The sequence below is a fragment of the Falco punctatus genome, assembly GCF_963210335.1.
Source record: "Falco punctatus genome assembly, chromosome: Z".
Lineage (NCBI taxonomy): Eukaryota > Metazoa > Chordata > Aves > Falconiformes > Falconidae > Falco > Falco punctatus.
This window is the reverse complement of record NC_137586.1, coordinates 65,535,807-65,824,164: the sequence shown is the minus strand read 5'-3', so window position 1 is coordinate 65,824,164 and position 288,358 is coordinate 65,535,807. Positions and strand designations below refer to the sequence as shown.

The window sequence follows — 288,358 nt, the reverse complement described above, 5'->3', positions numbered from 1 at the left end:
CATTGGAACAGGCTGCCCAGGGAGGTGGTGGAATCACCATCCCTGGAGGTATTTAAAAAATGCACAGGTTAACTGCTTAATGAGATGGTTGAGTGATGAACTTGGCAGTCCTGGATTAACAGTTGGGCCTGATGATATCAAAGGTCTTTTCCAACCTAAATGATTCTATGGTTCTATGATTCTAACTAAAGAGATAGTATTTCTTGCAAAGAATATACGCAACTTCTATGGCTATGTCCAGGATGTAGAAAACTTTGTTTCAACATTTTTCCTTGCCTTCTGAGAAAACTGACCAGGCAGCAGGGATTTTTTTAATTATTATTTTATTATTTTTTTATTATTATTATTTCTTAGGAGGTGGAACATCTTTGAGACAGCTCACTTTGTACAAAACAAATCTTTTTGAAAGAAGAGACCAATTGAGAATAATTTCCTGCCCAGCAACACCTGCTCCAGGAGGCAGAATTTTATATTAAACAGTTCTTTGGGTGTCTCTAGTGCGTTAAATTTTGGTTACATTTTTGAAATCGTCCTTATTTATGTCGCAGTAGTTCACTGTCCTGAAGACAGGTCTGCTTATAAAGCATATGTGTATCATACAAACCTGCAATGAGCTGGTTATTATAAGTACCTGGCAGTAGAATGACCTGACTGTCCAGAATATGGGAGTCTCAAAGAATACACGCAAATAACTCTTACATCTCTGCTTCCCTTGGTCCAACTTCCCTTATTGAAATAAGTACTCTAAGGGGTAATTACAAAGGGTCAGTGCTATCATTAAGCAGTCACGGAATAAAGTATGACTTTTATTTTGGTTTGGAGTAACTTTGGTGAGTGCATCATTTTGCTAACAGCCTTCATTTAGGGCAGATCTAAAAGAAAAAAATAAGTCTAAAATGAAGCCAAATATGAATTTTTTCATGGCTTCAAATACTCTGGATACAAAGGCTTTGACTCAATGCATGGAGGTGCTTATATAAATGGAAAAGCAATAACAGCATCCAGGAACAGAATAGGAAGATGACCTTAGGCAGCACTAATATATGGCCAAGTGGGAAAAGCAATTAAATTAATAAATTTCATTTAGAATGCTAATGAAGAGGTAAAACGGCAAGGCAAGCCTGTCTGCACAAACAGAACTTTTCTTGAATGTCAGTTCTACCAGAATAAAACCCTGATGATATCATCATATTTATTTCTTTTTGAAAAGCTCTTTGAGACCCCAGTATTTGTTTACAGGCTTAGGTTCTTTTTCTAACTTAATAATTATTGCTTAGTTTAATTTGGCATTGAGTCTTAATATATACATCTGATTTCACAATGTATATACCATATAGGAACTAGACTGCTGGTTTCAGCTCAGTAGGACTACATATATACTGAAGGCAAATACATTGAATTTTATTTAAGAAGACAGTTGTGCCATTATTGTTTGGAAATAAATCAGTACTAATTTCTTTCTCATATTCAGCTTTCCTACAATGACAGGTGAATGCCAGATTTTATTATTATTGTGTTTATTATCTCTGGTTTTTTACATGCCAAATGAGAGAAAGGAGTATCAGAAGAATAGCAATCAGCATCACAGATTTTGTAAGACACTTGCACTGATTGCTACTACTCTCCTAACCTGCAAAAAATCCCAACAACAGCATTTTAAACCATCCTGCAACACAGAAGATGGCTATTCAGGAAGTACTGATTCCATCTGTCTTAATTATGGAAGTTTAAGTAAGATAAATTCTGCATCTTGAGTACCCATATATAAAAAGAGGATAAGGAAATACTGGGTCAAAGAAAAACTCTTCTGGCTTTAGCTCAGTTGTATTTATATCATTGAATGTTCCTTTACTTTATTCTTTAAAAAGTGCTCAATATTTTATCACAGCTGTAAAAGTCATTTGACTTTGGCTGTCCCAAAGGTGCACAAAAGCCTTCCAGCAATGTAGCACCACTAAGTAGCGTGTCACTCTATATGCATCATCTTCAAGAAACCATATAAATTTGCATTCACAGGTAGCAGTTTAAACATGACAGAACCCTTTGCTCTAATTTCTTGAATATCAGGCTTTTGATGTAAACAAGAACAAATTCTCACACTTCCAGAGCTTGTTGTCAGACTACTGTCAAAATAACCTCATGCTACATGAAAATATTTGGAGACTAATTTTGTCAAGACTAATTTCATTAAGTCATATTAGAATGTGGATTAAAATACCGAAATCCTTCTCTGGTGTAGGTTTTGACAAGTGTAAAGTACGTAATTGTTGCTGTCAGTTATTTTGCGAATTCACTTTATTGTAAGAACCCAGAATTTTTGCATATTTACAAATTACCCACCAAGAAAATAATTCTTTTCCTCCATTCTTTTTTATTCTATTTAATCATTCTTTGTAAGGAAAAGCCTTCTATTTTTCCAGGTCCTGTTGGGTAAAAGATGTCTCTAACGTAATAAAATTTGAGCCATGGGTTATTGCTGAGCTTTATCTAGTGAAAAGCTTTTAATCAGGAATGAATTTTGCTCAGCTTATCAAGATAACAGCTTCATGCTAGCTGCAGTTACACGTGTACTATACCTACCACATATGAGTCAAGCTGGGAATTTAATTTGCAGCCTATGTAGAAACGACTTCTTGCCTGTCTGTTCACTTGAATGAATGTTGGCTAACTTGTGAATCTGGTTTTGTCTCTGGAAGACTTTCAAAGTCACCCTCTGATTTTGCTTTTTTAAAAACTAATGTATCCTGGCAGTAATGCACATCTAGAAATCCATGCCTAGGTTGAATGTAAGAGGAAAGAACATTTGCACTTTTGGATCAGTGACATTTCCACAGTCGTTGGGAGATTTGGAAGCAGAAATCACTCCACTATAGCTCCAAATAATGCACCATCCTGATGGCTGAAGAAATGCATATTCTATTTTGACAGATTATTACAAGTGCCTTCAACAGTCCTCAACAGCATAAATCCCAGATAAGTGTTTTTCTTGCTGGCTACACAAAGCAAAAGGACTGTAATCAAAATGGACTCATTGACCTGAATGTCAGTGATATTTTGATGTCGGTGGATATCAAACATACTGCACCTATACTGAACAGAGTCAGTATGAAAAGACTACTACAGAGAAGAATCTGTACTACCTGTAAGCCACAGGCAGCTGTTAACAAAGAGCTCTAAAAGGTTCATCCATCTCTTGCCTCAGTCAAATGCATGCCTTGCAGATTGTTTAAAGAATGGCTTTATGTTTTTCTTTTTTTTTTTTTTTTTTAATTAAGTGTTTTTAAGCAGCCTGACAGTGCTGTTAATATTGAAATTATATTGCATGCAGTTACAATGTATTTCTTAAATGCACTACTCCACTAACCTAGGACATCATCATCTTTCTGTTAAAAAGTGTGTATTTCATGTTTAAAACCCATTATGTTCATAAGTAAATCTTTTGGTGTAATAACAATGGTTATCTTTTCTTTGGCTTTGAGCCCTTAATTTCTCTAACAGATTATTAATAGAACTGAAAAATCATATACCTCTACAGAGAAAAAAAAAAAAAAAAAAGAAAGCGTAAAGTACTGGTGGCTTTGCAGTAAGTGTACAATGGAGCTATAATAAAATTTGTCATCTCAGACTGCAGCCAAGATACTTTGTATTATCACTGTAATAAGGAAAGAGGCAGAGGCAGTTGGTATGGTGTGAGAGCATAAAAATCAGCCTGTGTTTTCAGCCAGTGTACTGTTTTTGAAATATCATCTCAAAGAAGTGATCCATAGGGTATTTTCTGGTGTTTTGTGCAATGTTATCTCATTATAAGATGCTGGCATGCTTCCTGGATTTCAGCTGCTGAACTGCATTTTAAGATAGCTTAAGCAATGTAGAATACTTGTTTAATATCCCTTTTCATGTTAAAAATTGCTTAGCTGCTTTAAAGATGCAAATAGGAAAAGGAGTGTCCATCAAGTAGTCTCCCTTTTGGGATCTGAACTGTCAAAAGAAGGTTTTACTGTTCACCACTACCATATTTATAGTACATGAACATTTTCTTTCTTGTTGAAAAACAAATATTCAACACATCCATTTTGGTGTGTCTTTATGAAATGGTATATTCCACCAAAATTAAAGTATTTAATAAAAGGCTTCTTTTCTCCTTCAGTACAGAAACTTCAGAAGAAGTTATTGGCAAAATGCTTAAAGAAATAAATCAGCTGGTTTGCTATGTAGTAGCCATCAGACTTGCTAAAGGGATGAATGATTCATCCTGATACATGCTATTCCTGTCATGTTACAAGAATGCTTTGGGAAGAGTTCTTATTGACTTCTAATTCTGTAGTTGTTAAAGTAGAGATTTCCCCAGATATAACATCAACTGTTATTCTTGGGAGCAAGGAACTTCTGCAGCTCAGTTACCTCTGCTAGCTTACTTTGAATGTCAATATGCAGCAGCTTAGCTGCTTTTCAGACTTTTATGACTGCAGCTTTTCAGACTTTTCACCACTGAGCACTAAGCACAGTATATTTTAAGCCCAAACAGTTTGGTTTCTTTGGATTCTGTGTGGTCACTATGTCTCCTGGAGCAATGAACATGCCAAAGTTCTAGTATCTGTAGAATGCCGTTATTCCTTACGGCACGAAGTCAGAACACTGCACCTAAATTCAGTTTTGCCCAATGTTCTGGTGCTTTGAGGACAAGGCTCAGTACAACTTCATGTACTTATAAGAAGACTAATCCAAATTGTTGGAAGTTAGCTGTTTTAGTTCTTTCTGTTAAAATAGTGAACCTCATAATGATACCACAGGTTTTTAAAAAAAAACATTAAGAGCTAGAAGGAAAATTTGGTTTTCCTTTGTGTTTATTAGTAAGTGTATTTCAGTGAAGGATATTGCTTTTGAGACTGTTCTATGTGTTAACACAACCTAAAACATATCATTCTGGAATTTAATGTTTAGCAGGAATGAATTTAAAGCAATGCCTTTGTGTCTGTTTTGATTAAAATCAAGCATATTGCCTGTAAATCAGTAAAATTATTTTCATCATATTGAGACCTCTGAACAGCTGTCTTATTGTACTAGATCATATGTTATAGGCCAGGAGGGGAGAGGATGTGGCATAGAGGAGGAGAGGGTAAAGGAAAGAGAAGCTTGGTTTTCAGATGTCACAGGGAAATCAGGTAGCTGGTCCTGACTTTAATCAAAGGCCCTTCGTGCCCATTATTTTTATGCTTCTCAACAAACCCAAGCAGAACAGGCATTAGTTCAGATTATTTTACTTAATGTTTGATCTTTTTAATCCAGATGTGTTTATTGCAGGTTTTGGGTTGTATTCAATGTAGCAGCCAGCCACAACAGCTTAGATAAAATCCAAACCATCTGTTAAATCTCTGCATAAAATGCCATAGATTAAAAAGCAACTAGCAGTAATTCAGAAAAATACAGGTCTGGCTGGACCTCTAAATGACATGCTAATCTGTGTAGGTTTAAGTGAGTATAGTTTTAGGCTTTTTTATTATTATTGAAAACTTGAGAGAAAATCACACATATTGTTCATGTTCTTCATCTATTGTTTAAAGTCTGTCTCCAGTGATTCAGCTTTCCCATACAGATTCTATGATTCCACAGGTTATTTTATTTTAGTTGAATCTCATGCTCTTCATTTGGTTTCCTGCCTAGTTCTCTGAGGAAACAAGGCCTGTGAAATTGTGTTATGTGCCTCCGTATGTCACTTTTTAAACTCTGGGAAACCATCAGCCAAATCTGAAATAAGGCAACGGGCTCGATGATGTGAAGTTTCCAAGGCCTGTAGAGAGAGAAATGTGACATCTGCGTTGTTGCCTAAAGGTATGGCTCCGCTCAGTCCTGGGATGCAGCTGAGACACAGTGTGTGCTGCAGCCACCTTGCTAGGCAGGTAGGGAAGGAGGTGGTGGTAAGAAGAGAAAGGACAGTAATCCTTTGGGAACTACTCATTGCTGGTTTCTTTACTTAGGAATCAACCTGTTTCCTAGCATCTCAAATTGTGAAGATTGCAGTGTGGCTATGGTTCAAACAATGTATCCCAAAAGAAATTAAGCTGGCAGAATACCAGTAAGGTATTGTCAATACAAATTAACCTATGCCACATTTCCTAATTAATTACAGGATCCAGACTTTTTGTTCACCGAAGTCACTAGGTTCAACATTAATAGAGAAAGCAAAGAAAATCCTGGCACACAAATCAAACTCTTTTGTCCCTTAAGCAAACAAAACAATTGCCAAAATTATGTGATGCTATTGTACGCTTTTTTAGACTTTCATATCAAAATACTGCAGTGCTCAGATGGAAAAGAAGGCAGACTTGACTATTCAGTGAGAACGTCCTTACCAGCCTATTTCATTACCTATTTCTATTATTTTTAACCAAATTGCATAAAATCAGTTCACATAAAAATAGTAATAAATTGTATTTAAGTTTCGTAGTCTGTATTGTATGTAAATATAATAAGAAAAAGCCAAGGTAGATAGGAAATGGGAAGAGGGATGAGGACTGGATGTTATTTATATGGTAATTTTCCTTTATCTGAAGTATATTTTAATGTAATGAGCATTTGTAAATGGTGATTTGAGACCAGTACAGAGATATTGAATTATACAAAGGATCATGCCCCAAATTATCCTAAATTATGCTTGGACTAGCACTGAGAACCACCAAGATAAACTGATGGAATTTTGCGTAACTTAGGGCAAAATTTAATCTATTTTTCCCTAGCAGGACTATTCATTATAAACACAACTTTCCATAAATCATGTTGAACTTGCAGGCTACATTTATCTGATTGAAACATAGATACATAATCCCTAACAGAATGGGCTATATTCTCTGAATTACAAGTGAGTTAGAGTCGTGTAGCAAACCAAAATACACCACATTCTGCAAGAGCTTTTCGCGTGATAAGTAACATCAATGTATGAGGCATAAGAAAAGCATTCTGACCAAACAAACAGGGTCATACAGCCCCTACATTTCAAGTAGCAACCAATGCAAGATTCAGGGTTGCAGAGAACAGAGTTAGCTCCAAGGGAGGAGAGGAAAAGGAAGATGATGAATGCTGTCTTGTCACATCTTTATGTTGTATTAACTATTCAAAGGCATTTAATAGTCATATTGCAATACCAATGAATTGAGGAGCCCTTCACCATCTCAGAGTCTTTGCAGCTCTAGGAAAATGTGCCAGATACCAGAAATGTTTCCCAGGTATTGATGTCAGAGTGTCACTAGATGTATCAAATTAGATCCCAATGGTGTTCTAGAGGAAATTTGTGCCTAAGTTAATTTGCTGCCAAAACTAAATTTAACCAAAAATCTTTTGATCAATGTTATGAACTAACTCAGCATCTGAAAGTAATGCTTTGTATCTTTTAGTGGTCTGTGAGAAGATAAGATGGTGCGGTATGAAATAGGTGGCCAGAAGAAAACATTACATCGCCAAGTGTTGCTTGCAGTAGTACGGGTAGTACAATGTAAATACAGAAATGCATTTCTCCGCAGTGTTTAACGGAGAGTTTTGTCTCTCAAAATGCAGCTGAGCTTCAGCTTACTAAGAATTGCCTACCCTGAACAGCCACAACTGGCAAGTCATTATGCACCATTACCTGCCAGGAATGCTGCTGCCTTAGGAGGCCAACATCATTGTTTTTCAAATGACTGATACATTCTGTTACGTGGGTAGTTCATGTCCTTCTGCCGTGACTGACGTCTGCATCAGCTTCCCTCAGTGAGAAAGGTGGAAAAATTGAAAAAATGCCTCTGGTGAGGGCTCTTTATCATAAATGTGGATTAATTTGATCAATGGGAAGGGATGATAATGACAATGGTAAATTTGTGTGATGACAGACAAGGGAATACCAGTTTTATTTTAGCAAACATGATGCCTGCTTCTGTATGCATATTCAGTTTGGTGGGTTGTTTGCTGCTCAGCTACTCCTTCATTAAAGGAAATACACAGGCAAGTCATGGGGAAAAAAAAAAAAAAAAAAAAGAGGTTATGTTTTACTGAGCAGAAACAGTCCTCTAAACTAGAATATGGGAAGAAGATTTATGAAGTCTAGACAAACTGGCAACACAATGTCAGTGAGCACTTGTGGGGGGTATGGACCTCACCTGTACTAACCATAGCCTGGAAAGTACACGGCAACATAAAGCAGAAGCACCAAGCTGTCAGGTGTAATCTAGGTTGACTTTAGACATGGTGCAGAGATGTTACAGTTCTGGAACCCTGTTGAGACTTGGGGATTGTTAGTTCAGATGTAATTCTTGAGTTAATGTGCATTTGCTGAATCTAGATCTGATCTGACATGGCATTGGTTTGATCTGTGTGGATATGCTAGTTTGGGATTCTGCAAGATCAAGTACTGATTCTGCAGCAAGTGGTCCATCACATGGCTTGCAAAATAGTCATGGGCATAAATGCCAATGCATGTTTGCATAAAGAATGGAATAAACCAACAAGCATAGGTAAAATAGCTTGTGTATAAAACTCACTTGTTTAAAATCTTTTCTTGGAGGACTGTGCACCTTTTGGCAGATACTCACGCTTTTTGTTTTTAAAAGTCATTCATGTGCCTCCACTTTCCAATGGTCACTCACAGCATTTTCAGGGAAAACTTTTGAAAATGCCGCTTCTGTGGGGACTGCAATGGGTTACAGCTAAAAGCTGAGTAAAAATAATCCAGATACATGAATGAGAACAGTCCTGGAGGAGGGTCATGGATTGCTTTCTTAAGGAGAAACTGAAACGCAGGTCTGTCACTTCAAAGGTGTATACTTGGGAGTCTGGAAGGAACAATCTCAGATGGGTCATCCTACCTTTTCGGCAGAGAGATTCCTGGGATTGATTGTTTTTTGGATTATTAGGAGATGATATCACTAACACATGGCAGTTTTACTTACTGATACCGTTACAAGCAGAGTAAGGTAAAAAAACTGGGACCAGGGAAGAGGGTAAAAAATGAACCAGGGAAGAGGAACAACATTTCAAAATATACAGCTAAATTTTTCAATAGATACATCTGAAATTTTCATGTCAATTTTTTATTGATTTCTTATTAACATTTGTCGGTTCTGAGCAGAATACTTCATTTTGTGGAGTATTCACAGGTCTTGAACAAACCATGCAGCTCTTAAGAAATTATCAAGTTTATGAACTCTGACAGAAATTAGCAAAGAAATGCAAAGCTTTGTCTACTTAGAAAGCTTTGGAAAAAAGTTTAGCTTCAGAATTCACAAGCTTTTGCTTTCAATGAACTGTTTAAAAATGTCTGCCTTCTACAAAAGTCTGTAAGGCATTTTTACCATTTCAGTAGAGGTTGTTTCATAATCTTAACTAATCAAATTGGGAATATAATTCCTTTAAATTCTATTTCAGTACTTAAAAATAGACAAGAAGGAAACTCAGATATATAGGAAGAACTGTCTTCTTCAAATGGAAGAACTACTTTCACATGACAACCATTTACTGCAAAATTACAGTGAACAAAAATGGTTATAATTAGAAAAAATATTTGTTTATCCTTGTTCTGTGACATATTTACAATCCCAAGTTAACTGGGAACATGAAAACAATGCTTTAAACCATTCATCAAATTCAGTAAATTACAAAGTATTTTAAATAAGTCCTGGAAAATTATCTAAAATAATCTTTTCAGCTCTACCTTTCACCTTGTTCCACATGAGTTATATCCATCATTTCCACTTTTCCAGCAACCGGGGTTTTGCCTTTGTCCCTATAGCAGCTTGACCTCTGGTCATAGCAGCCAGCAGAACCCCGCTGACCTCTCTGACCCAGATCTGTGCTCCACTGAGTCAAAGACACTGTTGGATTTGATTGAATTTTTAGTCAAAGTAAACCCAAGCTGTGTGACTTACTTTCGAAAGGCTAGTGTGAGAATGCCTTAAGTAAAGCTAGTCCAGAATGAACTCTGAGGTTTGAAAAGGCTGATAGTAGAAGATGCCTCTTCAGAGACCACTGCATGTATCTGGCTATCACATAGGTTTTGGTTTCAGGTGTGAACCTGTTATTAAAATATTCTGAACCAGTTTGCCTAGCTTCTAGTAAGTACTATATTAATGTTAAAAGAAGTGGTGCTATTTACAAGGTCTTTAATATTGGTGTATTTTTATTTGCAGCAATCTTTGGTAACATAAACAAGTAGCTATGTTCCACTTAAAGGACAAAAATGCTCACAGAACACTGCATAGTAGCTACTTCTATATTTTCCTGTCACAGATTGTCTTCAGAAGACTGTCTTACTACTACCAGAAAAAAAAACCCTGCAAAATATAAAATTCTGCAATTTTTAAAATTCAAGCACAAGTATGTTTGTGCAAATCCTGCCCTTCCTTGGTCAAGGCATGTCAGGAGTAGACTGGCTCTTCTATTGAGAGGTTTTCAGAGCAAATCCCTGAGGGTATATTTTTGTAAGATGACTTGTGCTAAATTAGCAGCTTTTCTCAAATGAAAGATGTGTGACCTGTTTCCTTCTCTCCTACCTGCCCACCTTACTTTACCCTCTCTGTGGAACTAACCTGATCACATAATAATCTGATTCCTGTCCCCAAAAGAGCAGGGAAGTAACTTGGCAAGCAAGAAAGAAAATGAAACATTCTCTGTTGGGCTGGTTATTTTAGCTCACTGTGTGATTAGAAGAGTAGCAGAGGCAGTCTCCTCCCATGACCCCCCACAACTCACTTGCGACCCCACCAGCTTTCTTCTGGTGAAGACTAGCTGTGTTCTCATATTTATCATTGCACATATCATCAGTTCTAGCCCTTTACTTTTATCAGCACTGAATTAGTTTTCCCTTCTTTCCCAGCTGGTATTGTGACACATAATGCTTCTCTCACACACTTTGCTCTTTATTTATTTAACATACTCCTGTCTCAGCAAATCCTTGTCAGCGCTTTCCCTATGTTTGGTTTCCAACAGTTTTATATCTCAGTATTATTTAAAATGTTAATATTTAGTCTGAAGAGATGGTAAAGTGTGTCTAAGCATATATTATGAATAAATCCATTGAAGGTTTACACAATTTATGGTTACAACACAGGCTTAGATTAATATTAAATAAATCAAAGGCTGATTCATTTTCAAAACAGTTAAACGCTGAACTGACAGAAAAGCTTGTGTTAGAAGTTTTGCAAAGCATTTTAAAAGATAAAAAGAAAAACATAATACAACTTGCTGTTATGATGCAAAGTGGACTTTCATTAAAAAAAAAAACAAAAACAAAACAAAACAACAAAACAACCAACAACAAAAACCCAACAGCTCAGTAATGGATTACAATGTTTTCCAAAGACTCCAGCTTTGGTTTCATCATTGAACTAGCCAATACTCACCCAATACTCTCCAGCAAATAACGTTTAATTTCTTTTAAAACTCGAAGCACATTTTTTTGCTTTTGATACAGGAGTTAAGCATCTTTTAAAGTCAGGCTTCAGTTGTTAGTGCCAAACAGGGGTAAACAGGGATTGTCAACCAGATGGTGAGTGATGCTGTAGACAGCACAAGCCAGCAAGCAGCAATCAGACAACACTATCTGGGCCCCAGTGCATCCTCAGTTTTCTATTTGCGAGGACACAGGTCAGCCTGAGTACCACAACCTGCAGTCCACCATCCCATCCCCACAGGGCCCCTTTGGCCCTGGTGGTGGTGGCACACAGCTGTGCCGTGTTATGATGGGGAGAAAAAGGCCTTCCTCGGTGCTAAGAGTGAGGGGTTACCTTTCTGGGGGTCCGTAATCTACAACTGTTTGCTAGCCAGCTGTTTGGAATCCCTTTGGGTTGCCTGAGTTACAAGTACAGCCAGATTTGTCTTTCTTCATGTCTTACTTTCCGTGGGCTGTGACTAGCTAGACACTGGCATGGTGTTTCGGAGAGCTGACTTCAGTGGATGATGCTGGCAGATTTCATAGCTGCTGGCATTTTTGGTATGTAAACTTTCTCAGAAGCCTGCTTCTTTCTTCACTTTTCGTAGTGAGAGGGGAATTACAATCCAGCAGTGTAACTGATTAGAAAATAGCATGTAGGAAACCACATGCCTATGTGAACTTTTATTCCCTTATTCATAAGTATGTGATACTACAGAGTAACCAAAGGTGTGAAATCTACTGGACTTCATTTGTTTAAAATACCATGCGTGAAAGAAAATCACTTATATTTTTAGGAACAACATTTCTATTTATTTTAAGAAACCCATTATATCTTCAGATTCATATCTTCAAGAAATACAGGAGTGGCAAAACTGATTGGTTTTGCAACCTGGGACCACAAGCTGAAGTTATTATTGCAGAAATATCTCCATTTTAACACCTTGGGAAATACATGTGGTTTTGCTTAGCAACTTAAATATGCAACACTTCTTAACAGAGTTGCACAGATGTGTTGTGCTTGTGGATGAAAAAGCAGAGGTAGGAAAAAAAAATCTTCTTGGCATTAAAAATATTGAAGGCAGCTGTGTATTCAGCTTTTCTGGAAACAAATCTAAGTTTTATCACACATAGAAAATGGAGAGCTACTCTAGTAGAAAACTGCACTGTGCCAAACTAAAAGCAATTCTTTGGGTAGGTGGATAGACTGAACAATTTTCTTGGATTTTGCGAACAACTAAGTTTTCAGGTCATCAGTCAAACCAAGCCCAACAATAATTCTAAAATGCATTTCTGATTGACTTAGATTTGTTCAATTATATTCATTTCAGATCAAGCAAAACATTTACATATAATCAGAATTTTTAAAAAGCTCAATTGCAAAGATTATTACGGTGTATGTTACAGGTTATATACATATACTGAAGAAGCTAAAGTTGAAACTGAACTTGCAATTTTTGTTTTCACATATTTTAATTCTTGAACATTATCTTAGTAGTATTATTTATCCTGGCTGTTTTTTGTGTGCAAGCTTCTTTCTGACTGTTCATCCTTGAACTACGTTTCAGCTCATTCCCAAGCTATCTGGTTCTATCCAGGTTGATGCTTTCTTGGTTTCATGCTGAGAGATTAGTGTCTTAAATAGCTTTTAGGTGAGCTTTTCTCATACCTATTGCTCTTCACTCCTTTCTATTTGGCATGTACCAAACTATTCAGATTCTCACATTAATATGACAGGTTAAACAGTGACAACTTATTAAAGAGAACTATATGGAATATCAGTTTGGGGTTTAAGTTACATTATGCTCCTTTGATTTCATGTTTCTACAAACATTTATCTAATATTTTGTCTAAACACTTCCTTCAGAGAATCCTTTTCCATGTTCCTCTTATTAACCATCAGTTGTAATGTTCCAGAATAAAAGAATGTGATGTATAAAAAGCTCTAACAGCCTGGGACGGTATTCTAGTATAGCAAGATAATGGATAAAACTTACTAAGTAGATTCTGTGTAAAAATTCAGTATTAGAGGACTGACTCTGATGGCCTAGAAAGCTGTTTTCCCTTTTACATCCTAACACTTTTCTGACCTTCTGCCTGTGGTTTCTCTTTCTGCTAATTTCTTCCAGGTTGGTTGTTTAGTGGGTTTTCCTTTGTTTGAGTTGGTGTTTGGTTTTTTGTTGTTGTTGGGGGTTTTTTTTGTTCTGTTTTGTTTTGGTATTTTTATTCCCCATTATATTTATAAGTCTGCTCAGTTTAAAATCATCTACAGATTTGATTGAAACAGTTTTCTGTATCAAGGTTTATTTAACAACTTAATTAATGAACTGCAAGGGGATTAAGCTGTTTCAATCAAATCCGTGACACTCAGCACTGTGGCTTTAGTCTTCATCCTTGTTTATAATTTTTTCTGGCCACCATCAATGTTGTAAAGGACTAAATTTTGTGTAGTCAGAACAATGGAGTAGAAAACACAGCTGATTTCTCTCATGACTGAATAAATTATATGATAATTAATTAAATAAATAAAATTACTTGTTTGATGGATCAACTCCCAGAAAAGAGTATGCCAAAAGCACACCATGGGGGAAAAAAACACTAAAACCAAAAGAAGCTAATGTTAATTCTAAAAAAAATATCTCTTGTCCCTCATATTCCACCACTATAACCCCTGAAACTTCTTTTTTGTTGTTGTTCTAGGGTCAATATCACTGTAAATCATCACGGTATCTAAGAAAACTTAACATTAATCTCAGCACTGTCATATATGTCTGTAGACCTTTCAGCACTGTTAACCATATTACTCATGACAATTTACTGGGAGAGTGTCTGACATGTTTTTTGATAGTCATTCAGAAAATCTATTACAATATAATTGCAATGTCAACCAATCTATCTAAAAAGGTCGTCCTGAAATGAACAAGCCACCTTAAACAGCTCATCTAGTCTAGCATTCTGTGACATGGTGATAAGAATATGATATTGCCTTTTAACTTCTAAAAAGTTACTAAGGTAAGTAAAACTTTCATAAGTTGAACCTGAGAAAACAGAATGATTTTCACATACTCATGTTCATGTAACAACCTGGGACAGTTTTATCCAGGTAAATGAAAAGGGTAATTCCCGTAATGGTTTCATCTTTGCTCACACTGAACTCTTTGCTAGCATGGGAGACTGCTTTGTGCAAAGTAAGTGCACAAAGTCACAAAATATTAATTCAAAGGTATTCAATGAAGACACTTAAATAAAATAATATTTATGATGATAGGCCTTACACAGAGGTGTTATTCTGCTGCATCTCAAGAAAATTAGTGGTTTGTGTCATATCTCTTATTCTTTAGGTATACTAAAATACTCTGAGAGCAATGGATTACAGTGTGCATGTCTGTAAATTAACTTAAATTTAAGAAGATTTCTTTGGCATTAAATAACAGCCATCTGAAAGAAATCAGACCACAGGAGTATTTTCTGAGTTTGTTAAGACGCGCAATCTCTTCAAATCCTGTCTGAACAGCAGGTAAAGATAGATGAAACTTGGTATAATACGTCGTTCGAAGCTCTGCACACCTAACAGTACAGCAAGCTCCTTTTATTTCCACCCATTTCTGCTACAGAATTATCAGCAAATTGAAGAAAAAAAAAATAATCCCGGAGTGCAATTCAACTAAGCTGAAAAACTAACCTTAATATTTGGCCATTATATTTTCTTTGCTGGTAAGTCTTCTCCCAAGCATTTATCTGAAGACAATTAGCACTGAAAACTGCTAGTTTTGAAAAAAATAAAAAAAAAAATAAAAAAAGTTTTTATAGTTCTAGAGAATATAGAGCAGGAATTGAGTCACTGAATTACCTAGTGTTAATGATTCATGTTATGAAGGGAAAGATGAGCCTAGGCCTCTTTTTCTGTCTGTTATTTCCTTTCCTCTCTCTCACTCTCACACACATATACGTAAGTCTTGGGTATGGCATACGAGGACTCCTCTGCACATTTTCTGTGCGCTCCTTGTAAGGGCATGTGCTCACTTTGTCTATTCCATTACCTTATTATCTGTGAACAGCTGAACTGTATTAAATTCACACTTTGATGGCCTCTTCATAACCCTGTATGGCAGAAAGGGATTTAATTTTAGGTCTGTATGTTCCCAAAACAATGAGAAAAAAAAAGGGGGGAGGGTGGGGGTGGGGCGGTGGAGTATTGTAAGTATTAAGGCCCATATTCTCCAGTCTTCAACGTGACTGATTTTCACTGAAATATTTAAATCACAGTGTATTGTAAGACTTCAAAAAATCAGGATCAAACCAACACATCTGCAAAACCATTACACTGTAATATTCCACTTTGCTTATGCTGTAATGCGTACTTACAGTGAGGATTTCACACTGACATAACAGTGCCTAGGAGATGGTGCACTAAAAATTCCCTAATATTTTGTATTTTTTTCTTTTTTTTTTTTTCTTGCACTACTTCAGAGCCTGATGTACAGACATACATTTTCAAGTAGCTTATCTTGACAATTTGTGCATGTATAGGATCTTCTAACACAATTAGGGACATTGCATACTCTAGAGATGGTACATAGTTTTTGCTTTATGCTAGCCACTTGTAATTCCAGAATTATAACAATGCTTGACTTTTCTTTTTTCCTTTTTTCCTTTTTCCCCTTTTTTCCTTTTCTCCCCTCCCCTCCCCTCCCCTCCCGAGTTTGTGTCCTCCTCAGTTTGTGGACACTAAACTGAGGCTAGTTTAATTATAAAGGTAATATCTAAAGCTCAGTTTGCCACTGCATATATGTCTTTTGATATTTTTTCCCTATACTTGACAGCTACGCTATACATTCATCCTGCAGAGTCTAAAAGTCCCTTCTCAAAGAAGTTGTGTTACACAAGGAAGAATCTTGGGAACATCCATTCATGGCACTAATAAATCTTCAAAAGTATCAGCAGTAGAATTGAAAATTCTATAAACTTAAACCTTGGCCTTTTTGTTATTCTGTAAAACTTTTGTTCTTGTGAAGTGGTTAGAAATATGTAAAAGCTTTAAATGGATCCCCTTTCCTCTTTATAGTGAGTTGGGAAAGTCAGTTGTTGGCCTACAGTAGGTAATTCTGGAAGTTTACTAGGAAGATTGTACTTCAAAGGGAAGGAAAAGAAGCTCTGAAGAAACCTTAATAGTTGTACAGAAATTTCTTATGCACATATACCATCCCTTATTGTGAACTTGCAAAACTGCTTTGGGTGTGACGTTCTTCTTTCAAAAAATAACTCAAGCAATTGTATTATTTTATATGTTGGTCATCGGTATGAGGCATAAATTGAGTCTAGTTAAAAGTCAGACAGCCTGCATTCTGCTCTTTAGTCTTCTTGTTCATTCACACAAGTCAGAAACTCATAGAAATAAATTGGCAAAGACTTGTCTTCAAACATACCACTGCTGCATGTATTTTTACACATTCTGTTTTAGGGAGATAGGAAGGAAAGGAACTGCTTGTATTTTCAGGGACAGTTAAAAAGCAGGGCTTCCTAAGAGACAATCTAGTGCATTCCAGTCCATTTATTGTGAATTAGCTTTTTGTAAAAGGTAAGAGAACATAATATTTTCAATAGATTTAACACATTAATTCAGAATCTTTGCTTAATCTCCTAAAATATGGCATAAGCTTTTCTGGATATTCATCTTTTTGATAAGGTAAAAAAAGGCCATTCTTCAGACTGCAGAAAAGGCAGAAGAAATCCCCCTTGTTTCAGTGTGAGACTCTATAGCACATTATAACAATAATGAGAAAAAGTTTGTGAACTGATCAGTTCTGCACAGTACTATTTATCTAGCAAAATAAAAATTAACACATTACAGTTCACTCACCAGACCAGAGACAGTAAAATACAGAACACTGAGTTTCATTAGGTTCGTAGCAGACATAGAAACTCCAACATTAATATAAGTAAAAGTAAAAAACAAGAAATGAAAATAGCTTCATAGGGTGCAGTTTGTGTTGCTTAATTCATAGATAGGAAAACTTCAGTAAATAAGTGCAATGGAGAATATGTATGAACCTTCCTCTTATTACTATGTGATTTCACTAGGGGTAAGGTTCCTTGCAGGGTAAGGTTGCAATTATAATGAATCCAGTACATGTAAATGTGGAAAGGCTTGAGCAGAGAAGGGAAAAAGGCATGGGTCTCAGAGTTAAGTCACAGAGCTGTGCAGACATCTCAGCTGCTGAGTCAGCAAAGAGCCCTGGTGATATCTGTGTTCTGATTAATCTTGCTGTGTTTATCCTCTTGGAGAAAACAGGTCGAATGCTCCCATCATAAGAAGCTTAACAGAAAAACATATTAAGTGAACCACATAGGGGAAATCAAGACTCCCAATGCCAATCGGATCAAATGAATTAGTGTTTTCAAAATGAAGTAAAGAGAAGTGGGCCACTGCTGTTTGCATTTCAGTAGAACACCTATTCCATTCTACAATCCCAGAGGCTGAATAAAAGCTATTTATTCAGAGAGGCCCTGAGGCTGACTCTAGTCTTTTACACTTGCAGAGCTACATGGAAAAGGCCAACAGTTCCTTAGAGGCAAGTTTCAAAGAAATTCAGGATTTATGCACACAAACCTTATTATTTAAAGTGCAATGTACCCTGAAAGTCATTGCATAAGAATAGCACAGAGTAAGAAGACTTCATATTTATTAATTTCAAAGCATACTGTATGTTGAATATCAGCTGTGTCTAAGTATTCAAAATATCTTCCTATGACCGGTTATCTAAGATGCCATCTTTCCTACTTTTCTTGGTAAGAAATGTGCAGCTGGAACTAATTAAAAATTATACTGACTAAAAGTATCCTAAGAAAATACAAGAAGCAAGCTCTTCCTATATTTCATTGACATGGTTGAATAAAAAGACTGAAAGTTAGCAACACCTTTCTTTTTCTCCTCCTCAAGATAAAAAGCAGGTATGAACCTGAATATTTATCAAGAACGAATTAATGCAAATTTATTTCAAGATAGTCTTTTGATAGCTCTCTAATTTGATTTGGTTTTGTTTGGTGTTTTTTTAATTGTTGTTGTTATTGTTTAATTTGTTTTTATTTTTATTTTCTCTCTTTTGTGTACGGTGCTATGCTCAATAGGCTGATCAACAGTCCCTGGACTCTTAACATCCCTAGGGAGTTCACCCAGAGCAAAATGAGGGCAAAGATTTGTTTATGGTACTGAACTCATCGAAATACCTCAGAACCTGTAGATATCAAACTTGGGGTAGCTGGACTTCTGTTATCAAACTGCACTGGGTGTTCAAGATGCCTGTTAAGGACCTGACTGTGTATTTGTGGAGGAGATAGGTAAACAAACAAGTTTCACAGCTGGGTGTTAAGTACTGATTATGCTTTAGAAACCTCATGCCTGCAGCTTTTTGAGAGGAGATATCTAAAAAGCAGAAGTGACATAATTTGATTTTATTATGCTCCAGACACACATAAAACCACACTGATATGTTAGATCTGTTGACTGGAAATTTGTACCAACTGATGTAGATCTTCTTGTTCAGAACATTTGTTTGTAGAGAGAAACAAAGTTGTTTTTTATCAAAGACATACCAAACAAATTGTGAGACACAAATACTCATGTATCAAGGTATATTTTGGATTCAAAGAAAATGAAAAGGAAGCAAGGAGGGCAGTTAGAACAGGGGTGTAGCTGTTAACTTATTCTGACTCCCTTGAAAAAACTGTTGAGGCTAGCTTAATTTTCACCACCATTAGAATGTAATACATTCTTTCATAAGATTTACACTAATAAACACTATAATGTCTTGTCTGCCTGGGGACATTGTTTCCTTCATCTTATTCTGCTTTGAGTTTGTGTTATGTGAAAAGGAATTATAAAGAGCGATTCTGAAGTTTAAAAGCTCACAAAGCTTTTGTGTGGAAATGCAGCTGCCCCATGGAATCTGACATCTTTGGTCAACTTGCAACAATTGCAAGCATACAAGTGAAAAAATAAATGTGAATTGGCAAATACAGAAATGGCTGATGGAAGGGACAGAAGTTCCCAGGCAAATTACCACAACACACAGAAAATGATGGGGGCATTCTACAAAAGGTGACAAAATCCATATTAAACAAGGTTTCATTGCATTTTGACATGGCTGATGCAAAGCAGCAAGGGCAACAATGGCTGCCAATTTTTATTTCATTATTTTTCTCAAAGAATCCTTAGAAGCATAATCCTCAGATCTCATAAAAAAATTAAAAACCCTGTACTTGATTGCCCGCCTTTACTTATTCATCTATTTACTTATGTATTTCCCAGTAGCATTATTCTTTACAAAGTTAACAATCTGGCTGTAGAAGTAGTGTCGTGGCATAAACCCAGCTGGCAAACTCATGGGTTGCGATAAAGACAGTTTAATCAGTAAAACAAATTACACATGCAAGCAAAGCAAACCAAGTAATTCATTCACCTCTTCCCATGGGCAAGCAAGTGTTCAGCCATCCTCAGGAAAGCAGGGCTCCACCATGCACAATGGTTACTTGAGAAGACAACAAACAGCACCACTCAGAAGCTACACCCCCCCCACCCCACCGCCCACCCCCCGGCCTCCCTCCTCTTCCCCCAGATTTATATGCTGAGCATGATGTCCTATGATATGGAATATCCCTTTGGTCAGTTGGGGTCAGCTGTCCCAATTGTGTCCTTTCCTAACTTCTTGTGCATCCCCAGCTCACTTGCTGGTGGGGTGAAATGAGAGGCAGAAAAGGCCTTGGCTCTGTGCAAGCGCTGCTCAGCATTAGCTAAAACATTCCTAAATTATCAACCCTGTTTCTAACATAAAACATACATAGCCTCATACCAGCTACTATGAAGTGAATTTTCTGTGAAGAAAATTTACTGTCGCAGCCAAAACCAGCACAGCCAGGAGTTTTATTTACTTAAATTTGGCAGGGGTAACATTTAGCTCACTAGTTTTATGTGAAACAAATACCTCTTTCACTCTCTTGCTGCTAGTGTACTGTGCCACGCTGATCAAAGACTAGTTAGTAGTGAAAAAAATTAATCATCTGTTCTTCTGACGTATGGTAGATACTGATGTCTATATCACAATGAAAAGTAAATAAAACTTGATTAAAAACCCAATGAAGTTGATTCAGGCATTCTCATGCAATACAATGAACACTGCCTGATGCTTTACAACTTCTGAATAACCTTTGTTTGTGTGGATTCTGTGTACCAATGGAAAAAAAAATGGTAAGGAGGAGTTATTGAACTACCTTTGTCTGAGTATGAACCCTGCATAAGCACAAATGCAGCAAAAAATCAGGTACGATTATTCAGAACTCCACAACCACTATGTAAGTGGCAATGAGTGTATGATGAAATTTGCCTGGAATATATCTCATGTATTTTTCTAGGTTAAAATATATTATATATCTTCATAAAGATCTCAAAGTAATTCTGAAACTAAGCAATGTGAAAAAGCTATTCATTCAAGTAATTAAAAGAATTCCACTTGTAGTACAAATATGGTTATATGTCATAAATGCATAAGAACATAGTACATATAAAATAATATTTTATATTAGCAATATAAATAAAACCATAAAATTATGATCAGAGGTAGTCTGAGGTGGCAAATTGCTGTTTTTCTTTCTTCTTATACAAAATATACCTATGGAAAGTAAAAACTATTATTATTTAGTGAAACTATCTATTATTAAGCCCCACCAACCACCACACTTCTTTACTCCTAACTCGAGTAGCACAGTTCAGTAATTTTTGCTTTGCAATCTTTTTGAAACTGAATTTGTTTATAATTGCTTTGAAGTGGCTTCATGCAGAAGATATTTGAGAATTTTACCCTATCCTATTTTACAAGTTGTATTATCCTTATAAACCCCCACATCACTACCACTCTGATAAACACAGTATTTTTTAGATCAGGAAGGAATTCTCCATGTTATAGATTTCAATATATGTGGTTGTCAAATTACAAGGAAGAAGCAGTATCCATTTCTGCTATTCTGACTATAGATGAAAATTCCTTTACCAATGCATGAAGTGCATAAAGAAGCAGGAAATTATTTCCTTGTTCCTGCAATCATCTAGCAGAAAACCAGAAAGCTTGTTAGTGTGACATGAACAAAAACAGTCAGAAAGTTGAGAGAGAGAGAAAATGGGAGCTTGTGAATATGCAGATGAAAGGAGAGGGAAAATATGAAAGCAATAGCAGAACAAAAGTCAAACAATGTAAAGTTCAAAGACAATTATTCCTGTTAGGTTTCAAATTCCACATGGGCTCACATGACTGGACAGTAAGGAGAAGGTCAGTAATGCAGCAAAATAAATTTTATAAAAGTTAAATAATAGCCATGTTATTAGTAAGAATACTGAAACATCCCTTATAATTTATTACATTTTATTAAAACAACTGATATGTCTCCAATCAATTCTGAGTTCTTTCTCTTTCCAGCAACAGCTGTAGCTGTCAAGGGAGAAGACATGGGTCACAAAATACGTCATACATCAAGATATGATACATAAGCACATAACTTATGGTTTATGCAACAATTAGCTTTCTTTTTACATGAATTTACTTATATTTTCGTTAGTAGCTGATAGAGATAATAAAGATAAATAGGATTTCCATTTTTCTTTTATACATGAGCAATCAACAATTTTTACTTAGTTGTAGTAGGTGACAGAAAAAGGTGGAATTCAGTCAAGATTTCAGATACCATCCTTGCATTTGAAGAGTCTGAGCTAATTATTATATTATGGCCCCTAATCTTACCAAATATTTCCTACTTCTAATCAAAACTTGAAGACCAGAATTACACACACCAACAAAAGAAAAATAATGTGGATGGTGATGTATTGCTTGGAACTTTGCTCTCACCTTGGAATTGATGTTTGCACTGACCTTATGCTTAACGTGATAATTTGTTCACAGAAAACAGGGAGACTTGCTATGTCCATGTCAAGCCCACTATCACATTCAAAATTAAACCCAACCCTGAAGCAGGCCTACTGATTAGGAGATCAGTGTTCGGTGAAGTCTGGAACCCCATTTTTTAATTTCTTGAAACAATGGAGACATTTTGACTTACACTGGTTGCACTTCACTTCTAATCAAGATGTTTAAACATTGCAGTTATTAAATGTTTTGCTAGAATTCCTTTCATTTGATCATATCTGTGTCCCTCCTTTGGACCCTCTCCAGTCTGCCCATGTCTTTTTTGAACTGTGGGGACCAGAACTGGACACAGTACTCCAGGTGCAGCCTGACAAGTGCTGAGTGGGATAATCACATTTCCATCTCTGCTAGTAATGCTTCTGCAGATGCAGCCCAAGATCTGATCTGCCTTTGCTGCACAAGAGCTGCAGCGCACTGCTGACTCATGTTCACCTTGTTGTCCACCAGGACCTTTAACACAAGGCTGCTCCCAGGCCACACGGATCACAATGAATAATGAAACCCCCATTAGTTTGTGTTGTAATCTGTCAGTTATTAAGGGCTTCTTTCATAGAATCCTAGAATCCTTTAGGTTGGAAAAGAACTTTAAAATCATCGAGCCCAACCATTCACTTAACACTACCAAGTCCCTAACTGCCACAGCTACACATCTTTTAAATACCTCCAAGGATGATGACACAATTGCTTCCCCGAGTAGACTGTTCCAGTGCTCAACAACCCTTTCAGTGAAAACTTTTTTTCCTAAAACCCAAACTAACCTCTATCTGGCACAACCTGAGGCTATTTCCTCTTGTCCTGTCCCTAGTTATCTGAGAGAAGAGACCAACACCTATAAGGCCTCCCCTGAGCCTCCTTTTCTCCAGACTAAACAACCCCAGTTCCCTCAGATGTTCCTCATAGGACTTATTCTCTAGACCCTTCATCAGTTTTGCTGCTTTTCTTCAGACACGCTCCAGCACCTCAATGTCTGTCTTGTATTGAGAGGCCTAAACCTGAACACAGGATTTGAGGTTCAGTCTCACCAGTGGCTGGTGCAGGGCAAAATCAAAATGTAAACATAATGCTGATTTGGTATTTTTTTTTTTTCTTCAGAAGTAGGAAGGTGGTTTTTTTTCTTCAGAGTTAGGAAGGAGGAAAATAATACTCAAGGTGTGCCTATGTAGTAGCATAATTTTTTCCATTGTAATTTTTTGCAGAAACAATCTTTATATTCTGTTTTCCTTTATAGTTTTTCATGAGAAAAATCTTAAGATGGAAAGATGTATCATTTAGTTGAATGAGCTCTTCTAAGCTGCATGTTCATTATGACATGCAGAGAAAACCAGCTGTTTTCTCTGGTCATACTTAGTTCATATTCCATTAAACTTACTTCCATTGTGTCCTGTAACATTTCTGGAATAACACCATGTGTAAAAATTTTGGTGGGTTTTTTTGGGGGGTTTTTTGGTTGTTTTTTTTTACTTCTTGACAGAAGCATACCCTTTTGGCTGCTTTGGGTCCTTAGAAAAACCTTGGATTCCTCTTGCAGTGTAAACTATCCTCTGCAAGCCTGGAGAATTTTGGGTTATTCTAAGTACTCTACTTTTAATTCAGAGATATGAGAAAGCTTGAGGGAGAGTGTGAGATGTAATTGCATTTTACCTTAACTGACACAGTAATGACAAGTGTGGACAATTTCAGCTAAAAGACAGCTTATATAAATACATTGCCATTTCTAGAACCTCTGTTTCCTGCTTTTCATAATTTGATTTGTTTCCTGAAATGTTTTTGCAGTTGATTTTTTTTCTAGTTTAACTTTGTAAATCTTCATCTGATATTTCAGACATTTCTCTGAAATATTTGTATAGCCTGTGTAATTAATCTCATAACCATGATAAACAGTTTTTGTAACACCTGATCTAGTTGTGAGTGTTCTCTTCATGGTGGAGACCTCATCCTGGCAATCTCTTTACTTCCCTTAACTCATGTTCTAGCTTCAAACAATGTTTTCTCAAGTTCCTGTTCAGAATGACACACTAATCCTGTGTCTGTGTCATTTTCAGTTGAAGGTTTTAAGGCCTTTAGAAACCACTCCAAGCACAGCATGATTCTACTCTTGGTTTATAAATGCTGCAAAGTTTGGTTAATTTTCAGTATCTTCAGCAGGAATGGTGTTCTGGAAGAAATTGGAAATAGTTTTTTTAGAAAAAAAAATTATTTGCTCGTAAAGCATTGTAGGCAAACATCTATTAATATGTTGAAAAAGTAAAAAGATGGGTTTCTATTTTGCTGATCACTCCAAATTATTTCTTTCGTGATCAGCAAATAAAAACTTAGGAGACATGTAGATTTAAAAATCCTGCTGTTCCTCACCTTTTGCTTATTATGATAAGACAGAATTATATTATTCGGTAAAAACTTCTTTTCGAACCCAAGTGTTCAATTGACTGTGGACTGTGAACAAATAACATAACAATTACATATTTCATCTTCTCATATGAACTGATAGAAAATCTTCAATGTTCAATAATGCTGTAGGAAAAGTTTTGTGTTGTCTTTTTGTCTTCATTTGCTAATTAGAGCTTTATAAAATCTGGAGTGTATTTTTTTTTTTAAATTAAGCTTTATCTTTAATAGTTGTACATAATATTCTCTACTGTTTGTGTGTGTCAAGTTTTCATTCCATGACAGCTCTCCACATGGTAAAAATAATTTTTTAGTCATGTTACGAAGATTTGATCTTTTTTCCGGTCTCTAGAATGACATACTGAAAAGCAATGACTTGCCTACTTTGTACAGCAGAGCTTCAGAATAAATTGGTGGTCAAAGATTTCTTTTCAAAATCTTGTTACCCATTGAGTGGCTCAAGTATTAAATTGAATATAGGAGTCAGTGTTTGTACTCAAGAGCATTTTTTCTCAGTTGCTATGATTTCAGTGTTTTTAATTCAAATAGCAAAAATCCTTAAAGTTTTTATAAGTGATCACAAGAAATCAGTCTCTGTGGCCTAGAAATTCTTTTTATTATGAATAAATTCTATACAGGCATAAATTTGATGTGAGAAATGCTTAAAGGTGTTTTTTCTTTGATCATTTTTAGGCAGGCAAGTGTTTGTTAAATATTTTTTAACTGTGAAGGGACTTTCCTCTGTTTTAATGGACACATAAAATTTTGCAGTTTTGCCAGTAAGAAAGTATTCTGGGTTTTTTTTTTCCCCAGTTCCACTAGTTTTTCAGCCTCAGGTGGCTTCTTCATAACTGCCTTCTATAAAATCGCTGTTATGCCTTACATTACTCTCAGGATGACTTTCAGTAATTTTGCTGCTTAAAAATGGAAAATGTCTGAAACTACCATTTAAGACAAAGAATTTTAATAACACTTCTCTTCATTTTTGTCAAGATTTTGTTCTAATATTTTGTGAGTGTGATGCAGTTATCATGGGTCAGAACTCTACAATGTAAAAGGAGTTCCATCATTCTGGTGAAGTTAGAGGATCGTAGAAAAATCCTTGTTAGTTAATAAGGAGATTATAGTTTTTATTATTACAAACAACTAAAGTCAATACTGAAGTTCAAGGTATGACAAATTCCCTGAAATTAAATGCATTTTTATTTTTCTTTATATTTCTATACTCCGAAAAACAACCACAACATGACTGTCTTAGGTTCTTCCTGTAACTTCAAAAGTTTTCTCCAGCTGTCAGGCTGAACTTATAAAAGGAAGACTTAAAATTAAGAGACAGGTTTTATTAATTCTATTTGAAAATATTGCAAAGTTACTATGAGAAATGATAACTACTAGAATAATCAATACAGAATGCAATCTGTGGCAAATTCATTAGTCTTTGGTAACATGTTAAGAGACTGGGATCTTCATGCTTGTTGTTTGTTCTATTGCAGGTGAATCTCAAATGCTTCCTGCAAATCTTCTTGCTTTCCCTTATACACTGTCTGATTCAGTATCTTCTGTTAATCTCACCATAATCTGCTTTAAAAAATCAGACTTCTATTTAGAAAAATAACTTTGAACACAATTAAGACAATGACAAGCAACCAAAGCAGGAATCATTGCAGCACACTTGGAGGCTGTGCACTTGTCATTCAGACCACAGGAGGATCACACTGTACGTTCCCTTGTAATTTTTCTTCAGACATGCAAAGGACAACAGCACAATAAGGAACAATCAGCAAGGCTTTACAAAGACCACATTGGACCAGCCCAGTCTTCTGTGACTGGTTATGTATGTGGAGGACAACAGATGTAACATAATTTCAGCCAGAGTTTTGACGCTATTTTACACAACATTCTCATTTGAAAATTGAGGAATTAGAGGCTGGAGGAATGGACTGTTGGTAGGTTGAAATGTAGCTTGCCTACTAGCCTCAAAGGGTTATTATTGGCTCAGTAATTACTTAACTGGTTGGCAGGCAGCTGCAAGTGGGAGCACCCCAGAGGTCCATGATAGAGCCTGTATTGTTCAGTATCTTCAATGATGACCTGGGTTGTGAGGCAGAAGACACTCCCAGAAAATTTATGGACAGCATCATCTTAGAAGTAAGTACAGTGCTGGACCAGGCAACCCAGAGAGGCTGTGGCATCTTCAATCATCTCTACAAAACTATGGCTTATTTGATTTGTTGTATATTACTCTCGTTTGGGTGGGATATTGGACTAGATAACATCCCAAAGTCCCAAGGAGCATTTTTATGACCCTGCAATTCTATTACCTATGGATACTACACGGTGGAGGTTTCAGTATTATGAATCATCTAACTTCCTCTATTAATCTGTTGTTACAATAAATATGAAGTACAGTTTCAAAATCACTGCTTTCAAACAGCAGTGTGCTGCTTGTGAAATACTGCAAAGCACCTCTCATTTCTTCTTTGTGAAAAACAGTGAAGGAAAGAACCGGAAAAATGAGGTTGTGATTTTGTATCTTGTTATGAAGTAATTGTGGAGACCAGTGTTAAGTGGCATTCCTGAGGAGGTGATATTGGGATCAACGCTGTTCAACATCTTTGTCAGCAACATGGACACTGGGACTGAGTGCACCCTCAGCAAGTCTGTGGATGACGTCAAGCTGTATGGTGTGGTTGACACGCTGGAGTAAGGGATGCCATCCAGAGGGACCTTGACATGCTTGAGTGGTGAGCCAGCGCAACCTCCTGGAGTTCAGCAAAGCCAAGCGCAAGATCCTGCATGTGGATCGGAGCAATCCCAAGCACAAATACAGGCTGGGTGGAGAATGGATTCAGAGCAACCCTGAGGAGAAAGATGCTGGGGTGTTCATGGACAAGAAGCTCAATATTATCTGGCAATGTGTGCTTGCAGCACAGAAAGCCAACCATATCCTGGGCTGCATCAAAAGAAACATGGCCAGCAAGTCAAGGGAGGTGATTCTCCCCCTCTACACTGCTCCTGTGAGACCTCACTTGAGCACTGCATTCCACTCTGGGGCCCCCAACAAAAGGAGGATGTGGATGTATTGTAACAAGTCCAGAGGAGGGCCACAAAGGTCATCAGAGGGCTGGAGCACTTCCCCTGTGAAGACAAGCTGAAAGAGTAGGGGTTGTTCAGTCTGGAGAAGAGAAGGCTCCCGGGAGATCTTACTGCAACCATCCAGTACCTAAAGGGCACCTACAAGAAACCTGGAGAGGAACTTTTTATAAGGGCATGTAGTGATAGGAAAAGGGGTAATGGTTTTGAACTGAAAGAGGGCAGATGTTAGGAAGTTAGGAAGAAATTCTTCACTGTGAGGGTGGTGAGACACTGGAACAGGTTGCCCAGAGCAGCTGTGTGTGCCCCATCCCTGGAAGTGTTCAAGGCCAGGCTGGATGGGGCTTTGAACAAACAACTTGGTCTAGTGGAAGGTATCCCTGACCATGGCGGGGGGTGGGGGGGTGGTGGTGCGTGGAAATAGATGATATTTGAAGGTCCCTTCCAACTCAGACTGTTCTATGATTCTATTAATCTAAGAACAGCAAAAAGATTTCATGCCATAAATCAACCTCTTTAATCCTAACTCCTCAGCTCTATTGTATACTATTTTCTTTAGATTAAGGTTTATTTTTGGGCACTTCATCTATTACCTGTTTTTTTAAAAGTACAGATATAAAGACCTATTAGTCAAACTGAAGAACCCTTTCCCTTCCTTTACTCAGTATAAACAGCATCAGCATGTCTGATAGGAGCAGAGTGCGGTAAGGGAGTAATGCAGGCTAAATCGCTAGAGGGTTTCTTAGTCACATGGAATAACTTATCTCTGACATTACATTCAAATGAGGTTCAGTGCTTATAAAATGCGATACTGCTTATCATGAGCAATAATGAAGGATCTGATAGAGTTTGCAGAGGGTTTCCACTAGTTTTGTGGGGGGTTTTTTGTTGGTTTTTTTTTCCTTTGTTTTGTTTTGTTTTGTTTTGTTCCACAGAAAGAAAGAAAAGTGTTAGACTATGTTGCCTAGAATCCACAGTACAAGTGAAAAGGGTAATTTTTCACCAACAGTCTCTTCTCAACTGTCTGATTAGTTTCTTTTACCTAACTGAAAATAACGATTCAGAGTGTTTTTTTCCAGGGAGTAATTTTCAAGAGCAGGATCGACTTGAAGTCTCAAGCAATGAAAACATTAAGGATATGGCTTTTTAACTCAGTATGTTATTTCAAGTAAAACAAAACTTACCAGTAAGCTCACAACACCTGTCTCTTATTTTTCAGTTCACCTCTGCTACTTAATAAATAGCAGAAGGTTCTACCCTTTGCTCCAGCTACAAAATGATGCTTTGCTTTGTCCCTTAAACTTTTGCATTTATGGGGAAGAACAAAGGAACGTCTAAAAAGAAAACCTTCAACAGCTTGAAGATTAAACAGATTTGCTATTCAAGTTACCAATAAAGCATATTGCAGCAAGGAAATGAGTATGCATTAAACGTAGGACATTCTCTGTCCTCATGGAAATACTGCCTGCTTCAGCAGTGGGTAATATAACTATTATTCATATCTCATGCACTTCTGAAAGAAGAAATAAATGGAAAAATATGACAATGGCTTCACAAAACTATGTAATTCTGCTTATTAAGGGGGGAAATTCTTCCATAGCTAATTAGTGGTTATCAGAATAAACAGGTGCAGGTGTCAACATAGTCCTCATGAATTTCACCCTTATTCCACATTTATGTTTGGAAGCAAATGTAATATTGTATTACATTAAATTATTGTTTTATTATTTTTTGACAGAACAAGGTCACCAATGTATTTTATATTTTTTCTATTCTTTTCTGCTTGTATCACTACCTCTGTATTAAAAGAAATCAGTTTACATTAAGGGGGCAAGTGAGCTATCTAGAATACATTAACTGAGGATTAGACAGTATTTCAAACCCAATGGTTTAAAGGGGGGTGTGTGTGTGTGTAAATTGTCTGTTAACTGTGTCAAGTTTCTCTTGTCAAGAAACCTCATTTTTTACTTCTTAGTTCTATGGTATTATTATTATTATTGCTGTTGTCTTTGTTATTATTTAATCCGGGCAGTGACTGGATGGTGAAAGAAACGTCATAGAGGAAATTGGGATTTCATGGTTTGAGTCTATTTTACAAGAACGATAGAGTAGTACTTCAAATTTTGAAGCAATGAATTAAGATGAAGGATCAGGAGTAACCATTTGATTGACAGTTTATTTTGTCAGGCTTTAGATTTAAAGCCAAAAAGTAAGTAACAAAGCAAGAACTGACAGAGCTGAAGTGTTAGTTTCACCCCAGCAACACCATTGACTTTCAGTAGCCTCTTTCTCAAAAATCTTGTAACACCTCTAGCACCTATGCCAAATCCTCCTCAGCTGATCTCCTGCTTATTTCCTTCTGTGAAAAGCCATGGCTACAGACTACTTCAGCACTTACTTGTTGCATTTCTCTAGAAAAATCCATACCCCTGAATTATTGAATAATTTAAAATAATATAGGTTGTGGATTTTTTGTTTGGTTTTGGGGTTCGTTTGTTTAGGGGTCATATGGGTTGGTTAGTTTGGGGTTTTTTTGCTTGATTTTGTTAGTTGTGGGGATTTTTGTTTGTTTGTTTATTTTATTCTGTCTTCTTTGTGTGTGTGTGTGTGTGTAATTATTTTAATTTCAAAAAGCAGAAAAAGGCAGACCTGTGTAAGTTTTCTCAGTGCTATTCTTGTCATATTGGACTATAGTAAGAGTGGCACCCTCTTCCAACCAGTACTGCAAGGTACTCCTGACTCGATTCCACTATTATGACTAAAAATGTTACTACTGCTGCTACTGACTTGCTTGTATGAAAGTCACTAAGTCAAGAATAGTTCCTATCCCCCTCAAATAGTGTTTTAAACTGGCAAGACTTTGAACTGACAGACTAGGATCTACCTGAATCCTTTCCTTTTCCTCCATTATTAAAATATATATAAAGCATATTCTTTGGGGAAATAATTGTAGTTTCAGTGCTTTTATTCCTTTTAATGAAATATAGGTATTAATGCCAACAAGTAAATATGTGTAATATAATTGCAAACTGTTTTGTTGACTATTTCTTTTCTTTAGCCATGCTAATAAGGTAACTAAATGTCAATGGCCACTATGTAATCAGAAAAAATTGTCTAGAGAATCTGGCAATTTACAGTCACAAAACTAATCATGTGTTTGTCTCCTCACAGTGAGGACAATAAACTGTCTTGCACTATCTGAGAAATCCACATTGGTCACAGTACACATCATTAGATACACACATTATGGGACATTTCAAAATGTTACTTGTAAGGGCATAGAAGAAGTCAAAAGTCTAGATGATTTTATAACAGCTATTTTTGTCAGCAAAAGGAAGAAAGCAGTAAATATGGGGAAAATTGATGGCACAGTTTGAGTCACACTGAGAAATGGGGTTTATAGAACACTGGAATTCATTATGCTATGAGAATTGGCATCCTCACAGGTGGAGGGAGGAAGGGACAATACTAGCATTAAAGAATGTGTTAAATCACCAACAAGTTTTAAGCAGATGTGTGCATGTATGTGTGTCTAGAAGTGTAAAAAAAAAAAATAATATATATATATATATACACATAACTTAGCTTTACATGATTAACACATTTAGGGTGTTGCAAACCTATCAAGCTGATGGTAGGAGAGTTTAACAGAAAAACTTGTTTTCTTGTTCTTGTCCAATGCCTGGAGTATGTTAGCAAGAGGCATTGGGTGTTTTCATCATTGAGAATAAATGTGGTATAACTGACAATTTTACAAGTTGATTGAATCTCACTCAGGTATTAGAGTATCTGCTCATATGTCCATTTGGATAGAATAAGGTGACTACAGACAGTAATAATGCAGTCATGTTAGAAACTTCTTAATTTTAACTGTGTTGATAAATTTTAGTATCGAAGGATCCTGATGAGTGTGTTCAAGTGAGTGGCAGCAATGTCAAGTGCTTCATTTAAAGCATTTTGTCAGTTAGAATATTGATTTAATATTTAATTCCAGACCTGCTCTTTAGCATTTTAAGAAAACTTTGTTACAAGAAATTGCAGCTGAAAAAGAAACATGAAGCTTTCACGTAGACATTAGGAAATAATTATTAAAGAAGCTAAAAGTTTCTACATAATATCTAACAAGAAGTTACTGTATGCAGTAGCATCTTAACAGTTATAACAATGCAGAAATATTATTTATTCACCAAACTGAAAGTTGCTTGTTGCTTAGGGATTAAAAATCATGATTCCTTTAAGTTCAAGATGGGCAAAGAATGAGTGGAACTACATATACACAAAGGAAAACACATATTTGATATTACATGAGAATTTATTCAAATAATAAATTAATAAAATTACATGAAAACTTGAATAGGATTTGTCATCAGTGAAAGAAAAATAGAAAATTACAGATGAAAACTGGGAAATCTTCAATTTTTCATGTAGACAGGTAGCCCTGACTCAGCAAAGCATAAGAGGAAAGAACTATGTCCAGAACCTTATTCTGGTTCGCGAATAATTTTCCTGAAGTCAGAAAAAGTATATCTAACTACTTGGGGGGGGAGGGGGGGGGGGGGGGGGGGGAAGAAAGGCAAAAATATATAGTGATGTTGTAAAAAGTCATGTTGTTGAGATATTTCGTCAGCTATTGTAAAGACATCAAAGAACAGCTGACTGTAGGTGCTGCTATAAAGGCTATTTTAAGTTATATTGTGGTAAAAAATTAATCATACCATATGTATGCCATAATAATGGCTTACACATGCTTTTATAAAGATGACAAAATTGAAAAGAATTTTTTTAAAATTATTCAATAACTATTCATGTCCTATATTTGGAGTTACTCATACTGCCATGAGGATTAAAAAGTAATTTGAACATTTCTATTAAATAAGAAGGATGTTAAGCATTTTCTACCAACAGAAAATCTCAATAAATGACCTCTGAAAGAGAGCTGACAAAGTCTGCAATTAACTTTCTCTAATCCTGGAACACTGAGGAAATCCATGAAGTTTAGGTGAAAATTCATGCTTTGTTATAATTCAGAAGATGCAAGCTGACCAGGATAACTGCCAGCCAACTTTTATCCTAAAGACTAGTGAATCATTTATGTAATTGGCAAGGTTAAACAGTTGGTGCACTTGGGTAGGAAAAAAAAAAAAAAAAAAAAAAAGGTAAAGTTGGAAATGTTCTTGGTGATCTTAAAGGTCTTTTCCAGCCTAAATGATTCTATGATTCTATGACTAGGTACATAGGAATAGAATTGAAAGGCACTGTTTTTCTACTTATTTATCATAATGACTGTGAAAATATAGATATAATAGCTGTTGAAAAAGACACTGGATTTAGAAAAAAAGTAGTGAAACAACTAAATGGGAAGAAATTAATCATTTCTAGATACTGTGTGCACTTTTGTGTCTCCAGCATAGGAAAGACACTAATAACTGAAGTGATGGTCAGCGATGTTGTCAGGGCTGCAACACTTGTCATGTGATGAGAAGCTTTACAAGCAGATCAGCTTGTAGACCTCATCTGAAGAGATGTCAACCCACAGGAGCCCTATATTTTAAAAGTGTATTGCGTCTGGATGGGGTGCAGTTAACTTTCCCCATAGCAGCTCTTGTAGTGCTCTGCTTTGTAGCAACAGTGGTGTTAGTAACACAATGTTTGGCAGCTGCTGAACAGTGCCTGCACAGCATCAGTTCTGTCTCTCCAATCCAGCAAAGGCCAGGAGGCTGGGCGAGGGCAAGCGATTGGGAGGGGTTGTAGCCAGGACAGCTGACCGAACATGACCAAAGGGATATTCCATACTGTATGGTGTCAAGTTTATAAACAAAACCTAAGAGAAAAGGGGGGAGGAAGCCATTTAATTTTTTTTAAGGCAATTATCTTCTGAAGCGATCACTATACATACTGGGATCCTGCTTCCCAGGAATTGGCTGGACATCACCTGCTGATAGGAAGCAGAGAATAATCTTGTTGCTTTACTTCCATGCACAACCTTTGCTTTCATTCATTAAGCTGCCTTTATCTTGACCCTCATGGTTTTTATCTCATTTTCTCCCATCTGTTCTGCTGAGGAGGGGTAGTGAGAGAGCGGCTTGGTGGGCAGCTGGTAGCCTGCAAAGATCAGCCCAACACGGTCCTTTTTTGGCACCCAATATGAGGCTTGAGATAATGACAGTTTTCACTTGAGCATGCTATAGCTATAGTAGTTACTAACTGGCAGGCTTTTGTGCAGATCACAGAGTTTATCTGCTGTACTGCTCAGCTCTTTATTTTGCTGGGCTCGTAAACATGTTAATACAAACAACGGCTATGCGCTTCGCCCTGGCATTGATGCCCTTGCTGTGCTGGGGTAGCTGTGTTGTGGAGAGGGTGAGAGAATACACCTCCCTCTTCTCATCTAGAATGGATGTAGGTCGGTTTGTAGTGCAGGCTCCCAAGATCCTTGTTCACTCTTATGTGAGCTGTACTACTAACACTATCAGCTTATTATCAGGTTTGGGGAACCTGGTGTCATCCTGGTGTAAAAGGAGACGACTCATGCCCTGAGGTGACCAGTCCCTGGGTGGCAGGTGTGTGGAAGTATTTGGGTAGGTGCTTAGGGCACTAGTCACCTCACATAGCCTGGGATTTTATACCTAAACAGGCAAGTAACACAACTGAATTTATACACCTCCTGACAGAAGGGTGCCTTGCCTACCCCAATAAAAATGCAGCAGCTTCTAGCACTGTGGTTATCAGTGCTTAACTATCAGTGATTAACTATCAGAACAGTGTGGTTAAGACAAGGACCCAGACCAACTCTGAGGATGCCATGACTGAGATGGGGAATCCAAATTACATCTAAGAACATGACAGTTGAGACAGGGACCCAAACCCAAATACAGTAATCACCCTACTAGTGAAAAAGAAGCAGTGGATGTGGAGATTGATGGGTCCATATAATCGTTTAGTAAGGGAGGAGGAAGGGGAAGAATCTGATCAGGAAGCCAGTCATTCAGCAAAGAAAAGGGAGGCAGAAGTGAAAGAAAAGACCCAAGAGGGGGAAACTACCCAATTCCTGACCGTGAAAGAACTTCAAGACACACAGATTACAGCTGTCAGCCAGGTGAGCATATTGCTGCCTGGCTGCTCTGGTGCTGGGGTAGTGGGGCCAAGAGTCAGAAATTAGAATGTGAGGAAGCCCAGCAGTTGGGATCCTTTCCCAGGGGCCAGAAAATTGACAATGAATTTAGTGAGGTAGCAATTTACAGTCTTTGGAGGCAGCTCCTGTCAAACATGAAGGCAAGATAACCCATTCAAGGAAGATCTTGTGAATTACCAAGGGAAGTGAACTATCACTGAGAAAGGCATCCAGTATCTGGGATAATTAGTGGTGCTAAAAGTCATCTATGGTGACCTAGAAAACAACAAGATCTCCAAAGATTTGGTTGGCAGCTGGTGTATTCGGGCCATGTAGAGGTAGATGGTCCAAAATGCACCATCATCAGCTTCCAAGCAGCTTGACAACAATGTGCTGCCCAGATTTTGATATGCCAGCTGTGGAGAAGGCATCTCCTGGCTCTGAATTTTGAAGAAAAACTCTCTTCCTCCTTGTTCCCTGGGACAGCACCTTGGCTGATGGGGGTGCCCCATGGAGTCCTGGTGAGAGGGAAAGGGACCCCCAGGCACACTCTGCATGAAACTTTCTGGTTCCTCCTGCATGATCAGGAGGAGGGCATTAGGAAGTGGGATGATAAGCCCACCTTTAAGCTGGAAGCCCATGTATGTATGCAAACTGAGGGGAAGACAAATGCTAAGAAGGCTGCCAGTTTAATTGTTGCTGAAGTGTAAAAAGGCAATCAGTGATCCCCCAGATGCAGAAGAAGAACCACTAAGATCACATCCCTTGGTTCTGGTGAAGAGACTGCTGGTCTGGCCGTGTAGACAGTGAATACCCTGAACAGGATAGAGTCTCTCTGACCGGGTGGAGAAAAGAGATGAATGGACATACTAAACTGTGTGGGTTCCATGGGCTGGCATATCAGATCCACAGATGTAAAAGGCTTTGTTAGACACTGGTGCACAGGGTACGCCAGTGCCATCAGGGTATAAAGGCATGGAACTCATCTGCATTTCTGGAGTGACAGGGGGATCCCAGAAGTTGTTTCTGTTGGAAGCTGATGTGAACTCAGAAGAAAAAAGGCCTATTGTGAGACCTAGAGGCCCCATGTGTCTTTGGCATAGACTACCTCGGGAGGGGGTACTTCAAGGACCCAAAACTGTATCAACAGGCTTTTGGCAGAGCCACCATGAATACAGAGAAGATTAAACAACTACCTTGCCTGATCTCTTGGAGGATCCCTCCATGGTGGGCTTGCTGTGGGTTGGAGAACAGCAGGTGCCCATTACTACCATGGGTCACACCAACCAAGACTCTCTGGTTCCCATCTGTGACCTGATTCATCAACTGGAGAGCTAAGAAATGATTAGCAAGACTTATTCACCCTTTGCTAGTCCCATATGGCCAGTGCAAAAGTCTGATGGAGGATAGAGGTTTACAGTGGACTATTGGGGACTGAAGGATGTCTTGCCACAGCTGAGTGCTGCCGTACCAGACATGCCAGAGCTCCAATATGAAGACAGAAAACTGGTATGCTGCAATTGATACTGGAAATGTGTTTTTCTCAATTCTGTTGGAAGCTGACTGCAGGCCACTCTTTGCTTTCACATGGAGGGGTGTCCAGTACACCTTGAACTGACTGGCCTTGGGGGTGGATGCACAATCCTACCATTTGTCATGGAATAATCCAACCTACACTGGAAGTAGAAGAGTCCAAAGAGGTGGCAAAAAACCACCACCTGCATTAACCAGTTTATAAATCTTGTGCTGTCACTTTATAATTATCCTGGTTTCAGCTGGGATAGAGTTAATTCTTAGTAGCTGGTGCAGTGCTGTGCTTTGGATTTGGTGTGCGAACAATGTTGACAGCACGCTGATGGTTTTAGTTGTTGCTGGGTGATGTTTATACTCAGTCAAGGACTTTTCAGTGTCTCAGGCCCTGCCAGTGAGAGGGCTGGGGGAGCATGGGGAACTGGGAGGGGACATAGCCAGGACAGGTGACCTGAACTAGCCAAAGGGATATTCCACACCACAGGACATCATGCCGAGTATATAAATTGGGGGACATTTGGAGTCATGGCATTTGTTTTCCCAAGTAACTGTTATACGTGATGGAGCCCTGCTTTCCTGGAGATGGCGGAACACCTGCCTGACAATGGGAAATAGTGTATTAATTCCTTATTTTGCTGTGCTTGCCCACATGGCTTTTGCTTTCCTTATTAAACTGTCTTTATCTCAACCCACAAGTATTCTCACTTTTACCCTTCCAGTTCTCTTTCCCATCCACCAGCAGATGGGGTGAGTGTGGGGCTTAGTTTCTGGCTGGAGGACAGATGCACCTACAGAAATAACAGTGGCATGTGGCGAAGCAAATACATGAATCTGGGCAAGGTGGTTATGCTGCTTTCATAAACTAGGATAGTGCAATTGTGGTTTTTTTACACTTCTCCACAAAGTATGTATAGCCATAATGAATAATCCAACAACATGGGTTTCAGTTATGCCTGTTTCTTCCTTTATTCTCAGTAATGTTAGTTGTTATAAAAGTGTTGGCACATGTTGACACTGACTGATTATAGGAACTAAGCTATGGCAGATGCATGAATGAGTGCTGGGGGAGCAATTCTGTGTGTATAAACAATGTATCAAGTGAAGTCATGCAGTTTAAATAAGAATTAGACATAAAAGAACAGACTAAAAAATGGATGTGTAAAAGAAAATATCTCTTTACACTACTTTTCCTAGACCTAACTTTTGATCTTTTCTTGAAGCAGATGCTTCTAGCTACTGTAAAACAATTCTAAGTCTAGTAGGTAATGAACAAGTTTTATTTCAAAGTGTGCTATTTTAAATTTCCAGTACTCATTTATGTCTGGAGCTTGAAGGGCCCAGGAGGGCATCTATTGGCTGTTCTTCACTGGGTAAACAGAAGCCAGTGATTCCTTTTGCTGTACTGACCTGGGATGTTGAACAGAGGAGTACCCGGCCACCGTCATAAGGGTTTCTTCTTTATTGGAACATGAAACTATTTCAGAGATATTCGTAGAATACAGGAGGAAATATTACAAAAGACCAATGTATACTAAGAATCAATTTAAATATATTGTTTTCTTGGTGTCAATGACATAGCCAAGCACCTATTTCTATATTCAGAAAATCCACAAATTTTTTTTACTATTTCATGTGCCTGCCCACCAGCTATTTGTCATGATTGTAAGGGTAGCATTGAGCTGAAGTAGAAGAAATAGTGCCTTGGTTGGTTTATTCAACATTTGGGTATTTATTTATTTTTTTTTTTGACATTCACTCCAAATTTAAAATCGACTCATACACTTACAAATGTAACTATTAGTCAGTCTGTCATTACTGTATGACTAAAATAGCAAAGTTTGGCATGTTAACAGCTTTGGAAAGGATGAAATAGTGTTGTATGCATTATTTCTCTTGAAGCAGTGTTTTAGGACTTATTTGATAAGCATTTATTTATTCATTTCTTTTTCTTGGCTTTCTTTGCAGTTCAAGCGACTTTGGTGCATCAGAAGTGGTGGATTTTCAAGGCAACTGCTTCCTGAAAAATCAATTCATGTATTACTGAGGGTGAGAGCTGACAGCCAGCTCAACATGTCAGCTAGGGCTGGTGAGATTTCGAATTAAATTTAGTAGGTTTGCTTGGAGAAGTTGGGTATCTTGGATAACTAAGGGAACAAAGAAGGGGCTTGGGACCTGGCCTAAAATTGTACCTAGAATTTCATTCACAAATTTTCACCACTGTAATGCCATATTTGTATGATTTTTATTTTCTTGTTTTAATAAAATAGGTAATTTATATCACATTCATAAACTTTGAAAGAGGCAAAGAAAGTCTACCTCAAACTAATTTGTCTCTGGGATTCTAGCTCATTAGCTTTGCAACTACTCCTTTAGAAAAGATGACCTGTAGTTATAATAATACTATCAATCTCAGCTTCTTGAAACAAGAGGGTGAAGCATTTCTTTCTGTGAACTGATTTCATTCAATGACTATGCTTTTCCTTTGGGAGTTCTTTTATTTAAGCACGCTATTGTTACAAACTGCTATGTTCCTGACAGGGAACAAGTGTGCAATTTAGACATGCAAGCAATAACTAATAAAAAGCATTTACCAGCCATGCAATTTGAGAGTATAATGAATTAATGCATCCAGAACTTACAGGATAAAATCATTTAAAAAGTTTTATAGAAAAAAATGAGTGAGTAGTATATCATGAAATACTGGGCAATATCTCCAGACATGCATAAACTTTTTATTCCTGGTAATGGCCAAGCTCGATTCATAGTAAAAGGTTTCACCAGAATTTCCAGAGAGAGGTTATTTAATTTAGTCTCTAATAAACAAAAAAATTACAATGTGAAAAAGTAGGAAAAAATAATTTAAAGTGCTCAAAGAGAACTTTCATTCACATTACAAACTCAGTATTTAAGCTTATATTTTGCTATATTCAGACAGTTTATGAAAATGCACACTTTGAGGGAGCAAGGCATAGACAGTCTGAAATCTGAAGTCATCTTCGTAACAGCTGGACCACAAAATAGCATGCAATTTTGAAATTCTTTTGATCTTATACATGCATTGTTTCCATGTTCCAGGAGATCAGAAAATCACATGTCAAAGAGTTGGTAGGTTGTATGCCTCTTCTATGCACTCTTTTTCTGTGTCAATGTGAACTCTTACTCATTGGTTGTAACTTTTTAGGGTGGACATGAAAATATCCAAATTATTCTTTTTTACCAAGCTTTCATACAGTTTTAATCAAAGAAAGAGGGGAACTTCAAAAGAAAGAATGAACAATGAGGAAGAAAAAAGAAAATATCCTGGTTTAATGTAATTACATCTTCCACAATTTCAATTAAAAAATTAAGATGTCTTAAGTCGTAAAGTAATAAATGTCTAAAATAAAATTTATCTGACCTGAAAATAATTTTTTCATAATTAGACTCTTCAGGCAACAGATTCCTAAGAGAAGCTTCACTTTCTAAGGTTTATTTTATACTGTTATTTACTGAGCTTACATATCTTAGTTCAATTGATAAATAACAATATTACATATTTTTCTAGACTATTAAGAAATACCCAAATCTGCAAATTTTGGATACTCATGTTTGATCTCACATTATGAATCTGCTCATTTCTCATCACAACAAATGCAGTGGCGCTTTTTCCCAAGTGAAAATAAATTGACTGTAGTTTTATACACAGTGGGGAACACTTACAGTGGATTAATAGAATCATAGAACGGTCTGAGTTGGAAGGGACCTTCAAATATCATCTATTTCCACACACCACCCACACCCACACCCACCCCCCCACCCCCCCACCCCCCGCCATGGTCAGGGATACCTTCCACTAGACCAAGTTGTTTGTTCAAAGCCCCATCCAGCCTGGCCTTGAACACTTCCAGGGATGGGGCACACACAGCTGCTCTGGGCAACCTGTTCCAGTGTCTCACCACCCTCACAGTGAAGAATTTCTTCCTAACTTCCTAACATCTGCCCTCTTTCAGTTCAAAACCATTACCCCTTTTCCTATCACTACATGCCCTTATAAAAAGTTCCTCTTCAGGTTTCTTGTAGGTGCCCTTTAGGTACTGGATGGTTGCAGTAAGATCTCCCGGGAGCCTTCTCTTCTCCAGGCTGAACAACCCCTACTCTTTCAGCTTGTCTTCACAGGGGAAGTGCTCCAGCCCTCTGATGACCTTTGTGGCCCTCTTCTGGACTTGTTCCAACAGGTCCATTTCTTTTACTATTTCTGAAGAGTTTGAAATGTCAGTCCTGTTAAGGTTTTTGATATATTACTTTCTAAAGCAATGTATCTTCAAACTGAATTGCAGGGCATGCGAAATGACTCTACCTCTTATAACCCAACCTAAAAAGTCTAGCTTTACTAGAGAAGACTCATATTGCTTCACAGTGCTTGAAGCATTAATAAGGACTAATCTTTAAATAATTCTATATCTAAAAATATGGCAGAAAAAAGTTAAATATCCAAAGTGGGAACATTTAATGGTATTAATAAGGAAAGATGATCAAAATGGAAAATGAAACAGAAAACACTGTGAAAGACACAGGTATAAGAGATGTAGGGATTCATAATTATTGAAAGAGTACTTAACATCAATTTACATTACACATTACATTAGATTACACATACATGTTTATTCTATCTTGAGCAGTGAGAAGAATCTATCTTTAAAATAAAAAGACATTGGAAGGATCAGGCAAAAGACACCTCTTCTTGTCTTTCTCACGCATCCTGAAATGAATCATTGTTCTGAAGACGTCTAGGTCAGCAGCTGAAGATATTATGTATGTCTTTTAGGTGACCAAAGAAGAGAAGCCACCTAGCAGACAAAAGTTTTATAATACAGGAAGAAAAACTCTTCTACCCTTGCACAAGAACTTTATGGCTTTCAGATGTTAGTATTAACATTAAAAAAACCTCCAAACACAAAACCCCAAACAAACACAAAACGAACAAAAATCTGAAGGTTTTGCAGCATGTTTGAAACTTGTGAGCCAGAAATGTAGTTGTACAGTGCTTGTAAATCTGTAATGGAGTATCAGAGTTGAATCCCAAAGCTAAGAAAGCAGTATTTGGAGAATTCTGGGATGAGAGAGCACAAAGGCAAGGTATGTGGCTCTGGAACAGAAACTGGACACACTGGAAATGGTAGAAGAAAAGCAAGAGAATAATAAGGCAAGCTCATTTGCCCAACCACAAATCTACACAAATCTGCCAAGAAAATTAAATGGGCAAAAAATGGGAGTCCACAGAGAAGTCTGCTGAATTGTTTTAAAGATGTGGTATAAAACACTTCACTGTCACAGAAGAAAACACAAACCAAAACCAAGTCCAATGTGTGGACAGATCTGCTATTTTGCAAAAATCAAGATTAAAGACTTTGTTTGTGGTTTGTTGTTATTTAAAAAAAAAAAAAAAAAAAAAAAAAAATCAAGCCTGACTTCAAGTAGCTAAAGTAATTCTATGCTACTCACCTTAAAAGTTCCCTATAGTAAATACAGAGAAGTAGCCATTTTCAGCAATAGTTCATGTGATTTTACACTTCTGCCTTATGGTGAGATGAATATCGCCCTACAAGCTCTCTTCAGTTTACATTAGTGACAAGGGGTGTTTATAGGTAGCCTGAGGGAACTTGCTTAGATAAAGACATTGGTACTGTAAATAAGGTTTACAGATAGACTAATGTTCAGATAGATAAATGAATCCAACAGCTAGAGACTGAAATATCACATTGAAAATAATATGTCTCTTACTACCCATAAATGGGATTCTGGTGCAAAGATGAATGAGATATCTGAAAACACAATGCAGTATTTGCAGAGAAAAATCTAATTGTTTTTAATATACCCAGACAGAAAACCTAGCTTTCTGCTGGGCAATAATGAACTCCAATTCTCCAATTCTGGAATTCTGAAGGAAATAAAAGCCTCAGAAAAGGGAATATCTATTCTGGGGTTGAAAACAAATCAGATATAAGTCTAAGTTCTTATTGAGGAAAGTGGTCCTAGGGCCAGAGCCATACAAACTTAAAGAAAATATGCAGAGTAAATGAACCCAACTGAAAAGTAAATTCAGCTGTAGGTGTAGAAAAGGAAAATCAAAACTGGTAATGACAGATGGTAACAAAGGTGATTTGATTGCTACAAATATTAAATATCGTGACAGTGGCATGCTCCTAAATGCATTAATGCATTGACAATGCTACATTTAATATCACTTTCAGGAAGGCAGAGAAAGGTGTGCATGAATGACTTAAGAAAACATACTGCTCTGAGCTAGAAGCTATTAGCATCAGCTAATGCCAGTAACTTGATACACATGCCTTCCCTCAAAAACATTTTTACTGTTTCTGCTGTTTCCTTAACTTATGTTTTGTTTCTTGAAAAAAGACCCTAAATTTTAGGTTCTGTCCCAGAATCCTTCTGCATAAAAATCTAAGACACTATCTAGAATCTGTGTCACAAAACACCACTCCATCATTTCGTATAACAAATGAAAACTTCTAAGAATGTTCACCTGAAAGAGCATCCTAGAGATATACATTCTTCCACATACACATCTTTTTCCATTTGTGCTGAAGAGTCTTAAAGGAGCATGGTTAAAGTATTTATGGTGAAGAAGAAGGCAGTATTGAGTAAACTGGGAGGATTAAAAGTCTTTTGGATCTCAAGCTGCTATATTTGGGAAACCATTTGCCCTTTTATTTCTTTTTCCAACCAGTACATACACTTAACTCAGGTTAATCAAGTGAACTTCATTTGGTCAAATTAAAAGAAAAACAAACACTGAAACCCAAACAATATAAAAACCCCAGCCTCTTTTGTTCTTTATGATACTTGCAAGGAAGATTTGATATATATAGTAGGAAGCTTTTTTGGTTTTAAATAGTTTTGAGTGTTTGGTTTTGTTTTGGTTTTGTTTTTTTTCCCCCTAATATGTTTTTCTATATTTTTAAGTACACTGATTATATGAAATAAAAAGTGGGGCTTTTTTAAGTAACAAAAACTTACTACAAAAAGATTACACATTATGTTTGTTTTTACTTTGAGCCATGTTTTCATAGTATCTTGCTTGTGTGAAGCAAACTACCACCTTTTGCATTGCTGGCATAACCTGCAGTCTTCTAAATCCACACCCACTTAATTTTTTTCAATACAGCAGAATTTTCAAAAAGAAAAATTGATTGTTCTGGAAATGGTATCATTGCAAATCATATTTTAAACAATATTTCTTTAAATATATTAAGGAATAAGACTTACTCTGTCAGTTTTCCTCAGTGCATAAAATATGTCAGTTCATATGCACTATGTTCAAGGCATTTTTCTTTGAAGTCAAATGCTTCTATTCATGATGTGGTTCCTTACCCACTGGAATCATCTGTGTGTGCATGATTATTCTGTGTATGTATCTTTACTTGTTATTCTCTCGAGAACTTGCTTAATAAACAAATTCTATGTGATAAATCTGGAAATAAGAATCATTGTGTATATGGGTGTTCAGTTACTAACTTTATGCAACTTCTGACTTTTTTCTTGATTGTGAGTATGCACATTCACACATTCAGTCTACTGCTATTGCCATTAAACTTTCTCATTCTCATTTTTTCTAACAAAATTATGATTCTGAATAGACTTTGCCTGCAGGGCATGACATTTCACTGTACACTTTGGTTTTAGCTCTATTTCATTTTTTCTCCTCATTGCTCTAGTCAGTTTGATTTTCCTATTTTAAAATGTTAGATTTTCTCAAAAGAAGCAAGTATATTACAATAACTGTAAATGTCATTACAATACATGAACAAGCTGGAACCCTAATCAAGCATTTTTCCATTTTGTTCCATTTTTATGCAGTCCTGCTTCAAGTAAGGCAGAGCAGAAAGGTCAAACCAAATGTTTGGGTGCAGTACTTTTTAACAGCAACAAGGTTAAAGGATGTAGGGCAGCATTACCATTTGTGATGGTAATGTAACAGACAAGAGAATTAAAAGTAGCTGCTCTTCACAATGTATTCTACAAATGGCTTTTCTTACTGGAGAAGTCATCAGTTTTGTGGACTCACTTCATAGTTCTTTCACCATAGTCAGGTTAATGTCCTGATCCAGACTCTTTTTTCATCTAGACGATCCTATGCAGACAGTGTTTAATGACTCAGATCATTTTGAGACAGCTTCTTTGAATGACCTGTGAGAATAATCAGGGCTGAACTGAAAATTTAGGGGTGGAGGGAAGTTTTTTTTCAGTCCAAACTCTCACAAATCAGTCTTCATTTCTTTTGCAGAAAATAAGGGTTTTAAGAATTCTCCCTTGATGCAAGTGAAATTCTCAATTATTCTAAATAAAATATTTAACTTCTAGTTAGAATATTTTTCAAAATGCAAACCCAGGAAAATTAAGTAAAAGGAAAAGGGGAATGACAGGCCAGGTTTAGGCATTAGTCAGAAAAATGTTCAAGGAGAAGGAACTACTTTGCCTGTGGATTAAGGCAGCTGTTTGGTGTACAGGACCTGTATTTACCCCACATCTAAATCCACTCAAAAACCAGGACTGCTATCATCAGACTAGGTGGTATTTTGGGATGAATTACTCAGTCTATTTTGTTACCACTGTTCTATTCTGGATACTATTCCACTTTGTAAACAGAAATGAGATATTATTTGGATCAGAGACTTGCACACAAGTAGTCTCACTTCTCAGCTGACATTCCCTGAAAAGACACAGCCTTACTTGTTTGGGGTTTTAGGTTTTTGTTTTGTTTTGTTTTGTTTTGTTTTCCATCTTATTTATACATCAAATTCAGTGTCTTAAAAAAGAAACAGAAGGGACAGCAGGTCACAAGATGCAGGCTACTTTCTCAATGTCACTGAAGCATGCTAACCTAAGTGAACAATCTGTGTCACAATGCCAACATCTCCCAAGAGATTTTGGCATACTGGGGTTGGTTCTATAAGGTGCTGAACAAACCTCAAAAAAACACATGAATTATAGATACTGTCAAAAGTGGTACATAGAATAGGGACAGAATGCCACATAAGCAGAATCTTATTCCATTCCCACCTTTTTCCCACAGTGTGTTATGATTTCTAGAGACAAGTTTTAAATTCTGATTTATTTTAAAACAGTCTCTTACTCTTATTCTGCCAGGACAGAGAAACAACTTCTACTTGGGTGAAACTGAGAAGGCTGCCAGTATGTGGTTACTGCCACCAGCCTCTACGCTCTGTATTATTCAAGAGCTTTCTAAATCACTAGAACTTCCCTGGTGGTTCGTGATCCTGGTCCTTTATTCTGTATTTCCTACTAGAACGATAGGTATGGATCTGTGTGGTTTAGCTTTCTTCTGCTCTATGCAAGAATGTTTAGTGTACATTCAATACTAGCATCATTTGTTTCTTCTCCCCACTTGCTCTAGAGATTCAGCTCCCAGTGAACACTCTAATGAGGCAGTACCATAAGGACTGAACTTTACCAGTATGGTCAGCCATTCACCAGGGCCCAAATACCGGATTTCTCTCTTATTTTAGCTGTATGTGCTTATTACATATTAGTAAGAAACATTCTCAGGTCTGCCAATAGATGGGGCTACAGATTCTAAGTTTTGAACGGTACTTCCAGCTTTCCTTTTGTGTTTTTCCCCAAGGCTGATGAAAATGGTGATTATTTACCCTCAAATTCTGTCAGATATATTTCCTTCTGACTAGAGAGTATTAGTTCAAGGACTTCATTTGTCTGGCATTTTTTAAAATAAGATATATAATAATATATGACAGTGTAGTTTTAACATTTAATCTTTACCAGATTTGCACCTTAGAGTAAAAATGATTGTTGAAATCACCCACAACAATTTTCTGTTACTGGTTCTTATATCTTTCTACTCTGAACCTCTTTTTTTGTGACTTCATAAATAAATCCCATCACACATCTGATACAGAAGGAAAAACAGTTTTCCTATCTGCTAATTCAGTATTTATGATGAATGCATTCTCATGTGCAAAGCATCCCAAGGTGTCATCACTTTCTCCAGTCAAAACAGAAGTTCATATTGTTTTTTCTGTTACTGAAGTTATGAAGCTCATAGACCTTTTTTGTGTCTCAAACATAAAGATGTAACATTTTACAGCACAAAAACTGTAGCCAAACAAATTACTGTAAATTGTAAATAAAATTTTGCTATCTTATGATTATCTTACAAACTGGAAAACATATTTTTCTCTTTAAAAAATAAAATAAAATCTGAGGGTCACTTGGAGTCACTTCCTTGTAATTTCATATCACCTGTGGTAGATGATTACAAATGGTGTTCCTCTCTCAGACTGAAACAATTATGTAATTAAAGGTTGGATAATATTTTTATATAGGTTTTAGTTGGTGGGATTTTTTTGGTCAGCTCTCTTTCTTAACATACTCTTCACAAGAGTTTCTGAATCTGACATTTCAGTCTTGAAAGTCTGTATGCTAGAAAGTTCTCTGATTTAATAAAAAGAAATATTATGCAATTTCTGTAACAAGTTGCAGAACTTGTAAAACTCACATAACTAGTAACTTTGCTCTCATTTTGGATCAGCTATTTTATATAACTAATACTAATTTCTGGTTAAGACTACTTAAAATTATTTTTGAACCGTTCTGTAGATTTAATTTAGATTTCATTCTACCCGGTTGTTAGCTTTCATGGAAATTGTTGGAACACAATGTCTTTGAATTTACAGCTGTATAAAAGAGGACAGAAATTGAGTAACAGATTTGAAAATAATTTGTAGGAAGCAAAGACATGGAGTTAGACTCCTGCAGATACATACAGTGCACACATGCCACCATTTTTTACAAAAGCTGTTTAAAATGAAGTTATAAGACTACTCAACTGAATATAAAAATCCCAAATATGTATTAAACAGATGTTACCCAATCAAGTAACAGAATAACACAAGTTAAGATTTTTAATCAATTATTAGCTGCTGAAAAAAATGCAGATAAATTTAGTATGAAAAATAGTTTAGAGACTCAAATTAGTTGTGTACTGCTTTTGGTTGAGAAATTAGTTACAACAAATAATTCAGCTCTATCTGTTTCACTATGAGACATCGTACACTGTTAAAATCATTACATTAGAGCTGGTACTATAAATGCCTTAAAAAAAATCAAACAAACATTTAAGTAATTTACATGTCAGGTTCACACAATGATACACAAAACCCCCTTTTGTCTCTCAAGGGAACATTTACATTCCTAATAAATACAAGATATGTGACTCACCGCATTTTCTTCAAAGTGTGCTTCACCATATTTACTACTCAAATGGGTACTCTAGTTGTAGCCCATGGTGTAAGGCTATGGCTTATTATCTTGCAGATTCTCACAGAAGAGAGGGGAGGTGGAAGCATGAGCAAAAAAAAAAAAAAAAAGTTAGATTTTTTATATTGTGACCTACCACCAGACTTTTTTTGTACTTAACCTCACAAGCATACTTCAATGAACTTTGTTCTTCCCAAAAAATTGAGATTAAGATTGAAAATTGCAGAGATACTACAGTTCAAAAATTATAATTTAATTTCTGTCTTTTAGTAAATGCTCCATAGACCTTTTCATATCTGTTTGAAAGCACTGCAGGCAACAATTAGGGAAACTTGCATAAATTCTGTCTCCACTACAAAACTGGTAAGATTTCAGCATAAAAGTAGTAATACTAAAATATAAATGAGCAGATCAAGCCCCTGGAGGATAAACAGAACATTTAGCCTAAAGATGCTCACCACTCAATACATAAGGAAAGTAGAAATATCAACTAAATACCCTACTATTGAATCATGTTGATATTTTTTGTTAAGTTAGTTTATGATTTGAAAATGTTCATACAAATAAGCAGGAAAACTATTGGAAGTAGTTTGGAGAAGTTTTATCACCCCTCTCTCTTTTTCATGAAACTGCATACACAAAATTCCTTTTATATAACCTAAAGAAAAAAAGTCTTGGAATGTGGAAGTACTAGAAAGGTGTGTGGTAAGGAGGCAGCAGGAACAGGTATGTTTTGTGGTTCCCTTTATGAACTGTCATTTCAAAATTACCTCAGATATATGCCAGAATGTTCACTAAAGAAGCACATTCTAGGAAAAGAAATTCTGCCTCCAAAATAAGAACTTACAAATAGTTACTTATGCATTGTTGCAGGAAGCTCTTAGGAAGAATTTCTCTGTACCCAAATGTCCACACTATGACTTTCTGGGAGGAAAGAAGGAAAAATTGGGCAACTTAAAAATAATATCGGGGTATGTAAAAAATGTGAAGTTGAAGTCATTGTACTGAACGCACAGTAGCTACTATCCTCATCTGTATAAACAACACTGATGACAACCTTCTTTAAAGACATGATTTCTGCAGCTACATCTCCAAATTTAAAGAGACAGAAAAAGGAAAAGTTGACGACTGTGCTCAAATCATTTATTTCATCTCACCTTTTGAAACATTTAACATTACATGAAAATTATCTTTGTCAGATTATTTTCTGAAATCTCGTTCCAGTACAAGAACGAGGAAAAATGTCAAGGTGTTTCTTCATTTTAATATATAAAGTGTTTGGTCTGAATATTTAAGAAATATGTGACCATATCTGAAGTTAAAGGCACTGTTCAAGATCTGGAAGTAACCTAAACTCCTTCTTAAAAAAATATAACTTTTAAACAAAGTTACATTAAACCATTTCCATGATAAAAGTTGTATTTGTGCCTGCTAGATATTTGTGTTTCTGACATAGAAGTCACTGAGGAAGCACAACCTATGCTTATTCTATTGAAATGTGTAAAAATTAAACCTTCAGCTGGGCATCTAGATTAAGGTTACATGCTATGAAGTGCCCTGATTCCTGCAGTGTCTTACATGAATGGCAGTAGTATGAAACAACATAAACTATAGTTATTTATATATAGAGAGTTTTAGAGAACTATAGCAAACCCTGTATGTGTGTGTATATATATATATATATATATATATATATATACACACATAAAAATTAGAACATAATATATTTAGATAGATAGATAGATTTTCAGGATATATATAACCAGTTACAGAGCTGAACAATGGAACAGTTTATTTCCAACTGAAGTTATGCTTAATCTATCTTTCTAAAAATAAATGCTGTTAAATTCTGCAAAAGTATAGTTTACATAGTCATATCAAAGTTTTATAGGGTAAAGCCTAGCATAACATAGCAAATGAAATCTTTTACTTATTTCACAAGAACAGTAAAACCAAAGGGGTCTATAGCTTGCACTTTAAGAATAAATGTATTTTCCTGCCAAAATACAAAAGAATAAATTTTAACGAAAACTTTAGTTTCCATTCTTCAGAAAACTCCATTAGAGAAAAAATGCTTCAAAAGTAAAAAAAAAAAATATATCTAAGTTTCCTTTAGAACATTTATAGTAAATAACCAAAAAATGCTATTCTGAAAAGGAAAAGGAACTATGAGGCAGATGAGTTGGTATCCCTGGGTTAGGAGGGGAGATGGGCTGAAGGTTTCATAACCTTGCAACTGATTGGTGAAGTCAGACTTCTTGGAGATCCTGGAAAAAAAGTATGAAATTTTGTGTCCCCTGCCTTCTGGAAGTGTGCACCGTGAGTTTACTTGCAAGATACTAAGGTCTTGAAAGGCTGGGAGAGTTGGCGTTGGTTGCAGGCTGCCACATTTCTTCCAGGAAGACTTGAAAGTTGCTACCTTAATTCTTAGTAGTTCATAAAGTCAGTACCTATCTCCTGAGCAGATATGGAGACAGGAAATGAATTTTCAGTGATACCTTCATTATTGCATTATTATTCTTCATATCAAGGAGGGGAAGTTGCAATCTCTTTTGAACTACTGACTCTGGATTTTTTTTTCCTGTATCATTAAGTACTGATAGAGCTTTAGTGTTATGAATGTTTCAGAACAGAAACACTATTTACCAGACACATGATGAGTACCATATTGGTTGGATGCTGGTAAAAAACCCTGCCTTAAACAAATCTGGCAATATTGCAAGAGAATATAATAAGGGAAAATAAGGGTGAAAGTTCCTAACAGTCAATTAAAATGCTGTTAAAAATTGGTGAATAAATTCTAAAGGGTGCATATGCAATTGCTATAACAGAATCAGCTGCTGCACCATTACAGAACAAAGTTATTTATTTATGATCTTTTCCATAGTGCTTTTCCTTGTAGTACTTGAGCAAACCAAAACAATAGTGGATTTATCCTATGCACCAAGCTCTGAACCTGGATAATATTTAATTCCCACAAGGTGTGAATTGATTTACTTGTAGTTGCAACAGAGGTTCATCAGAAATCCTGTTTCATGAGTTTTTGTTCATTAACTCTCCATAAGGAAATGTATGCTGGGCCTGGATTAAAACTTCCTGTTAGCAGACACTGCAAAATCTATAGGATCTTGTGTCTGAGTTTAGTGGTGATTTTCTTCTAACTGGGATCTGAATAGGAAAGAAAACTTTAGAATAGGAAGTGCCTATTCTGCCAACACAGCTCAGTATCAGGTTTGCACTGCTTGCAATGCAGTGGAGAAACAGATAATGGCCATAGCCCAGGATGTATGTTGGCTGTTACTTGATTTGTCTGATACATATTATTTCATGCTGAAAAGAATGATGATGTGTTCCTCTAGAAATCTCCTGCCTAACACCAGTGCTTAGTTTCTAGACAGAAAACTTCCCCCCAACCCCTCCGCAAAAAAAAAGGGGGGGGGGGGGGGGGGAAAGGAAAAAAGAAAAAAGGCAAGGTCATTAATTAAAGAACAAATTAAAAACTGTCATTCGTCCAGTTTACTCAGGTCTTTCATTCAAAATTAAAGCTAGAGGTTGTTTTTTTTTTCTTTTTTATTCTTTTTATTTCTTTTTTCATGACAACTTGGTCTGACTTCTGAAAACTAAACTGAGAAGGCTACTGAGAAAAGGTGCAAATTCAAGTGAAGTTTGGTAAACATTTTCAGTTGAAAAAAGACCTGTAATGAAACAGAACAAAAAGACTAGGAAGAGCTAGTACAGATTGTTATTATTTTTTTTCCCCAATGTGGTGAAAACAAGAAGGAATAGGGCAATAAATATGTGGGGGAAGGAGAGACAATGCTGTGGAGGGTGGAGAGCTTTTGGACTGGAGAGCTCAGGATTCTCCAAGGGATACTTTTACACAGAGCTGCCTACTTGAGACATATGTAAAGCCAATACTGGGGTTTCTGGGGCTTCTAAATATTATAGAAATGCAACCTAGAAAGAATAAATTCTAAATTATTTCCATGAAAAGTGGTTATTCTTTCTTGATGAAGATTGAAGGTCTGCATAACTTGTTTCTATAGTAAGCTATGTAATGCACAAGAGCACAAAAGCAATTCTTAAATTATTGTTTCACAGTACATTGAAGCATTAAAAAAAATCTAGCACATGAGATTTCCTGAGAGGATTATGTACAGCTTGATGTACTTTGTGAAAAATATATTTAAAAGCTTGATAGGATTTGATCACAAAACATCATTCAAAATAAAAGTCTACCTTATTATTCAGAAATCTTACTTAAATGGTGCATTTACACATTTTAATCCAGTAGAAACAGGGTCAATGAAGTAAGACTGCTAAAAAACCTCTGTAAAATAAGTGAAAATTGCTTATAGAGTCTGTGCTTCATGAAGTTTATATATTGAGTCCTGCACTTTCCTAGTCTCTCTCTCAATAAATAAACAATGTAGCTCAGTGTGCCAGCGTGAAATTTACAGGTCCATTCATTTTGCTTTACCCCTCTGACCTCACTTCCGATCTGGATTTGTGACATCTTTTTTATGTTGGACACCTCAGAAAGGAGGGACTCAGAGTACATGATGCAAAGGGGTAAATTATTTCTTTGATCCCATCATTGGTTTTGTCTTGTTCAAAAATAATATTTTCAGGTTTTTTAAACTTCGTTGCTTAAGAGCAATAAGTAAAGCATTGTTATAAACTGAATTATAATCCAAATAAGTACAATAAATATTTGTTTGATATTCTAATATTATACAATAAATATTTTAATATTCACATATAAATTTCAGTCTGTACAACTGAATTGTGATACTGTAATGTAACTCAGAACAATATATCTCAAATGTGACCACCTGCTTTTTGAAGATGGCAAGGTTTCCCTTCTTCATAAGCATCAAAATCGCAGTATTATTCAGCATGCAATCTATGCAATGACAATATGAATATCACAATCCTTTATCCTTCTTCAAAAGACTTTTAATCCATTACTATTACTATTATAATCCATATCTGACCACTATTCTGCTGGTTTTGTACTGTTTTTTCTTTTCTACAAAAGTATGCATCAACAGATATGGATGCAAAACCTCATCACATCATTTACTTCAATAACTCATACATATATATATTTAATTTATATATATAATATTTTCTGTGTTCTTAATCTTGGTTTGTTCTTAACATAGGTTGGATTTTTAAAATTTATTTTAAAAATAAATTATATTAAATTTTAATATTTTTTTCAATCTGTATTTTTAATAAGGAAGCTCATTTGATACTTCCCGATGAGTGACAAGCCAGAAAACATCTTCTGGGACAAAAATCAACAAAGATAACAGTAAATCGGTGAGTAGGAGTTGTTGCCTGTTTTGGCAGAGAAAGAAGCAATTTTTTTAACTTAATCTCTCAAGACATTTTAATTTAGGTAAGCTTTTGGTTGAAGTCAGAAAAAGGAATTAATTTTGTTGGAAAAAGAAAGGAAAATAACTTTGGTCAACCAGATAAAGTTCTGAATTACAGATGACTATAAAATTATCTTGAAGTTACTTGAAGGAAACAGTGTCTTCTGAAAACTCATTTATCCCAAGGGGGGTTTTTTAGGTACATATCTCAGTGCCTGAAGATAGGACTGAAAGCTGATTCAGTGTTCTCAAATATCATCACAAGTCCAGTTATTGTATTACAACTGTGATGATTTTAAGACAAAGTGTAGATGTCCAGAAATAACATGCACAGTTAACTTTCAATGTTCAACAAGGAATTAGCAATTAATTGTGAATAAAATATGATAACAAATTAACTACTGAGTATCTGCTGCAACATCCTCTGTATTGTAACACCTAGAGAGGATTATCACATCACAATCCCAAGCAATGAGTGGATTAGAGCAGCTGGTTTCTGGGTGAGTTTTTTAGCGAGAGAAAACAGATAAATAAGACTAACTATAAAACACCTAAACTAGATCCACAGTAGAAAGACAGCTTTTATTATAGAAGAAAAAGTGTATCAGTTAAACCCTGATAACCAGACAAGCACTGTAAATTAGTTTGGAGATCTTCAGAGACTGCAATACTACTCTCTCAATAGATATAATTTATTTCAAGAATACTATTGCTACTTTATTTTAAGATTTTATTTCCTATGAGAATGAAAACTGCCTAATGAATATGTTCATATATATTATGTATCTAGAGTCTTGACTACAAGCACAGTGGATGAATAAGATGGACACTGATGTACAAAAGGGTGACAGACTACTATTTTTAATTTCAGACTAGCTATATTTCCTTTAATCGTGTTTTATTTCTAGGAGCAAAGTGTCATATTACTGTAAACTTAGTTTGTTTCTCTAGGTTTTTTACACACATGTTTAAGAATGACTAAAAACTGGGGTGAAATCTGGATCCGTATAGAGGAGGTATCTGCCTGCTCTCTTCAGAGCTAGAGGTCTCCCAGTTCACCTCCCAGTGTTAATACTGCATGTCAGTTTTTGTGCACAGTTTTTGATGCAGCAGTCTATTACCATTTTCTCTCCAGTTAAAAATCAATTTTGGCTAGCTGGCTGATGTTGCACAGCCATTATGTAGGGCATTTACAGCCCAGTTGTATACACGTCATACCTCTGAACCGTATCTTCTGGCTTCCTCTGACTAATACCAGACAGTTTTCTGATAAAGGATGATTATTGTTATTGACCATGAATACCTTTGCTCTTATGCATGGTTTATATCTTAATTTTCTATTTCAGCTTCCTTTTTGTAGACTGGCTGTTGTCAGTTGCTAAATTTCCTAAAAGTTCTGGAAACACATTCCTTTCTGGCAGAGGAACATACCAACAGCCTAAACAGCATCACAAAAGACAAGATGAGAATTAAGTGAGGTGCGTAGGATTGACATGACTTTCTGTATTTTCTCTCAGTTCTAAAACAATACTTACAAAAAAAAAATATCCCTAAATATATAATTAGGAAGTCAGGCAGCTGGCACTGACTGCCAGAAGGAATGCACTAGTGACATCACTTGACTCCAAATCATGCCACGGCATTCCTATTGCTGTAGTATACACCCTTCAACTTCAGTGACTGTATTCAGTTCCTTCAGGATTTTCTCAGGTGTCTTGTGAGTCCAGTTTGTTGACTGAAGGCTATGCAGAATGCTTCCTGCCAGAGGAAGAGGGAAAACAAAAAATTTTAGTAAGAAAAATGACGTGGACAACTATGAAGAACAGAAATCAGATATAAATTAGGCTCCAGCTGAGATACTGGTATGAGATTCCGTGGTTAATATAAAGGAATGAATTCAAATCTTATTAAAATTGAAACTAAATTGACAAAAAGCTCCTACCACTACTGCTGGCTTCCATTCTGCCATTTTTATAGAAGGTAATCATTCTGATTCCAAGTTTCTAGAGATGTCCTGGTGCATATAATAGAGAGAAATGCGTATCTCAGCCAATCAAACTGTGACTTGAGAGAAGATGGGAAGGGTCCAGCTAGTTAGTATCCTGTTTCAGACATTAGCCAACAGCAAATGTCTAAGGAAGATTATGAGTAAGGCACACCCCTTTCCTCTCTGATTTGTCTTGAAACCAAGTCTATCCAAGGAGAATTTCCAGTTCTCCAGGTAAGCTTTGTATATTTGATAATCTACTGCCTCTGTCTGATACTGCCAGTGACAACAATGGAACCAACTTACCCTGACTGCTTCCAAAAAATATTGTTGAGTGTGTCATACAGAATCAATTCCTCATGTAAACTGGAAAAAACGGGGATAACTTCCAGCCCCCAGACCAGCATATAATTTTTTATTAGGCAGCTTTTGCTGTTCATAAGAGAACATGTTGTTGAGTAGTTTCCAGAAAACACAATTTAGACAACCTCTCAGTCTTTATGGCCAGTGGATTTACTACAGTGGAAGCAGCTAGGAACTAGCAAGTAATGCTGCACTTAACCTGCCCAGCAGCCAGTAATAATGGGGCTTTCCACACCAGTTTCTGCTGCATCCCAAGCTCCAGGAATGACTAAACCCTGTGCATTTAAATCTGAAAATCTATGAAACTGCCATGTGCATCAATGCAAACTGTATCCAGATGAATTCCTAGAATCAGCTGAAATCCTATTCTTTGATGTTCCCGATGGCAAGGTTAGTGAATCACACTCTGGATAAGACCTGCACCTTATTGTATCATCATTCAATCTTGGCAGCATAGTTCCAAAAGCTACATTGGAAAATGGATAACAAAATATGAAAATCTTTATTAACTTAAGGACCTTGGAAATTAAGTTTTCACCTGTTAGCTATATATGCATATGTATGAAACATCCCAGCTTGCCTTCTTGATTGAATCCTATCAAGATGGTTGAGGTCCTGTTGGACTACAGGCAAAATGGTCTCTTGCACTTAGTTCTGTGTCATCAAATGCACTATCTGAAATTCTCATGCTAACATGGGAAGAAAGGAATTATGGTAACTCATTTGATAGATAATCTTGTTTCATTTTTTCATTCTTGTTTACACAAAACCCCTTCCCAAAAAACACTATTATATGCTTTCTCAGGAATGAGGACTTTAAAATAATATAGGTGATACCCATCTTCTTTATTTCTTTTCCTGAGACAAAACAGAGGATTATGTATATTTCAGATGAAAGAAAGGGTGAATAGTCAAGAAAATCTGAAGGGCAAACTCTGAGACTGGAAATAAAAATAGAAGGCACATTACAGTTCACCTTCAGGAGGGACAGTGAAAGGAATGTCATGTGTCTGTTCTTTCCACCAAAAATGTTTGTATGCAAGTTTGGAGCTTCACTAGATTCATTGCATTAAGTTTTTCCCTTTAGTAATAGAATCATGTTCGAATTCACAAAGGACAAAAATTAACATGATGTGAATTATCAAAAAGAGAAATTCTAGTTTTTAAATCTTTGCTCCTTCTCCCTTTTTCTTTCACACACCACATGCTTCAACCATGAACCATGTCTGTGATTTGAAACATTAGCTATGAATGGCATAATAAGATGTACAAGAAGATGAAATGATTTCTTCACTTACCTGACTGATTTCCAAACTCATCTATTTGAAATGACAGCATATCTTTCTCAAATTGGGATCTTTTCAATTTATTCACTATTCAGATAACATGAAGCTCTTTAAGAAATTTTACAGGGATGCTGTTGTCCTCTTTGAACATGAATAAAATGCCCTTGTCCACTGCTTTTCTATGTGCCAGGCACAGTCCAAAGCTTCCTTTCACTCTACGGGTGCCCTGAAATTGGTGAAAGCAAGTTTGAAACAAAACTAATTAGCTTCCAATAGGAGGTGGTACCACCAACATTTGTGCTGTAAAGTGAACAGAGTCAATGGATGTTTGGCATCACTAACAATCATTCTAAAACTTAAAACAAAAGAAAAAAGAAGCAAAGCAAACAAAAGCAAAACAAAGCAAAGATATAAACCCAAGTACTTTTTTTAAAAAAAATTGCATAGTTTTGTGGATTGTTCTGCTATTACATTTAAGAATTCAGATATTTCTTGTAACTTTTAATATCAAAAAGTCTACCAAAAGATAGAAGTGAGGCTCAAGAAAAACAGCTGTTTTATCATTTAATATAGCACTCTACAGACTAGGATCACAGACTCATGGAAGAAGCTGGAAAAAAACCACTTAATTGTATACATCTTACCACATACACCTAGTATGTAGAAAAATTGTTGGAATTAAAGATCTTATATTTTAATTATAATCAACACAAACATGATTTAGTAAATCTTGTTTAAACGTGAATATATTATTGGCTATTACATTTTTAATACAGTTCATTTGGATCGATGCCACTGACTACAAAGTACAGGAAAAAGTATGTAGCATCATGCTTTAAAACTTTTATTGGTCTGCTGCCAAATATTCCCTTAATTATGGTCTAAATAGTATTAGAAATCCATGAATGAGAAGATACAGGGCTCTATAACATTATGTGTCAACTGTATATTCAGAATAAAGTTACATATAATAAATCAATGGTAATCAAACTATTCAGACTACAAAATATTCTGAGTATAAAAAAGTTGCTTTTAAGACTTTATGTTTTCTATGGTTTTCTTCACTCCAGATTTCTAGTACAATTAATTCTTGTTGTTCATCATTATCATCCTTCGTTGCTATTGAAATCTTTTCTCTGAGCTTTTTTCTTTGCTGTTTTTTCCTTTATTGTATTGATGGCTATGCCCTAACAATATCATAAAGGCATTAATGGCTTTCTGTGGTCTCTGTTTTAACAGCTAGAGGGTATTGTGATCCACTGATATATAGGTGAAGAAACTTTCAAATCTAGCAATAATTATGTAGCAAGAAGATATTAAGGTGTGCATACAACTGAGGACTTGCAGTATTTGTATATGCTTGCATCATTATGAGTATTGAGAAGACAGCAAAAGAAGTAAGGCTCCCCACAGTAAGACAGAAAGCACCCATGACCCACGTGGCAGTTACTAGTAAGCAGTACCTGGCACCTAACCCTTCCCTTTGCGCAGAGTTAGCTGCCTGTGGCCAGGTACCTTATGGAGAGGCAGGCTGGTGTGAGGAGTACAGCAGGGAGAAGGTTGTACCAACATGCAGGCAGCAAAGATAAGAAATAGGAAGGAAGTTTAATGGAGGTTCATTGGGGTAGGGGTCAGGGAAGATGAAAGTCTTGGTCTGTTTCCTTCCTTTGTTTGGAGTTAAATGGACAAATAGACTATCTATCCTGTTTTAAGTGAGGGCAACCACTGAGCAAGCAAGCTGCTGGGCTTCAGTGCTTCTTTTTTGGATAACTTTCTTAAAATCTCATAGGGACGAGAAGAGATCTGCTATGACAGGCTCTGATGAGGCATTCTGTAGATGTTAACATCCTTTGATACTACTTAGTTGGGAACATGCTGGTGTGCTCTGAAATACAGCAAGAGGCTATCAGCATAGCAAGAGCATGTGTCTTGGCTGTAATGTAAATGGATTTTTTTTGTCTTTGGAGGGTAGTGGCTGTAGCTCTAAGGAGCTTTGAGGAACACCTGAGTGCTCTTTCTCAGTGAAAGAGCAGGACAGCAATTAACAACAACTGTGCAAGAAACAGGTTTACATTGAAATGTAAAAAGGTAAACACCTCTCATGAAAAGAATATTGAACAAGTTAGCTCTGCTACAGTAGATAAAGCACAGCCACAGGGAAAAGATGTTTTATATATAAAGGTTATTTCTAAAGAGTTTTTTCTCAGAAAAGAAATAAATAAAAATCCTAAGCAACATGCCCTAGACTTTGAACTTAAAAAATTTTAAATTCAAAGTATAGATTCCAGTGTTTACATGTTTTGCTCCAATGGCACAAAAACTTCCCCTACCTAAGCCTGGAATGAGCTAGTAAAGTAGAATTTCACTGTAATTCATCTCTAGGCCACAGATCCCTGACTAAGGACGTTTCCATCTTCCTGTGATTCTGAGCATGGATCTCCTCTCCAAGTCCATGACTCCTAACTATTGAATTGTAGGTTCAGGTTTAATGAAGGTAAACTTTGGTGCCAGGGATTTAAAAATTATGTTGTTTCTCCTTGACTTTCTACTCTGGTAATGAGGACATTTAGGTGAGATGAAGAGTTTATTTGCCTTAGTAACTGCTGTCAGGATTATTTATCTCAGGTTTGTTTATCAGGAAGGCTCTGCAGAGGGACCTGGGCAGGCTGGAGCGATGGGCCCAGGCCAGTGGTGTGAGGTTCAGCAGGGCTCAGTGCCGGGTCCTGCCCTTGGGTCACACCAGCCCCACGCAGCGCTACAGGCTGGGGCAGAGCGGCTGGAAAGGGCCTGGTGGGAAAGGGCCTGGGGGTGCTGGGTGACGGCCGGCTGGACAGGAGCCAGCAGTGTGCCCAGGGGGCCCAGGCGGCCAGCAGCACCCTGGCTGGTGTCCCCAGCAGTGTGGCCAGCAGGACCAGGGCAGTGACCGTCCCCCTGCACTGGGCACTGCTGAGGCCGCCCCTCGAACCCTGTGTTCAGGTCTGGGCCCCTCTCTGCAAGGGGGACATTGAGGGGCTGCAGCGTGTCCAGAGACGGGCAGCGGGGCTGTGGAAGGGGCTGGGGCACAGGTCTGATGAGGAGCGGCTGAGGGGACTGGGGGTGTTTAGTCTAGAGGAGTCTCAAGGGGCACCTTATTGCTCTCTACAACTACCTAATATTGTGGGCAGATGGGGGTTGGTCTCTTCTCCCAGATAACAAATGACAAGAGATAATGGCTTCATGTTACACCAGGGGAGGTTTAGACTGGATATTATGAAAAATTTCTTCACCAAAAGGGTTGTCAAACATTGGATCAGGCTGCCCAAGGAGGTGATGGAACCACTATCCCCGGAGTTATTTAAAAAACAGGTAGATGCAGTGCTTATGGGCATGGTTTAGCAATGGACTTGTTAGTCTTGGGTTAAAGGTTGAATTTTATGACCTAAAAGGTCTTTTCCAACCTAAATGATTCTATGATTCTATCCTAATTGAAACTCTCATTATACTAATTTTAGGAGCAAACAAGCTTAGAAACAGTTTTGGGAGCAGATAATTCAGAACTCCCTTGCTACCAATCAAGTGCCTGAACTACTCAGATCCTTCTTTTGTGTGGTCTTGCTTTATCTCTTTCTGATCTTAAATATCTTAAGTAATCTATTGTATAATGGCTCCCCCCACCTCCAACATTGTGATAATGAGGGAATAAGATGTGATTAAATATTTTTTTGCTGATAGCTACAACTTTGTTATTTATATTCGTTTCTAACAAACACTTATTTCCACGCATGATTTATGTTATGATGTCCAAAGAACATTTGACATAATTTAAAACAAATAATGTCTTCATTTTGACAGAGATATACAGTCCAATTTAGGCAATACATAAGAAATATAATAAACACTGTAGAGATACAGATGGGATGGAAGAACATTATGCATTTTCTATGTTGAGCTCCTTTAAACAGTTTAAATCAGGGGTCCTCAAACTGTTTAACCAGGGGCCGGTGCGGATGCAGTGGCAGGCAGCCATCTGCGGCTGCTTGGTTTCCCACTCCAGCCCCCGGCGGGGGTCGGGGTGGGGGTTCTGTAAATACCAGGGGCCGGATTGAGGACCCTGGGGGGGGTATCCAGCCCGCGGGCCGTAGTTTGAGGACCCCTGGTTTAAATGATACTTCACAAAACCAGTGACACTGGCTTCATTAGCGTATAGTTGAGAGGGATTAATGGGGGAAAAGGAGAATAGACTGCAGAGGAACATCAGATCTCTGTATAAAAATCATTCCTGCCATTGGTCTGTGCTGTGTTACACTTCAGATTTCATGGCAGAAGGCTCTACTTGTCCTTCACTTCTGTGTTTGGCTTGTGGGTTTTTTTTTCCTCTTTTGTTCAATGCAAAACACACAGGAAGTATGTGTATTTGGATGCCACTTCACATAAAAAAACAAAATGTAAAATTAGCACTTTTGGGAGAAAGGCTCCCTTAAGAGACTGCATTACCTCTCATCATTTGCAGTACTGCCACTCACTGTCGTATTTGCTGTCATTTTCACAATCAGCAGTGACTTGAAACTGATGGGAGACATAACTGGCAATGATGTGGATTTCTCTTTTGCTTTTGTGTGGGTTTTGTAATTTTTCTCCCTTGACAGAACATTTTTCTGCAGAAAGCAGAGCTAAATGTTGTTTTGAATCCGATGAACCTTATTCAAGTTCATTCCGATTTGAAGTCCTCAGCTATGTAAAGAAAAATTGTCACAGATTATTTAAAGTTTGTTACAATTTGTGTGATAAGGTTGTGCAATTAATTATTGGATGTTAATATCAAAGCACTGTGAATATCCTGTCTTTAATCTTATTATTATATGAAACAGATTTTGTTGTCTTAAACCCAAAATTTTAATGTTTGACCTGACACTAATGCTCAAAAAACCCCATCAAAAATGTTTAAATATCCTCATTATTAATAAAAGCAGAAAAACTGGGGGAACTGCTGTTGCCTTGTATTCCATAATTTTTATTTTATTTGTTTGAGATGATCCAACTTCAGATGAAGAAGGTTTAAAACTGTAATTGAACTTATTGATTAGCTCATGTAGAAGTCTCAGAATCATAGAATGGTTTGGGTTGGAAAGAACCTTAAATATCATCTAGTTCCTCCCCTGCCATGGGCAGGGACATCTTCCACTAGAGCAGGTTGCTCAAAGCCTCATCCACCCTGGCCTTGAACACTGCCAGGGATGGGGCATCCACAATTTCTCTGGGCAACCTGTTCCAGTGTCTTGTCACCCTCATAGTAAAGAATTCTTTTCTAAATCTATACTCTCTTAGTTTAAAACCACTACTCCTTGTTCTATGGCTACAGGGCCTACTAAAAGTTCTGTCTCCATCTTTATTATAAGCCTCCTTTAAGTATTGAAAGGTCAATCTAAGGTCTCCCTGGGGCTGTCTCTCCTCCAGGCAGAACAACATCAGCTCTCTTAGCCTTCCAGACTGAAGGCTGTCTTCTGGACTCACTCCAACAGGTTTATGTCCTTCTTACATTGGAGGTTCATTGTTTTGCTTTCTTTAAAACATCATTGCTTCCAGAAATAGACTCATTATAGTCTCTAAATGCAACAGGGCAACCCAACTAATGCAACAGAACTGATGTAAGGTACTTTAACCAGAAACCTGCCATCTAGTATTACTATAGCAGTGGGGAGGAGGGGAAAGCAACAGTGGTTATACCATTTTTCTTCGTTTTTTTATGTAGGTCACACTCTGAAATAGCACCCTCCTTATGAAGGATGCACATGTTAAACACAAGAAATAAGTTGATACTGTAATGTCTTTGTGAATAACAAAAGTTTGCTTACAAATTGACCTAAAAAATTTGAATAAGAATTTTTCTCTGTTGTGTGTTTTTATTTTCTAACTTAAAATACATTTCAAAAATAAATCCTACATATGAAAGGATTAATTGTAACAGAACTTGCTTCCTTCTAACCTAAGATATACGTCTCTCGTACTGCAGTGAGTCATGGGCTTTGCCTTGAGATGATGAGTTATAAATTACAAAACTCCTTAACCGATCCCACATGTGTTGCAATCTCCTGATCAACAGTCCTGCTTAGGGTACAGGTTCATATGCCACCTTAAAGGAAGGGCTGTCTTCCCCTGAAGGGAGCTTTCTGATTAAGTACTTTCCTAATGCTTTCCTTGCAGCTTGTGGTGCTCAATCAAGATATTTCAAGAAGCTAAACCAGCATTGAACAAGTCCATGATTTTGATGGGGTTAAATTTCTTCTAGTTTAGCTCCTTGGCTAACTTCCCCACAGGGTCAGATGAGTACAGTGATGGCAGAAATAAGGTGGAGAGAGCTTGTTCACAGGGGTGGAGACCCCAGGGAGGGGATGGAATGGGGTGGCTGTCATTGGACCTCCTTTGGTGTAAAACTATCTGCATCCTCAGTTGAGTCAAAATCTGTCCAGGCATTGTACTGCACAACAGATAGTGTATGTCTGATCTCTAATCTTTACCCCTCCTTTTTGGAGGTGGAAACTGTCATGGTTTAAGCCCAGCTGGTAATTAAGTTATTTTATTATCAAATTATATATTTATATATAATTATAGAAATATAATCATTAACACTACACATATAATATAAATTAATTTTTATATAATATAATTTTTATATATAATATAAAATATAATTATTAATTAAATTAAAACCGCTTGCTCGCTCTCCCCTCACCTAGGAGGGTGGGGAGGAGAGTCGGAAAGGAATGTAAAACTCAAGGGTTGAGATAAGAACAACTGAGATAATATAAAAACCAAAAGAACAATAATAATAACAATAATAGTTATAATGAAGACAGAGAAGGGGAGGGGAATGAAATCCAAAGGGAAAGGAGAAAAGTGGTGCACAACGCAAGTGTTCGCCACCCACTGACTGATGCCCAGCCAGTTGCAGAGCAATGATCGGCTGGCCCTGGCCAACCCCCCCTGCCTTTATGTAGTGAGCATGAGGTCCCATGGTGCAGAATATCCCTTTGGGTAGTTCAGGTCAGCTGACCTGGCTGTGTTCCCTCCCAGCTCCTGTGCCCATCCAGCCCCCCAACCGGCAAGGCCTTTGAAACCAAAAAGAGTGCTCACCTCACTCTTCCCACACCAAATCCAAAGCACAGCAGCACACTAGTCGCCAAGAAGAAAATTAACTCTATCTCAGCTGAAACCAGGCCAGAAGCCATCAAAATGGTGTATATGGTTCAAGCTATATGTCAGTATGTGCAATTAATCTTGGCTTCAAGAAGCCACATCTGTTCCCATTTTTTCTGAATCAAATGTGTAACTAGCAGATCATTACAGTATCTTTTATTTTCTCTAAAACTGATCAGAAAGCAAATAGACTAAAAGAAATAATTTATTTGGGAATTCATATGCTGGAGTTATGAAAAGAGATAATGTATTCTTTTGATATTCTTGTTTTGCTTTCATTACTCCAAAGTATACACTTTTTTTACTTAGCATTTGATCCTGAAACATGTTTGGGTTTTTTCCGTGAAACTCCTACAGTCTTTTTCTGAACATGTGCAATTATTTACATTCCTTGTTAAATTCATTTGAAGATCTTATAATTTGTTCTGTACATATTGCCTGTCTGTGATTTTACCCACTACAAATAAGAACTTTTTCTTCTCCTCACCTCTCCTCCTCCTCCTTCTCTCCCTCCTCCTCCCCTCCCCCTCCCCCTCCCCCTCCCCCTCCCCCTCCCCCTCCCCCTCCTCCTCTCCCTTTCATTCTCCTCTTCTTTCCTTACTTTCTGACACTGATTATGAACTCACTTTTACGGTTGAACTCAATGTTACCATGTTCTCTCTAATTCCCAGGGTGCTCACATAGCTGCTACTCAGTAGCACGGAATGCTCTAACTTTAAGTAAAACATTATAAGTATCAGGTATATCAACAAGAATAAAATTTCAGGAATTAATCAAACTTTTTTTTTTTTTTTTTTTTTTACATTATATTAACAAACAGAAAAGGTCAAGTACAGCATGTAGCATAATAGTGGAATAAATTTAATCTTGAGAACAGATTAAGAAACACCTTGGACTAGAGATCTTTAAATTAAAAGAATACATGATAACCTTTATTCTTCTGCGTGTCTAAGCTTACATCCAAAAACCCCTGTATCACAGCCCAGTTTGGAAATATTTGAATATAGTACTAGTACAAAATATGGTATGGACTATATCTTTTTCTTTTAAGAATTTTTTTTTCTTCAAAATTTTGAGTTTATAGCAGTTATGCAACCAGTGACAATAGTTATCCAAAAACATCTTAGGTACTACATGTATTTTAAATCAGGACATCTTGACTTCTTGTGACTAGAAAGAAACATATAGGGCAATTTAAAAGAGTAATTTAGCCTTAAAGTAATTGTGACAAACTGAATAGGTAGGGACTGAAGTAAATACTTTCAAATAGGCAACCTCCTTCATTATATATAGGTTCTGTGGTGTCATATGTTCCAGCCTTAATTTCTGTACTTCTCTCTCCTTAGATAAGAGAACTAATGAAATTTCATATTATGACTCTCTGTGAATTTGACAGTTCCAGCTAAGCGGACAGGAATAAGCTGTTTCCTTTGAAAGTTTTTCCATCTTCAGCTGCATCAGTCCAGATATTGCAATTATGCTCTAAAAGGTCTTGAGATTTATACTCTGGTTAGTTTTCTTTGAAGCTATTTAGAGAGCTTTGCTCCATTTGCATGTATACCTACTTTTAAATCACAAAGATTTGGATTCTTGTAATAAGCAGATAGCTGAAAATGAAGAATTTCTCACCTGAGTCTGATTCCAAGACAGTTAATACAGAGCTGTGCCTTTAACTGGTCTTGGCCTGTGTGTGCAAGTACTGGAAGAAGGGCTGATGTTCTTTACGTGTCCAGTTACTAATGTGTAAATAGCTTTACTGACTTGAAAGCTGCCTAAACTAATAAAAGTGGCATTACTTGAGCTCGTTATATACAAGTCATTTTTTTTGTCAGTTGTTTGAAATGTAATTAAAGGTGAATAGTTTTAGAAAAATAACAAAACTAAGTTTGGATGATACAATAAAGGATTGCTCAACTGAGTAACTACCTTGTGATACAGTGCAAGGAAGCTGCATAGCATCCATGTGGATAACTCAAGCTGGATAACTTCTTGAAACAATTTTTGGTACAAATACAGAAGGAATTACATTGGAGTAAGGCTCTAGCAATAGATTATTCCTAGGTCCTCCAATAACCTGTTTGACAAGAGAGGCAGATGACTTGAAGTACATTAGAGACCTATAAGGAAATGGATTCGTGTTTCTTATTTAACTGTGAACTTTTGGTTGTTTGCTTTTATGTTACATTTCACATGGTATTTCTGTTTTAGAGCTCAGTTAATATGTGTTAGTGATAAAGAAAACTTACAAGAGTTAGAATATATCTGGGAAATGATCCTGTCACAATAACTGCTAGTAGGTATGCTGCTGTAGAAAGACAATGTGTTAAAAGTAAAAGATTATGATGTTAACTATCCCCTTGTTTTTAAACCAGATATTAACTCTCACCTATCTCAGCAGACATATGGGCAAAACAACAGAACAGTTAGGATAATTAAGGAAAAAAAACCTGAAAAGTGAGAGGAAGCAGATAAAAAAGTTTCTGCTCTTAGTTTAACAGTTTCAAGTTTAATCTTTTTATAACCAAAAGACAAATTTTATTGAAATTAATGCCATAATGATGTGTTTATCTCCTGTGTTTTGTCCTTAGTTATTGACCAACAAAACCTTATATTTTAAGTAATATATACGTTTCTAAAAGGTATGTATTGAAAGGCTTTATTTCCTTTTTTTTTTTTTTCTTATAAGGCCCTTATGTGTCTTGTCTGAACTCATTTATATCTGAGAAATATCAGATGATAGGAGAAATAGATTTATAGCAATGAAAAAGGCAACACTGTAATGACAAAGGACGTAAATCCTTAGGAATCACTTCCAAATGCTTTGTTGTATCAGTTCTGCTAACAGTACATTTTCCAAAAGTACTGTGCCCCAACTTTTTTGGTGTAAGAGGTGAATGGTAAGACTATTGCATTTAAACAGCTGCAGATATGTGTTAAGAGCCACCTCTTCTTTTAAAGTCCTGCAGGCACTATGGAACTATTTCTGAAATACAAATTTCTGAATTTCTGCTCATACTGTAGCTCTAACATACTCACTAGAAGGAATGCTTGTAATCAGCTGTGGAAGATGGGGATTCCCTACTTTTGCTCAGATGAAACCACTGCTTCACTCTGAGCATTATTTAGCATGATCCAAAGTGACTTACGTAACCTCTTAAACTTTCTGAAATTTAAATATTAAGGCCTTATTTCTGATGCTATGCAATTACTTATATTAGTGGAGTTATGTAATTGTTGCCTGTTCTCTGCCGTATGTGGTAAACAGCCACACTTCGCATGTGTGTTCTGTGTCTGGCTTGCATAACTGAAGATGATGACAATAAGCACAGAGAAGAAAATACCTGTTTTAGTGAAAACTCTGGTTGTGTAGTCAGCTGTGGAATGAAAGAAGGAGGAAATATCTTGTTGATGCTTTCTCATCTAATATGTAGAAACTGTTATTACTAACTTGTCCGTTAGGTTACCCAGATGATTGGTATTCTGTTGTGCTTTCTGTGGTACTTTATACCTATTCAGAAGAAGAAAGAAAGGTTCATGTTTGCATTGAATTCACTTGGGGCTTACAGACAGATGGTCACCACTAGTTGCAGTTCATGATACCACCTATGTGTCTGAAAGTCCTTGGTGGAGAACAGCTTCAGGGTTAGGTGGCTTTGATCACTGTCTTTGTAGAGACCACATTGCTAGCAATCTTGGTGTTACAGGTAACTAGCAGGGTAGGTAGGGAAACACCAGTTTAATGCCAGCAGTAAACCCCCTTGATTGAAATGAAGAAAACTTGCAAAGCTAACGTGATTTGAACTGATAGAAACTAGGAATTGGCAAGACAGTCATACACTGGCTTTTAAGCAACTGCTTAAGAGTGATACTTCCTTAGCAAATTGAGTGCTATGTATTTCTATTGACAAGCACTTCAGTTATGCAGCAATACAAGAACAAATATACTTTCAAAATTGTGCTTTCCAGCAGAATTGTTGCTTTAACATGCAGATTGTGATTTGTTGTCTTCTGCCTGTAAAACTTTGCAGTGCATGCTGTTTGGTGTAGTGTCACAGCACTATCAAAACTAGCGGGCTGCAACAAAGATTTTACTATCCCATACCAGATTAACTTCAATAACTAGTTCCTGCGTCTTGCCCCAGCACAGACATCAATCCCCAACAAGGTTTCAAAAGTTCATCTACTGTCCAGGCTGTCTTTTCACCCTCTAGAGGCCAGTCCACCCTGCTTCTTGCCTCTGCTGCATGCAGAGTCTTTCCTTCTCCAGGCTCCTCTTCTAGCCAGCCTCTTCTCATCCAGCCCCTCTTCTTCTCCCAGGGCCTCTCCTTGTCTCTCTTATATCCAGGGTGCTCTCTTTCCTCCCTCTGCTTCTTCCAGGTCTCTCTTCATCCAGTGCTCCTCTTCCATACCCCTTCAAACCACCGCCCCTGAAGCCAGCCCACAGCTGTATATTATCAATGTTAATTAACACAGCTTCAGTCATCTATAATTCCTCTACAGTTCCTCAGCAGTGTAGTATCTAATAGATACCAAGTTAGACCAGAAAGCTAAAGCGAAGGAAGTATTTCTACAATGAAAGGAATTTCTACTCCTTGAATAATAGGTAGCACATACATAAAGACCTTGGATTACATGGTTTGTAGTTATAAATAAGATTTTACGGGGAAGTCAGGGTTTCCAGGAGACCATCAGTCAATATTTTACTGCTTTTCCATGACACTTAATGTCACCAGTTGTCAATGAACCATCATTACTGACTCTTTCAGGGGAATCTATGAGGTCGCTTTATGCGCAACGAGAATGATTGGTGTGTTTTGTAAGTATGCTCTTATTTAGTGTCCTTTTTAGCACAGATCATAGGCTTACTAAGGGTTGAGATCAGTGATGATGATAAATATGTACAGGGATTAACAACTTTATATAATTTTTTTTCATTAAAAGGAAATAAGTTTTGTCTGCTAATAGACATGGCTTTGGGTAAAACTGAAAAATCAGGGAAAAATATATGAAATAAGTTGAAAAACTAGTGAAGTATTGAAGTTAATGTCATTACTTCCATTCATGATCATGGTGCAAGACTGAAAAACCACAGACTTTTTTAGAATCATAGAATCATATAGGTTTGAAAAGGACTTTAAGATTATCAAGTCCAACCTTTAACCCAGGACTGCAAAGTCCATCACTAAACCATGTCTCTAAGCACCACATCTATGCATGTTTAAACACTTCCAAGGATGGTGATGCCACTAGGTCCCTGGGTAGCCTGTTTCAGTGCTTGACCACCCTTTCAGTGAATAAATTTTTCATAATATCCTATCTGAACCTCCCCTTGTGCAACTTCAGGCCATTTTCTCTTGTTCTATTGCTTGTTATCTGGGAGAAGAAACTGACCCCCACCTGCCTACAGCCTCCTGTCAGGGAGTTATAGAAAGCAATAAGATGTCCCCTCAGCCTCCTCCTCTCCAGACTAAACATCCCCAGTTCCCTTAGTGGCTCCTCATCAGACTTGAGCTCCAGACCCTTCACCAGCTCCGTTGCCCATCTCTGGATGTGCTCCAGCACCTCGACGTCCCTCTTGCAGTCAGGGGCCCAAACCCGAACACAGGATTCGAGGTGCGGCCTCACCAGTGCCCAGTGCAGGGGGGTCATCACTGCCTTAGTACTGCTGGCCACACTATTTTAGAAATCAAATCAGAAGGGCAAAGCTAATGAAATGTGATTAAGTTTATCTAAATGCAGCCAAAATAATGTGAATTAAAATTCTTTTCTGGGTCTTCACATAAAATGCCTTAAAAGAAAGTCAGTAAGTCTTTCTCTGTTTTGCCAGCTTTGTGACTATTTTGCTACTATCAAGATGGACAAGATAAAGAACATTGACTTTTATTGTACAAAAATGTGACATATAGTTATAGAAGTAGAGCATTGAGTAGAGCATTGGAATTCATGTGCAATCAGAGAAGGTAAAGGATTCTTCCTGCACTATATTTTATTTTATCTTGGTTCAACAAGGTTAATTGGAAATTGGGTAATTATTTACTTTTGTGCTTTGGGATCCAGCTCTGAGGCTTCACAGCTTCTCATGAAGCGGGAAATTGCAAAGGTTGCATGGCCACCAAAGCCGTCATCTAAAATGCTGATTAAGTTGGAGTAGGATAGAGAGGAAATGTAATTGCCCCAGATGCAGGTATAGCATGAGTAATGAGACAGACATTTCCTCAACAATGGTGTACATTGGTTCTATTGACATCCGATAAAAAAATTCAATCCTAGCAGTTATATTCACACCAACCAGACATTGGCATGTCTTGTTAAAGTACTTTTCAAATGAACTTTTAGATTTTTTCAACTATCCCCTTGACACCACACATGTATATACTGAGCTAAAGAAGAAAAAACCAAGAATTATATAATATGTGCTTCCTACACTAGGATTAATGGTTAAATAATAGACCTAGAACAATCATAGGAAATCAGATTACCCTTACTGTTGCCTTCACAGGTGCGCGGTGACCTGGTTCAGGAACAGCACGGCGGCCAACCCCAGGCCACGCGGTCCATCAGCTCACAGACACCAATGTGGTGGATGGCAAATGGCATGTATTGATAAGTGGTGCGGCCTTATATAGCTTAGGTTTACAATGTCACTTCCGTCTGCTTACGTCATAAGCTAAAAGCTATTGGCTATCTGGAGGAGGGCCCTATATTTTCGTACAGCGCGACATCTTCCGGCCGCCAAGTCCTACCTACCAACACCTTATCTCTCATATTTCTAAGTTTCTTAGCTAATTGATGTGGTTCTTTTTCACATTGCTTTTACCTGGAGTACTTCCAATTACTTATGACTTTTAATTTTCTCTTTTGGCAACTGAACTTCAAAAATAGAGATTTCTTCATTTTCTTTTTAATTTTTTTCCTTTAAGTATTATCTGGCCAACGCATGCAGCTCTTACTATGAACAATGCTATTAATTGAATTCAAACTCTTTTCTTAATTCTTATGTTATTTTGTGGCATATTTTATGTGACTATTACAGCTCTGTCTCTATTCTTTAATCCTGTTTAGTTACAGACCAGTGTTTTGCTTACTGGGTTTGCTCTTGTACAAAAGGGAACTAGATGGTGGCCACATCTTAAAGGTATATGAAGCTAAGAAAATTCACATAATGTTAGATAACAATTAGATATCTTTAGACAATGAGATAGTGTAAACGTATGTATCTGTACTGGAATGTTTACATACTTTCCATAAGAAGTCACTCTTCAGTTTTTGACACCAGAAAACTGGTCAAAATAGCATTTTGCCAATATGGGAAGTAAGGAAAACTTCACTTTGATTATTTGGGGTGAAAAGTAGAGAGGAAGAAATGTTCTCATTAGTTTCCTATTTTAAAATGCAGTACTTGATATACAGATAGAAACAGTTATTTGTTAGCCATCTCCATTGCTTACAATAATTCTTTATTGGATTGATATAGTAAAAAATGTTCTTTTATCTATTTTGGTTCTCTTCGCTTGTCACAAAGGCTCTTGACTAAACACAAATCATTAATTGTAGAGATAAAGATATGAAGGTTAAGATTATATAATGCTTAAGCTAAAATGCCAATGTAAACTTACACATTGTACTTTTTTTTTGTGTACATAGTCTTAGCAGTTATCTCAAACTCTTGAAAAGATGTTTCATGACTTGTTCAGGGTTTCACTGTATTAGACAGTCCTTTCTTGTTATACTTCTGTCATCAAAGATGACTTTGAAAACCTGAGAATTTTTTTGTTACTCTGGAAGAGAATGATGCCACACTTTTCTATTGCCACACTTGTTGACATGTTTTGAATGTTTGGGTTTGTTTTTTTTTTCCCATTAATAATTTCTACCCCAGACAAATTGTATAGGACAATCTGATATCATAGATAATTTGTGCATACAAGTACATTTATTGGTGATTTTTTTGTCATACATTGGATTTTGAAATGTAACAGGTGTGTATAGACAGTGCTTAATGCATCTATTCCGTATGCTTGGCTTTCTGTGCTCATCCTAAAGCCAGATGGCTGCCCTTGCCTTTCCATGGGAGAGTCTGCAAATTCTATTTCACTATTCATTGTAAGATTGTGATTTGAAATTAACCTTTCCTGTTGTTTTTCTGAGCATCTGGGTTTAACAAAATGTAAGGAGAGAGTTATCTTAATACCAGAACTAGTAACCAATGAATAAGAGAATTAGTGTTTTGTTTTAATTGGTGTCTGGACAAAAACTATAATGTTCAGATGAAACATCAAGTCTCCTCCTTCCACCGTTCTGCTAGGGTATTTTTGTTCCCTGTGGAATTATAAATGTTGAATTGGTATTTTATTTTGTATATCTGCATTCTTACTTCATTTTTTGAATGGTTCCTAACACACAGTTGGGATTAGCACTATAATCACCAAGCAGTGTGTTTCTCATCTCACATCTCACAGGAAGAGCAGTGACGCTCTCAACACAGATAGTGTAAAATAGTGTGTTAGAGGAGAAATGCTTCCTCACTTATTGTGGTTTCAATTGAATACACTCCTAAAGGAACTTTGAATTTGCTTCTGTCATTCTGCTGTGGTGGAGAGGAAAAAAAGATCATGAACAAATAGGCAGATGTAGGGAATGGGGAAAGTCTGGGAAATGTTAACAGAATGTGGTATTTATTTCTCTTGCCAACAAAAGTCTATTCCACACCAAAAAGATGCCATCCTCTATACAGTTATCAAGGGGGAAGAGAAAAAAAAAAAGAATGAAACCAAATCAGCATAGTCAGCAAAATTAACAAATGAAATTTTATATGAAGTGATAAAATTAGTTTTGATATGAAATATCTCTGGCCTATGCTTCCAAATTGAGTGCTTCAATCAAAATTACAGTGTTATTTGAGAAGTGTTTTCTCAGCCCCAAATTACAGTGTGAGAAGTGGAGTATATGCTTAAAATAGGCTTCTACATGACTTAGCAAATAAGCTTCAGTGTGAACTGACATACTCTAACCTACAGTATTGACCCCAGCCTGCAAAAATATCCACATGGTGAGTTCATGGTTTGCTAACTGATCAAGTAGTTAGGACAAAGCAACAGGCAGGTGTTTTCCTTGAATTTTCATAGTAGGTGAAAAAAGTCAATCTGTAATAAGAAACCCTAATTCATCAGTACCTAACATTTTAGTAAACTAATAAAAATGGTTCCATTGCATACCACTTTCCCTCTCCCTGTCCCTAAAGCAAAGCTCTATTAGCCAGCCACCTTTGGGGATTTTTTTGAGTATCCCTTTTTTTCCCTACCACTGATATGAAAGAGAGAAATCTTCTCTGGACTGATAAAAGGATCTACAATTTCTTGTTGCATGATAAAGGACCTGTAGTAATTTTCTTATGCAAAGTTACATAAGGCAATAACCTTATGTGTTCCACATTTTTAATAAAATCATGATCTTACCTTGTGCACAGTCACATACTTTACTGAGTGGGCATTTGCAAGCCACTGCACATTCATCTGTGTTGAAAACATCAAGTTCTTTGGCATCATTTTCAGTTTGAATGGAGGGCTGGAAAAACTATCGTGAATCCTTTTGTTCTCAGGGCTGAAGATTTGTTGTATGTCAACTTCCAAATTAATTTGCAGGAAATCCTATAATATAATTCCATTATTATAATAATGGAAAAGGATGTTTCGGTGGGAACAAATTGCGTATCTGGTGACAAGTATTTTTGTATGAGGAAATATGCTGCAATGTCTCTTGGGTTCAGTTCCCTTTCCAGTTAGTATTAACAGATGTGCAGTTACCTACTTGCAGCAAGAGTTGATTTTTTTCCTTCAGAGCCTGCTAACTGCACTACTCTCCTAATTTTTGTGATGATTAGCAAACTCATCTTAAGAATAAAATGCTTGTTTCTTTTCAATACTTCCAAAGCGTTGTACTCTTGAGTGTTTGAGAGAGTTGAGGACTGTTCACATGGCATGATGGTGTCTTTAGTTGTTTGATACAAGTGCGGTTACACTCTTCTCCTTCTGTTAATATTCTCTTTGCTCTTAAAAGTTCAAAAACTTTTCTGTTAAGTGTCTACCTGATTAACTGAATGAAGTTGGAGCAGTCAGTTGACCCAATATTTGTTGTTTCAGCTGCAGGCATAAAGAAATGTTTGTGTTTCCAAGGAGCACCTCCTCCCTCCAGCTTTTTCCCTGGTTTTGATTAGTGATCCTGTTTGCTACAGGTGATATCCCAGCAGTAGGTTCCATAAAGGGGATAGGAATATAAAGGGAAATATTACCATTAAAGTTGGCCAAAAACCTGATGAAGTGGGAATGAAAACAATATTCTGACAATAATAATAGACTGGCAAATAATATGAAAACAACATGCAGACCTGAGTTCCATGTAGAAGGACTTGAGAGTTGCCTTTTCATTCTACCCCTGCTGGTGAGCACTGCTTAGTTCTGCCCATAAGTCATCAGGATGCTTCTGTTCTTGCAGATTAAAATACTATCAAACTTTCACTTCGGACAATGATGGTCATGGACTGTTATAGATAAAGAGTAGAAAAGCAAAAAAAGTGGATTCTTAAGAAAGTGAATATGCAGCTTACCTTTCTATTAGTCAACTAAAAAGCAGATCGGGTAGCAGGGCCTACATTTATCTTGACAACTTGAACTTTGACAGAAGATATTTTAAAGATTTTTTTTAAATTATTTGATTAACTGAAATTTGATATTAGTTAAAAGTGAAAATTATCTGCTTCTCTTGTGTATTGTTTTAAAACAACAATATTTTAAAAGAATGTGTACATTGCTGAAATTCTTTACAAGAATTCTTTTTAAAGTAAATAATGCTCAAGAATCTTTGCCTATGAGCTTCCATAAGTATGAGATTTCTGACTGACTGCTTTCTGACTTACTTCTGTAATCAGAAAATCAGAGTTGTGCTACATAAAGCAATATGCAAAATATAAAATATATAAGCCACAACAGGCAAGACCCTGGGTTTGAAGAAAGTGTGAGTGCTGAAATACACAGTATTTTAACAGTTTTCTAAGCCTTCAATTTCATGAAATGTCCAGAAACTGGGGAAGCGGGTGGGGGGCAGAATGTTTGTGTTTTATGTTACATTTGTGATTTCTGTCACTTTCTTACAATCAAACAGGACATTGTCAGTAAAATATTTTACAATTTGATGTATAATTTTATGTGCCTGTTTCTTGTTATCAAACTAATTTATTTGAGGTATATGAATTTGCTTTCTGGCATCCTATGTTAGTTTTTGCTGTTACTTTTGTGATTATTTTAAGAATTATTCTTGCGGTACATCTGTGCAGTAGAAGAATTCTCATACAATTTCTTGTAGTACATTTATGCAATTTTAAGCATGGATCCAATATGCTTAAATTGACAAATTATTTGTTCTGTGCTGTTTGGAGTCACTAAAGAGATAGAAATATTCTCCACTCCTACTCTGAGAGACTACAGTAAGGAGGTGCATGAAAAGAGGTCTTAGGCTAGGTGAATTTTCAAGTACTGAAGTGATTCTTCCATGGCAATAATTGCGGAAAAGGCTGTTTACTTTGAGATTGGTTTTGGGGTTTGAGTGTAATTTGCACCTTTAGAGCAGTTTAAATCAATTTCATATATATTTAGTGAGGTTTTTTAAGTATTTTGCTTCTTGGTTTCTGCTAGTTTTTATTTGTTTGTAATGAAAAAGTAAGATATCTATTTAAAAATATAATTGAAAAAACATTGGCAGTGGTAATAGTAGAGAGACATAGTACCTAAACCAGTTTTGAATTTCTTTCTTTATAAATTTCACATTAGTTACCACAAGCTCTGTTGTCTCAACAGGCATCACACTGACACACATTGAAATATGCAAATTGCAAGCTGTGTTGCCAGCTGAATTGCAGTGCAGAGAAAATAAGAATGCGATTCCTCTTTTGAAAAACACATAAATAATGTGTTGCATAGATATCTAATGTATTTTACCAAAAAAGGATGTTCTCCACTTCTTTTTCTTGAAAAAATATGGGTTAAAAAGCACTGTTCAAAGATGGGTTGAAATCTCAAATGACAGATCGCAGTTTGTTTTTATAGACACCAGAGTAATGGTGACTTTTGAGATTACAACCCATTTATCACAAAAATACAAGCTTAATGTCTATGAATAATTAAACTTTCAAAACTAGTTTTCATAAGCAGGGAAATGAAATGCAGGCAGCTGTTAAATGACACTGGGTTTAGTGGGAACAGGAAGAGAGAAAGATGTGTAACTGAAGGGAGCAGATTAAACTTGGAAACCTAACAGGATAATAAAAAGTTGTTGCTTATAGTATATCTGGTTTGAGAGAGTTGTAAATAAAGTATGTAGTACCTCAAATAATATTACTACAATACTTAAGAGTGAAGACAGTACTTTTGTATTAATTATGCATATATCTTGGTTTCGTAGAGATACTGCAAACTGCCATATGTACTCAGTGGTTCTGTAGTAAATTATCACTGTTGTTAGTGATGGAAACTCTAAAATTGTGTTTGAAAAATTGCATATATCCCTAAAGAACTCTTTCTACAGTGTCAGGGTGTAGTTCAAAATATGCCAGAATCCTGATGTGTTTTCTGAGATTCAGCACCACCATGCCTACTTTACCTACTTGGCAAGTGGTTTTGCGACAAATTATTTGTAATCCCTACTGCTATTTATGCATATGAAGAAACTAATTTGGATATTATTTTTTTTTAATAGAAATATCTTGTGTTTCTCAATGTGGAATGAATATTATTTATTCATTAGTGTTGCTTCCGTGATAGAACTATGATTTGAAAACAAGTCAGTCTAACTCCTCACTGCAAAGGATGCTAAAAATTAATACTTTGTAAGGAAAAGTTAAAAACTGTGTATGTATTTATCAGGGGTTTAAAATTTTATTTGATACTCCTCTAAAATGATGTAACTCAATTTTTTGCAATGCCGATGTAAACTGATGCCTTTTCGGAGAAGACAGTAGGAAGGTTTCTATGTGCATCAAAGCTTTCATGTAAATTAATGATTGTTCAAGGAAGCAGAAGTATGTTAATCATGGCAATTATTTCAGATGATCTGATGTATGTATATTTACTTCCTGAAAGATCATGTTTACAGAGGAGCTGCCCAGTGTATGTGCTGTCAGTTTTCCTATCTGCTGTAGCTGTATTGTGGTTTTCATATAAATCTGAAAATTGTTATTTTCACTTTCTTTTAGTTGCATGATAAATAACTCTTGCTTATTTACACATTTGCTTTGTCTATGTGACTTTCCATAGGGAAACTTCCTGAATAATGATAGCATAGGCTTATGTTTTCCATAAAATGGCTTCAAACTGTAAATGCCATACAAACTGGCTCAATAGGAAAATGCATTTATCAAAGCCTGAAAATATAAATGCTGAATTTAGTGTTCTTTTGGGAATAAGTTCAAATCTGTAAGTCTTTAGGGGATTTTATTCATAGAATGGATTTTGTATAATATTGCTTTCTACCCTATAAAGAAACATGGTAGACATTGTCTATCTACATTGGTATTGCAAATCATATCTAAATATAGAAGTTAAACTGCAATACTTATGGCACATTCAGAAGAAATACAGGTTTTCTGCTTAGATTTTGATTTTATGCATAGATTTACTAAAGGAAATCAGTATAAATTAGAGGAATGTGGAAGTCAAACGACTATTAAATGAGAGATTCTAGTGTACTGGCTCCCATTTTGCACAGTAAATGGGTATTCTTATTTTCTGCAGTAAGGCTTTCTGTGGAATAAGGTGTTGTTTGGCTGAAAATGACAATGGAATAAGAATGCTGGCCTTGAAGCAGATTCTTGTTACATGAACTATGCCAGTTATTTTCACAGAATGAATGAATAATGTGTGACTCCAAGGGACAATACACTGTGCATGGGGACATGCGTGTCTCCAAGAGCTTCTTTTCTGAAATAAAGACTGAGTTTGTTCTTTCCTTTTATCCAAGTAGTCTCTGTGTTTCCTCCTGCTGCTTCAAAAGGCAGCTTATGTGTGGCTTTCTGCAGTAAATCAGAAACTATTCACTTTCTGTATGACTTTTCAAAGCTCTGGATAAGGTGAATAGTGATCAGCTAAGACTTTATGATACACTTTCACCTCTGAAGTGTGTTAAAGTGAGTGAATCTTTGTGATTAAAAGACTGAAGGATTATCTTCCAATGTGTCTAAATAAGACACCATATACTAGAGTTAACAAAAAAATTAGAATTAAGAAGTATGAAGTATTTGAGGTGTCACAAAGAATGTTGTCTTTAGAACAAATGTACTACATGCTAGTTTTATTGAAAGCTGGTGTGGTTGGGGGACATTTTTTCGGAATATTGGGTCTACAGTGTTATTACTGCTTATAGCTTCTATCTATTCTTTCAGCTTCAGGAAACAGCTGATTATTGGTTCTGCTTCTATGATATATGTGGCTAACATTCAGGGGTATGATTTGACATTTTGCCTATCATGTCTTAGGGAGGTTATAGAGGGACTGCAGAGTAGTGAAGAGACAAAACAACTGGATGACTTCCAGTCTCTTCTCTTGGGCTGTTTATCTCCTGCCTGAGAACTCGTATACTTACGTCCAGCAGTTTAATAGGGCTTTGGTCTATAACAAGCACCCACTGTTTGATGTCTTATTCATTTCCCCATTGTTTAGGTGGAGATAGAGGGTTTGTGTTCTCCTAGGAAGGACGGTCTTTCCAGATTATCTCCTAATAGTCATAGCTAGATTTAATTTCATACCCTATGTGACCCTAGAGGAAAATATGAGTGATCCAAGGCATACTGTTGGAAATGGAAAACACCAGTTGTTTTCTCATACTGAAAACAGTTCTCTGAATTTACTTGTTACCTACAAGGTATTTCACAAGGAACCTGCTCAGATTGGTATTTGTGGTCTCTGATGCAACATACTCCAGAAGAGAATTAAAATTTCATGTTAGTACTCTAGCATACCTCAGTTTTGAGGAACTGCCTTTTGGGTAGACATGGAACTTCCCAGGTGTAGAAGATGAGTTTAGGACATGGTGTGTTGTGGTGTCAGGGTTTATTTAGTTTATGAATGATTTAAAAACCAATGCACTTGTATTTTACAGTTGGGTTTTTTTTTCAAAGAAAACCTATTTTTAGATTCTCCTTTGACCCTGACACACAGGAGAAAGTACTCTTAGAGCAAAATTGAGTACTGAGCTTCTGATTTCTGCTCTACTCTTTGACCTTAGCAAAAAAATAATCTCAGTTCTTCCTGTCTAAAGAACATGTTTTGTCTTGTCTCATAAATTTTGGCACTTAAAGTTGAATAAGTTTTATTTCAGTATTTAACAATAATTTTAAAATAAAGGCTGACTGATTAAATTACTCTCTGAAATCAGGGTATAGCCTAACAGTAGTTTTGCCCTAGTGATAACGTTGCTGTGAGTGAAAAATGCTGTTTGCACAGTTAACAATAGTTTATTTCTCTTTTCAGAATTTTTTTCATGTCAGATTGAAGCAGATTGTTTTCTACGCACACATCTGCATGTTTCTTAGACCTGTTATCAGATTAGTTTAGGGTAGAAGAAAGGTTCTACTAGTAGGAAACTGTTAACCGAGCTCAAAGTAGTTCTGTGATAGGGATTCATAACTTCTGAACGGAGAATGAAAAATGAAAGTAACATTACAAGTCCAGCAGGGATCTATTCAGTACTCAGCTAACACCCTCCCTTGATGAGGTGGAAAATGACATGGATAGCAACATGAAAACTAGCTAGCTGTTACGACACAGATGTCCTTGACTGGAATCTGTTGTAATCTGTCTCCTATGTCTCAAATGCTTCTCCTGTGCATGAAGATAACATCTGCAAAAATAATTACTTGAGCTTAACTTCTATTAACTGTTAAAGAGCAGAATAAATGCCATATAGCTGTGTCCCCAGACCTGGGTGTGTATACAAGGAAGTGATCTACAAGCTGGGCATAAGATGTAATTATACCTTTCAGGCACTTAAGGTGCTTTTTCATCTTTCAAAGGTGCCAAGTGAAAGTAATGATGTCTGGCAAAGGGATTCCTTTGGTAAGATTGAGCTGCTTCAAGGTCAAATTACTTAAAAAAAATATCCTATTTTAAAATGTCTTATAAGTGAATTTAAAAAATTAATTTTAGAGGTGTTATGATACTTGTCTTTCCTGGTTTTTGCAAGCCAGAGTAATGCCAAACCACTGTTTATATAGGGAAAGCGGTTTGGCACCACAACTGAAAGATATAGAAAAGCTAAAAGAGTACAGGAATGTCCCCTACAATGAGTTAGATCTAGAAGACCTAGTCTTCCTAGGAAGTTGTAGGGCCATTAGGCAAAGACTGAAGGAAGGAAAAGAGAAACACTGGGAGAATTATCTTTATATATAAAGGAAGACTGATAAAATAATCTGAAAACTCTTTGAAACAGCACAAGAAATGATTATGTGTTTTGTCAGAGGAAAAAAAATATTGAACTAGATTAACTCTAGTCTTCTAAAGACAAGATACAAGAGGAAAATCTTTACCATCTTTTTTGACAAAATTGGTGAACAAGAGAAGGCCTTTTTTAAAGTCATCTTCATGCCAAAAAGTATCCATTGTTGAATAAATAATTTTAAACTCTACAGTTTTTTACAGGGTAATGAACACCTGCAAACTTTGTACTTCTGTCGACTCATTCTAATTCAAAAATAAGATGCCATCTGAATAAACTGCAAGGAATATTTCTCTTTAATAAGTTTAAATGCACTTTTAGATGAAATAGTGGTGCGACCAGTGCTCACCTTTTTTAAAGCCAAGCACTTAAGTCCAAAAAAGAGAGTGAGAGATGTTTCTATGAAAAGGGAGACTCATTCAGGTAGGCTACAAGAGTATACCCATTTCAGAAGCCTAAGCTATCTCTTTATATCATAGTTGTTAGAAAGAGGTCAGGTCTTAATTGGTGTGACTCTTGTTTGGTTATACAGAGGGATTAGGCCTCTGAGGTTCCACAGTTGCTTTATACTGACATAATTGTATGTTGTCACTGAAAGGAGCTCATGCAGCTGCTGGGCGAGCTTGATAGGAAATTGATTTGGTCAGAAACTAAGCTGATAAAAGAAAAAAGAAACCTTTCAGCCAGATTAGTCCTCAAATCTAGCTCATTGGGTGCATGAATACCATTGCTGGCAAATACAACAATATGGGAATGCACAGGGTGAGTTCAAGGAAAAAGGTCTGTGATTCACACATGTGTTGGCTTGAAGTGAGCTGAGCCCTCAGTAAGGCAGTGTGACTGCTCTGCGAGGGGATATATACTATGAAATTACATATAAGATTGTCTGCTTTTCTGCCTTATCTTTTTGCATATGCTGTGTGCTTGGGAATAAAGACAGCTCTCACTGGAAAAGCATGGAAATTAACTCTCTGAGGGCTGGTTATTTCTAATTGCAGTCAGTAAACTTACGCTCGTCTTCTTATGAAACTTCTAACATATATCACTGTTGCAATGGAGAAATTGTATCAGAAAGAGCAACAATCAAATTTAACATGGGAATTTCAATCATAATTGAAAACCAGTATATCACTGCTGCAACAAACATGCAGAGTTGTTTCTTTTGCAGAACTAAATAGCTATTTCCCATGTTCTGAGGCACTGTTGTCAAACACTTGTTTGGGTATGTCTGAGTTACGCTCACACACCGTGAACTCTTAAAATTATCTGAGAAGTGCTGTTTCACCTTGCAATCACATGAGAGCTGTATTCCCCAATTCAAATACTGAAATCCTCTTACTGACTATCAAACAGCTCTCACACTAGCAATTTCTTTAAAGCTGGGTTTTACAGTGATATATTGGAAAATGCTAGGTAAATTAATTAGAGTATCTTGCCTCATTTGTATTTCATATCCCAATGGCTGGTATCACATTTGTATGGCAAACTTGTTTTCTATGTTTGCGGGTAGAAATTTGCAGCATCTTTAAGCACTAAGCCCTCAGCAGAACCCAGTAACAACTTTCTGTCACCCTTCCTTCATCTGCCTTTTTGCCCAGGCTTCACAGGAAATGACAGAGTAATGGGCATAGGGTTAGTTACAATGTTTCCCTTCCTAAACAAGGATGCGATGTTAGTACTCCTTCAAGGTACTGTGTTTTTCTTAGTTAAATACATTTAAATAGCTAGACTGGAGGGGCCGAGAGTAGAGTTCTGTTGTTGTCTTTATTAATATCCTCTTCCCTGGTAAAGGAAATATGTCCCCATTCTCTTTTAATGCAGGATCATAATCTTATTTTAAAATAAAAAAATAAATAATATTTTAAGTATCTATTGAATATCTGACTTTTTCAAAGAACTGTTTTTTTTCTATCGCACTTGACTGTTTACAATTCTGAAGAATAAAAATCTTGCTTTGTGCTTCTAATTGATTGACTTATGTATTTTTTATTTTTTCTGTATTCTTTAAAATATGCCACTGATTCTTGAATTTTCTATACTCAGAAATTCTTCTGAATTATTGCCTGTTGTCCTCTTATAAAAAAATGGGCAATGTTTCTTCAGACCTCCATAACACACTTGCCGGTTTTAATGCCTTGAAGTCTCTACATGGCTAGTAATCTGAAGCCACAGATTTATTTTTAAAAAAGCCAAACCCGAACAAACAACAAACAAACAAAGAAAAAAGAAAGCAGCTAAGTTTGAGGTAGGTAATGTAGCAAGCTTGTCCTCTATAAAAGGAGGTTTAACTGGATTTTTTCTATAAAGGTTTGTAGGCTAATGGTAGAACAGTTTTGCATTCAGTCGTTTTATTGTTGCTGCTACATACCCATTTCTTCCCGTACAACCTATTGCTCAGCATAGTAAAGTGAAGGGAGTAGGATTTCACTTCCATTTTGAACTTGCTGTAAGCCCTTTCTTTTTGAACACTATCACTGACCAACAGTTTTAGATGAAAGATGGGTATAATTTTATTTTACAATAAATGTATAAGCTGCCACTATATTATCACTTTCCTATTTTTTTTTTTTTCATTGCTACAGATATATAACTGTAGCTCCCTCTTGCAAAGTAAATCTAGTCTTGATGATGTAAAACTTACGGCATTTCTTGATCCCATTATAGATTTTTTTATATCAACATTAATTTTACTTATTGTCATAGATGCATGGCAGCTTGAATTAGTGATCATGTTTTGATGCCATGAGCTGTTACTAATTAGTATATGATTGACCAAAGATTGGCCTCTGAGTGCATTTTAACTTATTAGTGTGTATATGTGTGTGTATACACATACACATTCAAATATGGGACAGGTAATACTCTCTTGCTCACTTCGCTTTTCTTTTTATTTTTTTCAGGCTTTCTTACACTAAGAGTTTTTAAATGGCATCAGTAAAAAGCTACTTCTTTTTTCACACATTTCCTATGAATGTACTCTGGCATTTATGTATGTACATATAGAGTATAATATATTTTTTCCCTCCATTCCTTCTCAATCATTTTATTTTTATGCAATGAACGAAAGATTGATTACCATATGGGGACAGAAATAAACCAGTTTTTGCTTTTTTCACATATTTTTGCATTGCCTGTATAAAATATGCAGAAGAATGTAGAAGCTGTATGAGAATTATGTGAACAGAGTGTTTGCTTTGTTTTAAGGCCTATTTAGGAATTACAAAGTTAAAAAAAAATTCATCTAAAATTATAAGAAGTAATAATGCTTCCATTAAAGTAGTGAAAATCACCAAAAAGCATTTAGAAGTTCATTGTTTAATTTTGACTGAATGTATTACATCCTAACATTTGCTATATTCCTCACTGGTTTGTAGAAAGGAGAAAAATCACACTAGATTTCTTTCCAGAATTAATGGATGTCGGCACAACCTTTACAGCTACTCTTGTTAAAAGAGTTTTGGAAAGCCAAAGACTAAATGGGTGAGAAAACTGTTTTTTCCAGTACAGGTCTAATCAACACTGGTAAGTAAAAAAAAAAGAAAATTATCCATATAGCTCCATGTGTTCTCTTTTGGCCATTTATCTTCTGTTATTTAAGGCTGTCAATATGTTCAAACCCACTAAACTCACACTTCATATCCCTGAAAAATTCAAGTGTCGCTCATTATATCATTGCCAGCTATATCAATTCCTTTCTACAGTAATTACCTCGAATCTTTGTAAATGCTGCAAACCGACAAATGGCACAATCAACAAAAATCAGCTTTCAAATGTACAAATGGATTAAAAAAAAATGCAGAATTTCATGTATATCTTTTAGTTTCTGTTTAATACACTGATCTTGGAGCTGTTTGTGGCTGAGAAGATAAAGGTTGGATTTCCTTTTTTTTTTTCCTTTTTTTTTTCCCCCTCCACTCTTTAAACTGTTTTAGCAGTACTTACACTTCAGACCCAGAGAAATGTCTTTGAATCAGCAATATATATTTATTTCAGCCTTCAGTGGCGATTCACAAAACAAGCATGAGATGAGAATGGAAAGGGGAGGCCAGTGGAGAAGAAGCAAAGAGGTGGAATAAAAACCACAGATGTGGGGGAAAGCAGGAGACAGACATTAGAAAATAATACCATCTTTAGTGTTTTGTTACGATAACATGCTGGTTCTCTATTCCTGCTTGAAACTGCTTTCAATTCTTTAAAACTCTTCATTACACACTTAGTAAGTCAAGACATGATATCTCTGAAGTATATTTTCCATAAGCAACTCTCAAGTTGAGTTCAAGAGAACTTCCATGAGTTCATTACCTTCTCATGAAATAAATTTATTTATAAGGGCTTGCATAACAGTACTAGAGATTGACAGGAAAATATGTAAGTGTTTGGAAATGACTTTAAGGAAAGATATCTTGATATTGAATCTTAGCTCTGTCAAATAATATTTACCTAACTCATAGAACGATTATGAGAATTAATGTTTGCACACTTCTGTATTCTGCAAGTGACAAGTGCTATCAAAAGCCATACTCTTTTTTCAGCCATTGGCAGAATTTTATTTGCATGCAGCTTCTGGGTTGCAAGTTGACAATAAGTAGTTGTGGTATATTTAAGCTTGATTTCATACTTTGTTGATAACAAAACAGTGCAGAAACCAATACTGACAGAATTTTCTTTCAATTAAAAAGCAATACTGAAGGTGCCATGTTTTAGAGGGATAGATTTATAATGTAAAGTCATTAGTTCAGTCTTGAGTATATTCTAATAAAACTGCTGAATCATGTGTGCTTGTTTGATTTGCCTTAATTTGTTAATTTAAGGACTTCAGTAGTACTATGCTAATACACTAGGAATACAGAAGATAAAAATGAGGTTAGATGCATGATATGGTGAGGCAACTTTCACTATTTACATTGCTGCAGAGGCATCCTGTAGAAAATATTAAATGTATATACAATAATATTAGTAAAATAGAATTAATAGTAATATTAAATTTACACCCATTATTCTGGTGTATGCCTTGCTGGAAACTTGTAATGGTTTTGCTGTTCCATTGAAACAGACCATCTGTGGAAAGACCACAACCAACACTGTCCAGACGAAAAAAAATCTGCAAGGAAAGACAGGGCAGTATTAAACACCAGCTGGAGCAAAAGATTCTAGCAGCCTCAGATGATAAAATGGACCTGTGTTCAGGGAAACAACTAGCTGTCAGAAAGCACTCAGACATTGTTCTTACTTCTGTGGCCACGTTTGATAACAGAATGATTGGCTTTTGTTTTACTTCAAGTTGATGTTGTCTATGGGTGACAGAGTGATAAATGCTACTTAGATGTGAATTTTGTTTCTGTGTATGGGTTATATGAAACTTATGCTATCTTACAACTTTGTTAACTTAGTGGCGTGGCATCTAAACTTTGCCTAAAATAATTGCTTATTTTAGTCAGAGCATCTTCTGATTCACAGTTCAGGAAAGTCAGCCTTTGATATATGGGAAATACTATGTTGGATTCTCTACTGTTTTTGACATATGCAGAAAGGGTTGATTCTTCACCTGGAAAATACTATAGCTGTACAAGGCTGGGGTCCAAGGCTATAATTTGGAGAGGAAGATGAGGGGGAGAAATAATCATTATGCTCTTGTGCCATTCTCCAGCCACATGAGTAATCTTTATTTATCTGGAAATGGTTTGCTTTCTCAGTCAGTTAAACCAGGGGCACCATTCATGTCTGTAGTTACAGACCTGCATCTTGCTGGATACAAGTTTAAACTAGAAACTTAACAACTGGTAACCCATTCAATTGAAATACATGGGGTTTGACTTTGGTCTTTTTTTGTCAGTTTGATCAGTATATGGAAGAACTCTTTCACAGTATTAATTCATTTTCCCCTCATTACAGAAATAATTGTACAAACTGTAGCTTTCATCAGACAAGCAAATATTTAAAAATATATTGATGTATACTACTCCCCTTTTTGCCTTGGAGATGAAGTTATTTGGCCTTAATTATTAATACAAACAACGTGCAGGACAATGAATTAAAGATAACTTCTTCCAAATAGCTTTGTATAAATACTGTTGTACCTTGAAGCTTTGGAGTTTTCTATATCCAGTTCAGTGCCTGTCATTGTTGGCCTCCTTTCCTTTCATAATAAAACCACCTGATATAAAGTAAATAATTTATTTTACAACTACAGATTGACGTCAATCCAAATCAGCATGTCTGTTTAACAGATAATGCTGTTCTTTTCTTGTCTGTTGTGGCTTAACAGCAACATCAGTGACCCTTAGGAAATGAAATTCTTTTCTTGAGGACATACAATAAATTCAGAATTACAGTCCAGTGGGGCAGTCTTGTTATAAGCAATAATCTCAAGTCCAGAACAAAAAGCTGTATGTTTAGACTAAATTACAAATTACTCCCTTGAGGAAAGGCAGGTCTGCTTTAATGGTGAGGTTGCTGATTATGCTAAAATGGTAATAAATAACACTATTTAATCCATCAACCTGAGTGTGGGAAAGATTGTGCTAGTAAACGTCAACTCAGGGGTAGGGAGAGAAGCTATACTAAAAATTGAAAGCAGTTTTTATGCATCATTCTGTAACTAAATATCAAGTTCATCTATCAAAATAATTAGCTTTCTGAAAAGCCTGTTGCTTTTGTACTTTGTTATTATCATAGCTTCTCCCCAGCTCTTCATTCATATTAAATATGTAATTACTTTTCTAGTTTGTCTTACTTTTGCTAGTAACATTAAACATAGAATACTGAGGATGAAGGGTAAAGAATGGGAGAGAGCAAAGTATATTTTACATTTCACTTTAAACTGCTAACGGATAGCACTTCAAAAATGTGTAGAAAGCTCTTCCCTTCCCCCAAATAAAAGTCTTTAAAATGCAGAATAAGAACTCGTTTTTGGCTTCGGCTAAAGTAATCTATAATTAGCTGCTGGTACCTTGACACCTGAATGTTTGCCTGCCCTACAAATAACTGCAGACATTCAAGGATGGATTGACTTAGACACTGAATATTTTAAATGGCGTTAGTAAGTATTGCATATATGTGAAAGTTTAGCTTGATTGCTATAGTCTTGAAGTCAGCTATCATTTAGGTCCAGGCAGAGAATATTATATTTTTCAGTCAAGCAGCAAGGAACACCTGCTAAGACTTGTGACCAGGTCTGCCCAACCTATTTAGAGCAGGCAACTGGTTCACAAAATGGAGCTTCCTTTGCTGCTTGTGATCAAATACATTGCTACTGCAAAAATGCTTATTTTGGATTTGAGTTTTAGTTGTTTGGTATTTTTGGGGGTTTTTTTGTTGTTTTTTGGTGTTTTTTTGTGGTGTTTTGGTTTTGTTTTGGTTTGGTTTTTTTTTGTATTGGGCAAAATTATCTTATAAACAGGTTAAAAACTTTTCATTGCAATAATTTAAATACTTGTTTAAATGCTAACCTTATGAAGACCACCTTAAAGTGGATATAAGTATAATATGGGGTGTCTGTTTCCTGTTTCAATGACCTATAAAATCACCTCTTCAGTGCAAATATTTCAACTACAAATTTCATTCTGGGTCAATATTCTTTGATGTTCACATAAAGTTTTGGTATTTACTGGAGAGTGCATTGCAGGTATCTTCAGAAGGGGAACAAACAAACATTATGGTTCTGATTGTAACAATGTTCCATTCATTACTCACTGGAATGTCTGTGAACTGTGTATGGTTTACCTACCTATGCTTGTTAGAAGTTTATGCTACTGAACTGCATGGATGCCTTCCCTCTTGCTGTATGTACTAGTAATGGTGAAAGAGTTGTCACTGAGAGAAAAAACTGTCTTCTCAAATTTTGCTTTCTGTCAGGTGGGACTTGAGTGGATAATGAGTTTACCAAGAGTGAAAGATTACAAGCAGGAGGGAGTTTGGTGGAATGGAGCAGAAGAAAGAGGGAATTTTAAATCTGAGATGAGAAGAAGCTGAAAGATGTATTTTCTATGCCCATCCTTAGCATAAATACTACATTTTCCCTTTTTAAGTTTTATTGCTGATGCATTCTACTTACACATGCCAGCTGGATTATGTACAGGGAAAACAGCAAAAACCAGGAGGTTGATCCCTAAAGGAGAGTCACAAAACATTGCATTAATTAAGTTGCAGAGCCTATAACAACTGCAACATACAATCTGAACAAAACCTATGTATTTTATTACTATATTGCTTAGTAGCTTTTGTTACTATATGTTATTATTCAATGGCTAAGGAAAACAAGGAAATACAAAAAACAGCAATACAGGTGTGTGTATCCAACACCAAATCACAAGAAGCAGGATCAGTTTTGAGAGGGTTGGCTTCCCCTTCTGTAACAAATGAACAATTTGTTCAGCAGAATTGCCTGAACTTGAACTGGTCATGTAGTTGTCATTAAAATTACACAGCACTACTTGCCTAAGCATACTCACCAGCTGATTTCCTTTTTAGTTATTTTGTTTTATTTTTCTTGTTCAGTATAAATATAAGCAATATGATCCCTCAACTGTTATGATGATGCTTACTTAGATTTAGAAGGTTTTTAATGTCTCTCCAACCTTGACATGAGCTCTTAACATTGAAACTTTGTCACAGCTTTACCTGAGATCTGACGACCTAAAGATTTCATAAACTACACAGAAATGGAAATTCATCTTTATTTCCTGGTAATCAGAGTGATTTGGAAACATTAAAGGAGGAATTGTTCTTTTTGTTCAAGTTAGCTGTTCTACATCAGCCACATTTTTCAGTGTATCTTTGACCAAACATTTGCCAGCATGCTTAGTAATGAATTTATCTATCAGTAAGATTATGTTGAAAGAAGCTGTTATCTCTGTTTCAGTGCGTGTACGTCTAGTGTTTTCTCGAGTTTTCTTCATACAAATCCCATCCACATTCCATGAGGAATCACACAGCTAGAACAGCACAATCCATCAAAATTCATAAATCTCTAATTCAATTAATTCCTCTGATTAGCACTGTTTTTCATGTATTGTACATTGATTCTTTTAATTTTATGTGGTAATGCTTGGAGTTCCAGCCCTAGCTGTGATTTCTTTACTAAACATCACACTAAGAAAATTTGTTCTTCGCCTTACACAGTTTCCAGTTTATATTTCAGCAATCTAAACACTGTACTGAGGCTTAGTACGTTACAAGGCCAGTAACAAGACAGGTCACAGGCCTGAATACATTCCAGTATGAAAGGAACCTAAGTTGTTCACCACGTGGTGACTGACCCCAGTGAACTGAGGTGGAACCTTATTTAACTATGTGAAATAGCAGTGACATCCTTGTTACTCTCACAACTTTACCACGCAAGATCGGGAATACCAAATGAGAGCTGATGAATGGCACAGTACCAAAATGTATTAAGCATTATAATAATCCCTGTCCAAGCAGTTTACCAGGAAACATACACCTTCCCCTCTAGCATTTTTTAACTTAAGGTTTTAAATCTGCACGCTTTTCTTTTTTACAGTCAACCTTAATACCTGAACACGTTAGTTTGTTTTATTTCTAACTCACTGTATCAGCTGCATTTTCTTTTCCCAGTGTAATTATTCTGGCACAAAGCTAACTGTGGTTAAGCTAACTTACTTAGCCATAAACTTATCAAATTATGTACTATACTGTAATCAATATAAAAAAATTCCAATTCTATCATCTAAGCTGTGCATAATTCCAACTGACGTAAAAAATATTTAAGAGGAGCACCCACCCTGGAGAGCATCTCTTTTTTAAGTTATTGGCAAAAGGTGCAGAATCATAGTTTAGAAAATAATTCATAAAATACTTTACATCTGTAAAACCTTGCAATGAAAAATCAGAAGGGATGGAAATCATGGCAAAAAATACCTGTAGCCACAATGAAGGCATTTTGTTTGACTAAAATCCACCACCAACACCAGTAGAAATGTGTAGGTAAAAGAAGTAGCCAATTGGTTTTTTCACAGCCTTTGCCAAGGAAAACTCAGCACTGGAAGTACCCCACAGACTTCTAGGAGTCTGCAGACACCAGTTTACAGAATATTATTATGTTTATAGACAGCCTAAGAATTTATTTTTTTTTTTAAGATAAATGCTAGAAAACAAAATGCGTAGGAATACATACCACACTGCAAAATTTATATGGGTTACTTGAAGTTAGGGTTGAAACCACTCTTTTAAAAATTATATATTTTACTTGCATTTATGTTAAGGAGGCATGCAATAACATCTCTTGTACAAACCAGTATCCACCATTTCAGTTCATAGGTTTCAGCATATTTTGGTAATGAGTTCTTTTCATAGGAATGAGACTACAGACTGCTCCCTTCTTCTATGATGTCATCCTGACATGAATTTCTTTGTCATTAAGGCTGTATATCTCTTATATTGTTCCACATAAAGTAATAGTCATCTACGTCACTTTTCTATAGTTTTCTAATGCCTGCCATCTGATTTTGTCCCACACCAAACCCTATTCATCTAAACTGGGATATGTAAAACAAATCTTCCCTATTCACCTCATTTGTCCCTGTGTGCATAGATACTCACATTTATATGGGACAAGATAGCTTTAAAAAAAATAATAAAAAATTACTGAGATCTTTTGCAGTGGAGTAACACTCCCAAAGGGGATGAAATCTATCAAACAGGATGGTCAGTGATTTCCTTGGTGGTGGCAACGGTATCCATTGTAAAGTTCCTTGCAAATTTGACTTCAGGTAGATTGGATGAGACTCCCCATCTGCTTCTGCTTTCTGTACAAATAAAGATCTGGATCTGTGTTTCCCACATCTAACAAAAGCCTTTGCATCTAGCCATGAGAAAATTACAGACATTTTTAAGTTTTTCTTTTTTTCCATTGCAGTATTTGCTTTTGTTAAAAAATTCTCAAATAGGTGTTTTCCTGCCCCTTCCTGAATATGGTATGGTGCCTAAAGTGATGTCCTCTGAATAAACCATCAGGCAGATCTTTCTGTTTGTACTTGTTTCAGGTGGCCATGGTTTGGTTTTTTTTCCTCTCCCATCCTTTTCAATTTCCTACAACTTAAGGTTTTGTTTGGGCTGTTATTGAGTGTCTGATAGCAGCAGTGTTTATTCATAATCCTTCCATTTCATTATGTTACATTTCATTTATTAAGACTGCTGAATAACTGAAAATGCATCTAAATCCCACATTTTGTTCAATTGTACGTAAGCCTTGATTATTCTTCTTTAAACAGCTTTCATTTATTTAGTGTCACTTGCTTCCAGATTGATTATTAAATAGCTATCAATGTTTCAGAGATCTATTATTTACAAGGTGCTTCTGGCTCTGCTGGCCGTTACTTCACTTACTGCCATGTTAACTGTTTCTCTCTCCCTTTTTCTTCTTCTTCTTCTTTTTTCTTTTTATAAAGTATTTCCTTCCTCAAATAAATGCAGATTTTTATTCCTATCCTTCTGGCATGTCATTTTTATCAAATGCTTGGTATTTTTATTTAGTGAAAAACTTTGTAGTGCCTATTTAGAAAGCTTAGGAAGTTATTATTATTATTGTTTCAAATACATCACCAAAATGGTCTTGATTTCATGTTTGCTATAATTTTGTCATGTTGCATTAAATGGTCTGCTTCAAATACCAGCAAGTACTAAGTTTTTGTGCCTAGTAAAATATTACTAAAGCAAATAAATCATATGGTCTGGAAAAGACTGACAATGCCATCTGAATGTAACAAGCAAAAATACCCAGACCAAGCTGATCAAGCTCAAAGAAAGACTATGCAGTACTTGTGATGAAAAGTAAACACTGAAACCCTAGGGGTTCCTAATTTAATGTTCATTATCTTAAAACCACATTTTAACAACAGATTTTCTGTGTTTAGTGTTTACTTCAGTTAAGTGTTCATAGTTTTATTTACAGCATTAATTGAAATATTCTTAAATAAATTTTCAGGGTTTATGAATAAAGCCCAATAAAGACTAGAGGTTGTATTTGTCCTTTAGCTACTCTGTGTCCATTCTGGTAGAGCAAGACAAACAAAAACCTTTCAGATCTGCATATTCTAGGTCTTTATATTGTCATATGAATCCTTAAGAGATACTGAATTGAAATTCTGTTTGCTGTGTTGTTTGTTCATAGATTTGCAGTGTAGTGGTAAAAGGGATAGCAGCAAAGAGGAAAAGGCATCCACAGGCTAGCTGATTACATGGCACTGAAAAGATTGGGTCATAAATAGTAAGATCAAGGTTGTCTTCGATTAAGTCAGCATAACTGTGTTGTATGAAAAGCTCCTAGGTCAAGGAGAATGTGTGACTCCAGGTGCTTTGCACTGCCCTTTGCCAAGCTGTATCATAGTTTGGGAGTCATTCAGATTTGTCTCTCAGAAAGACTGACAGATGCAGATGTTACAGGAAAAACCAGCAGTACCTGTTTTGCTGGTACAGCTCATCAGTTTATGAAGCCATTTTAGGAGTTTTCATAGAATCATAGAGCAACATAGGCTAGAAGGGACTTCAGACAAACTTCTGGTCCAACCTTTTGTGGGGGAAAAAAAAAAAAACCACCTAGGTGAGATTATCTAGCATTCTCTCCAATTGCATCTTGAAAACCTCCACTGATGAGAACTCTACCTATCCATGAGGAGGTTGTTCCAGAGACAGATTGTTCTCACTGGAGAAAAAAAATAAACTTCCATATATCACGATAAAACCTCTCCCAGTGCAAGTTGTACATTGCCCCTTCTTCTTTCCATGTGGCTTTTTGAGAAGGGAGAGCCTGTATTCCCTTTGTAGCTGCTCTGTAAATATGGTGATGCTGCGATGAGGTCCCCTGGAGGCTTGTCTTCTCCAGGGCAAAGAGACATTACCTGCTTCAGTCTTTCCTCATAAGGCAGGTTCTCCAGCCTTTTGATCATCTTTGTGGCCCTCCTTTGGAGCCTCTCCCGTCTGCCTGCATCTTTTTTGAACTGTGGGGACCAGAACTGGACACAATACTCCAGGTGCAGCCTGACAAGCACTGAGTAGGGTGGGATGATCATGGCTATGCTAGTAATGCTTCTGCAGCAGCAGCCAAGATCCAATTTGACTGTGTTGCTGTAGCAGCGCACAGCTGACTCAGGTTCAGCTTGTTGTGCACCGGGACTCCCAGGTCCCTTTCTGCGAGGTGCCTCAGAAGCAGCACAGATGCCAGCCTGTCCTGGGCTCTTTGGCTATGTCACCCCAGGTGCAGGACCTTGCACTTGGCTTTGTTAACTTCCACTCTTCCAGCCTGCCTGGGCTTCTCTGTAGGATGGCTCTCCCTTCCGACATTTTGACCTTACCACCTACTTTGTTGTCATCAGCAAACTTGGTTTTCATCCCCATCATGCAGATTGTCTATGAAGATGGTGAACAGCACAGGGCTTGATCCCTGAAGGACCTTGCATTTAAGAGTATGCCAGCCTGGGTAAAAGCCATTGACCAACACCCTCAGAGTGTTCTAACTCTGACCTTGACTATAAAATACCATATTTCTGGTAACTCTAATATTTTAGTTTATGAAGTGTATACACCACATGATTAACTCTAATAAGTGGCTAGTAGTCACTACTATGAATGACTGTAACTCTGAGTCTTTATAAAGCTCTTTGTCGTTTGCGAGTCCTTCATGACATGGACTTCCCAAATTTTCAGTTCCGATGAAGGCATCTTTTCACCTTTCACATGAAGAGATTTTCTGGGCTGAATTGTGTCTAGAAAGCTTTAGAAAGGATATTCTGTGTAAATATGAAACTTGGATCTTGTTTTTTTCCCTCCTGAGGGACATGATACTTTAAGGTGGAAGAAAGAAGAAGAAGCTGTTGTAAGAAGACAGACAAAGGACTTGGAGTGTGCATGCAGAAGTTCAATGCAGTCAATTTTATCCAGCAAACATGGACAGCCTGGAAACTTGAAATAAATTTTGAGATACAAGCACATTAATGCAGGCTAAACAGCTAAATACGGTTTTCAGTCTCCACTCAGTAAATAAGGGAACTTCTGGCTGCTAACTGAGGTTGGAAGATGTCCTAAGGTTTCTTAAAAGGTTGTCATGGACAAAACATTCTTGACTTGGACAATTTAACTCCTAATTAACTTTTATTGCTGCTTCAGATCGTGAAAAACAAAAAAGGCAAACAGTTTAAAAAAAAAACCAAACCCAAACACACACACAACAAAAAAGCCCTCCAAAAACATCTTAAGAAAATATGTTTTCTGCCCCTTCCTTAAACTAGCTTCAGTGTAACATGTCTCAATCCCTCCCTTGTTTGTACTCCCCTTGCTTTCCCCCAGGCTAGTCTGGCCCTGAAGTGAAGGAATGGCGGATGTGGGGTCAGCATGACATGGCTTCTTCCTTACACTCCATGCCTCTTGCTCTTGCCTTTGACTTCCCCTTCCTTCATACTTGTATTCTCTGTTCTACTCTGTGTGGAGCCTGTGGGGTGGCCCAGCTCCAGCATGGGTCCTCATAGGCCACAGTCCATTTCTGGGCACGTCCCTGACCAGGGCCGGTTGTCCCTGGGCTTCATCACTTCAGGACATACATTGTCCCTACTTCATGGAGTGCCTTCTTCCAAAAGTGCCTTCCAGCCCTGGCCTCAACAATGTCCCTCCCCTCTCCATGGGTCTCCTGCTTCTCCTCACACTCCTATGCCTCCTGTGCCAGCAGCTATGGTGCTTTTCATGTGACTGTGTAGAGGTGCTGGTGCCCATCTGATGGGCTGCAATGAAAGAAAGCAGCCTGCAAATGAAAAACCGATTAGGGAGAAACTAGGATCTAAACCAGTGCTGGCTCAGGCAGTCAGGCCAGTGCCTGCAGGAGTAGGGAAAGTTACAGTTCTGTCAGGTTGTGGCTTGTAGAGAGCTGAGTATTAATCTTGGTGAAAGCGACAAGTGGGAATAAGAAGCTGATTGCCTCTGACAATTTATGTCATTTGAAGCACAAGAACTAGATTCTATCAGTCACGTAATGCTAAAATTACCACTAAATACTTTGCAAAAGAGAGTAAATATAACACCTATGCAGCTGTCTGGTTTTGTTTTGTGATTACATGTAGGCTAATGAGAGAGAGAATGAAAACCAAACCTCCTTATTTTTCCTTATGGAAATTTGTATTTCCCCATTTGTACTTTCAATCTAACAAATAATTATTAACGTGCACTCAAATTATTTTGGCAGCAGAATGATTAAAAGTATAACTATCTGGAGAGGTCATGGGAGTTTTTATTGCCTTTGGAAGCATGGATACATGGATAAACAGAGCTGTTCAATAGAACAGAGCAGAACAAAACAGAACAGAAACTGATCTAAAATATGGAACAGATGATGATGTGGTGATCTAAAAATCATTGGGTCCCAAAGTTAGTTAAAAAACTTACTTGAAAAAATTCTGGAATGCTAAATACATATACATCTTGCTGGTTTAGTGGTGGAAGAGAAAATGTTTTAAAAAACAAAACTGAAATAGTTTTAAAGTCATGGTAGTGGTTGGTTTTTTTGTTTGTTTTTTTTTTTGTTTTTTTTTTAATAATGAAGGCTATTAAATGCAATATTTTGCAACATGAGCCGATTTGTACAATTTAAAGAGTGTCTGTCACAGAATAAAGGGTCTGTTATGGCACCTTCGACCTCCTTTTGGGATGAGCTGCATTTGACATAATTTTGATCCCTTTACTTGGAACATGGAGATTATTTCTGATTTCACAGGAAGACACCTCAGTTTAATGAATCTGTGGAATCTGTCTACTTAAAGCATAATATGACTGATGCCCATTTTTTATAACTTCAGTATTTGTTTTTTATCTATAGCATAATTGTATCTATAGCTAGTGAAAAATTCTGTAAATATTTACATTTGGGTTTTATTCACTGAAGAGTAAAGACTTAAAATACATTAACTTTCGTTTGTCACATACTTCTAAAGCTGTTTGTAATTAAAACACATGATAATGGGGAAAAATAGTCTCTTGCTAAGTGGACATGAGATGTGCTTAATTGGTAAGAACTGAAATGAAAACTATAGGAAAATATGATTGTTATAAAGTATAATCTAAAGCAGACTTTCAACATTTAGAAAATACTGACCTGTATCCATCCATGGCCTGGATGAAGGGACAGAGTTTACCCTCAGCAAGTTTATGACTTATACAGAACTGGGAGGAGCAGCTGATGCACCAGAGGCTGCACTGCCATTCAGTGAGACCTGGACAGGAGAGCTGGGTGGAGAGAGACCTCATGGAGTTCAGCAAAGGCAAGTGCAGGGTCCTGCCCCTGGGGAGGGACAGCCCCAGGCACCAGCACAGGCTGGGGGTGACCTGCTGGAAGGCAGCTCTGTGGAGAAGGACCTGGGAGTGCTGGTGGGCAGCAAGGTGCCCATGGGCCAGCAGTGTGCCCTGGTGGCCAGGAAGGCCAGTGCGATCCTGGGGGGCATTAGGAGGATGGTGGCCAGCAGGTTGAGGGAGATGATCCTTCCCTTCCACTCTGTCCTGGTGAGGCCACATCTGGAGTGCTGTGTCCAGTTCTGGGCTACCCAGTTTGAGAGAGACAGGGAACTGCTGGAGAGGGATTAGAAGGATGCCACAAAGACAATCAGGGGACTGGAGCACCTCTCTTATGAGGAAACATTGAGAGAGAGAGCTCGGTCTGTTTCACCTGGAGAAGACTGAGCAGGGATCTTATGAATGTCTACAAATATCTTAAGGGCGAGTGCCAAGAGGATTGGTGAGACCAGGTTCTTTTCAGTGGTGCCCAGTGACAGGACAAGGGGCAATGGGCACAAACTGCAACACAGGAACTTCCACCTGAATATGAAGAAGAACATTTTTACTTTGAGAGTGACAGAGCATTGCACCATGCTGCCCAGAAATGTTTCAGGTCTGCTTCTCTGGAGATAATAAAATAATTTTCCTAGATGTGATTTTGTGTAACCTGCTCTAGGTGAACCTGTTTTAGCAGTGAGTTGGACTAGGTGATCTCCGGAGTTTCCTTCCAGCCCTGACTGTTTTTTTATTCTGTGATTTGTAGTGTTGAAGAATATATTTTTAAACACTTGGATGTCATTTCTTCACATTTTTCATGGCTGGAAACACATTGTAGTGTTAGTTTTAAATTTGAAATAGGCAGATTTTAAAAATGGAAGTTCTATATATACTTATTAAATCAGATGGCCCAGCATGAAAGCTAGACTAACTTGTGAAATTTTTTATGTACCACCATATTGCATTTATGACTCTACTAAATATGTCTGGGTTTTTTCCATGATTACTTCAGTTTTAGTGTAGACACTAAACCATATAGATTTTAATAGTCATACCGATGCATTGAAAAATGTATCATTGACCAATTATTTACTTCTTTACTTTTAGTTAGTCTAAAGTGAGTGTTAAAGAAGTTACAGATTAAAAAGGTAAAATGCATTGTGTCAACCCAAATGACACCACTGTTTTGATTAAAGCATGCAGAATACTTTACTTACCTTTACATGTGTTCTTTGATAGGTTACTCTTGCAAAAGCAATGCCGTTGCCAGATGGCATAAGTATTTCAAGCATTGCTATAGCTCATTGTCACTGCTGCTAGCGAAAATTACCTTCAAAGCTAATAATTTACTACAATGAATCTAGCAACTGCAATACAAAGTTTTGGCTGGCTAAGCTGCACAGTGGAGAAAGACATTTAGTTTAATATTTGGTAGGGTACTTCAAGGGCCTCCACTTCAATTCCTTCTTCAATTCCTTCTCTCTGCAACTCACTTTCCTGTTAAGGTGATTTAAAATGAAAACAACAAAAAATGAAAGCTGTTGTTACTAATTTACTCTTGACTGACAAAAGAAAAAAATTCTCCTCAGAGGAGGATAATTCTTAGCCCGGCCTCCTAAAAAAGTAATTTTAATGCACTTATACTCTTTTGTCTTCTTGATAACTAAACAAACAATTCTTACTGAGTTATTAAGTTTATCCTACCTTGTGGAAATCAGCAGGGTAATGGGTAATACTCTTCTCAAGATCAAGTCTGTTGTCATCACCTGAAAGAGGCAGCAGCCATGTGCACTAGTTGGCCAATAAACTCATTAATTCAAACCAGTCGCAGGATACACTGCTGCTTACTCATACAAAAAGGAGACAAAAGGGAGCCAGGGCACGAGGATGTGTGTGAAAGACTGGTAAAGAGCTGTCCTGAGAAAAGGGAGAAGCAACTGGTGTGTTGGGAAAATCTGTGAGACACAATTTGGTATAGGACAGACTTTGCTTCTCTGCCTGTGGAGTAATTTGGGTTTTAGCTATGAAGGTTATTAGCCATGTCAAGGGTTTCACTTTCTGTTCCTGGTAATTTTTCAAAGTCTTCTTCAGTAAAAGAATGAGATGTGAGATAACGCAAGGTAGAGTCCCCACCCTGGAAGTATAAGCTGAAATCAAATGTGACATGAGTATAAAAAAGGAAGGAATGGGGGGAAAGCTAAAAAGATTGTTTAAAAGTAATAGAGAATATATACATATGATAAGCAGCTGTTCTACCATACCCCAACAAGCTAGCTTCTATAAGGCTGGCAGGAATGCTTCACCCAGAAGTTATCTTTTTCTAACTGCAACTGTAAAGGGAAAATAGCTGAACATCCAGAAATCCCCTCAGGGTAGTGCTAATTTATATATATATAATTAATATCAATCTTTCTACTTGATTTTAAAATTAAAATTTTTATCTCTTTTACTCTTGCAATACTATTAGTGGTTTCTTTCAACTATGTTAGAAGTGAATGTTCAGAAGGAATTTGTAGAATAAGAGTAGTGTAGGTAACATAAACTATATAATGAATTTTCAGTTAAATATGATTTTCCTGAATTTATGTCTTTCTTACGTAAAAAAGAATCATTACAAGGATTCTTCACCTTGTAGGGAAGTGACAGCTGAGAAAAAACCCTGAATTCTGATTTCATGTTCTGGTACTGCAGCAGAAAAAAATGTATTTTTTATGATTTTTTTTGAGAGTTCACACATCCATTTTGCATGTTGTTATTGTAATATTCTGCTGGTTGAACAGAACATTGGCAGTTTTTTTCTGTATACACCCCAGCAGACAAAAAAATAATTCAGAAATCTGATACTGCAAACCATGGACCAGCCAATTAAAATTATGCTTTTGCACAGAAATACATGAATATATAGTTACATGTACAACTAATTGTTATGAACATGCAAATAAGCGTTTAATAGCTCAAGGGCTAGAAGCATCAGTGTGACTTAGCAGCCTGTGTTTCACTGACTTTAGAAATTATGCAGAATAGCATTTCATTGGTGTGGTTTAAAAAATAGAAAACACAAATCTGTGTGCAATGATTACTACTGTTGTGCAATACACATTGGTAAAAAGCACATTAGCTTGAGAAATCTCATTTGGTTTCTTTTACCTACAGACTTATAAAAGGGTAAAGGATACACGAACTTACTGACGTTTTTGGTACTTATTGTGGTGAAAGAGCCTAAACGCATCATTCAACATGCATTAGGACCTCAGATACAAAATGCTGAGTGTCTTCCCTTCACCTCTCTTCCAAGCCCTCACTTGGTACAGCTTTCCCATTCAGGATCAGATGCTCAGACATGTGTTCAGGTTGAAGGTGTCACTGCTATTACTGTGCACAGTAGCAGATGACCTTAATAAACCAATAGTCTGAGATACTTTTTATCTCAGAAATAGACATGACACAGCTGAAGGAGGAAAGAGGCTGGGAATGAGACATGCTTGTATTGTTATCTCATGTTTTACCGTGCAGTGGCTCGTAAGCTTGCAGGCAGTCTAATACTCCTAATCTATCTTTATAACTAAACACTTGCAAATTTCAGCCAAGGTGAGACAACAATAACCCTAACTTCTTTCTGGTGACTAACAGACTGGATTTCAAGCAATTTCACAGCTCAATAAAATGAACAACCCCATGTCACCTCTGGCTATTTTTGTTATTTCAGGACATCTACCATAGCTACCTCACTTGCAATTTCTGGACTGATTTCTTTTTATTTTCAAACACAAACAAAAACAACGGAGTAATTTAGCTCAATGAAGACCAAAATCTTAACTTTTCTAATGATGATGCATCTTAAGCCAACACCTTTAAAAAATTTCCTCCTGGTTTTCACACTTCTATATGCCATGTTCTTCCTGGGTAGTAACTCAGTCTAAGCCTACGAGTTGGGAATTGGCATTATTATGATTTCTAACCTTTTTGCATTTGCATGAGAACAGCTGATCAACCATTTTCCTCAATGGCTTGTGCTTTCTTCTACAGCTTTGAAGTATTTTTAAGCATATTAAGATAGATTTTGAAAAACACACAAAGTTCATATATGGTGTTTATTTTTCTTTTTTAATGAAAACTGTCAGTTCATTGATTTACTTGTGATAACATTCTAATTTTGTGGCAACTGCTCAGAATTTTTTCCACTGTTTCTCAAATGCATATTAATTATTAAATGCTTTGTGATACATCAAAGGGAGATGTTATATTGTCATGTGCACAAACACTGATGGACTTGTTTTTGGGGGGTTGGAGGTAGTTTTTATTAGATCCCACTTGGCAGTTTATCAACTTTACTGCAGTTATTTCAGCTGTAAAGATTTCTCTATTCTCATAAATGCTCAGCAACAATTATCTCAAGGTATTTGATGTATATGTCAACACAATTTTTCCCTTTCAGAGGCTTTTTTTATGAACTAAATCCTTAATTCAATTTAAATGTGCTCAATATTTTGTAATACCTGTTTTTAGATATATCCTCTGGTGTTGCACCCATAATATAATGTAGTCTTAAAAGGTGGAATTTAGTTATTTGAATGAGTTTATAATGATTTTTTTTACATGACAGACACTTGTCCATGCAATTGATTTGTGAAGAAAAAGTCAAAATATGGGTTAAAACAGTGTTAAGCCAATTTAAAGGATCTATTTGTATGTTACAGCACTTTATCAATACAGTCCCAACTCTGGGGAGCTCAAAGATCTGCCTTATCACAGCTGCTCTTCCAAATTTACAAAATGTGTTGTTTTCAGAATAGTTGTGGATGTCAAGTTAATTCTGCTTAGAAGAGTTCTTAGCAGAGAAGTTCTAGGTCTGCTGTTTAGGTACAGTTTGGTAATTTGAAAGAAGGCATTGTTACCCTATATATCAGAGCACTACTGCCTTAGGAATATATGAATGTGTGAAGACCTGTAATATGAGGGCAACGGAGTGAGTATTATTGGTAAGCAGCTGAATCTTCTATTATACTGGGGATATAACAGTTCCAGAAACTAATGCATTCCTGAAGTTGCTATAGTCATCAGAACCCACAGACCTGTTGTCTGTATGACCACCTATTGTAGTAGTCTAGAGGGGATAGTTATCCGCAATTTATTTGCAATGTATCAGCAGATGAATTTTACAGAACTCTATGGATGGTCAAAGAACTTGGATTTGTGAAGTGCCAAAGAAATTGAAGGTCTGAAGCGATGTTCTGCTTTTTAAAATCTGCGAACTTAGGCAGTTACTCAAAAGTTTCCTAAAACAAGGCAGATGTCCTTCAATAGAAACAGCATATAATTAAAGACTAGCATGTCACACACACGAGCTGTCGGTGATACTCAAAATTTATTTTTGTCCTTACCTTAATAGCTAGCATTTCGTTTTTCAACAGAACTGGTAATGGTAATGGGAAACATACAGCTATATGTTTTCCAGGATGATTACTTTAAAATGGAAACATTAAATATTATATTAAAGTACAGAGTAAGACTCAAGCCAGTTTTTCTATTGTAATAACATTGTAGTACGTTAATAGAACATACTGTTTTGTACAGAGCCGAACATTTGTTTCAAGTGCAACATCTAATAACATGGTAAAGCAGGAGTGAAACTAACAAATGTAGGTTTTACCTACAAGATGTAATCATTCAACTAAATGTGTGTCTGACTTTGCATGAAATCAGACAAAACCTTAAGACACTTTCTTTTAATTACTCTAATGGGTCTTTTATTTCCCAAAGTATTCTTTTTGAACTTTTGCCATGTTTCCTAGTGCAGTAGATTTTGTATGAGTTTATATAGATTCTTACAATTTCCATATTATCACTATGAAAGTTTAGTATTTGACAAGCAGATATGTTAGCATGTGAGACAGGAACTGAAAATTAAAGTGACTTTATGGCTCTTCCATGTCTTCATCCTACATCCATTGTCTTCCAAGGGGCCATGGTAGTCCTCACTTCTGAGTCATTTTAGCTATACCTGTTATTCTTTCATCCAGGTCTGCATCAGAGTTTAAAAGATGAGTAAAAAAGATAAAAAAGCCAGTCCAAAGGTGAACACATACTTGCAAAATTTCCAGTTGTCCTGATTTTAAACTTACTACAATTAGGTATGCTCAACAGAGCAAAAAGTTTGAAAGCAGTTCTTAAAATAGAAGTAAACGTTTAAAATATTGCAGCAGATCAGAAATTATATCTTCTGAATGCACCAATTGCTACTTTAGCATAAATTTGGGCAGAGATGACAAATTCAAAGTAGAATGGGCTACCTTTCCCCACCTGACTTCTTCTGATCTTTACAGTAAGATTAGGTCACGATGCCTGTTTCTCCAAAAGGTTTTCCAGATCAGACTTCCTGTGGCTTAACTCCAACCAGCAGCTGAGCCCCACACAGCTTCCCACTCACTCCCCGCAGTGACATGGGGAAGACAATCCAAAGCGTAAAAGTGTGGAAACACGTGGGTTCAAGTGAAGACAGTCTAATAGGGAAAGTAAAAGCCACACTGGCAAGCAAAGCAAAATAAGGCATTCATTCACTGTTTCCCATTGTCAGGGAGGTGTATTGCAGGGCCATCCCCCAGAAAGCAGGGCTCCATCAGGCACAAAGGTTACTTGGGAGGACAAACACCACCACTCTGAATACTCACCTCTTCCTTCTCCTTCCCTCAGCTTTTAACTGCTAAGCATGACACTATAGGGTATGGAATATCCCTTTGGTCAGTTGGGGTTGGCTGTCCTGGCTGTGTCCCTTTTCAGCTTCCTGTGCACCCCAGCCTGCTCTGGGGGACAGTGTGAGAATCAGAGAAAGCATTGATGCCATGTTAGCATGGTTCATCAATAACTAAAACATCCGTGTTTTATCAACACTATCTTCAGCAGAAATGCAAAACATGGAACCATACAAGCTACTGTGAATAATTTTAACTCCATCCCAGCCAAAACCAGTACGAGACTTTAAGTATTAGGAAAACACACTTGAGTATGTGCTCTAAAATGCCTGTACTGGAAATGTCTTTACTGGAAATCTATAGAAGCCTAGCATATTATTTGATGCCTGTAGTACAGAATTATTATTGAAGGTCATCCTGGCCTTGCTGCCTTATTGATGGAATTTTTTTTCATTTGCTTCCAGGATGCCAGATTTGTACTTTTTGAATTTGACTGACAAAATCATGGAAAATATTTCATTTTAGAGGACTTTCTACAGTAGCTTTCTGAACAAATAAATCATTTTTTAATATGTACATATATCTGCAGAGTATATCTGTATGTAAAGAGCACACTTACTATTTTTACATACAGAACAGTATTTGAGTTTGCTGGAGAACATGAGTGAATGCACTAATTATTCATATATAAGACTATATTGTAACAATCCTTAAGCCTCTACTATGTTTAACTGGAAGCAATCTTTATGAATATACTGTGATAAGCTTTAGAAATTCCGCTGTGTTTGAAATGCATTAGGCTTATTCTCCACTTGCTTACATGACAAATGGCCTGCAATTACTGTGTTTTAAAATAAATCAGCTTAATATGTTCTATTTGCAGTGTATTTCAGTATTAGCATATTTTTTATGTCATCTCTATGCTTTCCCAATGCATTACCTTCTATTAAAGCTTGAACCAATGAATACTTCTCAATAAAAACCCTGATTTTTTTCCATAGAACCGTAAAAGCACTACATGGAAAAGACTACTGGAGGTCACCTTGTCCCACCTCCAACTTGAAACAAGGTTATTGCTAATGTTTAAATAGGTAATATGTGGCTCTTTCTAGCTAAACCTGAAAAAAATCTCAAAAGATAGAAGTTCCACAGACCTTTTGAGAAACCTACTTTTGAAAAGCTGCACTGTCTTCCATGTATTCATAATGTACATTTTATCCTTTCATGTTCTTTAAAATCACAAAATGTCACTAAATAAGCACAGCACTTACCTGAACCCTTTTTTTCATTATTCATTATTCAAAAACTGTAGACATTGATTCAAACACTATTCCTCCACTGAAAGGGCAAAACCCCATTATAATGATGTTGTACTGTTTGATTTCTTAGAATTTTGATTTCTTAAAATACTGATTTCTGATGACACCACAGAACATATCAATTGTGCCTTAAGATACTTTGATGATGTTATAGAAATAAACATTGCCAGTAGGGAATCCTAAAATTAATTGCAAAATCATGAGATGCAGGATCTCTGAGAGTCTGATTTTCATACAAGTATCTAGTTTGCTGATTAACTGTTATGCATAGCTAACAAGATTGAGAATTTCATAACTTTTTAGCCTAGTGAATAAATTTCAGTGGATGGAAGCAGATGTTTCATTCGTCAAAATGCTTCATGAATGATGTCAGCTTCAGCAAAGTTACGTTGCAGAGGAAAGCTAAGGAAAGTTCTCCCCTACTCCTTTTTTTCTATTAAATATTTTCATTCTTCAATTCATATTAAAGTGTCAAAAGAATTTAAAGAAAAAATCTGCAAACAATATGTTTCCACTTCAGGTTTTTTTTTCTGTTTTCTTCAGAATTTGGGAATCAACAAACTTCTGTCTTCAAAATCTGCAAACTTTACCTAAATTGAATTAATCTTCTATTCAGCTAAAAAGTAGGTTCATGTTGTTTAGATTAACTTTTTATTTTATTATTTTTATCATTTATTTTATTATTTTTATTATTTTGTATTATGTTAGGGCATTTCGATGATACTCCTCAAGGTGAATGAAACATATTTGTGCTTAAATATAAAAGAAAAAATTAAAGACCAATTCATTGGACAGTGTCCTACTTCAGTATGCTGTTCTACATGGAGTCTGCAAAGATGCATCACAAGCAGATTTGCTATATACACTTGCACTAGTACCCATCCCAAAAGCAATTGCATGGGGCACTCAGCCCAGCCCTGAGTGCATCCCACATCCCAGCTCTGCTCCGCAAAGGTGGTCCCTGAATGCTCGCTGCCATTCCAGAGTGGCTACAAAACCATGCTGAGGCTGTTTCTTATCACCCACAGAAACTTCACTGCCTTGCAAGGAGTTGCTCTGTCTCTGGCATTCTTGCTTCCAGCCAGTTTAACTACTTCTTGTCTTCTTTGTACCAAATCCTTCATTACAAATTGCCACTGTTGAGCAGTTACAATTAGAATTTCTCCTTCAACTATTAAAGGTTTTTATAACACTGTCGTAATTCATTGTCACTGCAACAAAGAACTGATGCAATTAATAAGTTTTCAGCATGTTATTGTCATCTGTTTATGGACATGTATCTTCTCCTAATAGTCTGTAAATTGAAGGGACTGCCAGTATTTCCTCAGTAAGGAAAAAGGGATTAGACAAGTTGGTCATGAAAGTTTATGAAAGCACTTTTCTGACTAACACTTCTGTGTGTAAAATAGTAACAAAAATCTTACTTTAGATCTAGTGTATTGCTTCTTGTTTAGTTATGTGCTGATATCAATAGCTCTAGGTCAGTAATTTCTATGCACTGGATCTCAGGCAAAAACATCCTGCTAGTACTGAAAGTAAACAAAACCCCACAAACTTTCACAGTCATAATTTGGTTTTATACATGAGGCTGTACATAATTTATCTGTGTTAATGATCTAGAGTAATAGTTTTATTTATTAGCAGACTATAAGAGATTTTTGCATGTCCTAGGAAAATTAATCCTATACTTTTATCAGAACAGCATACTGTCCTTTGCAAGTGGGGTGGGCAGCAGGGGCTAACAAAAGGTTGGCAGTTATGGTATTTCCAGAAGAATTAAGATAAATTACAAAATACTTAAAATATAAGAATGGTGATACCAGTAACTGCACTGAAAGAAATACAGTACAGTTCACTGTAATGTTTATGAGTGAGCAAATTCAAGAGTCCTTTATTAATCTGCTTCATGTTTTTCTGTTATACTCTTGAAAATCACATGAAAAAATTGAGTAGCTACTGGCCCAGATAGTTGCTGAAATCAGGAAATGCTGCTTCACCACAGTCGCTGTGAAGAGACATATGCTGAGGTTTTGGTACCACCACAGTGAGGTGTTGCTCAGCCTCCACCCACCTGGCTTCTAAGATGTCAGGCTGTCAGCAGTCATCTGGCTGAGACAACCTCCTTAAAGAAAGTGAAGCAGGAATGTGAGCATTCCTCACAGGGAAAGAAATTATGGCATGGGATCTCTATTAAACCTTAAAAGAACCACTACAGGAAAGAGCCAAAACCATTTTTGGAGAGTATTAAAGACTGATCAACATAAAACAAATTTTCAAAGTGTAGGAAACAAGGCTGGTGACTTCATATTTTCAGTTTAACATTTCTTTGGTTTAGAAATTAATATTTTCAGAATTAAAACAAATTCCATCCACAATGCTTTTTCTTCTGAAGAAATTGCCAAAATTTTTATAAATTTGATATGTGGGCCATACAGCAGTTTTATTGCTTTTGGCTCTCAAAAAGTACAAGAGAAGCACGAGGGACATGAGAAATTACTGGCTTAGTGTTCAGCATATACAAGATACTATAAGATAACAAACCATTCTTGTTTGCTTAGGTTTTAAAGTACATGTTAATTCTTTTGGTATAGGTTGCCAGCAGTGGGTCTTGAGAGACTTTAGCAAGATGTGGATTGCCTTTAAATATGGACTGCCTTCAAATGTTTAAGCTTGTTGTTCCTGACACATGGTTTGTTGGCAGCATGTCACCTGGTACTTTGAAATTTCTTGTGGCCCTTGAAAATGCTCTGAAAGTGAATATATAACATGCTGTAAGCAATACAGCAGACCAGTAATCCAAAAATCCAGTGAAGGGTGAAAACCGCAGGAAAAATATGTTTGCGTTCATTCTACCCATAGTAGTTCAAGTGGTATTTTTCCACTAATAAAAATTATGAGTTGGTGGGGGCTGCATAAGTCACAGAAAGTACTTGTAATTGTAAGCATCCACTGGAAATTTCTGCTGATTAATAATATTATTTCTTAACAGCAAATTACCATGTTGGCAGTTTAAATTATTTACTAATATGAGTGTAAAAAAAAAAAAAAAAAGGTGTAACTTCTGTTTCATAAGAAATAATTTAAAAAAAAAGTGTGTGTGTTATTGAATTTCTGAAGATAAGATCAATTTTCTTACCTTTAGTTTACAATGTATTTATCAGCTTTTTAACATGATAACAGCAGTGGGGATCCCAGCATAAGGAGGACATGGACCTGTTGAAGTGAGTTCAGAAGATGGCCATGAAAAGCTTCAGAGGGCTGGCACGCCTTTCCTTTGAAGAAAGGCTGAGGGAGGTGGAGTTGTTCATCCTGGAGAAGAGAAGGGTCTGGGGCTGCCTTTCAATAATTAAAGGGGGTTTATAAGAAAGATGGGCTTTAGTAGGCCCTGCAGCAATAGGACAAAGGGTAATGGTTTTAAGCTGAAAGAGGCTAGGTTTATATAAGATATTAGGAAGAAATTCTTTACTGTGAGGGTGGAAAGACACTGGAAGAGGTTGCCCAGAGAAGTTGTGGATGCCCCATCCTTGGAAGTGTTCAAGGCCAGGCTGGATGGGGCTTGGAGCAACCTGGCTTGGTGAACCGTGTCCCTGCCTATGGCAAGGGGTTTGGAACAAGATGATATTTGAACGTCTTTTTTAACACAACCATTCTATGAATCTATGATTCTATGACTATTGTCTCAAAGAATATTTTGAGATCTGAGTTTCCTCTATGGGCTACAGCGTGGATATCTGCTCCAGTGTGGTCCTTCGTGGGTTGCAGGAGGATAGCCTGCTTCACCACAGTCCTTAGTGGGTGCAGGGCAATCTCTGCTCTGCACCTGGAGCACCTCCTCCTCCTCCTCTATCATGGCCTTGGTGTTTGCAGGGCTGTTTCTCTCACATGTTTTTTCTTACTTCTCACTCTTGTAGCTGTTGCACAACTTTTTTACCCTTTCGTATGTTATTACCAGCATCGAAAATGGGCTTATGTTTGACCAGCATGGGGCGCATTTTGGGGCTGGCTGGAACTGCCTTATTGAACACAGTGGCAGTCCCTGCTCTCTACTCAGAGAAGTCATACCTGCAACCTTCCTGCCCCACCGCACCCTCTAGTACCAAAAGCTTGCTACCTAAACCCAATACACACATGAAGATGACCTGCCCTTCCATTCCCCCATCTGTTGAAGGCTAAGTGGATAGATAAACCTTATGAAGATGCAGCTGCTGTGGTCAGTAGGCAGGTCAGCCCAGTAAACAAGTGTGTGCTGCCACTAAGGATAGCCACCATCAGCTGACCAATTGTCTTACAGAAACACAGAGGTCATATGGGTGACAGCAGGTGTAATAAAATTACTGTCTAGTGGTGCTAAGTAAGAACAGCTGCCAGACTGGTAGCTGAGACAGAAGCATTACTATTATGTAGCATTCAAATTGCAAAAAGGTTGCTCTTGTCCAGCTTTGAAGGTGATGATGAGTGTAATGAAGGGCAGTGGGTCAGAGGCCACAGAACTGCACTATCACAAGTAGCAGGCATGAAAAAGCGAATAGTGTGGAACTTTCCTGTCCTGCCTGAAGTTAGGAAACAGACTGGTTTCAATGCAGCATTGCACACGCTTCTCCAGCCCCTTTGACATTTAAGCTGTATGCCCTTTGCAATCTGTTCTGCTTTCAGCTTTTTGAGTGGCGGAGTACTTTTGAACTGTAATAGGAAATGAGAAGTAATACATTATTAATAAGTAAAGTTCATTATCAGAAAAATGAACAAGGGACAATGTTTTTAGTGCTAACTTTTAGATGAAGACAATTTTCTAAAGATTTAGTAATTCTTTTCTGATCTACTTTGGAGTCCTTCAAACAGTATCTGGGGATTTTCAGCATCTTTATGTAAATCAATGTGTAAATTAATCTTAAACCACTGTATATCTTGACAGTAAGGGAAACTCACTGCACAAAGTGTGGACCCCTACTTCAGATACATCATATTTTACTTAGCAGATCCTGTAAGTGAAGTTCACTGGGGGTGTGGGGAAAAATATCAATAAATATTTTAGCTTTTTTTTCCCAGTCCTATGAGTATTGAATAAACAAATGAGATTCAGTGGACTTAAACAGTAAGATTTACATGAATACTAATACAGCTATATGTTGTATAAGGACATACTTAAATGTAAGATGGTATATATTCTAGTCCAGTAAATTAAATCTGTAATTTCAAATATATACTGCTTTGCATTTAATATGTAGCCAATGTTTTCATGTCACCACTTATTTTGTACTTTGTACCATTTGTATTAAACATTTAGATAATGTTTATATTAATTTATATTCACTGGCTTAAAACAGCTTTAAAATACAGGTTAAGATGCATTTTTCAGTTAGTTGACAGTTAATATTGGCTTTTAAATATTTTTAAATACCTAAAATACTAGATTGCTAATGTTTGCTATAGATAATCACTAGGGAAGCTTACCATATGCAGCCATGGTGTTAAAACTTTACCAAGTAGTACAAAAAACATTAATTAGTCTCATTTCAAATATGAGAAGAAAAGAACATCAAGGAACAGAAACTTTTAAAATGAGGCATGTCAAGGAAGATTTCCAGAGAATAGAACTAGTTATAAATGTTAATATTGTTTTGGCCAGGTGACTTTGAATGAGACAAAAAATAGACCCTAATGAAATATCTTTCTATGTAAAGGCTCTTTCAGAGTCCTAGATGTCAAATATTATTTTCAGTCAGTGTTAGATCCATTTAAATGAGTTGGTTATGTTTAAAAGGCTTACTAAATTAGCTCATACACCTAGAATGAAGTGTGTATAATTCAGATTTCTTGGTTTTGATGATGTTTTCTTATCCTGATTATATTCCCACAAAAATTCCTTTTCTTTGTATTTACATTGTCTTTCACATGAAGAATACATGAGCTTGGGAATACCATTTGAAAGACAGGTAAGAAGATAAACTGGATTTAATGTATGTCTATACATAGACCTGAAATATCAGATTATTAGGCACTAGTTAGATGTTCCTTTTGTTGATGTCATGAGTCATTGATGAGAACTAAAACATTAACCTGTCTTGTGAGGAAGCAAAATCTATATGTTAATGCCATTATATTCCCCATTAATTTGACTTTCTTTCTCTGTGTGCATTTTAGTGTGTCCACAGATACTTATAATTATGTATTGAGTGAAGCGTCAGTAGTGTCAAAGTTGTAAAACTGGATATTTAATATCCTTATAATATTTATTTGTAAATCTGCAGGCTGGCTGGTGAGTCACTGACACGGTTGCAAGCATTGCTGTGAATGATGTACTTTGGGAAATTTTTATTTGCATTTTTATAGAATAAAAAATATAGCAAAGTAAAGGAAAACTCTATGGTAAGTAAGATAAGTGGCACAGTCTGACTGAACTAGTATACAGCATGTTGTCAAAAGTGTCTTTTGAGAATGAAAATATGGTCTTTTATATTCATTATTTTATATTGCTTATTTATTATGTGACTTTTGTTTTCATTTGAGAAGTGTATTTAAGTTGCCTTGTTCTTGATCAGTTGACAACTGCTGTCTTTCAAAATGTGTGTGATGCCCTAGCAGGTGCCTTAGAGGTGCATGTCATGTTTTGTAACCTAGGAAAAAAAGATGTGGAAGGTTTATGCTTCTCTCTTCTTCCCAGTAAGGAAATTCTGGAAATATCAAAGGTAGAGAAAACTGCATCTAAACCACTCATATCTTGCATTATGATTTTAAGTAGTCTTGAAATGTCAGTGAGTTGAATATAGCTGTTACAGTGCTTTCGTATTACAAGGAGAAATCTGTCATTCCAAGTAGCTTTTAAGACTGCCAGTAAATGACTGCAGAAATATTCCTATTCCTGCCTATAAATGACTGCTAATACCTGGTTGTTCTGACAGTCATCAGAGAAGCCGATACTTTGCCAAGCTTCCTGGGGTTATGGTTGGAGTATTGGAAAATCAAGGATCTAGATACTGTACTGTATCTTGAAAGGATCTGGCTGAGCCATGAGTTTAACTATCACATTTATGTATTCCTGGGCACTTAACCCCACTGTGTCTTAGTTCCCCATCTAGACAGAATATTAGAAGTTCATTGACTTTCTACCAAGAAGATAAAACAATTGTTTCTGGAATTGTCATAAAATGAGTATGTGAACTATAAAAATGCATACATAAAGAGAATACAGGATTAATTTATTGGATTACTTTCTTGGATCAGCTTGATTGGCAATGAAAGCTTTAGCTTGTGGTGTTTGGGGTTTTTTTCAATTTGTCAAGCCGCCGGCTTTCTGATTTTAATGAGATGTGTCAGTTGTAATGCAGATTGTCTGTATTTCAATTAAGTTCCCTTTGATAGCATGGATTTCTTCTTGTGTGTCATGGTGTTTTAGAAGTCCTAATCTCTTTTTTCTTTGTTTCAATAAAATTTATTTGAATTTGATTTTCCCTTTCAATTCTGTTCCTGTTTTGGGGAATTTTTTTTTGCTTATTTGTTGTACCCCTACTCATTATTCACATGACATGGTACAGAAGGGAGACTTGACTGATGAATTGCAATATATTATTTGCTTGGTTTTGAGGAAGATTTTATTTTTCTTTTTTCTTTCCTGTTCTGTCCCCAAACAGGACTATTTGTAACTGGTGTGGTAGTAGCAATTATTTCTTCAAAAGAAAGGGAGCTAGTACAGAGCTCAGGGAGTGTCACTTTGCCCAAAATTGTCATCTCAGTGTGACAGTGGATGTAGTACAGATTTTTCTGGAGACTTATATGGTCACAAAATGCTGTTGTATAGTATTTTATATAGTTTTCGCTATTTATTTATTTTTACTAGGAACCATGGAGAGACACAGTTTTGTACTAGCATATTTTACTACCCAATTTTAACTACTGTTTCCATGGATACTTCTTCCATTCCAGCACTTTTGTGATTGCTGGTTTTAATAGGCTACCAAGAAGTCACCCTCTACCAGTACAGAATGACTAGGCAGGGAACAAGCTAAGTTGAATGGTGTCCAAAGGAAAACAGAGTTCTGTTTTGGTTTTGAAGTTTTCCTGAAAAACTCATTTTCTAAAACTCTTTAACTTAAGAAGCTGAAGATTAGGCTTAAAAAATGTGTTTCTAGAAATGAAAGTTTCCTTAGCTATCCTGTGTGCATGTCTTCACAGTTGTGCTTAAAAGAACCCTATCACACTGGTGTTAACTTTCTTCCAACAAAAGCAGAGGCATTGTTAAAAAAAAAAAAAAAAAAAAAAAAAAAAAAAAAAAAAGCTGTTTTTCTTATTATTCTAAAATGCTGTTTTTCTTATTATTCTAAAATGTGGAATGCAAATTTGTGTTTCAAGATTAGGAACTCTTACTTACAAAATAAATACTTTTCCCCCCATGTATCTTAATTCATAGAATTTCCTGGCTAGTCTTAATTAAAAATTATGATGTTTTCTTTAAATAGCTTCAAGCATTTTGAGTTGAGCTAACCCTTGCTTCAGTTTTCTGTTTCATGATTTGTGGTTTCTGTCCCTTTTCTTCATTTTGTGTTTTTACTGAAATTGAGATAAGTCACAAAAGGCTAGCAAGATCTTTGATCATCCTTTGATAAGGCGCTAATAAAAATGAAGTTAATGCATTCTTTCCATAACAAAATAGTAGGTAGCTTTGACAGGATTGATGCTGAAAGTCATTTTCTTGAACAGTGACATTCATGTTTCTAAGAAGATGAAAGAAATATTTTAATATTCACTCTGCTTTTTTTCACTGCTTTAGACTGTGATCTCACAGATTATGTTTCAATAAGGAGCACTTATTTTTCTTTTCAAATTAAGCTTTCAGGTTTTGTTTTTTCCTTTCTTCTTTGGCCTGTTATAGAAGATGTTTAACTTATTAAAAGACTGATAACACCTACTTTTTACTTTTAAGGCAGTGGGGAAGAAGATTAAATGTCTAAATCCAGAGCTACTTTCTATGAAAACTGTGCGCTAATACCTCATCTTTAAAATGTCATTCTACATACTTCACATTTTTAGACTCACTTTCTTACAAAAGGAAGTACTTTTTTAGTATATATTTTACCTCCACATACCTTACACACTTTACACACATTTGGTATCATCAGAGGTGTTTTCTTCTTCACATAAAGGAAGATTAAGAAAAAAATACATTCTAGAGTAAAGTTGCCACAAATACTTTCAAAGTTGACTGAGGCGTATCAGTGTGCTGATGTTGCTTATGATTGCTCACTGATCTCAATAAAAAGCACGTTGTAAGCTGAAAGATTAAATTAACAACCATTACCATGTTTACTTTTCCTACTTTAACACCTATTAAGCATAATTTATCTGTGTGAGGGGAAAATAAAGACTGATTTAACAGCAAGTATTTAACTGTATTAAAATCTAAAAAGTGAACATTCACTGAAACCTACTACTGTTTTAAGTTAGTTATTTGCATTATTTGCCATATATTCACATTATTTACTTTATATTATACCATATATTGAATAAAGGTTATTTATTGATTTATTTATGTACCTTTCAAAAGAATTAAAATAATCTACCCTGTTTTGAAACTCCATACAATATAACATAAATTATTCATTTATCTTTTCTTTGATTGTTAATTTAATTTGTTCATGCAAATAGAAACTCATTGTCTGGTAGAGCAACTCATCTTTTTCTATTGCATTAGTGAAAAATCATTAGACTAATGAAGACAGCACAAAGGTTAATACTGCTGTACATTTTTGTATGAAAATATTTTAAAGATTAAAATCTTTTTTCTTCTTTTCAAAAAAACACAAAGTAATTTTTTAAAATATACATTTTATTTTGATATATTGCATCTGATTTTACAGGAAAAAAGAGTTTTTATTAGAATAAAAAATAGTAAGGAAAGCATTTATTGGGTGTAAAGGGCAAGGTTTTGGTGGGGAACACTGTAGGAAGGGCCTTTGTGGATGGGAGCCAGGGGCTGCCCTGAGTTGAACACTAGTAGCTCTGCAACAGATCCATGACAGAATACATCTCAGCCTCTTGTTATGAATGAAATGCTGTATTTTAGGAAGTTTATGTTTTTGTTTTTATAGAATGCACAAATGAGCAGAGGAAAGGGGTGTGGGGGAGCAAGTGACTGGCTGTGTGGGTGCTTGAATGTCAGCCAATGCCAATCCACAAAAATATGGAAACAGTTCTACTTTTCTTTAAGAAAGAAAAGAAAAAAAAACCCCTTTTTTCCCCCTCAAAATATAATAAAAAAAATAATCTGGTAAGACTATTACTCAAATGTTGGGGGTATGGGGAAGAAATTCCTGTTTTTTGCAGTGAAGATTCTACTTTTCTGTAGGCTCAATGAAAAAGCATTTTAATCTTCATCTGCTTTCTCTTACGTACTAAATCAGGTGTAAACAACTCTACACCTGATTTTACGCAATTACTTTTCATAGAAGATGAATATTTCACAGAGTCCCAAATGTGTCCTTTTTATCATCTCTAATCAGATTATTTTTTACATTGAAGATTTTGTCTATCTGAAAAATCTGTATTCACAAATATAATGTACATTAAGTCCTGATAAGCAATGCCCAAATTAATAGTAGGAACTTTTATGTTCTCTTTTCCAGTGCTCTGCTACCAGGGTGACATGGCAATTGCACTACACCTAGATATTTTTTTTTTTCCCTATTTCATTATAGCCATACAGGTCAAAAGGCAAGGCCTCAGGATGTAGATTTGCTCAGTATGCACTATATATGTGCTCCAAATACATTCTTATCAAACATGCAAATCATTAAACTAAAGAACAAATATTATTGCATATAGCATTTTATTCAGTTCAGAAACAAAAACACATAGACAGGGCAACTTGATTCATGCCTCGTTTCAGTCAATTGTTTTGTTCATAGTTTCATTCATGATTTTCAATTACTGTATTATTATTATCATTATCATTATTATCATTATTTATTATTATTATCATTGTTGTTGTTATTGTTATTATTGTTATTATTATTACTACCATTTGGGGAACATTAGCAATATTAGAAAGAAGTACTGAAATTTTATGCTGGTTTTACCTTTGGATTCAGAAGTCAAATTTATGGAGACTTTTGAACTGTTGGAAATGTCCTTCATGGGGTGAAAGGTGGTCTGTGCTGTCGAAACAAACCAAAAAGCCCCTCACAAATTTTTACTTTGGGTAAGTGTTACTTTACAACTTCTCTATTTATGTATTGCTGTTGTATGTGGGTTTATTTTTCAGTTTTGCTTCTTGTTTCTTTATGTGTGGTCAGTCTGATATTACTCTGGATTTATTAATATTTTTTTCTTTGTTTGGAATTTTAATAGTACTTCTTCCCTGTTTTCACAGCAGAGATAAGTGTGGATGCATAGGTCCTACAGGAAACCTGACTGGAAGACCTTTCTGTCTTTCTGAATCAATCAGTTGAAGCTACCACTAAACTCCGAGCAACACTTTTTTTCATATTAAGTTCAGAAAAAACTATTTTCCAAATGTTTATTAAAAAGATTTTTAGTATTTATTTTTCTGATCAAACTGATATGAAAAATATTTAAAGTAATTTTGCTTTTTAATAGCAACTCTTCCTTATATGTTAGTGGAAACTGAAAACATAGACTTTTGTTTATATTTGATAATGTAGGATTGCATCTTATTTTTCCCTTCCACCAAGCATTTTTTAACAAGAGCATTTAAAATAGAGAAGAACATGTTTGTATATATTCAGATATTAAAAACCCCAAATAAGGAAAGATAAACTTCCTTTAGCTATCTGTTTGGTATATGTCCTTCCATTTATTCTGCATTCTTTCATTTATGTCTGATCCTTTGGACCTATCACAAACTTTTGAGGAATTGCAAATAACAATTAAAAAGTCTATTTGGAAGATGTGCTTCTTAAATTACCCTTCATTCAAAGCCTAACCCAGTCAATAGTCAATCCAGTATAGTTCTCTGGCCAAGGCTAGGGTCAAATAAATAATAAAATATCCAGAGTAGAAGCAGAAATTTTGAATTCAATTTCATTTCATTAAGGCTCTTCATATAATCTTATGTGTTCATTGAATTTACATCTCTTTTAGTGCTAAAATGTACAAATACTGCTAAGATTCACAATCAAAACCTGTAAGAAAAGATGTATCAAAATGTGTAGTTGTGAAGACTATTTTCTTCTGGCTCAAAGAGAAGCCCCATTACAGCTCTGTTGCCCTTAAGGTTGTTTGTCTTCATAGAGGAATATAACTGGCATTTTCCTTTAGTTATATATAGTGGTACTTTGTCAAACATAAACTGACTGCATGACTTGGTTTTGCCCACATCGTATTTTCACAGATTAACTCTGTCATTGCTTTTATCTGTTTACATTTGGCTAATCTTCTTCTGTATATTTTTAGTACATTTAGCCATTTTATTGCCCTTTCAATGATCCTCTGGTTTTATTGCTGACCAAGTCATTTTAATCTTTTCCTATATTTCCTCAGATGCACGGGATCTAAATAAGCTAGATTCCTTCTTACAGACGGGAAAAGCAACATTATTTTTCAATTGTTCTCAATCTGTTCCAACTCTTCCTTACGAAGAGTCAAATATTTTGTCGACATTGTGTTGATCTTATGTATTCTTCATTTCGTGCCTTAGGGCATACTAATTTTATTGCATACTCCCACAATGTGCTAATAATGTTAAAAAGAAAGTCCTCTATCTAGCACTTAGCTTCACCACATGGACATACCATAGTATGCTAGAATGCACTGTGCAGTGAAATATCTAAACTAAATGAGGCTATAGCTAAAGTTACAGTAATTATTCACCAGGTACATCAAGAATTGACATATTTCTGTGACCTGTTCCTTCCCCCCAGCTACTGTGAAATCTGGGATCTATGTTTTCTTGCTTAAGAAGGAAGGGAGGGGGTAGCATTTATCTGATAAACTTTCCCAAAATTTCTTTTTAAAGAGGATTAGAAGTTTCCTGATTTGTTTCTAATGCCAGGGTTACCTGTTTCACTCACTACTGTTCCGCAGAGTACAGTGTTTTTTCACTTTTGACTGAAAAAGGTTTAAATAGCAGAGGACATTGAATATCCTTCTAAGTACAGAGCTGTTTTGGTTTTTTTCTCCTTCAAGAGATCAAAATAGTTTATGCACCATGCTATCACAAAGTACAATTTTCTAAGCACTGTTTCTAAATGAAACAGCTTCTTTTATGCATGTTTATGTGCATGTTTTCTAATTGAAAACACGTTAGCCTTTGAGCAATGCCTAGCTCCTAATGTATAATCTTTGCTACTTTATTGTTAGGAGGGTAAATTGCTAGAAACATTTGAGCCTTTCATTAATGCAGTTTTAATGACAATAATACAGGGTTGTAAACACTTTGATCTTGTATGGATGATATTTTTTTCCTTGAATAGTGGTTCAGCATTTACCAATGCAGATCCCATAGTCAGAATCCTGGGTCAATTTCAATTTACAGGCTTAATTTTTCTGAGTTTCTCATGGCTTTTCATTTTTTCATTAAAAGAAAATAAGCTCCTTTTGACAGATTCATCTGCTTACATTCAACTCCTACCACTTTCCCAGATGGCAAAACTCTTATATTTTAATAGCCAAACTGTCCAAGATACAGATGTGTGCAAAATGCAGTGGTATTTTATTTCTGTCAAAGGAAACACACGACATCAGTACATTCTGCCTAAACAACGCAACACTACACTTATATTGGAAAACTGGTATGAATACCTGAAGTACAGGTCTCCTAAATAACACTGACTCTCTATGATGTTCTTTCTTTTGCTTTTTACAGCAGTTGGTAGTTTCTTTGTGCATTATATCAATGATTATGTAGACTACTTGCTGTGCAGGGGCTTCTGTGGGTCTTTGGAGTTCCAGGCAATGAAATCCAGCACACTTGCTCTAAGCAGCTCTTGAGGTTATGTCCACTCTGTGGTATGGATGACATCACATGGGTTGCTAAATGATGAAATGCTGTTCCATATAAAATTGCATTACAACACTTCTTTATGCTCTGCCAATAATACAAGCTTTATAAATGAAAATGTAAAATAGTAATTTCAGTTATTATTAGACTGGAGCAAAACCCAATAGCAAAAGTGGCAGTTTTCATTAATTATCTTCAAAGCAATGTGAACAAATCTTGATTTTTATTAGTATATTCATAATTTTTGCAGTAAATCATTGTTGGATATACATAATAGCCAACTGAGAGCAGTTTATTAGGTATATATCTACTTCCAAGTTACTTCACACTTGCTTAGTTAGGTCATCTAATGAAATAGAAATTTCAGCATATGTATCTGATAGATAACACTGGATAAATCACAAAATACTTTACAGGTTCCAAGCGATCCTATGCATCAAATGTTTTAAAATTATCTGCTTTCACACTGAAAAACTCCTATTATATATCTAGACAGCAAAAGTCCTGATGATAAAGTGTTATTATTATTACATAGAAGAGCAAATTTGCTAAGTTTTATTAATACATTTGTATTTGTCTTTAATAATATTTATTAATATGTTTTATTAATAATAATTAATACAATTAAGTTCCACAGAGCTTAAAAGATTATCTTAAAGAGATTTTATTTAAAATTTTTGATAACAGAAAAATGTTCTCCCAGAAGATTTTCATAACCCTAGCAAGATGCTTCCCATTTTGTTTTTCAATAGCCAAAAAATAAAGTGGTAACTAAAAACTACTACTTCAAGTTTAAAAGATATCTGCCGGGCATATTAATTTTCCTTGTTAATCATAGGGGAACAGATCAGAAAATGCTTACAGTGGATAGTATCTTCTGAAACTATACAGATAACAACAGAAAAAAAGTTACAGAGGATTCCGATGAAAATTAAGAGACAACCATGTTGCTTTCAAGAATATCTAAAATTGTAGCAAACAGTACAAAATTTTGTTCATAAATAGGTTTCTTGCTTTCTTATTAAGAACTATACCTTTGCCATGAAATTGCTGAAGTTACAAGAAGTCTTTCACTTACAAGAAAGGCATCTGAAATCTGTCCTGTCCAAGTTAATTCTGCCTTACCCACCACCCAGGACTACTTACATCACAGTCAAGGTGCAATAGCAGTAAAGCAAAGCTGATTGCCTGGGAGAGACAAAAATAGAATTTTAATATATATATTTAAATAACCTTGCCTTGTCAGCCGGCTGTCAACCACTGTACTTACTCCCACTGCTGTACCCTGTAGTAGACACCCATTCCATCCCTCAGTTCCCACCTCCCCAAACCTTGTGAGCTCTGGACCTGTGGAAGCCCATGCTGTTGAATCTTCCGGTACCTTTCCTAAAATTGTCTGTACTGCTGCTGTGCTATCTGGTTTGGGTCTGGCTGAGGTGGAGTTAATTTTCCCCGCCGCAGCCCTCGTAGGGCCGTGCTTGTACTGGTAGCTAGAAGGGTGCTGATAACACAGCGGTGTTCTGACCACTGCTGGGCAGCGTCCCGCAGCAGCAGGGCTGTTCTCTGACCTTCCCCCCTTCACCAGTGGGCTGGGGGTGGGCAAGATCTCGGGAGGGAACATAGCCAGGACGGATGACCTAAGCTGACCAAAGGGATTTTCCATACCGTATGATGTCTGCTCAACAATACAGCTAACAGAAAAGGCGGGGGGAGGGCAGACATTTTTTATTTGAGACATTTTTCTTACAGAGCAACTGCTATGCATACTGAAACCCTGCTTCCTAGGAAGTGATCAGACATCACCTGCTGATGGGAAGTAGAGAATAAAATATACTGTTTTCTGTTGTTTCTGAGCACAACCTTTGCTTTTGCTTTATTAAACTGCCTTTATCTTTATCCATGAGGGTTTTTTTCCATCTTGTTTTCTTCCATGCTGGCCAGCTGAGGAAGGGAGTGTTAGAGTGGCTTGATGAGCACATGGCATCCAGCAAAAATCAATGCATCACACTATCATATACTAAGAGTACAGACTCCTAAACACAAGGAAGACTAGGTGACCTGTACTCCTGCTCTGGCTGGTTTGTGGAACTAGGACCCTGAGAGCATAGACACAAATGTCTATGCAATGCTCTTTCTCTCATCCCTGATTAGGGTTTAGTCTGAGTCTGTGCACAGAAGCAAGAGGTCTGTTTAGCACTCTATCATATTTCTGTGCTGCTTCTCCTGTGACCACAAAATAGTCTACATTTTAATCATTGTCTACTTGCATTTCTTCACAGCTTACCAGGAGATTCCTACAACGACATGCTTAATGCTTCTTACTCTGATTCTACAACTGCGTATGGATTTCTTCCATTGTTGACTGCAAGCATTTAACTACTTCAGGGTTGTTGAATGAAAGTGTAAATAAGAATTTTAAATGAAGCATAGCTGCAACAGTTAAAGATGGAAATCGGGAAACATAAACACCTTTTTAGTTTATGTGGGATAATGATCAACACTTTACTTGCCTTAGAAACAGATGTTTTTATCTTCTTGGCTAGTAGTGGTTTAGGCTTCTTTAACGAGTTGGTTTGTCATTCAGAGCCAGAGACTTTCTTAGCTAAATCTTTCTTGAATTCCCAACAGTACCTTCCTTCAGAACATAGCATAAAATTTGGATGCTTTTAATTTGTTCACTTCCTTACTACTGGATTGGTAATTTGATTTGGACCAGTCTCAAGTTCTCAGTCGTTACATTTTCCATCTGTTCTGCCTTTATTATACCACTATGGCTTTTCTTCTTCTTTTTTACTCTCTATGCTTGTCTGGTCAAAATGGCTGTTTTATTTTCTCTTCCTATATTGCTTCTTTGTCAGTGTACAGCAAGAGTATATTCAGCCTTCACTTGTTGAAGTGAAGCAAAAAAAATAATCTGAATTAGTAACTGTGGACACCTGGCTATATTAATTTACCAGCAGACAAAAGGGGATGGGAAAGATTATACAAATGACTATGTTAAAGAATCTTTGGGGGTGTTGGTTGACAACTGGCTGCATATTAGCCATCAGTGTGGCCATGAAGGCCAATAGCATCCTGGCTTATATCAGAAATAGTGTGGCCAGCCAAACTAGGGAAGGACCAGGGGACCTGCAAGGAGGTTGTAGGCAGGTGGGGGCTGGTCTCTTCTCCAAGATAAAAAGTGACAGGACAAGAAAAAATGACCTCAAGTTCCTACCAGGGAGGTTTAGATTGGATAGTAGGGAAAATTTTCTCAGTGAAAGGATTATTACACATTGGAAGAGGCTGTCCAGGAAAGTGGTTGAGTCACCATCCCTACAGGTATGTAAAAGACATGTAGACATGGCACTTAAGGACATCATTTACTGGCAGACTTGGTAGTCTTAGGTTAATGGTTGGCCTTGATGATCTTAAAGTGCTTTTCCAACCTAAATGATTCTATGATTCTATGATTAATGAACTGTTTGTATATGACACACCCTCCACTGATGAACTAGTGAAACTGTGGAACAGTCATGTCTTGTAGATATATTTATAGTAGTATCTTAAGCTACAATTGCTATCAGCCTTTATGCACACAGATTTGAATTCTGCTCTGTTCAACTTGCAACCAAAAAATAAAACTGAAAAAGACAGAGATTATGAAGACACAACCTTTTTTGAAAAGGCTGCAAGAGAAAGATGTGGAAGAGTACAAAATTTCCCATGAAGGAAACATCTGTAGATCTTTTATTCAAAAAGTTAATTTAAGTCATCCATAACTCTAGAAGGAAGGAAAGCAATTAGCAAAATACCATTGCTCTGGCTTGTTTCAGGGGTTATCTGTAGCTGAGAATTGCTAAGACTATGGTAAGTTGTTCACAGTTTGGACACTAGCATCAGATGGGCTAATACAGCGATGTAGAAAAGAAACTAATTATAATGACTAAGTGACACTGCTGTAAACACCTTCCCTTGCCTGAAAGGCTCTATTCTTAAGTACAGTTGTGCCAGCTGGCTGAAATGGAAGAGATTCCTTGTATAGATAGATTTGTCATATTTACAGGAAAGGAAAGCCACAATTCACACTTCATATTGTGTGATCTTATACAAAACTCTTGAATCTTATGATAATCTTGCCTATTGATATTCAGAATTCAGTGGTTGTCCTTCAAATCATTTATCCTTTAGCTATAAAGAGAGGGGAAAGTAGCTATTCTGGGCATATTACTAAAAACACAGGCTCTTAGGTACATTACTACGGCACAGGTTCTGCTTTGCAGGTGGTTTGTCAGTGTCCTGATACCAAAATACTCTCTAAATACCCAGGATCCTAACTTCTACAAATGATAGAATTCAAAATCTACAAAATCAAGATTTTCTGAAGAATGAGGTTTAGGTGCCTGTGTCTGAGTGCAGCTTGAATCATATGGTTCTTTGAAGCTGAATTCCTTAACAGGACAGTAGGATTTTTTAAGGCCTCTGTAGCCTGTGTGCCTATGTTTGAGAAAATCAGAACCGGCACTTAGCGCAGAAGCTCCTGACTGATGTGTTCTTTATTTACTACGGTTTCTGTATGTCCTTGGCAGTAACGATTCTGTCTTCAAAGATTTTTCAAGTGTGTGATTATAGCAATATTTTTTTGGCATTCTAAGGATAAATGCCAAAGATTGTTGCCCAGCTAATAAAACAATGCTCCTTCTAACACAAAAGCTGCATGTAGAAAAGATATGTAGACTGGAACTGTCAAGAATCACTGCAAAAAATCACTAAAAATGTAAGGTATATCCTTAATTCTAGAGCAAAACAGGGGGAGTAATACACCTATATAGCTTGATGCTGTACAGTGCAAATGATGCATTAACTCTATAACATCGAACAAGATCTCTGCTTTTTAAAAACATGATGATTAGGAGACTTGGAGAATGTTTTTTCTTATTGCTTTACTTTTGGTACATGATACTAGACAAATTTGTCAGCAAAATTTGGAGCTTTTTATATTTTTCCAACTACTTTTCTCTCCCACCTATACCTGATAAGAAAGGATTCATCAGAGTGCTGTGAAACCTCTGCCTTGCTTTAGAAATGATGGCAGGTATTCCTTCTGCTGGCAGCTATTTTTCCAATACCGATTTGTCCAAGTGTTGTAAAAGACCTGGATTCTTCCCTCAGCTCTGTGTGATAGGACTCAACTTCTCATTTTTCAGAACGATCATCTAACAATTTTTAAAGGCTGTGTGTGGACTTGTGGACATGATACCTTCTTAAATCTAAACTTTGTATGGATAGGATAAATAATTGAATATTCCAGTCAATGGTCCAGTGGGTATTTATTCTACAGACAACAAGTTATTGATTAACATTCGACTGTCCTTAGTTCCAGTCCTCATTTTCCTCTCCCTTTCCATGTGTAATTCACAGTGTTTAGCTTGTGGGCTTCCCCTCAGGAAGCATGAGCTCCTGCGTATGATCTGAATGAGTACAATGGGTGCCTGGGTGTTCTTGGGAAACATGGAGATCTTGTGTGAGGTTGAATGTGCATACAGAAGCTCTATAAGAGCCTTGACATTTGTCCTCAATTCTAACTTTTGATAACCACCTGGCATGAAGAAATTAAATAATTGGGGTTTTGTAAGAGGTATCTGTTGTTCACAAGATTGATCTTTCATGTTTTAAAGGTGATTTAATTTAATTGTTTTTCTTAGAAACCTACCTAGGAGCAAAAGAAGTGACGAGAAGCGTGTTACTCGCTACTGGTCTGAAAATTGTTTATGTTCTACAACGTGGCAAATAGTCAGTCCCCTTTAGAATTACAAACAGCAGGTTCTTGCAGCACTTCATACATTTCCTTGGAAAAAGTGACCCCTGAGGAGAAGCATAAAGGTATCTGAAGTTGTAGCTCCATGTGTAGATATAGTAATGCACATCTATTATTCCACAGTGTGTGGAGTACATTTTATTATACAAGTGAACTGAAAGGCAGTGCATCTCTAACTGGCATGACTTGTTTAGTCTGTTGTACATACTCTACAGTGCTTATTGACTAACAACAGAATAGCAGAAACAATAGCAGAAAAGATGGATGGAAATACATATAATGCTTGTTTCTTTCTCAAGACTAATTGTTCTAGACATGTAAAGTGCCATCAGGTGATGAATGACCTTGGTCTAGAAAAAATATTGATTCGGTTTTGGAAAAACTGTACTGACTATGCCTGTGAATACAATTTCTGTTTTCTAAATCTCTTAAATTGTGTGTGAAGGCTTATATTTTCCAATATTAATACACAGAGGCGATTTCAAAATTCTTTTTCAGTGAGCAGTACATTCGATTACTTAAATTTCTTAGTTTACTCATTCTATTCTCTCATTATGTCCCTATAAAATGCAACATCTGAAAATTAGAGGTATTTTTTAAATTCTAAAAATGTTTTGGGATTTTTGCATATAGAATAATTATTGCACATATCCTTTCTGAACAAACAATGTAGGAAACAGGAAGGAATTGTACACCTTAAATTCTGTGTGCCTATGCTGAATGGTATGTGTTAATGTGGAGTTCATACTCACTTTTAAAGCACCTTAACATTTGAAGGTAAACCCAAAAATCAGTTCAGAAACTCCCTCATGAGTACGGTATGATTTCTGCAGAACTGCCATATCATCTATGGACCCCTCCTTTAAAATACAGAAGACTTGCTGGTCACTGAAGCTTCTACTTCCCCAAACTTTCCCTAATATGAAAGAGGGAGAATGAGGCAAGGTGATGCCAGATACCTGTATTGCACTGACCAGGTAAACCTGTAACATAGGACTGAAGGAGAAGTGTACTGGCTCTGTACAGGGCTAACGGTGCTTTCCATATCTTTGGCATAGATATATGGGGTGAAAGTGAATTCTAAATGCTTTAATGATGTGAAATATGTGATATTTCCATGTTGTGGAAGTATGAAATATTCACCAGGACTGTAGAAGGCAGAGGGGAGCTCACAGGGGAGACTGAAGTTCCCCTCTGCCTGTCAAGCAACTTTATTCTTTGTTGCTCACTCATTTCTACACCTACCTTGTGTATTTCAGACTTCATCTCTCCACTGAAATGGCTCTGGTGGCTCCCTTGGAATCTCTGTCTTACTTCTATATAGAGTAGCCTACAACTTCTGATGACCTAGACAGTGGAAAAGAAAAATCATAAGGCCCAAGCAAAACCAAGATACACAACTCAACACTCCAGCCAGAAAATATTTGTAAATAGACAACAGCTTAATGCTTATATAACATTAAAAAGTTTCTTTGCAGAAATATTTTAAAACTTGCAATTTTTGGATGCAAAGAATGTTAAAAGCTAAGAAAAAAGTTCAAATAAATAAGATTTTAAAAGAATTCACTTGAAAGAAGCAACGTTGGTTGTATTTTACAGTGCATACCCGACAGCATACATGCTACTCTTCAAAGTTTACATTCAAGAGGAGGAATAAGGATAGAAAATATAATTAGCAAATACTATTTGCAGTAATCCAGTGTACATTCATTGTACCTGAAAAAGGAGGGGAAAACATGTTATATACAGCCGCAAAGAAAAGATTCGCTCAATGTGACAGTTTTTATTTGCAGACTTTAAACAATGTTGCTGTTAAAGTTGGCAGGACTTCTTGAAGCAATAACAGACCTATGAATTTTCAGCTCCAGACCACTTCAGTTCTTTGGCCACTATAGTTTATGTCTCTTCACATCCTCCCTAGCTGGAGGTAGTCTTTCAGATGCTTCACTACTCTATTTTTTTGTTTGGGTGCTCCCATGCTGAAGAGATTAACATGTAGTCATAGAAACCAGCATAAAACAAGCACAAATTTGCTGTCATGACATTGAGAATCTCTCAGTCTTTTTTCCCTTCTTTTTTTTATTTATTTACTGGATTCTTACCTAAAAGAAAAGATGAGGATTAAAGGCTTCCAGTATAATTATACAACTTTGGAATTACATGAGTACTATTAAATTTTTATATTGTGACATATTACGGCTAAAATTTTGGAAATAATTATTGTAGTTATTTCAAATGGTGTAAACACTTGTGAAATTTGGTTCTGAAACACTTGTCTATATATTGTTGTATAATGCCAATCCAAAGTTGGTTTTGGTCATTTCACTTTAAGGAAGAACAAAGTAATTGCTTTGTTTTTCTTCCCCTGCTGAAATACTGTGAATATAGTACTTTACTTGAAATTGATTTTCCTTCTTCAGCACATATGTGCAGTATTTCCAAAACTGTTTGAGCTAAAGGTGCCAAAACGTTGTAAATTAACTTTGAAAATTTTCTGGAAAGAGTGAATTTGTTTGAAAGGTAGGGGCTTTAAAAAGGGAATGCAGACCACAGCTACAGTTACAAAAGTGGTGCGAGGTATTATCTACTATAAGCTAGTTTGTACTATTTCCTTTTCTCCAATCGAATACAGCCTGGAACAAGGAGTGAACATACGTTTACTTTCCTTTAAATAGTTTATTTCACAGGATAGAGGGATAATATTCAGGTACTATGTTGCTTTCTAATTCATGAGACACATACATACTCAGTCCCAATGTCCTGACTCAGGGAGACAATAGAATAGAATCAGAACAGCCCAAAATTGAAAGGACCTCAGAAGATCTTCTGGTCCAACCTTTTGTGGGAAAAAAAAAAAACAAAAAAACAAAAAAACAAAAAACTAGGTGAGATTATCTAGCATTCTCTCCAATTGCATCTTGAAAACCTCCACTGATGAGAACTCTACCTATCCATGAAGAGGTTGTTCCAGTGACAGTTTGTTCTCACTGGAGAAAAAAAATAAACCTCCATATATCAAGATGAAACCTCTCCCAGTGCAAGTTGTACGTTGCCCCTTGTTCTTTCCATGTGGCTTTTTGAGAAGGGAGAGCCTGTATTCCCTTTGTAGCTGCTCTGTAAATATGGTGATGCTGCGATGAGGTCCCCTGGAGGCTTGTCTTCTCCAGGGCAAAGAGACATTACCTGCTTCAGTCTTTCCTCATAAGGCAGGTTCTCCAGCCTTTTGATCATCTTTGTGGCCCTCCTTTGGAGCCTCTCCCGTCTGCCTGCATCTTTTTTGAACTGTGGGGACCAGAACTGGACACAATACTCCAGATGCAGCCTGACAAGCACTGAGTAGGGTGGGATGATCATGGCTATGCTAGTAATGCTTCTGCAGCAGCAGCCAAGATCCAATTTGACTGTGTTGCTGTAGCAGCGCACAGCTGACTCAGGTTCAGCTTGTTGTGCACCGGGACTCCCAGGTCCCTTTCTGCGAGGTGCCTCAGAAGCAGCACAGATGCCAGCCTGTCCTGGGCTCTTTGGCTATGTCACCCCAGGTGCAGGACCTTGCACTTGGCTTTGTTAACTTCCACTCTTCCAGCCTGCCTGGGCTTCTCTGTAGGATGGCTCTCCCTTCCGACATTTTGACCTTACCACCCACTTTGTTGTCATCAGCAAACTTGGTTTTCATCCCCATCATGCAGATTGTCTATGAAGATGGTGAACAGCACAGGGCCCAGCAGAAGTCCCTGCGATATCCTACTTGTGACATGCTGCCATTCTGAATAATAAGTACTGATCAACACCTGTCATCATGGCCTGTTAGCCATTTGCCCCCTTATCTCGCAGACCACCAATCTAATCTGTATTTTGCAGGTTTGTCCAGGAGGAAACTGTGCGAAATGTCATTGAACATTTTCCTGAAGGCCAGGTAAACAATATGCACTGCTCTCCCCATGTCAATGGAAAGTGTTCCTTTGTTGCAGAAGGTGAGCGGGTTGGTCTGACATGATTTGCCTTAGTAAATCTATGTTAGCTTTTCGCAATCAACTGTTTAATCTGACTTGCTATGGTTTCTAACAGGACTTGTCCTATTACCTTGTCAAAGATTGAAGTCAGATTAATGGGTGTCTAGTTTCCTGGGTCCTCTTTTGAGCCCTTCTAGTAGATTGGTATAATATTTGTCATCTTCCAGTCATCATGGATGTCCCCTGATCTCCAAAACTTTTCAAACATTAGAGACAGTGGCCTTGCAACAAAGTCAGTCACTTGTCTGTTACACCCTGGGGTGGACTCCATCCAGGCCCATAGATTTATATGGGCTGAGCACTTTAAGAGTCCACAGACAATCCATTCCTCTGCTCCTGGTTGGTCAACACATGAGTTGTTCGAGCTACTTGATCCTGCGATAAGGGGTCCAGCTATGCCAGTAAAGACATAGGCAAAGAAGGTATGGAGAACCTCTGCCTTGTCAGCATTATCTGTGACTGGTTTCTCTGCCCCGCTTTGCATTGGGCTGGTGTATTCCCTGTGTTTCTGCTTATTGCTCACCTATCTGAAGAACCCTTTCTTGTTGTTATTGTCATCTTTGGCCAGTTTCAGTTCTAGCTAAGCCTTAGCCTTCCTGACTGCGTCTCTGCATGCCCTAGTAAGGTTTCTGTAGTTCTTGATGATTATTTGTCCTTTCCATAGCTGGTATGCTTCAATTTTTGTTTTTAAGGAAAAAAACCCAACACCTCATTTTTAAGCCAGGATCATCACTTGTTATGCCTTCCTTCTTCCCCTTGGAAGGGGGTGGACTGTTCTTGTGCTTTCAGGAAGCTATTCTTGAATAACTCCCAACACTCACAATCTTCTTTGCACATCATGAACACCAAGCGTGGAATCCCTCACAGCTGGGAACTGAGCATATTGAGGTTGCCTCTTGCAAAATCCAAGGGTACTGTACCACTGTGGATTGGTCTTCAGTGTGCTCATTAGTATCTTAAAATCCTCAGTGTCATGATTACTGAATCCAAGGCTGCCATCGGTACTTATACTGTAAAGTCTTCTTGGCATGTGAGCGGTGACTATAGCAATGAGCTGTTCCTAGTCAGCATGTCCAATGTCTGTAGCAGGAAGCAGTCCTCAACACATTCCAGGATGACCTGTGCACTGCTGTGTTGTTTTTCAACAAATGTCCAGGTAACAGAAGCCACCCATGATGACCAAGTTCTGTTGGCTCAAGACTTCTTTGAGCAATCACAGTTTTGTTGGCCTCATCATCCTGATGGGAAGGCTGGTAACAAATATGTAAGATCCCCCTTGGTGATGAACCTTTTAATCTTGATCCAAACGCATTTGATATAACCTACATCTATACAGTCAAATTTTTCTTTTACATAAACACCACCTCCTCTTCCTCACTTCCTATCTTGCCTAGAGTTTGTAGCCAATGTGGTTTCCAGTCATATGAGTTTTCAAAGCTTCTGTGGTTCTTATGAAACCATAACTGTCAGATGGAGCTCCAGTTCCTCCTGTTTGTTTCCCAGATTATGTGCATTGATATACCTTCACCTGAGGCAGCTGCTCTTAGGGTTCTTGTCTTAGGGGTTGAGGAGCACTCCTGACGGCTCTGATAGGTACAATCACCCATACTGTTGATTATGAACATACAGGTGTCACAGCTTGGACACTACCTCCAAATTTGTTAGCTTAAAACACAATTCACTAGGTCAACAAATGTGCTGTTGAAGATTCTCCTGTCTTTTCTAGATAGTTGGATAGCATCATTGGGATGCCATGCAAAGTGTCACAGCACTCCTTTCAGACATATCTCCCCATTTGTATGCCCTGTTTGCAGAGCTCCTGATGTCAATTTCCAAGTGGTCCAACATGACAAATTTCTCTGACTTTTTTTTTTTTTTTTTTTTTTTTGGTGTGTGTGTGTGTGTGTTGCTATGGTGTTTCCCTATGCTTTGCTTATGAGAAATAATGCTACTATCATTGAAAATACATATTTATTGCCTTTCATGGTAAGAGATATCAGCACTCTTTCAAGCCAGAGGAGATTGTTACATTGTAAAGTAGTATATCTGAAGCTGCAGGGTGAAAACCAGACCTTCTGTCTTTAACATATAATGATTAACATAAACATCCACAGACCAGGGTCTGGTGTGATACAGTACTGTTACTTTATGGCTTTCATATATTTCTGGAATTTTAAAAACAGGAGTGATGGATTATGTTTCCTCTATAGTACTAACTATATATTATGTCTTCCCTTAAAAGAGTCCTAAAACCCATAAGAACTCTGTCTTAAGAAATGTATGCAAGCCCATCAATTTGAACAAGTATACTAAGGCAAAAAGTCTTTTTTTCTCAGATTTACGTCATTCTTAAGTATGGCCAAGATTTTGTCTTAATAAAAAAAAATAAAGTATATTACCATATTGGAGAGGTACTATCCTATATATTCCACTAAATAGAATGAAATCAAGATAACTTAAAAAAAAAAAAAGAGTTTTCTATTCTTCCTAAAAATAGTTCTAGTGTTTTTATTTCTCTGTTTATTCATTGGGTATCAATTGAATAAACATTCAGCTATCCATGTCATTTAAAGGTTGTGAGGTCATTCCCTTACTGTTTTTTTACTGAAAAAAAATCAATTCTATATTTCTCTTTGTGTATTACAAAGGCTTCCTACACTTTTTTTTTCCCCTCAAATTTTCATTAATTCCCAGTTTTGAACTCTAATCAATATGCAGTGTAAATTTACCAACTCCTTAATAAGCACTTACTGTGTGCTATCAAAAGAACACTCATTCCACCGAGTGTCAGATAAAATACATTTTTAATGTGCTCCAACCATCTACTCTCTACAGTGTTACTTTTGTTTGTTTCAAATTAGTTGTTCTTAGTACAGGAAAACTAAATTAGTTCCTCTGCTAAGTGGAGATTCATAGTGTTATAAAAACTTGGACAATGTCATTTCTATATAGAAAAGTTAAATTACCCTGATTCAGTTGCTGAGGGCACTTGACTTTTAATTTTGACATTTAATTTTCATTCATAAATAATAAAGATTTTATGAGATACACATATTGTCAAGAATGTGTTTTTTGGACCTTTTTTTGTTGATTTGTTGCTGTTGTTGTTGCTGCTACTGTTATGCTAGTATATCATAAAGACCTGAATAAGTTGTACAGTATTAGTCACTGAACAGGAAATTTGTTTCACAAATGCTAGCTAGTAGTCATACATTGGACTTGTTTTATACAGTCCCTTATCAGTATAAGTATTGGAAAAATGAATCTAAATTCAAAAGCACAGTGTGTAAAGATTGAAAGATCGTTTTAGTTAAATTAAGCTTTTTATTAACTTTATCGTTATAAAGTATTTTGATATTAGATGTGCTAAGAAAAGATAGAAAATTGCATATTGTATTGTTCACCTTAATGATATCATACTGGTGCATAACACTAAGGAAGACTAAGATGAAGTTTCAAAACAGTTTTATTTGTATGTATTTAAAACATATGTTTTTAAAAGCACTATTATTAGCCACAGAAGAATATTTGCAAAGAAGTGAGAAACTGTCAAGGTAACAGCTTGGTACTTTAAAATGTTAGGGAAGTATTGACTTTGACTCTGGCAAGGTTGAGTAACATTGAGATATCTCAAAGAACTACTGTGCTTCTTTGGGAAAACTGTATATGGACTTGAACAGCTGCTGCATTTTGGCTTAGAGACACAAACATAGGAAGCAGTCCCAGTAAAGTCTCTTCACTGTCCTTACCTGCACTCAGAGACGGAATGATTTTTTAAATGGTAATTGCTGTGTCTCAGTTATGTAATATACTGTTCATAAATTGGGCAATACTAATCTGCATTTCTTTCTGTTGTTCGATTCTTACTTTATGTTGTCTGCTTACATTTCTGTGTACAAATTTCAGCTATATCTTTCATAAAATATGTCAAACACTTTTTGCAGGCATACTGCAGCTCAAGAGAAATGATAGGATCATCACTATAAGCAAAATTGAGTAATAGATAGTAGTGTATGTAATGTATATGTATCAAAAATGGCAGTTCAGAAATTTTAACAATAATTCAGTTTTCAACCAGTTTTATTGTAGTATGTTTTTCCTTTGAATAAAGGCATGGTAAAATTTAAAAGGTTTTAGCAGACAACATCTGTGTAAAAGAAAGACTTGCAGATTTAGACCTCTTTGGATGAAAACATAGTTCCCCCTGCCTCTGGAAGAATGAACTATTTACAATGCATCATCTGAAGGTAGAATTTACCATCTGGATAATTACCACATGCTGATGAATGTGGGGTTTGATCCTTTGTCACTAATATGATAAACCTCCTGTCTATCAATGTGATTAAATTTCTAGTAATACATGATGTCTTACTATGCATCCACTTCCAGAAACTTGTTACTTGAGAAAGAGCAGTAGGAATTTTTAGAGAATGATGGTCTGCTGCCCACTACAGTTTCCTGCCATCCCATTTCAATTCAGGTTCCTGATTTGAGGTCCCAGCAAATGGTTCCATGCAGTAGTTCCTTTCTTCTGTAAATGATGCTTAGTTTACAAAATTTATCAGGTTTATGAAATGTTTCCTGAGTGTCACTGTGCTTGTAATCTATTTTTTTTCCCCCCTAGCCTTTGTGGCACTTTCTTAGGATGTGGTGATTTGGGGGAAAGCATGCTTTTTTGCATAATGTGGCTCAAATTCAGTTGGTTCACTAATGTTATGTAATAAACTGAATATTTAATGACTGAGGACTGAAAAGTTGACTTGCAAAGGCTATAAATAGCTCTACTTTAATCCAGGGCATGGTAGACAAATCAGAGTTGGCTCACACTTTGTACTGTGTAAATTCATGTTGGTTCACCTTGTTTTAGACTAATTTGAGCAAGCCGGTACTTCATAGCAGAGCTCAGAAATGCTAGCCAGAGTCCTCAAAAAGTAAAATTCTGTCAGCTGTCAGTTTTGCCCCTAGAGATTAATAGTGACCAGAGCAAAAGCTACAAGGCTGGTGCAGCTACACTGCTCCAGCTCCAGAGCTGACTTGGCTGACACTTGTTCAGGAACTCCCTGGACACCCACCATGGCACTGAAAGACACAAGCAGTGTCTTAGCCCCTTTCACCAGCACCTGTTTGATATTGGCATTTCTTCAGTGGAACGAATAAATGTATATGACACTTACCTGGGTAAGTGCCATCAGCCTGATGTACAGAACTTGCTGTCTGTGGTTTTGTGATTTGTCAATACCATTGCTTACAGTTTATTGTTTTATTTTGACTATTGATGCATTTTTCATTATCTCAGAAGGAAAAGTAACTTTTAGTATTGCTTGAGTGAGAGCAAAACACAAACGTAAAATACAACTGTGTGGCAAAATGCAGACATCTGGTGAACTGAAACTGGAATACAATGGAGATGTTTAGGCCAATTATGCTGAAAGATTTAGATACAGGTACTAAATGCCAAACTTTTGACATTTCCAATATATGTAGTTATTCTCTGATCAGGTTCAACAAAGGCTAAGTAACTTCCATGTATCATCAATTTTATCTGATTAATGATATTTTAATTACTTCTTATTTGAATCTGTATTTTGTGTTAATGAAACTGACTTTGATAGGAATCTGGCTTTTAGAATTCCACTTAGTGGATAATTTAAAGCCTCACAGTTAACACCCAAAACTTTTTATTTAGAAAAAATAAATCTACATAATCACAGATATTTCTTTAATCAATTATTGTAAGTAACTGTAAGAATTTTATTTTAGGATGCAGCTGCTGCAATTTTCTGAAACACTCCATTTTAATATTAAGGTATACTTGAAAAATATGGTCATGTAAGCTGAAGAATACAAATATATGTCTCAAAATATTGTTAAAATGCTGAAAAAGTTTAAGTATTTTCCTGCATAGTGACTTATATAACTAAATTCACATATACTATTTTCATATGCAATGAAAAAAATTAGAGATATTATATTTTCTTATTCCCTTCACAGACTTTTTTTTTTCAGTTGTTATAAAATATATAAAGGCAGCTGTCAGGATTTTCTAAAATGTAGGACAGTAATATGGATTTTTGATGTATTGAGGAATGACTTGTACATAACACAGTTGCTCATTCAGCAATCAGCCTTTATTCTGACCAACAGATTTCTTTTTTTTTTTTTTTTTTTTACAAGAGGACTTCAAACCTGATGTGTGTGCTGTCAAGTGTTTCATTTATGAATTCATTAATTTTGAATAAATGGAATCACATATGCTTATCCTATTATACCCTAGTATGCTGTGCCAAGTATAAAATCTTGTGTAGAGGACACCAAAGAATATCCTTAGCTAGACTAAACCAGCACAAAACTATACCATAACATAAGTGCTATATGGCTGACGTGCCAGCAATAGCATTAAAACAGCCCCTCTCCCATCCCCACCCAAGGCCACCTCGGTTAAACAATTCCTTTCTTACTGTCACGGCTGAGCTTGTCCCTCCTCTCAAGACTGTTCAATACATCTGTGCACTTCTCTTGTATCTCCTGAATCTTTTCTCAGTTCCATTCTGCTGTTACAAATATAAAGTACAAAATATGGCAAAATTACATTGGAAGTTTTCATATGTGCTCCATATCTGTGTAAACTGCAAACAAATATTATTGATATGTGTGTCAAAAAGTTGGTTAAAAATGTTATGTGTAACTTTTCTAATCTGTGATTGTCACAGTGATTCACCTAAACAAAGCATAAAATCTAGTGCTCCTACTGGATTTGAGACATTTTAATTGTGTATAAGGCATTAAAATCTTCCTCATTTGAATTATATAATCTTAAATTTAATGTCACTGTCCTGTGAAAATGCATTTTCTTGTAGCAGTGAACCTCTGGGATCAAGAATTAATAAGGTTTCTATGTTGCTTATAATAAATACAGTAGCATCTTGTGTCTATATGAGGATCAAGGACCTAATGTAGTAAGTCTGCTAGGGAATGAAAAGGCTTCTTCTCTGAAGTCTTAAAGTTTTCATTATTAACTTTACTGCCTGATATTAAATATGTCCTTATAATAGCAATTTGTATCATCCTCAGCCACAGTGCTGTTCTTTTTAATTAATTTTGCCTTCTGAATTATATTGAGCTGTAGGAAAAAATTGTGCTATTTCTATTAAATGTAGTGTCACAAAACATCAGGAACCTTCTATATCTCTCAATGTGTCAGGGAAACCCTTTAAAAGGGCAACATTTGGAGTTTATGAGACTAACAAGGCAATCAAAGAGAAAAACTTTGCTATGGTTCTTAGGCTGTTGGTATCTTAGTTTCTAGGAAACTGATAAGTGAACTACTTTCCCATAACCGTGTCTCAAAAATGCCTATTAGAACATATGAAATGTCATTGAGATGGTCTAGATATTAAGGCAAAGAAAGAGGTGCTTTTCCATCTTGACCTAAGCCTCTTTTTTATTCAGTGCATTTTCTTAGAAGGCTGTCATTTCCTACTTTCTGGTGACTGACTTACTGGCTGTTCCTTCATTGTTAGGATCACATGTGTTGTGACCATTAAAAGTATTGGAGTTCTCTTTCCTGAACTTCCAGAGCTTCTTTTTGATTTGTTTTAAGTCTTGAATCAACCTATTATTTAAATCACCTTGTTCATTACACTGTTACAAATCATGGAATACATGAACCTGTCCCAATTCTTGATATTACAATTTTTAAAAATCATTATTCTCAGAATGGCTTTACTGTGTAAAAGCATTCTACCTCTTCTTTTATTCTGTATTTACTCAGCACTATTGTGACAGGTTACTATTTTCCTCACCAACGCATAAAAATTTTGTCATGTTACAAGATGACTGCATCACAGCTGCTCTTTGTGTGACTTAGTTGGCTATGATTTGTACTGTTTTTTCAAACTTTTCAAACTTTCTTCTTTTTGTTCTCTTCTGAAATGTTCAGGCCAGAGCAATTGTACCATATATCAAGATCATGTGGGTTTGTTTGGGAGGGTTTGTTTTTTTTTTTCATTTCTTTTTAGGTTTGTATCTTTGCAGAGGGGAAAAAAAAAAAGAAAAAAGAAAAACTAATAAAAAAAAGACAGAATGCCAGATGGAAATGTTCTACATTATAATGACCAGGTAGCTTAGGAGGGTAAGAAAATGCGAACTTTCCAGAGGCAGCACAGTGTTTCTCTTTCAGAAGATGTAGTGCTCGTGTGCTATGTCCCTGAGTGACAAGAGCTAATCATTCTGTGCACAAAGGAAAACTGTGCAATTCTGAGTTATGAAAGACCTGTGAGTTATTGGTAGCCATATTTACTAAACTAAATGATCAAATAACCATTTATGCTGTGATATCTGTTAAATTTATGTATATTGTGCATGAATCTACACCTCAGCATGTTTTGTGGAATCTAGAAAGCAAAGAAGGAAAAGTAAATAATGTTAATTTTGTCAAGGGGATAAAAAAGATTGATTAGGCATTGAAATGAAATTTATCATTGTGAAAAGGCACACAGAAAAAACAGACGCTCTTGATTTGACAAATCTGCGAGCAACAGCACTTTCTGACAGTGCAGTCTGACAATGCTTTATCCATTTCTGCAACAGAGCTTCACAAACTTGCATCAAAAGATTGTGAAATCTTTAGTACCTCATGCAAGACCTTCAACAGCCCACTGAAATGTCAGAAGGGAAACTTTATTTGTACTACTATGGAGTATTACATCAAATATCTTTCTAGGGGCTTACGAACTGGAAAAACATACTTGCACCTAAACAAAATATTAATCATCAAAGGCAAGAAATCTGCGCAGAGCTTCTGTGTTTCCTTTGTTTCCTCTTCTTAGTTCAGACATTATTGCTATTATCTTCATCTGTGACTGAGATGAAAAAACCCTGTTGATTCACTTGTTTTAATTATTGTCATCTGTATGAAAGGCATTATAAGAATGTTTGCATATCTAATTGCTTACATTGCCATGTTCACGTATCCAAGTACTGGTATTTGTGGCCTAGATTTTTTTGTGCAGATGGGAAGCTTACATATAAAAAGCCTAGATCTTCTGACAGTTAATAAATGAAATTAGCAATGAAATACAAAGAAAAACACTGCATTCTTATGTATTAATTAGACATGTATTTTCTTACCACAAAATTATCAATGCAAACTGTATTCTGTATGTTAAAAGGAGAACTAAGATTTTTCAGTACTTTCTTTATATTTTTCTCCTGTACATTTCAGTCTTGCTTTTTCAAATGAAAGTAGGTAATTATTTTTTTCTCCCTGCTACACCCCCCCCTCTCACCCCCACCCCCCACCCCCCAATACAAGCTCCCTAAATACACGGGTTTTGTACAACAGCCAAACAAGGCAAATAATCTTGTACCATTATCTCTGGCAAAGCAAAATAACATTGGCCACATCCCAGCACACTAATACATTTTGTGTACAACCTCACATTCGCATTACAAGATATTTAAATATTCAGTGTGGCTCATATAAACAAACTATACAAAACTTATTTTCTGTCCATATATCCTCATCTCAAGGGTGCATGAGACACAAATGTGACAGAATTGGACAAGTAGAACTCTGCTTTGGTGACATAGTAGTGTCCACAAAGGGAATATCCTGAAAAAGGTTCCAAACCCAACAGCCGCTAGTTAGAATGATTAAAATAAGCACTAAGCATCTGTTCTTTTAATCTCTTCTTGACTTCTAACATAAGACTACATACCATTTCTCTCATACAGACCAAAAATGGTGTAAGCGCAGAGTGATGTGAGGCCTGAAAACAGTCTACACTGTTAAATCTGTTTAAAAGGCAGGCTTTTCACAGTGGGAGTTTGAATGTCTGGTCAAAGCATTAAGAGGACATTGTTTTACCATGCTCAGTGCTAGAGAAAATAATACTTATGTCATGTATTCTTCCTGGTTTCTTATTTTCACTCATTCACACTCTCTCCCACTTGCATGTGTGTCACAACTCCCTTACATGTGGAGATCACCCGCTACTTTCATCTGCCTTTATTGCTGTTTATAATTTTCTCCAGGTAGAAAAAGAATTCTTTTTCTTTGTTTCTTTTTTCAGCCTTGGCCCAACATTACTTTCTTGCTTTTATTCTGAGTGTTTTCTTTTTCTCCCACAGTCTATTGATCCTTTCCCACAAATCAGCTGACTATTACAGTGATTCCTGTTTCATCTTAAACCCCTGAAACCTTGAAAAGATAATGAGCAATTCTTTCTCAGATGCATCTGCAGAGCTGGAAATTTTCTTTAGGTGGATTGTAAATGGAAGTTCTCTTAAAACAGCCTGGAATTAGAGTGTGGATAATGGTTATTAACTCACTGCAGTAAAAAATTAAATGAAACATATATTCTGGTTAAAGGTTTTCAACAACCACTTCAAAGTTATGAGAGATTTCAGGTACTGGTTTCTGAATTTAAAGCAACAATTTGGGTTTTTTTTCCTCAGGATAATAACAATGTTGAGATAATAGAAGCTTCCAGGTCTTATTTAGGTTTTGAGTACAATTTCTCCAGGTATCCCAAGGAGTCTTGCATTGCACAGGAGTACTGCATTCAATAGAGGACACAGAAATCCTAATCCAGGTCCTTGAATAAGGCCAGCTTTTTAAAGTTGAGTTTAACTTACAATAAAGCAAAAGATTAGAAGTGAGTGAATGAATGGATCTTGCTGTTGGCAGAAAAGTTATGTGAGCTAAAGTAATTGTTACTGTTTTCAATATATATGAAGATGAGTTTTCTCCCAAGGAATACTGTTAATATAATTAAAAGACTAATCTTTCCAGATGTGAATTAACTGATATTATTTAATAGTCCATGAAGCAGTTGAAGGCTGAAAAAAAGTCTAGTGAGAAGTTTTCCTAATGTTATTGCCTTTTTTTTTTCTAATTATCAAAGCATTCTCAATTATAGTAACTGCCATAAATTTCCCAGACTTGCTGAAAAAAATGATAGCCATGGGTTAGTTTGCTGTTTTGAAGGGAGAAGGGTTTGTTTCACTTTTATTAACAGCAGCTCAGGAAGTTCCCCTTGATATGACACTTGCTTTAAAATTTATTTCTCACAGACTGATAAAATTCAATGTCAACAAACTTTCTGGCTCAGAGTTTATAAGACCACTTAATCAAAGATACCTTAAGATTTTTTCTTTCATAATATCTACTATTTACTACATAATATTAAATATCTACTATTGCTGAATTTTCTTGAAACTTGTCTCAATGAGCTACTGTGTGCTAATATAATTCATTGTATATGTATGCATTCAAGGCTGTCAATATGCTAGACAACTATGCAGTAGTGATAGAGTGTCCAACATATCAGAGGACTTTATGGTACATTTACGTTATGATGTATTTTTTTATGGGTATATTGGAATCTTATTTAAAAAGGAAAGACCCAGTGTTTATAGCCAGATGTAAACACTTTTGATCATTTTCATACTTTCAGGAACTCTGGCGTCTATAAACACTGATGGTTTTGCTAAGTATTTTTTAAATACTTACTATTCTAATACATTTTGCATAAAGTAGATGCTTTTTTAATAAAATGACTGGCCTAACACACTAGTTTAAGTTTTTTGTTCATTTGTTTACTATCAATATTTGAGAAGATAAGCTCATCAAAGTGGCAATGGCTGCAGGTGCACAAAGTGATTTCCTGTATCTGAATTGTAGGTGGAGTGTTGCAATATATGCTTTTTAAAAAATCTGTCTGTAGCAGTTTATAGCCTTTCTGTTGCTGGTAGTTTGTGATTATGGTTTGGAAATCTTCGTTCAGTAAGTACAGAAGGGAAGAACAGGGAACCAAGCATTCCCGCAAGAGAAAGACATGTGGATATGTATTGTCTCCCAGGTGTGCCTGTGAGAGAAGGATATGCGCGACGATGGAGGGAAAGAGAGCACTAAATGTTGTGATAAACACCTTGTAGTTATAGTTACAGCAATCACTGGGAATATGATGAATGACATCCAGGTCTTTGTTTACCTTAACAGTATGTAAGCACTCCAGGGAAGTTCTCCAGTCATTGACTTATCTCCACACTAAAATAAAACATAGAATCGTAGAATGGTTTGGGTTGGAGAAGATCATTTAGTCCCAGCCTCCCTGTCATGGGCAGGGACACCTTCCACCAGACCAGGTTGCTCAAAGCCCCATCCAGCCTGGCCCTGAACACTTCCAGGCATGGGCCATCCACAACCTCTCTGAGCAGCCTGCTCCAGTGTCTTGAGGTGTGAAATTCTTCTATGGGCAAGCTCTCATGTCCCCTACAGTTATTAGTCCTGGTTTGGCTAAGAATTGTTTCATACTGTGCCATAAGCCTACTTTAATCTGAATTAGTACATATCCAACAAAAAGACTTCTATAAGCAGCAGAAAAGCATGTTTAAGACTTACTGGTTTTTTTCTGCTTCTCCTTAGCAAGAAAGGACTTCATCTGTGAAGGCATTTAAAAACATTTAATGAATTAAGAGTTATGGTTTCCCCTCTGGTAATTGCTAAAGATTAATAGAAAACAGGTGATTGTGGTTTTATGCAACTTTTGTAACATATCGTATACATAAAGATGAGTATGATGTACAAGGTCTAGAGATTTAAATTGGACATAATGGTCTCTGTGGAGAACAGAAATTTCACAGGTTTGTTTTAAAGTGGTTTTTTATAAGAATTCTGATTTGATTCAAACACTTTGCTGGGAAATCTGGCAGAGTGGGTAACAGCTTAGATACTAATACAAGATACATATTACGAGTTCATGCATCAAATAAAATTATGAAGCTGAAGCTATATAAAAGATTACACTTTACTAAAATATTTATGTGTTTCTTTACAGGAGCTGTAAGTAATGGAAAGATTCAAACTAGGTGTAGAGAAAAAATAATAATCACAGAGATTTTAAGAGTACAAGGTCATGGAAAAAGGTCAAATTTGGGGAAAAGATATATTCAGTTTTGCCTCAAGAGAACTATCTTGTAAGTAGCAGGTTCTGTTACAGAAGTAAATCAAATGATTTCTCCATGGTTAAGACCTTCACATTGGAAAATCTTCAGGTACCACTGCAGTGAGTCTGGCATCTTTGCATTAACTCCAGTGACAAAGCAGTGGTATACAACAGAAGAAACTGATCACAGGAAGGTCTCATTATGCCAGGTGTGTTAAATTTCTTATTTTATACATGATTTTTGTTAAATCTCTACACAGAGCACAGGTTTGGGATATATTCAAAATCTCACCACCGCTCCAGAAGGGGGGTGGGGAGTGGGAGTGGGGAGTAATTTAAAATTATTGTACCTGAAATGTCATATTTCATAAATAGATTAAAATCCCAGTGGTTAAGCTGTCTGTTGAGAAGTGCACATTGTAAATGCATCAGAGCTGGGAAAAAATAGTTAGAAATGAGATCTCTATGGCTCTAAAAAGACTTTAGAACAATTTAATACATCCCATTTATTCAATAAGATATGAAGGAGTCCTGTAGAAGGAAAGGGAGGATCCATTGCACTGGAAAGACAAAAAGGACACAAAAGACCCCAAACCAAATGAACTAAACAAAAAAGCCCAGGATGTTTCATTCCACAGCATAATATTTATTTCCATTCTTGCTATGAGGAGCTAGTTAAAAAATAAAACTTCACATAAATTACTTAAAATTCTTTTTGTTGTATGTTTAGGGGTTGACCTGGCATTACTGTTATAATCTACTGACTAGAAAATGCTTACTAATATGTCTGAAAGTGTACTGAAACTGTACATGAACTAGCGTCTGAACATAAGCTAAGCCACTGCTGTACCATAAGAATCCTGTATTATGGAGTCAAAGAATGGCTGAGGTTGGCAGGCACCTCCTGAGATCTTTTGTTCCAACCCTTGTGTTCATGCAGGGTCAGCTTGAGCAAGCTGCTGATCCTTCCAAGATGCCCTTCTTTTTCTAGAACATTTGAAAACAAATACTTGGCTATGGAATGACTACACCTTTAGGCTAGATAATTTTGTAACTGATACCATGCCGGTCGCCACTTAGGCCAGTTTGCTGGCAGTTCAACTAATGACTTTGTAAATAGATTTCTTTATTCACAGGCAGTTTTCTATTCAGGCTGTTCCATGGAGAGTTATGTGGACTATGTTGATTGTGAAGTTTAAAGAATAAACCTACTGTAACTAATAATTGAGTGAGCAACAGAAACTAGGAAAATGGGAAAGTAAAAGAAAGTAACTATACCCGAAGATGGTAAGCATATTCCTACTCTAATGTGAGAAAAGCAGAATGAGGCATTATCAAGATCTAATAGCATCATTACTGGCCTTAAAGTTCCCTACCTTGTCCTTAAGTTTCACCTGACCTGCTGTTCTAGCTCCTCACAGCATTTACGGATGGAAAAAAAAAAACTTTACAATGATGCAATCAAGTGGCAGATCTGTAACAGAGATGTCTATGACAATCTTAAATTCAGGCAATCCGGATTTAGGTCAGCCCATGAATTCTCAATTTACTTCACCATGAATATTGTTTTCAGCTACATTGAGCTATTTTTATTATTTGATTATGGTTTTTATCTCTGGTGAAGACCTGTAAATCCTTTCCTGAACTAATGAAAATGAGGAAGCTTTGTGGAAAAGCTGAGACCTCCTTAATTATTGCATGTTTAGCATAAGACATTCTTAAAGGTCTTCTGGCACTTTGAATAAATTCTAGCTCCTAATGGCATCTTCATGAATATAAATATAGCAGCACTGCAGGGAACTTTATCACAGCTTCAAATCAAGTTGATTTTTTGATGCATTTTACCATGGTAGTAACAAAATGCAGGCTTTCTGAAAATCAATTCTGGGTCACTTTGATTTGATTTTAAGTTAAGAAAATTAATTCCAGGTACCTTTTAAAATTATTATTAGCTCCATTTTTATTATTGTGGAACATGATGAAATGTAGTCTGATTCACAAATATAGTAAACCCTCTGTTTTCATAGTCAGAACCGATGATAATTAAGACTATAAGTGTCTTCTGAGTATGTATGTATACTTAAAATGGTAGTTTTTTTCAGTTTCTGCATTTCTGTTTCGTACCTACAAATTTTACATGTCTCACTTATAACACTCTGTACTTGATATGAAAAGGTAAAACCTAAAGGTGAAATATATCTTTTTAGATTAGACTATGACTTAAAAGTTCTTTAGTGTAGGGTTCAATGCCAGTCATGATTTGTCACATGTTAAATCTATATGATATGTAATTTGCCTTCTGCCAACACTATTAAATACCTGGACTATCTTATCCTGCTGAGGTACTGAGGACTTTTACAAACAAATTAAACCAGCCTGGTCACGTTAACCATGATATCTACTATAATTGAATTGGTGTTGCAACTAAATGGCTCAACTGTTAGTTCACAAGTCGAACGGGTGTTTTGCAAATATCTTGTCCAGCTAAAATAAGCAGAAACCATTGTTAGAGAAACATGTTTGTTCCTTATATACCCACTGTGGTATGATACAAAAGGGTATAACTGCTTCTACTTATGTAAGTTGCCAATATTTAATCCACAGAAATCTAGAAGTATTTGATGAGGCCCTTATTCTGCTGGCATGAACTGAATTTATTGCAATCTGACCTGTCAAACTGAGACCACGTTAGATGCTGTGTCACCAAATTTATGGACCCCGGGTAGCAGTTCTGGTGCAAAAAGAACGGAATACTCACAGGCACTTTTACACCTACAAAGGAGTTACCTACCAAGTTAAAATGTCAGTGAGCAGGGAATACCAGGGAGAGGAAATGTAGACATCTACACCCATATTCTAAGTCTTTGGATCTCATTCTTAATGTGTCAAATGTGAGTTCATTTGTTTGAGAAAAAGTTTTGTCAAACTCACTGTAAAACATGCATTGAAATTTTTTTCATGATCTGTTTTTAATGATTACTGATTTTAAGTCACTGCCAATAATACAGAAAAGCAGGAGATCCGAGTCTTGTCAGTTTCAGAACTGCAACTCAGTGGTAAACCTATTCTGGTTTTACGTTTATTGCACAGATTTATTTTTTTAAAAAATGTCACAGACAGATTTCATCTCTAGGAAACTTAGCAATCCAAAAATATCAGATCAAGACCACTACCCAATTTATATCATTAAAATTAGTCACAGAGTAGTAATATATACCTGCCAACACTTCAGATATATTTCTGCTTTTATTAGTTTTTTGATAACCCCAGTAAATATTGTGTCAATTGAAATAATCAACAAGGATTTGCGTTTTACTGGGATTAAAACTGTATTGTCTTGCAAAACTGGATCTTATATACAGGTATTTTAGAGATATTGAAAGTATCAGCTATTACAAGTTAAGTTTTCCTCTGAATTACAAAGACTAAAAGCCAGTGTCTTAATGCTATTTAGTGTCCTATCTCCTCTCAAACTAAACAGTAGCTGTGGAAGCTAAGTATTTTGAATACTTGGGCCCAACAGATGTGTTTTCCACAGTCACTGTAACAGCTACTAAACACTGCTGCCCCCGCTAGACACTGCATTTTCTCTCACCAATATTGTGTGACTTAGTAGATCCCTAAAAGGCTAGTACTCATGTGGGAGGGAAAACCATGCATAAGAACATTTTCTTCAATAAAGAATGAATTTAGCAATGTGTGTGACTAAATACCTGGGCATGGAGCACAAGACTTGAGTAGTTATGCTAATTTCACTAAAACACTGAGCATGTTTAACATGTGTATATCCCAGAAATTAATGACCAGGTTCTCATTGGCTTAATCAGAATCTGAGTGAGCCTGCAAAGTGTGTTGTTATACTGATTTTCATACCTGTGCAGTGAGTAGCACCTATACAGTAAATATATTCCAGCATCATAAATATTTTCTGTCTTGTGCTAGGAGAATTATAAGCTTTCCTCATAGAATAACATAGTCTTCTTCCTTTGTTTTACTTTGGTTTGAAAATTCTGCACTTCTGTCAGCTCCTGTTCCTTCTATTAGTGTGCTTAGGCAGAAGGTCTAAAAAACAATTATCTGGGACATTAACTCCATGGCAGAAAAAGACTTGATTTACTTGACATTAGCCTCATTTGCAAAATTACTGGAAATTTCCGGACTGATTTTTTTTTAGCAAGTGGTGTACTGGAATTCTGAAATTACAGAAGGGTATTTAACAGCTGTTGTATGAAAAGTAGGTATGTTTCTGCTTTGAAGATGATGCAGAAAAAAAGCCCTTCTGTAGCTGCAACTGACATGGAATCTAACATAATATGACATGTAGATTATCAGGTGCAGCTATACTGATACATGAGAACAATCTGTAATTTTAATGTATTTATTTTCTTGAGACTTTGAGCAGTTTTAATCATTGAGTATGGTACCCCAATTGCTTGGCTAGTGATCTTCCAAACTCTGTACTTCAGATTCATAGGTGTGAGAATACAGTATAAGCAGTCAGATGAATAGAGTACTGTTAAACAGTTTTGACTGTATTTAAGCTGCATTTCACTGACAACAGAAGGTGTTCATCCAGTACTAACGTCTGCTGGTACGTACCAGCTGGAGGAAAAGCTACTTGTTTTACTGCACAGAATGCAGCAAGTTAGAACCAGACCTGGAAAGCAGGTGATCTCAGCAGCTGTCTTAGTTTCAGAGGCCTGACCTGGACACAACAGCAAGACCTTTAGAATGACAACATAAACATACCTTTAAAAAATTCAAGCAGAGAGCAACCTTTGCCATTTAGAAGAACCAAATGGTTGCCAATTGCAGGGCACAGCATTCAGCAAGACTAAACAGAAATGAAATTAATTGAATGTTATCCTGAATAACAGCAGGGTTAGTTGTCATGTGATCTGTAAGAAATGTACCCATAAACCTGGAAATATCAAATTTCTTCACACCACAAGCAGTTAAATGAAATGTTTAAAAGAACACTGATAATTTTAGAGCCGTTCACCTTCCTGCCATTAATTAAGACTGCAGGGAAAGTATTGATGAAGCAACTGAGCCTAAATATAATTGTCACTGATCCTATCTGTTACAGCGCAGTCCTGATGAAGACAAGGAATCAATAGGACCTAATTTAGTACTTTCAGCATCCAACTGACTCTTGCAAAAAAAGGCTATTAACTTCCATTATCTTCTAATAATAACAATTATCTGCTTTGCTCTTGACCTATTATTATTAAACAGGGATCTTCCAGGCTCTGTTTTGTGTGTAGCTGTGCTTTACAGTTACCTTTCAAGACTTTCCTTATGGCATTTTTGAGCTGATTATGTGGTTAATCCAGACATACAGGAATTTTATGTGCAGCCCTCTTAAATTATTTTTAGCATTACAAAATTTTCAGTGTCAAATAGATCACTGACTGCTTATGATTGATGGAAGAGAATAAAACCTGAAGTATGGTACCACCATGAGAGGTGCCACTTTGTTCACATGTATAGCATTCTTGAATAAAAACTTAGCCTATCAAGAAAATTGTCAGTACTTTCATGAGACTCAAAACACTTTTAGCAACTTTGGCAGCTCTTCATCTATCAAAGCCTGAAATACATGCTAAGTATTTTGCCAACAATTTATTTTTCCAAATCCAGGAAGATCAATCACAAAGCCTTTGAGGAAAAGTAAATAGCAGATTTTAATATCTCTTTCTACATCTGGTATTTCACATCTCTGTTAAACTTGTGGATAAGTTATGTAGTACTTGTTTTCTCTCACAGTTTATCATATGTACAATATTAGTTTCTCCCAGTTTGTTAGACATGCAGTTGTTGGTTTAGTACTGAACAAGATACACTTATGAGACTCAGTGAGCATGATTACTTGAGTGAAATAGAATGTGTGTAGGCTTTATGGTTCTAAACAAGCAGTTAGATGCCATGATCCCAGTCTGCATCCTTAACCCCAGATGGCAACTAAGCACCACCCAGCTGATCGCTCACTCCCACCACAGAGGGGTGGGGGAGAGAGTCAGAAGAGTAGAAAGTGAGAAAACTCATGAGTTAAGATAAAGACAGATTAGTAGGTAAAACAAAAGCTGCGCTCCCAAGCAAAGCAAAACAAGGAATTAATTCACTATTTTTCATTGACAGGCAGGTATTCAGCCAGCCCCAGGAAAGCAGGGCTGCATCATGCAGAGCAATTACGTGGGAATACAAACACCATCACTCTTATTCTCCCCTTCCTTCGTCCCTCCACTTTATATGCTGAGCATGATGCCATATGGTATGGAATACCCCTTTGGTTAGTTGGGGTCAGCTGTCCCGGCTGTGTCCTCCCCCAGCTTCTTGTGCCCCTCCAGTTCACTGGCTGGTGGGGTGGGGTGAGAACCAGAGAAGCCCTTGACTCTGTGTGAGCACTGCTCAGCAGTAGCTAAAACATGGCTGTATTATCAACATTGTTTCCAGCACAGTTCCAAAACATAGCCCCATACCAGCTACTATGGAGAAAATTAAATCTATCACAGGCAAAGCTAGCACAACTTTTAAACTCACAAATCACCAGCTAAGTTTTGGCTAGCAGAATCCCTTAAACTGCTTGACTTGGCAGCACCAAAGAATTGCCCGCCTCTGTCTTGTGCAAGGTTCTTTGAGAGCCATGAAATCGTTATTTGCCATGCTCACCTCAAGCTCGCAGGGTACTAAGCTTTCTCTCTGAATGCCTGCAGCTTTGAGCTTTGGAAAGCCACAAAGGGAGAAAGTACTGGGCCCAACAGCTTTTCTGCTAAATGGGATTGTATGGGGAGTAGAAGATAAGTTAAAAGTATTGCCTTGCCTACCAATGCTTGAACAAACTCCTGCCTCTCAGGAACATCTATCAATGACTATGAGAAGATTTTCTATGATGTGTTCAAGCTATTTGGACGTTTATGGTATAATTAAATATTTATGATCACTAATGGTAAGGTTACTCATCTCTCTGGTTTTACTGTCATTTCCATATTAAAAAAATATTTGGGTAATCCAAAGCCTAGGTATCTAACCAAAGTGGGAGTTCATTTTCTATAAAACTCCTTTACAGATGTGGAAGAAAGGCAGACTTGCCCAAAAAGCCATTTAAAGATTGAAGCAAACTTTGGTATCTCCTTATTCCTTCCATCATTAACAGTAAAGGTAGCTTCTTGTCCCTTGAAATCTGGGTTTGCATTTCCATCTGATAGAAAATTACAGGGAAATAACCATGTTTTTCTATATTTCTCTGTCTACTGTGTGGTTAAGCAGATACACAGCAGAAACATAGGTGAATAGTAAAAGTCTTCTAGTATTCATGCAAACTCACAAATACGCAGGATGGTATTTTTAAGGCACTCTTCGATTATGTTTCTCTTCTTACACTTGAAGTCAACTGGAAGGCAGTGACCCATGACTACAGCTAGAAAATTCCTTCTTTACTGAATTTAAGCACACTGCGCATCTAGTAGCTACCTTAGTTATTTCTTTCAGTAAGTGGGAATTCTTCATGCTATTCTTAAGCTCTCTGCAGACTGCATAGAAGCCGAGGTGCCAGGTACAGCTGAAAATTCTACCCTGGAGCAAATTTTAAACATGCAGTCCCTCTATTATTTTTTTAATATAGTTTAATAAAAATATTCTTTAAATCTCCTGTATGTATTTATGCTCTCATTTTTATCCCAAGAAAAACTGACGGTGAAATTTAGTTCTGTACAATATTGTGACTAAATTGCAATTTAAAGATATATTTATGTGTAGTAAGTCAGTCTGACATTCTAAATATTGACTATTTCAGCTCTTGCTTATTGTACCTTGTGCAGAACAGAACAAATTTAAGTAAGCAAATTTGAAAACTACATTAATATTACTGTCATTAGATATTAACAATACATAGTTCAGAAAACTTACATATTATGTAAATATATACACATATATACACTCTTCACATAGCAAAATAATACACACTATGAAGCAATTTTTGTTATCTAACATGGACTATTGATGATACTAGAATAAAGCTACATGGAGTAAACTATTATAGCATATACCCCTTTGAGTACAAATGCAGAGGACTCAAGAGTGTAAATATGAATGATCAATTACGCATGCTAAGTTGTATAATAGCCTATAGAAGCTCTATACCTAGTAACTTAAGTTTAACTGTCTTCAAGATGTCAAGACTGCAACAAAACCTACTATCTGCATGAGTGCGACTGTTTAGAATTAAGCATACTGAATTGATCACTGTTATCCTCACACACTCATCAGTGGTGTTGTTATCATTAAAAGCCAACAAACATCTAAATCTTGCTATAGAAAAAATAGCAGAACAAAGGTGAAACTTTAACAGAGGAACAACGTACACAGTCTTTTACTGTAAGGTTGTTTGTTATCATGTTGTCTCACCTGATCCTGGCGTATTTTTCCTGAGTCTCCTAAGTCTAGTTTCATTTGGACAGAACATCTGATTTACTTCATCATCCTTGAACTTCACCTGATGTTGCACTGAAACAGTTTTTCAGCTGTGCTTAAATTCCATTCTCATTTTATGACAAATACATAGCTTTTTTATTTCCCCAAAAGGAGTAATCTATGCATCACTTTTTTGTTCCTTTATTGAATGAATAAACAAGTAAAAATTATGTATACCCATTACCACTGTAAAACAAAATAATTTTTCTCCAAAGAGTCACATAGATCTCATATGTCAACATATAACACTTTTATAATGAAAATCTAGTGTTTTCTGTACATAAAACATCAGTTGAGTATTTTAACCAATATTTTAATATGTTAATGATTAAGTTCCTTGGTACCTTGCATGTCATTCATGTGTACATTCATTCAGCATTACTAATAGTGACACTTCAAACAGCAGACAGACACTGAAGTGTGGTCATTGATATATGAAGAAAGGTATAATATGTTTTCTTGAACTAATCTTAAAATATTGTTCTGTAATGTTGTTACCGAAATCTCGGAATGAAGAACTTATTGACACCGATGTGAGGTAGATAAGCAGACACTTCTTTATTAATGGCCAGGTGCGTGAGCGAGTCCTCTCACGATCAACGCACACCAAGTCTCAAAATTAGACACCATATATAAAACTTATTCATACATATTCATTAAATATTCATGTATAATCATAATATTTCCCGTAAATCATTAACATATTCTCCTCCTATATCCGATTCTGCGCAGTAGAGCTTAGAAAGGTCTAGAAATGTGTCTGGGGTACGATTTGGGTAGGTGGTATATGAGTCGGTGGTCGCGATCTCCCCCTGCCAGAATTACCTTTTGCTAAAGTTCACGATTTCTTGGCAGGCATCTACAAGCTGTTCCAGTCAACTCTCCCCAGTTCCCATTAATTTCATATTCTGACATTTCAATACACCTCTACATACAGAAGACTGGTCAAATACAAAGAAACCTTTCAACCCTAAAGTTATTACCTAAGTTTTAACAATGGTTCTAGCCCATTCTTCTGGCCTTGGTACGGGATGTACAAAAGATCTCATAGCAGCTTTTACTGTGCAACTGTAAGTTTCATTAAAATATCCTTCTTATCCTATTTTATAAAATAATTTTTATAAAATCAAATAATCAATCAAATAAAGTCAATCAATCTTAACTTATTAGCAAATCTATAACAATGTGACATTCTCTAGACCTTTCACTTTCTGTTAAGCTTCTTCCACACAGTCCTTTTAAACATTCAGTGCAACATGTTTTTCACTTCTGAAAGGGTGTCCTTCTTAACAGAAAATAAAGTGATCTGCAGGTTCAGACTGCTAAATATGATCCAACAATGCTGGGTGAGGCCAAGTGAGGACATTTTTTTTACTTTCTTTCAGCGTCATTGAACTTCAGTAAGTGTTTTGGTTTTGGCTTATTCATTACAGTATTTTGATGGCCAGTTTTCTACACATTTTCTGTACAAAATTATAGGTTTCCTTTTGCTATAACATTAGCTTTCTGTGAAAGTATCTAGAGGTAATACAAACAAAGTACAGATAATTTTAAAATAATGACTAGTTGTTTTCATTTTCTTGGCTGAAAAAGATCACAATGGGAATTTAAGGGTTTAAGCCTTTCACTTGCATTATAATTCTCACATTTATGTTTCAAGCATTGCATTAGAACAGGACCCCAAAAATCAGACCTGAAATCCCTTCTTGCCTCAGAACATATACCTCAAAGGAACAGTGAAAACCTGACTGTGTAACAAACTAGTTTTCCTAGTGCTTAGTCTTACAGTAGCTCAATTCTAATTAAAAAGTGTCTTTGAATGTCTGTAATTATAGCTGAATAAACTGCTTTAGTTAAACTATAGATAACCTGACTAGTTAAAACTCCTTGACATTTAAACTTTTATAATTTCCATTCTGTACTCTGTCCATTTTAGAGAGAAAAACATCACTTTGTCCAGAAATACTTTAAAGCAGGTGACTTCTCAAGCATTTTATAAAATAGATAGAAAATTAAGGCTTCTTAGGCAATAACTAGGAATATATCTTCTGCATCAACGTAATTCCAGCTGATGATGACAGATGCTCATCTCAGGTTGGTTTGTTGTTTTGTTTTTTTTTTTCATTATGTTACTTCTTTGCCTCCTAAAGTAAATCTAATATGAAACATAAACTAACGCATTTTATTTTGGCTCTGTTAATGCAAAAATTTGCTTCTTGAGTTGTGATAGCATTTTGTGGGGAACTGTAATTCAGATACCAGTTCTTCATTATGAATTAGCCTACCTTTCCAAAAATGCTCTTTAAGACAGGCTGACATCACAAGAGACCCTAACAAAGCCACATATTTATGCAGACCAGAGACAATGGCCTCGTTCAGTGTAGATGTATAACTCATCAGACTATAGATCCTACAGCACATAGAACTGTGCATCTTTCACAAAGGTACCACCAAAGGAAGGTATTAGATTTTATTTAGAATGAGCATTCATTATTTTTCACAGAGATGACCAGCTATTTTTTCAGTTTTCATGTAGTAATAATGATCAATAAAACAAACACATTTTGCTTTTAAATATTGGTTCACTAGTGGAATGCTAAATTTTGACCATAAGTAAAAGGCAATGCCCAAAGACTATCAGATTTTGAAAAGCAAAGATCAAGTAAAACAAAATGTAAAAGGTAATTACAGCACAATTTATGTTGAGGTGTTTTTTACAGACTAGGCAAAACAAGTGATTAAATAGTATTCTGTGGCCTGCAGGCAGTGAGATCTCGGGTTTCTTTTTCAAGTTCATCCTTAGATATACTAGCTTACAGAACATTGCTACTTTTCATACTCACAGAAATTCTCCACAATTGCTAGTGTTGTCATATTTTTAGAACATTTTTTATTATTATTTTCATTTGTATTTATTATTATAGTGAAGTAGCAGAAAATAGTTGTGTAATAATTTATTGCTCACAAATATTTTTTTAAAATTCAGAATACTTCCCTGTAAAATAATTACCTATCGGAACTTCTAGAGGGAAATCTCCATGTAATCAGTTGAGTTTTCCTTGTTAAGTGTATATAGAAGTCACAGAGATATTCTTCTAGCTGCTCCAGTGCTAAGGCTCCTGGGAGTAACAAATGCTTAAATTGCTTAGGGCAGGTATACCAGCTTCTCCTGATTATAACCTTCCCTTAGCCAGAGAAGCATGACCTTATGAAGTACCATAGTACCTTACGTAGTCTGCTCTTCAGTAGACTGCAGACTACAAGCAGACATGCAGATCTTTCACATATATACAGATACTGAATCAGAACAGCCATATGAACAAATCCATTGTCCATTATAAAGGAACAACAAGACCTGCAAGGAATTTGCAGGATAATAACTTCCGAAGGTGTGCCTTCACTAACTGTTTCTAAACTATCTTCCCTGAAATTTGCCTCTGAGGTTAGCTGAGCTTGAGGGAAAACAGCCAAGCTTCAAAACATTTAAGTTAGCCCAGATTGTTTGTGGAGCAGTAGATTTATTATATTAGCTGCACCACGTAGCTGAGTTCTTACATTATTAGCAATAAATATTTATGAACTTCCTTTTTCACAAATGGATTGTCTTGAAAAAATGTTCTGAATTAGAATATATTTGCTCTATCAAAAAATTATATTTTAAACTATTTTTGGTTATAATTAGCATGATATCAAAACATAATTTTGAATTTAAACATCTACCAGCTCCTTTCAAAAATGTTGTTGCAGAACATTCATCAAACAAACTTCTAAAGGCTTTATTTCAATACATATTCATAATGTCAAGCTTAACTGAATGGTTACTTCTGAGTATCCCTAAACAAACTATGCAAATAACCTAATCTAGTCTAAATACCAAGTCACAAGTCAATAGCAACTGAACTTTAGTCTGTGCTACTTGAGACACTAGAAGAATTGCATTTAAAACATGATTTAATACAAAAACCCCACATTTGTGTATATAGCAGGAATTAGATTAAGGAATGCATTAAAACTGTGCTTTGAACAATGAAAAGAAAAAAAAAAAAAAACACCACAAGCAGCAAAACCTTTTGCAAACTAGTCATCAAAGCAAGGTATTGCTCACAGAGTAAATTTATGAACACAGCCAAATCATGCCTTTCTAGCTATGAGATCATTGGACATGTTCTATTTTACATAATTTCTAAAAAATTACTTCATTTTGACAGCTGGGACAGCACTGATATGGTAATAGGACATGGTAGAGGATGCTTAAATGTCTGAGATTATTTCAAAACAATACAGAGATATAAATATTTCATGGAAGCTGGGAGAAATCAAAACTCTCCATAATGTGTGCACAGAAGGGGGAATCTGTTGCTGGAGGTTTTCTGGAGGTGGGTTTGTTTGTTTTACCCTAGGTTTTGCTGGCTATTTATTCCATTTTTCTATTCTGCAACATCCAAATTTGCCAAATGGGAGTAGTTACTCTTACATAGTTTTGTTAAATGCCTTTAAGTGGTCATTAGACATATGAAAGTGCTAGAAATTTGGTATCTTTTTCTTCTTAGGTCACACAAGAATCGATGCACCTTTTATTTATATCACAGTACTTTATTCATAACATTCAAAAACATTGTTTCAAAAATACTCATATCACAAAAGCTATTATGAATATTTTAGTTGAAAATAAAGTTCTATCTCTCAACCCAGGGGACTTGAAAAAGACCTATACACCTAAACCTATTTTGAATAAGTAATACGTAGTCATGTATTACATATTTTGTTCTCTAAACCTTTTAAATGTGCAAATCCTTTTTTTTTTTCCTCTATGTAAAGTAGTTATATCCAGTAGTGGTATGGATACTGTAATTATTTTCCTCCAAAAGCTGCCGTTTTGCCCTTCAGAAATTGCTTTCTTAAAATTCAAACTTTGGTGGAAAAATTCATCTGTCTGTGAAAACTGCAGTAGTTTATCATTAGAAATTTACTGTACTGTTACATTCTGGGCTAGTCAATGTGTGTCTGCATTTAGTAGAACTAAATGTCCAAGTTTTTCAAGGTGTCATTGCCTCTCAAATGATTATCTGCAGAATGCTTAATAATGATCAGGCAAGACCTGGTATGTCCTGTGATACTGGTTTTGATAACCGTACTTAAATCCTAAACTGTGGGAAAGTCCACATTTGGAATCTACAAGGTATCTTACAGAAGTGGTTCTGTCTGCTGACTTCCTGTAAAATATTTGAGAATTATTTTACCTGGTTATATGAGTACAAATCAGCTGGCTAGTAATATTTCGTTTAGTTTCATCAGAAGTCCTAAAAAAGATTCTTCTGCTGCCTACTTCCCAGACCAGGCTGTATTTTATGGTGTTATGTGTGTTTGCTTCAAATAAATATTTTTTTTCAGAGTGTTGATCTGAAGTTTTAAGCAGCCTATATATTAGCTTTGAAAGCACACTTTTCAGCTTTGGGTTTATCCCCACTGTGCTCTTTTGTGTGATAGGCTTAGCTATGAAAAGTCCAAATTTAAATTTTTAAACTATTCAGAAGAAGGATTTTAATTTGCAGTTCATGTATAAAGCATGTGTGGCCTAATAATGGCCTGCTGTTTTATTCTAATAAACATGGTGTCTGAATATAACAGTATTTCTGATGGACTGATTTAAATAAACAAGCCAAGCTTTCTAATTAAAAAATCTTTGTAAAAAATAAAAAACCTTGAAGTTATCCAACCTTATTTATGAACAGATTTTTCCACCCCTTTGTTATGGCTTCAAGAATGTTCTGGCACACATATATATTTATTATCCACAGATGTAATGTGATATCATGGAACAGATAATTTCACTGTTGTCTGCTGGCTTTCATCCAAGGTTCCTGGTTAGCTTTACTTATTTCAGTTCAGGAGATTTGCAATACAGGTCATGCATTGCATTACATGTATTGTCATGTAATACATACATGGCAATAGTGTGAAAGCAGTCACTCTACTTTTCATCAGCAACAGTGTGAATGATTAGCCACCAGTCATAAAAGGGCACAGGGACGCAGAAGGGTAACATTGTTCATAGGTAATTCTCGTGACCACTTGGACATCAGCTTGCATTTCATTAGAAAAACTTAATGGGATGCATCAAGAGATGACAAGTAATACATGCCAGTAAATATCATTAAGATTCACATGCAATGCTGAGTGAAAACTAAGGATGATTTCCTAAAATGCAATTAAAAGAGGTTCTTCACTGTTTATGACTTTATATATTGGGCTGCAGTTTCCAAGCAACTTACACTGCCTTTACATTTTCTCTTAACACTATTCCTCATTGTGAGAAAAAGGAGGACAAAAGTCTGAGTTCAAAAATTTTCCTCTTCTAAAATCTCCTGTAACTTCTTTGTACTGTTTTAGTCCTATCTAGCTGCAAACTAATGAAATACTCTGCAGTAGGACAAAGTCCAGACAACCTTGTTCTGTGATGTGGTATGACTAAATAGTATTTCCTTACACTGATACCTTTTCCACAGTAATGATCACTTTAACAATCAGTGAGATATGTTGTATTTGTGACACGAATGAATGCTGTTCTATTTTCACTGCTATTACTCAACATGATAAATGCCTATTTCAGTCTGAAAGAGAAAGACATTTTACTCTGTGTGCTCTAGCGTAGAGTGGTTATTTTAATTGTGTGCTTTTGTTATTTTAATTGCATGCTTTTGTTTTGCAAGGTTCTTTGCTACTTGCTGCCCCCCTGAAAAATGGGATTAATCTTCGGTTTTAACTAATGCTGTCTAATGGCACGATATTTTACAAAAATAATGTCATTGGGTTAAATATCTCATAATAGATGAACTGCATCTTGGGAATTTGCTTTTGGTTTTGGTTGGTTGTTTTTTTTTAATCAGCCCATTTAATTTAGTCATTTTGTTTGAATTGTAAAAGGAGAGATAAATTGGGTGATAAATCCACAAACTCAGAAGTAGTATGCTATCAATTTTGAGCAGCATAGAACACTTAGAAAGAATCATATTCTCATACAGAAGAAAAGCTTCCAATGCAACACTGAGAATGGCTCTAAAGAGTGGGAGTCAACCAGACTGAAAACAGTGAGAAACTTTTACATTATAAAAGCTGAAGTGGTTTAAAAATATTATCTTTTAATAAGATAAGGCATAGATATTTTGAGTACTGCAACATCCTACATGGATTTATAAAAATAAACACAATGAACATATTCCCTTATAATCAATTGTTGAATAAAGTCTGATGTGGATAAGGAGGAATTGAGTCATTTCTTTTCCTTTTCTTAGCCCAAAAGAGTTTGTTCTTCAGTCAGCCAAGTACATTTTCTCTTACAAGGCAGCACCATCCAATGTAAAATGTCGTGAAAGACCATCTTAAAATTGTTTCATCTTCTTCGGTCTCAAAACTGCAATCAGTACCTATATACAACCTAGACTGCTTCCACCTACTAACATAACAGATTCAGTAGACTTCACCCAATTCCTGCCTCCTTCTTTCCACCCTATTCTAGCACAAAACAAGCACAACTTATAAAGGCTGGAGATGGACACCTAAGTAACCAGACACCTATTTAATATCTAGTGTTAATCTTTCCTCACTATGCAGAATACTCCTTAAACAGTTTTAAATGCTCAATTCAACTGACTTAAGCTTTGAAATAAAAGGGGCACCAAAAATCATTTTTATGGATATAATGTATGTGATTATACAGTTCTTCCTTTCAAATATTCTGAAACTTGCGTGCTTAAGTCAGAATCAGGTGTTCTTCACATTGTGATCTTATAAATCAGATTTATTTCTGGACTGACTTAAACACCAATTATTTAAAAAGAACTATTTATTGTACTTGCATTTGAGGTGGGGGTAAGAGGAGGTTGTATCAAAGCAGTCCTTTGACATCAACAATATACCTATTACAAATTTTTAATAGAATTCTGTCTGTCATTCAGATAGAGTACCTATATATTGGCTAAACCAATAACATGAAATACAATTATCAGAAGCTATATAAGCTTACTTTTATCAAGCACTCTAAGTCTCAGTGTTTTGACACTTTAAAACTTCCAAATTGGAACTGCCAGTTTTGTTAATCATTTTGGAAATAGTGCTGCCACGTAACACTTAAAATTAATTCCTAATACTCTTAAAAAAGTCTGGTCCTCATATTTTAAAGTGCATGGCTGATTATTTGATAAATTCAAAGGCCTATGTTTTTCTACTCCAAATCCAGAAAAAACACTTTTTAGAACACATAACAGAAAGACATCAACCAAACCAGATTATTTTAGCAGTCATAATCTGTCACCTCTTCCCCAGATATCCTATGACCAGATACCACTGTTCATTTTTTGTACACTACTAATCATTTATTTACACCATAGGAGGATTCAAGCATGCTGGTCTAAGTATAAATGTGCAGAAAAACACAGTCCCTTTCTTCCGTATTCTTAAAAACCAGAATGTCCCACACAAGTAACAGCACAATAAGTGTAACAATGAAAATAATAAAGATTAAAAGAAATAAATCAGCAAAATCAAATGTTACTATGGTTAGCCAGCTTTGCTGCACACTTCTAGTAATAGTTTTCTTAGTCCTCCTTCCATCATTTCAATGCTAAACCTCTGTACAGTCTGTATTCTCAGTCACTTGCAGCACCAAGATGGTGTTCATCAGCAGATGATTTAACTCATCTCAGAGTATACATCCTAATGAACCGCCTTCTCTATGAGCTTTTTAATAAAGCTTTTTATATTTTCTTTTCAGTACCCATTGCTGTTGTCAGTTATTTTTGACAGCTGGTTGTATTTCTTTATCATTCTTGTGTAAAAAACAAATACAGGCATTTGCTAGCAGTATACAAATTTAAATGGTTCACTGGGCATAGCACTCAAAATATTTTTAATGCCTCTCATTTCATATTATTACCAAAAATACCACCAGAGATCTTGAAATAGCTCAAAATACAGTTTTGACTTTTCAGTTTTTCTCAACATCCTTGGTTGAGAAATAGCAGTGTAATGTGCAGTGATCTTGTGCAACAGAGCAGAGAAAGTATTTCATAACAGCAGAAAATAGACAATTTGTTTCTAGTCAGATCTCTTTCAATCAAAGGACAGTAATTTAAATACACAACATTTCAGTCCCAGCTGGAAAGACTTTTCTGGCTTTGCAAAAGACTAACAATACAAAACCAAGTATCATCTTAATATACTCCAAAAAAGACCCGCAGAGGCTGTCACTGTATTTCCTATTTACCTAAGTAACAAAAATGCAAGGCTAGACTGGGAGCAGATAAGAGATGCTCTGATCTCTCAGGGTCCTATTCTTGTCTTTAATTCCTCCTTTCTCCAAAGCCACCTTCTAAGAGTTTTTCAATTCACATAACTATCACTTTCTAAAAGAAGTGACATTAATCATTTCATAGCAGTTTAAGTTTAAGCAGTTTAACATTTAATCCCTCATGCTGTACCTAGATTATGAAAAAAAAACAGGTATTAATTTACTTTTCCTCTCCTTCTGTCTCCATTTTATTATTTTTTTTATTATTCTCTTCATAACTTCTTTTGTTACACACACTACGTAACATAGAAAATACAGCAAGCTCCCATATACACTGACAGGTCAAAATTATTATGAAAGAAATAAAAAACAATGGCCACAGTAAGACTTAGCAATTCTGAAACATATTGGTTTAGAATAAGTTTCTCAGGTGTTGTCTGTACCCTTACCGTACCCTTAAGTATTGAAAACAGACAATATTTTTCTTGTTTACTCATGAACTTTCTAAACAAACCATTGATTACTTATTTAAATGAAACGATGGTAAAGTCAAGGTAAATGAAAGAAAATACTGTCCTGATAATATTTATCCATCCTCAGCTCTGACATTTCTTGTTGCAAAAATTAATAGAACAGGATGTTTTGGAGATTTATTTTATTTTCTCCCCCCAAAGTTTGTAATGGTAACGTAACCTAAACCAATGAACCATCAGTTATTAAGAATTCAAGGTGAGCACACATAGTTACAAAACTAGTTATTTCATAATGTGACTATAATAATTAACTTTACACAGATGTCAAGCAATCATTATTATTATAATATGACTGAAATACTAAATTCTATTATTGGACAGGTAAATTTTTCAACTGTTTGCAGGGCCAGGCTTTGGGCACCATGGTTGCTGCTGCTGGATTTCTGTGTTAGAAAAAGGGAGTGTAATCATTAGTTATGGGATAGGCCAGACAATTACCAACACCATTTTTCCCTCTATAATTTGCTGTATGAACTTTGAACACTGGATTTCTGTAATTTGGGATAACCTTTATCAAAAGGTTTGCTATATTTTCAGTATTTGTAAAGAGGATGGATTATCTGTGTGAGTAGAATGTGATTGTTTAACTTTCATGCTACTACATGGCTTAATTTTTATTGAAGTGCATGATAGCAATAGCTGAAAGATTTATATTAAAATTCATAATTGCTCAGCTAGAAGTAGCTTTTGTTACTCTTTCTTCATTGAATTATAAGGAAAACATGGGAACTACATATTTAAAAAATTGAACATTGGTTTAGTATTAGGAGGATGGGATAAGTTGTATTAAATTTAAAGGTAAGTTACAGATGATTTTCAAAAAAATTACATTTGTCCTTATATTTTCTGTGCTGAAACTAAAACCTGCACTTCAACAAGTTTTTCTTTCAGCTGGTGGAAAAGAAGAAAATATAGAGGAAACTGAACTTATATCTGAGAAAGTAATTTCAGATTTTTTGCTTCATTTTTTTCAGAAGATTTCTGGGAGATTTAATGATGATTTAAAGTACTCTTCATTTTTTATAAAGAATTCCCCAGAGTTTGTAAAGAGGTTTGGGTTGCAGAGACAGGAGGATATACTATATATTTTGTTATTACTTAAATCCTATAATGTGAAGTAGTTTAATTTTTATAGCCTTGCATGGACTTCTATTAAAACTAGTAAAAACCAACTGACTAAATACTAATATGTGGGGAAGTTGAATCCATATTTTATTTATACAAAATATTCAGTATTTAATAATATTGGAGTATTCATGAAAGTAGAAAAAGCAAACTAAAACCTTGCTAATTCAATAACAATTTAAATATTTCTTCTCAGTTTCTAGAGAATCTAGAATCTGAGATTTCACCATAATAAACAGGCCATTGCACACACTTCCAAAATTATAAAATTGTTTACTCTGGAGAAACATGAAGACTATAAACTTAATTCTGATTTTCCTGTAGTATGAAACCACTTGAATAGAATATATGTGATATGGATATAAGAATATGGATATGGATATAAGCAAGGAGAGAAAAACAAGAAAGTCTTATAAACCCAGTAATCTTGCCTTTAAAGCTGTAAAGTCCAAGCATCTGGTGTCTGTTAGGTATACATAAGATTCAGGGGAGGTAACTACTGCTTAAATAGAACAGAAAAGGATTAGAAATTAAGTACAGTCTTCCATTTCAAGTACTATTCAAATTGTTCGTTCTTTTAAGGATGTTGCCGATACATTACAAAAATATTTATTTCAATTCAATCCAGTGGAAGCTAGATGTTAAAGTTATTCTTTCAACCCCTTTTCACCTTTGTTAGTAGATCATGAGAATGTGTAACTTTTTGAATTAGCTTGCATCCTGAGTGGTACTATGGCATACTGCTAAGGCTGTAACATTCAAAATTTCTCTGGCTACCTCTGGAGGACCTTTTGTGACCCAAGTGAATCTCATCAATCTTTGACTTGCATAATACTTCTTCCTAATGTTGAATACCACTGTCATCCCTCCACCTCCCAAACCCCCCCCCCACCAAACAAAAACAAACAAACAAAAAACCCCACAACTATATGTAAGAGTCAAAATATTAAATAATTGCATCCTTTTCTTACAGGCTTGAAACCATTTACCTGAAAACTTTAATTTTTATTCCACCTAGGTCATTGGTGTAATGAAAGAGATATCATTTCTTCCTACAAATACATTAAAAAATAAAGCAGGTATCTTGATGATTTATTTAATTGTCAGCTTTAGTTAATTAACATTATGTTCCAGCCCTCCTAGAATGGCAAGAAAAGCACAAGGGAAAACCAATACAACCAAGTAGAACCGCTCAAAACTTCTGTATCATTTGGAGGCAAAGTGAAAATATTCAGTGGTATTTGGTTAGCTGTATTTCAACTGTATTGAATTTTTGTATATCGAGCTACTTCTGGGTTCCAATTTTGGGAGTGCTTGTGTGTCAGTAATTCCTGTTATCAACACTGCTGTGATTATCTGATAGAATTATCCCAAATTTACTGACGTGTGGCTTAAGCCTACGTCTACTGAAAATCAATTATAAACAAATCTTACTAAGATTATTTGGGGCAGAGTGAGCCTGATGCTGAATACATTGCAAAAATCCACTCATTATGTTATAGTTTCTTTTGCTGTTTTATGTTCCTGTCTTTCATTGCAGCTGTCCAAGACTCCTGAAGACTGTGAACTAAGATGTATCTAACTATCAAAAACACTTGAGTGAATAGGGCATTAATACATTTTAAGTTTCACTTAATACAATATTAAGGATGCAAAACCTAACAAAATAGCTAGCTTGACAACTCTTTAACAGTAAGAAATTATGAAGTATACTTTACTGTTTTGCCAAGTACTTATTGTCCATGATTAAGCATCTAATAATTGCTAATGCTATAAGCATCTAATAAGTGCTAATGCTATAATATTCCTTACAAGTGAGTTGTATATCAATGTAATTGCTGAGTGGCTCTTCTTTTATTAATTTCACATTTGTCATGCTTTCTAATAGTGTTATTAACAAGAACTTTACACTTGAAACTTTCATTTTACCATTTGCCCTGTTTTATCATTTAGCACAGCTAAATCCTGTCATTAAGCCAAACAGTCCTTTGCAGCTATACACTCAGTGCGTTGCTGGCAAAGGAGTAACTACCTGTCACAACTGCAAAGAGGCTAGTTTTTATGAAATATTACAGTAATTGCTCCAGGTTCTGCACACATACTTCAAAGTCTGTCGAGCTTGCCTTGCTCAAGGAAATAAACCTCCAATCCACAGATAAAACTATAGTACCCTTGAAACAAGTGGTTTATGTGTTTATGTAAAGAAGTTTTTTGAGCTCTGAGAAGTATGCATTCATGTAACCTGAAATATTAACTAAGCATTTAATTATTCCACTAAAACCTTGAGAACCTGAAAAATGTCTGTTAATTAGAACATCCAGCCAAAATCTACATTCATGAAGTACAGCATTGCCAGCTCACTGAAGATCTGTAAAACAGGTTCAGTTTATCTTGCAAATTAGTCTTCTAGATTTTTCCTGTTCTAGTATTTCATTCAAGATTGTCCATTATTAAGATGAATCTTATACAAAGGATGAGGTTACTAGGATGGGAAGACGTCATTGGAAGTGCTAGTTTATTAGAAGTGCTTGAGCATGTCTGATTCACACAACTGTGAACGCAGAATCACAGAACAGCTGAGGTTAGCAAGGACCTCTTGGGTTCATCTAGTCCAGCTCCCTTGCTCAAGCTGTGAGACAGAAACAAAACACACAAAGAGACAGAAATACAGTTGTGTCTTAAACCGTAGTTATGCCTGAAATAACAGCTGTTTAAGTGCACTATCAGACTTGCAGTATTTGTCTGAATTCAGATTGTATTACACTGAGAATATGCATTTTGGAAGTTACCAGATTGGGAATTGTGAATAAGAAACCTAGGCATAGGTGCAGGGCTGTTAAGTAGTAGTGACTCAACCCTACTCCAGACTCCACTGCCATCTGATACGAATAAATAAATGGCATCTGTCAAATTAGCCAACCTCTAAGATGCCACTGAGACATAGATTTTGAAATGTCCAAGTCAGCATTTATCAACCAGGCTACGTGGTACAGTGGTTGACAGGAACAAGATGTCATGCCTCAGCTCAGCTTTAACTGTATCATGAACTGCAAGAAACTAGCCAATGTAAACAGGCAGTGCACAGATAGCAGTATTCAGCGAGCTTCATCTAGTTTTTAAGGTGAACAGTTCAGCCCTGAAGGAGGGCTTTTGGGTCCAGGAAATATAATGTAATTCTTCTAGATATGCCAGCTAATAGTAGGAAGAAAGCGTTAATGAAGGATACGATTTCCAAATACAGTCTTTGCTGTGCTTATATCCTTAAAACTACAAACACAATAAAACATCTGACACACCATATTAAACAGGATTATTTGTTTCCCATTGCTTTCTTTCCTAGAACTACTAGAACTTAATTGCATTTTCCCCTAATGTTTCATTTCAGTCACTATTTCCCTCTTAATTCTTACCACCATTCCTGTCCCAGGTATACTAAACAGTAGAATTGCCCCCACCTTCCAGATACTGAATTGAGACACTGTTGAATTGCTCCATTCTGCTGACAAAGTCTGATTTATTATTTCACAAGGAACTATTGCATGCTGGAAGTTCATAAACTTTTCTAGCTCTACCTATTTCAAACAATGTGTGTAGGTGACTGACTACAGTGAGTCATCACAGAGCTGCACTGTTAATGTGCATCATAATTACAATTATAATACCAACAAGCACTTCTGACAAAACTATATAGGAGTGGCTATTCTCAGACCTGCTGAGAGTTTCAGTTACCAAAGTGTCTATTTACAGCCCACCAGAGACTGTAAGTGAGTTAACTAGTTTAATATCTAACAGAGAAAACATGTTTTTCATTATGAAATTTGTGCAGCCATTTTGCACGGTTTTGCCTGAATAATTCAAACCCAGATCTGGCCTATAAAAATCAGCAATGATTTTAGCTCTTCGTAAAAAGAAAAAAAAAAAAAAAAAAGAAAAAAAAAAAAGTAGGAAATATACCCCAAAACCCAAAACCCCCCAAAACCCAAACCTCTTGTATCTTTTATTGGAGCTCTGGAGCTCACAGGTCTGTCTATATTTTATTAACCACTCACTACAACTGTAGCCAGAATGACAAAATCACCCAGAATTGCATGAACTATGATGTTCAGTATAGTTTTTAAAACTACAGGTGTAATGTGGAGACATGCTGCTAATTTTCTCATGTTCAGAAATTCATGTAGGAATGAACTTGATACACAGAGATTTCTGACTATGAAATGTTAAGTATTTATCTTTTTATGACAGATGGACTTTAATCTGTTATTATTTCATTTTTATCTGTTTTAAAAGGAATTGTAAGAAAACGTAAACCTCTGTCCCTCCAAACGATGACAGTGAGTTGGATTGAGATTGACATCTTTAGTCCAGACAGCAAAGCTGCTCTACAAAGCTGTAGAATCTACAGTCTCTGCAATCTCTACCAATTATGTAGAAGAGGTTTACCAGGGAATGCAATGTGAAGGGACAACTGATAGCCAAACGTACAATGCATCTTATAATCATGCATATATTTAACTAGGAGTGAAAAAAATTGCATTTCTAATTTCTTCCTATTTTCTTAGTACAAAGCTTGGGAAAAAACACACAAAAAAACAAACAAGAAAAACCCCAAACCCAGGCACACCATACTCAACCAAACCAACGCCAAATCTGTGTGATTAATGAAAAAAAATTGATGTGAACTATTGTCTCAAACATTTCACAACTGGAATCCACACCAGTCTCCAGGCCAGCACCTGCTCAAGTATTGAGAGTTCTTTCCTCTTGTGACAGTGCACAGGTCTCCCTGAAACTGTGATATACAATGCACTGCTGACATATGTATATATGGGATTTAACATGGAATAGAATTTAAATGGTTTCAAGTAGTTTGGTCTGCTAAAGCTACAGGAGTGATGATGGCTACACTTCTATACTTTGTCCTCCTCTAAAAACATCAGTTGCTTGCTTCTAGCTGCTGTCTTTTGGAGTTTTTTAAGTCATTGGAATATAGTCCAATAGTCATTGGAAAAAATGGTGACTCATCACCATCTCAGCTGCTGATGGTTTGCTGATGGTGCCCAGCTATACCTATTGTTTTCAGGGAAAGCTATTAAAATTAAGATGTCAGAAGGTCTACAAGAAAAAGCTTTTGGATACAATGCAGCTAGTAGGTGTGAAAAGATATACTCCATATATTCTGCATCAAAGTCACAAAGGCTAGATTGATCAAAACTGAGTGAAACTTCAGAGTCCTAGATAAAAGCAGATAGTAACCTGAAGTCTTAGTTAAGGTGTCTGAAATGTTTTTTTCACTAAAATTGGTCACTTCAATATTTGCAAATATTTTTTTCCCCATTTTGTTAGGAAAGGGGTTTTTTACCCCCATTTTGTTTCTCCTTAACAATTGTAGTGATTCTTGAATGAGTCATTTCTTGCTGAGTTGCTCCAGTTAAATGTGGCTGCCTGCCTGTTCCCTGGCACAGATTTCCCATACACACACCAAGTTGTGCTCAGCATCTTCTACAGCATCTTAGAGCCAGGTTAAAGCTTGAAATGTCAGACCTAAACTTTAAAGCAATTATTGCACTAAGCCTTACTTACAACAAAGATCAAATTTTAAGCCATGAATCACTAGCCTTTACCAATGTCTGAAGAAATAAATTGATGAAAGCTTTCCTGAGGAAAAAAAAAATCACCTTCCATTCCATGGATTTATAGCGCAAGGAAAATAAGAGCCACAAAACCTTCCTCTTGAAAAGCTTCTTCCACCGTCAGATTGATGTAACATCAATACAAGTTTCTAACAACCACCGTAACAGATGATTATGGTACTGGTGGGGATTTTAAAAATCACTATGGAAGAAAATCACCTAGAAACTTGGGGGGATGTGGGTAGGGGGAAGCCTTCACATGCTGTATTGTGTTTACATGGCAAGGTTTTGGTACTGGGGAGAGGGGCAGAGCTGCAAGAGTGGCTTTCTGAGTGTGGCTAGAGGCTCTCCCATGTCAAAGCCAGCTCCAGCCAGATCTAAGGTGGGCCTTCCACTGGCCAAAGCTGAGCCCTGTGCTGGTGGTGTCTCTGTGATAACATATTTAAGAAAGGGTAGAAACATCTGTATAACAGCAGCTGGAAGGGAGCAATGAGAAAATGTAAGAGCAACAGCCCTGCAGACACCCAGCTCCATGCAGAAGGAGGGGCAGGAGGGGCTCCAGGTGCTGAAGCAGAGATTCCCCTGCAGCCCCTGGAGAAGACCATGGTGATGCAGATTGCCCCCTGCAGCCCATGGTGGTCCCAATGCCACAGCAGGTAGATGTGCCCTGAAGGAAGCTGCAGCCCATGGAGAGCCCATGCAGAAGCAGCAGGTTCCTGGCAGGAGCTGTGGCCCGTGGCGTACCCACACGAGGGCAGTCTGTTCCTGAAGGATAGCACCCCCTGGACAGGACCCATTCATGTTAAAGCAGCTTGCATCCCATGAACTGTATCCCATGGGAGAGGAGCAGGGGAACAGCATGAGAAGGAAACAAAATGGGAAAAAGAGAGGTATGAACTGACCACAACCTACCTCCATTTCTGATCTCCCTGCAGCAATCAGGGTGGGAGGAAGTAGGGGAGTTGGGAGTGAAAGCTAAGCCTCAGAAGAAGCAGCAGTGTGGCAAAAGTGCTTTTAGTTTGATTTTTCTCACTCATTATTCTGCTCTGCTATTAATTGGTAATAAATTAAATTAATTTTGCCCAAGTCAAGGCTGATTTGCCGTAATGGTAATTCATAGGCAGTCTTCTGGTCCTCATCTCAACCCATAAGCTGCTTCATCATATTTTCTCACCTGTCCTACTGAGGAGAAAGAGTGAGAGAAAGTACCTGATGGCCTGCCACGGTCAACCCACCACACACATCCAAACTTGTGGACCAATTTTACCATTTGCAAAAACAGGTAAGAATCAATGAACCTCTGAGAATAATGCCTATTTTTTGCTATTGCTACTGAATTACATGGAAAACACTCTGCAATATTGGAAATAAAAATTATAAATCCTAAAGATTGAAGATTATATAGATAGCACATAAAAAGACAGTCAGTAGGATATGGATTGTATGTCCTACCGGAGAGCTGGACTGTTGATTTCACTGGGTCACTGAGATGTTTCTCTGTTTGATGCTGATGGAGTGTTTTATTCCAAATATAGGTTGAGTAATTCAAAAAGCATTAAAAGAAGACTGTCTATTTGCAATATTTTTTTTAAATACCAAAGACTTTTTTTATTCGTAGCAACAAACTCTTAGCCAAAATATTAGTGATTTGTCTAACCGTACACTGTGTTTCAAAATTTCCTCATAAAAATATTTTAACAATTGAAACGACAATAGGTACCTAATAATCATGAAACTGCTGGTACATCTTATGTTTTGTAAGCCAAGATACTTGCTTAAGCTGAATATACAGGAGCTATACCAAAAGAAATACTGAACATGTCCCACAACTGTGGGCTGATCCATCATTAAATCCATGATTAAATCTGAAATGTATATTGACACCCCTTTACTATCTTCTTATTGACTGCTAGTAAGTTTCTCAGATAAAGCATACTTTTTTTTTTTCCAGTTGAAATTGCTCATTGAAGAGGTAAGAGCAGCACAGGTTAACGGGAAATAATTTTTTGGAAAAATGCAAGAAATACAATTTCTTTCTGGTTTTACATATGATACAGAGAAATCTTGACGCCAAAGGCATTTCTGCTCAGCCTAAAATACTAAAATACATGCAACTCCATTTTGTCCTCATCAGTCAATAATGCAGGGATAAATACAAAAGTCAGTAAACTCTGTACTGCCTTAAGGAGAAGTTGATAAGCTGGTTCCCTTTGCTTATCCTTAATGACATCTGTGAGACTATTTTTTAAAAAATTTGCTTATTTTGAAGTTCTAAGTCAGATTAAAAGATGAGCAATAACAAAAGTTAGATGGCCCAGATGTTCCAGAAATAAATTATATTCACATTTTCCAACGATGAGCTATTGAGGTCTGTTTTTCATTTACACTTAAGGGTTTTTAACATTTTCATAACAAAGAAACTGTGATGTGTATAATTTAACATCCCATAGAGAGAACCGAGAGATTTGTAGCATTTCTGACAAATACCTCTCTATCCTAGTGAAAGAAATTCTATCAAAACTGATTTACTTCCTAGTAGAGACTGAATTACTTATTTTCTTTGGAACTCAACTCCTTAGCCGAAAAATAAAGCAAAAACTTCTCTAGTCCAAAATTACATTAGCAAGTTACATGTGATGAGGCAAAAAAATAAATAACTTTATGGGAACAACTTGTAACAGTGACCATACAGACCAACAGTGACTTCTGAATTGGTAATCCCTGCTGTAAGGAAGATTCTGCTTCATTTCTCATGCTGTATGAACTATGGATGCTTTTAGTATTGGAAACAGCACTCTACTAACTTAACTTACTCTACAGAATAAACTGGAATGCAGATTTTTGCACAAAACAGTAAGGTGTAAAGGAGGATGTGAAGCCTCTCAGTCTGAGCCTTCTAGTTAGGCATTTTATAAAGGAACTGCACTGGTTCATTGTATATAAACTATTCTGTGCTGTGGAACCGAAAAGAAAATTTTGGTAAATATGACTTCATTAGTCATAATGAATTGCTCTGTATTTTCTTCAAATTTGTTAAAGACAACTATTCTAGATTTTTTTAGAGAATATTAATTTAACCCAATAAAATTTTCACAGATCACTCATATGGCAAGGATAGAGCACAGATACTTTTAGGTGACTTATTTCACTTTAGAATAGTTTAAAAGAAGAAAACCAAAGTGGTTTGGTTGTCTTTGTTTCTGACAAACTGGATATTCTACAGTATTCTCTGATTGGGTGTTGCAGAAAAAGGTAGCTTTTATGTTTTGCTTAGGTTAAAAAAAATTAGCAAAACCAAATTTCCTTTTGCTAGGTGGAAAAAATGAATACATTTTTAACTGCCTTTTTTATAACTTTATAATTATGGTTTTTAAAGGAGTGTTTTTTTCAAAATCAAAGACAAAAGACAGTATCAAAATATAATTTTAAAAGTCATTATCTGATGTTTTGTTTTTTTCCCTAGTAAACTTAGCAAAATATTTGAAAAATACTTTAGGAATATTATTTGAAAATGGCACATTCCTATGGAAATAATTGTGTCAAAGATATTTCAACAACCTCTGGCTGTATTTGTATCTGAGCTCTCACCCACTTAAACCATATTATATTCAGAAAGGCTATTTTCCAAAAAAGAAACTTGCTCATTTTTCTAGACAATGTTATTACTTCTACTTTTCCATATGATTGCAAATTCAAGCTGCTTTATCTTCCTTTCATTTAACTTATAGTAGCCCAATTTTATGATGCCCATTTTTCTGTAGATTTTGGGGAAATAGTGTTAACAGTTAAGTGATGCAATACTACACCAGTTTCCCACACTCACAGCTCTCCTACAGGAACATGTAAAAGTAATTGTATTTTTCCCATGGCAGATATTAAAAGAGCAGTTCCGTTCAGTTGATTTTTGGTTGGTTGGTTCATTTTGACATGGAATAGTTTGGCACCTGGAAATTTAACATAAAAACACTTTTATCAATCTTCTGCCATATGCTTTCACTCTGAGTTCATTTGTTCTTTTAGCATATATTTCAAGTAATTGCTTTCACTTCCTTCAAAGTCAAAAAGCATATATGGGCATTCAGAAAACATGCTGAACATTCAGTTTTAGCAAAAACAATCACTTCCAGCAAATACTGGCACTTTCCACTCAGTATACTAACTTATTATACAGTTACTTAACTATTTATTTATCCCTATGAAGAGAAAAAAATATTTCTCAGTACTTCCAAGACCTGACTGCCAGGTCTGTGAATGCAAGTCATACTCAAGTCCTTTTTAGTATTTAACACTTGGTACCTACAGAAGAAACTGTCATGATTTCATAGATTGGTTCATTCTAGCTTCTGCTTTTTAGCACAACAACATAACCATACCTTCATTTATGACTGCTCAGGAACTCCTGGAAAGTTGTGAAATGTAGCTGGTCAAAAATTATGTCACTCAACTACTATAAAAGAATCAAGATCTACTTTGATGACTACTGGCACATAATCCCCAAACTTCTCTTGGCATTTAACTGAAATCTGTGGTATACAATATATACAGAATTGCCAAGGAAGCATTTGCCTGAAGAACTTTCTAACCACAAAATGAAGTTAGAGATGACTTCCAAAAGTAAATAGCCCTTCCTTTGACTACTAAAGCCACACTCTACTTGTATTGTTGCTTGCAGTGTTACCTGTTATTGCAGCTCCTTTAGGCTACTGTTAGGATATGCACTTTGTTCCATGAATGCTTGTTCAGGATAGCCATTGTATGTTAAGTTCCAGTTAACTTCATTGCTTCCATTAATCTCTGTAGGAGCAAAGCATGTTCTCTCACCCTCTATGCTACCAATAACTCGTCTTACAGAGCCTTACACACAGCTTCATTTACATGTTTGTTATAAGGGCATACTGCTGAATAAATTGCAAACACATTTGCAGACAACCTTCTGTTTCATTTATTGGCTTAATTTAAGCTTTTAAGTACCGATAGGTTCTCATGAAGAAAAAATTGCAGAACACTAAATCTAATCTACATGTTATACAGGAGTCTTGATTTGATTGTTATCCCACAAGGCATCATTATTCTCCAGAATACTATTATCCATTGTCCCTCAGAACTATACAAAATAGCTGAAGTCAAATAGAAAATGGGTGGTAAAATATCAGTGTGTTCAGCACTGCTGTGTTTAGTAGAATTAGTCTACTAATGGGTCAATTCCTTGCCTAAAGTTTGCCAATACTGCTGAATACTCCGAGTCCTTAAGTCATATAGTAGGATACTAGAGATGATTTAGGTGATAAATTAACTTACACTGCACATTAAACTTGGAAAAAAAAAAAAAAAAAGTAAACATTTCATTTTATGCTGAAAATGCATGTGTCCTTCCTATGTAAAAAGCAAACCAAATGAATAATCTAGTTCTGAACTGTGATGATCTTTCTTAGCACTAGTAAATGAGTGATTGAAAGGAAATGTGATGGAGTCGACCAGTAATTGCATTTACAAATACAGGAAAATACAGCAAAATTATATCTGATATTGTCAAGTGGTGAATTAATATGTCTATATGGCCTTATTAATAAAGATCAGATTGTGACCTGTACTAGTCTTTAATACGGAATAGTAAAAGATGTTACTTGCTGGTAAGTGTAGGAAAGGGCTGAAATCACTGATTGATTCAACATCTGCTCAACAGAAGAGCCATTACAAGTGACCTAACATTGAATGTGAAGCTGGCAAAAGATGATCTGATGTAATTTATTGCATATACCAAGAACAAAGGGCAAATAGTGAGTAAGTTATATGGGTCAGAATTTTAAAATTAATCAGCAGTGGAATAAAATTGAATTGTTGAGAGATCTAATTTACACCAAAGACCTGATAAAGTATCTCCTAAAACATGTTTTTTCTCCTGTTTTTATTATAAGCAAACATCCAGAAGACAGCAAGGACAGATTTTCAAGGCAGGATAGTCTACTGGGTAGAAAAAAGGTATAGCAAGTGAAAGGCATTCACACCATTACCAAGCTGTCTTTGAGCAGTGTGGACTTGCTTTTCTCCTCTGCATTTTACAGCTAGTGTGGGCTTTATGTCTATATGCATTTAGTTGTGGCCCCTGTTTCCATCTACATTTACTGGTTTGGTTGAAGGGTGAGCCATTCACTGTAGGACTTCTACTATGTAATTATTTTTTATGGACCTAGTTCTTTAACTGATTATTCTTGGGGTTTTGTTCGATCGATTGTTTGAAAAGAATCAATCATATTATGATTGTTTTCATATACCGTCCAGTTCTACAGTATTTATGGAGCAGTGGTGTTTCTGCAGATAGCCATGTTTGACTTTATCAGAAGTAAGTTACAAAATAAAGACATGATATTAGACAGCATCAGCATGAAACTTAATAATCACTTCTTAAGTAAGCAAAGTGGGAGTTAAGTAACACAAAGTGATTATGATTGCCTGGTACCTAGCAGGGGATTTCATCCTAAAATAATGCAAGCTGGTATTCATTTTCATTTTCCCATTATCAGGCACTTCAGCACCTCAACTACTGGATGCTGAGACATAGCAAACATGCTAAAACATGATTCACCCCAATCCTTTCTCGGCAGGGGACCTGATCAGTTAACCAAAGCATCTTGATGTGTCCTTCATAATTCCCTTGTTCTGGGCTTGGCTAACTTTGGTAGAGATCTCAAGTCTCCTGTTTTGACCCCTGTTCCTGCTCTCTGTATCCCACAGACCACAGTGAGGAGGTACGACAGTCAAGCACTAAGAGGGGCACTCCACCCTTTGTGCATCACATGCCTTTCATCTTCCAGTCGGTAAGACGCAAGTTGAGTCCTCTTGTTTTACTCCTCTTTATACAAGTGTCACTGTAAAAGACACAGCAAAACTGCATTTTTTTAACTTACTCCATTTTTTGTGTACACTGTTTGCCAGTTATCTGTGAAAGGTCTTGCAGTCACTTTGTATAAAGGGGTACCTTGGAACAAGAGTGAATTATGGAACATATGTAGAAAAAACCCATAAGTTAGAAGGGGTAATGCACTCAGAAGACGGGGAAGAGGAAGGGGTGGGGGGAAGGAGAGAGGGTAAGGGGAGGGGAAGGAAAGGGAAGGGGAAGGGGAAGGGGAAAAGGGAAAACCACAGGCCAGTATTCTCCAGACACTTCTCCTAAATTTGACTAAATTTAGTGCTAAAATTTGACTGTTTATAAAACAGTAATAAATTAATAACAAATACTATGTAGAAGTATTAGTATTTAATAATTCAGAACCAATTCTGGTTTGTGTTTCATTCCCACAACACAAACATCTTGCTTATTCACCAGCTATGAAAACATTACTAGGATGAAAAAGAGTATAATATGATTTCGAAAATATACACTTTGTGAATTTCCCAGAACTGAGAACAATATGTACCAGTGAACAGTGTTTCTTATGAGTGTTCTTCCTCCCAGGTATTATCAAACAGTATTTTTCATACAGTTCACTGGTTGCTGCAGTAAATATTAATTTTATTCTTTTGATAAATTACCATCTGACTTGCGTATTTTTCATGCAAAATAGCTAATTATAAGTTATCTCTACAAATAAGCAGAATGTCAATTACACAACATTTTTCTGAACACCCATTTCACAAAGTTTTCTCTGCTTTTAAACTGCCTTCAGCTTTCAAACTAATATTCTGTGTTCTCATGTGATTCTGACACTGAAGCAAAATATTGCATGTGTGAAATATATTGCATGTGAATCATTACATGATTCACCTGGCAAATGACAAAACCATTCAGAAGTATTCACAAGTATATATTTGAGTAACCAGAAAGATGGCCAGTTCTTTGAGCTCTTCGGAAGACTATGTCCATAATAGGGCATACAAAATCATTGCTCCAGAAGACTATGCAATCTTCACTGTAAAAAGTAATTTACCAAATTAATACCAGGAATTACATAAATATATTTGACCATATCTTGGACTGGCTCTAAAAGATCATTGTGGTCCTATCTTTTATATAAAATTCAGGCGGTCACAAGATACTGTCATTTTTGTTCACAGTTCCTCTGTGAGTGTTTCTTCTCATTTCTTCCCAAACAAAACGGGTATCAAATATGTGACAGATTTTATTTCTTTCAACATGGAAAGAGGAAAGCTAAAACCTAATGAGGTTACACATTATCAGAGACAAAGGAAAAGAGTCATAGAAGAATGCAAAACAGACTAAGTGTTGAAGCAGCAGGAGGAAAAGATAGCTAGAGTCATTGTCAGGTGGTAACAACAACAAAATCTCTACAGGATTAGAGAATGTCCCCAAGACTTTTACTGAAGCACTGCAGGAAGATGCTTTACAGTGACAATATTTAAGTAACATATCCTGATTTAGAAGGATTTTCAGAGCCAGAGCCTAGTTTAAAAAAATAACAGGGACTAGATCCTTAAGAAGACATTTGCTACTTTCTAAGAAATAATAACAGGGAGAAAGTGGTGAACACTGAAAAATCTTTTGTCCTTGCTTTTTGTCCCCCCATTCCTGCCTTCATGGAGAACTTTGTATTAGCACAGTTGCCTGTCTTGCCAGAAACAATATTTTAGTAGATAGTAGGCATACAAGACTGCTGAGAAGTGACACTTTGAGACACTGCACAGAAGTTACTCTGAAAGACAAACTCTGCAAGCCTCTGAAAGAAGAAATAAACCAATATTCTATTTTAGAAAACAAAAAGAATTTGAGTTCAATTTAAGATAGTGAGGATCATACTGCTTCCTGTTTAAGCTAAGCTACTTCTTCTCCCCTTCCCCAGAACAAATGTTAGAGAGAAAATACTTAAGAATCACTTTATATATATCTAATATATCTATATCTATATCTATATCTATATCTATCTATCTATATATATATATTTGACTTATACTGGTATATTTTTTCCTTAAATAAGTGATTAAGCACTGATATCTATGACCCTCCGTCCTGCAAAATGTTTGGTTACCTATTCAATGAACTAACTTACATAATAATAACAACATTCACCTAGCAAAAGCAGGAGAGCTGTTGTTTCTCCTTGGCCATGTACTCAGAGACACTCTTCTGTATATTGGCGAATGGCACACTAAAATAGGGTGGGAAGAGCTATTATTGCTTCTAAAGCAGCTAGCATTATCCAAGTCCCTCCTTAAAATACCTTTAAATCTAAAGTCACATCCACTGTGATAGATTAAAGGAAAAAGTTAGATTACACACCTGAAAAAATAAAGAAGCTTTATTATAAAAACTCTCTCAAGGATATTTAATTTTCCATTTTCAATCCACTTATGAAAGAAAAAATAAATATTGCACCATCTTTTTCTCTTTGTCATCTTAAGTGTTAAAACCTGTAAGAACTTTTGCTGTTGATGTGGTCATTCCACACTCTGAGATTGCTGACATATTAAACCCCTTGTTATAATGCATTTGTTTGATTCCTCAGGAATTGTGCAGTTGGACCAGCTGATGAACTGAACCCACAAGACTGGTAGGCAAGAAAGTTTATTTAGAGTCAAACAATACTTTATGTGACAGTTCTCCTTCTCATTCTTTTATAACTATTATTTCATCCAGGAAGAGTTAAAGACAAGCCATCATTGTTAAAATAAGTGTGTAGAATTATTTGTTAATTTCTGATAACTCAGCCATGTGGTGCATCTTTGAATGCTACCTGTATCAATTACAAAAAAAAAAAAAAAAAAAAAAAAGCAAATACATTAAAATTTTATGCAGGTTGAAAAATGTTAGCATTTTGATAATTTTTCTAAAAAAAGAACTGCTACCCTGAGCACATAACAGAAAATGTTAACACATTAAATTTTAATATAACAAAGGAAATGGAAATTAATTTACTGGAGCAGGTTTAGTAGCCCAGTAATAATATAATATTTTATGGTTTTAATTGGGAACTTTTAATTTTGTATATCTTCATAATCCAATTCCAAAGTTTTTAATGTCTACATAAGTCTAACAAATAAATTACTACACAGATATTTGTATAGCAGTATGGCTACTGCCCAGAGCATGTTAGTATCTAGACTATTACTAATAAAGTTTTAATTACTGTTTCTTTCTCTCGCTTCCTTTACCACAAGATGTCAGGCATATGTGTCTCCCTTCGTTGTTTCATTTGTACCTCATTTATAATTTAAGTTACAAAATAACGGATGACATGAAATATGTGCAATGGCAGGAATTTTCTGATTTTCTCTTCAAGGACAGACCATAACAGTATGACTCCTTAAAGGTCCGGTGCAAAAGTAATCAGTAAATAAAGATTACATGCTTTATTGAAAAGTGTGTCTTACTGACTCAAAGGCTTATAGACCCTTTCTGAGCAGATGCCCTACTAAAATAAGGTGATTTTTAATTGATCTTGTAATTTCTGTGAACAAAATTCTGGTTTTGTAAGTCAAGGATATTTCACTGCTTCAGTAAAACATCCTCAGAAATGCCTTTTCTCTGCATATATCATAAGCAGTTTTATCATAAATAGACCACAACTAGCTAAGTAGATTTAAAGAAGTAAACACTTTCAATTTATTAACAATTTCATTACAAATATGCTAGTCTATGCTTCAATTCAGATAGAAATATGGTTTTGCTGCTCAACGTCAAAGAAGTACACAACCAGCCTGCTCTGAAGCTTCTTTTTTATTATCTAGGGGTTTTATTTCTCCTATGCAAAAATTCACTTAATGCCAAAACTATTTTTAAGTCGTAGCCACTAAGCTTACACACTTATGGCCTAGCTATGTGAACCCCCTTGTTGTAACTGATTGCTAGTTATCAAAACTAAAATTCCTCCAGAAGGCTCACAGTTAATGAAAGTGATCAAAAGGTGTTCTTATACTCCACAGTAGACAGAAATTGATATCTTATTATAGGATTCATGGTTCTTATGGAAAAATAGATTAATCAAATCCGTGACTTTCAGCTATCTGGAAAAGCTTTAAATTTATCTCAAATCTCACAAGTAATGTATCTTTTAAAAGAAAATTAAGTTTCTCTTAAACTCAACTTTTTTATGAGGTTCAGCAGGGCTCAGTGCCAGGTCCTGCCCTTGGGTCACATCAGCCCCACGCAGCGCTACAGGCTGGGGCAGAGCGGCTGGAAAGGGCCTGGTGGGAAAGGGCCTGGGGGTGCTGGGTGACGGCCGGCTGGGCAGGAGCCAGCAGTGTGCCCAGGGGGCCCAGGCGGCCAGCAGCACCCTGGCCTGTGTCCCCAGCAGTGTGGCCAGCAGGACCAGGGCAGTGACCGTCCCCCTGCACTGGGCACTGCTGAGGCCGCCCCTCGAACCCTGTGTTCAGGTCTGGGCCCCTCTCTGCAAGGGGGACATTGAGGGGCTGCAGCGTGTCCAGAGACGGGCAGCGGGGCTGGGGAAGGGGCTGGGGCACAGGTCTGATGAGGAGCGGCTGAGGGGGCTGGGGGTGTTTAGCCTGGAGACAAGGAGACTCAGGGGGGACCTTATCGCTCCCTACAGTTGCCTGTCAGGAGGCTGTAGGCAGGTGAGGGTCTGTCTCTTCTCCCAGATAACTAGGGACAGGACAAGAGGAAATGGCCTCAAGTTGCTCCAGGAGAGGTTTAGATTGGATACTCAGAAAATATTTCTTCACTGAAAAGGTGTTGCAGCATTGGAACAGGCTGCACAGGGAGATGGTGGAATCACCATCCCTGGAGGTGTTTAAAAAATGCATCATAGATGTGGTGCTTAAGGACATGGTTTAGTGCTGGATTTGGCTGCCCTGGGTTAACAGTTGGACTTGATGATCTCAAAGGTCTTTTCCAACCTAAATGACTCTATGATTCAGCAGATAACGTTTTGCCAAGTGCTTCTTCTTCTGTGGACTTTATGGGTGATGAAAACCAGGTTAAAATGAACATTATTAATACTTAATATTAGAAGTGATTAATATTTGTACTGGAAGTTTGAGAATAACGAAAATGTTATTTGTATTCTGAAATCTGCATTTCTGTTCTAAATGAAACATTTTCTTCCTTTTCTATTAGCCTTTCTTAATCAAAGGTACATTTATTTTCCTTTTCTAGCACTCAGCATGAAAGCTTTCTATGCTTGCTTATCAGCTGGCATTTCTTGGCATTTCAGTAAATTGATCTCACCAGTTTACATCATGCAAGTGTCTTGTCACTTAATGTTCAGCAAATGCTTCAGTCCTTTTACATAAGGTATAATACTTAAAAGGTAAATCTTGTCAATTAATTTGAACCAACATTAATTTACTATTCGATATGGAATCCTGATACTATAATGTCTTCCCCCACTCAATGTTAATACTTTGGTAAGATGAAAAATAAAATTATTATCCTAGTTTAAATAAAATAATTATATGTGCTTTTCTGCATTTAACTAGCAGTAGCTGAACAATTAAAAAAAAAAAAAATTAAAAAAAAGTATTTACCAGAGCAGAAAAATCCCACCAGTTTCTCAGTTACCATTTTGGTAATGAGGATGAAAGACATCAGAATACACAGAAAAGGCATTGATACTTAGAAACTGAAACACTTGACATCAGGTAACTACAAAAAAAATTCTAGATGTAGAGTGAGAAAAATTACTTATCATAGGTGGGTAACTCCTTCTTAGAGGTACTAAGAAAATAAAAGCTAGTTAGGACTTCTTACACATTTATCCCTGATTTATGGAGTTTGAAAGAAGAATATAGCAGCCAAGAGAATGAAAATAATTCTCACTGAAACTTTTAAACTGGTTAGGATTTATGAACATTTGGTTCAGCTATCTGTTACATTAATTAATCTGCCAACAAAGATAGTTTCGAAGTTAGCAGGAAGAGAAACTGGCCTCATCTTTTTAAACAGTGAACCAATGTCTCTTTTTAACACAGTAATTAACAACATGCTGTGTCCTCTGACTAACGATCCAAGCTGTTCCGGTATGAGCCTCTAGGATGACGCTGGCTTTTCTGCCAACCCACACTTCTGATAATCAAGGACTCCCCCATGGCTGATTTGACACCAAAGCCACCACCTGCCCGCATGTCCAGCATTGCCGCCTGCCCAGGTGACCTGTGCTCTTGCTCACAGTGTATGTTGTGACACTTCATGTGCTGCAAATGTACACTGTGGTCTCTCCCCACACCAACCATAATTCCAAAATACTTGCCTTTTCTCATGTTTGCTGTTTGGAGATGCTGAATTTTGTTGTAACTCCTTATGCCAGTCCAACAGCAAGCATTCAGGTTTTGTCAGTTCCTTCTTCCACTAACCTCAACTCCGCCAGCTTTACTGGTTGTGTGCATCCCTAGGGCTCAACAACAGAGCCTGCCAGTGCTGCTCACACAGATTTCCTTCCCACCAAACAGGATCTACACAGCTAGCCACATCCAAGTCTGCACCAGGCACTAAGAGATAGATGCTTGTGCAACTCCTGCCCTACTGCCCCCCAACAGACAGATGCAAAAAAGTACTGAAACCCCAAGTGTCAGCAGTCTGTGGTTAGGTAAGGACGACATATCAATATGACCTGTAGCTAAAAAAACAATTAGTACAGGTAAATAATAAATGGACAGTCTTAGTAACACATAAATAGGCATTGCTGTATAGTATAAAAAGAGCTCTATAGGAATCGGGACACAGCTTTTCCTAAAAGTAGAATTTCTGTCATGCTGGTTTATTTTATTTAGACAAACAAAAGGAAAGAAAATAAAAATAATTCTTTTGTTTGTTTGTTTGTTAAAAAGGGAAGAAACTAAAAAGAAACAATACTGATAAAACTTATTCATCAGTATTGATTTTTTAAAATTTCTTTCCTGTCTAAAGGCTTTTATGCCAGCACCATTTTTTTAATTGAATTAAATTCTCATATATTATGTAGTAACAAAGACATTTGTCAATACTTTCTGGTTTACCTTAACCTCTTTATATAATGCATTATCAGTTTTACTGTCTAACCTTAACAGTATGAAAAATATTTTCACAACACATTTGTTTTAACTTCTTCCAAAATTAACAGTTTCTGCATTAAAATTGATGAAAACACTCAGCTAAGCAAAGCAGAAAATATTACAGGAAACATCTTATATTAATCATATTCCAAAAAAATATTAGTTCATAAATTTCTTCAAACTAGGAAAGATTAGCTAAAATTATTATCTGACCATATTAATCTCTGGGAGATGTTAAAATTTAAGATTATTTTTTCCTTGAATTAAAATTTAACATATCTGGGTTTCAAAGTGTTTTGAAGATGGCAATTTCTAAACAATGTGAATATTGAGAAAATAGATTTAGCCCTTTTTATCAGTTTATGATAGTAAAATGCATCTAATGCTACTATCTTCACTGATAGATTTTTAAGTTATTCTCCTATTGTATTTTTAGTTCAACTAAATTTCAAGTGGTTCTTGGGTTGTTTTAACTGAAAACTGGACTTGTACAAATGAAGCTGAAATCAATAAACACGTCTTCTCAATTCCTAGCCTAAATCTAATGATTTGATCAGCTCTCATTATTGTGAGTAGTTCACTTCAAACAGAAAAACAGGAATTAAAAAAGGTGAAAAATATGCACATTAATTTTAAGTACTAAACACTTCCCAGAACACGTATTTGTATCATGCTATTTTAGTGCTTGTATCCTCCATGCTCTGCATACTCTTCAAACAGAGCCTAATAAATGAAACATTATGTAAATGTTTACTATTATAGTTACACACTGGATTTGTCTTATTATGTTGCTTCTTTTCAAACTGATTGCAACAATCCATATGCAATCCATCTGTTTAATAGCTCCCTAAATGTCACATAAATGCATTGCACTGATGGTGGTACTGCAGGTGTCATTCCAAATTTGTGTTCTTGGTTTTTTCTGTTCCTTTTTATTTTCTGGGTCAAACTGCTGGCCAAGTGTACCGGATCCTGATTTAAAGTCCTAACCATCCTGAGACTCAGACAAGGATCTCACCTTTCCGCTCAGAAAGGCTGAGTGGACTGCTACAGCACACACTTTGTGATTTTAATGTCACATCGTTGTGTCAAGGCTTGCTGTCCCTGCGCAGAACATCATTGTGCATGGCAGGCTGACCATGCAGTATCACTTGTGCGTTCAGAATTAGCAAGATATTGCTCAGCCTGATTGGAGACACTGTTCCAAACAAGTTTCCATAACGGCCTCCCGCCTATGCCCCAAACTGATGAAATGCTTCTCCTCCTGCCCTTTCTAATCACAGAAATACCCACACAGGAAAGAGACCAAAACCACTGGGATATGCAGCAGCATCAGGTCTGTGTGTACATATTACACAAATGCACATGACACTCATCAACTGTCTGCATGTAGTTGTCTTACCAGTACAGATCTACATAGCTAGTCTTGTGTAGAGTGGTTTACCTTAAACACTACATGCTCTGCTGTAAAATGAAGTTGAAGCATAATGATTTACTTTGAGAGGAAATGGAGGCATCAGTGTCTCTGATATCACGTTTATGGTAGTTATGTTGTATATTTTTTAATAGTCTACTAAAGAGTAGTAAGTAACAGAATTGCATAGTGATTACTACACAAGGTCAAAGAACCACCATCTCCCTGCCAGTATAAGTCACTATAAGTTATGTATATATGATGTAAGCCAGAGTCTGAGAAGGAGTATAAACTATGAAATATTTAAAATGGTGCACTCCCCATTACAGAGAAAAGTTTGATAATGATCTTGTACTGAATCCTTTTTAAATTGAAGGACGTGGTTTGGTTCTGGACCCAAATAATTGTTTGGATAACAGATCTGTTAATTAAAACTATTTTCCCTCAAAACCATCTGCTCCTCCTCCTCTGGATACTTCTTATGCTTTAGATGTTGACTACCTGCAGAAAATTCTTTGTTCATTTAATGTGGATGCTTTACCCACAAGAGCTTCTGTTGATATTGGAAAAGGGGAGATTTTGAGTTTGTCTCAAAATATCAAATAACAGACCTGTATAAGAAACATATTTGAGAAACATATCTTACTTGCCTTGCACCCAAATTACTACAAATCTGCTTGACTTGAAGAAGAAATACAAATCATCCTGTTTGCTTTGCACACATATCATAAGACTACCCAATTTCAGGTAGGAAGTGAAATATTTTGTTTACCTGCCTTTTTGGCATAGTTATGTAAAAACAGTAATACTTAGATAACAACCTGCAACTATTTGAAGGAATCAGGTGTTCTAACATGCAGTCGGATACCCGACCTGCAAAGTGGTAATAATGACATGGAGGTGCAAGAATAGACCAGCACTGACAAGGTGGTCCGGCCTGTGCAAAGATCAACAGCTTTGGATCCAACCAGTCTTCCTCCATGGAAACAGTATATATAGAGACCAGCTCCAACATAGTGGGGTATGGTGAAGAGAGATTTTCACTTTGGTCTTGCGTCCCCATGTTGAAGAGCTTTCAAGGCTACATCTTGACTTGGAGACTAAGAACCATCCCACAGTGTCTGTCAGAAGCCACAGTATGGTGTAAGACTGGAGCTATCATAAATCTAAGGCCTGACTGGTATGTTTGTTTAATACTCAAGTTTTAATCGTTAGCAGATAAAATGTTTAATATCTGAGGAGAAGTAAGCGTATGTTTGTAGCCATAGGAGTTGCCTGTTGTCTCAGTCTCTCAGAAAACTTCCACCACAGTAGCCCCCAGTTTCCAACAACACCAGCTCCAAATCTGGTCTTAGAGATACATGCCGTGTTTATGAGACTAAGTGAATAGATGGTAGGAACCTTCTTTAATTATAAGTCCCTATTTCTGTACTTAGTATTAAAACATAAATGTTGCTGTTATGTTACTTAAGATTTAAGTTATGTAAGTATTTTTTTACTGTTTGATAAGATACGGTCTCTGAGTTGTAATATCACCTATCTTCTTACTTGTACCTATTTCACAGCCTTATGCTTCAGAGGTAAGATATTTTAGTTACGGTGAGGGGAATACTGTTATGAACAGCTATGTAGTAAGAAAAGCTCCTCAGAAGAACAGCTGCTGAAACAGGTGACTACAAGACCGCGCTATGCACTAAACCACCAGGCTCTAAGCAGAGAAACTGCGATGATCTCTGCTCTTTCACGACCCAAGAATGCACAGCTTGTTCTAGGAAGGAAACCCACAGTATTTCATAGACAGAGAGAAGTGAGTTGGCTTTTTTTTTCCTTTTTTTCTCCTGTCCTGGTGATGAGAATTAAGCCTTTTATGTGCCAGTCCCAGAATTTTCCTGTCAAATTAAAGGCTGGCCTTAAAGAAACTGTACATACTCCCATTCTTTTTTGCCAGCTGGGCTAATAATTCTGAACAGATTTCAGGAACAAACCATTTGAACCCAGCATATTTCTGGTAAGGAGGGGAAACTGATCAATATTCTGTTATGACTAACTTCTGATGTAGTAAACCAGTTAGGAATAAATCAAGAAAAATTAAATAAAATGTTAAATTAATGTGATGCAACCATTTATCAACAACCTAAGCATAAGGTAAATATAGTGCTACTTATGCCCTGGCAACCCATTATTCTTGATTATTTTAGTGCTGCTATTACAAGAAGAAGGAAAACAATTCACGCAATTCACGGTGCGCAGCAGTGTCATTAACATGAAAGCAAGCAACATAGCAAAAATGATGAAAAGGGGGGCAAATTTGAGACAAAATGCCAAAGAAATGAGTTTTTTAATATTTTCAGTGATTTTCTTTTTTTTTTTTTTTACTTTGACGGAATACTAATATTAGAAATAATTATATTTAAAATATGATATTTTTCTCCACTCTATTACAGACTTTTCCTTTTGTCTACCCCTAGAACTTCACTTTTCTTTTAATTTAGTTAATTTTGCAATATGAAATTTGTCAGCTGTGCTTAGGTGTAGCTAAAGAAGGCTTGTGTATATGTTCCCCACAATAAAAAATAGCAGATGAAGCTAAAAAAGAGACTTTTAAAGAGATGTAATTTAAGATTTTAATTTGTAAATATGAAGAAAATTTTAGATCACTAATGACATGTCCATTATTCAAAATTTTTTTTCTTTCCATCTTGTCAGCAAAGCATTGTTTCTACCTATTTGCCTGTCCAAGTAAATTATCAAAATCTTTACTTGAAGACTGAGTATTTTTTTAAAATACATTAGGCTACCAGTGGAAATTCCAAGTAATATAACAAATTTTATATAAGGACACTGATAATCCCTGATATAATATCAGCTACCAATGCTTACAAGAAACATCTACTGAGAGTCTGAACAACTGGAAAAAGTAGAAGTGAAATGTCGGTATTTGCAGCAACTGCCTTGTATAGTTGTATGGTTTTGCGTATACCTTATCCTCCTACTTGACATAACTTACAAGACACGACATGCCAAAAGTACTCAAAATCCCTAAGTATAAGTATATTTTGACATCTTTCACAGTCCTTTCTTGCTTCTGTTTTCCTCTTTCCTCCTGTACCTTCCCACTGTTATTCACCTGAATCTTCAACCAGGTACGTACAAAACCACCTGTTGCTACAGTATGTTTTTGCTTTTCCTGTGGTCAGCTGATCTCTATGAAAAAAAAGAAAGCACACTTCCCTTCCCAGACAGTTTGCTGTGCTGCTCACTGTATTGCTTCTTCATTGTTTTATGAATGCTCACTGTCCCCTCACACAGCTCATGTCGAATTTCAATGTTGTCTTTGGTAAACAGATGCTTAACCTACCTCTAAAAAATATTCTCCACAATACCCTAAAAGAAAAAAGGTACTGAAAGTAAATTATGTGGACCCACTGTGAGCCTGTTTTGTTATCCAGTGAGCAAACAGAAACAAATAGAATCATAGGATATGTTTGGAGACTTCACACCAGATTCTCTTCTCAGTTACAATACTATGGTACTATAATCCAAATAAAGTTTGTGCTGGGGTTACTGAGGGCAGTAATGTCTCTATATTCAAAAATGCAAAAGAAAAAAAAAAGAAAAAAAAAAGGAATGCAAATAGAAGTAAAAAAAAAAAATCAACAATCCCCAACTCTATAGCTTCTTGGGAATAGCAAAATGTATGCATTTCTTTGTTTTCCAGAAAAAGATGAATATGGAAAATGCTCAATAATTAAGAGAGCTTCTCTTAAGCAAATAAAGTTAATATAGGAAATAAACATTGTCATATTGGTTTGGGGTGGTTTTTTTTTTCATTGTGTTTAAAGGTTAGTTGCTGTGATGGAAATTTGTGAATCTTGAATCACATTTCTTACACATTTTCTTTGGCTGTAGTATAGGTCCTCAGCATAAAAAGTCATACTGGCATTGGCGTAGCCTCACCCTGAGTATTGCCTGCAGTTCTGGGCCCCACAGTATAAGAAGGGTGTGAATTTACTTGAATGCATCCACAAGAAGGCAAAAAAGCTGGTGGAAGAGCCAGAAGGAATGTCCTGTGAGAAGCAGCTAAGCACTCTGGGTTTGTCTAGTTTGAAGAAAAGGAGTCTGAGGGGCAACCTTATTGCTCTCTACAACTCCCTGAGGAGGGGAGGTGGAGAAGGAGCTGCTGAGCTCTTCTCCCTGGGGTCCAATGACAGGATGTGTGGGAATGGCCCAAAGCTGTGTCAGAAAATGTTTAGAATAGAAGACATCAGGAAACTTTTCTATACTGAGAGGGTGGTCACAGACTGGAACAGATTTCCTGGAAAGGTGGTCAATGCCCCAAAACTGTCAGTGTTTGAGAGACACTTGGGCAATGCCCTTAATAACATGCTTTAACTTACAGTCAGCTCTGAAGTGGTCAGGCAGTTGGACTAGGTGATCTTCGTAGGTCACTTCCAACTGAAATTCCATTCTGTTCTATTCTACCCAATTCTATTCTACTTAATTCTATTCAATTCGATTTGATTCTATTCCATGGTATGCTATGCTATGATATTCTATATATATACACACACACATAAATATATAAAAGAAATGTATTACTGCTTATGCACTGATCGGTAAAAATTGTGACTACTGCCCTTGTCTGAAAACACTCTTACATAAAGTAACAGTTTATAACTAAGATCAAATTAAGTTTATATCTGCTTTTTAGCCTGTGGCTGAATCAAATCATGTATCCAAATCATGTGATTGTCTCAATTATTTCATTGATTTCAAGTTGAAATTATGAAAAATTCATGGAACGAGATACTTCTATGGGACATTTGGCACCTGATACAAAACCTTATATTTTCAGATTGTTTTCACATCTAAACTGCAATCACAATGTATATATTTTTGCTTTCAGATATGAAGTAACATGGATATAGGCAAAACCTACTTATTTCAATTTCTGAAAGCCAGTGTGTTTCTCTCTGCTTCATTCACCTGCCTGAAAAGCCATACTGCCTCAGAACGAGAACAGCACATTTATTCCTGGCAATTACCATTTTCTTTTCACATAATTAGAATACATTTACCTGCAAAATAAATGACAGGAAGGCTTGTTTTTCCTAATTAACATTTTAAAATTAAATAAGAATTATTCATGCATAGCATCATAAAATGACTGCATCAGGAGCCTGATGTAAAAACAATGATGAGGAATGGAATGTAGTTAATAGCTGCTGCTTTCTTTGTGCAGACAGTTTCCATCCAAGGCAAAGCATCTAAAAACACTTCCTGTAAAAATTACAAACATCTGGCTTTCCTTACCAATCATAAGATTTAATACATCAGAACTCAAGGAACAAACTTCAAGTATTACTTATCAGACATAATAATGAAAGTCTAACAATAAAGTTCTATCTTCCAGGAGACAGTCATGCACTGTAAGAGCTTTTCAAAATGTCGGTTCATGATGCATAAAGTTTTATAAGTTTTCAGGCCTTTCCTATATTTTTTACTTTAGAAAACAAAAGCAAAAGCCAATGCTTCCCAATGAAGTTTCCAAAGCAGTTAGATGAAAGCATGACAGGAAAAAAGGAAAAGCAATAACTTACTGAGTACTTTAACTCAATTCCTGTATATTTTTAACTGAGTCCAATTTAATCTTCCAGTATATGAACTTTAAGTTATACGAAGTAATACATGAGTTTTAAAATTAAATGTAAACTGCATGTCTATGGTCATGTAGGGATCCGATCTCCTCATTAAATTGAAAACTCCTGTTCAGTGACAGAAGTATTTCTCATGGACACAACATTACAGGATTGTTATATTTACTGAAATACTATTAAAAGTAGGTTGGGCTTAAAAACGTGTAACATATGAAAGGCTTCACAACTAAGGACGTCAGTTACTGACAAGAGAATCTCAGCTATTTGTAACTGTTATTTATTCAAGGCATAAAAGCTTTAAAGAGTTCTCCATGGTAATTATTCATTTCTAGACAGATAAACAAAGGATGCTTAAAACTATTAAATTGTTTATGCACATCCTTTTGACAAACATGAATTAATAACTCAGCTGTGGTTGTATCAGTTTCCAAGGCACAAAGACTGGCTAATGCACCACACCACCTTGGACAGAGAAGTGGCATAGGAAGTGTGTCTGCAAATCAATGGCAAATTAAATGCCTTATAGCACGAAGCTATTTTTAACTAGCTAGCCTGACCACTGGTATTACTACAGTTATGGCAAAAATCCTGCAATGACCCTTTGCAGCACCTCAGGATTCATCCATTGTCCACAAATTATCTATTACCCAAGTGAAAGGCAGTGACTCTCATAACATCATGATAATTAGCCAGTAGGTCAAACAGAAGAAATGTTACCTGAGAAAATAATCAAGTTTCAACATGTCTATCACCAGCCACACATTTGGGTTTCACTCCCAATCTGTATGATGGTTTCTACAAGTTACACTAACAACATATAATTGGAACATTCATTCCTCTGTCTTGATCTGCTGAAAAAGGATTTGAAAGTGTTTTGAGTGATACTGACAGAGGTCAATAGCCAGCACTCAAATAACCATGACCTTAAAATCCTCGTTTTGCTGGAAAACCAAAATAATAATTAAAAAGGGGGATCTGAAACTTGTCTCAGTTCCTATCTTTAGTAAAATAACTTGGATATTTTTGTAAACAGAAACAAAACCTAAGAAATTAAAAATTATACATAGAGCTATGAGCTTTAGTATAGTTGACTAGCTTTCTAACTACAGTAATTTTTTGAGTATAAAAGCCTCAGACCTTCCCCAGTGACTATTCTTTCAGTATTGTGTACTACATTGTTATATCGTGTCTATAGTACACAAAAGTAGAAATGCTTAGCATAAAAGCCAATACAGAGAACAGAACATGGTTTAAAAATGAACAGCCAAAAATAAGTAGAACTTAAAGCAGCATGACTAATACATGTTTGACACTCTTCAGAAACAAACAAAACCAACAGTTTCTGTGAAATGAATCCAGGCTGTAGTATCATGTCACTAAACTGCAGATAGTAAGTATCAAACTATGACAACTCAACCTTCCACTTTATTTTTCTGAAACAACAATTACTATAAAAGAATACTGAGTACAAAGTAAAGGTATACCTTATATAGTTAAGTGAAATTAAAATACATTAGCTATTGTTAAAATAACTTTCTTCTGCAGAGGTCTAAACACTGAAGTTGAAGCCATATGCTATTTAGGATGTCTAAGTAATATTTTTTTTTTTCTGATTAAACCCCTAGAATAGTGTGGATGAATATTTAACATTATTATTTAGAAATACGGTAAACCCTGTACCAGTAAATCTTACCTTTCATTATATTGTATGAAATGTTAAATAATAATATTTTTTAAAAATTAAATAATAATAATATTTTTTTTAAAAAAACAACAAAAAAACAAACCCTGAATGCAGAGTTTGTAGAAGGTGTAGTAGAGCTTCTGAACATATTTTTTTCAAAACTGAATAAACAACAGAATAGTAGATGCTGTTATTGCAGGAAGACTAACACAACATATAGTTTTTAATGACAGTTCCTCACTAATTTCTAAATTTCCTTCTCAGTAAATAGTAGTGGTAATCTTTTAAGAGAGGTAAACACTACAGAACACCTGCTCATCCTTCCCAAGGGCACCAAAATGCTGAAGTCCCTCTGTCCTCAGTGAGGCTCTGACAAGTTATCTTCTCATAGTTTTGCACTTCTGTAACTACATATAGTAGTTCAGATGATTTAGTTGACTAAAAATTGGGTTTTGTTAACCACAAAATATTATTTAAAGGTTTGTTTTAGGTCCTTCTGTGAAAATTAAATGGAACTTAGTCTCAGCTGGTGGGAGGGCTTGGGATTTATAAAGGCATTGGCATTTGGGGTTGTTTTTTGGAGATTGTAGTGAGATGAGTCACAACTAAGGTTTTAGAAAACAGGAGTTCCATGCTGGAAAAAACTTTTTAGTACATCTAAAGCAATGCAGAAGGAATGCATTATGGTTATTAAAGCATGCATTCTACTAAAAAATTATTCAAGATGCTACAACAGCATGTGACATTTGACCATATTCAATTTCCATTTGGTACATGGTCCCCCACTTCAGAGGAAAACGCATTCTCCTTAATACCCCCAGTGCTTTCCTCTCTATGAGTATGGGATTCTCTTCATAATATCCAGGTAATTTGGGACAGCACTACTGAAGCTGGTTGGAAACTGGTGTGTATACTCATAGCCAGCTAGATACAGGTATGTATACGTAGAAATTGCACAAATCTAGGGCAACAAAGTGGCACAAGCCTCAGTGCTATTAAACACAAACATTGATGTAATGATCCTAGAAGCATGACAGATGGCACTAAATCGAATCCCGGTCTTTCTGTCTTTATGTAATATCTGCTGCTGCTGAAATGGAAGCCCCCTGATAAGGATTGTTTGGTGCAGAATATACAGGAAACTTCAGAAAAGAGAATGAAATGTCTAGTTTGCAGAATGGACCATGCAAGATGAATCTACTATATTTTTGCTGCCAAGGCTATTTATAATTACTTTTTCTAAGAGCTATATGAGGCTTTCTATTCTAAACCTCTCCTACTTCCCTTATAATTCCTGTTCCAGATAAAAAAATCATTAGCTCTCTATATTTCAGTGTGATTCTGCTGTTTTATTGTCACCTGTAGATTTACAGTCAAAAGCAGTTAGGTTGACAGTTGATGGAAGTGAAGTCTGTGGTTCAGAAACACAGGAAACGTTTGGTTGGACATGCACTTGCACAGCTGAACAAGTGCAGCTTTTCTCTGTGCATAGATTATTTGCATGTCCACCCCAAAAGTTTTTTTGATTTATCCTTAGCATTTACTTCCCTCCATTTTTAACTCATGCCCTAAATTACATCATCCTTCTATTTGCAAAGGTAAATAAATGATGAGATGTCTTATTGTATCACCCCTTTCTGCACTGACGCTAAACTCCCAGCTGCATCATTTGCTTTGTAATCTTTCAGTTTGCATTAGACCAATTCACTGCATCTCTCAGAGAGGTTCTAGGTAAAGCCACCTACTGCAGAGTATGAGAGCAATGGAAAATTAGAGGGAAGGGAATGGAAAGTTATTACTGAAATAGTCAAATTAAGACTACAGAAAAGCAATTCACTCTAAAATAAAAACACAGTAAGTGTTTTTTCACTTTTTAAGAAAACATGCCTGAAACTGTATAGCTCTCAATTACACAAATGTTACATAAAGTTTTACTTGTCTTTCCACTATAAAAAAGTTTCATTAAAGAAAAAGAAATCAAACCCCTAAACACCAGCAATCTTGTTACATTAGAATAATTTTTCAAGTATCTTTATTTAGAATTCTCACCCTCAGATGTACCCACTCTTCTCGTTCAAGGGACATAAAAAATTAAGGTTTAAGTCCCTGAATGTAGTCTGTATTAGTCAGCATATGATGGCTGGAAGCTATTATTTCAATATTAATTTACATTTTGCCAAGCATTAGGGACTTAGAAATGTTCAGTATACACACTTTTGTTAACTTACATTCCCTTTGTGCACTTATTATGTAAATTGCTTTCTCATTAATACTATAAAACTTTATAACTGAAAGAAATGTAATTAATATTCAAATTGTACCATGTTCAGTTACAGGTAGTTCATCCTGACTAACTAGAAAGCATGATTACTGTATGCATTTATATTGCATTTAGCTTTTGAAATATAATTTTTAGAACCCTGTACAACTACCCACTCCTGAAAAGGGAGAGCAATATAATCTGAATTTTGTGTAAATTTCATGTGAAGATGTATCTGATTCTCACAGATAAAACTAAACATACTTAACAGTGCTGAGATTAGAAACAAAACTCTTCATTGAAGATCAGGTAAAAGCCAAGGAGCAGAACACACCACAGCAGAAACACATTGGGAAAAGTAATACATTTTCTTGGAAAAAAAGTGGCTTTAATTGGTCCAGAAACAGGACAGGAAGTAAGTAGTCATTTTTCTTTTTGAAGTTAGAAAAAAAAAAAAAAAAAAAAAAAAGAAGTCAAACAAGTTTTTACCAGTTAACTATTCCATGATGCATAGCTGTTTGTATTTCCTGCAAAGTGAGGCATATTGCTCTGGCTTTTTTAATGACAGATGGGTGACTCATCTGCATTTGTAGTTGGCTATGATATGTGAATAGGTGATGGGTATGAAAGAGTTGGTATCTAGTAAACTCATACTCTAATCTACCATGCAATAACTTCTTCATATGCTTGTACCTTAATGTAGCCTCTGCTAAATTTTTTCATGGAACTAAATGAACAATGACTAAATACATTATCGCTTTCTGTTCACTCATTTAGCCTGTAGAACTCAGCATGAAAAAGGATGGCTGTTCTCATGTTGTTTCTGGGAAAATATGTCACTGAAATATACATATTAAATGAAAGGCTATATGAATGCATGGAAGAGAAGAGAGGAGGGTCATCTGCTGTATTTTAAAACTATGTGCTGAACCTAGAATAAAGTATGCTTACAAATTTCACTACTGCTGTGAACTTTAATAGTTGCACTATAAGCAAAGCCTTTCTTTTCTTTCAAGTCTTCTTAAACTGCCAGCATATAACTCATTTTACAATACACTGTGCCACTGTCAATTTAGCAACAGAGATAATGTATAATTAAAATGTTTAATGGTGAAAGTTTGGTGCTGTTACTGTCAGCAATTTACCTTTCATGTAAAAAATGCTACCACACGCTTTTAAACAAGGCCTTTTGTAAAACTTTATTATTTTCCAAGAAAACAAGAAGATCAGAAGTTTTCTCAGATTAGGATGTAATGTTTTTCCCTTAAAAATGGACATTTTAAAAATTCAGGTCTACAAAAAGAAAAGCAACAGTTCTTGGTACAACGATTACATTAATATGCAAGTCACAGCCACCCTGATTTATTACTTCAGTCTGGTAAGAAACCATCCACTATTATTGACCTGTGTAATTTTTAATAGCTCAAAGAATGTAACTGAACCTTCCTTTAGTAGCTAAAGTAAAACAAAAAGGCTTAAAGTCTTTACTTATATATTTTTACCTGTTTCATTTTCAACTCCTCACAGACTTACACATTCAGTAGAGCAAATGTTGATTTCATTGTCCTGCCTGCACACACTGGAAAGGTCTAGCCTGTAGTTTTAATATAGAATACAAACATTTTGTGTGAATACTATTTTTCAGATTTAGAGGTAAAGATTTCTAAATAATCTTTGTGTGTTGGAGCTTGATTCCCCACAAAACCATCAGGTTTACCTATGTAAACAGTAGAACATGTGTTTACACTTCACTTTGAACATTCTTATTATACCTGGAAATCAAGTTCACATCTTCTTCCCTCTTCTGTTTCCTGCTGAATGCATGTCCATAAGCCAAATTGAAAACTTAACTTGTATTCTATACTGCTGTTGCATGCAAGAAGCAATTATCTATTAGATGAGTTAGTGTAATAGGGCTATCTAGTTATATTTAATTTTGGTAGGCCAACACAGGTACAGAAAAATTATGTTGTTTAAGAGCATGGGCTTAGCTGTATAATAAAGTGACTCTCACCTATGAAGTTTTATGTAAACCATAATCCTTACAATTAATAAAGAAAACAATTTATATTCTCTTTCCGTTGTTTTCTGTGTCTTTACATAAGGAAAATTCTGGACACAGCTGCACTTTATTAAGTGCAAGGATTGCCAGTCTATGAGCGTGCATCTTCATTATTGGTTTAAAAATGAAAAAGTATTAGAAAATTCTTTTTGTCTTTTTGGATTTTCATTATTGCTGTGTGGAAATTAATAAAAGATCACCACAAATGCATGATGACTCCTTAAAAATTCAGCTAGATGTGTAATAAATAATTACACTGGTTTATCTTCTTATAGAACATGTAATAATTCAGTTCTCCCCAAGTAAAATATTACAGTGTTCTCAATATATCAGACTAACTAAATCCCATAATCCCTGTTCTGAAACCCTTTCAAATGCAAGTAACAAGTGTAGAGTGATTATAGCATCAAACATAATTGTTATTGTAAACTACACTTAATTATAATTTGAGAAGAGCTTTTTTGGAAAACTGCTTCAAGCACTATAAACCCTAGACATAGTGTTAAATATGAGTTTATCACCTGCCTGCATTAGAATTTTTTTTTTCACAGCATTGTTTATGTCTTATGAAATATTTTCATATGTAATTCTGTCCCTAGAATATAAACCATCCTTTCAGGCTTCTTATGCTTCATTTAAAATACTTGATTATATTAAAAATGTGGTACATGAATAGCAAGAGTTAGGACAGAAAAGTGGATTTTAAAACACTTTCTTGTTTATGTTCCTTTTATGATGTTAGTTAATTTCTCCTTTTTCAAAGCAGAAATATATGGATTATATTCCAGCTCAGTCATTGGAAGTTTGAACATCGATTTTTCAAGGGTAGGGGTAAAACAACAGTAGAAATTTCTCAAATCTAATCTTATCAGAAAAGTAGAGTCAATGTGATATTAAAAAAAAAAAAAAAAAAAAACAAAAAAACAACAAAACATGCTGATCCTTGAATCAATTCAAGAAGATAGATGATAATTTAGTTTGCAGTCAGAAGCAATCTGTATCAGCCTGTGAGTCTTTTAATACAATAGAATTTTAAATGGGCTATCCAAATGCTTGTGACTCCTACAAGCTATTAACTGTCATCTGTAGTCATTCTGCTTGAAAAGATTCTATTTACCTGTACAGCAGAAATAATTCACTTTTTAAGACCACAATAGCTCTAGCCAAAACTAGTTTGAAGGTTTTCACTGCCATGAATGAGTGGAAAAAGCAGCTATATGCATTTTTAATGCATGGGCAATTATTGAAACTGCACAAATACAGTGGCTCCTGGCTCTGGGCTCCCATTGAAGAGACGCTGCACAGCAGCAAGCTGACACTAATGCTCAACAGGGAGCCAGGAACTGCTGAGCGAAGGGACTAGATATCAATATGGTCCTGTGCAAAACAATCTGATTCACTGTACATCGGGAATATTTCAGTGCCTGCTTCCCACTGTCTCATAGGCACGCAACACTATGAATCATCTGTTCCTACATAAAGTTGATAATCTGCCAGAATCACAAAGCAGGATTGGTTTTATTTTGCCTGTGTGCTAGCCAGGTTTTGTTACAGGGATGAGTAATCAATAATCAAGATGCATAGGAAAATTGTTTCCTGACTCTGCTCAGCATGGATATTCAGGATTGTCAGGCATCAAACATCCACTCCCGGCGATAAGCAAAGTTTACCCATTCAAACATATTAGAATTTGCCTCTACTGGTTTCCATTCCCACCTTCTTTCTTGTTCTGATAAAACTGAGGAGGTTTGTTCACAATGGAGATCTTTAGGGTCTTCCTGTAAGGCTGTAACAGAAGACCTTCAAGTACCTCCACTAAGTATAGTGAGACATGTCCACTCAAATCCAGAGAACTATAGAAGAGTGACAGATTTGAGGCCTGCAGATGAATTCCACTAGGGTAATTCTCACCATGAAACTGGTGTTAGGAGATCAGAAGCAGGCTAGAGAAAAATACAAAGATGATAGCAGATAAGAGAGGAGAATGGCGATGATGTCTTTACCTGAGAATCAGATAGGAAGTAGAGACTGTATGACTGTATGGCCTTAGGTGGAGTCACTCCCATTTTTTTTAGTGATCTGATTTACGGAGTTGATTTACAAAGCAGTACTTGATTGCCTCTTTGCCTAAACATCTTTTAAGTGCAAGCTTAACCATCTGTTGTGGGCACCAGTTTGTTGATACCCAAGAAGTGTAAAACTATGATCCAAGCTGCATGTGCTCAGCCCAGTTTGGGGAGCAGAGATGTGACCCACTACTTTCTATGAGATATCTGAACATCAAAGCTTTCAAAAAGTAGCTTTTGTGGGAGGTACATACCAGTTTATGTCAGAAAATATTTTTTATTTTATTCATAATATCACAAATAATTGACTTGCTATGACTCAAGGGCACTAATTTAAAACACCCACCAATTTAGAAGCTTGGTTTTAAGCTCAAATCTGTCATGCTTTAACACTGCCTTTCTAGGGTTAAAAGCCACTTGAAAAGAAGTAGGTTTGAAAGAGTGAGAGCTCTTCATTCTTCAGTGAAGGCTGTAGCGTCTCCCACCAGAGATACAGGTTAGAACTGGTACTGAACAGCAGACATACTAATGTACACATATTTCATTAAAAATTTATTAGCATCCTACCAATTAATTTATCCTGTGTTTTCACCAGTGTCTGGGTAAAACAGAATTATTACATGTCGCATCATTTAAATGTAAAGACTTCTTGGCAGATTTAAACTAAAGGATTTGCATTCTCTACTGGGAGGAATACTTTAGCAACCGTAATTTGTCATCATACATGTTATTGAGAAAGTTTAACACCTTGGAGATTATAACAGTGTAAATGTTAAGTTCAAAGACACTTCTGAAAGAGAAGAATGATCTATGCAGGAAAAAAAGAATGTAAATTACTTTTTCATAAAAGTCAAATGCAAAAATCTCAGTTTATAGAAAATACACATGCTCATAGCACATATGACAAAGTATATCTAAATAAAGATGAAGGCTGCCTTTGCAAAGTGACAGTATCACATATCTAAAATAACAAATCACATGGTCCATGTTTTTAACAGTAATATAATGTACATTGAATAAGTATCATTTTTCTAACACAGGATTTTTAATTGCTTATTTTTATGGTTCATTAATGAAATGGAACGTATTCAGGCTATTCAAAACACTTTTTTTTTTAACTATTGAAAGACTGAAAAGGGCACCAATCAAGGAGCATAAGCACAGTAGGATTTCCTAGAAGTATCTTTTACACACCTTTTGCATGGTAAGGCTCTATTCCTCAAAAATTAAACATAATTAATATCATGATTTTACACTTCCCTTAAAAGATCAAAGTGATGGTAGACTTTCAGATAATATCTTTTTGTCAGTATTAGAAAACGGGTCATATTTTCCTAGTGCGACTTCATTGATTTCCTATTATCAAACTTCAGAATGATATGATTATTCTAAGAACAATTAGGAATTTGTGGTTTAGTTTTTAATCCCATACACTTATTTTCTAACTAGTTTTGGAATAAGACTACCTTTGATAACTCTGAAAATTCTTTTCAGAATGAAATTGTGGGAATGAAGGAACAAATCCTGCTTTCCAAAAGATTTTCTATATATCCAAAACTAGTCCAAACAAAAGCCTCTGTATTAATAAAGTCAAATCTAGGTTAGTTATTTTTCTTGGCAGCTGTTTGGTTTTTGATTTCTTTTTTTTTTTTTTTTTTTTTTTTTTTTCTTATGAGTAGTACATATGATCTTTCTTACTGGGTAGGAAACGGTACACCAATGTGGAGGCTACATTTTGTTATACAGTTAATCAAATAAAAGCACTAAACTGAGAGGTTATAGAGCAATCCTGTCTTATTGTGTACTATAGAAAGACTGATGTTCTTAATACATGAAGTGAAGAATAAGAAGTTCATACTCTGTGTACTCAATTAATTGCACAAAAGTCAGATGAGACTGATACTCCATAGTAAATATTCAGTAATATTTAAATCTAAGCTAAGTCAATTATTTCAGATCAATGACTCCTACCATTCCACAGAATGAACTGTGGTCTGCCATGACTCTACAGTCAGTCTTTTGACTGAAAACAAACCCTATCAGCTAATGTTATTGATGTGATTATGCAAAAAGGTGTTCTAATGAAAGTTTGGACAATGGTTTGGGAAAGAGCACACTATGTAGAATTTTAAATTAAGGTAATTATGCGAGCAATAGGGAATCTAAAATATATAAAAGAATGTAAATAATTTACTTGCTTTTAGTGTACATGAGCTATGAAAGCAAAAGTACTAAGCTGGCATTTTTTGTTGTATATTGAGCTTCCTTTCACCCATATCCTTCTATACAAGGACTAAAATTGTCATTAAGATGGAATCTGAACTTTTTGATTATTCAATAATGCACTTGGTGGCTCAAATGTTGTATTGTTCATGAAACATAGGTAAACTGCACCATTTGTAAATATATAGACATTTGTGTCAGGTGAACTGATTTCATAAAAAATTAAGTCTGTGCAACCTAAGATGGTTTATAAAAGTAGTCTCAAATTCAAGAAAATTACACTAAAACACTGTGGATTAAATATTCTATTTCTGGGGGTACTGTCCCCACACTAGGGTCCTAAAGCATGGAACATTATTCATCATAAACTGAATATACTATTAATTGTTTAGGGAACAGCTCAGTTTATTTTTTATATACCAACATTTATTATATACTGCAGCTTTTTCAACCCATGAGTCCTTTCTCCTTGAAAGAAAATTTGTGCTCACAAAGGTGAAAGAAGCAAATGATTTTTATATATACTTGCAGTGTGTTGACCTTGGCTGGATGCTAGGTGCCCACCAAAGCTATTCTATCACTCCTTTCCCAAACTGGATAGGGGAGAGAAAATATAATGAAAGACTCACAAGTAAAGATAAGGACAGGGAGATCACTCAGCAATTACTGTCATGGGCAAAACAGACTCGACTTGAGGAAATCAGTTTTATGTTTTACCATTCAAATAATATTAGGATAATGAGAACTAAAAATCAAAGCTTAAAAACACCTTCCCCACTCCCCTCCCTTCTTTCTGGGCTCAATTTCACTCCCAATTTCTCTTCCTCCTCCCCCTGAGTGGCACACGGGTACAGGAATGGGGGCTGTGGCCAGTTCATCACACACTGTCTCTGTTGCTCCTTCCTCCTCACACTCTTCCCCTGCTCCGGCGTGGGGTCCCTCCCAGCATGAGTCCTTCCCACAGGGTGCAATTCTTCACACACTGCTACAGCATGTGTCCCTTCCATGGGCTGCAGCCCTTCAAGAATAGACTGTTTCAGCCTTGGCTCCTCTCTCCATGGGGCCACAAGTCCTGCTGGCAAACCTGCTCCAGCACGGGCCTCCCACAGTGTCACAGCCTCCTTGGGGCATCCCCCTGCTCCAGTGCGGGGTCTTCCACAGGCTGCAGGTGGATTTCTGCTCCACTGTGGACCTCCATGTGCTGAGGGACACATTCTGGCTCACCATGGGTTTCACCACAGACTGGGGGGGAAATCTCTGCTCTGGTGCCTGGAGCACCCCCTGCCCCTCCTGCGACACTGACCTGGGGGTTGCAGGGCTGTTTCTCCCATACGTTCTCACTCCTCTCTTCCACTGCAATACTGTTGCACAGATATTTTTTTCCCCTTCTTAAATACACTATCCCAGAGGTGCTACCACCATCGCTGATGGGCTTGGCCTTGGCAATGGTGGGTCCCCCTTGGAGCCAGCTGGCATTGGCTCTGTCAGGCATAAAGGAAGCTTCTAGCAGCTTCTCACAGAAGCCACCCCTGCAGTCACCCCACTACTAAAACCTTGCCACGCAAACCCACTACAATACTGTCTGCTTGTGAAATTAAAATTACTTTTACCTTTAGTCTCCTTTTTAAACAAATGCAGTGCATTTCCTTTTTTGTTTCAAAAATTATGTATTTTTTTATTTTATATCACTAATCTTTTCACATTTCTGGAAAGGGAAATTCTAAGTGCAACACACTTAGTAGCCTTCCTGGATAAGCTCCAAGAATTTGCTGTATATTCTCCAAATTGCTCTAATTTTTATGAGTTATGTCACCGCTGATTGAATCACCTTAGACACCCTGATCTTAAAGCACTGAAATAGTTCTCAATCACCATAAAATGCAGATACCTGAAATAAACCATCTGATTCATAACCACTGCAGTGTGAACTGTGTCATTTGTCAGGATGTAACACTTACTTTTAGCTTCAACCTTATGTCTTATTTTACAGTTATTTGGGTTTTGGTACTAACCAAACAAAAATATTTGTACTTCATTACATTTGTTAAAAATATCTTTAAAAAGAAATGGAAAGATAAGTCTATGGATGTCAATGGTGTGCTTCAAATGCCTTTATGTTGCAGTTTACAGAGATAGATAGATAGATGATAGATAGATAGATATAACGATATGTATATTTTATTAATACTAGAAGATTAATGAAATGTGTTAGTGATCAATGCTACATGGACAAAACACGTTGTCAATATTTTCCAGATTATTTATATATTGCTTCTGCTTTCTTTTGACGTTTTCAGAATCTGCATAGGTCTTTCCTTCTCTGTGGACCACTTGTTGGCTTTGTGTAATTGAAAAATAAAATTTTTATTTCCACTGAAGAGTCTGCCTTCTTCATCCCATTCCCTTCCATTGGGTGTTCATACACATAGACAAGATCCTCCTGACCCTTTTCTTCTCCAGGCTGAACAGCCCCAGTTCTCTCAGTCTCTGTTCATTTGATAGACATTCCAGCCCCTTAATCATCTTTGCATCTCTGGCATGGACTTGTTCAAGTAAATCTATAACTGTCTTGTGATGTGGAGCCCAGAACTGGAGCCAGGATTGCAAGTTTGGCCTCACCAACACTGAGCAGAGGGGAAGGATCCACTTCCTCAACATGCTGGCCATGCTTTTATTAATGCAGCCCAACTGTCTGCTTGTTGTATTGGCCACAAAGGTACATTGCTGGCTCATAGTCAGCTTCATGTCCACTGGGACCCCCAAGTCCCTGTCTGTAAAGCCACTTTCCAGCCATTTGGCTCCCAGTGTGTACAGATACTTGGGGTTATTTCTCCACAGATGCAGGACTTTGGATTTTCCTTTGTTGAACTTGTGTGATTCCTCTCAGTCCAGTTCTCCAGCCTATCCAGATCCCTCAGAATGACAGCACAACCATCTGGTGTACCCTCCACTCCTTCTAGTTATGTGTGATCTGCAGACTTGCTAAGCCCATTGTTCAGGTCATTAACAATGAGGTCAAACAGGATGGGCTGCATAATGGCCCTGAGGTAAACCTTTACTGACTTGCCACTAATAGGACTTTGTATCACTCATCATAACCCCCTTGGGCCCAGCTATTCAGCCAGTTTTCAAGCCACCTTTCTGTTCACTTACCTAACCTGCACTTTGTCAGTTTGTTTATGAGGATGCTGTGGGATACTGTGTCAAATGCTTTACTAAAATCAAGGTAAACGAACTCCTATCCCCTCGCCCACCAAGCCAGTCACCTAATTGTAAAAAGCTGTTGTTGGTAAAGCATGATATCCCCACTGCAAATCGACACTGATACCTCCAGTCACTGTCCTTCCATGTTTGGAAATGGTTTCCAGGATTAGTTGCTCCATCAACTATTACTATAAAAAACACAAAGAAAACTCACACTATATCTCATGACATTTGTGATGAAGCAGCAAGTGAGTTTTCAGCAAGGTAATGTTTCCAGTCTGTGACGCTGCCACCAGCAAATAACATCAAAAAATTGTCACTGCCATAAATAAAAATTATAACAAAATTTATAAGTAGATAGCATACCCAGACGTGAAAAGAATGTGAATTGAACCACAACACAAGGAAACAGAGGTGAAATCAATCTTTAATATATTGTCTTGTATGGATATCTTGGAAGTCCTGTTCTTCTCCATAAGACTTATTCAGGCACAAGTTAATAATTGAATCAAAACACATTTAAAAGGTTCACACATTTTTTTAAGCCTGATCTCCTGTAGATCATACACAATTTAATTTCACCACATTACTTTCATATGGAGCTCAATAATCAATATTTGTTAAAACAGTAATTTTCTGTTTGCTACAGCATTAGTTACTAAAGTAAACAGTGCAGATAATCAGAGAAAGTGCTTGGTGCATGGCAACGTGTCTGACAGAAGAGTATCATTGGCCTAGCTTAACAGCACGGTTAAAGTGATAAGCTTCAAAATGACAGAAATTTTACCAGACCCTTAGGATACATACATCTGAAGATTAATTTAAAATTCTTCACTAATTCATACACATCCCCGAATACCAACCTCTGCTTCCTTTCTTAGTTATAAATATAAATTTTAAGTGTTGGCCTTTTCATGACAGAATAGTCCGTATATTCTTCCTTCAGCACAGATGGTAGAAGTGAAATAAAAAACTTGATTCTTATAAGGTGTGGCTGGATTTTGTTTTCACTGAAGTTGTCTTGTGTGAATATGAATTATTTTGATAACAACAGTCAAGTGCAAGAGCAGCCTTCCCAGAGCTGACACATGTTGTCAATAGAATAATTTAAATTAATACATTTGACTAAATTAAGGGCCCAGGGGTGCTGGGTGACGGCAGGCTGGACAGGAGCCAGCAGTGTGCCCAGGGGGCCCAGGCGGCCAGCAGCACCCTGGCCTGTGTCCCCAGCAGTGTGGCCAGCAGGACCAGGGCAGTGACCGTCCCCCTGCACTGGGCACTGCTGAGGCCGCCCCTCGAACCCTGTGTTCAGGTCTGGGCCCCTCTCTGCAAGGGGGACATTGAGGGGCTGCAGCGTGTCCAGAGACGGGCAGCGGGGCTGGGGAAGGGGCTGGGGCACAGGTCTGATGAGGAGCGGCTGAGGGGGCTGGGGGTGTTTAGCCTGGAGACAAGGAGACTCAGGGGGGACCTTATCGCTCCCTACAGTTGCCTGTCAGGAGGCTGTAGGCAGGTGAGGGTCTGTCTCTTCTCCCAGATAACTAGGGACAGGACAAGAGGAAATGGCCTCAAGTTGCTCCAGGAGAGGTTTAGATTGGATACTCAGAAAATATTTCTTCACTGAAAAGGTGTTGCAGCATTGGAACAGGCTGCACAGGGAGATGGTGGAATCACCATCCCTGGAGGTGTTTAAAAAGTACACTGATGTGGTGCTTAGGGACATGGTTTAATGATGGACTTGGTGGTGCTGAGTTAACAGCTGTGTTAAAGAATTACCACAAGCTGAATGGGTTTCTCTAGGTTTGCTTTAATCACAACTCAGAGCTGGCCACCACCTCAGTGAGTTCTTAGTTTTACATCTTATATAGGTTTCTTAAAACAATGCATAATCCCTAAATTCCAATCACAAGAGTCCGCCTAAAGTTTCATCATCTCTCTTGATTCTTCTATTCTTCTTGGTTAGCTAAAAAGCACTTAGAATTCTCATATATCAGCTGATTCTTATCATTCAATCCAATTGTCAACCATGTAGATCATGCTGTTTCTCTTCTTGGCTTGAAATACTAAATGTCATTATTTCCATCCATCCTTCTTCTTTGATCTGCTAGTGTTCTACATTTTATATCTCAATTCTAAGAATTTAACCTATTTAACCTTCCCTTTAGGCACTTAAGCCTACCTACTAATTCTTGTCTTATATTTATATCTTATTATAATCATTTAACAGGAGTATTTGTTTATTACTTACTGTTTAACATATACATTTATTTTCATCTACTGATTAACTTGGCTGGGGGGCTAAACCAACCATTGAAAGGGCAAAACAAGGGACAAATGAGCAGCTAGGCGTATCTTGTAACTCGGCTATATTGTTACCGCTGCACCTGTGTTTTCACTGCTGCTAACAATCCATTAATCTTACTATTTTAATCTACACAACACTGCCATTAATCTATGATTAGTCTTTAATAGGCTGGACTTGATGATCTCAGAGGTCTTTTCCAACCTAACTGATTCTATGATTCTGTTTTTTAAAAGGGAGTGATAAGGATATCCTCAGCAGTAGAAATAATGATCTGACAAATACTTTTTTAAAAATAGGTTTTGTCTATTCAACTTGGCTGCCAGGAGGCAAACCACTATACATGGAGTTTTTCTATCTGCTTTGGTTGGGTTTTAACAGTCAGTATAAATCAGCACAAAGGAAGTGACTATTCAGAATCTAAATTCTACCAATATAAACAGAAATACTCCACATAAATCCCAGAATAATCACTGAAGATTCTTGCAGAGTATGACACAGTTTAACTGCTAATTTTCTGAAGGAAATAGTGAACTTCACTTTATGATGTTCTTCTATGCTTTTTCTCCAGTACTCTTTTAAATGGTAATTACTTTAACAAACAAATAAAATGTGAGATAAAACAGAAAATACTAAGAAAAATAAAAAGGAAGCCAAATAATTTCAGGATAGATTGAAATCTAAAATTTCAATTGTTTTTATAAAACAGAATATATTTGAATTTGCAAGGTACTATTCCAAGGTGACCTCTGAAGCTGCTGCAAAGACTCCCTAATGTTACATTTAGTTGGGGTTTGAACCAGACTATTTCCATTTTACCTAAAAGAAACACAATGAAGCATGGAAAGGATAATGTAGTTAGAATGAAGTACAACTAATGGGAGTCTATTTGTATAATAGAAACAGAATAGAATTAGAATTGAAACTAGATAAAGTGACAAGGAAAAGGCAATATCCAACACCTCATTTCATGCACAAAGTCCTCTGTTCGTCTGCAAGAAGTACATTTGTTTTATTTCTTTTAGTGTCTTTTGCTGCCCTAATGAAAAATCTGCTTGACATTTGCCTGACAACAAGTCTATAAAATGTTATCACAGTTTGCACTTAGCTAAAGGAAGGTGACCTCCTAAAATAGGTGAGCTTACTCTGTTGTGTTTGCTGAAGTCTCTCATGAAAGCTAGTGCTAACCACCTTGCATAAATCCAGTGCACACAGCAAAACCAACTATATTTCAGTCTTTCATAGCTTCTCTAATTGCCTGGACTATATACGTAAAAACATTTTTGCTACAGAACACCTGGGACATTTTCTTATATTACTAACAGCTGACTAAACTGAACAATCCATATAATGTTTGTTTCCCATTTGCTTTGGACTAGCAGATGACATTAAACTTCACAGCAGGCAATGTATTTTTCATGTACTCTCATTACTTCAACCATTACCACCTTGGTTATGTATACCATGTATAAAGGAAAAAGTAATTTTCATTAAAGAAAAAGGAAAAGAAAAAGAAAAAGAAAGGAACAGTGGATGACTGTCAGATACCAGTATAATTTCCTCTCCTAGTTCAAAAAAACAGACAACTAAAAGCTCTGGTTCTATTAACAGATGTAGTCATTCTGGAAATATATCATGGAGGATTTAGTATCACTATTAGCTTAAATTAGTCAATACCAAAATACATTAGAAGAAAATACAATAAAATCTCTTGGTTTTTGCAGAAGGTGGAGATTTTGTAGTAAACTAATGTAACACAAAAGAGAGAAGGAAGCTTCATAACTGAGATGACTAAATGCTGCTTGAATGACTGGATTCAATGGAAATCCACACGGAACATTTGTATGATTTTACATATATAGCACAAGCTTTTTGCTTCACAGCTGTCACATACAGGTGCAAGACTAGAGTAAGGTTCTGCTTGTATTCTCAGGAACAGAATTAAGACTCAAAATGGAGTTAAGAGCCAAGGAACTTAATTTGCCTGACAACAGGTTTGCAAATGCAAAGGAGAGAGTGAGAGATAGAGAAAGGCATGAAAAAAAGAAAGACAGAAAGACAGAAAAGAAAGAAAGAACGAAAGAAAGAACGAAAGAACAAAAGAAAGAAAGAAAGAAAGAAAGAAAGAAAGAAGGAAAGAAAGAAATAAAGAAGGAAAGAAAGAAAGGAAGGAAGGAAGAAAGGAAGAAAGGAAGAAAGGAAGAAAGGAAGAAAGAATGAAATAGTTCCCAGCAATAGCTACCACCCTGGAGCTGTGGCATCCCAACAGTCTGATTCATTTCTAAGTCCAGTGGGGGAATGTTCCATCCAGTGTTGGTTGGTTGCGTTCTTTTATAGGGTTGTCATGAGCTGTTCTGTTTAACCGTACCTTCCACCCGGTACTGGTGTGCATGCCCAATGCCATCAGATGGTCCTAAGAGGTCTTCAGGCCCCAGAATCCCCCCGATCCTGGGTCTGGGCACATGCACAGAGGGTTGGTTGAGTTTCTCAGGATTTTTTCCCCCCACATTGCTCCATGGTGTCAGTCGGTGGGTTTCCTGCCTTAACAGTGTCGAGATAAACCTCTGCTGTGGCAGTGGTGTTGGCTTCCTGCCTTAACAATGTTGAGATAAACATTCTCTGTGATGATGGTGTGATTTACCTGCCATAGCAATGTTGAGACAAACACCTGCCATGGCAATAGTGGCTCTAACCAATGCAGTCTCTTACAACAAGTACCACACTTCACACGTGGTCAATAAATGCATGTCTCTTCTTCTGGCAATGTAGTTTGTTCTCTTGTGGTATAAATTAGAGAAGTGTTGATTCATTCACCTTTGTTACTGAAGTCATCAGGAGTTGTGCTTTCATAATTCAAATAATTTCACAATGTTGAATTCTCTGATTAAAATAAAACCAACACTATGAAAGAAAACTGCTGTTTGTGTTTCAAATACAGTCACCAATCAGGTAGAAAACTTCCAAACTTTTTAGTTTGTGCTTCAGTTTTCCATTTGGCTACTGAAATCCTCATCTGCAATGCAGGGGCTATATCATTCCCCCACATCACAAATACTAATCATGATGCATCAGAGAAGTACATGAAAAAAATTAATATATATTCAATTAAGGTCCGAACACTATGCTTTAATCTGCCTTTTGAACCATAAGGGAAAGACAGAGCATTGGTTAACTGAGCAGTTTGCATTGCATGTCTACAATGCAGCTCACATAAAAGATCCAATAATGTATGCATCTGTTTTTTGATATAAGGCACTCCAATTTGTGACCTAAAGTTTTAATCTCTTCATCATTCACAGCTGTTGAACTGTTTTGCAACTCACCCTCTGACAGTGTGACCCTCTGGAAGGAAGCCAAGGCACAGGTAGCTGATATATATATACATATATATAACACTGTAGGAACATAGACACAGGGTGAGGCAGTGTTTCAGGGCACATGACTTCTGTAACCATGTAATTAAAAGAATGTACCATAACTTGCTGTCTTGGAGCTTCATAAAGGTTAGATAAGCAAAGCTAAGTTCTGCTTTTCTTAATCACTGACTGAGCCTTAACAGTCTTTGATGATATTCTTGGGTGTAATACCTATGATTAACACAGTGAATATAAAGGGGTGTGCATTAGCTGACATCCACTTTTTATTTTTGTGAGTTTTGATCTTATTCTAGACTTTACAATGATCCCCATTCTTCTCCCTTTGATGACAATGAGAATTTTTATTTTGACTGTAGTAGGGTTGACACACGTAATCTGAAATTATCAGCCTATGTTAATGATTTCTGAATCAGTGAGATCAAATTTAAAGGCTCTTTTCCTAGTTTCCTTTCAATGTATGTTTTTACTTTAAACGATATTTATGTGTTGCTGATTCTCACTTTCAAAATGCAGTGAGGTTGTTAAATTATTCTAAATAATTGTCAAAAAGCAAAATTCATTCATCTTACGCTACATGAATTAGAAATGGGAGCTGTGGGAGGGGGCAAATAATTTTTATCCGAAGACTTCAGTCATTAAACTAAGCTTCTTCCACACTTAAGTGTACTAGCTTGGAAACAATACTTATTTCCTTGGTAATTTCTCACTAATTTACAGATTATTTTATTAAGAAAAAACACCCATAATGCAAATGGTAAATGTTCCTAAATATTATCCAACTGCAAATAAAACTTCTACTAAAAAAAAAATAGTATAAGGAGCTGTCATGTACAGTCTGAAATTCTGACTTTTTTTTCAGTAATTATTACAATTATTTAACCTGCCTCCTACAGGAAAGTCCACATAATCCTGAAAGTTTAATGCAACCAACACTACATAGAACTCCTTGGAACAAGTACTCCAGCACATCAGTCTTGAGTGGTAACAGACTCTGTGTACATGGAAATTGCCCTTTAACAGATGTAATGCGTGTTAGAAGATGCAAAGAAAGCTTTTGAATTAACTTTTTTGAATGTTAACATTGTGAATACTCTTAACACTGTAGCTGGTTTAGTTCTCAGTTTCTACTTTTCCTTCCATCCCACTACTGCCAGATCTTCAGTGAGACAGTATGAGCTAAGCAGGGGGCTTCAGAAGCATAAAGCATGCTGCAGAAATACAGCAATAAAATGTGAGACAAGTGAGTTTAGCACAGCAGGACACAGTAGGACAACAGTACTATTGGAATCTGAAAAAATTGCTAATAGAGATACTGTCTGAAGACAGATGGGACAAATGAGAGAGAAATGAAGGGGAAGGTAAGAATGAGAGCATTTCTGTCAGGTAAGAGGAATTACTAGCAGAATTATACCTCCTGCAGAAATAGATTCAGAAAGACTCTCAAATAAGAAATCAAATCTTGGCTCTTGTAAGATTCTTTCACATTCGATTTATACAAGCATTTGCTTGCTAACTTACTAGATTTTTTTTCTTACTGATGTGACAAAAAGTCAGAATAAGAACCATGGTGGTGGCAACTTGAATCATATGCAGAATTGGAGCTTAAATAAATAATAATTACCTTTGGTAATAATGTTTATTTGATACATCATATTCATTCAACTCTTACATGATACCAACATGAAATAGCAGTCTCATACCCTTTCTTTACTCAACTGTATATAATGATGGGTGATTGGAATTAACTCTTTTTTTGTGAAAGAGGATGGACATGTTTTATTCACAAGGATATGCACTTCACAAGTTTTCAGCACAACAGGGTACAAAGAAAAATCAAGGTGTGACAGCATTTCTGTCCAGATGAATCAAAGAGTTACTGTGAACACTTGCTTGTACGAGGTACTTAAATTATGTTTTGTCATTGTAAAACAACAACAAAAAAAATGAGTTATATATATCTTTTCTAGATTTTCTACTAAATCTCTAGTATCCTGGAGAAGTGTCCTGGTCATGTTCTCAAAATCACTGTTCAACTCAGGAAAACCAAAGCCCCTGAGATGCAAACATCTACCACAACAACAAATGTAACCCATGTCACCTGTTTGCCCTGGACAACCATTTGCACTTTGTTCCCTTGTTTCTAAATAAGAGAGGGCAGAAAACAGTTGACAGTGTATGCAATGGGACTGGAACTGTATTATGACAGCAATAAACCAAGAGAATTTATGACAAAATACAGTATGTTTACTTTTTTGTTCTTCTCTGCCTTTTTCTGGGGAGAAAAAAAAAAAATTGAAATATGTATTTTAGTTCCCTACCTGCTGAAGTTTACTTCAGGTAAACAGTAAAACTACATCGCTTAGCCTTACATGTTTTTGGGGTCTGAAAGATATCAGGGAATCTCTCTGAGGTAGAACTCTGTCCTAGAGATGCACTGTCTATAAACATCAGTTGGGCTTTTAGCTAACTGGCAAATTAAGACTGATTTGCTTTTACTTTGCCAAAGCAGTTTTGTTCTTACTGCTCTGGTTGATGCAAATTTTCAAAATTCATACTTAATGAGGTCTTGAGCACATGTGATGTGCATGGTGGACTCATTGATCTAAGATCAATAATTCGGGACATTCCAAAATGTAGTAGGTTAAAGTAATACACTCAATTATTTTTTTATATTCAAGCTGTTTTCTTTAAGTATGGAATATTCATCAGCTCTTCTTTTTGTATAAAAATGCCACTGCGATCAAAGGTATTTGTCCTTTCTTCTTATCTAATACCAGATAATGTTGAATGGGATTACAGATTCAATAAAACTAAGGGCAATTACACCCTTCACAAGAAGCACAAGCTCTTATGAATCTTCAATAACTGCAAAACAATTGTTAAAGACCAATCTTCTGTACCATCATTCTTCTTAAAATGGCAAGTGTTAGACTAAAGGTCCAGAGGTAAATGTCTGCACAGCACTCGGTCTACCACGTTCTACAGAACTTCATGCTGGTGGCACACGCATTTGCTATTGATTATTCTGTAGTCGTTAGATGCCTGAGTATTATGTTAATACCCAGTCTCAAGGTTTTGTCTAGAGTAGTTCTTTAAAAAAAAAAATTCTCTGTCACAAAATGGCAAATAATAAAACAAATAAAAATTAGAAGATATTTCCTTGTGCCATAATCTAAATAGATGACATAGTTTTAACCTCCTCCATTAAATACTGAAAACAGTTTTGACTAAAATTTGGAAAAGAAAGATAGTAACCTCTTTTTCTTAATGGAAAAATTTATGAGACATTTTGCTTTGATTTTGTGTATACTTTCTTAGCACTGCTCTGTTTTTCCAACTAGAAGTAACTGTCCTGCTCCAGTAAAGTATCTGTTTTTAAGTTGCATATAACTCCTGAATTGCCTGATACAGGCTAGATGCTGCCTCTTCTACAATCTTTTGAGTTTGTTGGAGTATGCTAGACTTAAGTCTTAGTTATTATTCTTACTTCTTTATTATTTGCTAATGTATTTGAAATACTTTATTTTCCTTTGCATATTACCAAAGCTTTTATTAGCATTGTAGTAGAAGCTTTTGAAGGGACATGTTACCCAAGATCATTCCACAGAAGAGATGCCATACAGAAGTATGCTTTAAGAGTTACCAGTGAAAGAGGGCAGGGATGATCCAGAATAAATAAGGATTGAAATGTTTAAATAAAAAAAATAAGGACAAAATATTTCTAATACATATGTATTGTGTGTATGTGTGTGTGCAGGCACATGTGTGTGTGCACATGTGCATGTGAGTGTACATGCCCGTGCACATCTATGATTTAAAGTAAAAGTGTCCTAACAAAAGGCAAAAGCTTTCCTTCAACCAGAATATTAATTCAAAATCAATAGGTAGTGAGGGAAAATGCAATAAAGAGCTACAGCTGGCATCAGCTGATGTAAATGAGAATCAGCTCCATGAAAGTAAATAACTGTATGCATCATAAGTAGCTACCACTGATACCCATCAATACCAGCCTGGCCCAAGACAAATTTATTATAACTGTACTTTCGCCACCTTACTGTTTCAATTCAGATAAACTTTGCTGACCAAAATATACACTGCAAGCAAAACTTTCAAACTGATTATCTGCAATGATTTGTAGCAGCCAAATTTTATGCTGGCAAATTCCAGAAAGAATTCCTATATTATGCAAATAAAGAGAAACATCTTATCCAATATGCCTGATCTATTCTACCAAGCAATTAAGTTTTAATTTTGAATATTCATAAAAATGGCAGTGTAATACATTTTATAAGAGATTACTGAAATAAAGCTGAATATTTCATAAAATTTGAGACTCTGTCTCTTCAGAGATATTCCATAAACTGAAAGATTAATGAAGCAATTCAATAAATTATTTGCCTGGCTTTAATAACTGCAACAATCGTAGAGTTAGGACACAAATTAAACCATACAAGTTGCTTTATTTATTTACTAACCCACATTCTTCTGCATAAAGCTGAGATTCAAGAACAAAATGTCAGGTCTCTAAATGCTGTTATGTAAATCAAGTGATGGAACCTCTATCCCATACAAGTAACTTTTCTGTAAGGGCAGAGATTTTTTAAGAGTAGAAGAAGAATACATGACCATATTTTCGGAAAGAGTAATAAAATTGTCATCATAGGATTTGGTCTAAATCCAAGGAGAAGCTTCCGATGCTATGAAACTGAAAAAAAACCCCAAATCTCCTGCCTTTAAAAAAAAAAACAACAAAAAAACCCAACCCAACCAACCAAAAAAAAACCCCAACCACGCAACCGAAAAACTAACCACTTTTTGGAAGAGTTCTGTTAACTGAAGTCTCTCTTCACATGCGTTATATTGTTGAAACAGCTAGAAATACTTTACTGTTGTGTTTCATGTAAAAGCAATGCAAACTAAGTACCAGACCAACTTCCTAGACAAACATGGTTTTTCTTCTCTTTTCTATCACTTACCACTAACAGTCACTTCCATATTGCACAAAATTCAGGTCATATCCCTTTGAAGCTTTATTTACCTTCATTTTACCCCTGGATGTTTTATTAAATATAAAAAAATAAAATATACAAAAAACCACACACACACACACAAAAAAAATTCAAGCTGTAATCAGTCCATGTGACTTGTGTTACAATGACAAAAAAAGGAAGAACTTGTCCTACAATATGTGACCACATATGACTACCGATCTTCTATGCTGCCTAAAGGATCATGGTCTACCGCAGAAAACCGCGAGATAGCTATAGCACGTTTACTATTACTTTCAATAAATGCAAAGAGATAATCACCAGGAAGGTGGGAGAATTGTTTAAACAAACTTGTCAAAAGAACAAAGGCATGTATAACCTTAACTAAAAATAAATCAGATAAAGGTAAGAAAAACATCTCAGATTCTGAAAATTCAGAATATCTTTGGAATAGGAATATGGGGGGGGGGGGGGGAAGGTTTTGAAGTGGTTAAAGATTTATAAACTGAATTAACTTGTTGCCTGTAATCACTGATGGGTCTCAGATAGTTGTATGAATTTATTATTTCAGTAGATACCTCCCTATGCTTCCAATGATTTTTTTAATAATTTTTTTGGCATAGTTTCTAAGATGCTTTTAATGAATTGTTGACTCTGGATTTGATTCCTTGACTGGACCTGTAATTGGTACAGTATACAAGTAACCTGTTCTCCTCATGCTATGAGATCACTATCCTGGATAATGAGGCACTAAGAAACAGCCATTAAGGCGTATTTCCAGACTGGCTTAGAGAATATAGATTATTGTGGCTTGAAGAATATATGGGAAGGATATCCATGAGCACAGGACTTTTCATGTGACGACATCAGCAGCACTTTTTGTTCAAATAAACTTAACTATGTCTTTTTTATTTTTATGCACTTTTGCAGAGAAAAGACAACTATGAACTAACTGAAATGATTAGTAGAATAATTACAGAGCTGAATTACAATCTGTTTTTCTTAGACTGAAGTGAGCAGATGGCACATATATTACAGAGCTGATTTTAGTAAAATGAGGTGTCTAATTAGTTCACTACTAGTAGTACCTACTTTATAGAAAATATAAAACATCTGAGTTAGCAATCTCTAGGCAGCTAGTAATTTTTATATAAAAATATATTTCATTCCCAGGCTACTTGTATTTGAACCAAACTGTGCCAAGCTGAAATAATAAAGCACTCAGTCTGCCCATGGCAACCTCATAAATAAGTAAGTTTTTCAGAGATCTTAAAATACAATAGAAATTGTAATATGCACTGCCAAGCAGTTAAGGCACTATATTTTTCACAGGCATGTGGCAATATGTTTAGATTCCATACAGTAACTTTTAAAACCAGCCAACATTACTGATGATGGATGAAGTTAGGAAAGAAGAGAGAAATATTTCTAATTTTGAGCAGAAACATTGTTGGAAAGCTGTATAAGATCAACATGTATATTGTAAAAGGTATGGCCCTACACTCTCTCATGCACCGAGGTGGTCAGGGCTGGAACATTGGCCCTGTGAGGAGATGTTGGATGGTCCAGACCAGTTCAGCCTAAAGAGAGTTATGAATAGAAAAAGTTCTTCTTGTGTGCATTACATCATGAGAGTTGCACAAAATATTCAAGGTTGAGTCTGGTGACTGAAAAGCAACTGAGAAAGGTGCTTTTTGTGTGTGCCTGAAAGGTCACTTGAAACCAATAAATTACTGAAGTATTTTAAAAGTTTTGCCTTTTCCAAACAGTTTAATGTTCCATTTAAATAACAACTAGATAATAGACTCATTTTATTTAGTCCTTTTGTTTTATGCACACACAGAGCTCTTATTTTCCCCCATTTTGGAAGCATCTAACTACTTCTTCCAAATTTGATTATTTTATCAATTCTTACTCAATCTAATTGATTTCAATTATATAGTTAAGTAATAAATGACAGCTGAAGAAAATAAAGGAGGGATAAAGTTGTTTACTGCATTTTGTCAGGCTATCCTCTGTTAAGTGTACCTTGTCATAGTTTTGCTTTGATACACATAAATTTGTTTAAAAATCACTGAAATAGGATAAATACCTGCTGTGGTTGTGTAGTGATTAAAACTGTACTCAATTGTTTAACCCTCTCTGTCCCAAGCATACTTAGAGAAGTAGTAACCATTCTATATAGACATAGTTAAAATACTTCAGCTTGTTGACAGACAAGATGCAAAGAAGTTATTTATCCTTAACTATTACTTGTATTAATTTCAGTAGAAAAGAAAGCACATTACTTAACAGAAACAGCCTGCTACTCTGTTTAGTTTCATTCAAATGAAAGCTTAATTATTATTATTATTTACTTTTTTTCTCATCAGACTAATTTTCCCCTGAGTTTCTTCAAAGTTTAGGTGAGGAAACCATTATTTTTATGGCTCATCTGATGAAAATTCAATTCTTGAAATAAAAACAAGTGAAAAGAAAAATATGTCATAAAGATCAGCTTGGGAGAGAAAGGGAAATTAGGTCAATATAAGCTAAAATTGAAATGAAAATGAACAATATTTTCTGCAAAACTTCAGTAGAAGGACTGTTGGTTTTATATTAAAGTATACCTTTAAAGTCTGTCTTCCTGTTCCATTTCATCTGAAAGGGACCTAGTTCATGCACTCAAGGCTGCTTTAAAATGTACACCAAAGTATATAAGAACTATCAGAAAACTATTTTCAGAGGTGCATTCCTAATCAAAATGAAAATCTTAATGCATAGGAACTTTCAGTTACTCTTTCTGAAGTCAATAGGATTATTGCTGTGTTTAAAACCATACATAAGCCTCTGTACTCTATTGAAACTTGGCTTTATTTTCTGAGGTGTCACAGGCAATAAACAGCACTGACTGACTGACTTATGTCACTACTTGTGACATAAGACTGAGCTATAACCACAGCACTGACAATTTTATTTGACCCACTGTATTTAGAGGATTCAGCCATCGGCCAGTCCAGCATTTCTTCTAATTCTCACAAACTCACAAACTGTTTTTTTTCTAAACTCATCTTTATCACAAAGACAGTAGAGAAATAACAATACAGGAAGACATGATGTGCTAAAATGAATGCAAAGCTGTCCTCATGATTTCAAGGTTACTCTGATAACTAACCAGTCTCAGGAATAAAGTGGGGAAGCACTCTTTCATTCACTGTACTGTTTGAGCCTTTAGCCTCTGAGCAGCCACTGCTCCTCAACAAACTTAGTTCTGGCAGACCCTGTTGTGCAGTGTTACAGAGGAGGCTGCTGTCAGACAGATGGAAACTAGTTTTCCTAATCCTTACACCAAAGAATTTGCTCCCACCCAGTCCCAAATTTTAATGTTTCTTTGCATGGCTCTGGCTCCTTCAATAAAGTCCAGGGAGTGGTAAAAGTCTAGGAGAAACTCACATGTTGGGAAGACTTAGGAGTAAGGACAGAAAAAAAAATCATTAAGTACCACATCTTAAAAAATAAAAAATAAAAATGTGAATCCTATCAGCATTCTGTACTTCAAAGGACCCTTCTTCCATTTGTCTTTCCAAACTTTCTGGCAGTAACATCAGTTATTGTATTTACTCATCATAAATACATATTGTATTTACTTGTGAAACTGTTGTTTTCTCATACATATAAATTTTGATTTCTGTTGTCACACGTATTTCTAGTCCCACTGTGATTAGCATGCAAATAAAGATAAACTCTTAGACTGAGACACCAAGGATGCTAACAAACATGTATCCAATAATCCTTTTAATCTAATATATTTTCTCCAAGAAAGCTAAGAACATTATTGGGCTGATCTCTTATCAGCTGCTGTTATGGCCTAGCCTTCTGTCAGCTGTGCAAACAGGGTTATAAAGATCTTAACAGGAAGCGTATGATTCACTGTTTTTATGTCTGAAATCACACAGCAGAGAAATAATTGTAAGAGGCAGATTTCTGACTGAGTTTGGATGTTTGCAAAGTTCAGTGTGTCCTAGATCAGAAGAAAAATGCCATCCCTTTCCCAAGATCAGTCAAAATATTACACTACAGAGGAAAATTTGTTTATCTGTCATAACACTCTTCTCCCTAACCTGTTGTGCTTTAACCCCAGCTGGCAACTAAACCCCACACAGCTGATCACTCACTCCCTCCCAGAGTGGGATAGGAGAGAGAATTGGAAGAGTAAAAGTGAGAAAACTGATGGCCTAAGATAAAGAGAGTTTAATAGGTAAAGCAAAAGGCACACATGCAAGCAAAGCAACCCAAAGAATTCATTCACTGCTTCCCATGGGCAGGCAGGAAAGCAGGGCTTCATCACATGTAATGATTACTTGGGAAGACAAAACACCGTAACTCTGAACATCATCCCCCACTTCCTTCGTCTTCCCCCAGCTTTGTAGGCTGAGCATGACATCATACGGTATGGAATACCTCTTTAGTTAGTTGTGGTCATCTGTCCTGCCTGTGTTCCCTCCCAGCTTCTTGTGCACCCCCAGCCCACTTGCTGATGGGGTGAGTTGAGAAACAGAAAAGGTCAGAAAAGGCATTGCTCAGCAATAACTGAAACATCCCTGAATTATCAATACTGTTTCCGGCACAAATACAAAACATAGCCCAATACCAGCTGCTATGAAAACAGTTAACTCTATCCCAGCCAAAATCAGCACACAGGTATACTCATCCAAGCTCTCAACTTGTGATCAACTCTGTAGGTAGATACAAATATATCTGCTACAAGCAAATACAATTCTTATTATGCATTGCAGTCTTAAAAATAAGACCAAGCAAGCAACTCTCTCCCTTACCTCCAAGCACACAGATAAAAGGAGCCAATATTCTGCAGACCAGAAGTAGTTACAAATTTACTGGTGAAGAGTAGCAACATGAAAGCACCTTAGCTTTTTTTATTAGCCTAACTCAATGTTTGCTACCTGATGCCAGAAATTAATTTCATATATAAAGATATGTCTGCTCACTGGTTTGCAGATCAAATCTTAGGTGTATGCAACTGTTCTACCAGAACACAATGTACTGTTACTTTTCTCAGCTCATACGATTTGCAGGCTACCTAGTTATATGTCTGCCATTGGATAAGCGGTCACAAGGTCTGCTCCAATGCTCCAAAAACCCAGATAAACGATGGGTAAGACTTTGACTCCTATTCTTTCCATCCTTAATCAGAGGTTATAGCCTTTAACTCCCTATTAAAAACAAAAAAAAACAAAACAAAAAAAAAAAAAAAAAAAAAAAAAAACAAAAAAAAACACCAAAAATCTAGCAAGTTTTCCTGAATTTTTGATGGCTGGTTACCATACTTGGTTACCATACTCAAAACGTGGTACCTAAAATAAATTATACTGTATATCCAAAGAGGCTGTAACTAAATTTCATGTCATTTTCTATATATACTAATATTTCAGAAGTGGAGAGGTAATATTGCAATCCGACTGAAGTAAAAAAAGTCAGTTCTGAAAAAATATAACTGCTCTAATATGTCTGCATAGTGCATCAAAAATCAGCAGGTGCTATTTTTCCCCAGAATAAAAATCTTTAAAACACTATTTCATGTAATCTTGCCCTTGATTCAATGTTCTTATGTGCTAGCCTCCTTTGTCTTCTGTAGCTGTTCTCATTTGAAAAACAACATCAATGTTTCGTTATTCACTTGGAGATACATTATTTGATACCTGTATTTCTTCTAGAATTCTCCATAAAAATTGTAGCTGGCCACGTAAAGTCATTTGTAAGGCTTTGGTGTCACACTGTTCACTACATAAAGTTTAGTAGTAAATAAACTGCCTAGATAATAAGAGTGACAATCAAATGACATGTAATCCTTTAGTACAAAGGAAATCATATCCAGAAGAAAAAATAAATGCTGCTTCGCAAGTGTGTGTTTGCCAAAAGTAGCTGTATCAGAATGGAAGACTAGAGTGAATAAAGTTCAAATCCTATTTTTAATGCAAATAGATAAAAGATGCCTCTGGCTCTCAAGATAGAAAGATATAAATTCAAATGGAGGAACTTAGAGCTACACTTACAAAGGGACTTAGATACTCAGTTAAGTATCTGAGAACTTTATACAGCACTCAGGAATAGAGGTGTGTCAGAGTCTATGTTTTTACCTAGTCACACAGGCCAGGGAGCAAGATAAAGTATTTCAAATTCTGTGCCTGACTCCATACTTGAGCCTAATCTTGTCTTAGAACCATATATAATGCTTGAACATGAAGTCTTCATCTTAAAGACATTAAGCTACAAGAAATCTGGGCCTCTCCCACCCACAGGAGGACCTTCGAAAACACATCAGATCTATTAGCATTTGTAGCCTGACTTCAAAAAGCCCTTAAAAAATTGTGTGCAGGCAGCACTGAAATGTAACCATTTTACAGCTGGTGGACATGGACTTTGAAAGCTTCCTTAACCAGATGTCCTAGAGCATGAGGATGACATATGCAGAAGCTTGAGCAATTGGTAAAGACACATGTAAATTAGCTGGTAGGAAATTCTGTGGAGAGCACCTTCAGGTCCTAGTTATTTTCTCAATATTGAAGGTGTTTCACTTCAAGGGAAGAGTAAATCATTGTTGCCATGTAATAATTGTCATTTCTCATTTCTTTCTAAATACCCCATAGCTCACTGTTTTAACTACTCTCCTAATCAGCAGTTAACTGAAATCCTACCCAAATCACCCAGAAACAGAAAGGGATCTCATATCCAAGATGACTGATGTGAGAGTCATCTTAACTGCTTATCTGTGATTGTTTTAAGGTATAGAATCTTGAAAAACCCTACAGATTAAGGTCCTTCAGAGAAAAGGTCTGCTACCATTCCCAGTTTAAGAATACATCCCATGCCTCAGAAATGAGGAGCTTGCTGCTGTCAGGCTGGAGAGAGCTTGCATGCATCCATACTGGGCTGAAGAAAACAGGAAACCTTGTGGATAGCATTTTCAGTAACTTGTGTGCCAACAGGAATGAGATGGCAAATGAATAGTGACTTGAAAGATATGGGTTTGGGGTTTAGATACTGAAGTCCTTTTGGAGCTTTAGGAGTAATGACCAGCTTAAAAGCACTTTTGTGAAACAATCACCTATAGTGTAGTCCATATAAGGTCAGACTAACAGCTTTAATAGACATATAAGCATAGCTTACGATTTCATCTGCTCTAAAGAGCAAGCCCATCCCGATGAGTATGGTATCTTCAATCAACAGGACATGTGACTGTAAAGAATATTGAATACCTCAATTCTTCTGAATACTTTGGAGACAAACATTCCAGTTGAGTTTCGAGGTGAAGCACATAATTCCTTCTACAAATTCCTAAAATCTAGCTCTTCCTTACAGAATGACATTATTTCTTCCGTCAGTAAAATGTCTCCATTCTTGAAGGTGAAAGATACACATGGTAAAAATGTAGCTTTCTTTGTAAAAGTTTTCTTCTAAATAATTACATATAATTATTAAAATCACATCCACTTAAATAGCTCATACAATATTAGCTATAAGCTGAAAGTCTACAGTAAAATATATACATGTCCCTGAAGGAGATATTTAGCATCTTCTCTTTAGGTACTTGTAAACATCTGCCCAAAATGAGGACAGCTTTTCAATAGTGTATGGTAAACACCATACAGCTATGTCTAGAAAGAAGTCTCAAGTCCAGAGGGTATATGGGGCAAAGGTCAGAAAGAATTATTGTTTCACTTTCATCAGCTTGGAAGGGCATATTCTGCCCCTGATTTGAAGTTCCAGTGTGAAAAGCAGTGAGATAAGAATAAAAGACACATCATGCAACTGTTTAACAGTTTTGGGGAAGGGAAAAATTATGATATCTAAGGATTCCTGATTGCATATATATTCCACCCCGTGCCAGGGTTGAGCAGGCACCTTACGACAATGGACCTGATGGAACTGCATCCAAGTGACCATGCTGCCCCCACTACTGCAGACATTATTTTGGACAAAGAATTCCTTTGGCTTCCACAAATAACAATTACTCCTGCCCAAATAGGACTCTCACAACTGGTGAGGAGACATATATTTGTTGTCTAAAACACATACAAACTCCTAATTATATCCTTAAAGCAAATGAAAAAATATCCCAAACTGTTCAATTTTGAAGGTGCAAAATGATTAACAGGTGTTACTTCCATTGTATATGGATCATAACAAGCTCAAATCAAGGTCACTGTGTTAAAGTAGCAAATTGAAGACCATCAGTGTAATACAGGTGGTTTGTACATACATGAAAAACTTCAAGTTTTTCATAGCATTTAAATTTTATAATGGTATAATTGACAATTCACAGACACCATTGCTCAAAGTTTTCTGAAGCATTAGCAAATTTTCATTAAAACAAACTTATATACCATTGCCTGAAGTTGGAACACCAAACTCAAGAATGTTCTCCCTATTTCTTGAGGTACATTCATGGATGAACCCAAAATCATTAACAACGTTCTCCTAAAGGTTATTTTAAAGAATATTTCAGCTACTCAGCCCACATTTGGGATATCTGTGGAATTTTTGGAGGTGAAGTCCTGATTGTCAAACAGGTTTTCTGTGCCCAGCCCCCATCCACCACCCCAAATCTGCAAGTGAAAAATGTGAAACTTACTTCATTAGCTGCTGTTCAATAAACACTATTATAAGGATAGTATAAGAAATTTATTTCTGCATATGGCAAAGCAAGCTGTTCCATTAAATATTCATATACTACTGAGTAAGGGAGAGGTGACACAGAACTCCAGCACTCATTAGTGGAGTTCTGGCATTGCACCACATATTTACATGAATTAATTAAATTTTTTTGTTACTATAAAACAATATCTAAATGGAGAAAATGTTAATTGTGCTCTCAGAAGTAACACTTTCAGGAAAGAGAAAAGTATTAGAAATGTTCCACAAACTTACCAGTAGAACCAGAAACTAGTCAGTACTTTAAAAAGTGAGATGCTGTAAACTTAAGCTTACAGAAATGTGATCATAGTCTCTGCTTTCATAACACTGCTGACATAACTGGTAGTTCTTGTATCCGTGGAGTTCACAAACTTAAAAAAAAATTAATTGAATAAGTTATTTGTCATTAATGTACACAGGTCCTGTTTTAAGTTTTCAGAGGGGAAAAAATCCATAAGTAGTAGGCAACCAACTTCAGTAACACCTAATCTTTCCTAGCAGTCTAAAAAATTCATGTTGGTATGATCTAGTTTAACTGGCATATAATTGTAGAGAGGAAATTAAATGTCTGTTACAGTAATATTGACAGTAATATGGGATCAAACAGAAATATAGGCTACCACATGACATCACTGGCTTACATAACCAACAATTAAAAAGAATAGTTGTTTTCCTTCCCTTTAACCTAGAACATTGAAATCCCTTCTTTCCAGACTTCACTTTCAGACCCTGTGGCAAACAGCTGAAAAGCCATTAAACTCAAACACTGGTGATGCTCAAGTGTCATGTGAAAGACGGGGGTGGGTAGGGAAATTCTTTCAACCCAGGTGTTTGATCTGTCTATTAGCACCACAGGAAAGCTGAGACCCTTGTGTCCAACCAGCCTGTCAGGGCCCCATTACGGGGACCCTTCACTGAACAGCCCCGCTGGATTGGAGGACAATTCGACTGCCTGGTTCAGGGAAACATGCCAACAGCATCACGGGGACCCCTCAGCAGGTCTTCCCACTTCATTTGAATGTGTTACCCACTGGGGGCAACTGCTAGCACCCACAAAGGATTCACACTAATAACTTACAGAATGACACTCTTTATTAATATAAAATCATGACAAATTAAGTTTCGTGATTGCTGGTAGTAGAGACTGTCTGCAAAAACGAGCTTGAAACAATATACAACCAAACTACATACAACTAAATTATAATCACTAATAATGGCTAGCATGAGTTAGTTATTTAGCATGCATAAGACAAAGTTCTTACAAGTAGGCGTCCCTATGGGGGACATGATAGGTTCAGCCCATCAACTGATCCCAGAAGTTACGATGAAGTCTTCCCTAACTTCTCCCCTCCTCTGTTGACTCTTTATACTTCATAGTACATTGCATGTTCATTATCATACACAAGATTGGCTACAAGTTTCTCGCTTCTAATGCAAATTAGTACGCATCCTCTGACAGCACTACTTCAGTTCTCTAACTACGCACCCTCTTCAAGTAGGGTTTTGCCCTCTTTCAGGGGTTCTATTGGTGTTGGAGGTCATGATCTCCCACAACCACAATTATCATTGTCATATTTTCAACTAATTTTCTGTTGATGTCAGAGGATTGTCACACCTTATCATCCTGTTTCCTCTCATAGCCAGAACTTTCTTCACTTGAAGGCTTCTTTCTGTGTAACTTAGGTAATGGTGTTGTTTTCACTATCTGTTCTTTGTTTCTCATCCTCCCCAGGGCTGACTCCCTTGACTAGATGTCCCTTCATAAGAACGTTAAAGGTGAATCCGCTTGACCTAACTTTGTGAGCACTGAATCAGAGTTCAGTAATCTGGCAGTTTAGACAACAATTCCCCCGTTTTGGAGTTATTTCAGTCCAGGACTAGTCCATTGCCATCACATTTAGGTGGAGCTTGAGTGACTCTAGTCATACATGTTGTTGTTACTATCTTGTATTGTGTGCCCAGTAAAGTGTAATAGTACTTTGGAGGCAGGTAACTATGAAATGGAAGCGTGCATTACTATTACGATGAGATTGTTTCATCTGAGGAAAGTAATGTCACCACAATGGTTGGCTCAGCCACAGACATCTCATGGATTCTTCATGTGACAACTGGTATGCAGTTTATCAGCTGTGTGTTGCCACTGAGTTCCCATTCCTGCAGGAAGCACAACAGAGCCTGGCCATGGTGTCTCCACCCCGCTTCATCCTCTGCCACTCCTATCAGCATCTGCTGAGATGGCACAATGCGTTGCTTATGGAACTGTGTTGATGTAGATTCTGTGCATGCCAACCATCCTGAAGGTGACAACTGTATTTTACCCTTAAAAAGCTTTCTGTAATACACTTCTGTTAAGACCCAGTTTTCTCTAATTCCCCCTACTCAAGGTGATTTTCCCACACCGAAGTGCATGAAACAATGTCTGACCAGAAAAGCAGGAATTCAAAGCAAAATGCAAGCAGGACCTTTCCAGAAATATTTCTGATGAAACTAGAAAGCCACAGCTCTAGAGAAGTCAATCATCAGTTGGTCAAACAGGTACACACTTCAGCTGAGTGTCTAAATACAAACTGCATCCCTGTCTGACCATCTAAAATATACATTGTCTACAAAAGTGTCAAATTCTGTGAGCTGAAATCTCCTACATCCCAAATGTGTATTCTGATTGAAAAACTGCTTTTATACAATATCCTTGATCAGTTTGATCTAAAACTTTATCTGAAATTTCTACCAGGACACCTCTCACCAAATCCTCTACTGAAACAGTACATTACAAGGCTTTGGCTTATTATCTTTTACAGTACAACTTCCTCACATTAAAAAAAAAGAAACCTGCAATACTGAACTAGAGCATAGTGGTTTACACACCAATGTTAATGGTATGAAAACAAGAATATAAATAACACAATGGAGTGAAAGCAGAGGGAACTTTTATAAAAATTCACTTATATGGGGAGTTCACCTTTCAGAGTGACATTGAGTAGATATATCAACTGCTTGGTATAAATACATAGGAAACTCTTCAATAGTGTCTCTGTAATGAAGAAATTACATTGGCATGAATAAGTATGTTGTTTTAACTATCCACTTTAAGAATGTAACTCTAATAGCTAACTTCTGTGCTGGAGGAGGTAAAGGCTCCTTTACCACTTACTTAACTGATGCTGAAGAACTTTCTCTTCATCTAGGTCTGATATTACAACGACATTCTCCAACAAATTCTGTTTGAAATAATTGTGACAGTTTATGATCTGATTCTTCTCCGCGAGGGACTGATGAAATGAATGAGTCAGACATCATAGGATTTGGGGAATAAAGATGATGAATAAGCATTTCTGAACATAGTGGAATCACTTGTTATTTTCAACATCTATTTTATAACCTAGAAATTATTTTAGCTTAAGTATCTAAAAATTTTGGAGCACGAGTAGTGGGGCAAAGGACTGAAACACTGTATAAGAAAATAAAATAACCATGGCCTGTGCCATGCAGCATCTATCTAGAAGACGGAAAGCCCCCCGAGCAAACTAATAAATTAGGAGGTGGCTGCTACTGGCTGGAGTACTGGAGTACTGTCTGGCAACTAAGTACTGTCAGGGATGGTATTTAAAAGAGATTATGAGTATGTTTTCAGTTTAATTTTTGTAGGCTATCCTAACAATAGAGTAAGTATGGGATTTTTTGAACTATAAAAATTTGTGTTGAAACTTTTTCCAACTAACCTGTAATCAAGATCACAATCAGTTTTCCATTGAAGAGTGGGGTTTTAGTGTTAAGTATCAATATAGATAAAACTCGCAGTACAAATAATTCCCATGAATTTTAGTCTGGTATTTTAAAATTGTTTCCATTAATATCTCAAAGCTGAATGAAAAAAAACCCAGACCTGTAAATACATGTGGTTTGGTCACAAGACTCAGAGCTGGAGAGGGAAAAATCTAATTTCTAATGGAAAACATGAGCTAGAAGTTTAAAGTTTTAACAAGTTAAAAGAGAGATGAAGGCAACATGTTGGAGACTATAAAAAGAGTTAGGAAGGAATATGGCAAACTGGCAAAAATGAAATAAATACACATTGACATGACTAATACAGAAAATATGCAGATTAATTTTTTTACACATGCCTGAGTTTTAGAAATAGTAAAGTAATTCAAATATCTGGAATCATATATGTCAAACTAAAGCTTTTTTAGACATTTTTGAAGGGAAGTGATTTGTTTTTTGAGGACTTCCCTTGGGAAATCTTGAAAGCTTAAAGCACTGCAAAATGTGAGAAAGTCTGACTGCTGAAAGCTCATTTTTTCCAAGAAAATGGAGAAATGTGGATAGTAGAACACTGATACCGCTGAAAGTATGAAAGAGTAAAGTTTATAAAACAAGTAAGCACTTGTGCTTTAGGTTTCTTGTGCATAAAAGTTATGATGAATATATCTGTTAAATACTGCTGAAAAAAAGTGAATTCTTGTCAGAAATCAAGTGGTGCTGTTCTTGTCTACCGTGGTTACAACAGATATAGGTACACAAATATTCCAAAAAACCACAAAACCCTCAAGAACATTATTCTGGAAAATTATAACAGGCCTTTGAATACAAAGCAGGTAGGGCTAAAATTGGTATAGATGTAAAAATAACAATAATAAAACCTTCCCAAGATGTGCCACAGTAAGTAAATCAAAGAGAGAAGGGTCACAGTTGTAAAATTCAGGACGGGTCTCACAGTTCATTGTAGACAACTGCACAGCATAAAAAAAACCAAATGCAATTAAAGTTCTCATGTGTCCTGATATTTAAAAAATAGTTACAGGGGTTTGCAAAGCCTAGAAAGAGAAGCAACCTAGCAGAGACTTGCTGAACAACATTTTTCACTTCCAAAGAATCATTATGTCATACAGGACTTTGAAATGTTGGCATTACTGAGATATGCTGTCACAGCAACTAATAACCATTATTGAGCTGCTATCATCAGCTTGCTCAGAATGAAACTACATTAGGGTAATAACACTACACCACAATATTTTACTGCAACTCAAAGCCAGGCTGATTTTTCTGAATTTAAGTTTAGATAGTATCAGGATTACTATAACAAGCAGTTATAGTTTATCAAATCAATTAACCAAGAAACCCTATTCTTTAAAGCTACAAAACCCATTTCTTATTCACATATTTGTCAAAAACAAAACAAACAATCAAAAAAACAAACAAACAAAAAAAAACACCAAACACCCCCACCACCCACCCCCTGCCTCCCCAAGGTAAAGAAGCTTTGCTAGGGCAAAGTGAACTAAAATCTCATTGCTGTATTACACTACATGGATGTTAGATTTTAAAAAGAAAAAATCAGAGTATATACTAGTATGAAGTACAATGTTATTTAGTCCTCATTCACCTCATTCATTCAAACACTTCTCGCTTTTACACTTCATATGTAAAATGGTATGTTGGGATTTTGTCTTAAAAATACAGTAAATAACACCCTGACCAAAAAGAAAAAGAAATCCAAAACAGAGACAGGTAATACAAAGCCTATCCTACACCATCCACATGTTGTATCATTTCAGGCAGAGCCAGAATAATCCCTGTTTCTGTTACATTAACACTCAACAGACAATTGAAATGAATTTTCTCCCTAAATATCATGTTAAAAGCATTCTTGAATAGGGCACATTTGCTTGCCCACTAGCTAAGGCAAAATGCCAGCTACCTATACAGTATACAGGCATTTCATTGCTGACATTAAAAACATTGTCAAGACTTGAAAAACTATCTAACTTTTAGTTCTTAATAAAAATAGTAAACTTTTCATGAACATTTTTTTTAAATTTATATTAATATCTCTGCTTATCTAGAATAAACAGATCTTTTGGTTGTTTGAAAACAGAGTAGTTAGATACATCCCTTTGAGGTCATGATTTTTTCTGTCACTCCTATGGCTATATGTTAACAGCATTAGCTCAACTGTTAGAATCTGCTTTCACTAGAAAGTTAACATCTTACTAATATTTTGTGTCCTTACCCTCTTTTCCGTTGTTTCTTACTCCCCCTTTCTCAAAATTCTCTTAATTTCTTTCATTTCTTTTTTTTTTCCTTTAGTTTTCCTTTTTTTTTACATTGTTTCACAATCTGGTGGGTTTTTTCCAGCATTTCTGTTCATTTTCCAGATGGCAATTCCACCATTGTTACAACCTAGCTGTTGAGCTTTTTCCTTTGCCATGTCCTCTACATACTGCAGATGCATTTGGAACTTCTATCACCTTTCTAAAAAAAGACTTTAATATGTATTCTAAAAGTTGCAGATTTCCACAGCTCTCATTCTTGCATTATGTAACTGCACATACAAAGCAGTAATTTAAAATAGCTTTCTAACTGAGACTTAATTTCCCTTAATATATAAATTCTACTTCCAAAGGTCAAAATAAGTCAGGCTGTGTCCTTTTTAGGAAAAACAGGCCAGCAAAGAGAGGTGGTGCAGTTGCTTTTTATGTGAAGGAGCAACTGGAATGTGTGGAGTTCTCCCTGGCGATGGATGCAGAATGAGTCAAGAGCTTATGGGTGAAGACTAATGGGCAGGCCAACATGGGTGACACTATTGTGGGTGTTTACCTCAAATCACCTGATCAGGAAGGGGAAGTACCTGAGGCCTCCTACAGACAATTGGAGGTAGCCTCACCATCATAGGCCCTGGGTCTCATGGAAGTCTTCAACCGCCCTGATATCTGCTAGTAAAACACCACAGCTAGGGACACACAGTCCAGGAGGTTCCTGCAGAGATTAGATGACAGCTTTTTGACTCATGTAGTGGAGGAATAAATGAGGCGAGATGTCCTTCTGGGCCTTGTACTCATAAACAAAGAAGGACCAGTTGAAGATGTGAAAGTTGGGGGCAGTCCTGGCTGCAGTGACCACGAGATAGTGGAATTCAGGATCTTGTGTAGAGGAAGCAGGAGAATAAGTAGGATTGTAACCCTGGGCTTCAGGAGAGTTACCTTTACCCTCTTCAAGGATCTGCTTGGAGGACTTCCATGGATTAGGGCTCTGGATGGTAGTGGGGTCCAAGAGAGCTGGCTAATATCCAAGCATCACTTCCTTCAAGCTGAAGATCAGTGCATCCCTATGAATAAGAACTCAAGCAAAGGGGGCAGGAGGAGACCTGCATGGATGAGCAAGAAGCTTCTGGCAAAGCTCAAACAGAAGAAGGGTGTTTAGCGGATGTGGAAAAGGGACAGGTGACTTGGGAGGAATATAGAGTCAGAACATGCAGGGATGTGACAAGGAAGGCTAACGTCCATTTGGAATTAAATCTGACAGAGGAGGTCAAGGACAACAAGAAGGGCTTCTTCAAGTACATCAGCAGGAAAAGGATGACTAGGGAAAATGTGGGCCCACTGCTGAACGAGGTGGGTGCCCTGGTGACAAAGGACACAGAGAAGGCAGAGTTACTGAATGGCCTCTTTGCTTCAGTCTTTACTGCCAAGGCCAGCCCTCAGGTTTCCTAGACCCCAGAGGCAAAAGAGGAAGTCTGGAGAAAGGCATACTTTCCCTTGGTCAAGAAGGATCACGTTCAAGATCACTTAAGTAAACATGACACTCACAAATCCATGGGCCCCAATGGGATGCAAACTCACGTGCTGAAGGAGCTGGCAGGTGTTATTACTGAGCCACTCTCCATCACCTTTGAAAGGTCATGGAGGACAGGAGTGGTGCCTGAGGACTGGAGGAAAGCCAATGTAACTCCAGTCTTCAAAAAGTTCAAGGAGGACCCAGAAAACTGCAGACTGGTCTGCCTCACCTCCATCCCTGGAAAGGTGATGGAATGGCTCACCCTGGAGGTCATCTTAAAGCATGGGGAGCAAAAGAAGGTTATCAGGAGTAGTCACCATGGATTCACCAAGGGGAAATCATGCCTGACCAACCTGATATCCTTCTATGATGGAAGGACCAGCTGGGTAGACAAGGGGAGAGCAGTGGATGTTGTCTACCTTGACCTCAGCAAGGCTTCTGACACTGTCTCCCTCAGTACACCCTCACAGGTAAGCTCCAACAGTATGGGTTGGGTGAGTGGACAGGGCGGCGGATTGAGAACTGGCTGAATGGCAGAGCTGAGGGGGCTGTGACCAGCAGCACAGAGCCTGGCTGGGGGCCTGTAGCTCGTGGTGTTCCCCAGGGGTCAGTGCTGGGTCCAGCCCTGTTCAACTCATTCATCAGTGACCTGGACGAGGGGACAGAGCGCACCCTCAGCAAGCTGCTGATGATACAGAACCCGGAGGAGCGGCTGATGCACCAGAGGCTGCGCTGCCATTCAGCGAGACCTGGACAGGCTGGAGAGCTGGGGCAGAGGGACCTCATGGAGTTCAGCAAAGGCAAGTGCAGGGTCCTGCCCCTGGGGAGGGACAGCCCCAGGCACCAGCACAGGCTGGGGGTGACCTGCTGGAAGGCAGCTCTGTGGAGAAGGACCTGGGAGTGCTGGTGGGCAGCAAGTTGCCCATGGACCAGCAGTGTGCTCTGGTGGCCAAGAAGACCAACAGGATCCTGGGGGGCATTAGGAGGACCATGGCCAGCAGGTCAAGGGAGATGATCCTCCCCTTCTACTCTGCCCTGGTGAGGCCACATCTGGAGTGCTGTGCCCAGTGCTGGGCTACTCAGTTAGAGAGGGACAGGGAACTACTGGAGAGTGCCCAGTGGAGGGCTGCAAAGATGGTGAGGGGACTGGAGCATCTCCCTTGTGAGGAAAGGCTGAGACCGCTAGGCCTGTTCAGCCAGGAGAAGGCTGAGAGGGGACCTTCTCAATATCTTAAGGGCGAATGCCAAGGGGATTGGTGAGACCAGGCTCTTTTCAGCAGTTCCCAGTGACAGGACAAGGGGCAAGGGGCACAAACTGCAACTCAGGAAGTTCTGTCTGAATATGAAGAAGAACTTGTTTACTTTGAGGGTGACAAAGCACTGGAACAGGCTGCCCAGAGAGGTTGTAGAGTCTCCTTCTCTGGAGATATTCAAAAGCTGCCTGGATGTGATCCTGTGCAACCTGCTCTAGGAGAACCTGCTTTAGCAGGAGCTTGGACTAGGTGATCTCCAGAGTTCCCTTCCAGCCCTGACTGTTCAGTGATTCTGTGAAGATTGTAAGTTGTTCATTTGATCTCCCTGTGTATATACAGAGCGATATTGTTAGATGTAAATACACATTTTTTAAAAGCCTCTCTCCCAAAATCAGCAATATATGTAGATATGCATTTTCAATTCATTTGGCTAACAGGAATGTTTGATTACATTTATTGAGATGGTGTGTAATGGACAAGTTTTGAAGAAACATTGGTAGATCAGGCAGTCGTAAATGAAAGTTTATCTTGGTTTTGTTGCCCAAGGTATAAACCTTAGTGAAAAGATGGTTGGAAGTCATGTCTGAACCTAACATTATTAGTAATCTACTTTCACTCCACATTTGCCAAGAATACAGGTTCTGCTCTCTACTCTCATATCTTTAATTTTTACACAGTTGTTTAAATAACAGATTATAAATTATAAGTTGCTGAACACAGAGAAGAGATAATTCTACATATAGTAAAATTAAACAGGATGTGTTATTAGAGCTACAAGGAAAACCTAAAAGGAAACACCATTAATATTTAGCTAACACAAACATCCTAGAATACAGGCAGTTTTAAGAGTCAGTGTCACCACAGTTAAATTTCCTGTGGTAATGAGGAATCACCAAAATATGTTAGTCAGAAAAAAAATATACAGAAGTGTTATACAAAGATCCCAAAAAACAATTCTTCTTGGTGTACAACAGGGACCCAATAAAACTTCAGGGTACTACACATAGCATCTCCCTGCATAAGAATTATGAATATAATCCCAAATTCAAAGAATTTCTTAGTGAGATTGCACACAAAAATAACTTTCCAATTAAGTCTGAAAAAAAGACAGGAATTACCTTGTAAAGGCATAAAATTGTTTTGCATGGGAATATATAGGGGGGAAAGGGCCCAGAGGTCAAAAAGGTACGCTGGGGTTCTGAATTTCTATAAAGCAGCCTCAGGTCATGGTCTTGTTGAACTCTTAGGAAATCCCACAGTCAAAATCCAACTTTTCTTTTGGAAGTTTCAGGATTCATAATTTAAATACAAGAAGAAAGCTGAAAAAAATACAATCTTACATAAACTTTGTCTCAGCAGAGGAAGCTGTGGATCTGTTTATGAAACACAGTATGTGAATGGCAGTATCAAACCTATGCCTCGTTTAAATCACAAAGCACAATATAAAGACCCTCCTGAAATCTCACAAGATATATATGTTTATGCGACATAACAAGTTCCTGTGCCATTTGCTCCAGATTTTTTTTGTTTTCCAGGTCACTATCTCTTAATTTTTCATGTATGGTAACAACTACAGCTACATACATGCTTTGCATTTAAAACTTCCCCAGGCTCTTTTTTCCATGTTTTTCACGGGTAATTACCAAGTTTGTTTCTGCACAGTAGAAGGTAAAAATGGTGAGAAAAAAGGAAAAAAGGACAAGTCTGTAGTCTAGTGTTTTAAACTGTTCCTACAATACTGTCGTATTTGCTTCACGTATCTCAAAAACTTCACCTAGGAAATCATGCTTCTGCATGTAAGACATGGTCTACCAAATTCTGTGCAATACTGTGGATAACTGGCTAGCTGAAAAGGGTCACATAGACATAGTCCAGCTGGCTGGACAAAAATGCACATGGCTCTCAGCTTATCTGAAGTAAAGCAAAATACACTATCCTTGGCTGTTCTTGTTACACAATAACAGGAAGATTTCGGTGGGAAAAGAATGTTGCAGGTGGGAACAGATAACTACAGGGGTGGACTTCGTATTTAGGCAACTAACCAATAATGAGCTTAACTTTTGTAATATGTATGAGCTAATTATAGGGAGGCATAAAAGGTGACTGTAAGAGACAATAAATGAAGTCTGCTGATCACTCATATTGAGTGACTGTGTCTTCCCTCCGTCGCGACACATTATCACTGCAGAACCTTCAAGAACAGGGATCAGCAGTATTTTCGTTGCAGTAGTCAAGTTCTACCCCAACACAACTTCTAGGCACTGTGCTTAGAAGCTCTTTGGCACAGGGAGCCAATTTGTCGGACAGGTGGAGGTACATCAATATGTAGGTAATGTCACCTACTGAGCTGCCTCCACTCAACTCATCTAACATGTATACATAGTGGAGCAACTTTCTTCACTGTCCTGTGTGTCACCATCCCTTCTTTCAAGGGGGTCAAAGCACATCCTCTGCTGTTTTGACACAGAAAAGCACTGTCATTCAAAACTTTCTTCATTCATAACTGCTACTTTTAATACATCATAAATATTTTTCCTTTTGTCCAAGTATCCCGCATCAACACTTAAGTAATTAACAAAACCTGTTTTCTTCTACATGAACTGTTTTCTTCATTTTAGTATTTTGTATTGCTTCATTTTAGTATTTTGTATTGCTTCATTTTTTTCTTCCCCTGACAATCCTTTTGTGACTTCCATTGCAAATAATATTTACCATGTTAAAGCCTGGCAATTATCTACGTCAATGTGTACAATTATCTGTCAGCCCTTGTGAGGTAAAATTCCCCAAAATATTTTGTTCTTACTTTGGATATATATTTGCATTATGTTATGCAAGATAGAGTACTAAATCAAAATCACATTCCAAATCTATAAACAATGTAATACAGAAAATCTGTAAAATACAAAATGAAACAGAAAATTATACCTCTGCTTGTGTTTTTCTTTTTTTCTCCAAAATGCCTTAAAAACATCCACCTACAAATACATTTAGACAGAAGACTTATGCCTAATCCCAAATCTGGTGAAACAAAAAATGATCCTTCAACTGGTTTCAAGATTATAGAATGCCAAAATTTTTATGATGACAGTCCCTGAGAATAATGTATGAAAAAGAATGTTAAAAAAAAAAAAAAAAAGAATACAGACAGATGACAGTGTCTATTTATAGGTAACATATGCCACAAAACAAGACACAACACTCCAAACCATAAGGCACTGGCACTTGATCCTGTGTGCAGCACCTTACTACTACCTTCCTTAGGCTAGTTCTACTTTTAATAAAACAGCACATAATGACAGATCCCTGTCTGATCAAAACAAATACACATACTCTGTTTCTCTGGTTTCTTTCTAATGACAAACACACACACAAAGAAAATCATGTCAGATGAATGAGAAAACGTAAATCATCTTTTCTTCTTATTTTCTGCCATGTTCTTTGTAGTTATTAAAAAATACATTAAAAATGGTAGTTTCTTATGTCTGTCAAACTAGAATTCAATGCATATTTACAAAAAAATAGTGTAAACTAAGTTAACTTCAGCATTGCAACCCATAGCAAAATACAAAATTCTCTGTAGGCAATGAGTTGGGCAACTTCACAAGTAAAAACATCTGATTGCAACACATCAAATCATAAAGCCTTTAACAGCAGAAAGGGTACATAATACACAATTTTATTAGAATAACACTGGCTAAGGGACTGATAAAGCTCTTGTTTCATGATGAGTTGACATTTTTTATATTGATTCTTTCTCTCCACTTAATGTTTTTTCTCAAATGCTTTATTTTCAACCTGTTAGTATACAGTCTAATCTAAACTATTCCAGACTCTCCATCTTGATGTATTTTCCTACTAATGTGGTTTTCAGAATTTCTGGATATAGGTCTTTTAAAGCTTTGCAGCTCTTGAAGAAAAAGTGACATCTTGTATGTATGTTTTCTGGTAGATTTGGACAGAGTGAGGTGAAGTAAAAGCTGTTCCACTCTAGTAAATTTAAAATTTTCAATTAGCACAAGTTCTTCCAGACCTGGAATTACAGTGATGCCCTATTACTCAGTGCACAAATTTTAAAAAAACAGAGTAAGACTCATTATTAATAATGATAAAGCTATAAAATGTGATACTGTAACTGGTACAGTTCAAGTTTATTTTGGGAACAGTCTCTTTTCTGAATTGTCTTCCCCTTCCTGTAAATTATATTGATATAATTAATGTAATACTATTCTATAATATTTATTTAACAATCTTTAATAAAGCAATCCTAGTTTGTAGTGGATTTAAAAGCATTATTTCAAACTCTGCAATGATGACTTGTAAGAGTGAAAAGTTCAGAAGAATAGGAAAGTTAAAATTTACTACCACTCTTTTGTTAGTAGCTCCAAGTATTTATCAATGCTGCCGTTTTCTCTGGTTTTGTTTAACTGATTAATATAACAATTTTTTTTAAAAAAAAGCATTTTCTTTCTGCTTATAATTAACTGTAATTCTGCTGTTTGGTTTTAGACATTGAGGAAATGAGGCTGAAACTTTGGCCATTTTTAGACCAATTATGCTGTTGGTCAGCCCCACACACATAGGAATGATCTGTCTGTCTCTCCATGTCTCACATCCCTCAACTGTAAATTCATAGAAGACTTCTTATATACAAATTATAAATATACATGCATATACAAATGCATTTATATATATATACTTATATATGTACGTATATATATATATATATACACACAAATTTATATAAAAATTATGAATAAAAATGAATATAAATATAAATTTGTTAACCTGAGGGAAGGAAGGAAGAAACAGTCTAGGATTTCTACTGAAAAAAAAGATGATTTGTGGTTTGAAGACTATGGTTGTGCCAAAGCACTCAGCCCTCTTCAGGTACAGTAGCAGAGTGCTACATTGTAAGTTTTCATCTGGTCATAGACACTGATGACATAGACCAAGCACATCAAAGTATGCAAAACCAGAATTAACACAAGAGAAACATGGTAAAACAGATGTATACTAGTAAGCAAATTTTAAAATGTTAAATGCAAAGCCTACATAAACCTTTTGCATATGGACACAACTCCCACCTCTGAAGTAACAGGGTCTATAAACAACTGGAAAAGGAGGCAGGAGACCAACAGCCACGCGTGTGGGAACCTGAGTAATACCCATGATAAGGACACACGGAAAGGCTACAGTACTGCACACAGAAGTACAGGAAAAGCTCAAAGAAAAAGGAAACCTTTTTATCATCACAAGAAATACATTTTTAATTCTTGCACCAAGTACTTTCATCTCCACGGGAGAAAACACAGGCATAAGGAAAAGCAGAAATCTAACCACACAGGTTCCAAATAATTTTGAAAAGTTGTTAAAAGATTTTCACTCAGAATTTTTCCAGTTTTATGGCCATTGTTAGATATTCATAAACATCTAAAAGTCTGATAAGTAAATCAACACACTCTCTCTTCAGAAATTAAGTATAATTAATTCCTTTTATGCTGCAACTGATGCAGCAATGTAAAGTGGCAGGTGGCACAGAATCTCCCCCATGCCAGCTGAACGGCATTATGGGGTGGCCCTGGTTCCAGGGCTGGAGGGAAGTTCTGTTCTTCTTTGGAGTCACTGTGGCCTACACCCTGCTTTCAGGGGCCATATCAGGCCAGCTTCCAGCCAACTGTGAAGCCATTGGGGCTGCACCATGGTTTCATGCTGCTAAAGCCCAAGGGTACATCCTTGCTGTGCAGCACCAGGGCACACTCACTGTCCCAGGGATTTTTGCTTCCCTTGTCTCTGAAGGGCAGGGCGGGAGATCAAGACTGTTCAGCAGAGGGGACAGTCAGTACAAGGCTGCCTGTGCCAAGTTTTGGGCACACAGCTAAGGCTAGACCGAATCAATAAAACTTTAGACAGTTTCCATATCAGGCTTATATGATGCACTTCTTTACATTTTCTTAAGGAGGAGGGTTCATCTTCTGAGTCAGGCTCTTATCTTCGTGCTTCACTTGAATATTTGTTTCTAATACACTTTAATAACTAATATCACTTAACTTGTGATCTGATGATTCAGGAAGAAAAAAAGATTTTCACTTTCTTGTTATATTTTTATTGACAAAAAAACTGCTGAAAATACAGCTAAACTTCTTTTTTCATCCAGAAAGACACAGCCTGTGCTTGTATCTTTAAGGAGTCCACAATGATCAGCAGTTTTTTATTTTAGATCAACACTAACACTGGTTAGGATAGCATACTGGAGTAGCATATACTGGATGCTAGCTAGCGATTTTTGAATTTTCAAGCCAGTAAAAGACTAGGTGGAAGAAAAGGTGTTCATTCTGCTCCACTTTCACTGTCTCCTGGCCACTCTGACTACACTGATGATGGATGGTGGAGGACTTGGCTTTGGATGACTTCTTAAGAGAGAGTTCTTCAGAGGTTCTGTTCCATTTTCATTTCTCTCCTAGTTACACCTCCATCCTAAGCACCACAGTCCTGTTCTGCCCAGCGCTTGACTATTTAGAGGAATAAAACAGCCTGTGAAAGCATAGGAACACATAGCTGATTCTAGCTTACGCAGCTATCTGGTCTGAGGAGTTAGTATCAGTAATACCATCTAAGGTCACCAACAGGAGGCAGGGAAGCATGTGGATGAACAGTTGTAGGACATGAGGAGCCATGTATAACTGATATCATAGGTAAGAAACGATATTTCTTGATAAAGGAAAAATCAACATAGACGTGGGTACTACTAGGCTTGCTTTAATCACAACTCAGAGTTGGGCCACCACCTCTTTGAGTGACAGAGAACAAAGGGATGCAGCACAGCTTATATACCCTTATCGTATCATTAGTCAATGTCCAAAGTTTTTAGAAGTTTCCTTTAGTCTTGTCAGTTCTGTGAATCCATCACCTGACCCTGTCCCAGCAGATTCATCTATTCGGTTCCAGTCTCTGCCTCGGTTCCAAGGTCCTCCTTGGATCATGATCATCGTTCTGCCTGCTTTAATTCACACAATTCTTCAAGCACACTCAGTCTTTGAACAAGCAATTCCTATTCACAAAGGAATAGGTTTTTTCTAAAAACACCTGTGTTTCTGAGAGCACCTGTCTATATAAATTGATCATCTGCTGTTTCTCTATTCACCTACTGATTAACTCAACTACTTTTTAAACCAGCCTTGGATTAGGGCTATACAAGGGGTGAGGCCTGGCTCTGCATTTAGCAGCTTCAGCACTTTAAATTTCTTAATTCAAAATACATTTTCTTTAACAAAACCAGAGGATTGGGATCACAGTGCTTTTGTCACCTGGTGCGATTTGTCATCCTCTTTGTCTTTTTAAGAGGGAAGTAAAAGTCTCCTATAATACCAACCAAGTATTCTTGCCTTCCTAGCAGTACAGTCCCAACATGCAACGCCTTCTAGTTCTAATTTCACAAGATGCTGTTCTGTTGAAGGAGATACAGTTTGAAATGGCTGTTTAGAGATATTTTCTTTTCTTCATCTTCACTTTGTTTTCATCTTCCAGGAGTACTATGTGGTGACTCTGGATTAGTTTGGAGGTGACACTCAAATCTTGTGTCTTCATTAGCTGTACTGTTTCTCTAGGAAAGAGATGTATAGACCAGCAACACCTTCTGAAACAAGAGAAAGTTCTGACTTCTCTGGCAAGACAATAGCTAACATCAATCAGTCATCTGTTGTTGCTTTCCATTGAAGTTTCTTTCAAAAGACAAAGTCAATGAACAAACCAATGGTGGCTGTCGTCTCTAAAGCACAACCTGTTAAGACATTATTTTCCACATTAAAAAAAAAAAACAAAAACAAAAACACGGTAAACCACTGACAAAAACAAATTTCTGCCTATTATGCTTTTTCTTTTGTAAGTACTGAAAGATTTTTCTTTGGTTTGGGTTGGGTTTTTAATAGTGCTCTATGTTTTAAGCATACTTTTTTTATTATTATTATTTACCATTACTGTTTGCACACTTCACACTGGAAAAAATGAAAAAAAAAAGAAAGATCTTTGTTATGACTGTCTTTAGAGAGAAAGTCTGTATACATTTTGGTGTTCTAGTGAAAGAATTCTTTTCAGACAGAAAATCATTGTGGTTAGGTATGTTGTTGCTAGAGTTCCTCTTGAAAGAATGTCCCTGTAATTGAAAACATTGGTTTGCAAAGTTATAGTATACAAAACCAAGAACAAAAAACATTGCAGTCATCTGGGAAATGTAGTTAATTACCCAACTATATTCATTTAATACCGAGCATGATGGAATGTGACAATCAACAACATGCAATTAAATCTTAAAATTCTGGGACCCAAAGCTCTTTATATTGTACAGTATAAAACAAAAAAAAAAGTTATTTAAATATATACTTGAATAGTAGTTAGAGAATTAAAAATTGTTTCTCTTTATTAAACACTGGATTATCTACTTACAGAAGAAATAATTACTCAGGCTTACATGCACAGAAACAATCATCTGAGCAAAACTGCAAGTTCTTACATACTTTTCTGTTCTAATGTTGTGATTTGCATTCAGAATGAACTGTATTTTTATTATTCTAAGTGCTGTTGAATTAATTGTAATGGAAATAGTCATTAAAAAAAAAAAAAGTTTATTTATGTCTACATTGTGCCACCGCTTCTACTTCATCTTTCAAAACCTCAGGTTTATATGCACTTCATATATCTAGGGAAAGCATCACAGATAAATAAACTCCAGTTCAGCATCAATAATAGTAAATGGAGTTACTTTAAAAAAATACCTGACAAGCAGTTGTCATCTTTCTCCTGCAACAAAATTAATAAGACTAAAAATATCAGAGAATTTTTCTTTGCAGATTTTAACTCCATTTAAAATCCTCAGTGTATGAAAAATTCCTTCACCAGTCTATTTCTTCCTCTAAATAATCATACAGTATAAATACAAGAATTTGATATCGTCATCTTTGATAATCCATGAGGTGTTTTGTCCTCTACTAAAAGAATTACTTTTTGAAGCTAAATTAGAATTTAAATTTAAATCCTCACAGTTAGTAGATTCCTAGTTTTCCTAATGTTACTGTAATATTGTTTAGCCTCTTCTACTTAATGGTGTTTCTATAATTGTAACCTCCTAGCATGGGGTGGGACAGGAGGGGAAAGAAGGAGGAAGAATCCATAAGCACCAGAACCACTGAAATCTGCTTTCCAACTGATTTGATTTGTGCATAATGGACTTTTCTGAACACAGTAGTATAAACTTACTACATCTTAGCAAATCACAAGACATGTTTTGCATGAAATAACACTGAAAAGTTTATGATTCATTAAGCCCTAAAGTATCTAAGCAGAAGAAAATATGGTTTCTGATGCCTCAGAAGGCAAGAGTTCCATTTTCAGTTTTTTCTGTTTTGTTTACACCACCATTTCATGTGCATCTATCCTTTGATGTCTTTTAGTGAAAAGTAAATTAAACAGAACTTAAACTCCTTTGATGAACATTGGGTGGAAATGGGCCAATTTTGCTCAAAAGTTAGCTGCAGGACACTGTCAGATTAGCAAAGTTACTCCATAACTTTATTCCTATAGGAATAAACAGAAGGAAAGTGTATTTTCTAGTCTCTGTTTAGGTTTTGTTTACTTTTAATAATAGTGGCTCTTCACAAAGTCAAAAATGTCTCTTGTTCCGGTTTTTTGTTTTGGTTTTTTTTTTAATGTGTTTTGATATGTTTAGGCAATCCAAATTTTAATTTCTAACTTTTCTTGCCAATATTACAATTTTTGTGCCTGTTTTTCCTTCTCAAGATTATTTTTATTACTCTAAAGTCAGAAAGTTTTCATGTGGATAAAAGGCATTCTACGAGGAAAATATCTCTTATATTGCAGAAAAAAATATCTCAAAGCTATAAGGAAATAAAAATGAAAATCAATTTCTCTAAGAGTTGCAAGAACAGGAGCTAAAGGAGAGTCTGTGCATGAAAAAGACACTACTGAGGCAACTTTATTTCAAGTTGTAAAAAACAGATGGTTTAACTGAAGTGTCTATGATGCTTATACAAGAAATGAATCAGTGCAGACAGGGTGCATCTCTAAACATAGGCCTGCAGAGAAGTCAGAATATGGTAGGTGGTTGCCATGTAAGAAAGATGAAGTAATTTTTTTGAAGTTTTTAAAATAGTAGGACAATACAATAGAGATTTAAAATGTCCTTTATATGAACCATAAATAAACCACAAAATTTAAAAAATCTCCACATTTTTTTCCAGCAATAAAATGTATACTGAAGTGAAGTTAGTTCAGATTTTCTAGACAGTTGTTTAGTTTGGGGTTTTTTCAAACCAATAGTTCAGTTTTCCCTTGTACTCCAGGCTGCATTTTTCAGACAACAGCCACGTCCAAAGCAGGTTTATTACAGAGAATCATCTAGCTCTTTGGATGATAAGTACAATGACCTAATATTGCCACTCTTAGTGTCCTCAATGAACTAGTCTTGGAATGCAATATTCATTGCTACTTTTACGTTTGAAACCAAAGGTACAGCTACAGCAAATGTATTTACATACTGCAAATTTCCAGAGAGATTCATCTTCAAGCTAAGTATTTTCAATACTTTTTCCAGAAGCATGTTAAAAATGTCAGGAAGAAAAGCAGACTTTCTTACCACAAGGCAAGGAACTGTTAAGTATTTTTTCTCTCATTCAGGATTGCAGCTATATCACTGAAAATAAAAGCAATACAGTGGCAATGTTAAATACTCCGCTATGTGCAAGTGACTGTATAGTGGGATGTCTGTCAAAGGCAGTAGTATCCTGTATAAATTCTGAAAATAGATTTATGAAAATTAAAAAATGACCAAAACCTCTTTACTTTACGGTAGTTAAATAAAACTGTAATATCATTGTTCGAGCTTTCTAAAAAAAAGGCCATTGGGATATATTCGAAAAGCTGTAATTTTGATTAATGTGAAATGACTACACAGCTTCCCTTTACCCTGCTGAAGTAGCTTATCACATCCAAAATCCAACAATATTATTATTTGTTTTAAATGTGATGATGATACCTCATTTCAGTCTTCCACTGCTTTTCCAGACAATAGCAAATATTTAAAAGAAATAAAAAATAAATAGAGATGTTTTCAGTTTCAAATCTATTTTAAAAAGAGCTTAAAGAAACTAAAATGGACAATAAACAATACATAGATTGTTTTTACCTATATTTGGTGAGTTACAAGTAGGTGGTGTACCTATAAAAGTATAGCACCGAGGAATTTCAGTTCTTCTCAGTTATTCTCCCCTTTCCTTTAGATTCTCCCTTGTACAAGCAATGTGGAGGAAAGGTGTCAGTAGAATTATTTATTTGCTGCAGAACAGCCCTGCATTTACAAAATCTTCCTCATGAGACAGTTAGATCTCTTTTATAGGAAGATGAATGATGATGAAGTAATGTGTAGCTCTGTGCGCCAACAGCACTGTCCATGCATGACTGAAAGCAAGCATTTATGAAGAAATCTACAGGGACAAAGGACTCCCAGTTTATGAATTATGAAATAATTTCCCAAAGTAGACCCAGATGGGAAAAGCTGGGGGTCTTTAAATCACTGCCACAGTCTCTGAATTCGTGTGAAAAAATAATGTCTCTTCTTAAAACTTCAAGAATTTGATACTGGGATATAGCACAACTCATAGATGAAGTTTTGTATGTATAGTGATGTTTCTCCCTCTGATTGCCCAGAAGCTGTTGAAATGGCCATGGGTGCTCATTGTTCATTGAAAATACACCTAATTAGGACAAATGTTAATAGTTAAATATTTTTCATCAGACATTTTTTGCATGAAAAATGTTTTTTTAAGTTACAAAGCAAAAGTTTCTTAACTTCTTGGAACAGTTTTGTAAGCATCAAATCAAGAAAATTTTCCCCCTTTCCTGCACAAAATTCTTAGTACTTGACACATTATCAGGGCTTCCTCAGTTTAATAATCCTCAGTATATTCTTTCACCAGCTCTGCTTTTGGTAATTTTGTTATATATTTGTAACCTTATAATTTGTAAATTATAGTAATGAATGTCCAAATGAAGTACACTTACACATATTCTACCATTAAAAGGTACAAACCAACATATGCCATCACAGTGGGGTCTGCTTTTCTGAAAACTGAGTAGTCAATATGTCATGTTTTGATGAGCAGAAATGGGCCAACAACCTTGAGCATCACTTCCATTCAGCATTGTTTTGCTTTTCATTTTGCAATAGTATACCGAGAGGCTGAATGACAAGATTGTCATGAGAGAGAGGTAATTGTATAGTACTGAAAAGTAGATGGCTAATATGGAGAAGAAAATATCAAAGAAGTCTTGTGACTTACTAGCGATCCAGACTAGGTGGATCCAAGGGAAAAAATGTTTTGTAGTGGAGGAAATGGGTTCAAACACCAAGTAGATGAAACACTAGAAGTAGTTTATTTGCACTGTGAAGAGATTCTGAGCAACAAACTGCAGCAGAGTTACAAAAAAATATGCATATTTATACAGTATACAATATCATCTAATGTACATAATTTGTACATTTGTACAAAATTATTTTGGCAAGAATTCCAAGTCCAGAGCTTTAATCAGATCAGAACTCTGCATTCTGAATACCTCCATGAATGTTACCACAGGGTATAATGTTCAGTATCTTTTCAGCTTCAGGTACATGGCTCTTCTGTGAAAGCTCATCTAAATGCTGGTTTCATATCATACTTATGCCAGGAGCATTTGGGTTTATTGTTCCTTAACATGATTTAAATAATGCATTTAAGCTAACCTGCTTCTTTTCTAAAAATCTGAATAATGACCTTAACATAATTTACCTAAGACAATCTTTGAAGGCACAATACTCATTTATGGGTAAAATGTACAGAAATTTCCTTAATTAAACTCTGTTGTTTGCTCACTAAAGTTAACAGTAGGCATCCAACAGGTGACGATCTGCTGATTTACAGACAGCAAGGGTAAATGCAGTTCATATTATATTACTATGAGCTCCCATAGCAGCTGCATAAAGAATCATCATAACCAACAAGAGACTAAAAATCCAGATTCTCCTTTCTGAGCCTCAGTAAGGTTCAGCCTAGAGACAGCTGATCTAAGAAGCCTATGGAAGTGCAAGATGGGGTTTGTGCATAGACAAATCACCATGTTGCATAGTTTACAAGTGAAGGACAAAGACCATAAGAGCCTTCAAGAAGCAAATCCCACAATTTTTAGGTTAGGGAAGAGTAACCACATTGACTAGTCATCCCTCAGCAGGCACTTGCTACCCCACATCCATTGCTTCTTATTGTCCCTGTATTTAGTTAAGGGAAACAGGGTATTTTAACTTTCTTCTTAGTTCACAATCTCTTACAAATTTCCTTGTGCAACTTAATTAGATATGATTTCTCTCACTTCACATCCTTCTACAGTCATTTCTTAAACGTCTATTTATATTTATGCAAATCCAACCTATAATGCAACTTTGTGATTTGGTAGTGTGCGATATCACTAGAAAGTGGTATCTTTTATGTGTTGCAATTCAGCAACAGTGCAGAGTTACATCTGTAAAACAAGAGCAGGGACATTTTAATTCGTTCTTCCAGTACTCATCTTCCCTGTGCTGCCTTTCTAGGATTTTAGAACTATAAATGATAATTACTAAGGACGTGAGCTACATACAGGAACTTCCAGTAACTCATGGCATTTGCAATGCAGCATTGCAGGTGATCTTATGTATATGTGATATTTAGCTATAAGACACTCATGTACTAGATACTGCCCAAAACTGAGCTTGTACTGCACATGCATGTTGAATCAGGACATAGAATAGATTTCAGCTCTTGTAATGCTGTCATCAAGTAATATTTCAAATAAATGTGGGTATTTTTCTTTTTCTTTCTGTGGCAATCATGCACAATCTTGCCAGAGTCAGGCCTGGATAGGGGAAAAAGGCTGCTTATTTGCTCTGAAGGGGTATGTAGTCTGGTGAGTAAGGAAGCAGCAAGTCAGTGGATGCAAAAAACTTCCTACATTTAACAGTACTAACTCATTAAATCTATTCTAAGCATATCTAAAATGAATTCAGAATTATCTGTGCACTAATTGCCACTTAATGGTTTTAATCCTCACCAGAGTTACATTACGGGAAACTGGTGTGTCTCAGCATAACCCTACTTTATGTTTTAATTAACATATGAGAAGATGCTACACGGAAGAGATTTCATAAGTTAAATTGCATTTTGTGTTATAATCTAAGTCTCACCTTTTAATGATCATTAGACAATTCTTTTAAAATTAAAGATATATGCTTAAATTAGAAGAGTAAAGAATAAGGATTAATGGTCAACATACAATTCAAGCCAACAGGACACATTTATTTTAATGCGGTCAATACTCTCATTAGAAATTACACTGAAATCTAAAAGAAAAGTAAGGAACATCTGAATTTTTCAGAACTTGTAATGAGGCAGGGTTTATGTGATTAGAATTAAAACACTATCTTTTTATTCAAGCTGGGATTTTTCCATTTTTAACAGAGGAATAGAGTTCTATTATTTATGAGATGTACAAGCAACAATTCAACAGTTTTTCCAAAAGTCCCTCATTCTGCAGTGATCTGCAACTTTAGACAATCACAAATTTCCAAAGTGACAGGAAAAGATACCCAAGATTATTAATAGGTGACAACTAGCTCTGTGTTCAAAGTAAAACTCTTTATCTTCTTCCTGGGAAGAAGAAAAAAAGCATCTTTTCCATCTGAAACTATAAGTTTACATTTGTTAGCACTTAAAAACATGCTTCAATTACTTATAGCAACCTAAGCATCTATTTTCCTGTTTAAATCCTTATATGTACTATTTTAAAATAATTTATTCTGTGACTTTCTTTATAGAATAGCTATCTAACACATCAGCAACATGTAACTGAGTTGCCAATTCAGTAACTGCGCTAGCTGTTAACCACAATAGGTACAGTAAGGGACTAAGAAGAGCTAATTTTTCCATCTTTGTCTCCATACTTTCTGTAATTTTTTTGTGGTTGCTGCTGTTCTTATTTAGTTACATAAATAGTTCACTAAAGAGGGAAAACTAGAACTTTTAAAATACATCCAAGCTGTGTCTCATTAATTTACCCATTAAGGAGCAATTAAAAGAAAGAAAACAAGCATTCTAAAAGTTACCAAACAGTTTAACCCTGACATTCACATATTTTACACTTCAAGCCATCATAAAGGAGTAACTTAGGGCCAGCTATTGTTAAACTCCTGTCCAGGACATCCTGAATCAAGTAAAAGAAAAGACAGGACTTTCGATTTCTAGCAGCCCAAGCTCTTACCAACCTCACTGTTATCAATGTGTGAGAAAGAGGTGACCCACCTATGCTTAGCTCCTTTGACAGGATTTACAGCTTTTAACATTTACTGTGGCTAAAAACACCCATCCACACATATTCTTGCTTCTGCTAGACAAAAATGTTAAAAGATACATTTATGTCATGTTAAAGAAAATTTGAAAAAAACATTGCAAAATATTTTCTGTACCTTTTCCTACTAAATGCTGCATGTTGAAAAAGATCTGCAGAAACAAATGAAAACCCTTGTGTGCATTCTGGGGGGTGTTCTCATATGTTGTTAAGAGAACACATCAGAAAGAAACCCAGAATAATTTACTTGGGTAGTAAAACTTCGAATGACCTGTATAGTTATCGTCTTTTTTTTTCACAGTGTGGTAGATTTTTTTTCTAAAGTTCAGCATTAGAACTTTTTTAACTAATGTTCATTGATCCCACAGAGAAAATAGGACGTTCACAAGAATGTGTTGACTTTTGAAATACATCCTCCCTTGATCACCTATACATCCTCCTTTGTTCACCTTTGTATATTTTTATGTTAATATTTATCAAGTTTTCCTAGCTTGCTACAATTGTTTAAAAAAAATCTTCATATAATCACTTTAATCTCATAATCTATACTCCCTTATATTCCAGATCAGATGTGTACAGCTCTTAGTTGTCCATAATTATGATCCTCTTCAAGCCTGTCCTCTTCTTACTTTGAATTTAGAATTAGTACATTTGCTCAACCCGTAAATTTTGTATTCCTGATTTCCTTTCTCAAGCCTGTGTTTTTCTTAGAGCTTAAAATCACTTAGCTTGGGTGTTTTAGAAACCCAAAAGGATGGACTTCCACACTAAACAAATAATAAAAGCCTTACTTTTTTTTTTTTTTTTTTTTTTTTTTTTTAATAAGATGTACTAATCAAGCTTACTGGAAAATCTAAACTCTGTATCTTTTTTGTATAGTGTATGGAACAGTTTAAAAAAATCATCGCCTAAGTCCACTGTCTTATGATGTGCTCAGTTTGCTATGGGTAGTGCCATTCATTTATAGCTTTGTTTTTTTGGTTTATGTGGTTGAACTTTTTATTAACTCATTTATCTTAAATGAAAAACTTGCACAGCTCCTGTAAGCCAGCTGTGACTTAATATTTGAGCAGCTGAATGCAGCATTCTGAAGCGGGAAGTGAATAATAATGCTTCAAAATATTGCTGCATCCAATTGCTAATTGTTTCCTGATTACTTTGACAGCTGCAAGATATAAGATAATAAAGCCTACACAGTTGGTTATTTTCTAGATTTATTACTCATTCTGTTTGATCAATGAGCTTTCAGTCTTTCTGAGGGTTGCCTTTTCCTCTATGAAAATTGTCGCTCTGAATTCTATTGTTCCAATTATTATATTAAATCTCTATGGAAATAAATACAACTTATTTATGGTTCCATCTACATTGGAGAAATTTGTATACTGGTGACTGAGAATTTTCTGTAACTTGAACTAAAAACACATTCCTGAAAATGCTGTTATTGTGTGCAGTACTCCATAGAACAGCTGCTAACAAAAGTTTCCAAAATGAATGCTACAAAAAGTGCATATAAAGGAATATTTTCACAAACTATTGCATGGAAGATTCATTGCTTGTTTATCGTGACTCACCAAGCTGCTGTGAGAGAAAATGTAGAATATATTAATAGTCTTTATCATTCAACTGAAGTGCAGATAAACTATGGTCAAGGAAAGCAATGTGGTGAGCACTACATGGCAAAAATCTGGGTGGCAATGATTCAACATTTACCTGTTCTGCATCTCTGTTCTGTCTATAAACACATCCAAGAACATTCCTTCAGATACTTCTGAAGTTAACAAGCTTCCTCATATTCTTCTGTTGTAATAAAACAGAAGGGAACAATTATAAATCTCACTGAGATCATCTGGTTTGCCAATATGATCATCTGGTTTGCTCAAAGTTCACACTAGGATATAATACTGTTCTCATTCATTAACTTTGACTGTTTCAGTATTTAACACTCATCTGTAAATTTAACAGCTTAAAGGTGCCTATTTAGGTGCATAAATATTGAAGAACTCAGGAACTGTAAACTTTCCTTGGCCCACGCTATTACTAAAGCAGCTGTTTACCCACAAAGAAATCAAATTTGAGTACTGCTCTTCTTTTTCTTCTTGAAGGAGATAGACTCAGTATGTTAAGCCAACTTACTTTATTTGCAAATCATTTGTTTACAAAGACTACTTACCCCCCTGACAGATGACTGAGGTATAGTCCTTAACTTAAATTTAATTTTAGTACACTAACTATTTAAAATAGTATTTAGCCTCTTTCTCATTTTGCAAATCTTACTTAGCATTGTATATTTTGCATCAATTATTTTTAACTTAGTAATAATTTTAATCTCCAGAGATGCTTGTGTTATGAACCACACTCTGCAGTGTTTTCTTAGTTACTTGGTATGGACATCTATCTGCATTTCACAATGTACTTTTTATTCTCAACCAAAGGCAGAGATTTAAATGACATTTCTAAATAAACCCTGAGGATAAGTAGTTTTGTAATTTCAGGCTAATAGTCTTGCACAGCTCTCATTCACAAAAAAAGTCATGATTTCAGCATATTATAGACTTGGAGAAAATGCTTCTCTTTGCATTACAGGCAATTTATTGATTTTAAGCTTACCTCTATAAGTAATTCACGAGCTCTGATTTTTTAAATTTTTCGTATGTGTAATTCATAAAGCCAAATTTCTTTAAGGCTGAATCCATGAAAAGTAAATTTTTAAAAAGCTTTTATGAAATAACATGCAAGAAAAGTTATTTGAACTTTCTTTTTTTTTTTTAATCACCCACAAATAATGGGTAATTAACTGTTAAAAGAAAAATTGGTACTCTACCAAATCATGCCAGCTCTTTTAAGAGGCATCCAGTAACAAATCTTTCATACCGCTTCATAGTGTCATGTTTGTGATGATCAGATAATTTTTTAAAATTATCAATAAAAAAATTGTTTAAAATCCTAAACAATTTTGCTATGTCATGACAATGTGTGCACCTATCGTAACATTTGCAACTACCCAAGTTTGCGTGAGCGATAATACCATGGTACATGAGACAGAACATAAGATGTTATCAGAAATCCATTTTTCCAAAAAGAAGGTAATCCAACAACCATATGCTCCACAAAAGGAAACTTAACAGCAGGTCTGCGTGCAGGTTTGCTCTGGAGAAGAACAAGGGAAACAGGCACGTATTCTCATGCTGCCCCTGGGGACCATAGGCATACCTCATATTTTACAGACTGTACTTAGCATACATAGACCAGATTTTTGTTACTTTTCCTTTTGTTTTACCTCTTCCCCAGCTGTTTGTTTAGAAACAAAGACAAATGAAGTGATCCTATTCTGCTTTTCTTAAAGTTCCGAAAGTGTAAGTTTTGGCCCTCCTCCACTTCTGACCCTTTCAATGACAGACCCACTCTTCCTTCCATGGTCTCCCTGTCACTCAGTTGAATGATTGAGGTTCCAAAGGCACAAGTTAAGTTTAAATGTGCAGAAGATTTCTCAGACTGGGATTTAACATAGTTCTTTGCTGGACTTTTTCAGATCTCTGACGCAGTTTCAGTAAGCAGAAATCTGATGACAAATTTGTCCTTCTGGAATTGAGTCCTTTGGTAATTATCTTTTAGTCCACTTACTGTCTCTCTACAGAAGTTCCTAAACAAGCCAAAACAACACAGAGGAAACCAAACATGCATATACTTTCTACAAAACAGAGAAGTAGTCTCTCATAATACTCTTAAATAAGATTATCTTCTGTACAGTTAATTTTTAAGTTTCTTTCCATAACTTTTCAGAAAAACAAACAATTTCAAAATTTCACTGTTAGTTCATCTTAGAAAATTAATAAATTGTTTGGTCTTTCTTAGAATTTCAGCACTTGAAAGAAAATAATTGGAAAATAGTGTACATATACCAGAAGCAATCCTCTCATTCTAGTATCACTGGCAGATGGACTATTCCATTCTTTCACTATTAATGCTTTGGGAGTCAATAAAAACACATTCTAGTTGAATAATGAAATATACCCTGAAGTTTTTAATGGGGCAGTGAAATATGGTGAAAGCTGGAAAAACAGAAGGAAGTACGGGATAATCAGAAACATTTTTATAAACAAAAACAAGGCTCTCAAAACTTAAAGTTGGGGGGGTGAAAGAAGCACTCTTCATCGGTCTTGCTCTTCTGAAGAACTTACCTCAGATTATTCCAAAGATTTAGCTTTCTTTAAGAAAAGACTATTGAAATGGCACAATGCATATATCCCAGGGATCATTACTCATTGAATTTGATTCCACAGATTTTATTTTAACATCCTGCTTTTAAAATAATTTATTTTTTTGTTTCTCTTTTTAGTTTCATGCGTGTACACTAGCATATCTCTTGCTGAGTTACTTTTCTGCTGATAAATGGAAAAGATTATTTTAGTAAATCTAGCCCTTAGATATCTGATTAGACAGTTTTAGTAAGTTGGGATTTTTTTATCAATAGTTAGTGTTTGAATATGAGTAATGATCACTATCACACAATACTCAGTTTCCAACTCCACTTTCTTGAAAGTTTCTGTTTGTTATGCATAAGCCATAAAGCTCCATTTTTTCACCAGCTCATACCATAATTAGCTGTTGCTTTATAATTTTAGCTAAATATTATTATACAAAAAAGGACCCTACTGCTTTACATTATCTACAGATCAGTCAGTCATTAAAAAAGTTTTCACATCTCTTTGGAGACCATCCAACTGTACTAACATTGGTGGGAACTTTCTGCCTTGAAGCTCTGGACAGTCATTTATTGATTTCCAAACATCTGATGCTTAGAAGTCTAGAATTCCAAACATATGGAGAACAAAATCATTATCTGGTCTTTCAGTGCATTTTTTTTCTCAGTCTTCACTGGAAATAAGTATAGTCAGCGTGACAGCAGTCTGAGAAGGCTGTGATGAGTGGTATGCTACATCACTAAGTTTTACTGTTGCCCAATACCTGTAGAATTTTCCACTAACACAGGATAAGAGGAAACATTTAAATTTAGAAAATGAAAAATCTCTAAAACTTATCAACATCTCAGATAAACCATAATGATGAAACATTAACATTTAATAAACTGCAGCAAGACTAAATAAACCCTAAATATCTAAGAAACCCAAAGCTTGTGCTTAAAAGCAAAATACACCACTATCTTTCAATATATACAGAATATATTCAGCTGGAAGTTGAAAAAAAGTATGTGTAATGTAATAGAAATGCCTGAAGTCAGAAAGTAAAATTGAAAAATCTTCAAAGACAATCAAACACTTCATCACCTTCAAATACAATTGCACAAGCCCAATATGATTGACAGCAAATGAAAAAAATAATAATAATAAAAAAAAAAAAAGCAGCTTTTTTTTCCAAAAGGTTAAAACAAAAGAAAACTCTAAAACATATTGCTGTCTTCCACTGTGGAAATGTTAAACTGTTTTGTAATGTTCTGTCAAGATGGTTTATAAGTTTGTCCTAGCTGCATTAATCTTATAATACATTAATTGACCTATACAGTTATTGCACCAAATGGAAGGCATACAATTAAACAGGATTTAAAAAACTTCACAGAATGAAAGTCTTTATTTTCACCTTCTGATACATAGAGCTCTTCAGCTTGTCAAGTCAGTTTCGTTGCTTTACATGTGCCAAGGGGTGCTGAATGTTCAAAACAGAAGGAACACACCTTTTCACTGATTTTCAGCGCTGATTTTGAAATAGTGTATTTCCTTGGCTTTTTTATTCCTCATCTATACAAAACACCTTCTGCCCTTATTAATACATTGCCCACTATTAATCTTAATAAAATGCATTATTTTTTCTTTTTGTATCTATCAGTATGGCTTTTGTATCATAAATGTGGTAAGAGACTAGACTGCTTTCCATGCACTGACCAGTAATATGTCCTGTCTTGTTAGATTAAAAAGATAGGTATAAAAAAATACCCAAAGGAAATGATGGCATGTGGCAGATTTGTCATCCCATTTGTTTTCAACACCAAGTGGTCATATAATTTCAAAATTCTCCTTGATCTCTTAAAAAAAAAATACCATCACATTTCTGACCTGACAGTTTTATTACCTATTTTAGGCAAACGTACTTAGCCTTTGGCACTGAGTGAACTCATAGGAAAAACCATGAATCAGTCAAGTTCCGGGCATATATTGGGAAGTACGTTTTGATTTCTGTTAGCTTTATTTTGAAATTTAAGACTTCTGGAAGTTGAATATTAAATTAATCTTCAATGATCATAAACAAGCAGCCATGAGCTAAAATTCATGGATGTCTGCAGAGGCTGAAATGACAGAATATTTTGATCTGATGACATCTCCATGATGTGTATATGTCATGGTTTAACCCCAGCTGGCAACTAAGCCCCACACAGCCACTCGCTTACTCTCACTCGGTGGGATGGGGAAGAGAATTGGAAGAGTGAAAGTGAGAAAACTCATTGAAATAAAGACAGTTTAATAGGCAAAGCAGAAGCCTGCACAGAAGCAAAATGAAACAAGACGTCTATTCACCACTTCTGAGGGCAGAGAGGTGTTCAGTCATCTCTAGGACAGCAGGGCTCCATCATGCCTAACCTGGGAAGACAAAGGCTGTCACTCCAAACATTGATCCCCCCTTCCTTCTTCTTCACCCAGCTTTATAGGCTAAGCATGAAGCCATATGGTATGGAATGTCCCTTTGATCAGTTGGGGTCAGCTGTCCCGGCTGTGGCCCCTCCCAGCTCATTGTGCCCCTCTAGCCCACTCGCTTATGGGGTGGGGTGAGAGGCAGAAAAGGCCAGAAAAGGCAATGTTCAGCAATAGCTAAAACACCGCAGAGTTAAAAACAGTGTTCCCAGCACAAATCCAAACATAATCCCCTACTAGCTACTATGAAGAAAATTAGCTCTACCCCAGCCAAAACTGGCACAGTATAGTAAAAACAGAGGGAATAGAAACTGCAATGATATTGTGTAAAACAATTATCAAAATTAGTGGCAAAATAAGAGAATTCATGTGGTGATATTAATTAAAAATCTCCATAAACCAGCTTATATTTTCTTTTCTCAACATGTAAGCTATGGCTGATTTTTAAGCCTGCTTCACAAAGAGTATGAGGAACTCTGCATGACTGAAAAAGAGCCCACGTCCTTATGTGCATAAAACAGGATTTAAATGTTAAGAAATCCTAACAAACTATGACAAAAATTGGCTACATGGTCTTTCTGTTTGTGATTCATTCACTTGGCATGTCTGACCACCAGCACAGATAAGCACTTGGAGCTCGAGTGACAGAACTGAAAATTTCATGTACCTGCTACTTTGCTGGCAAAGCAGACTTGGCAGCAATACCCACTAGTGGGGATCCTCAGGACTCCCACACTGTCTAACTGGATATACCTCAAGGTTTTGAGTACATTATTGTTTCTTAAATTACCTGGAAGCACCTTTGAGGTAGAACATCTCTCTGTAAGTCAGTGGGTAAAGCCCAAACTTCACAAACTGCACATTTTTTAATCCTTCATATCACATGGGGTTTTTTAATGTTTTGTTTCCTGTATGTGTATAGTAGACACCATCCCTATCGTTCTTAAGTGATGCTGGTTTTCTGAGGATGTGGTAAGATTTGTATTACATCGGTTGTCATAAAGGGAATTCTCTTGATACTGCCACTAAACTCTTTTCTTGGTGCAACATGCCCATGCAGTATGGACATGGAATATGGTTTGCTTCGGTAAGCTTCTTTCCCATCTCCACTGCAGTCTGGTGTAATTTTTTCAATGAGACTTCTTACCTACAGCAGATCCTGACCTCTTTATATATTTGTTCTTAATTAGTGCTCCTCTCCCTGACACATGACTTGCATTTTTCTGGTGGCTAACTTATGAAATAAGTTGTCAGCTGCCAAGTGGAACAACCCTGACAGACAAAACATGTAATTGGCAAAAAGGAAGCTGGTGGATACCAGCAGCTATCCTCTCTGTTTCATTGCAAAGTTCTTTTACTTAAAGCAAAATGTTTGCTGAAACACTGCAAAATTCAGTCATAAAGCAAAATCATGCTTATGTATCACTTAGTATGCCAAGATTTGGTGTTGGTTGAACTACATATTATGATCAAGAGCAAAGAATGTAACAGGTTGAAAAAACCATTAAGCCCACTGAAGAAAAAACATTGAAAAATTACTTTCTTTGGCCTCTGTTACAGTAGAAATCAAGCCAAAATAACTGATAATCTGATGAAGGAAAGCAAAAGCACTGGAAAGAGCACCACTATCATTTCCTAACGCACTCTGCTGTGGAGACATACAATTAAAAAAAAGAGGAAAGTCACTTGTATCTACTAAGCCTTCTGTTTCAAAATACAAACTCTACACCTTTCTTTTTAATGATAAGTTTTTCCTACTTACCACAAACACATTCACAGTAGACTATACTCTTTTTTCTTATTATGACAAATACACTGCTTAATTGGAGAGGCTTACTGTGTTACATTATTCATTTTGTCACTAACATTTGTTGTGAAATTTCTCTAATACTCAGTACATTTTTTGTGATTGGGCCTAAATTTGTTGAACTTTTTATTCTTTGACTCCATAAGCCCTCTACTGATATCCAGCAGTCACAGATGCAATGTAAAATTTTGTGAAGTGGACTAATTTAATTATCTATCTTTTGGCACTGCAATCACTTACTATACATTTATTTTAAAATATACTGTGCTCATATATATTTTAAGGACTAGCCGTTTCTCATCCCAGTTTTCTACTAATATGATTATCTGTTGGAGTTTAGTCTGCAGTTCTTTCTTGTATTTAATCAAAACTCTACCCTTGCAGCTGTGAGACAGATATCAGGTATTCATATTTCAAGAAGCATTCTTTATTTCATCCACTGTTTGCATAACTAATGGGAAGGAGGAATCAATATTTATACAGCAACATTAGGCAAAGTCAACTTAAAGTAAGCTCCAATTACAAATTTAACCTGCAGTTACATTCTATTCTAAGAAAATCAAGTCAAAAGGAAAGGTAGATGTTTTCATAATGCATTAGCAGTCACCTCTTCACCTGAAATAAATGTTTGGGAATGTACCCTTAAAACATTAATCCTCACTCATAGGCATTAGTCTGCTGTATTTGAGACGTTCATCTGAATATATTGCATGCAGTGAGAGTTTAGAATATGATGGCAAGCAAACTCTGGCATGGCCTTTAAGTTACCACATAAAGCCTCAGCAGAATTCAGAAGCCTGTAAACTGAGAGGGGCTCCAGCACCAGGAGAGCTTTATTGCAGATATCTGCTGGTATGTTCAAAGCTGCTAGGTATATTACAGAAAGACAACTTCATGAGCATGTAGTGGAACTAGAAATACACACAGAAATTCTTAGAGATGAAAATTAAGGCAGGACAAAAATGCAGAGGAGAATCAGAAGTTAAATATGGTCTAGATCTCTCACTGGGGCCACAACTTGATTACTGAAGAACATGGCCATGAAAAGTCAGCACAGAAATCAACTGCAAAGATTGCCAGTTATGACATTAGTCACAATCCACAGTTTTTGCACTCCCTGAAGGAACTGAGAAGCATGGATCAAAACAGAAAATAATTGTTAATGCGTGACTTATTTTAGCTCACAAATAAGGAATTTATTCATTGCTCAGTGCAGACTATAAAATGTAACAGCAAGAAGTGGAGCCAAAGAAGATAATTCCAGTATGGCATCCATGAACAAGAAATACTGGCTGCCACAGAAGCTATAAAATGTACAGTAATAGTAGGTATAACAATGGTAACAGGATCGGTGTAATAACATCATAGTAATTAATATAATATAGGTATTATAGTAATGAGGTGGATTACTGGACTGTGCCAGCAAATTAAATAGCACTGTTTTCCAGGATTCCATATTTAAGCTGAAATGAAACACTGAAAGTATAGTAAAAGCTTTGCATTTTGCTATTAATTTACCAGTGCCACTTTCAATTGAAGAAAAAAATCACAGATTTGTTTGTAAAGATCACGGCCCTGAGGCTTCAGAAATATGAAGACATTGAAATAATTCCAGTATTTCTTCTTTGCTGTAAGACTGAAAGGAGAAATGTCCACTTGCTGATTAATTACTTCCAAAACAGTAATGAAACTGTACAGAAAAAAAAAAAAAAAAAAAAAAAAAAAAACCAAACAGGGAAAAAAAAATCAAGTATTTATTAAATCAAGCATTTTAAACTTTGCTTTAACATAGCAACCATCATCATATCACTATCTTTTCAAAACACTATATTCATCTACAGGTTATCAGCAGATGAATGTTTTAAATGGATAATTGTATGTTTCATATATTACATAAGGAAGAAAAATATACTATAAGCAATCAAGTTCTATTTCTTTTTTATTTATACAGGCTCTAAAACCAAGATCCTAACATCCAAAATTTTCAGAATAACAGAGGCATGTTCCTCTTTATCAACTTCAATTATTCCATGTTGAGGCATGATGTGGGACCATGATAACTACCGGGAAAATAGAGGCAGAGTGTAAGACACACAGGCATAGGGAATCAGGAGGAACAACAGGAACAGCTTAGCACTGAAGCTGAACATACAAAAATCACTAACAAAATCCATGTTTACAGATCCTCTCAAAGCCCACGTAAATCCAGAAGCACAGCAATCTTTCCATCACTGTGGTATCACCTATAAACTCTTGTCAGTCAGTCTGCTCAGAGGGACCATTTGGCGTCAATGCAGGCATATTTCAGCTGAGAACCTTCAACACTGAACTGCATTCTAATTTTAGGTAGGTATGCTAAACAAAAGAAAGAGGAAAACACTGAATGGGGAGTAACTGTACAGTACTTAACACCTACACTCAACAACATATGAGGCCAAAACAAAAAGAAAGCTGGCACACCTCTCGCCCATGGACATCTTGGTAAGCAGAAACCAGAAGCAAAACTTTGCTCCTGTGTAATCTCCCACCAGCCAAGTTCTCAGCAGGATTGTTCTTTCCGAGTCACTTCCTACAGCCTCAATGAGCAGCTATTATGTAAGAGAATAGCATCCTCCCAAATGTGTTCAGGCTGGGCAGATGCACTTACCAGAATTTAAGTACTTCCAAATCTGCAGACACAAATTATGCAAAGCATATCAAACCGAGTTCTCAACTTTTGTTCATACAGTGTCATTTTTTTGTCTTCATCAACAGAAACCTAGGTGAGCAGACTTGATACTTTATAACCCTCCAGAGATGAGTCCTTTAAGATTTACAGTGTTGCTATTTACTTCTTTGTGGAGAAGTAATTATTTTAAGCCTACTACTAGGTTAATCTTTCTAACAGTTGATGAAAAATTTGACTTCTTTAAAGTCCATCAAAATTCTACATATTGTAAATCAACAGGATGGTTTGGGAGATAATCACATCAGGGAACTGCTGTCACCTTGCCATGGTAATGTTTTATTTCTATTAGGAACTAATCAATAGCTCAGTTAATGAGTGATAATGTAAAGAATCAGAAGCCACTGATTTTACTTTATGAAGGAAACAAGCATTCACAAATGCCTGTTCCTGAAAGCAAGAGTGTTGTAATGTTCAAATATGCCAAACAGTATCGCAAAGAAGTAAGCCTACAAAAACTACTTTTTGCTAGCAATTACATTAGACTACAGAAAAAAGTCCAATAGAAGTTCATCAATATATTTTAAGGGATAAATCAAGATGTTCTTTTATTTCCAGAAATGAGATATAGACAGAGGAAAAAATGTTTTTAGATTACTACAGTGGAATACCAGTTATGTAGAGAACACACATATGGAGTTGAAACACGAAATATCCAAATACAGAGTAAAGGCACATATGCAATTCCCTGATACAAGAACCCAGTTAAAAGCACTGTGAATATATTAACTCTCCACACTTCAGTATACTTTACACTTTGGATCTATTTGAGCATATATTTTTGCAACAGCAACTATGACCTAAGACTCTGTTCCCTATTAGTCTATTTGAAGTAAATGAGAAAAAAATCAGGCCATTTTTTTGTTCTTTCAAAATATGTTTTGTAACAGCAAACTTATTTGAATTATAGTGGGGAACAGGAAAAGCAACAGCTGTCAATGGATGTTTTAGTGCTTTTTTTGGCAGTTTTATGCACAGGATTAAGAAGGAATTTTGTGAAATGATACTGGCCTAGAAGAGGTGTCCATCCTCTTCTTAAAGGTGGAAAAGTCAGAAAGAGTATACGTTCCTACCTCAAACAAAAAAGGAAAAAAAAAACAAATAAGCAAAACCGTGTGCATGTTTTCCCCCATAAACTTCTTGTAATACATATTTATCCTGGATTATTATGAAAAATAGGCTTATACAATTAGTGTCTTTCTATGTGCCTGTATAGATACACATCATCTTTGGGTCCCCCGGCAAATTCAACCAAATTAAGCACTGTAGGAAAGCTCAACATACAATTATATTACTATAAGATTCCTGAAAAATTTATGGGTGCACAGACAAAAATTTAGTTAATTGGCTTATGTAGTTGTTTAAGCCACCCTCAATCATATTCCAGAAATCATGGCACACAAGCAAAGTTCCCAGTGACTTGAAAAAGGGAAACATCATGCCCATTTTAAAAAGAGTTTAAAAAGACCTGAGGACTACTGACCAGTCCGCCTCACATCTGTGCCTAGTAGCGTCATGGAGCAGATACCTCTGGAAGTTATGTTGAAGCATATGGAAGACAGGGAGGAAATAAGAGGCTGCTAACAAGGCTTCAACAAGGGCAAATCATGTCTGACTAACCTAGTGGCCTTCTGCAGTGGAGAAGGGAAGAGATATGGATGTGAGCTACTTCAACTGATGTAAGGCCTTTGATATGGTCCTTGGCAACATTCTTGCCATTAAATTGAAGAGATATGGGTTTGACACACGGACTGTTAGATGGATAAGGAACTGGCTGGATGACCACATCCAGAGAGTCATAGCCAATCCCTCAATGTCCAAGTGGAAGCCAGTAATGAGTGACGTCCTTCAAGGTCTTTGCTGGGACCAATACTATTTAAAATCTTGATCAGTGACATAGATGGTGGGATTGTGTGCACCCTCAGCAAGTTTTGTGGATGACATCAACTGACAAGTACAGTTGATTAGCTTGAGGGAAGGGATGTCATCCAGAGGGACCTTGACAGGCTTGAGGAGTAAGCTTATGCAAACCTCATGAAAAATGCCAACTGCAAGATTCTGTACCTTGGCTAGAACAATCCCCAGCATCAATACAGACTGGAGATGAATGGACTAAGAGCAGCCCTACAGAGAAGGACTCAGAGGTACTGCTGGATGAAGAAGGCAATTGTATCCTGGGCTGCATCAAAAGAAGTGTGACCAGCATCTGGGAGGAGGCGATTCTCCCCCTCTACTCTGATCTGAGGAGACTCTGCCTGGAGTACTACATCCAACTCTGGGGTGCCCAGAGCAAGAAAGACATGGACCTGTTGGAGTGGGTCCAGAGGAGGGCCACAAAAATGATCAGAGGGCTGAAACACCTCTCCTATGAAGAAAGGCTGAGAGTGCTGGGGTTGTTCAGGCTGGAAAAAAGAAGTCTCTGGGGAGACCTTATTGTGCCCTTTCAATACGTAAAGGTGGCTTATAAGAAATACAGAGAGAGACTTTTTACTAAGGCCTATAGAAACAGAACAAGGGACAATGGTTTTAAAATTGAAGAGGGTAGATTTAGATTGAACATAACTAGAGCTCATTGAAAAAATTGTATATTATCTTGAATGAGAAATATTGCAGCATAAAGAACTATTTTAAGTAAAAATCTTATCTACAAAACTATAACATAAAGGGAAGCAGTATGACAGAGTTGATATTAAATTGAAAGGATTGCTTTACATTATTTATACTAGTTTATATATTGCTATATATTAAGTTGGATTAAGCAACATTAGCCTGGTTAGTAAAGAGTTTGTGTTTATATCAAGGCACCTACCTCAAATCCTTTTAGAGGTGGAGCCAAAATTTCCATAAAAGTGTTTTTCTGGGGGTAATAAAGGCTTTTTGGGGGAAGATTCATCCAATTTCATCCAATACTCTGGATGAAGAATCAAGTAATTCTAGAAGGTAAAATTATTGTTCAGGCTATCTTTCTGTATACAGTCAAAAATCACCAGTGATCAGCCTCCTAACAACAAGCCTATGCACAACCACTTCCTTTGCATCATGATACTGCAGCTGAAAGACTGCTCTCAATTACAACAGCAACAAATGGGCATTTCCTTGGCATTTAACAGCATAAGCAGTCCTCATGTTGAACTTCGGCCATCTCTTTTGATTGACACAGAAAATATATCCTAAAACTAAGGTGAATCCAAAAGCTGCCTTAGATTAATCTTGAAGACCAACTACAACAGGTCTGTGTACTCCTGGAAGCTAGAACTTTGTCAAAAAAAGGTTCTCTGAACAGCTAGCATTTTTCCCCCCAGTTTTTCTTTCTCCTTAGTTGTTGTGGCATTTAGCCATTGATCCAAGAGGTGTTCTGTCTTTTGTCATTTACATCTGAGACCTCTGACAGAGCCACCTCCATGTTCATAGGAGTTTTTTACAAGATCTGTCAGTACAAACACATGGATCTGTACACCTTGAGACAAAAAGCAAGCCTTGATAGTTATCAGCCATTGAGTGCTAAAACACCACTCAACAAACTCAATGTGTTTCTGTTATGCTACCTGTCATGGTTTAACCCCAGACAGCAACAAAGCACCACACAGCCCTTGACTCGCTTCCCCCACAGTGGGATGGGGGAGAGGATCAGAAGAGTAAAAGTGAGAAAACTCAGGGGTTGAGATAAAGACAGTTTGATTGGTAAAGCAAAAGCCTGCACACAACCAAAACAAAACAAGGAATTCACTCATGACTTTCCATGGGCAGGCTTGAGCCACCTCCAGGAAAGAAGGGCTCCATCACACATAACAGTTACTTGAGTAGGCAAGTGCCATGATGCCGAGCATCCCACCCTTTCTTCTTCCCCCATTTTATAAGCTGAGCATGACATCCCATGGTATGGAATATCCCTTTGGCTAGTTCGGGTCAGCCGTCCTGGCTGTGTTCCCCTGCAGCTTCCTGTGCCCCCCCCCCAGCCCTCTCACTGGCAGGGCCTGAGAACCTGAAAAGTCCCTGTCTGAGTATAAACATCACCCAGCAACAACTAAAACCATCTGTGTGCTGTTAGCATGGTTGTCACAACAAATCCAAGGCACAGCACTGCACCAGCTACTAGGAAGAAAATTATCTCTTTCCCAGATAAAAACAGGGCACTCCCGTACCCCTCACTTAGCAGGTTTGATCATTTAAAGGACTTGAGTGATTGTGCTTAAAGACACTGGGTCAACCAGCCAATCACCACTTACTTACATAAAAAATTTCAGAAAGTTGAAGGTGAAGGCAAACATCCTGTTAAACTCCACTGCAACACACAGCAAGTGGTTGGATAAAACACCTGTGTCATTCTGCTAACTGCAGTACAGAGTGATTCAAAAGGACACACTGAGATGTTCTGCTATCTCAGAACTACACGTTCTAATTAGTACATGTCCTAGTTTGTGATTGCTGTTACATTTACATTAATCTTTGGGATTCTGTACTGTAATTTCATGTTTAAATTATCTATCATGCCTTTTTTGGGCAGGTAAATTCTGGCTAAAATAGTTAAATTAGTGTTGAGGTAAAAGATTTACCTTCCACTTCCATTTTCCATCTTTTCTATTTGTTTTGAGAAATGTTATCTACACCCAGAAAATCAAGAACATTGAATGCACAGATTAAATAGTGATTCTAACATCTTTGGGGGGAAATAAAAGGGAAAATATGAGGGAAGATAAATTGCCTACAGGCATTATAAAAACCTGAATTCAGCCAGTAGATATAATTTAATTTGTGTGTGTGTTTAAATATACATTTCTGCTCCAGTATTTATGCTTTTATTAAAAGAAGCAGTCTCTTGAATCAGAGACTGCTAACGGTATTGAAATACCAAGCTTTTATTGATATCAACAGTCATTAAGCTTCTAAAAACCTTTGGGAATCTGTGCTTCAAGTCAGAGATAGAGATATGCTTCCTTTGCTTGGAAATATCCACCCTAAATTAAAAGCAGTTTGCCAAGCTGTTAGAGTCATCAGATCTTCTATGAGTTGCACTGAAAATATAATCAGAAGGGTAAGTAACAATTTCATACCTATTTTTTTTTGCATTATGTGCCTGTGTCTTGCATTTACAAAATTATTTCAGTCATTTGAGTACTTATCTTTTTTAATGAACAGCCAGGAGAAAAGCAGAGTGGTGAAAATTATCGGTGAAAATTCTTCTTCATATATCTTTGCACACACAGCTCAAACACTGTAGAAACATGGAAACAGCACTTTACAGTGGCGTTTCTCAAGTGGGCACAAGACCGATGTGGGAATTGACCTAATTATGCAGTCTTCTAATTCTAAGTACATAGATATTTCTGTCAGTACAATCTGTTCACTTAAATATCAGTTAAGCTTACTTTATTTTGTTCCCTTGACTGTGGCTGAACTTGTTTTCTTTTCAGGGAAAAGATGTAACCTTAATGGTTCTATGGCTATCTGAGCTGCTAACGGTGGGATCTGGCTCCCTCTGCAGGATCTTTTTTCCATCACCCATTGTTCGAAGCCAACATATAGGGGAGAGTCACTATCAATAAAGATTTCAAAATTACTTGTTATTAAGCTTATAAAGTATCTCCTATTCTAACAAAATATTTTCAGTGGCTGATTATTTGGCCAGGTTAGTGCCCCAGCCTCTGTGGTGAAATTATCTCTCTTAGGTGAATTTCAGAGAGTGTCTTAGCCAAAACTATTCAACTATTTATAATCACATAAAAGGCTGTATCATTATGTTGGCATGCAAGATGAGAAAACTGGAATTTCATGATAAGCTAGCTTGTTTTTTCTAGATTTCAAGTGGCAGAATTTCCATTCCTCTAAAGTCGTTTTGTGCAACTATATAGAAGCCATCACTGTTTTTATCATTGCTACTTCTTGCCAAATAAGCAGCAAAGTTACTTTAGTTCAGAATCCTTGAAGGACTGTTGATTATTTTTATTAATGATTTTTTTATAAATACAGCAATTTCTTGGGGGAAAAAATGATGCCTTTTCACAGGATTTGTGGATAACAGAAACTTTTGCAAATTAAAATTTCCCCAAGAAATCTTTGAGGTGACAAGAGGTTTAAATGAATTCCCACTGCCTCAGAAGTAGAAATATCTAATTCATTCCTCAAAGAATTGGGAGAATTTAATATTGCAACAACTTTTAATAATGTGTAGCGTAAGCTTTGACTAATGCAACTTACAATAGATCAGGTGCTGTCCTCAGAAGAAACCTGCTTGCTGTTCCCGGGTTACATACCAAAGTGATACTGCCCTAGCACTACGGTGTTAGGACATATCGTGCAATGGAACAAAGTCACCAAAAGCTTATGCAAGTTCAAATCAAACTTCCGTGCAGGCCACACACTTTATCAGTAAAAGGAAAATGATGGTAGAAAAGTAAACCAATTGGCTTATGTTTACAGTTCTCTAAATCAATTGAGTTCCAAAATTTCAAAAGCCTGTAGTTAATAAATGGGATTTCATGTTTAATACTTCTGAGGTCCATCTTTCTGTGTCTTAGAAAAAAAAATAAAAATCTCTGATTGCACATAGCATTAGTACCTCTTGCTAGTTGCTGTATCTTTTTGTTCAAAACTGCTATGGTATTAAACAAAGTTGTTGATGAACATTTGAGACAAAGAGGGGTAAAAAACCCCAAACTAGAAAACATTTCAAGATAAAGAACATAAGTAAAGGATGGCATTACTGGCATAGTGGGAAGAACAAAGAAGGAAGAAAGATAGAAGCAGGGGTACTGGACAGAGTTTGGAGTCATGTAGCCAGAATACACAATAAAAAATGCTGCACATTTAAATATAGTATATAAAATAGTAAATATTCAGGTTTATTCATATGCAGCAAACAGCACCAAGTGAGTTGCCCTGCATATTTTTTTCTGCTCAGTTCATGCACTATTACAGTATTAAATCACAGCTAATTCTCAGGTGAGTGTAAAGCTTGATTCCTGCAACCTTTCTGTGTCTCAAGTACATCTGCCTTCAGCCGATGCTATGAAGAACTTCAGAATTAAAAGAGCACGGCCATTAAACTTACTTCTTGGTGCTGTCCAGTAAGCCAGCTGTCATGTAAACGTACCTGGTAAGAACACCCCTGATTTCAAATTATTTAGACACACCAGCACATATAAAATAAAACTATGTTTGCAGAACTACTTGTTTGAAGGAAAGAAAGGACTACTCCTCTCCCCTATGCCCCTTGAACTAGTTCCACCTCACTAAGAGTGAAATTATACTAAAAGATTTCATCCAGGGTACTGAGCATCAATGATGAAATCCACATGCTCCAGCTTGTGGTCTTTAGGCATTAAACACACATTCGACTTCTCATGTTTCAGATTAACAAACTGAAGAACACTATACTTCCACAACATTAGCCATATGAATTTATGAATGTACTTTAAAAGCCATAAATTTTAATAATTTTGCAAGGAATGCACAAAAATAGCACTAGTGTTCATTTGGTTTTGCTTTGGAACTTAGGGGTTGTTTTAATAGAATTTGGGAAGAACTAACCTGTTTAGACTATTAATCTTCAACAAAAATTCTTGAAAAAATAGATTGTTAAGACCTGACATATTAAAATAAGTGAACAATTCAGCTTTATCCTTTTGTAAAATATTAAATTACAGGTATCTTCTGACATAATAAGCACTTTTTATACATTATCAATGAGTAATGGCAATGTTAAATGAATATGCCTCTTCTTTATGATTTTGGCCTTTGCAAAATTGTTTCACAGGAATACTTTCTTCTTTAACCAAAGGCAGTTAATAATTTCCTGTGTGAGGAGGTGAACAGATAATGCTGTTTCTTGTGCAGTGGAGTGTGCTGCCGTCTCTCTAACAGATAGTTTGTTTGTGATTTTATTTTATAAGACTACATATATTTGCTTAGAAATACCTTTAAGTGTTATAGATACAACTAAAACTTTGAATTTTATGCTTCATATTTTCTCACAAGAAGAAAAAACTATGTTTATTTAGTCTCACAACACTGATTAGTCTAGTTTCTGCATTCACATCATGGTTCCTGTACTCCATGACACAAAACAAGAGATATTTTGACCATGACTTAACAAGATTCAGCAACAAGAATTGAAACAAAATGAAAGAATAAACAAAATAAAGCAAAGCAAAACAAAATAAAACAAAGTCAAACCAAACCAACTAAAAAATAAAAAATAAATAAAATAAAATAAAATAAACAGTTATTGATTTATCATTTTGGACTGTCTCTGTAACAGAATATTTAATATATGGATTCACATACACATACAGTTGTTATTTGGTTAGCACTAAAAGAAGTTGTAAAGAAAAGTATTAGCCACTTCAAAAGCCAGGATCTCTTGCTCTTTGGTGAAAGTTATTTCTTCTACCAATCTAAGTGCCTATTTTGTTGTATGGATACTCACATTTGCTGTAAAAAGATAAAAAACTCTTTAGCTGCTTATGCAAAAACAAGCTGTCTTGGCCTTTACAGTAGCACAGCAGCCTTAACTGCACCCAAGAAAGTTAAATGTCAAAATAAATACTGAGGTATTTTATGAACTTCCATTCAATCATCGTCACTCCAACATTGAAGTATGACATCTCCAAGCCATACTTTGCAGAAACTGAGTGCAGTGTTTTCACAGATTTTAAAGTGTCAACACATCCTCTCAAAAAAATCTTGAAAAATAATTCATTGAAGAAAAAAGGCATGAATATGAAATAGCCCATGAAAAATTTATAGTAGGAGAATGGATCAATTCTATACTCTAGTAGAACTATAAACTTACGATATGTAATGATCTTGCTTTTACCTTAACTGCTGATACTAAGGAAAGCAAAGCATTTGATAGAGGTCTAATACACTATTTGAGTAGTAATCTGCCCATTAAAAATAGTATTGCTATTGATAGCAACATGCCACAGGCCTTAAGCCAACTTTGCCATCTGCTACGTTAGCTCTCCCTACTGCTGGCTTGTTAGGGCTGTTACCGACTTATTATGAGAACGTTGTGAAAACTGAAGCTTGGTACCAGGTACCATCTTCCATTGATGTGGAGTTCAAGCACAGGATAATAGCAAAGGCCTTGAAAATACAAACGAGGTTGAAAATAGAGCCCCAAGGACAAGTAAGTCCATTGCTGTGTGTGATAGCAGTACATCCTTACGAAATGACTGCATTAAACAGAACAAAGAGAAGCAGCAGGAGCTCAAGGCAGAAGCCCCTGGCAGGTTACTGGGGACGTGAGCATGCTGCATGCTTAAGGACCTTAGGACCCCAAAGCCCTCTCTCTTTCTCTCCCTTTACCAGCTCCAAGAATCTTGGTTCTCCCTTTCTTCACCTGCAAGCTACAAGAACACTTAAATTTGCTCAAAATTCTCAGCTCTGCAGCAACCTACAACTGTTCATTGAAAACAACATTCTTGGACAGGGTAACACCTCCATGGTCGCAGACAGGTGCAGAGTGCTTCTGGCTTAACTGGTTTTGTTTTAATTTAGTCAGTAGCAAACCAAATGTAAACAATACACACCTGTACATTTACCCAGCTTCCATGATATGGAAGTTTGTTTTCAAACAGCTTTTCAAACACCACTTTCTGATTCAAGCTTATTTTCAAGTACTGTTTGGTTTCTCTGCATATCAGGCACTGTTCAGCCTTCAGAACTAGCTTGCCAGACTAGAGTCAACTGGCATTAATCTAATAGCCTGACCTAGCAGATCGTAATTTCTCTGTCTCATTTAAATTCAGACTACCTGAAGACACAAGGTCTTTTCCCAGACCCTCAACTGCATCCACTCTGACCAGGCCAAAATTATCTCCCCCACAGCTCATATAACAATAATTTGTTATTATTTGCATTTAGTATATGTTACCCAATCTAAGTTTTTGCCTACTGTTTCTTTAAAAAAATGGTTCACAGTAAGAAATACATAAGATGTGCAGAGTTAATGTATTCTGTCTGGGTTAACTATAAAAAAAAAATTAAGAACAGGCTACCTGCTTCTGTATCTCCTACAGGTATTGCTTGTTGCCACATACCTCGAAACGCTGAATTTAAGCCTTCTCATTTTGTTCTCTATATTTCCAAATAGATTGAGCCATGATGGCACTTAGTTGCTTTTTTGTTCGGGATATTTCCAGACTACATGTTACACGTGATATTATGTATTGTACAAAAATCACAGACTAGGTATTTGATAGATCAGGGTGTTACCAATTCCCTTCAGACAATCTCATCATAAAATTGGGACATGCTTAACAGAGCTTAATTCATCCATCTTCACCGTATTCTGAATCATCTATATTTTTTTACAAACTTGAAAATTCAACATATTTTTCAAATCAGTCATATCTTTTCATTTGTCTAAATAGCTTTGTTTTCGTGTAACCAATCGTACTGAGAATGCTTACAATTCTGTTTTACCAGTAATATATCAGTATGTTTGGCAGTTATTCAATCCATTCCTCACTTGACTTCCTCCTTGCATTTACAGAGTGACATTTATTTTATTTATCTGTGGGAAAAAAATAACCCAACAACAACTGAGATCTTTTTTAGTCATTATTGATGAGTGTTACAGACTTATAACCACAGGTGTTATTTATGAAGCAAGGTAAGAATCTGAATGCTTGAACATTTACTTCTATTTAAAGTAATTAATTTTAAAAGTTTGCATTCAGTGTGCTGTAAAATAATCTGTAAAAATCTTACATTACCTCAGTGGGTCTGCGTAACTGCATCTAGTCAAATTAATTTGTCACTGGAGCACTTTAGGAGTAAGCGCTAAAGTTAAAAATCTCTAAATTCTATTCTTTTTCTGAATGTATCATCAACACAAGAACATGTATTGCTTGCACAAAACAAACACACAGTTTATCATCTACATCTAGACTATAAATAAAGTAATCTATCTTGTCCTTTGCAGCTCCTGGAAACACAACTGTTTCTCCAGTTAGAAAAGAGTCTTCTCCTCATTTGTTGAATTGAGAACAATAACACAGACTTCCATTACAAACATAAGTTATTAAATAAACTTGAAATTCTCAGATTAATCAGATCAGTTTCAGAATGATTAGCCAGTAGTTACACTAGCAATAAAACCACAAGCAGTGAAAAATAGATCTGACTTCAGAGAGATGGCTCAAGACCATTTCAGGGATTTAGATTTGGAAAAGTTTATATCTATATTGAACATGTTAAGTTTCTTTTTTTCCTATGGTACTAAGAAAAATTCTGTCCTGTTTCTTGCCCACAAAAGAGATATTAGATGAAGCACTGAAAAATTAAACAGTGTCTCATTCCCTCTAGTATTGTCTTAGCATTTTCTGCACCACCAAGTGGTACATTGGTCGGCAGCAGCCACAGGAGGAGAGCTTCTACAGAGATTATGCAAAAAGTTCCACTTTAAATTCCATGTCAACATCACATTACTATTCAGATACAGGCTATTTATTCAACTTCATTAGTCCTACACTTTGCATACAAACTCTAAAAGCTACCATTAGGTGTACTAATGATACATTAGGTTTTCAGCCCAGAAAATCCAGACCAAAGCAAAAGCAAACTGCTCCTCACTTTGTAGAACACAGAAAATGAGTAAAATCATTAATATAATTACATAAAAGAGCAAATAACACTAGTAAGCACATCTCACTACTAGAAAGAGTGAAAATCAGTTTCATTTCCATATACTGGTGTAGAGGAATTATAGATGACTGAAGCTGGGTTAACTAACATTGATAATACACAGCTGTGGGCTGGTTTCAGGGGTGGTGGGTTGGCTGATGTGGATAAGGTGCAGCTGTGGTGGTTCCTACTAAGTAGTTAAATAGCTCTAAGGGGTGTGGAAGAGGAGCACTAGATGAAGAGAGACCTGGAAGAAGCAGAGGGAGGAAAGAGAGCACCCTGGATATAAGAGAGACAAGGAGAGCCCCTGGGAGAAGAAGAGGGGCTGGATGAGAAGAGGCTGGCTAGAAGAGGAGCCTGGAGAAGGAAAGACTCTGGATGCAGTGGAGGCAAGAAGCAGGGTGGACTGGCCTGAAGAGGATGAGGAGACAGCCTGGACAGTAGAAGAACTTTTGAAACCTTGTTGGGAATTGGTGTCTTTGCTGGGGCAAGATGCAGGAACTAGTTATTGAAGTTAACCCTGTATGGGATGGTAAAATCTTTGTTGCAGCCAGCTAGTTTTGATAGTGCTGTGACACATTGGCAGATAAGTATTCACTGCATCTTACAGGGTTAAAAATAAACTAAATCTTTCCACTTTCTGTACAAAAATCATATGCCTAATACATAGGTTGGGCTGTCTGTAACAGCAGATGGGTGAATATACATACTGAGTGACAGAAACTGAGGAAACTGTATCTATAAGCAGTTGAGCAAAATACTTTGAGCTCAGTAGGCTAACACAAACAGATCCCCCTACTTCCTACAGTACGTTTTTGAAAAGCTGTCGCTCCAAATAATGGCCTCAGTCAGGTCTGTGATGAGGTTTTTGCTTAATAAAGTACAAATAATAAGATGCATGAATTTTCATCATAACCTACAGATGGATGCAGAGTAAAAACATAGTGCCATGGGATTTTTTTGAGAAGCTAAATAAATAACCAAAGAGAAGAAGAGAAGTAGGTTATGGAGGATTTTATGGTTGTTGAGGTAAAAAGATATCAATTACCAAGTCAAATGCAGAAAGTGACACTTAGATGTTAAAAAAGGGGCTTATGTGCCCATAAGCATGTTTGACTTTTCTGGCTGTATCACATGCCTGTTAAAAATAAAATATCTTTACTTATAAACCTTGCCTCAGTTAGCAAAGTGCTTTTTTAATACAGAAAGAAGTTAAATGTTGCTTATCTTCAATTAAGAAAAAAGGCAGAATACAATTATGATAAGAAGGAAAGAAATAGATTTAGTTGGGAAGTATTAGTTTCTTCAGTACACCCAGACAGATACAATTGGGAAATGGGTACTGAAGCTTCGCAAAGTATCCTTGATGTATTCACTAGAATATACAACAGCAGAATTGCTTTCCAGTGAACAGCTATGTACAAAAACATTGGGGAGTGTACTTGCCTGACCAGACAGCTTCAGGAAAGCTTGTCACATTTCTTTAAGATCACTGAAGGCAACAGTTTTTTTCCTAGAGCATGGTCGTTTTCTACAGGAAAAGCTGAGGTGCGGTCCTGCAGCGCATCATCTACTCTGCAACCCTACAAAAAGACTGGCAGCTGGGTGTAGGTGGTATGAGTTTTTCTTCAGACTTATTTAATTTATGCAGTACATTTCAGTGTATTCTAGAAGACTTAAATTAAATATGCTCGTGTCACATTTTCCTTCTTTTCCAGGGGGAAAAAAAAAGAAAAAAAAAATAAGAAAAAAAAAACCCTAAAAATTTATCAGTCAAGGCTAAGCATAACAAACTGAGGAAGATCCCAACATTTCCCCTGGCAAGATGCAGAATAAACCAACATGCTTGAACAGACCCTTTGCTCCTATTAAATATTTCCTTACTGTTCTACACATCTTGACCAATTGTGTTCTGTTAATAACCACCACTGTTGCTACCAAACTGATTCACATAATGCCCATGATTTGTTTTGCTGCATTTTTCAAGCTATGACCTAAGTAAAGGGAAGTTGATTTCCTCTTTGCACCTGCAAGGACAATATATGTTCTTCACCTCAAAACTGTGACATTAGAGAGTGCACATCATCCCACAGAGTATCCCAGTGGGTGTTGGTCTTGCCTCTTTTCAACAGTAGACTAGATTGTCGGTTATTATTAAGGAATTAGTAGATGATTCATTATGACTCAGGGATGGTTTTGGTCATGAAAGAAATTGGTCAGGAAGACATAAACTATGAAAAACATAGCTTCATAACTTCTATTAATGACTTTCTTCATAGTCCATATAGTTTTCTTCAGACAAAAAAAATCAGTCTTTTAAAACTCATGACATAATTAGAGTCTTGTTTTCTTTTGATGTATGTTGACTTGAAATCTTCATTTTTGTATTTAATTTGATTTGGTGTAATGTTTTTGAGTTTCAAGTGCAAGTATACATATTTTTAATTCTTTTTTCCAAGGTACAGGCTTGCTATTTTCTTTTCTCACTGAAAAGACAAATTACTTTTAATAAAGCAAATAATTCCCTTCACATAATGAGCATTTTTATTGCCAAAGAAGTGTTTAAAATGCACCTATATTTTTACTTAATTCTGTGGTAGAAAATTGTTAAACAAGCTAATGATCATTAATGATCATAGCATTAAATTTCAAAATTAGGCAGGATATACCAATATGACATGTGGGAAATTTTACCAAGAACTAACATTTTTGTAGTTTCATAGAATCATAGAAAGGTTTGGGTTGGGAGGAATGTTTAAAGATCATCTAGTCTACCCCCCCCCTACCACAGGCAGGGACTTCATTCATTAGATCAGGCTGCTCAAAGCCCCATGCAACCTGACCTGGTATGCTTCCAGTGATGGGCATCCACAACTTCTCTGAGCAACCTGTGAAGACTCATGAGATCACACCCTTTGACCTGCTGATCATTATCCTTTCTGTGCAGCCCAGGATATGGTTGGTTTTCTGGGCTGCAAGCACACATTGCTGACTCATGTTCAGTTCTTCATCCACCAGTGACCCCAAGGCCTTCTCTGCAGGTCTGTTCTCAATGCATTCATCCCCCGGTCTGTATTGATACCAGACATTGCCCTGACCCAGATGCAGGATCTTGCACTTGTCCTTGTTGAACTTCATGAGGTCCACATGAGCCCATTCCTCAAGCCTGTCAAGGTCCATCTGGGATCATGTGATGGCATCCCTTCTCTCAAGTGAATCAACCACATCTGTCATCTTGGCATCATCTGTTAATCTGCCGAGGGTGCGCTCAGTCTCACTATCTATATTGTTGATGGCAAAATTAAATAGTATTCATCCCAGTATGAACTGACCCTTCAGGGATTCCACTCATTACTGGTTTCTACCTGGACATTAGCCAATTGACTATAACTCTTTGGACATGACTGTCCAGACAATTTCTTATCTAACAGTCCATCCATCAAATCCATATTTCTCCAATTTAGCAGCAAAAATTCTCTCAGTTTCACCACCACACTGACTGTGTAACATTCTCAGATCATTCAACAGATGCAAACTGACTTGGATATCTAGCACTGCAGGCATATCACTAATCTTAGAACAATTTATTTCCTTCCCTAAGCATTTTCCCTGAATATTCACTAAATCTCCCACAATATTTTGCTATTTACAATTAGCAGTGGGTTGTTGTGGGTACGCTGCAAGTCATAGTAAGTATTGAAAGCTAGGTAAGATAAATCAAGTTCCTGTAATGAATGCATTGACATGACTTTTGCGTATCAATTAGACCAACTTTCTGAGCCTGAAAACTGTTAATGGTAGCACAACCTTCTCTTGGAATGATAATTTTTTTAAAATAACTTACTTTAGCATTTCTAAGTTCTCTAAATTGCTCACTCATCATGCTATGTATAAGGCACAGTTCAACAAATATTGTGAATTTAAAGGATTTCCAATGATACCGCTCCCTTTCTCATCCTATAATTTTGAGGGATTATGACCCTGTTTCTCCAGATCAGTTCTGAAGGTCTGCCCCATAATTTTTGCTGCTGCAAGCCCACAGCTGCCCAGATGTGCTCTAAAAGAATCTTCCAAGATGGCCTGGCCATGCACATTTTATACATCGTTATCACACAACTGCAGTGCTCAGTGTCAGAGGAACTCAGCTTAGATGCAGAAGGTCACTCACGTAAAGAGAGAGACAGAAGAATAGAAGGCAACAGTTATTTTCTGTGAAGAGCAGAACAGATTTTCATTCCCATGCCTGAGTGGCCAGCCACTGTCAACTACCCAGGGGCAATATACAGTTTGACTTAATTTTTCAATTTTTAACTTTCCTTCTTTTGCAGGTCCAGTTGAATTTTACCAAATAATTTCTCAAAGTGTTTATTACATGATTTACAGGCATGTAAATGAACCACAGACACAAAAATTAGTCTTTTTGAGCCAGCAATTACTGACTGAAATACAATCTCCATAATAATCACATCCACCAAAATGGAAGCCATGTTCTGGGAAACAGAATCCATTAAAGATGTGAGGTCTAGAAAACAAAGGTCTATTAAGGATTATTATTATAATGTTTACTCTCTCAGTAATTGAAGTGATGTTGAAGAAAGTACAGAAACTGGAAAGTAAACAGTTCTACATAGAGCTTAGTGTATTGTCAAAATGATACAGACTTAGCATGGAGAAGAAAGCTTCTGTTATGTCAGCAGTCAGGTGTTGCATCTAACCATTCAGGTCACTTGTTTTCAGCACAGTGAGTATTATCCACACCCTGGAAAACATCAAGGACTTAGACATGACAGTCATTTAAGTTTTACCTTGTTTGTTTATGAATATTAATGTGCACATATAATCACTCACAGATAGATAAACATACAAAACCTAAGGCAGGAATCATTGTGACACTTCACTTGCATTTTTGTTATACAGCATTCAGCCAGAAAAAACTTCTGGATAAAGCATTCAGGCCAGATCCACTATAACATCACAAGGGTAACACCACAAGCCAGTCTTTGTTATGTCTATAGTATTGTAACATGAGCAACATTTGGTTTGTGCCAAAATTCACTAAGACTGTGACTCTGAAAATATTTTCTGCATAGCAATGTTGAGCAGATTTAATTATATTGCTTTCATCTTCTGTACTGATCCTTTTCATACTTATTTGCCCCTATGCCCACAGACATCTAAATTGCTGTCAGAGTCAACACAAGCAACCACAAGTCAAATACTTTCCTGTGTAATTTTGGTAGTATAAAAATAGTTGGACCTAGATCACAGCTGCTCAAAACTACACATAGATCAGTGGCACAGGAAGAGTCAGTCACTTCTACCAAATATTTACAAAGCAAATTTACAGCTCTGCCCAATTCCCTGTGTAAGCTCTTTGAAACAGATAGAAATCCAAAGTTCAAGTCCTTTTGTAGCAAGACAGTCCTTCCAGTACTATTTATTTTTGCTATTTTCATTTATCTTTTAATCTCTTGAAGAGTAAGCTTTCTCTTAAGAAAAGTATGAAATTTGTGGCAATGCTTTCAAAATTTGGAGGTACTGAAATCTAAAAGGTGGGATTTTTTTTTCATTTTCTTTAAAAAAAATTAACAAGCCAATCAGATGGAAATAGCTCAAATAGGGTCCTATATCTAAAAACATCATTTAATGGTTTCCTGGAAACACCATGAAAAAAGAACTACTCTCATCTTAAACTATGAAAAAATATTAATGATGACATTAATTTCATTAAACAAATTACCTATAATAGATGTCATAATAAAAAGTGCTTTAGGAATTACTTAAACTTGTTTAAAATTTCCATGCACAGCATTTTAGAATTCCAAAACTAAACTTTAAAAATCCACAATATACAGTCTCTGCTTCACGTTAAAAAAAATAATAAAATAAATGTAATAAATAAAATCAAGAGAAGACTTTACACTGAGACCTAATGTAATGTAGAGTTTTCAAAAAAGCGTTTAACTTCATATTTTCTTTATTTTGTGTTGGGTCTGGCTGGGATGGAGTTAACTTTCCCCATAGTGGCCCTCATAGTGCTGGACTTTGTGTCTAGAAGAGTGTTAACACACCAGTGTTTGAGCTATTGCTGAGCAGTGCTCATACAGCGTCAGGGCTGTCTGCTCACCCCACACTATGCACCCCCCCCAAAGCCCCGTGGTCTGGCAATGGGCAAAGGTCTGGGAAAAGACATAGCCAGGAAGCTGACCCAAACTGGCCAAAGAGACATTCTGTACCATGGCCATCTGCTCAGCCATGAAAAGTAAAAGAAGGGATTGGGGGGGAACTTTTTAAGGTGTTTCTTTTCTGAAGCAACTGCTATGCATACTGCGGTCCTACTTCCTAGGAAATGGCTGGACTTGACCTGCTGGTGGGAAGCGGAGATTAAACCTTTTTGCTTTGCTTTGCTTCCACATATGGCCTTTGCCTTTCTTCTTTCAGCTGCCTTTATGTCAAGCCATGAGTTTTTAATCTTATTTCTGGGTGTTCTGCTGAGGAGGGGGGTGACAGAGCAACTTGGTGGCCACCCAGGGGCCAGCCAAGGTCAACCTACCACATTTGTAATGCATTTATTTCACAAAGAGCTTATTAATAAAACTAGGACACACTGTTCCTAAATCAATTTTCACTAAGCTTCAAGTGAACTGTCAGAAAGAATCAATATTTAGACAATAACCCCAAATGAGTTTTTCTTCTCAGCCATAATATAAGTACATGATTGCATAATTGATTTCCTATGTTACTACACTTCGCGTTTTTTCTGTACCTATCTAGTTACCATCTGTGTTTAGATAATTTATCAACAACTTTTGTTAAACTTTTTCTGTGCACTCAGGATAACTATAAAAACACTGGGTTGCAAAGCAATAATTTCATCTGCTAAATAATAAATACATTGCTGCTTTGCTTCAGAAAGGCAATGCTACTACACACACAGGTGAGTGAGTCAGGCAATTTGTGTAAAGGAAGAATTTTCGTAAGTGCGGTTTTATGAGTATTTCTCATGCATTTGTGGCTAAATGACTTGATCATACCAACCTTTACTGTTGTATTCTGATGTATATTCATATTATCAAGATGTTTTGGAGTGCAATGCTTTCCTGTAATCAAATGATTTTTTTATAGATTAGATACTACATGTGTTAAAAACAGTAGCTTAATCTAAATGGGTTTTAATGGAAAGCACTCACATTCCTTTAAATTCTCCCAAATGTTAAAGAGAAAGCCAAACAGTGTATTTATTTTGAAATAGGCCAAATTTTAATGTCATGGCCTCTTTTTTCTTGCACACTTTGGTGAGTTTATTTATAACAATGCAGAAATACAACCTGTTGACACACAAGTTGGTACTCATTGAAATTAGAAGGATGTTTTAACACCTCAGAATTCTGTTTCTTCACAAATATTTTGCCAAAAAAGGAGCTGATTTTGCATGAACACTTTCCTAAAAGTGTCACTTCTTGCTGTGAAATATTCCATCATAAGAAAGCATTTGGTTTTGAGACAGTCAAAAAGAACACAGGTGACATATCACCCTATGAGGGCTTTAGCCTGGGTGATTCATGGAGCAGTGCATTTGTATAAGCTTGATTTTGCCATGTGAAAATGATGCACCATGGCACTCTAACAATAGACAATTTTCCAAAATATGGAATATCTGCAGAGGTTTTTTTAAATAAAGTTCACATTAGACGTTAAGGCACATGATTTTCATACTAGACTATTGCAAGCTTTGCCCAAGTTGTCCATATTTGTCATAAAACAAATAATGTTGACCGCACCACTTTGCAACAAGCATTCAACCGCCATAAATATTCATACAGATAATAATCATATAAGTACACTTGTTTTCAAGGTTTGCTTCATAGGCTTAATAGCTAAATGCATTAAAAAATAAAATGCAGAAAAGACTGGAGAGCAACTGGGAGCCTTGTTCTTTTGCTTTAACTGATACTTTTGGTAAGCTTCTTGTTCCTTAAGGCCTGATTTCATATCCCATACGTTGGATAACATTAGTTAAAGGTCTGCTTTCAAGAGGGTTTACCTTTTAATTTTTATAATGAAATACTAAAATATAGGGGGTTTTAAAGTAGATTTCATTGGACAATATGTATCACAAAGAAGGCTGAAAGGGTAAACAGGAACCATTCTTTTACAGTTTAATAGTGTTACAAAAAATGAATATGCTGCTAATACTGTCTATGTACAGCTCAGAGTTTTAGTGCTTGGCACTATAGAGTAATGACTGACACAAGCAATTCTTACAGGGCCCAGAATGTTTCATACTTTTTAAGAAGAAAAACAATGTGAACTTTCTGTGACAAGATAGAATTTAAAAAAAAACAGGCAAAGTATAATAAGAAGTACAAGATATAGTGCTCTCTCTTTAAAATCACCCAGGAAAAAAAAAAAACAACAAACAAACAAACCAACCCCCCCCCCCAAAAAAAAAAAAAAAAACCAAAACAAAAAAACCACCAAACTTCTGGACACAAGCAGGTCACTGCATTTTAAATATTATTTTATCCAAATAAAATCAATTAGGACTTCAGCATCAAGTTATATAATAGTAGAACACAGAGACAGACTTTGAAATCAAGGAGAAATGTGAAGTGTCATCATGTGCCTGGTGGCAAACTACTAGAAAGATTATTCATTTAAAAATTAATGAACATACAGGACACTCGTGGGATACAGATGACTGTGGGGAGATATCAAAAAAGTTCTCTTCATGGCATTTACTCTTATATACTACTTAGGAGTTGCCCACACTGCACATATTTGAAATTATCTGAATCCACAGACACTGGGTACCAAGTAATGTAATGGCTAACATAAAGCAATGTTTTCAATTAGTTGCTATTCATAACAATTAGAGTCAGTATCTATGTATCAGCAACAGCAAACACCACAAGCATTTTGAAATCAGTATTACTTTGGGACAGCTTCTTCACAAATACAGGTCTTAATAATGACCATGTACATGTTGCTAGGCAATAGTGATGATTAAAAATATTAAGTAAAGCTTTATCTATACACGTCAGCTTGTAGTAATTTAACTTCTGTGTACCACTGTCTTTAAGTAAATGAAGACTTCTGTGAATATTTACTCCAGGATAAACAATCATTTTCAGCTTAACTTATGATAACTGTCAAGAAATTCTACTAAGTCTAAAGAGACACTTTCATACTAGAGAATCCTAACAGCATAGTGGGAGATTACATCCATGCAGTTATGCTTCTGTATTTAGAACCATTGTAAGTGCATTGGCCAAATTCTTTGTCAAATTCCAGCACGTGACAAAAGTTAGCAATAGGGGACTGTGTCAAGCCAATTTTAACTGAGATATCTCATTCACATTATGGATTTTGTTTAGCAGATATAACTGATGTAGGCTGTGGGACAGACCTCATTACCAGCTCAAAAGACAAATTTTACTTGGTACAAAAAGTGAAACTCTTTTGCTTTTTATTTTATTTTAGTTTAGGCTTTTTATTTGATAGTTAAGATGGTATTCATAAAGTTGCAGTGCATGGGATTCTGAAATAGTCTTCATGAAGAACCTACATTCCACAATAATCAAACTACAATGCACCTAAAGGAGTGTACAGGAGAACACTATATACTAAACTTTGCATATAATCTAGAGTAGTATGTTTATCTGAACACTCCCATGAGTATACAGGATAATATTCTAATCTTCAGATTAAAGAAACAGATGTGGGGCACATCTTTATGCTATTTTACAGGCAGACAAAAGCTCACTCATTTGGCTTCTGAGTAGCTACATGAAAGCAAATGCCTTAGACTAAAACCAGAGCTTGCAATAAAGTAGGTATCTATACTTACATGTCTAAACAGGGCTTTTTGCCATGTACAAAATGAATATGGTGTCAAATGTATATGAATCTTGCGCACCTCAAATGAAGCAGAGCAAGCTGTGTCTGCTGGCAAAATAATGTGAAGACATCTACATTCTTAAAAGGGTGAGATTTGACAGAGAAGAGCTGGCTGATTCTCAGCTTACGTAAGTATAACTTTGTAGAGGAAGAATCAGAGAAGAATCAGGAAGAAATGGATTCTACATGGGGCTATGCTAATATATTCATGTGGGGGCATATATGCACCACCTTTTTTGTAAATTCAGTGAGTGACATTCTTAGATAGCCATTCTATAGACAACAATATTTTTTGAAGCTTATACGAGGTCAGAGATCTTACTGACATGATTGTTTATGATTTTTCCCACCCCAGCATTGAACTCTGCTTCATCCCCTCACCATGCCCACGGTCTGAAGTCTGACTTCATTAGTTAATGAAGCAAAAGCAGTACAGAAGTCACGGGCAGCTGCTCAGTTACTAAGCGGTGTTTCACAGAGGAAGCCTGATATTTCCCAGAGTTCTTCAGCCTTTACAGCCCACAGCTAATCTAAGGATGTTGGTTCCAACCTGCAAAATGCTACCTAGTCCAAAGACTTTGTGGTAGCTAATCAATTAATGTTCTTATTAAAATGAGAGGAGGATTCTGAAAAGACACTTTAAAAAAAATGCATATATAATGAAATCTACCACTTGCACTTTAAATACCTTTCCCTTGTCCTGCCAGTAATCAAATGTTATGGTTTTCAGAGCGTATTCCAATATTTATCAACTTAGACAAATTTCCAGGTACAATCTATTTTTAATGATGTTTACAAGATTTTAAAATGTTAAGCAAATTAGACATATAAGTTCCTATAAAGTTTGGGGTTTGCTGATAACTTGAAAGGGAAGTATTGGTTCATTTGTCCAAAGGTAAAATTTAATTTTAACACATGATCATCCATACTTGGTATTTAGTTGAAAATTCCTTGCAGTATTGATAGGACATGGAAGCTCAGTATTTAATTCTCACTGAGGAGCTAATTCATCAGCTAGCTTGAAATGACGTGTCATGTTAACAAAGACTGGACTGACCACTGAGTAGCATCTGCAATACTGAAGGGAGAAACCTTTTCAGCTAATTCTCCTGGGTTTTGAGTGATGCTGTCTGCATCAAAATTGTATCTGTCTCAGGACTCATGGATCCATCCTCCTCTGTCTCTCCAGCATGCACAGGCATGCTTCAGAAATTTCAGTCTATAGGTCACCCTAAATCAAATCAATACACACAATCTGTGAATGAGGGAAGGAGGAAAGAGGCTAGAAACTGTCATATTATTTAACATTTATCATTTCCTTTTTCTACCGATACTTGCAAGGTTTTCAATGCTAAATATATGCTTGCATTTAGGAATTGGAATTGACACAGCGATAACATGTTTTTTCCTTAAGGGCAAAGATAAAAAGGAGCCAGTGGTGCTGTGTTTCCTATTGCAGTTTCTTAAGCAGCTTACACAAGAAAACTTTCCTGTCCAAAAAACCTGAAACAAACAAACAAAAGCCCCACATGCTAAATTATTTCAGTTCTGCCTTGCTTTTTATGCTTGGTACAGTTGGAAATATATGTAAAGAACAGAAAAATGACAAAGAGGCAATGGTAACCCATCTGAACCAAACTCCAAACAGCATAGGAGAGTACAAATATACAGATCTTTTTTATACAAGAATTATGACTCCTTGAACAAGAAAGTTATGACTCAAGACTAGTTATTTCTGTGGACTTTAAAAGTTCTATTACATGCCTTGCAATGTGTTTATATAGTAATCTGACAAACTTGTTTTATAATCTCCTTCCTGACAAAGAAAGCAGAATTTATACAGAAATAAATTATTGTGAAACAGAGAAGATATTTTTGCTGGTTTTCTGCTGTTTAGTAAATCTGTAATACTACTTTCCAATGTAACAAATTGACTTATTCAGAAAGAGAGTAGAATCCTTTGTTGATGGGTATGCAACTGAACACTCCTCAAAAATAGATAGTAAAAGCAGATAGAAGTAACATAATGACAGGACCCTTGAATGTTCAGTACTCCATTAATATTAGTTTAGCCGGTTATGTTCATAAATACAGATTTAGATAACCAAAAAAATAGACCTTCAGATTTAACTATATATATAAAAAAAAAAGAGGCTTCACACATCACTCAAATATATATATATTAATTATATAACTTCATAATGTCCTGGTTTCAGCTGAGGTAGGGTTATTTTCTTCCTAGTTGCTGGTACAGTGCTGTGTTTTGTGTTTAGGACGAGAGTAATGTCGATGGCACACTGATGTTTTAGTTGTTGCTGAGCAGTGCTTACACTAAGTCAGGGGCTTTTCAGCTGCTCACTCTGCCCTGCCAGCAAGGAGGCTGGGAGGGCACAAGAGCCTGGGAGGGGACACAGCCAGGACAGCTGACTCAGACTGGCCAAAGGTGTGTTCCATACCGTACGGTGTCATGCTGAACAATAAAACTGGGGGCACTTGGCCAAGGAGGGGCAACCCACTTCTTGGGGACTGGCTGGACATCAGTCAGCAGGTGGTGAGCACTTGCATTGTGCATCATTTGTTTGTTTGGGTTTTTATATTATTTTATCATTACTATTATTATTGTTGTTGTTGTTGTCATTATTGTTATTATTATCATTTTCCCTTCCTTTTCTGTCCTATTGAATTGCCTTTCTCTCAACCCACAAATTTCACCTTTTTTCCAGTTCTCTCTCCCACCCCACTGGGAGGGGACTGAGCGAATAGCTGTGTAGTGTTTAGCTGCCTGCTGGGTTAAACCACAACACATAGTTAAAAAATTGTGCTGTTTCTCTTTGGTCCCGATTATAAAATGTTTTAGGAAAAAGCGTAATAGGTCTGAAAAACCTCATGACATTATATTCAACACAGTGCTACATATACTCACTCCATTCTAGCTGACATATCTTGTTGGGTATTTCACTTCACAGCTTTCCAGTGAACTAAGAAAATTTCAATATTTGGGTTTTTTCATGCACTTTTTCTCTGTGGAAGTGTGTTACAAGACTTCTACAGGTAATCACAATATGTTACTGAACATGATTCAACATGATAAACACTGTAATGGTGCAGTCACCTTCTTTTATCAAAGCTTAACTTCCTTTCATTATCTTAGTCACTAGCTTTCCTTGGATTGCTATGGTCTCTAAAATGCACTACATATTGTTGAATGATCATGAATGATTTCACCGCGTGAACTATTTCTCTGATATGAATGAAAAATCATTTCCATTGCCTAGCAATAGAAAGGAAATTCCTATTTAACTGATTCCTTCCTCTATGTTTTAACATATTTACAAGGAAAATAACATTTTCCATGCATGTACTGGATCTGTTAATGAATAAATGACTGTTACAAAAGTCTTTAGGCTGCATCATGTTTGATAGGATTTGATTGTCATAGAGATGAACAGGCTAAAGCACAGGAACACTACCTGTAAAATCTGTAAAGCAAAGAATAAATGGCAGACCCCACAATTTACCATGGAGCTTTATTCCTAGTATCTCCATCTTCATTCAGTCTTTGTTATAAAATTCTTAACTGCTTTACTGTTAAATCTAAGTGTATTTATTTGCATACATGATACTGTATATACTAAATACTTTCTGGTGACAGTTTGAGGTACTGAAACAAGTTAGATTTTTAAACCACTGCAGAATTTGATGCAAAGGTACAGTACTACTTGCAAATACAAACACATCATTCTATCAAAAAAATGAGAGGGGGAAAAAAAGCCCACAAAACCCAGAATTCACTGAAAGCCAATGATATTGACAAAAAGTAACAGACACCCACAAAAAGCACTCTCCCTGCAACTGCAGAGGTTCTACAACATATCATTTCCTCAGCATCATAAGCAATGGGAGCTTATTCCCCCAACTACATTTTAAATACAAGTACTTGACTTATTAGTGTACTGGTTTTTTACTCTTAACTTCTCCAAATACATTGGTGTATAGTAAAAGTTGATAAATTTACAATTAGATATTTTGTGTATCCTGGGGGAAAAAAAAATTAAAAAAAAAAATGAAAAAACACAAGTCCAAACCCAAATTACAACCCATGTGTTTTTTGGGGTTTTTTTTGGAGGGGGGTGTGCCCAGGGGGGAACAATGATGGTGACAGGGAGAGGGATAATAAAGAATAATAAAGAATTTTTAAAAACTTACTTCTGTATGACCACTCAGGATTCTAGCTACCTCTCATCATAGAACTGGAGTATAGCTAAATAAACTTTGTCATTTCAAGGAGTGCAAAAACAAGTACTGTGAGAAAAAAAAATAAAGAAATATCCATTAATTATTCCTTCAAATTAGATTATTGTATGTAAGAAGCTATTGATTTTGTATCAAAAACCTGAGTTTTCTGTTCCTAAGAAGACAGTTCAGGAACTATTTTTGAGTTGCTAGTTTTCATCTTGATTTTCTTTTGAAAATCCTTTTGTTTTTTTAAAAGCAAAACTATGACGGTAAAAGTAAATTTTTCTACAGTAAGTCATTCTACCAGTTAGGATCAAGCCCTAAGCATTTACTCACTTCACAACTTTGTATTATACAGGCCCTGTAGCATGCTTTCAGGTAGATGAATATTCTCCTATTAAAGACAAAGCAACTGGGTTTACATGTTTTTAAAGAAATATGCTGCTGGAAGATGGCTGACATGGGCACACTAAGACCAAAGCTCCAGTTAGGATGGCTCCTGATCCCTTGCTAGGTCCTCCACTAAAGCCTCTAGAGAGCTGTGTTATTCAAAACCTTCTAAGACATGATACTTGCTCTTTTTCATTTAGAGAAGTAATGAAAATTCTTTCCCCAGAACAGCGTGAGATATGCCCATCTTCACAACTGGTGTTTCATGTCCTGCTTCTGTGGATTTTCTGTTGAACCTTTTTGTTGGTTTTTTTTTTTTTTTTTTGAACTTCACAGGCCAACACAGTGTCCAGAGTTTTGCTATATAGTGTGGCAAACCAACAAAAGGTTAAATTTTATAGAATACTTTTGCTGTAGGATATAGGCAGACCATGGCATAAGGCCATTACCCAATACTGAGATGAGACACACAAATGACAAAGGCAAATGTCTTTGTGCCCTCATTTAACCTATTTCCATAATGACCATTAACTAAATGTATTCTGATTTGCTGATATCAATAAGTTTTTAAACAACATTTGCAAATAGAAAAATTGCGCATTTGTTTATATTAATAGAGTTCTTCCATATTTGGTGCTAATACTGCAATTGCTTTGATGCTAATTGGAACTTTTTCCTTTTCAAAGTTTTGTTTCCAGGAAATAAATACCTGTTGCTGGGTCTATCCAGTGTCTACTTTCAGTCAGGTATAAAACAGAGCATATTTCTGCTGTGCTAAAATAGTAGTAGTGACTGGTCATATGTTTCCTAATAAAAGCTTGAAGACATTTCAAAGTCCCGTGAGTTTCCAGCAGCATACACTTCCTGGACAGACCTTATGTAGCTACAGTTCCTACAAGCATTCCTCAAAATTTAGCCTTTCTATTGAAACTTCATTTTTAACAGTTCAAAAACACTGAAAAATCTGTTCTTACAGTTACCCTGCAAAAACTTACTAATACAACTAAGTGAGAGCTGAACCTGTATAAGGCATTAAGGCATCTTCTATTTATTGCCATTATCCTGTTTTCAGCTGGGGTAGAGTTAATTTTCTTCCTAGTAGCTGGTGCAGTGCTGTGTTTTAGATTTGGTGTGAGAGCACTGCTGACAGCACACTGATGTTTTTGGTTGTTACTGGGTGATGTTTATACTCAATCAAAGACTTTTCAGTTTCTCAAGCCCTGCCAACGAGTGGGCTGGGGGGGCACAGGAAACTAGGAGGGGACACTGCCAGGACAGGTGACCCAAACTAGCCAAAGGGATTTCCGTACCATATGATGTCACACTCAGCATATAAACTGGGGCAAGAAGAAAGGGGGGGATTCTCAACACTATGGCACTTGTCTTCCCAAGTAACTGTTATGTGTGATGGAACCCTGCTTTCCTGGGGATGGCTGAGCACCTGCCTGCCCGTGGAAAGTGGTGAATGAATTCCTTGCTTTGTATGTGAGGCCTTTGCTTTACCTATTAAACTGTATTTATCTCAACCCATGAGTTTTCTCACTTTCACTCTTCTGATCCTCTCCCGCATCCCACTGTGGGGGGAGTGAGTGAGGGGCTGTGTCATGTCTGTAGCTAAATATGGTTAATTTTAGTCAGATTAAAATGTTCTTATGTTTGTGGTTGGTCTTTTGTACCAATATCATGTCCTTCTACAGTGAGATGAACAGAATATATGCAGAACAGTAAGAAATTTAATTCCTTTACATGAATTATCTGAAGACTCTGACCAAAGTCTGATTAGGTTTGTTTAGCATTTTGTTTGTATGGTTGGTTGGTTTGGTTTGTTGTTGTGTGAGGAGTTTTTTGCAGTACTATAAGTGAGTTAAGAAACAGAGTAACAACTGACCTATCTGTTAAAGAAATAGGCTGGGTCTCACCTGGTAAAAATAGCTGTAAGTTCCAGAAAACCTGAATCATAATTCAGTAACAAGGTCAGCTGTCTGTGGGACAGGACAAGACAGCCACATGGGACAAGTGGTACATAAAAATTAAAAACATGCAGACATACATTTTACCCTTTCCATATCTCATAAACAGCTGAATTAAGCAGTTTCCCCTTACCATTATGTGACTGGATGTAGTTACTCAGCTGCTGAAGACATTCCTGCACCGGTTGTGTTGGTATTCTCCAGAATACCATGCAGTGACTACTGTGATTGGCAGCATCATATTACAAAGCTACAGGAAGAGTAAAGCAAAAAAACGCCTTAGAAGTGATCTTCTCCTTAAATGGAATACAGCCAAGGCACCAGAGTTAAAAACACATGGGAACTGCCATGAAATTTCAGCACAGCCTGGACCCCCTGATTCAGTTACTTTACACAGCCAGACTGCCAGTAAGTTGAGGAAAAGAGGAGAATAATGGATGTAAATGACTTTTTGAGATCCTTCCTTTCCATGCCACTCTCACTGTAATATGACAAAAACAAGTATGAACTAAAGGAAAATGCAGTAATTATTTTGAGCCAATGACAAAAGGTAGCAATATTGGGCATCCTAAGCAGCCACTCTGACCTCATTTTCATCCTCAGACTGGTAAGTTACAACTGCATCTGCTTTAAAATGCTGGAAACAAAGGCACAAATGACCTAAACTATCATTAAGAGCTACCACCAAGCAGTTAAGGCAACCAGTAGCAGTATCTGCCTTTAGAGGTTGAAGTAACAGAAGAATGGCATTATCACTGTTTAGCAAGACATAGGAGGACTTCTACCAGCAAAATTTCAACATTTTATGGCAATGAGGACTATAGGCCTGTATTTGATAGTCAGACACAGCAGGTCTTTTCCCCCTCTGAGTATCTTCCTCCAAGTTGCAGCAAGTACAGTAGGTCCACAAATCCTATAAGGATTGAAATAAAATTCCCAAGAGAAGAGTATGTTGCTACCAGAAGACTTACAATGCATTATCTCCCTCATACCACCCTAACTTATATTTGAATAAACTTGTTATTTCTGCTAGTGTCGGCTATTCTACCCAACACATTCACCCATGGCTTTGAAAGGACAATTTACAAAATGTAATTATATTCAGGTGTATGTGCTTGCCGTTCAGAGGAACGTACCCAAACCACTACCATCCACTGAGACTATTACATGTCAAGTCTGGAAGCCATTTGTCCTGACTGGGAGGAACAAAGAGCTACAGCCATTGAGTAAATAGTTCCCATTTAAGTTACACCGGCAGACAAAAAGGTTGATCTGAGTATGACTGCCACTAGCTTGCACCGTAAGGGTCACAGCACTCCAGTAAAAGACTAAGATTGCACACAGCTCTTACATGCAAATATTGAAAGATGTTGGGCACCACATGGAAAATCATTTGCCTAAGGTTTAGTTTTCTTAACCATCTTATGTCTCAGAAGTTTTTGTATTAAAATACTCAAATAAATCCTTGTTGCTAAGAATTGTCCCCTCACCCTCACACCCTATGAGGAAGCTATAGGTGTTTTTCCAAGAACTCTTATCGTACAGGCCAAGGGCTCTGCTCAGCGCTGGGCATTAAGCCAATATTTAACATATGTAGGCTCAATTCCACCACTTGTGTCATTAAATAAGGCTAATGACACAGTTCAGACACTAGACAGACCACTGCACTGCCCAGCTCAGTATGAGTCATCATTTGTCACATTTCCATGTAGTATGTCACCACTTCACCAAAATCTTTCTGAAATGCATTTTTCTTTACTTTGTATTCTCCCCCTTTTCCTTTAGGGAGTCAAACTATCTTTTCAAAGTTATTTTTCTCCTTCTTTAGCTAAAATGACAAAAGCGAACAAATAAATAAACAAAAAACACTACAACATCCACAACCATTATCTAAGTTTCTCTTACACCAATAGGAAAATCAGTATGAGTGCCAAGATTTCTCTGGGGGTTTGCTGCTCCAGATTTGCAGAATTAAAATAAGTTTTGTCCTGTTGCCCTCCTCATCTAGCACCTTTCATTAATAACTCTCTGTTTCATTACTGCTGGCAGCAGTTCTGTTGCTCTATTGTAGTTCAGGCTGAATTATTCAATAACCAAATAATTTGAAAGCCATCTAATAACACAGAGTTTTATATTTACTGAAGAAACAAACAAAAAATGCCTCAACTGTTAAACACTTGATTGCCTCAACCGTTTTATGCAATGGGAAAACTAATAAAGGGAACACAGAAATTAATAAATGATTCATTTATTTGAACAGCCTTTGAATACTTTGAGGTAAAAGAAGAAATACAAGAATTATAGACATCCTCTTTCAAAATAAAATTAAACCACAGCATGCAAACCTGACCTGGACTGTCAGACTAAACCTATTCATAAAGCCAATTCAGTTAACATGGTGTAGCAATGTCCAATGAAATTTGATTTTCACTCTCTGAAATTGCAAACATACCAAAAAGTATCACTTGCCTGGACATGATCAGCTGATCAGTCTAGTAATTGTATACAAGAAGTCAAGTTATGTATTGAGTAATAGAAATTTGTTGGCACTAAAAGCTTTGCATTTTTAAGTCTACGTATCTCATTTCTGATAAAAGATAAGTTAATTGACCAAGGTTAAGCTATGATAATTAACATCTTATTGACCAACCAGAGAAAAAATTTCCACCTTATTGAATTGTCTCTCTGCTTCTGCATTCATTTGTAATGTGGGTAGACATGCCTACTTTGGAAAGCAATTGCCTGTACTGCTTGCATGTGATACAGAGGCGGTATACTGCTAATCTAACCTCAAACCTTCCATTTACTGGCAGTTGGTGTTCATGTCAATGTCACTATTGAATGTAGAATATTTTAGGAAGACAGACAAATGGGAAAGAGAGGGAAAGTGAAATTGCTAGCCCTCCAAAATTCTGAAGAGCTTTCAAACCAGCTGTTTTCTATAATTCCTTTAACAAAAGAACTGCTTTTCCTTTACTACCTACCCAGCTGCAGCACTTTGGAGATCCATAAACCAAACGTACTTTGGCAAAGAACAGGCATAATTTCCAGCAGTAAAGGGCTAGCTTAGATAAATTTACCCAGTGAAATATTCAGCTAATGGAGTTTGGCAGAAATCTTTTTCCCCCACACATCATGAATGGGATGCCTTTCACAGACCATATATTTTGCTGTAACTTCAAGTGAAAGTAAGCATGCTTCAGTAAAAGCTGACACGCTGCCAACAGTCTAGATTTCCACTACTTCATTGTTCATTCCCCACTTATTGCTGACCGCATTCACAGACAGAGGATTTTGAAATGCCATGATGCAAGCATAAATTGAAGGTAAATTTTGTTGGGCTCCTGCTGCATCCACATAAAGGAAGGTAACTGGCAAAATCAGTCAATATTTTTTTTTGTCTGGATGTCTGCTGGTAAATGAGCTTGCTTGCCAAGAATCAGTGCTCCATGCGAGAAAATTGGATCAGCTAGAGAATGTGATGGGAAAGACAGCATTTAGTCTCAGGTGCTGTAAATTAAACGAGGTTGTTACCCTGCTTCAAGAGAAGTTATTTTGAGTGAGCACTGGGCAACAAGCTGTATATCTACATATATATATTATATATGTATATATATAAATGTTTAATAACCCCCTATTTTCTTGAGGTGAAGCTTTTCTGCAAGATTTCACACTTTATGTGATACAACTTAACCAAGTGGTATGGCACATTATACGAGGCAGCTACCTGGCCTCATACATCACTGCAAATATGTTTCCAAGAAGCCTGCACTATCAAGAATGTTTGTTATCAAATGCAGTTTTCTGTTGAGATGCAAACTTTAAAAGGGAATGTGTCAGTATTTTAAACAATTTTTAGCAATATTCTATTTAGTTTTAATCCTTTCTTCTTGATCCGGGACACAAATATACTTACACATCAGAATGTGGCTGTGCCCCAATGTAATTTATTCTCGCAGAACTAAACAAAGTGTTTAATTAAGTCTTAGGACATTAGAACTTCTAGCTACAATACAGTAAAAAAACCACAAAACAAAAAGTTTATGCTAATGTTAAACGAGAGCAAGAATTTACCTTATTCTGTGGTAATAAAATAAAATAAACATTTACTGCAGGTGATCTTTGTGGAATTTCCTTAGATAAACTGTAAACAGTTGTACTGAGAACTTAACTACAGCATGATGACAAATTACAGAGTGAATGTCAATCTATCTGAATATCCTAGGAAGACTGCTTCAAAGCTGTTACTCATTTTCCACCATTTAAATTACTAATTATTAGAGGCTCTCCTATTGTATCTATCTGTCATGTTGTCTTTTCAGAAAAGATTGAACATGTAACTTGTACTATAGCTCTATAAAATAATTATACTTTCACTAAACTAGCTGTCATACTGGCTTGTTGCCAAACTTTAGAAAGGAATTTCAAAAGTCAGATCAGTTTGAGAACAGGATCAGTAGTTTGGGCGCGGCGGGGTGGGGGGCAGGGGATGGTG

The 288,358-nt window shown here is 36.3% G+C and overlaps 1 long non-coding RNA gene across 1 annotated transcript; it reads right to left on the bottom strand.

The window, feature by feature from the left end:
* Nucleotides 1–84,359: 84,359 nt before the first annotated feature.
* LOC308056395 lies at nucleotides 84,360–229,509 on the bottom strand. Its single transcript, XR_013924812.1, has 2 exons — nucleotides 228,540–229,509; nucleotides 84,360–96,555 (listed from the first exon to the last, which is right to left on the bottom strand). It is a non-coding gene; the product is annotated as an uncharacterized lncRNA (long non-coding RNA).
* Between the last annotated feature and the right edge of the window lie 58,849 nt (nucleotides 229,510–288,358).